The sequence below is a fragment of the Argiope bruennichi genome, chromosome 2, assembly GCF_947563725.1.
Source record: "Argiope bruennichi chromosome 2, qqArgBrue1.1, whole genome shotgun sequence".
Taxonomy (NCBI): domain Eukaryota; kingdom Metazoa; phylum Arthropoda; class Arachnida; order Araneae; family Araneidae; genus Argiope; species Argiope bruennichi.
Window position 1 is genome coordinate 136719621 of NC_079152.1, and position 231419 is coordinate 136951039.

At 28.7% G+C, this 231419-nt stretch overlaps 7 protein-coding genes across 20 annotated transcripts; 4 read left to right on the forward strand and 3 right to left on the reverse strand.

Moving 5' to 3' along the window:
* The first annotated feature begins 1010 nt into the window (after positions 1 to 1010).
* LOC129962351 (amiloride-sensitive sodium channel subunit beta-like) lies at positions 1011 to 24347 on the forward strand. Its single transcript, XM_056076097.1, has 12 exons — positions 1011 to 1115; positions 1224 to 1442; positions 2880 to 3019; positions 6099 to 6376; positions 7206 to 7395; positions 7481 to 7599; positions 10960 to 11219; positions 15463 to 15598; positions 16253 to 16322; positions 19945 to 20073; positions 23819 to 23894; positions 24106 to 24347. The coding sequence occupies exons 1-12, from the start codon at positions 1011 to 1013 to the stop codon at positions 24283 to 24285; spliced, it is 1902 nt and encodes a 633-aa protein (XP_055932072.1). The 3' UTR covers positions 24286 to 24347.
* A 4891-nt stretch (positions 24348 to 29238) lies between these two features.
* On the reverse strand, positions 29239 to 49070 carry LOC129961996 (enkurin-like). 3 transcript variants are annotated; one of them, XM_056075652.1, is made up of 5 exons: positions 48888 to 49070; positions 48252 to 48397; positions 35001 to 35236; positions 33337 to 33471; positions 29239 to 29442 (listed from the first exon to the last, which is right to left on the reverse strand). In XM_056075652.1, exons 1-5 carry the CDS (start codon positions 49001 to 49003, stop codon positions 29263 to 29265), a joined length of 813 nt encoding a protein of 270 aa, XP_055931627.1. In that variant the 5' UTR covers positions 49004 to 49070; the 3' UTR covers positions 29239 to 29262. The 3 variants fall into 3 exon arrangements, with proteins under 3 accessions (XP_055931627.1, XP_055931629.1, XP_055931628.1); XM_056075654.1 differs by lacking the exon at positions 48888 to 49070 and adding an exon at positions 48487 to 48547; XM_056075653.1 differs by lacking the exon at positions 33337 to 33471.
* Positions 49071 to 49480: 410 nt separating this feature from the next.
* LOC129957601 (probable maltase-glucoamylase 2) lies at positions 49481 to 80661 on the forward strand. 5 transcript variants are annotated; one of them, XM_056070029.1, is made up of 22 exons: positions 49481 to 49597; positions 50830 to 51037; positions 51715 to 51866; positions 52401 to 52569; positions 55869 to 55965; positions 56768 to 56880; positions 57365 to 57490; positions 58606 to 58737; positions 61542 to 61652; positions 62286 to 62399; positions 63149 to 63233; positions 64199 to 64328; positions 64974 to 65145; positions 66447 to 66563; positions 67050 to 67198; positions 68823 to 68907; positions 70024 to 70080; positions 70804 to 70928; positions 72305 to 72393; positions 72495 to 72544; positions 76235 to 76405; positions 80355 to 80661. In XM_056070029.1, the coding sequence occupies exons 2-22, from the start codon at positions 50960 to 50962 to the stop codon at positions 80421 to 80423; spliced, it is 2391 nt and encodes a 796-aa protein (XP_055926004.1). In that variant the 5' UTR covers positions 49481 to 49597; positions 50830 to 50959; the 3' UTR covers positions 80424 to 80661. The 5 variants fall into 5 exon arrangements, with proteins under 5 accessions (XP_055926004.1, XP_055925998.1, XP_055926017.1 ...); XM_056070023.1 differs by lacking the exon at positions 49481 to 49597 and adding an exon at positions 49873 to 50202; XM_056070042.1 differs by lacking the exon at positions 49481 to 49597 and adding an exon at positions 49874 to 50202 and having other exon boundaries at positions 51697 to 51866; positions 52421 to 52569.
* Positions 80662 to 98178: 17517 nt separating this feature from the next.
* LOC129962024 (protein tweety-like) lies at positions 98179 to 133873 on the reverse strand. 6 transcript variants are annotated; one of them, XM_056075697.1, is made up of 15 exons: positions 133619 to 133873; positions 127228 to 127371; positions 126139 to 126299; positions 122827 to 122938; positions 122074 to 122309; positions 120566 to 120661; positions 119810 to 119882; positions 116985 to 117054; positions 116156 to 116211; positions 115977 to 116072; positions 115274 to 115413; positions 114050 to 114151; positions 112473 to 112556; positions 110354 to 110420; positions 98179 to 104594 (listed from the first exon to the last, which is right to left on the reverse strand). In XM_056075697.1, the coding sequence occupies exons 2-15, from the start codon at positions 127363 to 127365 to the stop codon at positions 104559 to 104561; spliced, it is 1467 nt and encodes a 488-aa protein (XP_055931672.1). In that variant the 5' UTR covers positions 127366 to 127371; positions 133619 to 133873; the 3' UTR covers positions 98179 to 104558. The 6 variants fall into 6 exon arrangements, with proteins under 6 accessions (XP_055931672.1, XP_055931671.1, XP_055931670.1 ...); XM_056075696.1 differs by having other exon boundaries at positions 98179 to 104678; XM_056075695.1 differs by having other exon boundaries at positions 112401 to 112556.
* A 221-nt stretch (positions 133874 to 134094) lies between these two features.
* Positions 134095 to 203002, forward strand: LOC129989890 (electroneutral sodium bicarbonate exchanger 1-like). Of its 3 annotated transcripts, none has more exons than XM_056098106.1 (24): positions 134095 to 134177; positions 137039 to 137126; positions 137621 to 137767; positions 138204 to 138339; positions 145841 to 146001; positions 146081 to 146275; positions 147829 to 147900; positions 156135 to 156268; positions 156384 to 156629; positions 162143 to 162289; positions 163213 to 163316; positions 164141 to 164315; positions 170075 to 170208; positions 172112 to 172289; positions 175609 to 175881; positions 179678 to 179791; positions 183586 to 183747; positions 188056 to 188234; positions 189155 to 189227; positions 189458 to 189526; positions 189634 to 189810; positions 190642 to 190764; positions 192705 to 192889; positions 198563 to 203002. In XM_056098106.1, the coding sequence occupies exons 2-24, from the start codon at positions 137048 to 137050 to the stop codon at positions 198741 to 198743; spliced, it is 3444 nt and encodes a 1147-aa protein (XP_055954081.1). In that variant the 5' UTR covers positions 134095 to 134177; positions 137039 to 137047; the 3' UTR covers positions 198744 to 203002. The 3 variants fall into 3 exon arrangements, with proteins under 3 accessions (XP_055954081.1, XP_055954084.1, XP_055954082.1); XM_056098107.1 differs by having other exon boundaries at positions 134138 to 134383; XM_056098109.1 differs by lacking the exon at positions 147829 to 147900.
* A 4259-nt stretch (positions 203003 to 207261) lies between these two features.
* Positions 207262 to 209402, forward strand: LOC129962352 (uncharacterized protein K02A2.6-like). Its single transcript, XM_056076099.1, has 2 exons — positions 207262 to 207653; positions 209309 to 209402. Exons 1-2 carry the CDS (start codon positions 207262 to 207264, stop codon positions 209400 to 209402), a joined length of 486 nt encoding a protein of 161 aa, XP_055932074.1.
* An 805-nt stretch (positions 209403 to 210207) lies between these two features.
* LOC129962353 (uncharacterized) lies at positions 210208 to 211566 on the reverse strand. The gene is made up of 3 exons (XM_056076100.1): positions 211406 to 211566; positions 210802 to 211021; positions 210208 to 210720 (listed from the first exon to the last, which is right to left on the reverse strand). Exons 1-3 carry the CDS (start codon positions 211564 to 211566, stop codon positions 210208 to 210210), a joined length of 894 nt encoding a protein of 297 aa, XP_055932075.1.
* Between the last annotated feature and the right edge of the window lie 19853 nt (positions 211567 to 231419).

Sequence of the window (231419 nt, forward strand, 5' to 3'; positions counted from 1 at the left end):
TGATTTCATTATTTTATAATCGGCTTATAAAAAAATAAAAGTAAAAATGTTCCAAATATCATTATTGGAGTTAAATTATAATTACGTTGATATTTAAGGAATTTAAACTTTGTTGTATAATACAAAATAATCTAGAGAATAAATAAAATTATCCTCTTGTATTTTTCTTCTCTTTTATGGCAAATGCTTCGTCTTAAAATGTTCTATCTTTTGTAATTTGAACCACCATTTACCCAAATTGTTCATAGTTTATTGAAGAGAATTTTTAGAAGAATAATGCACATTAATCCTTGTAAGTCAATTTTTTTTCGATAGTACTAAAAATACTTTTTTTTCCACAAGAATGATTTAAAGAAATAAAATCGTTCAATGAAAGCCAAATTTTTATTGGCATACAATGATGAAAATCCATTATTTTTTTTTTATCTGAGTTAATACTTTATATTTATTTATATTCTGACAATAAGTAATCATTTTCCGAAGAGTATTAAATGATTCGTGCAGATTGATCGTATTTATTAAAAATATGAAATGAGCCAGTATTTTGAAAAATATTGTGATATTTAAAGTAACAACGGGTTTCAACAAAGGAAAAGAAGTCTGATTTCCAGATTTTCTGTTAACATAATGCAATCTCTTTTCTAATGTTGTCTAGACAATAATAAAAAAATCTCTGCTGAAATCTTTAGCTGCTTTAAAAACATTTTGTCACGTTTAAATTGGGAAACACTATAAATGAGAAAGTAACAAAAGTGATAAAAATTATGTGATATAAAAAATTTATGATAAAATTACGGTATAATTTGGTCTCTACCATTACTCATCAAACACAAACAAATATAACATTACCACCAAACGTTCATATCTCATAGGTAAAATTAAAAAGAACCAAGCATAAGGCAATAATAAATGCATTTTTTTTTTTTTAGTTTTTCAAAACAAATTTAAATTTATTCTATGATTGCATTATTTGGTGACTATTTTATTGTACTAGGTATTACATTATAAGAATGGAGAACTTTATAGATACTGATATAAACGACCCCATTAAGAAACGCTCTAAAAAAAAGTGGAGAAAATCTTCTAGATCGACTTTGCGTTCCAATGCAACTTATGTAAGTGTTAATAAAATTCTTTTATATCTTTTATCTGACTTTTAGTGTAGAAATTGTCGATAAAATAATGAATTAAATGAATGCAAAAGCTTTTGTATGTTCTCTAAGAGGTCTCTAAAAACGCAGAAGATACTTCGCAAATTGGTGAAAGAATTCCTTGCCTTTAGAGTGTCAGCAGCAGGCGTATCCTATGTTGTCAATGCCAAATCGGTAGCCAGGCGTTACCTATGGCTTTTTGCCGTCGTATTTTCAGCCACTTTCATGGGATACATGACGTTCAATGTAGTAAAGGAGTACTTGGGATATCCTAAAAGTCTCATTCGAGAGGTAAGATTCCCAAAATGCTAGAAAATTTTTCAGTTTCTTCTGTTATTCATCTCTCTAATCATGTGTTACGTTTCTTTAAAGAAGCAAGTGAAAAACAGAAATGTCGAGCGTTTCCACAATAAATTTTACAAACCGAATCTTGAAACCTCTATTCTTTTTTTCGACACTCAGTCATCACATATTGCAATTCGTAGAGATGATATATAATTAAAAATCTGAAGTTGAAAAGAATAATACGCTGTCTTTAATAATCTTATGAAAACAAAACAAAAACTGAGATTTTAAAATCTTTAATTAATTAGTTACTTCATCAGCAGTATAAATTAATTATGTATTACATGAAATGATACAATTATGTCTAGCAATTTTTTTAAATAATTTTTTATTAAAAATTTCTCTTAATTGCTTGAGACAAAATTGCTACATTTCAAGATGGAGCTCTCAAGATTTAACATTTCTGAAAATTTTCACACATTAAGGATTTTTTTAATAAATTAATAACAAAAAATGTGCTCTTATTTTTCTTTATTACTGAGCATTTTTATTTAGTTTTGCAGTACTGTGATAAAAATCAAGCTTCTATTCTGTTAGACATAACTCATCCAAAATCTAACACAGATATTCAGCTTGATGGTAAAGATCTCTCAGCCAAAATTCGCCCATCTAGTTGCATCTATTTTTGATTTACAATGCTCATATACACTCAGATAGCCGTACCGACAGACAATCAAGCTGATGATTAATATTGTCCGGAATCTGAGACATAACCACAAATCTGTTGACAAAACTATACGCTAAATTTCTCCTGTCTAGCTGGCAACGTTTTAAAATAATTGCGACTAAATAAATTTATAAATGCACAGTATTTCTTATCATTAAATCATTGGATAATTGAAAATATTAAATTTTTAGATAAGTAGAAGCATAACAATGCATCTGGATATTGAAATTTTTTAAACATTTATCGTGATTATTATTTTTGAGAATTTTATTCTTCTAATTCATTGAAATGCTTCTAGAGAGAAAAGTTTTCCTTTAGGGTCATACATAAAAATCTGGGAACAATCTACAATTTTCTGATATAAATTATATAGCAAATTATTCCCTCTTTCTATTTCGTTACGTTTTTGAGTTACCCCAGACAAAATCGACTGACCTAATTCCCTTAATATTTTTGAGAGGAGAAGGACTCGGAAATATCTGAAAAACAAATTTGTGATAATGTCAATAATTCAACGATTATATCGGCATTTATGAAAATCTTGAATATTCTGACAATTACAATACTTTCTTTTTGAATGCTTTCTATGCAAAAATAAAACATTTATTTTGAAACGAAGTCTTTTTATCTTTCAAGCTTTTCATAAATGAAAAGTATTGATTCTTAAAATAGGCATAAGTTCAACAATGCGTTATTCATTTTTGATATTTTCATAGGGCTCTATCGAAACAAAGCTGTCGTTTCCTGCAGTCACATTTTGCAACTTGAATCCTATAATGAACCACAATATTAAAGAGACGTCAGTTGCGAAACTGCTGAAGGTCAAGCAAATGTTGCAAGAGGCAACACACGTCAAGTAAGAGCTGTCCTTTTTTTTTTTAAATATTTTCTTACAATATTTCTGGGTTTAATTTTTTAAAGTTTTGTTATTTTGTGCGGCATTGTGCAAGAATAAGAAGGAAAATAATTCCCTCTTATTTTTACTAAAAGCTATTTTGTTGCTGAGCTAAATTTCTTCTATTCTAAACATCATTCGAATCCATTTCGCTGCATAGAGATTAGCAAAAAACCTCATATAATGGATGATAAGATTTCGAAGCCTTTACTAATAATCTGCCCTTGGTGATCACTGACCAGTTGGTTCGCTGTCATTAGTGATTGCTAAAAATTTCAGTTAAATGAGAGGTTTTTGTAACTTGTTTTTAATGACTTCCTAAACAGAGAATTTTTTAACCTTTAAATTTTGATAGACTTATTACTCATACTATTTTAGAAACGTTGTATTATATTTTTATTGTGCGATGTATTCCCTTAGTTTTTTTTTTGTTTATATTTTTGTAATCAATTTAAGATACAGGATAAAGCAGCAATATTTAAAAATGAATGCACTTTAAACTTTTCTCACCTTTGCTTGATTTAGAAGTTAAACTTTAATTATAGGTTCAATAACATTTCAAAAAAATTTTAAATGCTTAACTCTCAATATGAAAAATAAGCTGAATCTTGATCAGAAATAATAAGCAAAAAGAATGAAATATCAGCAACAATGAAAAAAAATGAGTTTCACTTCAGTAATGAATCGCATTATTCTGAAGAACGCTCAAAATATTTAAAGATTGGTTAAAAATAGAAAAAATATTATACGGCAAAAAAATGGCATAATTGAAAAAAAATAGTTATTTGTATATCAACATGATGTAAAAATTCGTTTGGTGCTGTAATATTTTCGGAAGTTAAAACGGAAAAAACGTCAACATTTCGCTTAATTTTTAATTAATCGGAATTTTGAAAAAAAAAAAATCCATGCAGGTACACATCACCACACTCCAAAATATATAAGTGTCAAATTTGGGAACTCTGAAGATACGATCTGCAGTCGGAATCAAGGAAAATGTAGCAATAAGTTCGGTTGTATCTTAAATTTTGAAACATTCATAGCTCATTCGGAAATTATTTATTTGTTCAATTTTCAGTGCCGATTTTGAACATTTTATCTTATTACATATTTCCTTTGTGAGTTTGCAGTTTTAACTTTATTAAATTAAAAATATATATTTTAGAAATATTAATCTCATGAAAACTAAAAGGATTTTATCTTTAAATAACTTTTAATCAACGAAATTACCATATAGCTTTCCTAAATATTATTATAAATTTCTATTAGCCATAGACGAAAATTACATTTCTTTGTAACTGTGCATAGCTTGCACCATAATTGTTATTATGAGTAATCTTATTTTCGAGGAATGAATCAGCCAATAAGAGTCTATTAAACTTAATATGGTGATTCATTCACTTAATGATAAAGAAAAAAAATGATGAGGAGCTGATTGCAAATACTGTTTACAAAAGAAATCTGATAATCTTCCTTGTTGTCTAAAGTTAATGAAATAATAGCGGAGATCCAACTGGCGATTGCGCTATTTTCAGATGTTTTGAGAAAAAAGCCGAAACTGTCAAATAAATTTTCTTTTTTGGAAATTCTTTCAAAATTAGAACCTATCTAGACGACTTTTATTGTAATAGTAATATCTCAGATATGACTGTTACAAATTAAATAACGAAAGTTGTAGCAGACATCTCATGTTATCATTCGCAGCTTCCTTTAGAAATAAAAAAAATACTTATATAGTTTGTAGTATATTTTAGATGTAAATATATAGGAGCATTAGAATTTGTGTGTTCTTGCAATGGAATCTTTTCTATTCTTAATGCTTAGGAGCACTCAAATCAAAACTAATCACTGAAGTTGGTTTGAAACAAATAGTGATCCACTACATAAAAAAAAGCATAAATAAATAAAAAAAATTGTAGATCTCAGCTCATTAACCTTTGCTACAATCCAGCCTTAAAAATGCAAATATAGCAAGAAGTTTATAATCCCATAACTAATTTTTATCATGCTTAGTTTATTTGTATACCAATACCAAGAAACCAATAGCATAAGGGGGCAGGGGGAATCTGTCGACATAAGAGAAAAAACTTATTTGGCCAAAATAGAAGTTGATATTTAGTATTCGATAATGACGCAGAAATAATATCGGGAATATTTTTACCTCCGTTACATAACATAACACTATTACATACCTCAGCAATCATAACCTTAAGGTTATTTAAACAGTGTCTCGAAAATGAAATGGAAGGTAATTCACAACCTTTGAGGCTAATGATCTTTCTTAATTTTCATAAAACTTCAAAGTCAAAATTTAATTGCTTACTGTAAAATATTTAAGGAATATTGATCAATACAGGAGGTGGACAAGTATACATTTTGATGACTTTTGCTAGAAAACATAAATGACGTTGAAAATAGAATTATTGCAAAATGGATGCCAGTTTACTTTTAATGACTCTGGTGTCACTATTTATTATCTGATTGCAGTTCCATTTGTCTAGCGTGATTGCATATTAGTTGATAATTGCACGTTACCATTATTGGTTAATAATTTTTATATCTAACTAGTAACAATCGATTCTTTTACATAATACATGCCTTAATCAAAATAATTCTTCTTTGCATCTTAGTCAAAAACTTTTTATTTAAAAAAAAAGAGATGAAATATGCTATAAATATGCATTAACAGTTTTCAGATCTCATACAAGATGTTGAAAATTTCTGCTGTTTCTTCTTTTATTTTCCATTGTTTTGTAATATATAATGATTATATAATGGCTTTTCATTTGTTATTGTAAATTTTACAAACGATATAAAAACAATATATTTCCTTTAAATCCATTTTATTTCTTTTCTCAAATTAAATCAGACAGAATTTTTTGAATGAAAATATCTGTCTTTAATAATTTAAATCAATGCCACACAGTTCCGCATATGTATTTTGATGCATTATTCACAATAAATAGCAATTGTTGATGTATTCATCAATCGTAATTGTTAACGCATTGCAAATACAGCTAACTTTTTTTATATCTTATAGAACTGACGTCAATTATCAGGATAAATGCTATGACGACCCTCTCTGCCAGTGGTCATGGTTCAGCGAAACATGCAAATGTGTCGTGAGTCCTTGCTTGACGGAGTTCTGCCTCATGTTCAACAGCACCCACTGCTCGTGCTCTTACAATTTCTGCCGAGCAAAGCGGTTCAAATCTTGCAGGCCGGATTATTCTCTCTCCCAGAGGAAGCCCGCTTGCTACTGCTCGAACGACTCCATATACATAACCATGCCCAACAAAACAAATCCAGAAGAATTTGGTATATACATTTTATTGCAGTGTTTAAAATTAATTTCAAACTTTTCGGAATAAGCTGTTTGGTTTAAAAGATTATTTGTAATATAGGCAATTAGCACCTATTTTTAATTGTTCAAATAATTGTTATAGTTTCTAAAAATTAAAATGAGATTTATTACATGATTATTGCTCGTCGTCTGTAGTTATTCTATTGCACATAAATCCAGCGGTTTCAGTTAAATTTCCGCTTGCGGAGCAACTTAACAGTCTTTTATTAAAATATTACAAAAAAATTAAATTCAGCAAACTGAAAATATTAATGGCTCCATCGTCCGATATTTCTTCTATATTCAAGTTGGAATAAGAGCCGTCATCACGGTGCAAAATGAAATCTAACGTAACACATTGTAAATATCAGCACTGATTGCATTTCAAGTGGTGCTGATTTAATTATTTTCAGTACTTCGGGAGAAAGAGAACTGGTATGATTATTTTTCAAAAAAAATTATAAGCATAATTATATTAAATTTGTGAGCAAGATTCATAATGGAACATGTAAGAAATAAAGTTTGATAATGCGACTTTGATATGCAAATTCTTAAAAATGTTCACTATTTTCGTGATAGGTTTCAATTTTTAAACATTTTCAGAAAATAGCTATCATTAAATATGAGAATGGTAATATCTCCGGAGGATTCGGTAAGTTGTAAATATTTTCGTGTTCAAAAGAGAAAAGTGAATTTTGGATTTTCAGACATCAATTCTGAGCATGACTGGTTATTTATTTCATATACTCTATTGGAAAATTTTGTAAGCACACATTTCATGAATTTTCTTTTTACTTCTTCCAGACATTTTGAATTCTCTGAATGATTCTGAAGTTCGTCACATTATTGAACTAATCCGAAAATCTGAAACCTACGATTTAGCAGATGTCGATGAAGCCATGCTACCGACTCCCGACGACATGGTCGAATACGGTGTCAATTTTGATAGCTTGATCATCTCTTGCAGTTTCGAGGGATCACGCTGCAACAGAGAGTAATTGACATTTCCTTTGTCCTTTTCTCAATAACAATTAATATTATCTATATTACTTCCTGAACAGGAATGTTTTATGTTGCAGAAACTTCACAGTATTGTATCATCCCAAGTATGGAAAATGTTACATGTTCAATTTCGTTGGGGACAGAACATCGAAGCTTGAAAAACCTTTGGATATTTATAGCTACGGTAGCAGTAGTGGTATGAAACATTTACATTTTCTTATCCTAACAGTTTTCTCATGTTCCACAGTCATCTCTCTAGCAGCACAAAATACCAAACAATATTATTACGATATCCTCACGATACTACCCGGCATTCAGAATATCGAATAACACCTCAGAAACATCATTCATCATCTTGTGTCAATAAGGAAAGGAGCTTTAATTCAAAATAATGTATTTTCTATAATATAGAACCCGTTCCTCATATAAAATAGTTATTCAAAAAATTATTCCATCCATTTATGGCTTTGAAAATTATTTAAAAGTTAAAAATTTATAATTTTAAAAAATTAAATGAATTTGAAATCAATTATAGATTTGTTCTGCAAATAGAAGAATCGCAATAATAAGTTATTTACTAAATCACATGCAAATTTTGTTTGATTATTCACTTACAAGATTTTAAATCTTTGCTGATATTTCCAAATTAGAATACATTTTTTTTTTGTATTCGAACTGCTTTTCGTTTTTATTAATTTATGAAAATGAATTACATCTCCATTACAAATGTCGCTAATTGACAGTAATTGTTAATGTTCATTTTTAGCACAATTTACTTCATTTTCAAACCGTTTTTGCGTATTATTCAGGCAATGACATACAAGTATAACAACATACATTCACACACAAAAAAAAACATTTTACATTTTAATTTGTTCTATTAGATTTTTTTAAATACATGGCTCTTATACGTTTTAGTGTCGTTAACAGAAGTATTTTAATTATAAAAATCATTAATTAACACTTAAGGACTACTATAAAAAATATATTTTCTTTCTTTCAGTAGTAATTTTTGCCCACTTCTTCACTTTTTACCCAATGTTTGTTATCATAGCTGTCTTTCTTTGTGTATCCGAACAACCATTGCACGAAAGAATAAAAAAAGATTCGCGATTTTGGATTCATTTCCTTGTTTTGTCCATGTACAAGTAGATTACAACGTTTTGATGCTCTTGATACGGTTGAAAACTTTAAGTAGTGAATCCATTTTCTAACATCAATGCAAATGCTGCTGGGGCTGAATTTCAATGAATGGTTTTCCTTATATATATATATATATTCCAAAAAAAGTAGAAGAAACTTTCATTTCTTTAACTGTTATGATTAGATAAATGCTTCAAATTCCAAAGTTCCATCAAATAAAGCACCCAAATGTATGAAAGTATTTTAGATTCTGTAGAAGGAGATAATAAAAAAATCAGAGAAATAGAGTTTTTGTAGGTCCCCATATCGAAAAAGTATCAATGAGGAAAATATTTTTCTTACATTTATCTATAAGGATGCACTCTTCTATCTATAAAATTTTCCGAGATATTAAAAGGCTAATTTATTGGTTTAGACTATTTTTTCCATATATCTGGCCGATATTTGAGCCAGGCTTTTTTTTGTATTATTCAGGGATAATATACATATCACGAAGGATTATTAAGTGGGCAGAATCAGAAAATAAAAATAAATTTATTAACGTTCATTAAATTTTAAAAAATAATCAGATATTAGTTGAAGTGTTTATCAACTTTTGCATAATGAGCACCTTCGACAATTGTACAAAGTTGCATTTTTTAAACAATACTTGCGCATATGCAATCCATTTCATCACTGGTGTTTTAGAGACAGACTTTTTTAATTCTTCATGAAAGATCGAAAGCGTGTATTGCCAAACCGAATTTATTCCTTATTTCAGAATAATGCCAATCAAAGCTATCTGAATATACAGGTTCACCATTTAGTATATTTTTGCATAAAATGAATTCAACCAAAGATTTTTTAAAAATTCTATATCACAAATTTATAAGAAATTGCTACTGATGATGAACTTCTTGTAGTAAGAATGAAATTTTACTGTTTCAAAAATTATAATTTTGAGGATTAATTTTCTGTCTCGATTAAAGTTACATTTGTCTATCCGAATTGCACTTTTCAAAAAAAAAAAAAAAAAAAAAATTAATCTTTCCTAAGGTAGGGCCCATTGGTAATATTTTAGATGTTGATCGCGTAGATGTCTATGTAACTGTTTTAACAGACCATCTCTTCAACTGTTTGGACTGACCTTCATTAGCATGAGGGTAACTTGAAAAATAATTCAAAATATTAATTTCTGCATCACATATATTACACCTCCTACTTCTCGTTCCTCTCTGGGAATATATGGATCCTGTAGTTTTTAATTGTTAAACCATTATGTAAGCGCACTTCTTAAAAAGGTGCGGGGAATTCAAAAATTTTCTACAATTAGACGACATTACGATTACATAATGTATAATCTTCAGGTATCGAAACGCTTGTTATTACTGAATATTGCTATGAATTTGCTTCCCGTCGAATTAAGTCTACTAGTAAGGAAGACAGTTTCCATGCAATTCTGATGGATGCCGGATCGATGACCCTCGGCCTTGTTGACAATTTGAAGATTTTGGCGACAGTTCAGAAAGTTCGGAAATCTAAAAGATTTTTTTTTTTTTTTTTTTTTGAAATTTGCATTTTAAAGTTATAGCTGTCTGGTTCACTAACTATTTTCATTTTATTTCTTTTTCCCTTCTATCGAAAACATTTGGGAAATGAGATCCTTCTCTTAAAAGGTACAATCCACTATCGGAGTGGAGGTAACTTGCACCCATCAGAGAAGCGAAAGCTTGCCCACTTATGCTATAACTCCATACTTGAATCAACCACCGTTGTAATAGTACATAGAATTAAAGAAAATTATCATGCATTATATAACAACAGTAGCGAAGACAGGGATAGTGGTTCTCGAAACAGTTCCATCAAGTAGCCAGCAGTTCTCTTAAACACAAACTTTTAGGTAAGGGATTACAGGAAGAAGCTTACCTATGGTGGTTCTGATGAGATTCTATAAAGCAAGATTTCTATAGCTGTAGCTTCTATAGAAAAATTATGATGTTTTTGCCATTGAGCAACTATCAATAGTTCTGTGATATGATATTTGAGTCAGTGTTGACAAATGTATGTCTGAGCGGTTTCTGTAATTTTTTTAAATAAATCCATCGTATTTTCTGTAATTTTCCCATAAGCATCTTTCATAAATCCATTGTATTTTATTTCACATTCTCTTTACTATTTGAGTCTCGAATATGCATTGTACGATTATTTGTGCTCGTCTAGACGTGTTCTGCAAATCTATAAAGTTTATATCAAAACTTCTGAAACACTTTAAATAATTAGAAATATATAAGTATATTTCATACTTGCACAATGCATTTTTTTCTTACATTTTCCGTTTGAATCATTTTCCTGGTACTTACAGTTGAATGTCAGTTTTGAAAATATTCCGAACAGTCACTTTCATTAAACATATCGTTTGGCTTTTTCTCTAAAGGCCTGCAACTGATCCTTCATGTTTCGGAAGAGCAAGCCGTAGATCTTCTCAATCGTGAACTGGGAGTTCGTGTGGTGGTCCATGATCCGCGGGATCTCCCTTTTGTGGCGGAATACGGAATCAACATCCGACCGATGGATATGTCAGCTATAGAAGTGACCTTCGCATCGATTGAGAGACTAGGTCCACCTTGGGGTTCATGTATCAAGGAAGGAACCACCATGGATTATGGAGGAATGTCAGGACCTTATTCCATCCTCGTAAGTGCTGTTTTCTTTTTTGTAATCTTAAAGAGTTTCTGAAATTGAATGAAATCAAAAATTAGAAGATAAACAAATACAATCTATTGTTCGTCATTATTCGAATCTACAAGTTGATCATTATCAGTTTTGTGACTTCATTAGCACTGAGTGCAAGGTTTATCCAAAAACTGATGCTAGGTTCATTGGCCGTGGGAGAGCGCTGATTCGATCTATCCACCTGATTGGATTCTTAAGTAAATTAGAAAAATGAGTCTCTATTTGAAGTAATGATGCTGTTGATTAGGGTTGAAATTTTGCTCAACTATCACGAATAATTTAAAATGCAAGATTTTTAAAAATCTGAATACCATGTAAATGGTTGGTAATTACTTTAATTTATTAATTTGCCATTTTCAAGATTACTTCATGTAAAATCAGACAACGACTTTCAATCTTTGAGATCATCTCTATTATTATCTCTCTTGTAGCTCTCCCGTGACTTTAAGTTGATAGAAATATTCAAACCAAATTCCCAGAAAAAGATCCAAACTTTAATCAAATAAGTTGAAGCTCAGCTATAATGACACATAACTCCTCACCAAATCAGTACAAATCATATTTCGTCAACATTTAAATAGTTAATTCCTTTACTGTCTAATTAGATGGTATTTTCTGTTTTGGGAATATTTTGCATTTATTGAAATAAGTTCAGGGTAAACTTGAAATATTTGTGGATACCTCAAAAATTTTGTATCATATTATTACTATCTGTGACTGATTAAATTTTATTTATAAATTTTAGCCTTAGATTATAGTTATAAATAAGATAATTTGACGTACGCTTAACGCACGTTATAGATTAAAATATTTTAACACTATAATAAGCTTTTCGGGATTTTTCATTACCAAGACACATTGTTATTTATTTTACTCTTTTTATACCGAATATAATGAGAGATAGGGGTGGAGAGTAATCTCTAGAATTTTAAAAATTCTATTGATATCGTAATTTCTGTGTTCCTTAGTTCATAAATAAAATTTTCGAAGTTAATAACGAATGAACTTTAAAGGATTTCTTTTAAGTAAGCTATCAGAATTTTTCAAATCAGTTCAAGAAATAAATGGCTGCATTCAGAAGGTTGAAGATTTTATTGAGTTCTAAGAAATTTTATTATATTTTTAGAGCTTTGCATTCGACATACATATTACGAGATACAAGAAGTTTAAAGAAATCCAGGCGTTTGAAAAAAAATCAATTCCATGTTTTATAATAGACGAGTGAGTGAGTAAATGTGGAGTTTATTGGTGCAAGAACCATTTTTGATTATACGGCGCCAAACGTATGGTGTAGTTGAAATAAAGGATACGATACATAAAAGTGGTAATTTAAAATCCGATATATAAGCAAATACAAGATTGATTCTATGACAAAATAATGAAATTTTTTTAAATGTTCGGGAATATAAAATTGCTTGGTACAAATATTAAAAACATTATCATAAAAGTCAACAGGAGACAAAAAAAAATTCTCTTGACAAATGTCAATGCATCAAAATAATAGCAAATTCTGAATTAAATATCAGCTCTTTTTCATAAAATTCGATTTAAGAGCAGGATAAAATTTTGAATTAGCGACTGTTCGACTGGTAGACGGCTGCCGTCGATGGTAATCACCTATAAAGTCTTCGTCTATAGATTCTTCTGGATAGTAATTAATATAATCCTCGGATTCTGCTGTATCTTGAACATCAGGAAGCAAATTATCTGCCAGCAATGATTCTGACAATAATTTAAAAGAAGCTGTCGATTGCATTGTTTCTGTACGTTAATTTCATTTATGACTCTAAGATGTGTATGAAAATCTACATTCTAAAGATTTGTTGAATTTCTATTAGAATGAATACGGGTATCCTGTTGGGCTTTTTTCTTTTTTGGAGGTCGTGTTACGTTGCATATCTTATCATCAGTTAGTGTTAGTTAGTGTTGAAATAGATTTTTTTAAGTGATACATAAGTAATATTTGAGTCTGTCTGTGTAAATTTTTCTATGGTGTCATTTGGCATTTCTTTTGTTGAACTATTTTTGCAAAAGATGGAACAGCTGTTGGCAGACACCATTTACGTGCTTCGGCGTAGGATATGTTCTTCAGTGCTTTCAATTTCTGAATTCTTTTTCTTGTTTCCAAGTCGGGCAGTATTTTGAGGCTGTGCACAATTCGCACACTTAGGCTCTAGTTGACAATCAGTAATAGAATGACCACCTGACGCACATTTTGCGCAGACCATATTTCCTCGACAGGCAGTCCTCAAATGCCCAAATCGATGGCACTTGTAGCATCAAATTGGATTTGGTATGAAAGGGCGGACACGACAATGCTAGTATCCAGCCTTAATTAACTTCAGTTGTTGAGTTTTATTGAATGTAAAAATTATATGAATAGTAGGCTGAAACTCTGTACCTTTTTTACCGTAATGCGGGGAACATGAATAACGCCTTGATTAGAGAAACCCTCAAGGATATCAGAATTTGATGTATTCAACAAGTCAGGTTTAGATATTGGTTTTTGCGCTGAGAAACGATTTTGTTTGAGATGATGGCAAAGTTTCTATGTGGAAATTACCAGATTTTAGCTTTTTAACAGATTCTGGTTCTCTTCCAATAAAAGTAACCCCTTTGTGTATAGCAAAAGGAGAAACGGAAGACAAATTTCTAGATTATCAGATGGAATCAGAATCAATTATCTTACAAATTTACTTAAGCATTCGATATTATAACCCTCCAATTCCATAACTTCCACACCAGAAAAGTTTTCAAAAGATCCCATGCAAAGAAACAAGTGTAATTCGGGCCCCGACGGCACTGCCCATCACGGAGCCCAACAAGGGATGGCAGTTACTGGCTCTGGAAGTTCCCAGTCTCAGCACTTACCTTGGTGCTAGCCAAGGCCTATACACTCAGAATCACCCCCAGGAACGTTGACCATCCTTAACGCCAAGCCCCAGAGAATGACCCTTCGCTTATTGATACACTGGGGACCACAGTGCACCAGCCGTCTAATACGCCGCCAAGCACGGCCAAACACGTGGGGTTTTTGGCTGTCCATGAGAAGCAAGAAGCAAACCGAACGACGACAGCTTGTCTTGGAAGCTCCCTCGCGTGCCATCGAGTGACGGAAGAATGAAGCAGATATCAGAAGGCGTAGGGGAGAGTAAACATAAAGGGAGTAAAGATCCCGGGGAACCTCGGGATTGGGACACCCGTACTCACCTAAAGTAGGTGAGCCTCTGTGGGGTTTAAAATAGGCGAAATTTCTAATACAATAATCTCTAGCAAGAACGATTAATTTATTATTTATGATTTTTTCTGATGAAATTATTCGAAAATGATTTTCAAATATTAAAAGCGAAATTAAAAAGTATATGGTATTTCACACCCATTTATGAATACGACTCATTAAATTGAATGCTGATATATTCTACAATTATTTGAAACTGATTACTGATACTAAAATTCTAAGTTCAAATCTAAATAACACAAATTAGTTTATCAGTCTAATTTTTTCCTTCAAATTTAAAAAGAAATTTGAATGACATTCATTCTGGCATTTAAAAAAGTTGAAAAATGTCGGCTGCACATGAACATGAAAGCATACAGACGAGCATTTCAAATTGTGTTTAAGGTATTAACGTTGTATTTGAGGATTGTATAAGTTTATGTTTGTTCAGCTTTTCGACATAAAAGTAGATTTGCTCACTTGTTATCGATATGAAAGCCTTTCAGAGGGAAAATTCTCACTTATCGGACGGTTCTTACAGCTCGCTTCATAACTGTCATTTTTACTGCAGTACAAATAATCCATTAACACATACCTCCGCTTTGATTGATTAAAACTGCTTTACAAATGAGGTGTGATGTCAATAGATAGACAGATGTAATAAAGAGTTCTGTAGCTTGCATAAATACTAAATTGTACTTTTACTCAGAAAACAAAGTACAGTGGCTGACTCGAGATGGAGTCTGGAAATGGGGGGGGGGAGGGGCGACAGCTTGCATTATGACATTCCGTACGTTTCTCTTGATGTTTCATTTAATTTCGAAACAATAGCAGCTAATTTGCTTATACAGGATCTTTTATTCACACATAAAAAATGAATTATCGGTATTAAAAATTATTATCCGGTATTTAAAAACTTTTTTAATCACAGTCTCATAACGATAATTTTTATTAAAAAATCCAATATGATTTATCCTTCTCATGTAGGGCTGTGAAAAGAAATGCCGCCATCTTCATCTGAAAAAAGGATGTAATTGTACTAAGAGGCAATTTATAAGAGGATCGGTTTTCTTGAAGACGTCGACTAAAGTTGATTTTTGTAATTTTGCTAATAGTACACAATGTAAGTAAATTTTTATATCTCTATTAATAACCTACGTATATATAAAATACTAACGCACCCTGATTCAGAAATTGTTTTTATTACCTACTAGTTACCTTTGGCGACCAGCTGGTTATCCAGGAGTAATGCTCTCCAAAATGCTCACTTAAATATTTGTATACCTTGGTATTTTAATATCTTCTTCAGCAAAGTATATTTAATCTTCAAATTTCGATAGTCACATAACGTATTATTATAGAAGCTTTACGATATTTTTTGTTGACAGAAATTTAGGAAAATGCTTAGTACAATATCCGAATGATGTAAAAATTCTAAAATAGAATGAGCTGACTATGACTATAAATGAAAATATGACTATCAATTATGACTATATGAATATAAAATTTGAAGCTTAACATATTCTGTTAAAGATGCCTTTCAAGCCAAGTTACATAAAATATTTAATTGAAAATTTTAGCGATCATTAATGCGGTGAACCAAATATTCGCTAAACGTGGCTAGTAATTATATATTTTTAAAACTTAGTGGTGCAACTATTTTACTTTGAGAAGAAGCTGAAAAATAATCAATACAAGCATTGTAATATCGCAACTTAGCTACTTTCATTTTCCAAAAATTGATTTAAAAATGAAATTTTATGTCTGCATTTTCTAGATGCCTGTATGGAAAAAGTTATAAATAATATAGAAAAAGGAAAAGTTTGTAACTGCCCCCCACCTTGCAAGTAAGATTTCTTATATAAAAAAATTCTTTATCTTCATTTCAATTGTGAATAGGATTTCTTATTTTATTTTCTGAAAAGTTATAAATATCAATTTAAAATGGTTTCTCTAAAAAATTTCACTGATAAGCTACACAAAAAAATCCCTGTGCCAAATATGAACTCATATTTGAAAACTTCCCTGGAATGAACTAAAAATACATCTGATATTAATTCCCGTTGTAAACCTAAACCAAGAGATATTTTTCTTACTTTTTTTCAGCTTCCAAAAATACACTACGTAATAAAAGACATAAATGTTTTCGAGAAATTACAATTATTTTTGGAATGAGTCTTTCTTGAGTCGACTTTCAATCTCATTTGCTGAGAAGAAGATGGGGAGAAGAAATAAAAGAAATAACAGAGAAATTCTAAAATTTCCCGGGTCTATGATATTTTTAATTAAACTTTCATCTTTTTTAAAAGATAATACTGCTCAAGATCCACAAGAGTTAAACATACTTCTGAGCTTCCGATACAAAAGAAAAACAGTTTAAATGAAAAAAAACTCTTTAATAAAATTAAAAGTATAAGTTTATTATCAAAACGCATTATTCGGTAATTTTACATCTGAATTAGAACTTTTAATTGAAATTGCCAGGCTCACGAGTCTTAAAGCAAAATTATATACACAGCGATGCATGTCTTCACCAGTGCTGTCTGTGGTGTGAACGCAGCATCTATAGTAAAAAAAAATAAGGTTGAATTTTCTTACTTATTCAAAACAAATTCATCTGATATTCCGTTAAGATTTCTCTTGAGATGCCATAATCTCTTTCTTGCATTAATCCCTGTTTTAAATACGACCCAAAAAATTTCTATTTCGACAGGTTGAATATTTTTTTTTTTTACTTACACAAATTGCACTATTAAAACTAATGGGGGGGGGGTCTTCCCCTAACATTCCTGGCATGCGGTCAATGGTATTCGAAAATCGAATTTGAGTTTTAGATGCACTTCTCAATCGATTGAGACGAAAATTCCACACAAAATTACATTTGTATTCACAAAGTCCCATACCAAATTTAATATATTTGAGTCATCGCGTGTACATGCTTCTGAACGTACAGACCGACAAACGATCAACCTCTTATAGGATTTGACACAAAAATTGATTGGCGTATACAGTATAGATATTAAATCTTTTTACCGCATTTTATCTATCCAGCTATCTTCGTTGTGTAATTAACTTGTTAACTTATATTCGGATAGTCGGACAGATGGACTTTTTTTAACGGCGTTATTTCAAAATTTGACAAAAAAAAAAAAAAATCTTCGAATTAGTTGGTGTAAAGACCATATACCAAATTTCATCAGTTTGGATCAAAGCTTTTTTGAGTTAGGTTTGTCACAGACAAACAGACATTTTATAAAACTGTGATTTTCGAACTCGACAATGTCTGAAACATGGAGATTCGTCAAAATCCCGAGTTCGAATTTGTTGACGATTATAATATTTTCTTTATACTTCTTGTACGAGAAAGTAAAACCAAATCCATACATTTTACAACCATTCGGGTTTTTTACTTTCTCATGTACGAAGTATGGAGGAAGTACAGTAGTAACCAAAAAATTCGAATTTGAGATTCGGACGAATCTCCACTTTTTAGACATCCCTGAGTTCAAAAAACAAATTTTTGAAAAATGTCCGTCCGTGACAAAGTTATCTCAAAAACGCTTTGAGCTAGATGGATACAATTTGGTATACGGTCACCAGATCAAATTCGTAGATTCCTATCAACTATTGAGCAAAATCCGTTCAGAGGAAGTCCGTTTGTCCGGCTCTTCGAAAATAAGTTAACAAGATAACTACATAATGAAGAGAGTTAGATAGATAAAATTTGGTAAATAGATTTAACATTTATATCATAACTATCTATATAACATCGATGCTATCATACCATACCATCGATGCTATCATACCATCTGCATACCATATCTATTTGGTATATAGATTTAACATCTATAGTGTAGATATATATCAAATTTTGAGCCAAATCTAACAAGAGATTGGCCGTCTGTTGGACTGCACTTTCAGAAACATGTAGACGCGATAATTCAAAAACGCAAGGACTGAAATATATGAAATTCGGTATGTGATTTTGTGGTTACAAGTGTAGCTCTGTGTATCATTTTTGTTTTAATCGGTACGGAAAAATTTCTCGAAAATACAAATTCAATTTTCGAAAATCCGCTTGCCAAATCGCCAAAAAAAAACTTTTCAAAGGATTACACGAGAAATCCAGTAAAAATTCTAAATTCACGATAAAAGTTAATGTTTTCTAATTATTGTAATTCCATGAAAGGCGTTTTCTGGGATAATAACCTTTATTAGAGAGTAGAGAAAGTTTTGGGGGAGACCGCATCCGCTGGTTTCATCTACATTTTCTGAATTTTATACATTTTTAGTAAACTTTTAATATAAAAAAACCTTTGTAATACAAATAAAATAATTATTTTTGCCAGATGACGTGAATAACATCTGAAGCGGCACATCCCTCTCCAAGAAATTAAGATGGGGAATATATATTCATAAATTAATAATTATATAAATTTTCCATACGTATAATAATACAATAAATCGAAATTAAATTGGGATCATCAGTTTTATTTTTCTTACAAGTAAACGCTATTTAAACTTATTTACTCTACTTAAGTGCATTTATTACAGACATAGAATCATTAATATTTATTCTTCAGCTAAATCTTTCATTAAAAAAGGGGGGCGGGGGAAGAATAATCGAGGGGCATTGATCACGACAGTTTGTTTACTTTTTCGAAACACATTCTTTTGGAGAATCAGACTGATAATCTAGTTTGTTTATCACTGAATTCTTCTTCTTTTTTTTTCTTTTTTTTTTTTTTTTTTTTTGATATGGCGTTCATTTTCATGTTGTAAAAAGGATTTCAACGATTTTTTCTCTAATTATTTTCTCATTCATGCCACGCTTTCAAAATGAATACTTATTTTAATATGCAATACAAACACAAAGTAATTTCCCTGCCATTTTAGTCGCCAGTAAAATATGCTGGTAGTATCAGCGATTTATTATTCTTAAAGATGTAAATGGAAAGAAAGAGAACTTAAATTTTCTCTGCTCTCTAACCAAAATACTAATGAAGACATTGTTGAAACCGTGATGTATAAATTGAATTAAAAAATATTCTTTTCATGTTAAGAATTGCAGCTTATCATTAATTTTTAAGCGTGCTGCGAAAATGGACTGCTCGGTTTTAGTGGTTAAGATTCAGTTTATAAATGCTTCAAGCTCGAAACCCGATTCCATTAAAGGTCCTGAAGTAAGTTAGTCCAATCATTGAAAGTCAAACATCCTCTCTGGTGCATCATAGAAGTTTGGAAAAAGATTATCAAGTACCATCCTCTTCACCTGACCACGGAATAAATTTATGAGAACCGATTCGAAAGATTTCATGTGTTGTTTCGAAACGATATATGCATGCAATTAAACTAAAGGCAAGCGCTTTGTAAAGATGTCAACATATTTTGCTAATTTTGGATATTCTAAAATTCAGAAACACTTTTCTGAATGGTAATATATGCGTTTTCCATTCTATATCTTTCCAGAGAAACAAGGTATAGTTACACTGTATCGTCCAGTCTATTAAATGAAAACTATTTTAGGGCTATAAAGGCAATTCGAACCTTAGTCAATAATGACAATGGAGGACACAATATTACCAACGCCACACGAGAGTAAGTAAAAAGAATTTTGACTTATTTCATTTTAGAAAATTAAGCTGATCATTTTAAAATGCCATTACAATCACCCGAACTTTCTCCAGAAGAATGATTTAATGAATGTCCCAGCTACTTCCAACAACGTTCCATTTTGAAATATTTCAGATCCCGCTGGAAGATGTTGCCTAGTAAAAACAATGAGTAATATTTCACACTGATATCTTTTTAAGAAACAGTAAATAAAATAATTGATAGCAACAGGGTCAGATTTCAACTTCCACATGCATTCTCCACACAGATAGTCATAATTGCAAAAATATTTTTTTTTTCTAAATGTAGTTAAAAAGCACCACCTTTCTGTTTCAAAACGATTATTTTAATAGATTTATGTTTTCGATATTTGCAACATGCTATGAGTGAAATTAGAACTAATATTCTTCGTTCATTTCATAAAATTGATTTTTATTAAAAAAATGCTTTTTAAAACTTTTATTTACATACTATAAAGTATTATGTTTTTATTATTTCAATTATTTTTCGCTTATTGCATTTAATTTATACTTCATTAATATAATTACTTTTTAATCTTAAAGTAATTTTTTTCTAACATTCACTGCCAGGGGATACCACACTTATGAATTAAAAATTTTAACTAATCAATCGCCTAACAAAAAATTCAGATCTGAGAAAATTAAAATATAATATTTCCATCAAAACACAGAATTGTGCAAAATTCTGATATTCTCGCAGAAAGAAAGCGAAAAATCGATTAAAGAATTTCGTCTGCACAAATATGAATTCAGTCGTGTTAAATGAAAATATATATAAAAACATCAATCTCACACTACTACGTGTTGATTTCTTAGATGGTGTTTATAAAACGGAAAAAATGAATATTAAAACTGTAAAACAAATAATTCAGTATGTTAACCTTTAGTTACATTTTTTTTTTAAAATTTAAAGCTAAACTTTAATTGTTTAATGTAAGTTTCCTTGACAGGAAAATTTCTACTTCTTCAAGACAAATTGTGATATGTAAATCATTTCATCGATTTATTATAAATCTGTTAAAAGGCAATATATGTATATAGATGATACAAAAAAGATCACAACATAGAATACAGCGTAGTTACTTAAATAAAATGAATTTAAATTATCTTAAAATAATAGTAAAATTCATTTCTTGTGAATATTAGAATGCAAAAAATGCAACCTTCCAGGTAGGTGAAAAAGCCACTTTATTATCTATCATAGCTTAAAAATAAACAACCAATATCAAATTAAACATATTAATAAAGGAGGAATGACTGCTTTAAAACCTATAAATGCAGAGTTATCCATCAGTCATAAACACTTTAAGGTTTGGTTGAGTATATTGCAACAAAATTTTTTTTAAATATAATTGTGTATGGAAGCAAGTGCAGAGCAAGAAGTATAGTAAAATACTTCGTTTATCTTTAAATAGAATTTTTACAAAGCAGCTAGTAGTTGTTCTTTGACAGCATCCATGCCACCCTGAGAATATAAACAATTTTAAAGTTATTAGTTTACTGGTAAATCCCCAATAAAAAGAATTCAATCTCCCAACATTTTTCATTTTTAACAGAACATTCCGTGATAGTCTTCATTGCCACTGCCTGTCCACAGATTAAGGTTGAATAAGATTTCAAACATGTTGCTTTAAAAACAAAGATTTTTTTTTTCAGTTAAGAAGACTTGGTATCTAATAAATTTGTTTTCTACAATTTCCACAAAATCTGCTTTATTTCCCTGTAGTAAAATGTAAACTGCAAAGAAATTTATATTTTAAAAATATTTCTCCTTTTCAAAAATTCAAAGTTTAAATATTTTTTTAATTTTCTTTAAAAAATTAACGCATTAAAAAAAAATAATACAATAACGCGTTTTTCTAAAACGCGTCTTCTTATTCAATTTTCAACATTTGATGACCAGTTTTTTCGGAAAACTCCCTCAATGAAATTAAAGGAGATGTCCGATTTTAGACATTTAAATCAGCTTCGGAAAAAAAAAATATTTACTGAAAAATATTGTAACTTTTTGAAAAATATCAATTATTTTCATTTTCGCTATTTTTAAAATTTTTTTCTAATCAATCAAAAAACGATGCCTAATTTTATTAAGTCAGTATTTCTGAGTTCACAGAAAAAAATTTCAAGTACCTCGAATAAAATGCATTCGAATTTTAGCATTTTATAGCAGATATGATTTCAGATAAAGAAAATTCAGAAAACCGGGTTTAAAGATTCGACACAGTAATATTACAACTAAACCAGCTTATATTACATCAATTATTTTCCCTCAACAGTAATCAAACATTTTCAAGCAAAAAAATGATTTTATAAAATTTTATTATTCTATATTTAATAATTGCTCTAGTTTAACTTAACTATAATTAGAAGAAAATAATTTAAAAATTAAAAAAAAATCCATTATTTATATATTTTAATGTTTTATTCAATATATTTAGGGAATCATTTAAATATTTTTGCCCTTAAATGTTTATTAATGCCTAATAATAATTTTAAATTATTTAAATAAAATAGAAATTGAAACAAACCCTTTGAAATAAGCAAAGTTTCTTGGAAACGAATTGAATAAGAATGGATTTAAACATATCGATCTATGCAAGCCTTTAAATCATTATTTTTTTACATTAAACAAATCTATATTGTAAAAAGCAATTGTAAATTTAGTCTTGTTGAAATTAGTAAAGAAGTATTAGTCTTTTAGTAAACACTCATACGGTCATTAAATACGGTGTCACTAATGATTTTAACAGTTAAATATTAAAACCCTTTTTTGAATCTATTTTATTTGGTAAATCTGCTTTACACGCTCTTCATCTCTTACCATTCACAGTATTTCCAATTATATCAGAGTTAAAGTAAGAAATAAATTATGCTGCAATACTGAAAAAAAGAAGAAGAAACTGGATAGATATCAACACAGAATGATTAGTGAAATTATCAAATTCACGACCAAACGCTGTATAAACAATTAAATTTTCAGAAAATGAGCTTTATTTTACTTCAAAATAAAAAAAAACTCAAGGTAAAAATATAAAATAAAACAGTAGAAGAAGGTGTGGCTCTTGATATCGCGTCAATCAAAATGACTTCGCTTCTTTCGAAATATTAGTCTAATGCTTTTGAAATTTTCTGAGAATTCAGAGATAATTTTAAAGACAAAATTCAGAAATGGGCATTTTCATCGATTTTAGGGTACCAAGTGCCCTTAAACTGCAGACTTATCATCATTTATTTAAGTTATCTTTATTATTATTATTACCTTAACGGAGTTATCAATTTAATTTTTCTTATCCTATATAGCTTTTGAAGTAAGAGTGCCTCTTAACGTTAAACAAAGAAAAAGAATGCCTTTAGAATTTTAAGGAGCTTTTTATTAAAATTTAGGATGGGATAGTAATAAAAATATTTTTAAGAAAATTCAAAGTGTATTTTTTCTGTAGAAAAACAGATCACTTAAAATCTTCACCGTAGAATAACAGTCCCCATCTCATGACAAGTCCGTTTTTATGAAAGTGTAGTAATAGCTGACTGCGACGCTATTTCGAGTTATTAGACATTCCATAAACATGTTATATATATTTTCATATTTACCAGAAGCATTCTAAATACAAAAATAATTCATTGCAAAATCAATTAATTATTTTCTCTTTATTTACATTTACTTTATATTATGCATATGATATTTTAAATATTTCCTTTTCTTCCTGTAGAAAAGCAATGGTTGGAGTGAAGGTTTATTACAGTACTTTTGAGGTAGATAGAGACAGCGAAGTAGCCTCTTACAGCGTAAGAACGTTTTCTTGTTATTTTTTAAAAACTCAGTTTTACTAGAATTATTTCAAATTTACAAAACACGTAAAACATATGTAATATATGCTTGCATTTTTCTATTTAATGTGAAAATATGCATTTTTGTTTATAATTCATTCATTAATAAGCACAAGGCCTTGAAAATGATTTTATTTATATTACTTTTTACATAACATTTTTCTTACAGTGGGAAACTCTAGTGGCCAACATCGGCGGCAACTTGGGATTCTTCATGGGCCTGACTCTAGTCACTTTTGTCGAAGTGATTGAATTTTTGTGGGATTTCATCTGCACATCCATAAGAAGAAGGACCAGCGAGTCGGACCACAAAATCAACAAAATCTATACATACACAAAAGCAGCATAGAGAACTATTTTTCGATAATCATGTTACTGTCATATTTCAAAACAGCCATGGATCTAATTAAACAAGGCAGGAATACAATTGCTTAAAAAAATATATTTAACCTTCTATTACTGATAAAATGAAAAAAAAAATGCATTACTTCGATAAAGTGTTATAATCAGAATCTGTTTTGAGGCCATGGAAGCCTTCAGTTTGAATTCTATCTATGAAAGTGTAAAGTCTTTAGCATTTGAAGATATTAAATACTTATGATTTCACATGGTAAAAATAATGTATCTTCCGTGAAAAAGAAAATATATTTTCAATGATTTATGGAAAACACAGTCTTTAAATCTTCAATAAATGAAATATCTCATGTTCATAACAGTTAAAAAATTTGACAATAGTGTAAATCTTAACCACAATGATTATCTTCAGGAAGAGAAATTTTATTGGGCTTTCTTCGAATCGCTCAAATGAAACAGTGGCACGAAATTTTACGACTAGAAATGAAGTAATTCTTTTCATTTACGATGCTTACTCCATTCTCTCTGCTTTTCTTTTAAGATAATTACTACACATAACTCTGCTGGCATCATTCCTTCACCTCCCCTGAGAGTTCTTTGTGTACTGAGCGAGCTAGAGGAAAAGGTGTTCTCTCTTGCAATAACAAATATTCCTCACCTGCCGATTGATCAACTCACACGGTGTGTCTCGCAATTACGGCATAAAATCAGTATAGCGCAATTCCTTACTCTCTGAGGTTCGACCACGGAGAGGGCATTTGAACACAATTACAGTTTTTGCTTCATGTTGTCAGCAGTGGTCAATGTTCGCGTCGTTATACCACTTCTCTCAGACGGTTTTATTTATATTTGTTTGTATAGTTATAATATCCCGTTTAGAAGGATCTCCTGAACTATTTTCTCTCATAGGATGAAAAGTGTTCGAAAAACCATAACTCTGTAACTCCTAGTTTTCAAGAAAATCGTACTCTAAGAGCTATGATGACACTTTAGCTCTCAAGGAAACTACTAAAAAATATGAAAAATAGTAGCACATGAAGAAAAATAAAGAATAAAAAGCTTGAGGTGAAATGTTTACAACGGCAACAGTTCAAAGCCGTTCATTGTAGCATGAATGGAGCCGAGTCTTATATTTCCGTTTTAACAGATTTTTAAATGGCATAAACATGAGTAATTAACTTTTCTTTAAATAGTTCAATAAAAATTCCTCGTGTTTAAAAAAATTTTTAATTTTAAACTAGTTGTTAAATTCGCGAATTTTCCAATGTTTTCTGTTCTGCATGAGCAAAGGAAAGAGAAAAATACAAATACCTTTTTCGCTGCACAGTATTTGACGTCTTAACAAAATTCTAAACATTTATTGATAATTCCTAATTAATAATTGCTCTAGAGCTTTCGTGTAAACAATTTTGAAAAATTGATTAGAAATCAAAGAAACACTGCATAGGAATTACAGCTGAATTTCTAAATTTTTAAGAAAATATTAAAACTGCTTTTATACGATGATATCTTCAGGAATTATGGTGATGATATCTTCAGGAATTATTTAACCTCTTTTCATTCTCTTTAGAGGAGTGTGAAAATTTTCTAAAAAATGTTACTTTCCCTGTATTAAGAAATATAGTTGTCAAAATTCGTCAGTTTTTCAAAGGGTATTAAATTTTATAAGATTAAAAAAAACAGACAAAGGGACATTTAATCTTATATGTACAGATATACGAGTGCAATTTTCAATTTTTAAATAACATTACTTTTAAATTAATCGAATGTGACGTAAGCATTTCCTTAAAAATAGCGGCTCTTAAAAGTATTGGTCTTGGGACCATTGAAAGTGAGAAATCGCGATATGCTGAGTTTACGCGGTAATTACAACCATTAATTTTATAGGGGTGACTTCTTAATACAGATTGCCCATTAATATTGATTAAAATTACCCATCAGTTGACAGCCACCAAGCCAATCGGTTACAACTGGACTCGTTTCACGACTACATGTAATGATTTGAATGCCCGAAATACTTGAGTAAATATGCTTGTTATCAACGAATTCCCATTCAAGTCCTTCATTTTAATCCTTGTAACATAGAAGTGCTAGAGATTTCCTTGCACAATAACCGAAACAGATGTAAAATGCTTAAATAACATGGCTTTTAGGTCCCTTACAATTGCATGCTTAAAAATATTTCGATTACAAAAACAACGTATGTAAGAACGTATCAAGTATCAAGCAACGTATCAAGAACGTATGTAAGGGATTTTATTGAAATTAAAGTACAACCATCATTTTAACTAACGCAGCCAATATACATATATTATACCGGCCGCATATACCGTATATTTATCATATCTGTTCTTGTAATATGCTATTGATATGATATATACAGAAAAGACTCTTTGTCAAAGTTTTGAGACCAAGAAAATGGTTTATATGAATATTCATCACTGACATAAGTACGAATTGGCGTATATTCAGATTATTAGGCGATGAGATTCTTACTAAAATATAAACAGACAATGGATGACGGAAACAGAATTTAAAATTAAGTTGTGAATTATTGAAAATAATATGAAAACTTCACAAAATTTTAGTTTTTAACTGTCGATTAATAAAAAATAAATAACATTATAATGATAAATTGCCAGTTTTTAACACAAGATTAATATTCAATATTCCTTGTTAAATCATGTTAAAATAATGTTACGAAATTTCCGGGGGTTCGTTTGGATAGTGGAAGTTATATGGTGTGGAGAAAGCCCAATCAGCAGGCGGCAGTAGAAAATAAAACAACGACGCTTATTTATATGAAGAGAGGACAGGATAGCACAAAGACGACAACTATTTACAGCATAGAGAAGACAATTATCTTCAAGCCGAGACGTGCACACAGCAGCAACGAGACTCTACTGCAGACTTAGTGCATAGCTTAGTTCAGAACTAGCTTGACTCCATCGCTGCTCCGCTAATCTCTGGAAGGCCAGTTCTTTACCGTCGATTCCGACTACTCTTCGACTCTGGCAGCTGCAGATTGCCTTCTTTTATAGGTCTCAGGAGGCGGGGCTAGAAGCCTCTCAACCAATCAGGAATTTTCGAGGCGTATCTCGGTTCCTAATGGATGGATCGGGAAAATTCTCGATGTTTCGGGTATAATCTATTTTGGCACCAAAGTCTCCAAATGGTCGCCAAGTTTATCGCCAAGCTCTGGGACCTCCGACGCGACACCCGGACTCCGTCCAATACAGATGACTGTAAAACGGTCTTTCTGATGATAGAACCAACTATGCTTTGAAGCAGCATTACAGATTCGTAACAATAATCTATTGTTAAAATTTCTTTAATTCATTTATTATCGCTTATAATACTTTTCACAATCTGATTATATTCAAAACACCCGATGGCAGAGGGAAATTTAATTCTTGTTTTATATTCCTTTTCCACTTAAAGTATGTGTTGTTTCCTCCAATTTTAATACTGGATCTAATATCTTGAGCTTCTTTTTTCTACTGCAATCAAATGTTACAATCAATTTAATGCTCGCAGAAAATGGAGTCTCATAATTCATAATTTTCAGAATGCATGTGTTGTGACATATATTTTTGAAATCGAAATGCCGATAGCATTTCAATTTCAAAATACGGGTTGAATACAAATACAAGACGATAAAATTTTGTATCTTAATCGATAATATATTGTATTTATTGATTAGAATGCTCAACTAAAAGTGAAGATATAATAATAAAACCAGCAATTTATTCGTAATCAATCTAAAGATCATTTGTAAGTTCGGTGACCTATCTTAATTGATTGATAGCTTTTAATTTTAGTTTAGTCAAATTTACAAGCGGTTTAAAAGTTTCACGATAACTGTATACTTCCTAGTTCTGTCAGACTTCCTAGTCATACTGTCAGACTTCCTAGTTCTGTCAGACTTCCTAGTTCTGACTCGAAGTCAAATGACTGAAATTACGTCAGTGCTAGCCCCTCTTTTCCAAACTTCTGCACCTTACTGTTGGAAGAACATTGACTCTAACGGATTTATCGTACTCCAGATCCTCTGGTGCGGTGGTTCTTTGGCGAAAGTCAGTTTCAAACTTAAAACCATCCAGCCTCGAGACCGAAACTTTATCATTAGTCTACCATACTCTCTTTTTATTGGAAGTTCTAAGTAACATTTGACAGGCTATAGTTCCTGTTAAATACCTCTGTTTGTGGCAGTCGCTATCAATTCTTAAGCAATAACAATTCATAGCTAAACACGCATCACAAATTTATTAGCACTTCGAATAATGAATATTACCTAAATATTATCTGATAATCTTGTAATAAAAATGTAAATAATAGGCAAAGGATAGTTGAAGTTTTCGAAACAAAAAGATTAACGTGAATCATTTGTAGTGTTCATATGTGATTATCATTAAATCCATGTATTTTTTATTGTACATAAAACTGGCTACCTTATCTAATGAATTAAATTTCACACCACTAAAATTTAAACTGTGTGTAGGAAAAGTTGATTCGAAGTCACTAACAGTATCATAGAAAATGCATCTGTATGAGTGCGACAGAGTCAATTAATGAGCGGAAATCTCCCTCACAATTCAAAATTCTTTATCATCCCGATAACAAGAGATTTATAAATTTCAAGGAGCAATAGTATATATTAGATCACCCATTCTATCGATGTTTCAGTTATTTTGATTTGTTTCAGTATCAAGGGGATTAGAAATCTTTAAGATAAAAAGAGGAATTATTTACTCATCACAAATATATGAAACTATATAAAGTACAAAGTGAATCGAATATTGCTTTTGAACTCCCTTTTTGAAAGCTATCGGTTATATTATAAACACCAGTGATTCTTCTGCCAAGTAATTTTTGTATTTTTATTTAGTTCAATTAAAAACTTGAATCACTCAAATGTATAAAAATTTTTAATCAGTCTTCATGCTCTCAGTTCCCTGCAGATCAAGAGAACTCATTCAGGCAATACATAGATATCGTTTTCTTCATTCTTTTCCAGAAAATAGATGTCATGTTCCAAGAGATCCAGCTTTCTCTCAAGTTCCAGTTTCCTACTCTTTAGTGATTTTGTGTCGATGACGAGAGGTAATGACATGTACTGAGTATTCAATCGCTCCCAGTTAGCCCGCAGACCCTGGAAGAAAAATATATTGTTTTGAAATGCTATTATCATTCATATTTCTTTACGTCAAAGGTTTTAAGTCTTTTAATCTCAACTCCTCTTAATTTCTTTGGTTCTTTTTAACTACTTCGTCCCTTTTCCATGAAATTTGAAACTTCAAATAGTGACTATCAGAATTTCTTTTTGTTATTCATGTGCATACCGGTTAAAAGGAGGAGAGAGAAACTGTTATTTGCTAAAAGTGAAATTATTTAGAAGTTTTGGCAGGGAAACGAATTTTGATATAAGTAAATACCATTAATATTTTGTGATAATGAAAAAATAAATAGCGTTCTGATTGCATGAAGAATCTGACTTTCAACAGAAATTATTCGAAACATTTTCTGATCCCGTGTAAATGATAAGATACCAAAGAGTAAATATGAATGAGTGACTTTTTTTGCCTTCGTATTCTCTTTAACAGCCAGAATCTCTATCTGAAATAATTATTCAAGCAATTTAAGTCAGTAGAATGCACTATATCACTGATGTGCTACAAAACTTAATTTATGTCTAAAATTTTGATGTTAAGACAACGTGCTGAAATTCGTTTATCTATCTTGCTGGTTTTTTTGGGTTTTTTTTTAATTTTCACATACGTATAGACAAACCAATGAAGATATTAACAATTCTTCCATATACAATCAGACACACTGCTCCACAATTAAGATGCAAATACCATATGTTAAAATATGCCCATGGAGATTATAGCATTTTTTAGTTATTGCGTCCCACGCATATGAGCAGGCCTATCAATATATTTTCTTGAAATGAATATGTGGTTCAGTTATCGGTTTAAATTCAATTTAATCTTGCAACAAAAATCCCTGCATTCTAATGAATATCAAATAATAACGAATATTTTTACTTTTTTTAATAGTTTACATTTAAAATTCGTTTCTTGCAAATTTTTTTAAGTTACCAATCTTGGGCATTAATTTTTATTTTCAATAAGAAAGGGGTAGAAACTATCCACCTGTTTAGCAAAAGGTAAAAAAAGAGATTCCTTATAATGCGCAATTTATTAAAAGGATTTTTTTTTAAATTTGCGCAATCTAAAAACTGAATTAAATTAAATTCTTTTTCTAGAAACTTGTTTGGCCAAATCTCGTTACGCTGCTTCTCAGTCTGAAATTACTTAAGGCTATGAAAATTTTCTGTAAGTGTCTCAAAAATATTAATTTTTTAAAAACCCAATATGATTTTGGGGGGGGGGGTATTAATCTTTCATGCCAATCTATTTTTTTAACAGCCTTAAAAGAATTCCTTTCTTTAAAGAGTTTAAAAGTGAATAGCTTTATTAGATTAACATTTTATCAGAAAATTAAATTTTTATTTATAAGGTAGGTTAGATAAATTTGAGTCTTAAGAAACATATGCAGTATTATTATTTTAAATAAATAATAATACTTTAAACAATTCATTGTAATAAATTTAAATTAACAAAAAAAATTGCATTGATATTCTTTATGCTTTTTTTGTACTTTTTAATAAACATGCAATATATAAAAGCATTAAAATGTGGACAAAGACTGCTGATTGAAGCAAGAGGGAGAGCAAATGACTCTTTTAAAAAAACGAGATAAAGCATAGGATGAGACTTTACTGGTGTTTGACAAACATGAAGCCAGCACAATTCACAAAACTACATACTGTGGCTTTTCAAAATAAACAGCGACAGGAATATATTTGGAATTGCCTTCTGGTCGCAATATTCCCCCCTTTCTATTCAACCGTCTATTGACAACCAATTTCTTCGTCAGCTTCTTGTTAAGCTTGATATTTAGGTATTTATAATATTAAGAGAGTGCAGATTATTAGAGAGAGAGTTATGTACATAGAAAGAGTTCTGCGGTATTTTTTAATAAAATCCCGTAACTTCGCAATGGTTCAATCTAAGTAAACGTCTTTTAGAAACCTCTGCACTTCACGTAACATTTCAGAAGATATTGTTAAATGTGCACCAATTTCTCCGCATTTCGTCAAAGATGTTTCCAGTAGAAGAAATCATTTTGGCATTTAATTTGTATTATTGTAAGAATAAAAAAAGAATTCTTTCAATAAGATAAAAAATAATAACAGAAAAAAAATCATTCGAACGTATACTTTTAAAAAGGTAACCGCTTCTTAAATAGCTAAGGCGGTTTCTTTCGCGTTTCCTGTCTTTTCATGGGAAGATTGTTCTAGAGATTAAAGACAGCTGAAATACATCTGGCATTATTCTGCCGTTGACGCGGTTGGTAAGCTGATAGAGAAATTAGATTTGGGGTTTTCATAGAAATCTTCTCTCGTACACATTCTTTAGGTTTAAAAAAAATGAACTTTGAGACCTTTCGTCGAAAATTAAAAGAACAATATTCTAATGTTTTGTTAACGAACACTTATCGGCCGGAGCTTTCTGAAAGACAGATTCGCCTGATATTCTCTATGCATACAGTAGTGTTCTTGTTTGCTTGGTGAAATATCTGGATAAATATTAAACAGTTATTCCCAAGATGGTTCTTCACAAAATTTTCCTAAAATTTAACTGCATACGCTATATATTACAAAAATATCGCAAGAATTATGATCATCAACAAAAAAAAAAAAAAAAAAAAAAAAAAAGGGGGGGGGGCTCATCCTGTAAGATTTATGCCAAAATACAATCTCGAATTTATTAGTTCTGTAATGAATTAATTTCATGCATGTTTCAATCTTTTCGACAAGTATTACGTAGGAATACACACACACACACACACACATATATATATATATAATTATTCGTTTATATATAACTTAAAACTATTAATTATTTTAATTTACATAACATCATTATAAACTATATGTAATTTAATAATACGTTAACAATCCATCCTGCTTTTACATTGAATAAAGTTTTTAATATAGTGATAACTAATCATTAAAGAAATGACAAAGAAGAGACACCGAAAGTGATCTCACTCGTAATTCCTGTGAGAACGGACGAAATGCGAAATCTATTCGTAACTGCTCCAGCAGTGATTTCAGGGGTCATACTCGTCGTCTGACTGGTGTTCAAAATTACGAGGTTCATTCCAAAATAGCCCTAGTGTTGCTTTAAAACAGGACGTTAATATAACGAAACTAAACTGGCGTGATTTCTGATCAAACCGGGTCCGTAACTTTATTATATTTCTTGTCAGAAAAGCAATGAAAACAGACTTTTTCTCGTAATAGTAACTGTACTATCTTATTTAATGCTTAGCTTATACTTTTAGTTCTAAAATTCTGTTCAACATGTAATATTTGCTTTGGAAAGTAGGTAGAGTGCAGCTACCATGTTTTTATACATCGCTAAAAACTAGACGGCTATAGTTTGTGGGAAAATCTTAGATAATTGAATAATTTTAAAAACCTCATCAAATAACTTTTTAATATTTAAAACCTTTTATCTTTATACACATTGTATTCATTTTTACTTCCATATCTATAACTTCATTCAGAAAGATCTATATTATCAATTATCTAAGTTATCTATCAAGTTTATTTAAATTTACGCAGATTCTGATCTAAAATGAAAGCTTATCATAATCTTTTAGTCAGGCTTCATGCAACAATAATGTGTTATTTTCTAAGTAAATTAACAGACTTACATCAGGCAAATATAGAAATCGTGATGTAATTATTCACACATTTATTTTAGTTTCTTTATTATACTTTGAATAAATTACTATGAATTATTTACTCTGTAATAGGATTGAACTATATCGTTCTTTCATAGAAACAAATTATATCATACTGTGATAAAATTGCATATAAAGAGTAAATAGGCTCGATGCAAAAATATGTGTTTAATCATTTACATCTAAATAGCGATAAAAATCACCAAAAATGGACAACGATATTTACTTCGAGTAGATTGTTTCTTTCTTCTTCAGATAATTTAATAAATTTCCTATTGGGATGTGATTTCTGATATAACTCATTAGAATATTGAAGATCTTTTCGTCGCTGAACAAGGTATTTTGGAGTTACTCCAAATTCCTGCAAAGGAATAATTTTAAAATGATTGAAATAAAGAGTAGAGTTTTAAGTAGAAAAGAAAATTTCAAATCAAAAATTTGTGAAATTATTTATTAAAAATGTAATATTAAAATGAAAATCAATTTGATCCGAAAATTTTCTTCCTGTATTTGAAATTTTTTGCCTTCCCCACCAGAAAATTATCTGTAGCATTTGCTAAAAATTTTTTCGCATTTGTCAGATCGACAAATCTTTGCAGCTAAAAATCTCTAAATCCAATTTAGTCAAATTAATTTTTTTCAGAGTAAAATTTAAATATCGCTTTTAAATTTACAATGCTGGGAAGCAAAAGGTTGCGCGACAGTTTCTGAGTATGCCAAGATATTCGATATGGCATCAAAAAGGGAAATTTCTCATTCTAAGAATCACTGCAAGTCACGTGTCTCATGTTGGATAAGCTTACATCCAGAAGAAACAAGCGACTCGCTCCCTCCATTTACATCCCAGCTCTATGATATACGCAAGTATTGTTAAAAGAATGCAACTTAGTATATAATACAACTTAGATATTGAATTCTTCATTTTAGACGAGTTTATAAGGACTTCAATTAATGTAATATCCGTGTCATTTTTTTGAATTTAATAATAGTTAAAATGAGTAATTATTTTTTGATTCCAGTCTTTTAAAAGTCTTTCGTGATATGCATAGTATCCCTGAAAATTATAACAAAAGTCTCGCTCAAACTTCGGTCAAAAGTTTGTAAAAACTATCTAAGTCAACAAATTTGCTTTTTAATATCTTAGCAATTTTTGTAGATAGAAAGCATGGAAATTTATGTCCTTATAAAGAAGTGTAAAAGAAACGTTTCACTGACACGTATTTCCCCCTATAGGTTAGCATACAAATTTAATGTTCTACTAACTTTTTATCATCGCCCTCTACAGAAGGCAAATATTTTCATACATTTCGATATCTTATTTAATGAAATTAAGGAAATTATATATATATAAAATTTTTCTATAATTGTAATGGTTAAGGAAATAAACGCTCGTTCTACTTGAATATTTAAAGAGCATATGAAACTAACTTTTATGTTTCATGCATATTTTCTGTATCTCCCTTTGACTTTTTAGTATATTTCCATACTTTAGAATAATTTACTTTTCGATTCGCCATATATTGAAATGATACAGCAACGAAGACTGATCTCTTTTTAGTTTTGAATTCGGCATTGATTTATTGTTTTAAGTGATGAAATCACATACTAAATTCATGCATCTCGTTGTTGCTTTTTCGAGTTATTTTGCTCAAAAGCAGACATAATTCCATTCGAGGTTTTTTTTTTTTTTTTTTTTTTTTTCGCACTCATCAAACTCTCGGAATTGTATTTTTTGATGATGACAACGTTTTCTTTTCTTTCTCTTCGTATGTGACAAAGAAAATTTTTTTGCTAAAATAAAAATTTATCAACGGCTGTGAAAAACGATTTTTAAAAGGAACTGACAAAATTAAAATTCATTAAGTCTATCAGCAGTATTAAAATTCCTACCTTTTTCATGCAGAATTTCGGTACTAAACCAGAAAACTCTAAGAAAAATGAATCTCCTTTCTGAGTGTCCACTGACTTCCTGGCCGGTCTCAAGGCGGGTTTCCTTATAACATCTAGCTTGTTCAGCGAGATGAAATTCTTGTCTTTGCCTTCGTGAATGATTAGAGGGGCATCTTCCTTCTTAGGTACTGGCGGTCTTTTATGGCTTATATCCAGACAAGAGAAAGGCTTACTTTCTGTAAAAGAAGCATAAATGTGCATGCACTTTGGCACCGTGCCCTCTTTTACTTCATTTGTAATAATTTCACTTATGCTAAGTGCTAGAATATATTACTATAACAGAAATTTTTAGCCCAAGGTGCCCACACCTTTTGTTAGTGCACATTTTTCAGACTGGCTTCAAGATTAAAACCAAAAACAGCTGGAGCAACAATAGTTATAAAGAAAAAGTTCTGTTTACTGATATTATCATAAACCAACGATGCACAATTGAAAATATATTATTTAATTCTAATAACAGTCGTTTCAGTAATTTCGGAAAATAGGAAACGAATTTGTATTGGAAATAAACAACATTTTTAATATGTTATAAATAACTAATTTTCGGAAGAGGCAAACAAGCCATTCATTGAAATGAATATTAATAAATAAGAAAGTAATAGAAGTTTAACAATTAAATTTAATTTTTCGCTCTAAATTACGTTATTCGCCTGTTATTCTTTTTTTTTTTTTTTTTTTTTTTGCTGTTAGCTGATTGATAATGATGCAAATAACTGTTGAATTACAATATTTTAACTCTTTAACAACCAAGCACTTTTCAAGCGGCACTCCCTTTAACATCCAGACTTTCTCAGCGTGACTCTGGAAGACATGGACTCTTCCAAGCTGAGGGGCAGTTACCCACCGCACTCTTAAGTAATAAAACTGTCGACGCTCTATCTTGAATAATTGCCTTGTGGTTTTCGACGACGAGAATCATTTTCCATCAACTTAAGAGTTTTATTCCAATGTATTTACATTTTTTAATGTGAAGCGTTTCGCTCTCGTATTTGTGGGGTATTTTTTTTTTTACAAAAAATATGAAATTTATTTTATAATTGAGAAAATAGGGGGGTTTTTTTGCAAGTTTTATGTTATGCTTCCAAACCATTTAAATAAAAACTGGCTCTACTAGCAATTTCAAAACACCTTTTCATCTTATTTTCATTAGGCCTTTAAATTTTTTTTTCCCATAATTAAATAATATGTCATATATTAGCATGTAATTTTTTTTTTTACATGCTAATGTAGAACATACATTGTGCATATATCAATGCAATTAGTACATTTGTTTACATAGTATAGATGTCAGTGCAATTCCTTGATAGACGAGATAATGTTTTAAATCTTCAATGAATACCAAAATAAAAACATTCATTGAATTTAAAAAAAATGTTACTGCACTTTTTGAAAGACATTTCGAAAATAATACGCTCTTTCAACACTTAGCTAAGATTTTTTTTTATTGCCTTTAGCATTCTTTTTTTTTTTTAGTATAAACGGTTATCTTCATTGAAATTTTAAATGTAAAATATTATTTTGTAATTTCGATAGTGATACTAAGAGAAAAGTTTTAAAACTTTAATTAAATTTTTAAAGAAGTTTTCACATTTTGTTTCCAAAACCTTACGCATTCTTGCTTTTACATTAAATAATCGAAAAAGAATGTGGAGTAAATATATATTTCAAAAATATCTTTATTTTGCCACTCTTTTTTACTAATCTTTTAAAATATAACTTAAAATTTTTGTCTAACCAAGGGAATATATTACGTCAGACTTAATATATCATCTATCGAAACAATTCGATAGATGATATAACATATTTTTTAAACTTTATTTAATACTGAAATACAAAAATTTATGAAATAAAATTCGGGGGAAAAATTACTCAGCGAAATATATTTTGAAAATACATTCCTTCAGTTTTCAGCCTGAACGTTTTACTAAAACATTCATCACTATTACATTTTTCATTAACTAAACATGAAGATTTAACACATTTATTATTATATTCATCATAAATATTACGTTTTTAGTATAAACTGTCATGCTGAAAATCTGCCTTTAAAACGTTATGTGAAGTTTTCTATATTATTAAGTCAAGATAAAAATTTGGAAGAAAGTTTCATACTAAATTTCCACAAATTTACGCATGAGGGAATCATTTGCAAATTTTTGATAATAAGTAAATTATGTAAAATTTTTTGACTCCTCATCTCCATCTCTCTCGTTTATCTGATCCTCATTAGTTTCATCTCCTGCTTCTTTGTTTAGAATAAACGAGAGCTGAGCTAAAGTATTATTTTTTTGGCCAACCATCATCTTCGCTGATAGATCAGTCATTTTCATCAGAAGCAAGTAAAAGTGCTTTAATTTCTTCTTCAATGTGCTCACGATTTCTTTTACTCATAATGAAAATATAATAAGCGTTTCAATAAAAAAAATTACTCTGATAATCCAAAAACCCGATTCACAGTACATAAAATAAAGAGTAGAAATTCACAACTGAAGAGAAATTTTCAGAATGGCATTTGAAAAAGAAACTCAGTATTTATATAACTTATCTCACTCTGTGAAGGGGGCAATAAAGAATACTCCCAATTTTTTTTCTGGTCTTTTATTGCTATTTTGAAAGCGGAAGTTTGTACTTGGCCTCAGAAATTCTACTGTCCTTTGATGACAGAATAAGACGCTTGCAGTGTAAAGCCGCGGTCCAACGGCCGGATGATCTTTACAGATGTGGTCATAAGACTGTCACCCTTCCTTCAGCGGCGGTCCAACGACCTGCCACCTCACGGATTTGGTCATAAATCAGACATCCAACCCACTAGGGGACCACACTCCCCCGTCGCCCGCGGTACGCCTGTAGTACGCCTGTAGTTTCCCGCAAAATGTCGGTAGATGGATAAACATCAAAGAGCCGGAAAATTTGTTTGGGCTATGGGGGGGAAGGGAGTCAAAGAAACTGAGGGTTTTGAGCGGTCGAAAGGGGAACGCGTGCCATCTGAAGATTTCTCTGGTCGTGGGTCCACTGCCACAGGCGGGGGTGGAACCACGAAGGAAGGGTGACAGTTTTATGACCACATCTGTGAATATCATCCGGCCGTTGACACCCCACTGTGGCAGCGGACCCACGACCAGAGAAATCTTCAAGCGGCACGCGTTCCCCTTTCGACCGCTCAAAACCCTCAGTTTCTTTGACTCCCTTCCCCCCCATAGCCCAAACAAATTTTCCGGCTCTTTGATGTTTATCCATCTACCGACATTTTGCGGGAAACTACAGGCGTACCACTGACGAAGGGGGACTGTGGTCCCCCAGTGGGTTGGATGTCAGATATATGACCAAATCCGTGAGGTGGCAGGTCGTTGGACCGCCGCTTAAAACGGCTTCCATCTACAGTAACAAGAGTCGCTACACATTTTGTGAGAAAACTGCGATGTGAATAGGAAGCAGTGACAATGCAATAGTTTGTCTTTATATCATTACAATAATCTTAATACTGAAAAGAGCTGATACTTATCCGAAAAATAAACAACGTGTCGGTATCCTTATATATCATTCATCGTTAGCAGAGCACTTCAATGGAAAATTTCTTTTATAAATGGCCATAAAATCTTTCCAATTTTGAGCTAACAACACATGAAAATAGAAACTAAAACAATTTCAAAATACAAAATATACGCCAACAACCTATTTACTGAATCCCTCCTCAACCCCTACCGCCTTAAGGCACAGAAGAAACTACTGTGAAAAAGCCGCGATTGTCGAAGATAACGAGGACCACCTGGAGTGTTAGTAGAGTAACCGCTTTTAATAACCATCTCCCCTAAAACGGCTAGCAGCCGCCCCAAACCGCCCCACTTGGTTGTTATAGGGTAAGTTCTCAAACCGCCCCAAACCGCCCTGCTGGAATCGAGAGGGTTAAATTAAAAACTGAAAACATATAGCGTCTAATAGATCGCACCGCAATAAAGATTTCGTATTTTAAATTAGTTTTCTTTATTTGGTTATTTCCTTTTCCCTCATTCAAACTCTAATAAACAAAATCGTTCGATTCTGCCTCACAAGAAGAGAATGCTAGACAGTTTTTACACAGAACGGACCTACCAAAATTACTCTTTCGCCTCCTTCACGTCTAAAACCCCTTCTCTTCCCCAAGTCGTTCGTAGCCCTCTTTGTTCGTTACCCTGAAATCTGCCAGCTATCTGCATAAAAAGAAATCTTAATAGTTCTGTGCCATAACTATCAAGTCTTCACAAACTGACTACTCCGATCCGGCGGAAGACACATGGAAAAACTTGAATGACCGGACCGCAACAACAGCAACACTGTGGTTGCATCCTGAGGGCCATCACCGACCACGGTACAATGTCCCGTCATCGATGGGAGGAGCCAGACCCCCACCTTTTCGTGTATCCACAGGGGTGGCGAGAGAGAACCATCCACACTGGAAGCTTCTCATCCTCAATGACGAGGTGCACCCACCCGTGGGACAACTATCAAGTCATGTAATCAGGAGTCCAAAAATACTACAACTTGTTTTAAAAGAAAGATCAATGACTAATAAAAATAGCTTTTATAAGAACAGCAAAATCATTTAATAACGCCTACTAACCCACGTTTTCTTCTTGTATTTTGCTCTCAAATTAAAAAGTATTGACATCCACTATGTAATATTCATGGTCAGTTAAAGGACACTAAGCCATTCTACTTTTTTTTTAATTTAAAAAAAATGTTTCTTCTGAAATACAAACCTGAATCTCACAAGTTGCCAGATGGGTTAAAGCGTGGGTGATGAAGGTTATTTTCTGACTGTACTCACAGTTTTGGCCGCATTCATGTTGGTAGAGTGATGCATTATAGTGTAAAGTCTCGAACCAATAACAGGTAGCGTTCTGATCAAATTTTTTATTTACAGCTTTATTACATAAAAACAACTCTTTCTAATCTAGGTTAAATGAATGATGCTATTTACAATACGAAAATTACACAAGAATAGTTCCTCGAACAATTTCGAAGGAAAAAATTCTACAAGAACAGCTAAACAGGCTGTTGGCGTCTGAGGCTACTCCAGGGATAGCTCTCGGAATCCACCGAATTTTCTTCGGGTGGAATTTTACTCAGAAGTCCGATTCACACGAAGCTTCTCTCCTTGGTTCACACGAAGCTTCTCTCTTTGGTTCACACGAAGCTTCTCTCCGCTTCTTCCGAAAAATCTCACCTTTTATTTTCCTCTCAGACTCCCTGTTACCCAATCACCATTCAGAACAACCTGAATCGTCTCTGGTCGCCAATCGTGGGAAATGTCCATTGATGATCTACCCTCCACAATGGGAAAATGAAGGACATCTGGACATCTGGAGTGTTTGACACTGTCGCCTTTCGAAGACACGATTTATTTCCCTGGGAAACGCACGTGTGGTTCCTTATCTGAATTAGCACTAAATGGCCAGATGACCGTACTTAAAAGGAGGGTCTTCCATTTGGCAATCTGGAGGCACTTAACACTGTGGGAGTTTCGTTGATGAAGAATGGCCCGGAATGTACATTATCGAGTGTGGGAAAAAGGAATGTCACAGTGGTCACCCAGGAAGAAGTTGAATCATTACAATAGCAATTAATTGCGTGCTTCTGTAGGCAGGCTGTTACAGAGGGGGTCTTTTCCTCCCTGGCGAAATCAGAAATGGGAGCTAGTTTTTTCTTCAAAATTTTCTAAGTAATCTAACCCTCCATATAGGAACTAAAGTCATATTTTTATGTCACTTTTAGTGCACCAGGCCGTCTTTGATAGACAGATGGTACAATACTCTACTTTTTTTTTCTTTCATGAATTCATAATACAAGATTTTGATTATATGTTTTAGTTTAGTTTCGTTTGATTTAGTTATATTAACGTCTCTTTGAATCTTACTTGCTTTTTTTTAATCAAGTGATTTTAGAAAAATCATAGTAAATTGACAGAAATTTCATAACTAGCTTTTTTGCTGAAGAAGCATTTCAGTCATTCTTTTAAGAAAAGCTTTTATTGCTAACTAGCCGCTTTCGCGAATAGCTAGTTCTTAGTAGCTATTGGTTATATTTAATTTTGGTTAAACTGTTTAGAGATAACTTCATATCCATAATACTATCTAACTGTCAGAAATTAAGATGGTGTTATTTTAATTGTTTTACATATGCTATGTTCATTGTGCACATGAACCTTTGTAATGGAGTCAGATCCGTAACATCATAGTGTTGTTAAAAACTTAAATATCTAGTTCATAATTTTTTCTGAATGTGGAAGTATTGTAACTTTACTTTTCTTTTCGTCTTGTAAGCTATACAGATATTAAATAGTATCCTTCCTTGCTTCCGACAATGAAAGAGAATCGGGGAATCAAATATTTGATGGAATAATGAAAACGGTTTGAATTTCGGCATAGTCTATTGTTGGAAATTAGACAAAAAAAAAATATTTTTAAAAATTGTCGAATTCAAGAAAAAATGTGGTCCACTTTTAAATTGGTATTTTTGAAAGACAGATTTTTAAAATTTTGGAACGGTGTAAAATCCAGTTTTATGCAATACTAGTGCCGGAAATTACAGCGTAAAAACAACAAAATTTAGCTTAATTTTTAATTTAAATTTAAAATTTCAAAAAATTATCGGAGTTATACATTTCTATCCTCCATACCAAATGTACCAAATTTTGTAGCTTTAGATTAAATGGTTGGGCCCTGGTAGAACACCGACACAAGCACACACATTCATCTTTATTTCTAGTAGAGATAGCTAAGCGTTCTTTTACTTCAGTCATTTTAATATATTTTCGTTCTTTTGCAACAGCAAAAGAACGAACATATTTGTTCAACAATATAGCATTTTCTAAGGGATATGCCACTTAATTTAATATTCGCAATAGGTATAATCGCCAACAACAACAAAAAAAGGGACGCGCCCGTAACTTTGTTATTTACTATGGCATCTTCGTCGATGGCGTCGATGGAAATGGCTTAAGGGGAAGGTTTTTGTGAAATAGATTAAGACAGACAATCTGATAAACCGAATTAATTAACATTATTAAATAGCTACCATCTCAAAATTTTCCCATTACGAAAACTGGTTTTTTTTAATAATTCGATTTAGCAGACTTTTTTATGTATGTATACTAAATTTAGTTCCGAAATTCGTAGTAGTTCTTGAGATATACTTAATTATTTTGTGCTGAAAACTCCGCCCAAAAAGTGTCACCCACCGGGGACCTGTATTAAAGCAAATCTCATCTAGTTAATAGCAAAATAAGACATTTTTTTTCTCGTTTTTATTTGCATGAATTTCGAACAAATGAACAATACGATTCAAATTTATCCGCCATAAGAGTACAATTTTTCAAATTATAAACATTTTTTTTTATTGAAATACTGATGCATTTCCATTACTTTTTAAATCCATTCATCATTCAGCCTTTTTATTTGAGATCTCTCCCTCCCTCCTATGAAATTAATGGACGTCTTCATTTTTATACCAAATGAAATATGTTTTTAACCCATTTTTTTAAAATTGCTCATTGATAAAATTCGAATACCGTAAAGACATTTTAAACAAATGAATTTGTCGGTGTTTATTAAAAAAAGGAGGGAATTTTATTATGAATTAAAATATTATTATTCGGATGTGAATTTTATTAAATTTCACGGGTTTTCAATTACAATAAAAATATTAGATATACGAATTTTACATAGAGGTCAACAATATTTTAACTGTAAATTATCTGACAGCACTAAAATTTTAAAATACGAAAATATTACGGAACTAAAAGTTAAATAGCGCGATGAAATTCAATTAATCTGGTTAAAGGACTGCATTAGGGTAATATTTATGATGGTGAAACAATATTTAAAATAAACTTCTTTTTTTTTACTTGCACCCTTATGAATTATACAGGTCAAAGAACTGTAGTTTTCAAATAAATTGTTGCGAATCTTCGTTTCAGGCAGCTCTGAATCCGAACTAAACAGTATCTTTGAATTACATCTATCCGTCTGCGGGAACGCTCATTCAAAAATAGCAGAATGAAATTCGTTATAAGTTAGTACATTAAAATAATTCATTTGAAAGAAGTTTCAAATTAAATCGTCGGAAAGGAGACAACATCTAAATCTGTGCAAACATAATGAATAAGCAGCTGAAGTGGCATTACCAAACCTTTCTCGCAAACTCTCTAATAAATTTGTCATGCCAGAGAACACCTTACATGATACTGGTTTACAATAGTTACAAAATATAACTTTTGGCATGAATTTAGTATTTCTACAGAATCTGTCACGTCATAATTAGCGAGTTATTTGGCAATGAATCCCTGACATGTGTTAAGAATATCCAAAAGTCGAATTTATGTTTTAGACATGTTTTTCTCAACCAATTGGAACCAAAATTTGACACAACTGCACTTTAGTCACAAATTCTCATACCGTATTTGACATATTTATGTCACTGCGTTTTCTGAATGAGCGCGTGTATTCGTTTCTGAAAGTACAGACCGACAGACAGTCAACCCTAAGTTCGTTTTGGTTCAAAATTTGACAGGTGCTTACACTATAGATATGTTTTTAATAATCATAGACACAATTAGATACAGCATTGAATAAAACAAATATTTTGCGTTCTACTGAAGCTCATCTCAAACATCTATTGTAATTTATTATATGATGCAATTTTTTTAAAATGATCCATTTTTCTGAGCTAAAATGCCTGCATCCAATATCTCAATTAATAATTAAACACTATTGACCTTCGTTTTAATAAAACTGAACGTCTAAAAATATATTATCGTTCTATTCATTCTTTTATTATAATACTCTGGGTTTTTTTTCCATATAGTCAGAGAAATTTTTATTCCATAATCCTTTGATATATTATGTAAATTTTCAAATATATTCAGTATTACGAACAAAACTTTAACCTTTAATTCCTTTTTCTATCCTTTTATTTTTTACAAATGTGCTTTCATGCATATTACTGGATTAGGTTAATCACTTCGCGTTTGAGCTTAAATTTCAGCTTTTACTTCACATAAGAGAAAATTAAAAAGCAGCATAATATAATGAACATAACATGATTCTAAAATAGTGTGAGCTAAACGCATTCAAATTTTGGGATTTTAGAGTTTAAATATATTTTGCTAAGAACGTCATAAGATTAAATTGCATACAAAAAATTCCTGGTTAACCAGTTAATCCCCAAAGGAGGTTAGCGTACAATATCTGATGTCAGAACGCAATTATTTTGATTTTTCTGTCATTTCAGGTAATTAATCCAAAATTATTAATGCATTTAATGACTTATAAAAAGGATATATAATCCCGCCATTTTGACAAATGAGCTCTGTAAAATGGGTAGAGAAGATGTGAGGGAAATGCGTAGTCATTAATGATATTTATAAATGACATTTCATAAAACCCATTAAAATGAAACATTTATGAAAAGGATAGAGGGAATTCTTTTTTGTAGAAAGTAATAAGCTTAATTATTATTACTTATTTTCAAAACACATTAAATGCACCGCTTGAATTGAATAATTACGATATATTTCATGTATTTTGAAATTTACGATGATGAAACATTTCATTGGTCTTAAAATATGGGCTAAATTGTACTAAGAAAGTACTAGACGCGCGTTTTTATCTTAAAGTCCGTCTGCCGAGGGATTACTATACACCGCAATGTCTAAGGTGCTTTAAATTTTCTTTTTATTTCAGTTTTTGCACTGATGTCAGATGTGTAGGCTGACCTAGCTTTAACATAAATTGAATATTTACAGCAGAATTTCATAAAAATCCTATTCACGTTATTCAACCTTATAAGCTTTGTATTAAACGAGAAGAAGCGATGTTAGTAGCACAAATAAAACGTTGGAAACATCGGTATTTATATTATTAGCTGCCTTTGGCTTTTTTGCAGGGATAATGGTTAAAAATTTAATTAAATATTTTGTACAATTTGATCTTAATGTCTTCTTCAGCACCTTCAAAATTTTATAAGCATATAACTCTCATTATCTTAGAGATCTTTCACGATTACGTTCATTGTGCAATGCATTTTCCTAATTTACATTCTATATCTTTATACGCTCAACTACATCACAAGAAAGAGTATCAATATCTAGTAATGGGAGCAATTTAAAACTTTTTGGCTATTGCGTGATTCTAAAATTAAATTTTAACTATAAGTATAAAAAATTTTAAAAATTTCTTTAAAAGCATCTCTTTTTCTGAAAGCAATTCCATATGAAACCAAGCGAGAGTGATCTACCCAAAACTTTCTCTCTCACCCTCTAATAAAGGTGTTATCAAGAGAGCGCCTTTTATAGTATAGGTGTACAATAATTATGAAATGTTAACATTTGGTGAGAATTTAATATTTTTACTGGATAGTTCGTTTAATCTTTGACTCGTTTTTTGGGTTTAATCCCTAGAATGTGATTAAAAATATCCGAAAATCGAATTTTGGTTTTAAATGTTTCTTTTCTTCGTTCGATTGAAACAAAAACTTGACACAGAATTACACTTGCAATCACAAAATACCATAACAAATTTGATACATTTAAGTGATTACGTTTTTAAATTTTCACATTGACATATTTCAGACATTACGGATCAATAGACGATCAACCCCTTTTTGAATTTTCCCAGAATTTAATAGATGTTTATATTATAGATTTTAAATCAGTATACTCAATTTTATCTATCCAGCTTTTCCCGTTTTGTAGTCAACTTATATTCGAACAGTCGGACGGATGGACTTCCTTGGAAGCACAAAATTTGATACAAATCTACAGATTTAGTGTAAAAACCGTATAAGGATTTTCACCCGTCTAGCTGAAAGCGTTTTTGAGGTATCTTTGTCACAGGACGTTTCCAAAAACGTGTTTTTCGAACTCAAGGTGAAAATTCGTCAAAATCTCGAGCCAAAATTTTTTAACGCTTACGATACTTTCTCTGTGCTCCTTGTACGAGAAAATAAAAATAAGCGAATTCTTCATATCTTGGCCATCAACAATAGAAAAAAAGCTAGGACAAAATATTATCAGCAACAATGAAAAAGATTCGAAATATATGAAAATGCAACATTTATGAAATGATGAAATACAATGTAGTCAAATGCCCTTAAAAATTCTTATTCATTAAAAATAGAAAAAGAAATTATATGAAAAAAATTATCATGGAAAAGATCATTTTGTCCATTTTGAGTTGATATAAAAATCGCTTTTGCTTTGTAATGTTTTCTAAAATTATGGTGCGAAGATTCCAAAATTTCGCTTATTTTTAATTAATTAAAATTTCAAAAAAAAAATCATTTCAAACGTACATTCTCACCCTCCAAAGTGTGTATGTGTCGAGTCGGCAGTTCTAGGTCAAATGGTCTGGCCTACAAAGAGCAACACGCATACACATTCATCTTTGTTGTTAGTAGAGATAGCGAGCCCCTAGCTTATTCAGAGACATTGGAAATACGTCAAGATTCAAGACTATCACTATCTTTATTTTTACAAATAATAAAGATGAATGTATGCTTATAGGCCCCAAACTAGATCACGTATATACCTTGACGGGTAGTCATATCGCTGACTCTCCGATCCGCCTCGAAAACACTCGGATAAAAAAAAACTGAATGACCGGACCGCCGATACAATAACACTTTCGGGAACTCTGGTTGAATCCTAAGAGTCATCACCGACCACGGTACAACCCTTCCCGTCCCGTCATCGATAGGAGGAACCAGACCCCCACCTTTTCGTGTACCAATGTATGGCGAGAACCAACCATCTTGTCGGAAACTTCTCATCCTCAATTACGAGGTGCCCCGGGGGCGATACCTTGAAGGGTAAGTCAACCATCTAACTCTCCGACCCGCCCGAAGGCACACGGATTTACCTTGAAGGGTAAGAATGTAAGAATGTCCACGTCGGTGCTATATATTTGGAACCTTAAATAGAATTTTATCTAACTAAAAATTGAACTGCATGTTGGCATTTCTCCGCAATAATTTCTGAAAATATAAATGCTCACTATTTTTTTTTTTTTTTTTTTTTGAAATTCAAACTGTTTTTATTATTTTATAAAATATTTAATCGCCTAGTTTTCTTCTATCATTGAAAGCTAAAAAAGAAAGATTCTGCTTAATATCTACGAAATTTATAAAACAAATAAAAAAAAGTGAAATAAATATTTCGTGAAATTTATAAAATATACGAACGGATATTTACATTTTTAACAGCTCTGTGATGTTATGGAACTGACTTCATCAGAAAGGTTCATGCACTCATTGAACATAACTGATGTAAGACTATTGAAATAACATAGTTTTAATATAAAATAATTTGATGGAATCATGAACATAGCAGTGTATCAAACAATTTATCTGAAATCAAATCTAACCAATATTCTCAGCTAAGCAACTAGTCACTCGAAACGATTATTTACACATAAATCAATAATTTTAGCAGTATATCTCGATTGCTTGGAGATTGAATATGGGGGGGCCACTGTAATACGTAAATACTAATAATAATTTAAAATAACATTAAAAAAACAGTGAAATGAATATTGCAATTATCTTCATCTCCTTCACCTTTTTTTTTTTTTTTTTTTTTTTTTTGCCCCTTATATAAATGCAGATTATTCGAATTTTCTTAACAACCAAGAATAACATTTGACTAATTTTGTTTCTCCAGCTAAAATCGATAAAGTGAAATTTCTTAAGAAATTAATACTAATTAACTGGCAAGTATAGCTAAAGTTTATAGTACAACACAAACAGATTATACAAATATTATTTTTAAAAAAATTATAAGGAATCTGTATTTGTCTTTCTATTTTCAATGCTTTTTGAGACAGTTTTTGCAAGACATATGAATAAAAATGTGTTGATAATGATTAGAAAAAACAAAACAAAAAAAAAAAACATACCATCTGTTCAGGAAGATTTCGAGAGCAGCCTTTTGCCTGTGCTTTTATTTGTGAATATACATTAAAAAAATTATTCATTAAAATGTAATATCTTTTCATGCATATTAATAGTCAGTTTATTTATTTTTGTAAGTACATTAACATTTTCAAATCTTTTTTAATTGGCAACTTCTATTTATAATAAAATCACCCAATAATTTTGTTTTACTTTTCATTATTATTTTTCTAAATATTATATTATTTCAAAATTACCTGAACTGACCTTTATTCGGTTTCGTTTCCCTTGTGTGTTTTTTAAGGTATTCTGCTGGACTTTTTAATGGTGTTTTGGCATATCCCATCGTTTGGTGCGGTTTCTTTTTTGACCCGTAGAACTTCTTCGTTTTGTTGCTGTACTTGGATTGGTATCTGCAAAAAATATCAATTATTGGTTAGGGAAAATGTGCCACTTTTATTTCAGTTCGTTTTTTTACTATCAACAAGTAATAGTGCAGTACATAATTTATAGTTCAGGCTGCTCTGTTATCTGGATTTCAGGTCCTATGTCTTGTTTTGGGTTCTATTCTTTCATACGTGTCATTGCAATATCGGAAGGAAAAAAAACCCCAAAGCATCTTGAAATGGCATTCATAAATTGCTAGAAATAATCAGAAAGTAAAGCATACGAATCCAAGTTATAATGGAATAATTAGAAAAATATTTAAGCTATGAAAAAGAATTGATTTAAATATAATATATATTCTAATTCACATAAATTATCTACATTTTTTCCCTTACAAACACGCACGCACACACACACACACACACACAAAGAGAAATGCAGCCATTTGTGTGAGTAATAGTTAGAGGACTACTTTCTTTTTAAAGAAAATTAGCATAATACTTTTTGAAGTCTCACCTTGGTGTTTTATTTTGAATTTCTGGAGAGCGTAATATTAAATTATATATATTCTCAGAAGGAATCTGAATATCTTTGAACTTTTTTCCAATAACAATCTTTTGATACTCAGTCATGTCAATGAAATATTGCTGGGCAGCTAATTCAGAATCCAAATATTTATATTATATGACAAAAGTTATCTTGTTATTAAGCAAGACAGAAACAAAAATTTCGATGAATATTTAGTTACATCTCGTTGCCATGGTTATATTTCATTCCCAGTCACAGTTATTAACTAAGAAAATGAATTAATTTGTTTAATAACTTTAAAATGAGTTTTGGGTATGCATATTATGTTTTATACAGAATTTCATGTAATTGTTAAAATATATTAATAGAAATAAATAACTTTATCCTTTCATTTATAATAATCAGATTTATTATAAATGTAATAAGATTGGCATTTTTATTATACCGCATTTAATTTGCTAATTCGATATCATATACTAACTTTTCGGTTAAAAAGTGTTTATTTACGTGTTTTAATTTAATTTTCATGATGCAAAGGTATTTTTCGAAATATGAGTGTTAATTTGTGATGTTTGTGTCCTGAGTCGCATTCGTGACTATCAGTTTCCAAAACAGAGAGGAACATAAACAAACAAGTGGGACAATTTCGCCGCACGACTCAAGGCTGTTTGCATATTATTTACGAACGTTATTAAAAGGTAGGTCTATTCTTTCTTATTCATAATTTCAGAAAGTACTGTTACATTCCTTTATTTTATGCTGCTTCGTAAATCCGCGAAATTTTCCTTGACGACTCACTTGCGCCAAACAATAGGTTTCGTTTTGAATTCTCGCTAACTGCGATTATTTTTCTTATCTAGGATTTGGTTCGTTATTGCGAAATTTTCCAATAAAGTAGAATCTCTGGCTACCAGATTCATTGAAAGATCTTTCTCTTTCATCACGTATTTTATCTTATCTAGCCTTTTTTTTTTTTTTTTTTTAACATTTTCTTGTTTGAGAATTTTTATCTTGTTATTAGAATGTGCATTTATCCATGTTTTCTCTTTTATTAAAACATGTCAAACAACGAGCCTAATTCTGATGGAATTAAGTTTAAACTGCCTTCTTCAATCACTATTAAAGGAAAAGAAATATTTTTAAAACAGGCAAAATGGTACATATTCTATGCTTTATCAATCATGGCTTTGATTGCCCTCTTTTGTATTATTTTATATGTTGAGGTATATATAAACAGTTTCTTTATAAGAATAGACTGTAATCCTGATATGCCATTAAATTATGAAAAATGTTTGGACCGAGGGTAAGTTGATATTTGATTTTAAATATATTTTTGTTGTATATATTGATTCTTATTTTTAAATATTGCAATCTTAATTTATAAATTACTGAAGAAGAATTCTTTAAATGTTTCTATGAAAAATGAGGTTTGTATTTCTGGCAAATTTAAAATACTTAAAATTTAATATACAATTTTAACTTTCTTCTCTTTAGCAAATTCTGAATTCATTGAAATCTTGTCTTTTAAATGCTGTAACAATGCTTTCAGTATGAAAAAAGATTTCATTATTCTTTTTTTTTTTTTTTGCCATCTTTTAAAAAGTACTTTAAAATTTAAAATTAACTATTTAAACATTATTTTAAATTAAGTGAATGATAAAAATGTTAAGACTTACTAGTATAAATTAGTTGCCTGTGTGATCTCTAATTTATCCATCAGAAAAATATGGATATTCAGAGGAATAAATGTATTACAATCTTCTTATTTATCATGTATATCAAAACAGTGTAGAAACTATTCATCCTATATACAGAAAAACTGATCTGAAATAATTATTTTTAGTTAATGGATCTTGAAGTTATAATTTCTTCTTTACATTGTAATAATATGTACTTTCTATATAAATACACAACTTACACTTTCTTTTAGATGCATTTGGGTTCAAAGAACAGAAGAGTCTCAACCCTTATGTTTTTATCCAGATGGTTATGGTTATACTTACCAAGAAATACGAAAAACATCAAATGGTTACCACGTTGATTTAGTCCGAACAACTGAAATGAAAATGTTTGGTGATGAAATGGAAACTATAAGTCTTCAAGTATATTTTGAAACTAAAAATCGTCTCAGATTGAAGGTATTATAGAACTTCTTGATTTTTTTCACTTTGATGCATTCACTTTTATATTATTGAAAAGTTTTAACACATTTTTTCAAAATTATTAGGAATTAAGAATGTTATTAGCCTTGAAAATTCTGAAGTACTTGTTAGCTTAATGCCTTTTTTTTTCCAACTTTGTTTTTCTTTTAAATGTATTCGATGAAATTCTTGTTGATTTTATTCATTTTTTTTTTATTTCTGTTATTTCTTTGGTTCAAATTATCATTTTTTAAAATAGATTTTAGCTGATTTTGTTTTTCTTTAGAACAGTTCAGAGTTCTGCAGATTTTTCTATTGAAAATAATAGCTTTGAAAGAAATAATTATAAAGTGTCTTATATTATACTTTTGACAAAATTTAACTAAAGTTAACAAAATTTTGAATATGGTTGTTTGCTTAAAGTTAGAGTAGATAAATATTATAGTAAAACATTTCAATGATTGATGCCGTGGAGGTTCTTCTATGAAGAGAAGCATGTGAACTTTCTATAATTTCTGAATTTATTTTATTGTGTTGTTGTTTGTATAACAAAACTATTCAAAAATAAAGATTGTGAAATCATCCCCAAATTTAAGGTATCTATCATTTTATTTGAATGATTTATAATCTGTTGCCATCTGTTTTAATCTTTGTAGTGAGGCTCCTTTTCTAAGTTTGCAGATAAAGCTAAGAAGCGTTTTGAAGTTCCTATTGAAGTCCCTCTTCCTCCTGCAGAATCTCCACTTAATACAGAATATTCTATAGATTTTGTGAATGAACCCCAGTTTGGAGTACTTGTGAAAAGAAATGATACAGAAACAGTGATGTGAGTAAAATTCTTAAGTTATTAACTTTTATATATATTCCTTCTCCTTTAAATGTGACATCCCTTTTTTTTTTTTTTTTTTTTTTTTTTAATTTTAGGGTTAGGAATGAATTTGGAGGAGGGGATTTAACTTAAAATTTTTTAACTTTGTTAAAAATATGTTCTTAAAAGAATTGCATTAATGATATTTTGATTATTTTATTTATAAATAAAAAATGAATAAGAATTAATATATTTTAAATCATTTGGTAGTCTACTAACTATGACTAATTTATCTTTATATATACATGAAGTATTAATCTTCCTTTTGAGCTGAAAGATTTCTTGATTTTTAGCAAAGTGAACATCCTTATTTAAAAAATTAATGTTTGAACTTTTATAAGATAATGTAGGTGTTATATTTCAAGTCTGTGTGTTATTTTTGTGATTCCAAAATAAAGAAACAATAACAAAACAAAAAAATTAAAATTTTGAATTCTAATTTGAAATTAAAAGTTGAATTAATTAATCTTTATTATAATGCATTTTCTTTAGATTTGATACAAATATTCCAGGAATGTTATTTTCTGAGCAGTATATTCAAATTTCTACAAGACTGGCTTCTTCAAATGTTTATGGATTTGGAGAGCATACGACATTAGCTTATAAGCATGATACTAATTGGAAAAAATGGAGTTTGTTTGCAAGAGATACTTCCACAGATGTGAGTTGATAAATTTTATTCCATATACTTTAGTGAAATTTTAGTTTATTCTATTTTTCTGATAGAATTTCTCTTATTCAGTTCCTGTGAAACCTTGCCTCAAATTTTCATGTCCCGTGTTTTGTGTTGCCATCTGTATAAATTGCAGTATGTTTAGTATGTGTTGATAATAAAGGATGATAAAAATTATACAGATTATTTATACCTAAACACGTAACATACTTTTATAGTTCAGAAAAACAAAATGAAACATCATATTTAAATTATAATTGTGCTATAGATAATAGAACATATTAATACATTATAAATTTTTGCCTGTTTAAAAGATTGCAACTAAAGTTTTAAAACAATATATACTATGAACCTTCTTAACATTGCATGCTAATAGAAATGAACATTTTTACATTTTATGAAAGTCTGCAATCTTTTATTTGTTTCCAATCATGCAAGTTTCTTTGCTTGTGCATCACTTCTATCTTTATCCCTTCCATTCTTCTCATCTTTTTTTTTTTTTTGTTTACTTGTATATACTCTATTATTTTGTCATCTTAAAGAAAGAAAGTGAAAGGGACAGAATTTTCTACATCCACTTAAACCTACTGTTCTTCTTCACTAACTCACTGCATACTTTTATCTCATAGATCTAAATTTTGAATTGAAATTCATACCTCTGCAGATATTTTTGTTTTTAGATTTCCAGTTAATTGAGTGCCAGACTCAAACATATTTGTTTTTAATATTTAAAATAAATGGAAATACAGTTAGGTTATTCAGTCATCTTAAGCTTTTAATGTTATTATTCATGTTTATTATTTTATACAATATTTCTATAACTTTCTGCCAATTTGGTCTTATGCACTGAAAAACATGTCTGAATTATTTTTTTAAAAATCTATTAAAGGATACTATGAAAATGTCATTTAAGATCTTGCCCAAAGTTATGTTGACTGTATATTAAAGTGTGAGCCTTTGGGACAGAGTGTTTTCAGTTCAAGACCAATTCCAAAAAGATCTACCTTGTATAGGAATTAAATGCATGTTGGTTCTATTTGAGTGACATGCTCTCCTGTTAGTATGGTTTAATTTTTTTTAGGGGGGGGGGGATATTGCACTCAGTACTGTCTTCCATCTAGCAGATACTTAATGATTATCGTGATAATTCAGAACAGATTTCTTATTATATTTCTTCTTATTATTTGTAGATTCTTTTTTATTTACTTTAGTTTGAAATTATCATTTCAGTATTGTGGAATTTTTTTAAAAATGATCAAATGAAAATGACTAAAATGCTGTTAATTGATATATCTGGCATAACTTCTCATGTGCTTTACTAAGGAAAAATAATCAAAATTCTTTCATTATGTTGTGTATTATGCTTTAAAAAATTTATATCAAGTCCATGATAATATATCTTTTATTCTGTTCTTTAACTTATCTTGGCAAAGAATAATGTGTATTTTGGCACTCTGTAGGCCAGGCCATTTGATCTACGACTACAATATTTGGTCCATAAGTGCTTTTCAATGTAGGAAGTTGCAATTCAGATTAATTTTTTTTTCAAATTTTAATTATTGAGAATTAAGCTGGATTTGGCATTTTTCTAAGATAATTTCTGAAAATATTATTGTACAATTTATAAATTTTGCACTGTTTTGAAATTTAAAAAATTATCTTTTTAATGGTATTATCAGTTTAATTATCATGCATATTTTCCTAAATTTTGTCAACTTAAAAAAAAATTTTTTTTTTGTCAATTTCCAATAGTAGATTACATTGCCTTAAATTCAAATATTTTTTGTTGTTTCAGCAAAATATTTGATGATGATTCTCTTCTATTGTTGAAAGCTGAAACAAAAAATGTTTTGTTTAGAATCTGTGATGTTTATAAGATAATAAAAATGTGAATTACAAATGCGGAAAAAAAATTATCTTACAAACCGTGGAATTTATAAGACCGATGAACAGCACAATTGAATATTTAATAGCATTGTGATGTCATAAGACTCATTTTAGAAAGATTCAAGTATGCAATGAACAGACAATTAATGTAACATTGTTTTAATATTTGAGGAATGGAATTATGGACAAAGTTATATTTAAAGGATTTAATTGAAATTAATTATAACTAATATTCTCAATGTACCATCTGGTTGCCAAAAGTGATTAATAATAAAATAAAGTGAAATAACAATGTGTTAGCACTATTTCTTGATAGTTATTATGAATTCTTTCCTTTAATACATTCCTATTTGGAATATTAAAGCATAAGAAACAATATTGCTCATGAAATATAAGAAACAATATTAGTCACATATATAAGAAACAATATTAGTCACTTTTTAAAGTCTTTAAATCTTTAGTTAATACAAAAATGTATATATCCAGTCTTGTGTGTTATTCAAGTTACGGTAGTTGTTGCAAAGTAATTCAAACTGCAGATTGTTGGGGGGAGGGGGGATAGCATAGCATACAGTCCTGAAAGTGTTGAAGATTAGTTAAAGCAGAATTTTTGTTTTAATTAATTTTTAGATTGTCTTGCTGATTTTTTTCTTGCTCTCGTTAAAAATAATTCTCCAATAAAAAGTTCATTTTGTGCTAATTAACTAAATTTAGCCTTAAAAATGCATATTATAATCAGATATGTAGCTGTATTATTGCTATGAAATTGATGTTTGAATTAGTTTCTCACAGTTACTTGATTTTTTTTATTTGATTTAATTTATTAATTTGTATATTTTGTTAAGATGTTGAAATTCATTATTTAATTTTTCTCAATATATTTATATGAGTGTTTTATATCACGTTTGTATTGTAAGTTATATCATATTCTGTATCAAAATTGCATCATAGATGTTACTTAAATCTGGAATATTTAAGGTTTTTTTTTAATTAATGTTTTTATTGAGTTTATAAAAATTGCATTTATAAAAAATGTTGTGAAGCAAATAGTTGTGTTACTTTATTTATACAATTGAAAGAATTATTGGATGAGTAAATATATTTCAAGTATATAATTATTAATGATGATATAGGATTATAACATATAACTTTTTATATGATATATTGTTTATCTTTTATGTAAATTCACTCAGACTAAATTTTTATTTTATGATGAGTAAATTCTGAGGAAACTTGTCTAATAAAGTTAAATGCTACAATATCATATGGGTAATTATGATTAGTACAGAGTTTTTATGCCTATATCATGTTATTTAAAACAAGGTGTTTTTATATATGGTTTTTCTTTTGAATCTTTTTTTATATGGTAATATTAATAATTATAAAATCCTGCCTTATAGAGTTCATCTAATTTGTATGGGGTCCATCCATTTTACATGAACATTGAAGATGATGGGTGTGCTCATGGAGTTTTCTTGCTTAATAGCAATGCCATGGGTATGTATTTAAGTTTGGAATTTGCAAAATATGAAAACATTTATTAGTTTTTTAAAATATTTTTACTCTATTTTTCCATTATAATTTAGTAAATAAAAAATATATAATTAAGAGCAATTATTGATTAAGTATACAGTTATACTTGTATTAATCTATACTGTATGTACAAAATATGTTTTGTTGTTACAAAATATTCTTTTTTAACCTTTGAAATGAAACAGGTCATTGTCTGTTTATATCAAAACCTTAGAATTTATTCTTTTAAAACAAAAAAGTCCTTATTTTTATATTTTTGACTAGTATGAAAAGAATTGTTCTTTATCTCATTCTTCAAACAGTATTATTAACACACTAAAACTACTCTTCTTTTTAATTTTGCTTACTTTTTTTTTACCAGTTTGCATGAAAGGTTTGAATGATTAACCAAAAGCTTTATCATTTAGGTTATGGTTAACTGTTTCTTCTGCATTGGGATTCATTGTTAATATTTTCTGATTTACTTTTTTGTAGCTTATTTAAATTACCTTTTTGTCTCTAATCATCTTTGTTTTCCGATATTTAAATTATAACAATTTCCTTTGCATGTGCTTTATTTGATTAATTTCATGGTTTCTTTTATCCTTTCTATTTGGCTATGTAGCTTTCACTGAGTGAAATTTGTTCATAATAAATGGTGAGTACCTCTTTATTATTTAATGTGTAAATTATTTTTGTACATTAAACTGTTTGTTTTCAGTTTCTAGTTGAAATTTTTAAATATTGTTAAATCACACCCTATATGACTACATATCTTCATTTTTAGAAGTTGTATTGCAACCAGCACCAGCTTTAACATTCCGTACTGTTGGGGGAATATTGGATTTCTATATATTTCTGGGTCCTTCTCCGGAAGATGTAGTTAAACAGTATTTAGAAGTATTGCTATTTATCTTATAACTTTTTTAATCATTAACTATTTAGTTTTCTATTTTGTATATGCTTGAAAATTTATGTATATTGTTTTATATAAAGATAAATTTAATTTTTACATCCATATTTTGAGAGGATATTAAAATTTCTAAAGCATTGATTCTCAAGTTATTTTAGTGTAGTTTTTATGTATTCTATAAGCAATTTTTACATATATTATACATTTTAAGAAAGGTAAAAAAAATTTTGAAGGGTTTTTCTTACTATACTTTTTTTGTGCTTTTTTTAAGTTATTTTATTAGAGAAAATGAATTTTTAAAAATCAATTTAAGTGAATCATCTTTTTTTGTAAAGCATTATTAATATAAATTATTCACAGTTCTTTCTAAAAGTGTTATTCTTTGAATTGCTTAAATAAAGCTCATATTATATCAACATTGAATAATACTAACTCTCATTTTAAATATTTCATTTTGAAATTGATTGATAGGTAATTGGTTTACCTGGTATGCCTCCTTATTGGGCACTGGGATTTCAACTATCTAGAAGAGGATATGGAACAATAGAAGAAGCCAAGGCAGTCACAGAACGCACAGAAAAAGCTAAAATTCCATATGTATGTTCATATCTTGTTTTTTTTTTTATCATGTTTGTTTAATTTCAGTGTCCTTTTATATATCTTAATCTATCATCAAATATAATTAAATATCTATAGTTTTGTGTTTTTGAGATAACTTTATCTTCTTAAACATTTATTCCTGAGATTAAATGAAATTTCTTTTGATCAAATATTTATTGATTTGCAGTATTTTTGAAGAATTATTCTCACTTAATACATGAATTGTTGGTAATTACTGAAATAATGATAATTGAAGTTTGCTTAATTATATTGAATTTAAATAGTATACAGACTAAAAGCATTAAATGAAACTAAACATTTAAAATAGATAATAATTTATGCAGTTGTCTACCTTATGACCTGTGCTTATGACCTGTTTTTGCTGCTTTATTGTTACTTTTTTTTTTAAAAATCTGGGTTGTTTTTTTTCTGTTCATTTTTATAAACATTATATTTTCATGCATACCTCTATACTTATATATTTTTATTAATATGTTTTCACAATTCTTACTATTTTCTTGTATCAGAATGATTTTATAAAATGTTTAAAAAAAATCGATAAAATAAGTTGTGTGGTGGAAGTGAATTCAAGCAGCTTTGTTGCAATTTGTGTTATTAGTGTTTGTGTGTGTGCCTGCATGTGCACATATATGCTTGTCAGTCTGGCTTTCAGATTTAAAAAGAAAAGTTGGATAAAAGTTCCATTATAAGAGTTTAAAAATCAGAAGTCTGAATGAATTCTATGGAACTATTTAAAATCTTTGCTACTCTTAATTGTAAATAATGCTGCAATAGATTGTTCAAGCTATGCCTGGCAGGAGTATTGAAACTATTCTTGAGCGCTTCAGGATATTTTATAATGAATTAAAGGGTGGGGGGAGATATATTATCCATCTGTACTATGGTCAGTAATTGTTTAATTCTTCTATACTGTGATTATTGTTTTGGTTACTCTATCTATTAATCAATAAAAGAAATTTTTTATTTGAAACTGCTTTAGTGGTATCAAGAAGCATGATATAATCTGTCAGATCAATTAAACCTTATTATTTTTATTTTATTTTAAAAACCTTTTGTTTTTCCTAAGATTTTGTTGAAACATTGTTTTTCAGGATGTTCACTACCTTGACATTGACTACATGAACAATTATAAAGATTTTACATTTGATGAAAAGCGTTATTCAAATTTACCTGCTTTTGTAGATGATCTTCATGCCCAGGGAAGAAAAGTTATCATTGTTTTGGTAATAATTTTTCTTTGTGTTAATATTTCTTAGTTGTGAAATTCAGAATAATCGTTAAATACTGAAGACACATAAATAGGGAAGTTGAGAATTTTATTGTTACTATTATTATCCTTTGAGAGTGTGATCTTAAATAAAATAATTGTAATTTTCATTTAATACTGATATTTATTTTGATTGAAATTTATTTTGATTATGTAAATTTATATCAAATCGTTAAACTCGTAAAACAAAATTATATAACTTTCTTGTTATATTTTTTACTTTGATGCTTAGCTACAAAATAAGTTTCAAAGTAGTTAAAAGAATTAACAATCTCTGGTTATAATATATTTTCTATTTGTATTCCAGTCTATTGAAAATGTGTCATCAAGTTAAGAAAGATGTAATAACTATTAGTTAAAAAATTGAAATTGAAGACTATACTTAATGATGCTAGTATTATTGGGCTACAGTTAGTTATTCTGATCATTTTTCTTTTAATAATGTGTGACTATATGAACCAATTACCACAGTAAGATTTTAAATAAAAATTAGTTTTAAAAAAAAAAATTTTTTTAATATACATATATATATATATTGTCCTAAATTGAGAAAAGTTATTTTTATGACCTTGACTGCTTTGCATTGTTCGAGGATTCTTGCTGCAGTCTCAAATTCCTGACCTGAGGGTTAGTTACTGTAGGTCTAATTCTACAAAATATCTGCTCTGTATAGGGGCCAGAAGCATTTTAAATACATAAAAAGTCAGATGTCTTTACTCTGAAGAGCAACATAAGTTTGTTGGAAAGGGAATTGGCTTGGATATTATTTTCATCACCTGACTGCATTTTAAAATAGTGAGATCCATCTCAAAACATGTGTCGTTTATTCCTTGGTAGAGCTTTAAAATAATGAAGCTATACCATTGTATTGTTTAAAGTTTTATTGACTGTACTAGCCGCCTTTGGCGACCAGCCGGTTCGCCAATCTTAATGTTTGTTAAAATTTTAATAATTAAATATTTTATGCAATTCCTACTTTAATAGCTTCTTCATCAAAATATTTTAAAACTTCAAATTTTGATAGTCACATAATTTACTAATAACATTATAAAGGCCTTCAGTTATAACGTAATATGTATCTCTCTAATTTTCTGTTAGCTCCCGTAGAATTTATGCTTTAAATTAAAGTTGAAAGGATTAATCTGCAATTAATATGATATTATTTTTTACTGAAACAAATTATTTTTTTTATAATATGATTACTGAAAACAGAGTCACAGAGCGTTTAAACTTTATGGGCAATAAAGAATATCTCTCTTAATTTATGTAATATCTCAAGAATTTGTCAACAAAATTTTCTCGGATTCATCATGAGCAGATCGATTAATTAACAATGTTTAATTTTAAATGCATCAAACACTAAGAAAATAAACAGAATCGTTTAAAATAATCGGTCGAGAACAGGTTTAAAAAAAAGCTACTTAAAAAACGATGTACTGAAAACTATAAGCATATACAAAAAATATATATAACTAACATAAATACAATTTAATTACAAAAGCATACAACTAACCTAAAAATAATTTAAATCAAGTCCGCATCTGTTGATAATAGTTGACAACATTCATAACACAATGCGCATGCGTGAATTTTGAATGCCAGTTATGGTAATGCAAATGTGTGAATTTTTCTACGCCAGTTGGGGTAATGCTATGCAGATTAGAAATTTTTAATTTCCTTTATTATGTTTTATTTTAATTCGAAAGTACTTCAGAATGAATCTGAAAGATAGATTAATTAACACTGTTTTGTTTTAAATGCATCAGACATTAAGAAAATAAACAAAATAATTTGAAATATTCGGCCCAAAAAGGTTAAGCCTAGCCTCATTAGCATGAGAAAAAAACTGAAGCCTTACTCATTTGGCGGTGGGGAAAATAAAGATTTTTTTGGCAGGAAAGTTAGTTTTTAATTAATAATTAAAATTCTAATTAAAATCCAAAAAAGGGCCCCCAGGTGCACATTCTCGACCTCCAAGGTATACATGTACCAAATTTAGTAGCTGTAGGTCAAACGGTCTGGCCTGTAGAGCGCCAACACACACACACACACATTGAGCTTTATATAAGTATAGATTAATGACTACAAAAATACGTCAATGAATCATGGAATTATAGCAAATTTGCAATGTTTGAGTATATTTTAATTTTATATGTATGAGATGCATAGGTATTTAATTTTGTTGTATTTTGAAGAACAGTAGTTCTTGATCTGGGTTTTGTTTCCTAACTTTAAGAGCAAAATATAAAAAAAAGATTTAAAATTTATTTTTTAAAGTAAAAGCACATTACCAGCTGAAAAAGTCGTTTTATATATGTTCATTTAATTAGGAGGAAATGATAGCTTCAGCTTCCTTATTATGTTTGCTATTTGTTTCATTTTGCACTCCTCATATTGATTTGGAATCCAAAATTAAAATGAAAAAGTCTTTTAGATGAAATCTTTTAAAATGAAAGAGTCTTTTATCAATAGATATTTTACTTAAAGCTTTTTAATACTTCTCAATATCTTCCTGAATTTTTACTGTTTTGTATCTTCTAAGGAGTTGTATTATTTCCAGATATATTGTGATGTCTGCTCATAAATTAAGCATCTTTTATATTAAAAATAAACCTCAGTTTGCCCTTTAATATGAACTATATTTATTGAAGAAGGTCATATACATTCTTTACATTTGGAATTATACTTACATGATTGTATCCATTTTGCTATAGAAAAAATGGAAAGAAAGTGCATTATAATACCCTGTTATTTTTCCAGGATCCAGCTATCGCCAGCAACAAAACGCTTGAATCAAGTTATCCTGCTTTAGATGTTGGCATTAATAGAGATGTTTTCATTAAAGTTAATGGTACTTATTTAGAAGGCACGGTAAGAATTTTGTTGATATTAATTGTAATGTTTCTTTCTTGTTATTTATTTATGTTTTTATATTTTATTTACATATATATAAAGACTTAATTAAGTTGTTAGGAACCATCTCCAAAATAAAATTTTGTGATAAAACTATTTTCATCCAATAATATAAGAAAAAAAATCTGATGTTGCTTTTATTCAGAATTAATTATTGCATAATAAGTAATATGTAGCACAGCAAATTACAACCATACAATTATGAATATCAAATTATCTGTACTTGGATTCTGTTAGAAAATAAATTCAACAATCCTTAAAATATCAGTTGGCTCTTAATTGCATAACTATATCTGTTTTATATGTTGTTAATGATTATCTTCTGTTATTCTTGTTTATTTTGAAGCTGCATTAACTTAAAGTATATTTTGCATGTTCTGTAAGAATCATCTTCTTATCTTTAATATACGAGTAATTTATGGAATTTATTTTACTTTCCTGAATATCTTTTACTTTTCTTTGAAATAAACATTTTTTAATTCTAATGCTGTTTGGAATGTCGAATTAAAGTTACTGTTTCTAAACTAGCATGATATTTTTTACCTCAAATGTTTTTGCTATAGCTAGAAATAATGAACTTTTTTTTTACAGTCATGGCCTGGAAAAGCATATTTTCCTGATTTTTCACATCCAGAAGTGAGGCCTTATTGGACTCAAATGTGTACAGAATTTCGTAAATCTGTTAGATTTGATGGATTATGGATTGTAAGCTTTTTTTTTTACTTTGTTCTAAAAATTATTTAATTTTCTATTCAATTTTCATTTGCTGCTATAACAAAATATTATGAAGAAAATGAAAGAAATACCTAGTGTTAAGATATATTGTTTGAAAAATAAAAGTAATTATTAATGATTTTAGTTATATACACTATATACATGTTTCACTAATTTGCTTTAAGATAGTTATTATTTCTTTAACTCAATCTATTGATAACTTTAAAAACATGTGATATTTATTTTATTTTAGTTGTTGTCAAATAGTTACTAGAATGTTTTAAGGAATACAATAGACTAATTTAAATAAATGTTATCTGAAAGAAAGGCAGAAATATGTTAGAAAAAAATCTATTTATATATAATGTAATTTTGTAGATGAGTAACCAGCAAGGAGACAAATTGGGAATTTAGCTTCAGTTTATTTTCTATGGTAGAGCATGTTTTGTACACTGACGGGACCAATGAAATGCGTTACCAATAAAATGACATAAGAAAAAAAAAATGTGTGAAATTTTTCCCTTTAGAGCTTTTATTGAGAGATTTTATTAAAGGGATTTCTTTACATGTGTCAATTTGGGAAAGAATATCTGTTATGTTTGGAAAGAATGCCAAGAGTCTTATGTATTTTTATCTCTTTGCTTGCAGTTTGGGAATTACAGAGTCATCAATTTTATATTGTATTCTTATTTTCTCTCTTTAATGTATAATAGTTCCAAAATGACTCCCTCCCTCTTTAGGATATGAATGAACCAGCAAACTTTGCAGATGGATCACTAACAGGATGCAGCAAGAATACCTTGAATTATCCACCATATGGTGCTGGTGAGTTTTTTAAAGAATAAAAGATTTTCACTATTGTGTAATTATTAATTTTATGATTTTATCATAAAATTGTTTTATAACCTTATTTATATTTACATATGTATATTTTTATATTTAAAGCAACTGTGTTAAAATAAAGTTGCCCTTAATTGTCTTTTTATTTTAATTGATACTTTTAGTTTCTTTTTAATAATTTTTGAAGTTTATAACATCTGTTTAATATATATAATTATTTATCAAATGTCATGTGCATATGATGCAGTTCTTCAAAAAATTTCTTCTTCTTTTTATTGCTCATAATCTATTGATATAAATCAAAGTAAATGTGTAATAATATATGTAAATAAATGTGTTCTCTTTAAATATGCCTAAATTATATTGTTTCCAGAAATTGGATTGATCATTATTTTCGTATCTTCAAATTTTCCAATCACAATTTCTATACTTTTCTTTTATTAAACAACTTATCACAATTAGAATTCTTCGAATGCAGAAATTTTCATAATTTGATGCAAAAAAAAAACTGAAAATATACAAGAAAAATTCAAAGGTTGTTTCATTATACTGAAATGTGAAAGATTAATTAATTTTTAACTCTGTCTTTTATGTTCTACATTTCATTAGTTGATTCAGTCATTTAACAGTGATCCTTTTAACTTATTTGGAAAACTATGCTCTAAGAGAAATAATACAAAATGTTTGTCAAAATATGGATTTAAAATCACATTATTTTCATATTCATTCTTGTGAATAAAATTAGTGGAGGGGGGGGGGTTAATATTAGCAATGTTCTTTATATTCATTTCCTTATCCATAAATATTCTAGCAGAGTTGTGTATTCTGTTTTCTCATTGCTACTCTGTAATAAAATACTTACTTTTACGGATTACTTGTATCTGATTTTGCCAAATTTGAAATATTTATTTTTAATTCCTATTTTTTTTAAATGTAAATGTGCATTTCAGGTGTTCTTGGATCCAAACTTGATGGCAAACTTTTTGAAAAAACTCTTTGTATGGATTCTGTACATCATGCTGGCAAACATTATGATATTCACAATTTGCATAGCTATTATCAAGCAAATGTGACATATAGGTTGGCTGAACAATTTTTTATTCCTCTTATCTCATCTTCACATTAAGTTACTGCTATTTTTTCTGCTATTAAATATAAAATTTGTATTCTGTATTTCATCTAATTTTTAAGATTTTATGCATGAAAAAAAGATTTAAAAGTTCATTGGAAGTTTAATAAGTTTGATATAAATCTGAAATAATTTATTTTTTAAATTTTATTAATTGCTTTGCATAGAATCTAGAAAAGTATTTTTATGCTAACTTAGAAAAATATTTAAACTTCCGTTATATATATATTCAAATATCAACATTAAAAGTTAAAACTGAATATTAACACATTTCAAGTATGATTAACTTAATTTATTTAATATTCAAAATTATACACAAGTGAGAATTTTTTAGATATTTTGAGAGCAGTTAAAATATTCAAGCTTTCATTAGAAATGTTATTTTTTGCTTGTTCTAGTAGAGACCATTCGGATATTAACATTAAATTATTATTATAAAATAGGTTTTTCTACTGAATATAATTGTTTGCAAATATTCTTTCCCAGTGAATAATTTTATTCCTCATTGAAATAATTTTTATTGTTATTTTTCTAAAAATATATAATAAATATTTTATTATTCAAAATTTATAAAATTTTGGAATAATCTCTTGTAGAACTCTGGCTATTATTATTCCTGGCAATCGACCAATGGTTCTCAGTCGTTCAACTTTCCCTGGCTCAGGTCGTTTTGTTTCTCATGCTTTAGGAGAGAATTTAAGTACTTGGGAACAACTGAGAGCATCCATTCCAGGAATTTTAAAATTCAACTTATTTGGTATACCATTTGTAAGAATTGACTCCACTTTATAAAGATTATTATTTTAAAGATATTATTTTCTGTAGAATTTTATATTATAGAAATTGGAGTTGCATTGACTTTTTGATATGTTTAACAAAATTTAAAGATACATTTATCTTATTTTTTAAAAAAACAAGAAGGTTGTAAATAATCAGTGTTCAAAATAAATATTTCAATTTTTATTATCTGTAATTAACATAACCTCTCTCAATAGTCTCTTTTAAAAAATGAAAAAATCTTTGAGCTACTCTGAATATATATAATTAATTTTTTTATCCATATCTCAAAGCAATCGAGGAAGCTATAAATTGATACAGACTAGAACAAAATTACATATTCTCAATTTAATAATGGACAAACAATTAAAAATCTTTTTAGATGTAATAAATATATTGTGATCGTCATGTAAATTACTACTTTATTTTTTCATTCTTAATCCGCATGTTAAAAAGTATAAATTATTATTTGTATATATTTATAATTATCAGTATCTAACTTCATTATGTTCAAAAACTATTAATTTTCATTTATAATTCTGTTTCCGTAGGAAGAAAATGGCTTGGAATTTTAATATATGTAATTTGGTTTGATATATCAACTAAACTTTGATAAACTCTGAGCTGCTCTATACAATTTTATAAAAAAAGTTATTGAATATTTGTAAATTCAAAATATTATTTTACATTTTTGCAATTTTCTAGTGTCTAGAAATAGATTTATTCTTAAGTGTATTGTTTTTGTGTTAATATCATTACCTACATTTATATAAATTAATTTTAGTGTAAGATCAAAATTCTCCACAAAAAAAAAAAAAAAAAAATGCATTCTTAATGCATATTTATTTTCATTCGCAACATTTTGAAACAATCAGTAAAACATTGTACATGTTGAGAAATCAGAGTAAGCTTACATTTCATATATTTAATATTTTAAGCGGAATAAATAATTTATTCACTCATGATTAGAAGGGGGGGGAATTAAATGAAGTTTAGTGACTGGCTGTTCTGCATGCAATTTTATAACAAATATCTTATAATTTTGATGAATCTTATATGTAGCTATGAAATAGAAGATGTGAAACTAGAAATGTTGAAGTACTTAATAGAAGTATTTCTTATGCTAAAGTACTAAACAGAAATTAAAATTAAGATATTTTCTACTTATTTTTTTCACTTTTCATTATTTATTCCTATAAAACATTCTACTTTCAGTTCTGGTTTTATATTTAATTTCTCTATTATAACTTTTTTATTTCAATTTCATTTAAACATCGCAATTTCTCATGTAGGTTGGTGCTGATATATGTGGATATGCTCTGAATACTACTGAAGAACTCTGCTTGCGCTGGATGCAATTGGGAGCATTTTATCCTTTCAGTCGTAATCACAATTCACTTTATTCTAAGGTAAGCTTTTGTTCTATTTTGAAGTATGTTTTTGCTGTTTAATTATTTTAGGTAAGAATATTTGAAAATTGATTCTTTAATTTTATTAACATATTATAGCAAACTACTCTAAAATTTATACGGATGTGTTGAAATTTATGATTTTATCTAATTCATATTTAGAAAAAAAAAGCTATTTTGTAGAAAAGTGTGAAGTAGAAACAAATCTAGTAATTAATTTTATTATTTAGAAAATTTTTAAGGAAACATAAAAGTAATTCAGATATAATATTTCATTTCTGAATGAATTAATAATTTTATAACCAAAAATAAATTTGCCAGTTATTTGAAAGTGATTGCTTTATTATTTCATTGATATCAACTGTGTTTGTTCGATAATAAAACAAAAAATGTATGTATTGTTTACATTATATGTTAACTACATATTAATTGTAATTGATTTTAAACTTTCTGAAAGAGATTTTTTTTTTTTTCCCTTGTTTGTAGGATCAAGACCCAGCAAGCTTTGGGAAGGCATTCGTAAATTCTGTTAATAAAGCATTATATACACGTTATGAACTTCTACCATATCTCTACTCTTTATTCCATTTAGCTCATACTGAAGGTTCTACAGTTGCTCGACCATTATTGCATGAGTAAGTTCTGCTATTAACACAATTTTATTTTTTCATGTATCAAATCAAATTGGAAAGTCATGATTACATAGAAAGAATTAAATAAAATAATTTGTAAATAAAAATTTAATTGACTTATTTTTAATCCTTTCTGGCTGCTTCGTAAGCTAAAATAAAATGAATAATATTTTCCTCAATAGCTCTACCAAGTTTCAGTATAAGTAAATCAACTCATCCTCTTAAGATATAAACATTTTATTTTGGTTAACAATTATAAAGGCACACAAGATGTATAATTGTTTTTATTGACAATTTTAGACTAAGAAGAAGTAATTGTAGTAATCTATATGACATAGATGCTTATTTATATTTCATTTAGCATTAATCATATAATTTGCATTTGCCTAGTATCGGCTTGTAACTACAGTGCCATAACATCTTTTAAGAAAGTTGCAATGTTCAGTATAACATTATTTTTTGGCAATAAGAACACTAATTTTTCATCCAATTAATTTCTATTGAATAAATTATAGGATTATTTTTTTCATACCATACAATTTAAGAGTAAACATGCATAAATAGTGAAATATATGAATCATGTCAATTGTATTTATTTCATTTATTGCCTGTTATTTATAATTTTTAAAGCAAAATTAACAATTTAGCTTACAATAACAAATTGTTAGCTAATTTTAAGCTATGAGTAAAATTTCGAGCATATTTATTATTAGAATATATGAAATAATCTTATGAATTTCTGTTTAAAAAATGTAATGTATGTTATGTTTTATATATTGCTATAAAAAGATGCTTTTTGTTTGCTCGAAATAAGGTTAATTGTCTTATGCTGTAAAATGTTTTGTTTCTCACATAAATTACTCTACATGATACATATATGGCATTTATATGCTAATTGAAAGGTAATGATTTTCATCAATGTTTGTGTTTTTTGAAAACTGTCAAAATAAGAGAAAAGAATCTATAATTGTACTCTGTCTCTGTGTCAATGTGGAGTGCACTTTTGAATTATAACTAGAAACTTATTGATGTATTAAGTTAACTTATTGATCAATAATTGCATATTGAGTCACAGAACTTGATTCGTGAAATTTGAATATTTGCTTTAAAAATTTAAATTGTATTATATCCATGTTTTTTTATAAATGTAAATAGTAATTCAATGTTTACAGTATTAAAAATGTTCCTATAATTCATAAAAGCTTTTAAAACGACAAAGAAGTGATGAGGGCTTAAAATCAATAGCATTATTTTCAAACAATTATTTCATATCAAATATATTTTTACATTGTTCTGTATCGTTTCAATGTTCTTTAACTGTTTATCAATAATAAATTATTTACGATAATTTCTTTTTCTATAGAATATCATTATTTCAAGTCTTAATATATCATAATATTAAAATTATGAGAAATTAAATATTTTTTCAAACTAAATATAAATTAAATAATTACTTAATTTTATTTTACAATCATAAGACTTTTTTTTTTTTTCATGCTTCAGTATTTGTAATAAAATATGACGAAGAAATTTCCTTAACTTTTATATGCATTCCTATCATTCCTATTTCCTATCATTCCCATTCCTATCTTTAATTTTAGTCACCAAATTTTTTTTATTAATGAAGGTTTCCTAATGACAAAGTCACATGGGATATTAGCTACCAGTTTTTGTGGGGATCAGCCTTATTAATTAGCCCAATCGTAGAGCAAGTAAGCTTTTATTTTGTTATATTCATTTTTTGTGTGTGTCAATAATACATATTCATTTTTATTATTTTGAAATCTTCATTTCGTTAAAAGTTTAATGCATAATTCAACAAGTTTTATAATTAGCTGTGGTAATAATACATAAACAGATTATATAAATGATTTTTTTAGTACAAGATAAATAAATTAGCTTTTTTAAAAAAAATTCTAGATGACAGAAATTTAGAATCTTATAAAGTTAGGTTTCTAAATGTAAAATTTTAAAACTCTAACTTTAAAAATAATTTTTATGAACCTATTTCATTGATTTAAAATTAACAGAACTTTCACTTAAAATCCAAATTTTTAAAGGTTTTTATTTATTTTAAAATTAGCTTTATCAATACAGCATTGCTTATGGCATGCTTTTGGACCCCTTTTCTCATTTGGTTCTTTGATAAATCAAGACTGAAAAACATGATGCACTTAATCAGTAATAACCTAGCAAAGAAGAAATGCTCCCCTCTCCCTTTTTCTACTATTCTCTTTGAACTCACCAGAAAAAAATTAATTTAAATTATAGATATTTTGACCATTTTTGTTTGAAATTGGGAAGAAACTTTTCAGTTATTACCTGAAAAAATTTATAAAAGATAACGAAATTGGATTGTTAGTCCCCTTCATCTATGATCACCTGAATCATTTTCTAATTACCCAGAATATTATGGAAATTAAAGCAAAAAGTAATTCAAAATAATAAAAAAAAATTAAATTGAATTTTCTATAATATGTTTTAAAATATATCTCCATTGAATAACTAATAAAACTATTTTTGTGCCATTTTTGATGGCTTTAATTATTATAGATTGTTATTTGCAAACTACACACACACACATACACTCACTTCCTTTTATATTCATAGATATGGAATTTGTAAATAACATCAGTTATTTTTAACAGTTGCATAAACATTTTTAATAGTTACTTTCAAAAAAAAAAAAAAAAAAACCGAAGCTCAATAAATTGGCAAAAGTTAATAACTTATTACTGAATAATAAAAATGAATTTGTGCAAAATTACTGTTTTAAATACATAAATGAAGTTTCTTTTTTAAAAATATGTTTCATTGTATTTTGATAGGCTGCTTCATCAGTTGATGCCTATTTTCCTGCTGGAATTTGGTATGACTTTTATAAGGTAATATGCCTTTTTTACCTTTATTTCATACTTACTTATGAGTATGTAAATAGCTCAAATTGATTTTTAAATGGCTCTAGTAGTTGGCTAAAAATTGTTCTGATATATATATATATATGTATGTATATTTTATTATTATTTATTTATTTATTTTTTGCATTTAGTTATTCATTTTGAATTCCAAAGTATATCAATATTAAAACTTTCATTTCCCTTAAAATTATATTTTTAATTTTGAAGTTATCGTTTTATTTCCTTAATTAAATGTTTAAGGTTGATTTTTTAAAACTTTCTTTTGTTTAACTTTAGATTATATTCGATAATAATATTAGAAAGCATTAGTCCTTTCTGTATGCTACCATTATTCTAATTCTTGTGTAAATTGGAAGAATTAAAAAAGAGAAAAATATTTGTAAATGCATTTTGATATTTATTTATGTAACAAAAATTTGCTAGTATTATTGAACTTCACTTTCATTGTTTTTGCAACTTTGAATTATGATGGTGGTGATATAAATGCTGCAAATCTTCTAAAAGTATATTTGATTTCAAAATGGCATTAAATAGAAATATATGAACATAAAAATTATGGCTTAGTATAAAATAAATAATCTAGAGTAATAACAATAATGTGATAAGAAGTTTCTTTAAGATTATTTTATAATTATCGTTAAGTTTTAAATATTAGCTTATAACTGATTGTTGTTATTTTAACTATTTCAGGGAGAAGTAGCTAAAGATGGTAGTGGTCTAACCATGACATTAATGGATGAAGGTTATATAAATTTGCATGTTAGAGGAGGCCATATTCTTCCTCTTCAGAAACCTAATGTTACTACCTCTCTAAGGTATTCTCCCCTTACTCTTTCTTTGCAAAATTCACATTGAGATCTAATATTTTGATCCCTTTGAGGATATCATAACTATTCATGTTTTTCTTATTAATTGCAGCATAATATATATTTTTATATATTTGTTTCAAAAATGTGATGTAAACTTTTCGCATGCATTTGATTGTACAGAATGTTTACAATTAGCATCTTTTGATATTGAAATAATTAAATATACATCAGCTGATATACAGAAAAATGTAACAGTAATTAATGAATAATAGAATCTTTATTTGTATGTTTTTTTTTGTTTTTTTTACTAGCTAATTTTTTTTTTCAGTTGAACTTCAGTTTTTTTTGTGGTGCAAGGCATATATATTAGTATCACACATTTGTTATGAATGTTCTCACCATTTAATTATTGGTACTATTGTCATTAGGCATTTTTTTGTCCCCATTTAGCTAGAAAAGATTGAAGCATTAAATTCCCTGTTTAAAATATTGATATTAAGAAATATATTTCATTCCTTATGATAAAATTTTTCTTTCAAAAATTTATTTTACAAGAGATATAGATATTTGCTTCGAGACTAATTTTTCATTTGAGTATCATATATTTTAAAATAAAATTTTCTTCATCATTTTCTTTAAAACCTAACTGAAGAGTTAACTATGAAAAACCTTTGCTCAAAATTTGTTAAATGTATTTAATCATGTAAAAAAAATTATTAAGTCATAACTCTTTTATAAAAGCATCTTTTAAAAAAAATTCTCAGAATGTCACTTATATCGGTAAATTATTGCATCTTCATTTTTTTAATCGAATTTTCTTACTTTTTTTTCTCTGAAACTTCAATGTCCTGTGTTTCTTTTTCTTTTTAATCAAACTATTTCCATACCTTTTATTTCACTTAATTTCCAGACCCTACCTACTTTTGACACAATTCATTTCCAATTTGTTCCATTTTCACTGTTAATTGAACTGATTAATTCCACACTGACAATGGATTCTCCTAAATTGAAATATTTCAGTTACAGTATTAAAAATACTAAATTTGGGATTTCTGATTGAATCGCATAATGTGAGAAATGTAGATTTTTTTAAATAGAATATCGCACTGTCACCTAAAAGTCATAAACAACTATTGAAATTTACTTTTTTTTCTCTCTAAAGTGATTATGATTATGCACATTAGGTTGTAAATATGAATATTATAACTTGTTTATGTTATTTTGTTGTTCTGATAGAACTTTTGTTTTTCTTCTTATGTATGGTTTACAGGGACTTTAAGTTAGAACAGACTTTGAAAATGTTTTACTAAATTAGCTTAGTTATGATAAATTCTCACATTAAATATTTTTTTTTATGAAAATTACTTATTTTCTTTATTTAGTCGTCAACAGGCTATGGGCCTTTTTATTGCTCCAGATGAAACAGGTACTGCTAAAGGCCTGCTATTTTGGGATGATGGCATTTCTTATGGTAAATTTTAATTAATTACAGTTTATGATCGTTATTTATTTATTTATTTTTGTATACATTTTAAAGCACTGTTAGAAGTCTTTTCCTTCCCTTCTCTTTAGAAACACAAGAACATAAAACATATCTCCTTGTAGAATTGACATTTAAAAAGGTGAGTATTCACTTTTCTTAAATGTAATTGAAGCTTTTTGTATATTGATGAAAAAACAAAAATACCATAATACATAAATCTGTGAATAAGCTAAAGAACTTTTCTGGCCTAAATTTTTCTGTTGATTAATAATGGCTCAACTCATTGTTTTATTTTTTTTTAATATAAATTGTGCATTTTTTAGTAGTTTATGAGCTATTCTGCTCTTTATATTTGTATTCATAACGAATACCCCATCATGGCATTTTCTTTAGAAATTCACTCAAAAGTTTAATTTCAATATCAAGCATCAAGTATATGGAACAATAGTGAATTTTTTAAAAAGAATGCAGCCATTTTCAAACATTGATATTCTTTTCTGTAATTTAATTGGTTATGTAAAAATTTAGCCAGAAAATTAGAGAAATGCTCTGCAGAATTAACAGAATGTGTTAAGATTCCTAAAATATTATGAATTATATGCCATCAAAATAAAAACTAAGTTTTAAAATATTTGCTGAGGAAACCAATAAGAGCAAGTAACATGAAACTTGCAATTGAAAATTTTGGCAACCATCAGTCTTAGTGAACTTTGCTGATCACCAGAAGGTGCTAGTATATATTGTTATGAATATTATTCCGCTCAAAATCGCAGGATTCACTTGTATAATGGGTGTATTGTGTAACACAGTCAGCGGACCACAATAATAAATAAGGATGTTAATTAACACAAATACACAGATGACAAAACACAGCCGAGACATTTACAAGCAATACACAGCAAGCACATTTAGAACAAATAACAACCCACAGGTAGTTTTCGGTAGTAATAACAACCACAGCATACAAAGTGGCCAAACTGAACTCAGCAGGATGAGGGAATCTGCATAGCTATTTACTAAGGCCTCTCCAAACACCTGCTATTCTCCACTGTCTCCTTGCTTTAGTTGTACCTAACTGCCGACTCACTACTATACGACTGACTGCTCTACATACGATTCGATGCTGCTTCAGTGCTTGTCACCAAAACCTGGCGCACGGAACCAATTCTCAATCTATTATTAGTTTGTATTCCACTCAGTGCTTGCACTTCGCTGGACTGTTTCAACTAATTAGCCGTTGACTCGCAATTCGATTTTATACGACTGTCTTCGACCTGGATTGTCGGTCTTTTATAGTTTATGGAGCTGGACAGAGAAGGTTCTCGAACAGCCAAGCATAAGTATCGCCAAGCCTCTTGAATATTCTAGTATCATCCATTTTGTCGCCAAGTTCGGGAGACATTGATCCGATATCTAATTAGCATCCAGTAAAGCGGACCGTAAAACTATCTTTCGTATGATGGAACTAACTATGCTGATAAGAACATTATAGATTCGTAATTTTATATATATATATATATATATATATATATATATATATATATATATATAATCTGCTGGAAGCAGAAGGCAGGTTCGAAGACATAGAAGACACTTTGGATTTTTAATTTCGTGTCATTCTCTCATGGAAGACAGGTATGATTATATACAAGAAGACGCAGTGCGGCACAAAAGCACAAGTAAGAAAAGGGACGAAACAAATGATCATTGTCTTATATAACATGGGACTGAATATATGTGTTGAACTTGGTCAAGGGCAACGAAGGGATCACTTTCATTTGGTACGTAGTACAGATGGCGCATTATTTTTACAAAGGAATTTATTAAACCGAAAGTGGAATTAGATCAGGAAATAAGAGAACATTTTACTATGGGTTAAATTAAGATAAAGTTTTGGAAATTAATTTGGTTAAATTAAGAGTTTAAAATATCATTATATTATATATATACTAAACTCTTAATTTAAATCGAATTAATTTCCAAAGTTTTATCTTAATTTAGCCCATAGTAATTTCATTCTCTTATTTCCTGATACAATTCCACTTTCTGTTTAATTAATTCAACTGAAACTGTGTAAAAATTACTGTGCAATCACTTCTACGTATCAAATGAAAGTGATCCATTCGTTGCCCTTGACAAAGGTCAACCCGTGTATTGAGTTGACATGTGGCAGGAAATCCCATGTTATATAAGACTGGTGATCATTTGTTTCGTACCTTTTTCTTACTTCTTATTTTGTGGCGGACGTGCCTTGTCGGCGTCTCTACTTGCAAACACACACACACACATTTTTTAGAATTTGATGCTTTTAGAAATTTTTAGAATAAAGCTTTTTATTCCTTTGAATTTCATGGAAATTATCTAATTTTTAGCTTGCTTTTGTCAAGATTTCTTTGTTCAAGCCATGGCGGAAGCAGAACGGAATGGGTAGATAGAAAGGATAAAAGAAAGAAATTAATAACAAGAAGAAAGAAAGGAGTTAGTCTTATAGAATTTTAGAAGGAATTTACAGACAATAAATAATTTCACAGTTATTTTCCGAAGTTAAAATTATTGTGAAGATGGAGTTCGAGCTATTAGGAAATTGTTTAATATAAAATTATTCGAGATTTGGATCTTTTTTCTGAAATTATTATTCTTATCCAGAACTCACTTTTACATCATTTTAAAATTTAAAAAATCTTCTTTTTAATGATACCTATTGATTTGCATGTAAATTTTTTAGGCATAATTTTTGATATTGGATTTTATCATGCTACTAAATTTAATCATCAAATATGTAATCATATGATTTTAAATTATTGTTGAAAGCTAAGAAAGAAGAATTATGTTAATATCTGTATAGTTAACAAGAGGAATAAAAAGTGAAGCTGTAGTACTATGGAAGTGAGTAGATGAAGCAGACAGTTAAGTTTTTAATATCTTTATGATGTCATGGAATTTGATTGTATTAGGATGTTTCATATGCACAATAAGTATGACAGGTATAAGACTATTAAAATAATCCAACTTTAATATCTGACACAATCTGATGCTTCTTGAAATATTTTCTTGACGTATCGGAAACATTTAAGTTTTACATAAGAGAATTAATTGAAAGTAAGTATAACCAATATTACTTACGAAACATTTGGTCGCCATGGGTGGCTAGAATGAAAAATTTTTTCCGAATCTTCATATCTTGATCATCAATGATGGAAATAAAATCCAGGACAAAATATTAGTGGCGACATTGAAAACAAGTTCATTTTCTGTTACAATAATGAAAATATTACAGTAAAATATGCTTAAAAACATCTTTAAAAATTAACATCACGCAAAAGGGTCTTACAACAGTCAACTATTGGTGAAAAATATATTTGTTTGGAATTTTACGATGGAAATAAAATTCATTTTTATACTGTAACGTTTTTGAAAATTTAGGTGGGAAAATGCTAAAATTTTGCTTACTTCTTTCACACTTTGTTTAAAATTTTTTTTAAAAAAATCATCCCTGAGATTACATTCCAAAATGTATCTGTGCCAAATTATGTAGCTCTAGGTCCAATGGTATGCTCTATGGAGTGTCGATACACACCTCCACTTTTATCAGCAGCGGATTTAATTTTATAAAAAATTGCTGTGGCACATTTTTTTTTAATTTTTTTTTTTAGTATTTTTAATATTAATTGCATTAAGTCCATGGAATCAATCTTTTAAAGTCCATGAATTCAAATGCATTTATTCGAAATATATTTCGAATTTTCCATATTTGGTATTTGGAATTATATAATGTAATTTTTTTACTAGATCCTCACATTTGTTTATATCTGTGTAAATTTTATTTCAGAATAAAGAGAAAGCCATTTTATATTCAAACATAACTATTGGCAATTTCCCTGAGGCTCATAATGTTTTCCTTGGTTATTTGATATTCTGCAATCAAATCACACCATCAAAAGTCCTAATTAATGGTAAAATTGTACCATCAGAGAAAATGAATTATGACTCTCAAGCATTGGTACGTAACTAAATTTTTTGTTTAAATTTATGTATTTTAATATAAGTACAAATCAAATTTGAAATTACTGAAAATATAAAACATATTTCTTAACAATTTTTACAATTCTTTACAAATTTTTTTTAAACCACAAATTTGCATATTACCGAAGATAATGAAAAAAAAAAAATTATGGTGGAGAAATCAGTTGAGTCTAGTTGGGAAAATTGCTATTCCTAGATGTTTAATAAAAGATCCTGATAATGCTGGCAGTTTAAGTATACACGTGTTTTGTGACGCAAGCAAAACAGCTTATGCTACCTGCATATATTTAAGGAGTAGTGAAAGTAAGAACTTGATTTCATGTCAGTTGGTTCAAGCACGGAGTAAGGTAGCTCCGCTGAAGGATATTACAATTCCTAGGCTAGAGTTGTTAGCTTGCTCTATTGGTACCGGACTGGTGCTTGCTCTATTGGTACCGGACTGGTGCAAAAAGTTATTGAAGATTTAAAATTAGGAAATATTTCAATTTTCTTTTGGACTGACTCCAGTACCGCCTTGTGTTGGATAAAAGGTAGCGAAAACTGGACACCATTTGTATATAACAGGATACGAGAAATTAGATTGGCGATTAAACCCGAAAATTTGCATTATGTACCTGGATCGATCAATCCGGCGGATCTACCATCCAGAGGTTGTTCCGTTCGACAGCTCTCGGAGACAGAGTGGTGGCATGGTCCTCCTTGGCTCTATTACCCATCTGATAAATGGCCTAGATCTGAATTCTCCGTAAATGAAGAAGAAGTGTTGAAGGAAAAGAGAAAGGAAATAGTATCATCTATGGTGAGCCTTCAAAAAATTGACAATTCCTTTATTTACAAGTTTTCGAACTATCACAAGACTGTAAGAATCGTTGCCTGGATATTTCGATTTATTAATAACAGTCGTATTTCTAGGGGTGATCAAAAATATGGAATCCTTGATTCCGAGGAAATTTCTGTAGCTGAATATGTATTCTGTAAGGAAAGCTTCGTTAATGAAGAAGATGAAAAGTTGAAAACTCTGAGAGCTTTCAAAGATGGAAACGACATCATCCGGTTGAAAACAAAGATTTTATATCGACCAGATAGCGAGGACTTTAAGACGCCTGCAATTTTACCATCAAAAAATGAGCTTGTAAAGCGTATAGTGATATACTATCACGTAAAAAACGCTCATGCCGGTACTCAAATGTTGCTTAACATTTTGAGAGAGTGATTTTGGATTCTACATGGTAGAAAGACAGTGAGATCCATCTTATCAAAATGTGTTGTCTGTAAGAGACATTCTGCAAAGACGCTTGATATTCTTACTGCATCTCTTCTGGAGGACCGAATCCGAGAAGCTGCTGTGTTTGAGATCTGTGGCATTGACCTGGTTGGGCGACTATTTCTCAGAGATAATAAGAAGCTTGGGCATGTCTCTTCACCTGCGCTGTCTATAGGGCTATACACATCGAATTAGTGACTTCTTTATCTACGCAACATTTTTACTGGCTTTGCGCAGATTCATAGCCCGTAGGGATACGATGCAGCATTATCTATTGTGACAATGGCTCTAATTTTGTGGGTGCTTCTAATCTGCTGAGTAAGCTGGATTGGAGCTTTATTGTAAGTGACACTGCTCTTCATCCTATTAAGTGGAAGTTTAACCCACCGACGGCCTCTTGGTAGGGTGGATGGTGGGAGCGATTGATCGGTATTCTTAAAAGATTATTAAGAAGAGTCTTAGGTCGATCTTCTTTAAATATGAACAGATGACGACGGTGTTATGTGATAGCGAAGCCAAAATCGATTCACGACCGATGACGTATGTCACGGATAATGATGCAGAGTTAGTCTGCAGGATATCAAAGTGAGTGGTGTTCCTGATTGTGATAAAGCTGGTCACCAGAGTGTTAATCAACTTGTCAAGTATCGGCAAAATTTACAGAAAGCCTTAAGAAACAGATTTCGGTCGGAATATTTGCGAGCTCTACTTCAAAGACCAGAACGTAAAACAGTTTCTGCCGTAGCAGTGGGTGATGTTGTATTAGTTAGAAATGACAATACGAAACGCATCAGTTGGCCACTTGGCAAAATAATAGAGGTAACGCCAGGGAAAGATGATATTACAAGACTTGTAAAACTGAAAACTTCAAGAGGGGAATTGCTTCGACCGGTACAACGCCTATACCCTTTGGAAGTGTCAGCAACAGAGTCAGTTCTAATTCGAGAGAAATTGCCAAGTGCAAAATTAAGTGAGCAACCAGTAATTAGTCATTCAGTGGACCTTCGGAGACGGACAATATTGAACCTTCGGAGGAGGAAAGGAAAACGAGAAGTGGTCGTATCATTAAAATGCCTCATAAACTGGACTTGTGAACTGTTTATATAATTTTGTTATTGTAATAGTTACTGTAATTTGTTGCAAGTTAAATTTTAAGATAAAAATCGACACATTTTGCCCTTATTCCCCTTGCTTGTGATTTTTCATGGGTTCTTTGATGTCAGTTCATTTTACCTAGAGTTTGCAGGAAGCTCCCGATCGATGTCCACAGGCTAGACTGGTCTTACAATGGGACAGATGACAGATTTACGACCATATCCGTAAAGGCAACAAACCATCGGAACGGAGCAGAAGAGGAATACAGGAAAAGATGGCACGTCAAATACGAAAACGTTTAATTTAAGGTTCGAAAATAAACCGTTTCCGAACTTTTTAGTTCAAGAACAATAATTTAAAGCTGAATTTTATGGGAATTAAAACTTGTTGCGTCGCATTCGTCCATTAAGGCATTCAATATCGGAAATATTTTCACATATATTCACTGAAAGTGAAATAGCTGAAAAATGCACGTTGGGCCATAGAAAAATGTACTTTATTTGTTACTGATTAGCTTCATTAAACTAATGGCTGAAGAAGTTGCAGAAATCGATGTCCAGATACATGAATTGTCAAAAGTGAATGAATAAAAAAAGAAAAGCAATCTTGCTTTGTAACATTTGTTAAGTAACAAATGATTTGTATCTTGATAACAAAAATGTGTCATATTTTATTCCCCCCCCCAATCCTTAATTTCGTGTGATTTACAATTAAAGAGCATGAGAGGTAATATATCCATCCCCTAAATATATAAATTTTGTTTTGCTAAATTCTAGATAATAAATAAAAATAAATTCTTTCCCTCTGTATGTAATTATAAAAACTTTCTTTTAATATACTATTATTTCAAATAATGTTGAATTGTTGTTTCCCTTCCTTGTCTTTTTCACCCTTTAAAAACATATTCCATTATTAACTGGCACATGAGTGCTATTCGCGCATTTCCTCGTATTTACATACAAGGAAAACACGAGTTATTTTTTTTAGTGGCAACCCTGTTAAAAGTAATAATAAATAAGTCCACTTCTAGCATTTCTATTTTTGAATAAGAAGAAAATAAGAAACTATGTAAAAAACACTTTTAGAGATTCTCTTTTGTAGTTTTAGATGTTCATATATTTGTATTCATTTTGCATTTAATTATAAGAAAATGAAAATTAATAATGTATTAAGGTTTATTTTATTAAAAAAAAATGGAACAACTCTCACCAGATGCTGATCTTTTTTAATATAATAGCTCCATGAGAATCAGTGATATATCTTTAAATTCTTGTAATGTACATAGAACATAATAATTTTTAAGGTTGCTTATTTTCTCTGTAAAGTTTGCTTCAAGTAAATAAATCAAGCAAGAATATTTTCTTTTCTAAGAGATAAATTAAATTCAGTTAAATCTTGCTTTGAAATTTATTAATTGTTAACAATTTATGAATGCATTAAGAAACCTAATTTTTGGGGTCATGTGTTATGGACATTAAAAGCATTTTTGTATCTGTTTTATTTTTAAAATTATAATAGTATATACTTTAATAATTAAAAATTCTTTCTAAAACTTTTTCTCACACAGGTATTACGAGTGGATGAAATCTATGTTAAATTAGCTGAGGAATTTCAGCTGACCATATTATACAAGTAATATCAAAGAGTTATTTACAAGAAAGTTGTTTGTTATTGCAGTTCTTGATGAATTGCAACAGCTATGCTGGGTCTGTCTTATTTTCATCCATGACTTTCATATTTTAGAAGTTATTGCAAAGATCTGTACCGTTTAACTCCTCCCCTATCATGCTTACTGGAATGCTTTCTGAAATATGTTTCATTAAAGGTTCAGAAATATGTTTTTATTATTTCATTAAAATCCATTATCATTTCAATCGAAATTCATTAAATATATTTCAAGCATATTTTAGCACACACACCTGTCATTCAGTTGAAAAACCTCACAAGTTGTATTTTAGTTTAGGTGTTTGTTTGTTTTTCACTTTTAAAACTGTAAATCTTCTGAAACTTAAAAAAAAATTCTTTTAACAATTTTCATCTTTCCTGAAAAATAATTTGTGCAAAAGAAACTTGTTAGCAAGCAAAATGTCAATTTTGAAGTTTCATTGGACAACTTCACAGTACACTTAGAATGATTCTATGATAAACGAACGGTTTTCAGTTGTATAACTGAAATTGGAAACTTCTGTGATATATATATTTTTTAAAAAGATAATACAATTGACTCTCACTATTCAAACTGATCAAAGCAAAAAAACTGCCAGATTAGTAAAAAGTTTTTTTTTTTTTTTAAATGTGTTTTGGCATAATGATGTTTGTTGCCTCAAATATACAAATCATATAGAAAATAACACTTTGGTAAACAAATATTACAAAATATCATTAAAAATCTGATCACTATTTACATTGCACAAAGGTCATAAATTTCTGATGTGGTAGCTCATTTTTCCGTTTAATACTTGCCCTTCAGCAAATATTGTATTATTGAAAGGGCCAGAAAACAGTGTAGTTATTATTATTATTAAATATGACAATTTTAATGCTATATTTTCCAAAAATAGTACTGTATTATTAGTTATTAGTGGTGCACTGAAATGGAATTGATTTAATATTATATAATAGACTTAAGACATAAAAACTATATTGGTTATTATAATGAACCTAAAATTCATGAAATTATGTTTAGCTCTTGTTTGCGTAACATTGTCTATTTGTCTTTCCTGAGTAAATTATTTGTTCTCTGCAACTTAGTTGTAAATTTGTTTTGAAATGTGAAAAATCATTCTTTGACCACTTTGTGAATTGTATTTATCAGCATTTCTATACTGAATACAATTTACAATTCACGTGAATTCTAATTCTTTAATATAAAAATACTACAACAAAATTATAACAAACAGATTTTTTTTTATGTTTATAATTTCTTCATACGACTGATATTTGTTAGAACACTAACCTCAATATTCAATGTCAAAATTTGAAGTAGGCAAAGTAGTCAACGGCTTTAGGACAATGCAACTGCCAAAAGTCTCAAGCCACCAGTTTTTTTTTTAAACAATATTTTCAAGGTAATTTAATTTAGAATCTTCAACTTCAATCATTCAATTTAGGATTTTCATGTACTTGAATATAATCAGATTAAAATACTGTTTAATTTTCAGAAAATTATTAATATAAGTGGATTTTAAACAAGAAAAAATTCTAACTTAGTATGGCCCATCTGTTTTCACAGTTGACTTACTGGCTGCACATCTTTGGCAAACTTTCCTTTATAGCATATCAGTTATATTTAAGCTTTTTTACTACTATGTTTAAAATTATATTTGAATCTATAATTAAAATGCTTTTATATGCTGGTTACTGACACCAGCTGTCTTGAAGTTGACCTGCAATTAAATATTTTGTTAGTTGTTAGTCATTATGACTTTTATTTTAATTTAATGCTTTCGTTGACATCAAATTAAAATCAATAAAAATATCAAATCTTAATCATTAGCCTGATGAAAAGGACCCTGGGCCGGCGTCCTAGCATAGGGGTAGCGCATCTTCCCCGTGATCTGGGCGTCCCGGTTTGGGCATGGTTGTTCTTCCTGTTCTATCTGTGAGATGTGTGAATGTGCCCTCCTGTAAAAAGGGGTTGTGCAAGCGAATGAGTGATGCGTGAGTAGCAAAGTCGTACTCTTGGCCCTAGTTGGCGCTACGATAAAAAAAACAAGAGGCGTCCCCCTTAGGCTTAAATCGGCTGTGTTTGAACAGCAGGCTTGTCCGTGGCAAGTGCCATAAGAAACAAACAAAGGACCCTGGAGCATGTATTCTCTAAAAGCCTTTAAAGTTCTTAATCCAATAACTTCTTGTCAAAAATATGGGATGTTGAACTTTAAAGAAGTAAGATATTGGTATTTATAGCATCAATGGCTGTTATCCTCTGTTTCCATATGTTGAGAGCAAAAAGAAAGAAAAAGAGTTTTATCAATAAGCACAAGAGAGAGCGCACACACAAAAACAAATTGAAGTTTCAGTCAGTTAACAGTTACAAAGCAGTTCTGCTGATGCGATTATGTACATATTCGGAGTGGAAAGAAGAGGTACAATAAGACAGAGCGTTCCTGCACACGGAATGGTGATAAAGAAAAGAATCTCAAAAAAAAAAAAAAAATCTCAACAGAATGTGGTTATTGTAGTTATTGAAATGCTAGATATTGAAAGTTAGTAGATATTGAAATGCTTCATCGCTTGAAGAGAAAGTTTCAGATTGGTCTTGTTTGCAGTTATTTTACCCAGAACATTTTTGAAGGAGATATCTTGTTTATCTAACTGTAGAAAAGTTCACAATTTGTCTCTATAATATGTATACTTTTTGCACAAGATAATTATATGTTCAATATCATTAATGCTATTACATTCGTGACAAAGAGGATCATTATGAAGGTTAAAACGATTCAACAGTCCTGGTGTTTTAATTGTTTTGCTGATTAGTCTGGCCAAGACAACATCTTCCCTTCGATTTTTGGACTAGGAAGACAGTGCTTCAATGCTAGGGATGTCACCTAAGGAAATGAAATATTTATTGTTTTTATAATTATTGATTGTGATCTGATGCGTCTTTTTCTGGAGTCTTGAAATAATATCTTCAGGAGACATCCATTCAATCCAAGGTGTATTTTCTGTAACTTTTTTGGATAAGCGATCTGCAAGCTCGTTCCGGATTATATTCGAATTACCAGATACCCACAGGAATTGATTTTTTTTTTTTTTTTTTTTTTTTTTTTAAATTTAGTTTGGTTAAGGTTTCAACGTTGGATGCTATACGTTGGATAATTTTTGGCGACTAGAGAGAAATATTCTTCAACGATATGGGCGCAGAGTAGCTATCTGTAAAAATCAATCTTTTCCAGGCACAACGAGAACATCTAATGCTTCAGCAATAGGTAAACTTTCTGCAGTAAAAATGGTATTGAAAGGATGGAGTCGAGACATGAATTTTTTTATAGAAGAAAAACCAGCAATTCAAGTGTGCTGGAGAGTTTTGGATGCATCAGTAGCAATAATAAAATAATCAGGAAAGAAATTCCGAATGCTTTAATTAAAATACTTATTAATTTCAATCAAAGATAGATTTTTATTTTGAAATTTAAAATCCATAAGAAAAATTTCAAAGTGATTAGAGTTATTGTTATTGGGTTTTCAGGCAAGGTGATAATTTGATTGGTAGAGGCGTTTAAATTCTTGAGAATAAACGAAATGGAATTTTTTGTCTTTGATAATTAAGTGAATTTCTAGATTTTTATGGGAGTAATCTATTAGAAGTGAGGAATATGCGCCATTAGCTATTTGTTTAGTAAAAAATTGGGAAGCTAGTGGCTTGATTTTTTCTGAAAGAATTTCCTGAGAAGCAATTTTCAGAAGGACAACATTTGAGGTTCATTTTGGGAGGCCTAAAGCTATTCTCAAAGCTATAGTTTGGATAGTGTTGCATGCTTTAAACTGCGTCTTGGAAAACTTGTGCAGTAAAATATGCTGAAGATGCCATTATTTGTGATATTGATAATATCTTTAGTTCTGGGGCCATGGTTTTTTGATGCAAATATTTTGTGACCATTTATCTTTTTAAGTGCATGATTTCTAAGATTTTTAAAGATTACTGAGTTTTGATTCTTTTTAGAAAAATGAATACCAAGAAATTTAATCGTTTCATTCCATTTTAAAGGGTGTTCCGCATAAGAAATGCGTGGATAAGTTGCAATTTTTTTTTTCTTGGATAATTTAGCTATTGCACTTTTTTCTGGAGTAATTTCTGTTTTCCAATAATTGCACCGCTTGTATATGTTTTCCATTGTATTTTGTATTTTTTTATACTGATTTCCCAGGAATGATGACTGCAGAAAACAAAAATATCCGCAAAGAGAGTACATTCGTCCCCTTCCTCCATGGTTTCATGGAAATCATGATAATGGAATAAAGATAATGAACAGAATTGATGAAAGAACACTGCTCTGAGGTAACCCTTTGTTCAGTGTTCTGTTGCTGGAAAGGAAGTGCCTCCAGCGAATCCGGAAAGTTTTGGCTTCCAGGAAATTGAATAACCTCTTTGCCACGTTGCCTGTTATACCAAGCTGTAGCATTTGAAAATAAGACTGTCGATATGAACAGAATCATATGTTCTTTTGATATCGGGATTCGCAGCAACGATTTTTTTTTATAAGCTTTTATGATTTTTGCCTGAATATTGTAAATTGCAGTGCAGTTTGGTTATCTATGAAGGGTATGAAACCATGTAAGCTATTCTGTAGTTTTTTGTTACAAATTATATAACAAGTAATACGTTGAGTGAGGATACGTTCAAAGACTGCAAAAAATTGAGGTTAGGGCAATGGGCCGATAGAAAGAAACTTTGGTTTTTTTCTTTGTTAGGTTTCGGAATCGGAATAATTAGAGCGTGTTTCTATTGTTTGGGGATGTCAGCTGAATCAAACTGATGTTGATATAGTTTCAAAATAATTTGAAGTTGATCGTTGTTGAGATTTTTGAACCAGATGGCTGGGATGTTGTCAGCTCCAGAAATAGAGTTTTTAGTTTTATGGATTGCTTTCTTAAGTTCCCAAATTTCGAATTTGCTATTGAGGAAGGAATTTATTCCAGATAAATCCAAGGGAATAGGTTCAATATTCGTATTTTGATTAGAAAAAGTCCTTGCAAATAATTCACTTTGATATGTAGGATCGCATTTATAGCAATTGTTTTGTACAATAATGTTGTTGTGTTATAGTTCTGATTTGTGTGATTTGAAAGTTCATTTAGAATTTTAAAGAACGATTTTTGATTACGAGATATTATGCAAATTTCTTCTCAATATTTTCTTTTCGCCTTATTAACATGAAAACGAAGCCGACTTGCAAATTTTTTGTGTTTCATCCAATCTGTTTCTGATGGCTTTTTTCCGAAATTACTTGTTGACTTGAAAGTTCTTTCACAATTATGGCAAGAAAAATTCTATACCAAGGAGGGTAAGACTTATGCGACAATAGTTTAAATGAAGTATTTTGGGTTATTATCTTAGTTACGTTCACCGTAATTTTTTCAATGGAACTTTGGTTGGCATTATTAAAAAATTCGTGTGTTAGTTGTGTGATCCTCATCCAATTAATTGTTTTTAAGTTGCGACTGACATTTTCTATAACCAACCAGGAAATAACTATTGGGTTGTGATCGCTATCGAAAGTTGAATCCATTACATAACAAAAGGTTTTATTATGAATATCAGATGAACAGAGCACAAGATCTAAAATAGATTGACTTCTTAAGGAACTGTGAGTGGGAATAGTTGTATTGAGAATTATGAAATGTGAATAAGTTAGCCAATCAATGAAATCGTTACTCAGAGCCGATGAACGGGATGCTCCCCAAAGAGTGAGTGCAAATTAAAATCGACGAAGATGAAAGTAGGTAAAGTTAGAGAATCAAAGAAGTGTTTTGCTTGATCAATATCAAAATCTTATGGAGCATATAAATTAATAATGTCGAATTTGGTATTCTGGAATTGGACTTCGACTGCCAAAAGTTAGTTTTAAGATAAAATCTTCTCTAATATTGTTGAGAATTATTCTTCCGATCATGTTAGCAGGAATGCCAATTAGAAGACCACCTCCCGGTATATTTTGTCTGTGTGTACGGAAAAAGATTTTGTTTGGAAAGGAAAATATTTCGGTTTTGGAAAGAAAAGTCTCTTGAAAGACCCAAAAGAAAGAGGTAGAAAAGGAGGAATTGAAAGCCAGAGCTTTTTTCCTTTAATTCCCTTCCAATTCCATTGCAGAAAGGTCATTAAAAAAGACAGTTAAAAGGATTATTAGAAACTGCTTCCAGCTTGGGGTTTCAACAAGGACATAAAGCAAAAGGGATTCGATCTAGTACAAGTGGCATACGTAGGATTCAAAGTATTAAGTAGGGCAAAAACTTGGAATTTTGAAGCCATTCTACGAAATTATTGCTTAGAGGAGATGATTTATTTGATTCCCAAAGCGGATGATGTATATTAAAGTCACCAAATATAAAAACAGGGACGGAGAAAGAGTCAAAATAACCTTTTACATTTTCTATATTGAGGCTTTGAGGAGCATATAAGTTAATGATAATAAAATTTAAGCCTTTATGTTAAACTTCAACTGCAAGAATTTCATGGTTGCTATTGTGTGTAGCACTAATTGGGATATTTCTACCAGGTGCGTTTTTTGGAATGCCGGTAATTAAACCATCTCCAGGCCGATCTTGCCTGTCTAAATAAAACAAATTTTTATTTGAAATAGAAAGTGATCTTCATGCTTGAAAAATGTTTCTTCGAAAAATCCAGAATTCGTATGAAGAAAAAGGAGGAACTTTGAACCCATTTATTTGTTTTAAGACCTTTAGAGTTCCACTGCACGAAAGTCATTGTAAAAAAGAAAACGACAAAAACCCAGAAAAAATCAGTCCCAAATGTATTAAGGGAAAATAAAAAAGTTTGAAGACACAGAAGAAAAAGAAGGGGAAGGAACGAAACCAAGAACTAACCAAAAGCCCCTGCATCCAATACATTGGAATAGCAAATGCTTTACGAATCTTTTCTAATGTTTTTTTCCTTCTTGATGGAGAAAGATTTCGTCGCCAAGGTTACTCATGGCGTCATGTGACAGCGATTCCACCAATTTTTCAACCATTCCAAGGATCATGTTTTGCTCTTTCATTTTAATTTTCATGGTTTGGACGACAGATTCTATCCTTTCATTCATTTTAATGACAATAGTCTCCATTTTTTCGCTTATTGTTCTTCGATATTTTTATAGGAGCATTTATTTTGACAACTGTCGCGTAACTGGATTTCTTTTTGACAGACGATATTTCTTGAGACAAACAAACAAACATTTATTGCATTATAAAATATCACATCGACACAGACTACGAACACAAAAAGAAAATCCGAATCTTCGTCTAAGCATGATCCATGCATCTAAGTATCCAAGTATGAGTGCTTCCGCTCTTATATATATAGTGAAAAACATTTGCATAAACAATTTGAAGCATCATTTCACTTCATTTGATAAAAATGATTCGAACGAGGTTCGAATCATCAACACGCATTCGGATGGAAAGAAACGAGCATCCTATTTTTGCTAACACTTTTATTTAGATTCGTCTCGCCTCAGCAGTTGTGATATTGTTTCTACATTTAAGCTCTAAAATGCCTTTTACTTTGATATAAAAAGAGCATCCTCTCGATGTAGCCGAATGCTCGCCTTTACAATTGATATATTTCTGTGGGGATTGACAAATGCCTGCATGAATGTCGTCACACAGATGACAAATCTTTGATTTTTCGCATACCCTTGACGGGTGCATGAAACTAAAGCAATTTGTACACTACCGTGGCTTATCAATAAATGATTTTATTTTTTGATTTGTGAACCAAATCTTTACTTCTACCGGCAAACGTGTTCCAAGTTTCGTTATGAGAACGTGTGATGTCTCCGGGGAATCATTCTGTTTTATAAATCGCCTCATCTCAACAATTTCAAATTCGTTATTTTTTAACTCTTCAGGAATTTCTAGCAGTGAGACTTTTGTTGGGATATCATAGAGTGAAAATCGGGAGGTTATATTTACCCATATAATATCCGGGGCCGATCGAACCTCCCTTCTCCGTATTTATCAGGCAATAATTCTCTCCCGGATAGATTATGGATGTATGTTGTATGGTTCCGCCCGCTCATCTGTTTTGCGGCGACTGGATACTGTCCATCATTCTGCATTGCGCATTTGCTCTGGTGCGTTTCGTACGTCTCCAGTTGAAAGCCTGTATGTTATATGTCACCAACTACCACTTTGTTTAAGACGAAAGAAAGTGTCTGCCTTATTTTATTTCCGTACTAAGTCTGTTCTCAAACATCCCCTAAGTGATATTTCCTTGCCAGTCGGTCTCCGTCGACTATATAATGCCCGCCCCTCTCACATTCTTCCATTTTGTGAGAGAGCCAGATTGCTCCTGCATGACTTGGAGCTTAATACTGTTCGCGTTAAAGCTGTTGACTTTTTTAGTTTCCCTCCTTGGGATATCCCACAATTTTCATACTTGAATCCTTTCACAGGATTCGACAAATCATTAACTGTTCCTTTTGTTTTCCAACAGCTCTTTTTGTATCATCGCTATCGGTATTCCTCCTTTGTGCCAATTTTCACGGATGGCTCAAAATCGGATGGTTATGCTGGTTGCGGCATCATACTTCCATCTAATACACTTAGCCACCGTCTGCATAATTGCTGCTCAGTTTTTACTGCCGAGTTGGTAGCAATTTTCTGCGCTCTTCAGAAAATTTCATCCTCTACTCAGCGTGAATTTATTATTTACACCGATAGCATGAGTGCTCTGGATACACTATCGCATTACTACAATCGGATGCATCCGATTGCCATTAAAATTTTATTCACCTTGCGACTTTTAAAAAATGATGGGTTAAATATTACTTTCTGTTGGGTGCCGAGTCATGTCGGCATCTTGGGGAATGAGAAGGCGGACTTCGCCGCAAAATCTGCAACGAACTTGGCCGCAAAATCTGCATGGGAATTCCCTTCTGCGACATTAAAAGGTCCATCTATCACCACATCTGTTCAAACTGGCAAATGTCATGGGATCTGCAGATTCAAAATAAATTACATTTTATAAAAACGGACGTTGTTTCTTGGCCTGTTCATCCTATACGTGAGATGGATGTTAAATTGACTCGTCTCCGTATAGGGCATACGCGCTTCACCCACAAACATCTCATATTTGGGGAAAATGCGCCTATGTGCAACAGCTGCCATGTTAACTTTACTGTTCACCATATCTTAATTGAATGTGCTGCTTTTAATTCGTATCGTGCTCGTTTTTTTAACTCGTCTTCAACATTACAAGACTTGGTGGGTGAAAAATACCACCCAAATATTTTTAAATTCTTACGAGCTATTGGCTTTTTTACTTGTATATAATTTTTCTATTATTCTATTTGTGTTGAACATTTTTGTGTTCTTGTTCGTTCTTCTTTGTTTCAAATGTTCATGTTTTTAAATGTTCAGATACCAAGATAACTTTTTACATTATGCAATTTTATCTTTGCACACTTTTTTAAAACACTCATTTGTTGGTTCAGTATATCTTTTATAATTTTACCATCTGATTGGCGCAGTATAGCCAAATGTGGCTTTTGCGCCAAGAAACCACACAAACCAACCAACCAACCCATATAATATCCGTCGCAACTGGAATGTGTAACTACGTTGTCTAAATTAGTAAGTAATCGGGCTGCACAAATAGGATCCTGGGTTGTAAATAGAATTTTTCCCTTTCAAGTAAATTTCATATTCTGTATGTTTAAATGACGCTTTATTTTCTCTTTTTGAAAGATTGTAGGTAAATGGATGTATTTGGGGAATTCGTAATTTAGAGTCCGCATTTGATATTACAGTATTAATTTCTTTGTATTCATTTTGCCCAAGGCATAAAACCAGTTCATTTTTGGATTTTCCATTCTTGAAGAATTTTTCAGACATTGCAGATTGCATGATGTTTACAGAATAGCAAATTTCTTCTACTACAGTAACCTTTGTATGGCTCAGTTTTACTAAGTTTTGAAACAGAAGAATAAAAGAAGAAAAATGGACAGGTCTCACCTGACTTCAAAGCACTATATCACACACCAGTTGAAAACAGAACTTCTAATAAAATAAAGGAACAAGGAGCAAATTCTTTTGATTCAAAAATAACAGCACAAAATTATTCAAAATTCAAATCTCGTTTTCTTTCAACATCAAAATCAAACATCTCCAAAAAATATGGAGCAGCTGCTTTAAAACGTTCAATTTGATCAAAATTCAGTGCACAGTTTGGAGGATTTAAAATTTTTTGAAAGAGTAGCACTAATTTTCTATTAATAAAACTAATATCATAATGTAAACATGCAAACAAGGGAAAGATATTCAATGCGCTTTCCGTGTCACTGCTGCTGGAGTGCATTGTGTTTAAAAATCCCCAAAATATAAAAAATCCGGATATTATTTCATTGTTTGTAAATACTTATTAATAATTGCAGTTATGTAAAGAAAATAATAATGGATTTCTTCAGTGAAATCCAGTATTGCCTAATCTTTTGAAAGTTATAATTGCAAACATGTTTCGTTTAAATTAGTTAACAGGGTGAGTAGCACATGAAAAGTACTTAAATTTGAAGACCATTTTTAAGCACCTTAAAAGTGCTTGATTTTGAAAAAAGGTCCTTAAAAGTTGCTTAATTTTCTCAAGATGTGCTGGGAAAACTTTTTAAAGGGTACACGTGCGTATTAAGATAACGCTTAATGGCTTTCCCCCATTTCCTCTTCAACAATGTGCATTGCTGTTTGTTGAAATATTGGGAAGGGTATATATACTATGTCATACTTCTTGCGACTTGAAAAACGTACGAACTTCATTAGAATTCAGAGATGGTGAAGAATTTGTTTTAGTTATCCCTAATAAATATACATTTAACCTTTTTATGTATTAAAGAAAAATAAGCAGATTGGTCCGATCAATGGACAATAAGAATACAGCAGGATGCATTTAGTGCTCCAAGAAGATACGAGGGTGAGTAAAAAAGTTTTCGGCCTAACAAGGAAAATAAAAAAAGATTATGTTTAATGATTGCTTTATTTTTCAACGTACTCTTCTTCCAAAAACATATACTTGCTCCAGCGGTACGGCAATGCTTGGATCCCCTCTCTGTTAGAACTTTCTTCTAAAGCTTCAAGGTAGGCATTCGTCGCTGTGATGGCGTCGATATCAGAACAGAATTTCCTTCCAGCCAGAAATTTTCCAGGTTGGGGAAGAGATTGTTGTCTAAGGAGACCACATCGGGAGAATAGGGTGAATGAGCAAGAATTTCAAACTTCAGTTCATGAAGTTTTCCCATCACAATGACAACCTTGTGGATAGGAGCATTGGCGTAGTGAAACAGAACTTTCTTCTTGGAAAAACCTGGTCTTTTTTCTTTGAATTTGGAATGCAATTTATCCAAAAGATTAGCATAATATTCAGCATTTATGGTCCTGCCTTTTCTAAGGAGGAGGCTAATAATCCAACCATTAAATTCCTTTAACGTCCCTAAAAACTGTTGCCATAATCTTTCCAGTAGATGGCACACTTTTGGCTTTTTTTTTTTTTTTTTTTGATGCTGATTCTACCTCCGCTGTCCACTGTTTTTATTGCTGTTTGGTTTCTGAAGTATAGTCATGAATCCGTGTATCATCCATAGTAAGAAATCACCGCAAAAAATCAGTGGGGTTTGATTTTTACAGCTCCGATATCGTCATGAGCTGCGATTTTTGATCTAAGGTCAGTAAACGCGACACCCATCTTGCTGACAACTTTAGTACCCAAAACATCGATTAAAATACGATATGTTAGTTTTTCGGATATACCAACAGATTCAGCAACCTCTGTCAATTTCAATCGACGAACATTCATAGTATTTTTGTGAACTTTTAACGTTTTCATCTGCAGTGGCTGATTTTGGTCTTCAAAAACGCCCCGCGTCCAGAGTACTTGTGCGACCACGTTTAAAGTCTACAACCCATGTTTTAACAATTGTAAATGAAGGAGCAGATCCCCCCAGTGTAGTATCTAGCTACGTTTTTAATATCTTTTGGAAATAAGCCTTTTAAAAAATATTTTATACCAGCTCACACTTCCGTTTTCTCCATACTCGGCTAAAAACAAAAGAAAATTTTAAAACAGCACAGTATAAAAACAGCTAAATACAAATCTTTTAAAATACCTAAGAATTATTAAACAAAGATGGCACTTTGAAGTGCTTTAGTCAAAGTAATTCTGGGAGTGCCACCTTTAGATCAGGCTGGAAACTTTTCATCCCACCCTCGTATATCGAACACGGGAAAAGCCCCTCTAAAAAAAAAAAAAAAAAAAAAAAAAAAAAATATTGTGAAGCCTCTTTACTCATTTGTTTATTGCTCTCGCCAATATGGCGTTTATGACCAATCTCTTAAACAATCTGTTTAAAGTATTTTACTTTACTATGCTGCATTTAATTCATCGGCTTGGGCAATTACATTAGTCGATTGCGTAAAATTTTGTATGATAAAATTTTAATTTGAAGCCATAGGTTTTCAACTATCGTAATTTCTTTCACTTTTTTTTTTTAAATGTTTCCATCTATTTGAAAATATCTATTTGTTGGACTAATATTGACAAATTACATTTTGCAAATCAACGATAGGGCAGAAATTAGTGTGAAATTTTATGCATCCAGTATTTTCATAGACAGCAACTTTTTCTTTCAAAGATATCTAACAATTGGTCTGAGAATGTGTCAGCAGATGGACCTTGTAGCATTTGGACGCGTGTGTTTATTTTTAGCTGGACTTTTTCAACATTACGTCACAGTGGCGATGATTTCAAGCAAGCGTTGATCTCCTCATCGTACGGTGAACGTGGATAGGAACAAACCAATTACCTAGCGTTGTGAAATATACTTCCCGACCTATTCTCATACCTACCAATTACACATAAAAAAATTTCATGAAAATCGGTCGAGCCGTTTCGAAGGAGTTCGAACACAAATACCGTGACATGAGATTTTTATATATTAGATATATATTGTTTTCCATCAAGATCTTTCTATATAAATATAGAAGTTTGTCCTGATTGACAGGGCAACGTACAGCACAAACCATTGAAGTTAGGAAAACATGAAATTTGATAGAAAGTAACTTCTTGGGTATTTGAGCCCTATTAAGAACGGATTTTTCAAAATTTTAATTAGAATAATAAAAAAAATAAAAACCGAATTTTATCGTGTTTCTGCCATAAGATTAAAGCATATTATTGCCCCAAAGTTATTTTTACATCATTTTAAAGGCTTTAGAAGGTGGCTTTCCAATGATATAAATTTTGTTTAAATGAAGACACTTTTTTTTTTTTTTTTAAATTTTAGTAATTTTTGGTGAATTAATTTTGGACACAATTTGTAACAATGGTTTTTATTGTAACGAAATTTAAAACGTTGTCATTGCTTCATCGTTGAATCACGTTAAACGTGTTAACGCTGTGATTTTAGAAAATGCTTTCTTTGCTTTAATTTAAAATTCGAAAACTTTAAAGCAGTTCACTAAATAAAATTCTCTGCTTGTTAAGCGTTTTTTTTTTTTTTTTTTAAGACAATGGGACATATCGCGTTCTAGCTTCAAAAAATAATTGTTTTAAAAATACATTAACTGTCATTTTTTTATTTTTACTTTATACTTTCGTGAATTAGTTTCTGTTACGTAAGAAAACATTTTCATAAGTAATGTGATTTCATACTGCGAAACTATTTTTTATTTCCTCATAAAATATATAATCACATTTTTCTGTAATTTTTTTAAAGCTAAAGTTTTTATTGATTTTTGCATATAGATTAAAAAGCAGGCTTTTATTAAATTATTGAAATGTGAAACGCTTCTTAAAAAGCCCTTTGCTAAACTAATTTTTTTATAGTCTGAACAATCCTAAATGTTATTATTCTTTTCTATTTAAAGATTTTGATCTAAAAAACAATTAGAACATGTTGTTTTGGCAGTTTTGCTAATTCTATGATGACATCCATTCTGGAATACTTTAGCTCTTAGCTTTGTAAGCAAATAAAATGGTCTAAATATTGTGAGTTAGCATAGAAGGAAATTTATGTTTTCCATTCCCAGCCATATCAGATTTTATTTGTTGCTGCATACATAAAAATAAAATGAAAAAATTTTGATCAAATTTTTAGTTATTCATATACTTCTACATCACTGTCGCCATTTTCAGAAATAATATATCCATCTAAATTAAGTTATTTGTTAATTTTAAGAAATGTTGTAAAAGATCTAAGCTGTTTATTGTTAATCTTATAAAAGTTGACATAATTCGTTTGGTGATGATATATATATTTTTTATTTTTATGCTTTTTTCAAAACGAAAAATTTGTTTTACAACAAAAAATGCGCTTTTGCAGTGTTGCAGATATAAATAATTAAAAATACATATTTAAAATAAATTTAAATATTTTTCTGTAAAAACAATGCATTATAAAAAAAATTTATGCCTAAAAAATACACAGATTTACGTATGCATGATACAAAAAAGGTGCTCCATTTTTTTTCGCTAAGCTGCTTAAAAAGTACTTAATTTTTACAGCATTTTCTCACTACGCACCCTGGTTAAGACAGTTTCACGAGCACTTGTAAGGCATTAGGAGGAAAACACCTTGCTTATTAATATTATTAGATTAAAAAATCAAGCTAAGCTACCATACAAATAAATGTTATTTTTTTCCTTTTTATACCTCAAGTTAAATCACAACTTTCATTATAAATTGCCTTTGAATTTGACGTTCCTAATTTATGTTATCTATCCATATATTTAAAATAATAAGGAAAAACTAATGAACCAGTCATCCAGCCTCAATCCCAATTTGTGCTTCATATGAAAGCTTGTGACTTCTAGATAAAAGGTCGACTATCTTCCATAAATTTTCATCTTTGAAAGAAATCAAAAGAATAATATTTCACTTTATAAGCTCTATGATAAAATACTGTGACTTTGCCATCTCCAACCCCCAGGCCAATTTCAAAAAGTTTTAATTTCTTATGCAAGTTTATGATCTCCTCAACATGCCATCAGTGGTAACGACTTTTCCCTCCATTTCGAGAAATACTGCAAAATACAACTTTGGTCCAGCTTTCAATCTTAACAACTGGATAGATTTTTGCCAGTTTTCATCGTCAACTTGACAATTCGTTTGAAGCATAGAATGATCTATCATTATTGAACAAATTTTATTTAAATTGTTGCAATTATACTATACTTTTGTCTTGATAACATGAAATTCATCAAAGTTGACTGGCATAACCAAATTCAATTGATTCATAGAAGCCGACCATATTTGTCATATCAACTGATTTTGATGAAGTACGTCATATCAAAATAAAAGAAATTATTTTAAAATATGACCGCATAATAATGATAGACATGCCGATAAGTTATATATGCTTGTAAAATGGTGAACTCGGTTATACTGTTGAAGTTGGAATCTCTTTACGTTTTATTAGTGGAAATTTTGTTTTATTTAAATATTTTATATCATCAATAATTTTCGAGGCGACTAGCATATAACCCTTGATGACGTTATGAGCTTTCATATGAAGTAAAAATTGGTAAAATCGGCGCATTGCATTAATTTTTTTTAACGACTGTGACTGGAGAACGCTCTCAAGGTCCTCACGGAGAATGTATAGTAAAGTAATGCTTTGGAAAGTGATTGGTGGTTAGAGAATATTATTGATATGATTCTCCTCCATTTTATGACCACTGTTGACATCAATTTCATACGAAATAAACATTTGACAAAATCGGCGCGATATTTGTACCTGGAGGAAATGGTTGTTTGGGTTGGCAATTATTTTTAATTTATGGGTGAAGGACGAACAATCGGTGGCCGATAACTGCAAAAATTCTTTTTGGAATTTTTTATTTTATATACAGTCGGACAAGCCAAACTCGGACACCATAGGAAAAAAACTGTTCTAGCAAAATATTTTTATTAAAATGAATTAGAGAGGCGTGAAAAGGATTTTTTTAACAATGAATCTATTGTGCAGATAAAAACAAAATCAAATTGCACCAATTCATAAATTGTAATCAACAATTTAGACATAAAAATGAAATTTATGAAAAAGAACCTGTAAGCCAAACTCGGACATCTCACAATTAAGTACGAAATAATTGCAATTCTTGGCAAAAATTGCTGCCAATTTTATGGTTAAGATTGTAGTTGTTCTAGAGAATTTCCCATTCTGTAGTTTTCATTTACTTTGAGAGTAAACATTAAAATGTCAAGGCAAAAGGGGCCAAACGAGCCTTGAGTTAAGAAAATTGGTTATTACGCATGCTGAAGATGGAAAGTATGTATCAGAAATATCAGAGCTTGTCGACAAAAATCATTCAACAGTTCATGACACTACAAAACGTTTCAAAACCAATAATCATGTGGAACATAAGCCTAAGACAGCCCAAAATAATATTCACTGAAGCAGATCTGCGATTTTTAATAAGAAAGTGGAAAGCAAATCTGCTCCTTAAGTTCACCGAATCTAGTATTATTTTTGTAAAGGAATTAGGAAAAAAGACCAGCCCATCAACAATAAGAAATTTGCTTCATAAGGCAGATCTCAATGGAAGAAAAGCCAGACAAAATCATTTTATAAATAAATGAAATTGGATTCAAGACTTAAATTCGCAAAACAGGGACTTAAATTTGCAAGGAGCTGGAAAACAAGGATTTTTCTTGTTGGAAAAAAGTCTTATTTACTGATGAGAGCAAATTCGATATTTTTGGATCCGATGGCATGTCTTATATCTGGAGAAATTCGAACATGGAATTGCACACAAAAAATTTGAAAGCAACAATGAAGCATGGCAGCGGATCATTTTCGAGTTTGGGGGTCATTTTCAGCTACTGGCCCAGGAACCATGCATTTTATTGATAGGAGAATGGAACAGAGTGTATACCTCAGCATTTAAAAAAAAAATTGCCACAATGTGTACTGAAGCCTTCTCTTGGAAACAACTGATGATTTTATCAGGACGATGATCCGAAATATAAGGCTCATCTGGTGCATTCCTGGCTCACTTCATGAACATTTCACCCCAAAGCCTTGATATACATCCCATCGAAAATTCATAGGAATACCTTAAAAAATAAGTCCGAGAACACATCATTTCCAAAATGCAAATTGAAAAGAGTTATTGCAGGAATGGAAAATATTAAAACTAATTTTTGTGAAACATTCTGGAGTCTACGACTAAAATGGTTTTAAAAACAAGCATACAAAATTTTAATTCATTTGAAATGCTAACTAATTTTTAAAATCTTCTTAACTGTCCGAGTTTAGATTGTGCATTATTTTTTTAGCATAATTTCTGGTTAAAATGAATTTATAATTATTTTTATAACTTCAATAAATATACTATGTTTCTTATCATTTTTAGTTAAAATTTTTTGATTGAATTAATATCTTTTCTTCGGTGTCCAATTTTCCCTTGGAGAGACTGTCTATCACATTTTAGTTACCAAAGACGGTAAACAAATTTGAATGTCATTCAAAGAAATACACAATTCATTTAGATAATGGAAATTAATAGACATTCTAACTTTATTTTTTTTAAACTTAATTTAGTAAGATATAATATCTAAAGCATAAAATGTGTTTGAATTTCAAAGTCTATGTTTTTATTGATTTGTTTAATTTTAAAACACTGCAAGTGAAATATTTTGTTAACACATGAACCAGATTTTCAAATAAACACAAGACTCCAATTAATTTTAAATGACTTTTATCACAAAAAAATGGGAAGGTTGCATACAATATTTCAGCAAATGGGCAACAGCTGCATAGTGCGACAAGTATCTGAGGAGAAATGTTTTCTCGAAACACTACAATTGTACACATACAACATTGTCATGTTACACTGAAGTAAAAAATTCACACAGAATGAAAACTGTATTATAAAAATCACTAATTATGCTGATTTAAATCAAATATGTACTACAAATACATATTAATGTCATTCAAATGCATGAGATGTACATACAACAGCAACTATTTTTTTCTACACATACCATGAGGTATTACAGCATTCATAGCACGATATAAAACAGTTATAAGTGAAATTAAAAATATGTTTATAAAATTCAATTTGCAGATGAAAACTTTTGAGCAACAGTCATATGAAAGTAAATAACTTTCATATTAAATTAGAGCTGCTGGGTTCTCTTAAAGAAAAATTTAGAAAATATTTAAATGCATTATTTGATCTCAGGGCATTTAGCAAATATTAGGGAAGTTTTTATTTTTTTTTAACAATGCAACTGTTTTAGAATATTAAAGTATATATCTACAAATGCCTGGAATATTAATAAAATGTAAAGCAGTTATATTTGTATTTCATATCCAAATGAACGACCATGAAAAATTTGTTATAAATAATTTTCATACAAATGAAATTTTAAATCAGCCTTCAAAAAAAATAAATGATACATTAGGGTTTTTTGTCATTATAAGGAAGATACAAGATGACATTATATACACAAATGTGATAAGGAATGAAAACACACAACAAAAACATTTTAAAATCTAAAATGGAATTCCTTTTAGTAACCTGAGTAATGAAATGGAAATAGAAGAAATATAGCTGCAAAATTTAATTAAAAATTATTTTATCACTTGAAAGCACAGTATTTAGTATAGGTATGAAAGATTGCATTGCTGCATATATCTGTATAATATAAAATTCTGAAGAGACAATTTGTGTAATGCATAACAGTGTGACCTCATGTAGCAATTTATGAATTTAAATGAATGTTTTTATTTAATACATTAACTACTCATTGACTGAAATTAGATAAATATCTAAACAGAAATAATTTCACTTCATTTCTTTAAATTTTGAGTTATCCATTAATTTATTAGTTAAATTTTCTTTTCAACTTCAGACAAAATAACTTAAAAATATTAAAATTAAACAATAATGCTAATGATTTGTTCTGCTTCTTTAATGTTAAGGGGGAAAAAACAATAAATAAGTCAAAGGATAATTTTTATATTAACTGGTGAATATTATAAGAATTAAAGTTTGAAAACATTAAAAACAATTTCACAGCACAGCAATCATGGATACCTATGGAGATGCCAATTTTAACTCAGGAATTTTTTTGATATAATATATATTAATTTTTTAAAAAAAGGGCCAGATGAATTGATTTTTATTGTTTTAACTTTTACTGTTTTTTTTAATTCATTTCTGATGGTTTAAGCAACAAAATAAATATACTGATCACATTTGGGGACTAAAATAAGTAATTACATTAAATATTATCTACATAAAACACTCACACAAAGGAGAAAAAATTATTCCAACATCTTATAAATTAGGTGTCAATGTAAATTAACAACTATCACAGTCAAAGGCTAAGGAGCATCACAATAAAGCACATTCCACATTTCTATCAAAAATGCATTAAAAGGAAACATTTCTACTAGAATATAAAGTAATATCAAAGGGAAAAAAACAATTGCCATACTTTGATCTGAAGGAAATATATCGTTCATAATGTACAATTTTAAAAACAAAATAATGATCAAAAGAAATGCATCAAACTATTTAGATATATTATTAAAGGAAAAAGTATGTTCATATTATTTAAAAGGAGAAAAAAAAAATTAAATCTGCTAACTTACTCTTTTTTAACTACAAAACAATTTTAATTGTAGCATTTAAAATGACAATCATAGATAAAAGTATTAGTTATTAACTTAAAATTCTAATTTTATTGTATGCATTTTCTAATTATTCTATTATTTATCTTTTAGAATTTGACCAAAAAAAAAAAAAAAGAGAGTTAGAGAAACTTATATATTATTTATATACATAAAAATCTGTACCAATGGAGCATTTGTAAATTTTAAGCAGATCCAAACACGTTTATAAATTAAGGATAAATAAATACTTTTTAAAACAAACTTTTTTTTTTTTTTTTGGCAAAGATTAAATGTATTACAACAGAAAGTTAATTTACATGTAATTAAAAATTAAAAAAAAATGCTTTGTGATATGGCTTGTGATGTATATTCTTAATCCACATAAAGTTATTAAAAACTAAATGACAGAATTGAAATGAAACAATCTCATGATTTTATTTGTTTTCATACATTCAAGTCTTCAGCGATTTTTTTCCCCAAAAGCATTCAAACAAATGTACTTTTTTAAAAATGTGCGCTATCAAGCATGTGTGCTTTCCAAACTTTTTGAATAAGCTTTTATTGGGCAATATTATACTGATATCTGTGACCAATTAAAACAAGGAATAAGATATATATTTTTTCGATTAGTTTGAGCAATAGACAGCTTTTTTATTAAACTGAGCATGATTAACTTTGGAGCTTTATGTATATTAAAGGAATGTAATAATAATTATATTTTCTTATTAGTATAAAAACAGGCATTTTTAAAGAACAAATTTTTTTTTAATTTCAATTTTTACAAATATCTTATAAGAAAGAATTAGTCTATGCATTACCAAATATATTAAGTAATGAAATAGTTTTAATTTTGGCACACTATTATTATAAAATACACAGTAACAGAACCAGTTATGAAAGTTTGTTACATGTATAAGGATAATGTTTATAAAGTGTAAATGACAATGCATTTAAAATAAGAATAATCACCAAGTAAAAAGCTGTATATACTCTAATTACTAATTCTGTGTAGTATAATGCTATTAAAATTACATAGATTAAAAGTGACTCATTTGATGATATTTTACACTTAATATGGTATTAAAAAGTTTGTACTTTCTATGAAGATCTATGCCTGTGACATAATTATCTCCAACTATAAAAAGTAGAGAGAATTATATACACAAACATCAAAACTGTTTCAAAGGAAATGATAATTTTATAACTAATCAATTCTGTCATAAGACAAATGGTTTTCTATATGATAATGTAATCAATAAAAAACTAACATAGCATAAAATACAGTATTAATTATATATATATATTTTTAAAATATAAATTAGAAACTTCATGCATCATAAAGGGTAAAAAGAATTGCACCTAATGACTATAGTTTTACATTATTTTACATAGTGAAAACTCACTTTGATTGAAAATTCGATCAGGCATTAATTATGCAAGTAACAATGCCATGGCAACTGAGGACTAAGAGTTGTAAACATTGCAAGTGCCAGAAATAACTAAAAATCTTTACAAAAAAGGCAGGGCAAAAATCATTTGATCATTATATAGGGCCTTAGCAACTCCTTTACATGCCTTCCGAGCTAATTAAAGAACTGCCACACAATAAAGTATTGCTCTTTTTATATTTTAATGCGTATTTTTTTAGGGGGGGGCAGTGTACTTACACTGTTTACCAATTTTAGTCTTCAATTTATGATCTAGAAGCTTTATCATTATAAATAATCAAATTATAAGTAATCTTGACATGAACTCTAAGCATGGCAATGCATGCAGAATAATAATTTAATATAACATTAATACATGTGAAAAGAACCCTAAAATAGAGATAAATTAATTAAATTGAATTCATCTAATAGGTATAAAAATTAACAAAATATTCACTCATACTTATATTAATAAAATTTCACTAAAATTTTAGAAATGTGAATGTGAGCATCAACAAAATGCTATATTTAAAAAAAACCAAACCAATATAATTTTTGTAACCACCTTTTCACTACTGTCGAGAGAAGGGTGGGGTGATATTGGTATTACTAAAATACAAGTAAACTCTTTGAAACTGCCTTCAGATAGATCAAAGAAGTTAAATGCAAACGTATTTTTCAACTTATCTATTTCATTTCCAAAAGAAGCTCTTGCAAATTTAAAAATTGAGGTGAAACATTTCCCAATTGGTCCACAGATGAAGAAGTGATAACACTTGATTAAAATTAAATTTTAAAAACATCATTACAAACTGACGAGCATTACAGATGTTATTACATATTTCTAATTTTGGTTTTAAAAAATGAGAAAAATGAAGCAAATTCTTTTTTGATTAAAAATAAATTTTAAAGCACCAATTATAAATAGCATTACAGATATTATTGCATATTTCTCACCTTGGTTTTAAGAAATAGGGTAAACAAAGCAAATTTTTATTTTAAAATATAATTACGACAAATAATTTTAGACAGTGCATAAATTATTAAATATTTTGAAAAACCTTTACAAATAACATTTCATTTTAATTACAAGAACAAACATTCAAATCAATACCGCTTATATACAGATTTCAACTAACCAAATCTATAGCAAGGGAAATACATTTTTATTTATTACACTGATTTAACTCTAAAATTTCGACAACATTTAAAAAAATGAAAATGAAGTGCTTGTTTTTGCTATAGATATAGAAGTATGTACATTAAAAAGGAATTTTTAAAAACACAGACAACATTCCATCAACTGTCACAAGACTATATAAAGATCAATCCTAAAGTGAGCAATAAAATGTTTCTTAAAATCTACAAATACACAATGAAAAGCATCTTCCTTTCGAAAATGGCACAAAAAGGTACATTTAAAAAAGATTCATTCTTTTTTTCTTTTTGGTACAATACTACTAAATTTCTTTTTACCAAGATTTAATATAAAATTGCATGCAGCAATTGGCTACAAACAATTTACAATACATTTAAATCCAAAGTTGGTGAAAGGTTTGCAGTATCTTGTGTGGCAAACTCACTTTGGAACACCAGAAAACATTGTTATAGTTCATTTAGACACAACTCAAATTCCGTGCAAGACATCTGCACCCAGAATGAAATAATGTATAAACACATGCACATAAATTTGAGTTGCAGTAAATTGCATTTGATAAATGAGATTAAATGGAAATAGCTTTGGAAAATTAATGTCATATAAAATAGAATTTTGACTTACAAAAAACAAAATTAAATAAAGTTAAAAAAAAAAAACTGAACAAAAAAAATTAACATGTCTTAAATTTACATTTATTAATGGATGTATACATTCAAAACACTGTCCAGGATCTAGCGAATTTTTTACATATTAATTAATAATCAAAATAACAAAGTCTCAAATAAAAGTTCAAAAGCTAGAGCACCATAAAGGCTTGAAATTGAAAACACAGGAAAACAAGGCATCATATATATAAGTACATATTCTAGAAAAGTCATACTTAAATAGTCAAACTCATTGTATTTCGATAATATGAATAAAATATGAATGAAATCTCATAATTATAATACAGTTACAGAAAAGGAGAACAGGCTGAAAACATATTTACAAATAAACAAAAACAAAATCTGGGGGGGGGGGGAGATGCATTGACACTGTTTTTTTTTAAACTATGAAAATAATTTACAAAATTTACAAGGCTAAGAACAACTTTTAATTTCACCATGTAAAAAAAATTCTAACACATTATAATAGCAGAGATAGTGAAATAAATAAAATTTGATTCCACACATTCTATAGAAGTATCAATAAAAGTCCAATAAACATATTTAAAAATATAATTGCTCAGATTTTTAAACTGTTGGATAAAAAGAAAAAAAATCTGTGTCTATATAGAATAAATGGTGCCACTTCAGATATAGCCAAGTTTGCTTCGGAGTGAGAATTTAACAAGTTTTGTATGGCAGGTGCAATGACTTAACACAACAAAAAGCTAGATGTATTTTTATAAGGGAGATGCAAGATATTATTAAAATGAATAAAAAGGCAAACTGAAAGACATAATTCCAATATAATACTTAGCACATCAATAGCACAATATATTTCATATTGCGCATCTATTGTAAATTCAATTAACAACAAATATCTTGAATAATTGTTGTAATTAACAGAAATTAGTAAATCATGTTCATAAACACTTAACAATATTTATTCCAACTTGGCACAACATCCGTGGCACCTAATTCTAGCTAGCCATTGCATGCACCTACTTCTTTGAGCATCCATATATAAGACATGAATATCAAAAATTGAAGGCTTACTCAAACATATAGTTCTGGTTCAAAGCTTTCACAAATTGTGTGCAGGAATCAGGTCACTTCTGTAAGCCCCATGGAATAAACTGAAGGAGTAGGCAGGAAAAATGAAAACAAGAGTTCGTCCCCAGGAGGAAAGTGATGACAGTTACTCAGCTTCAGAACTTGGTAGCACAAGTGAGATCGGCATCCGGCTGAGAAGGAAGGGACATTCAGGCCTTGTAGTGCATTTTAGATCCCACATGCCCCATGAGATGTCCCCCTGACAACTGGTCATACTGAGGCATGGAGAGGGACAAGGGGTCAGTCACAGAACAGACAAGCAAACTAAACTCAAAAGTGCAAAATCAAGTGCAAAGGCAGGCAGCAAAGTTCAGTGGTTGAAAAACATATAACGCGTTTCTTTATCACTTCTTTCAGGAACTGATAATATGAACTGTCAAATATTTCTTATGATTATAGAATCGTGCATATTATTTCAAAAATATGAAAACTAGAGAGTAATATATGCTTAGTGTTTTAGTAGAAATAAGGATTATTTAAGTCTTTGAAACAATAATTCTAATATAAGCCTAGATGATAATAAGAAAGTATCAAATAATAGCCCTTTTCAGTGATCAAAATTTTGGCATTAAATATCAATAATTCTTTTCACATTTATTACAAAATGAACCCTTTTAAAATTTATTGTGAAATGAATATAACAATTTTTCATCCTGATATTTACTAATAATGAATATTGATGAAATGATACTAAGCATAACTTATATGAATATAATAAGAATCAAGTTTATATATCTCTACCAATTATAAAGATGAATGTGAGTATGTAGGAATTCTTCATGTCAGGCCATTTGATATAGGATTACCAAATTTGATGTATATACCGTGAAGATAAAAATGTGCATCTCAGAGATTTTTAAAAAAAATCTTAATTAATAAAATTTGAGTTGAATTTTGGTATTTTTCTGCAATAAATTCAAAAAATATTACTGCAGAAAAAAAAACATTACACCATTTCAAAATTAAAAAAAAAAAAAAAAAAATTATCTTTTGAATGATACTAAATTAATAATTGCTGTATTTTGCCAATTTCTTAAAAATATTTCTTTCTCCTAAATTTCCAATAATAAATAACAGTATTGCCCTGAATTTCAAAGTGTTTTATTAATTATTTGATCACATGATCTTCAAATAATTGAAAAAAGAATTCATATAATATCTGTGTAGTTCGTGAGACAGCAAAAATGTGGAGTTTACAAAATTTATAATAGCTGAACAACACATATGCATTTTTAATAATGCTATGATGCCATGTAACAATACATATGAAAGGCAATTAAAGTAATATAACTTTAATTTCCAATCATTCAATAGACTTATGGATGTGTAGTTTTATCTATGTAATTTAAATGAAATTAAATATAATCAATATTCCCTGTGAAATAAAAGCAACTGGCAATATATATAATTAGTATAATAAATTTGGATACAGATATATATATATATACAGACATACTATAAGGAGTTTTGTTTTTGTTATATATGCCCAAACATAGTCATAGAATTGAAATTAAAGAAAAAAACTGAACAAATGCAGCTTGAATTTCGTGATTAATTAATCTATATCTATACTTATATATAAAGCTCAATGTGTGTGCGTGTGTATGTGTTGGCGCTCTACAGAAAAGACCATTTGACCTACAGCTACCAAATTTGGTACATGTATACCTTGGAGGTCGGGAATGTGCACTTGGGGTCTCTTTTTTTGAATTTTTAATTAGCATTTTATTTATTTATTAAAAACTAAATTTCCCGCCAAAAAAATCCTTTCATTTCCCCCATCGCCAAATGAGTACGGCTTCAGTTTTTTTTTTTTTTTTTTTTTTTTCTAACAGCAATGAGGCTAGGGCTAACAATTTTCGGCAGATTATTTCAAACGATTCTGTTTATTTTCTTAATGTTTTATGCTTTTAAAATTAAACATTGATAATTAATCCATGTTTCAGATTCATTCTGAAGTACTTTTGAATTAAAATAACACAGAATAAAGAAAATTAAAAATGGCTAATCTGCATAGCGTTACCCCAACTGGCGTAGAAAAATTCACGCATATGCATTTTATTCTGACTGTTCACATTTCAACGGAAGCGGACTCGATTTAAATTATTTTTAGGTTCGTCGTATGCTTTTGTAATTAAATTGTATTTATGTTAGTTTAAGTTCATCGTTTTTTAAGTAATTTGTTTAACCTGTTTTTGACCGATTATTTTAAACGATTATGTTTATTTTCTTAGTGTTTCATGCATTTAAAATTAAACATTGTTAATTAATATACCTGCTCAAGATGAATCTGAAAAAATTTTGTTGACAAATTCTTGAGATATTACATAAATTAAAAAAGATATTCTTTAGTGCCCATAAAGTTTAAACGCTGAGTGACTCTATTTTCATTAATCAGATTATAAAAAAATTCTTTGTTTCAGTAAAAAGTATTATTATATTAATTGCAGATTAATCATTTCCACTTTAATTTAAAGCATAAATTCTACGGGAGCTAACAGAAAATTGGAGAGATACAGATTACGTTATGACTGAAGGCCTTTATAATATTCTGAGTGAATTGAAATTTGAAGTTTTAAAATATTTTAATGAAGAAGCTATGAAAGTAGGAAGTACATAAAATAGGTAATTATTAAAATTTTAAGGAGCATTAAGATTGGCGAACCGGCTGGTCGCCAAAGGCGGCTAGTACTTAAAGATAGATATGGGAGATGACTGTTTAAAAATATTTTAATTCAAAATGAATTTGAATGTAATTACTTAATTCCTTTTCTAGTAATAAATATTTCAATCTTACTTTTAGTGGCATTTATTAATGTTGTAAAAGCTATGATATGTCCTTCCATTTGAATTGTTATTTCAAATTATAGTAAGCCTTATTAACAAAACATAGTTCTGAAACAAATAGTAAAATTTAATTAAATATCAAAGGGCAATTATGGGCTTTGCTTGAATTTAATGCATTTGATGAATAATTGCTTGATAATAGAGCCAAGCAATTATTCATTAAATGCTATTTTGTGAATGATAAATTATGTAATGAATTATACAGCTTTAAACACATTTAATATATATTCAGTTTCTAATTGAAAATAATCTGCTTGTAACTAGTTTTTAAATTTAGTTGGCAAGTAACAAAATCTCACAGAAGACTTTTTTATTAATAAATATATTAAAATGTAAGAAACTGTATTTTGTAAAATGAGATATATTAAGCCAAAAATAAATCTCATTATATCCATAAAATATTTAGTATGCTCATAATGAACAATGAAATACTTCTGTCTCAGTTTCAGAAGTATAATAGGATTTATTAATAATATATGACCTATTTAGTTATAATACCACAACAATTATAAAAGTAAAATGTGAAAATGTTTAATAAAATACAGTCATCCCACAATAAATCCAAACATTATCAAAACGATAGTAAAATCATTTGAATTTTAAAAATGAGATAACTACTAAATTTCATGTTTCAACATGAAAAATAAAATGAAATTTATCGGAATTTTAGTATTCTTCAATAATGTATTATGTCTCCAAAGCATCACTTTTTTCTTTTCTTTTTTTTACCACAGAAATTTTGAAAAATTATTTCTGTATTTTCTGTTCCAGATAAAAAGGAATATATATCAAATGATAGGTAATAGCTATGAAGAAACTGTGATATCAAAAGACTGATTTGTCCCAAGATGAAGTTCTAATACTAACATTACAGCATGCTGTATAATTCATATTTATTGAAGTTGCCCAAATGAAATAGTGGTGTCATATATATATGAATACCAAATGGATTATAATGTCATTTTAAGGGGGGGGCGATGAATGTATATTTAGGTTATATTCATAAAATATTCAAGATTTTAGTCTTCAATATTACGGCTGTCAGCAGTAATAACGCACAATTTGGGAATATAGGCTTTGAAATTTGAATATTAAATCTTCCTAACCACCTGAGAATTGAGGATTAAAACAAGGAAATTTACTTATAATATCTTCCTATCATATAACCAAAAAATTAATTGTAGGATTAAAACAAGAAAATTTACCTACAATATCTTCCTATCATATAACCAAGAAATTAATCGTATATTTGTAGCAACCACTGAACTTTAATTCAAGAATCATAGTACTTAACATGAAGCATGCACATGCTAATAAACATAAAAAAGCAAAGAAAATTTCACTATAATAACAGATGAAGCCGCATATCAAAAAGGGCCCAATGTTCAGAAGAATTTGTTTAAATGCATTAAATCAAAGAAATGCCATTAGAAATGAATATAAAAAAAATACCCAATCATGCTGTAAATAAATAAGATAAATAATCAAACATTTTTTAGATGCACTAAAGAACTGGAAATTTAGTATTCAGGTAATAATTCATGCAGACAAATTTGTGTCATTTTGCCAAGACATATTTATTATATTAGGTTAATAAATATCAAGGAAAAAGCAAAGAGCCTCATAGATATCACATACATACAATAAAAAACAGTGAGCATTTCAACCCATATCGTATTAAAAAGTCTGTGAAAAATAAAAAGAATAAATCCTAAAAATTGCTAACATTAAATATACTGCACTTTAATTACATCATCTTCAATTGAATTTCAATACATTATTTACATAAATAAAATTTAAAACTGACATTTATTGAAATAAATTAGTTTATTTAATGTTTTTTTAAGATGGAGATCATGTAAAATTACAAATAAATTATATATAAACTTTTTAAAGTATAACTAATATTTATTTAAAAAAAATCCTGGAAAATAAGATGTAAGATATAAAGATTATTTAAGACATATTTTTCAATGTAGAATCATCAATTTATGTAAATAAAAACAGACTGTCAGAATGTTGATTGCTCATTTTTTTAAAAATAAGGTTCAGAATTTATCATTCTAACATCTTTTACCATTAAACATATTTAAATATTTGTTCTTATATAACTCACTTTGTATACTAACAGTACTAATAACAGCAGAAAACCTAATATGCAGGATGTATTTAATAATTTTTCTTTATTTTAGCATAAAAAAACTAATTATAATTTGCCATGCCAATATACTTTTTATGAAACAAACAAGTCTCTTTAAAAATATTTTTGAGTTTGTAATAAATAACACGAAAAAATAGTAATGGGTTTGAATAAAACGATGAACCATCTGCAAATAAAGTAAATCAGAAAATTAAGATAGCAAAAATTCAACTAAAGCGAAAATTGAAGGAGGGGCCTCCATCATAAAGTATATCTTCTTTTTCTAAACTTCCAATTATTACTATTTAGGCTCTATTTAAGATTCTAATTGCTTTGGTAGATAGGTCAGTAAAAGAGACTTTGATTTCATTGCTTGCTAACTTGCTGTTCCGTTAAGAAGAAGCACAGAGCCAAGTGAGAATGGATTTTGAAATTTAAGCTATAGTCATTTCTTCTATAAAATCTTATTCAGTAAAAGGAAGTAATTATAAAAATGGATTTAAATTAATCCTAGGTATTTGTGCTGATACTTTCAATCTGGATTTCAAATTATCTTGACTTGAGACCAATTAAGAATAAAAAGACGTTTCACAACTTCATCAATTAGCTATAAAAACTCAACCAAGCATAAAAATAGAAAGCTGAAGCAATGATGCTAAATTTCTAAACAAGACCTTAATAGAGATAAGACTCTTTGTTTCAGAAGTTTTGTTTTCAGTACTTTTTTCTATTTTAACAAGCATCAAAATAAAGAATTCTATGCATATTCAAGTAATACATCCTTTTTTTATGTATTAAAAAATTAATTGATGGCAATACATAATAGATTTTAAATAATTAAGTTTTAGATACCCTGTACATCTGATTTTACAAAAAAAGTTTTTTTCTGTTTAAATAACTTACTGCAGGTGGAGGAGTATAACGTCCATGGAGATAGTTGTGGTCATCATGATTAGCACCATGGCCATTCCTGCAACACAAAGTAATATTTCAATTTTAGATGTAAATTGCATACAAAAAGTAGTAAACAATAAAATGCATAACCACATCAAAAAATGGTAAAATCTTCATTTTTATTGCACTAAACTAATTAAGCTGCTGTAAAAATTTTCGTTTGAATTAAATAGATCAGCAGGTATGTCTTGAGAGCAAATTTTGAAAACAGGATAATTATCATTAAAATTCCTGAAGAAAGCTATATCCCAAAAAGATCTTACAATCTAAATGACCTGAGTAAAAACGGATATTTTCACAGAAAATCGAATGTACCTGATAAGACATGCTTTCAAACACCTTTTAAAAAACAACATGCAATTCATATAAATATAGTATAAAAAAAATTTCATGAAATTTTGTATCCATTAAAGAGTTTTATAAATTTAAGTAAAAAAATTAAAAAATCTTATGGAAATATCAGATTAAAAACACTTTTAATCCTCACAAACATAGAATAACCAAAGAAAAAAAAAGGGAAAAAATTGTGTGCATTCTCTTATTTATATTAAAATTTAATGACTAAATTTTAAACTGAAATATAGATTCAAATATACATTAACTATGGAACATTGGTAACATTAAGTGATCTTAATTATCAAAAGAAAAACAGTATTAATAAGAAAATAATTTCAATTAATTTAAGGTTGATAATAAAATATCTTGGAAATGTTCTCTGGAATGTAATAATTTTCTTGGTCTTTCTTTTTCTTTCCAAAGAAAACTTTTTTCTCCCCTCATGAGTTATTAGGGGAAAATTTAACTACAACACAGAAAATCTCAACATAATTCACAAAAAAACTTAAAATAGATTGAAATCAAGGATATATGTCTTAATTATTTCTAACTACTGAACAAAATTATAGACAACACAGAAAAACACATGCTAAAAGAAGAATGTTCTAAATAGGCAAATTAAAATATCAGTAACATTAAAAAAAATATTAACAATGAAAGCTAGAATATTCTCAGCGTGTTATGATAAACCTGAAATTCACCTTGTTGTAAAATTATATTTTTAAGACAAAAATGAAAGATGCAATTTTTAACAGAATCAGATACAGCATATTAATTCTGAATTAAATGTTTTAAATGAGAAAATTAATAATACAGTTAAAAATTCATAAAAGCAAACAAGCAGACCAGTGTTATTCACATAAAGAGTTGTGCACACAAATCACTCCACTCCAAAAAAGCTTGCATTCACATTCCTGCACTATTTTTTGTTACATTAATTAAATATACAACCAATCCCCTGATAAACTGCATCATGTATTAATCTTACACAAAGTTCATAATTCATTTAATTAAAAACTTCTGATACAACTACAATAAGCAACTGAAAAAATACAATACCATTCAATTTATAGATGTATAAAATATTAATCATTTTTCTCACATAATAAAAAAAATTCTATAATTCAAATCAAATGAAATTTTGCATCCAAAAAATTACATTCAGCAAAAGAACACTTTCAAAGTTCCTTCAACTTTTTCTTGCTACTGCTATTTATCTTAATATCTTTCTTTTCACTGGGAATTTCTACTATATCTAAACATTTTAAGAATTCTTTAAAATGTTAGTAAAAATGATTTTCCATGAAAGAATGAGAATCTATTACAATTTCCAGAATTTTCAATAATTAATTTTTAAAAAATCTAAAACTGCATTTGCAACCTTTAATCCTGATAGATAAAATTATCAGAATTTCTTACTAAGTTACTTTTTAAAAAGTACAAAAACTAAGTCATTACGTAAATAAGAATGCAAAATTAAAGGAATGGGGGGGGGGGGCAACAGATCAAATAAAAAGAAAATATAATTATCACAGCTCAAGGGAATGGTTGCATTTTATGTCTTCCACACAAGTGGCTAGGTTTATAGTTAGAGAAGGGGAAAAAAAAAAAAAAAAAGCGTCAGCATTTATAAAGTGCAGAAACGTAGATAGAAGCTCACAAAGACATATTGAAGTAAGGGGTCTGGGGTGGGGTATGACTGGAACGGGGTCGAAAACCAGTGCTGCCATACGTCTCACGGTTTCTCCTGGCACTTGACATGGTTGAAGATGGTGGAAGGAAAGGATCTTCTTCATCAATATGTTCCACTGGAGGCCTAAGTTGAGGTTGGGAATTTGACAGATATGAAATTATAGTCATAACATGCAAGTAAAAATTATAACATAATTAACCATGCAAAAAATAACAAAATAAAAATAACACAGAATGAATGTGCAATTTTTCTAAGAAAAAGGGGACAAACTATATTATTGTTACTAAATGTAATATTCTGCCCACAATACTTTATGAAGCTTATAGAAGAATTCAGCATTTAACATAAAAGTTTAAAATTCCTTTCTTTAATAACTGTCTCACTGACATCTTTGAAACAACAGATGCTCAAGATCAAGTAAAACATTTGCAATCACATTACTTCAATGTAGAAGTACGAATGATTCAGAAATTAAGAAGCAATTAAAACATCGTTATTTGTACTGATGTTTTTCTTCTCTCGCATACCAGTCAAATACAGTGCAAAAAAAAAAAAAAAAAAAAAAAAAAAACATGATGTGCAGCATGGATAGAAAATCTTGAATGGTTCATACAGAATTATATGCAAAATATTTTTGAACAAAGCAAAAAAAATGTTTAATGCTTTACAAAATTTTTTATATAGTATGAAATTACATTGGGGAATATTAATGGTAAAATGCATAATTTAGACATCTTATTCTGAATTCTAAAATTACTTCAATGAATTTAAGTATTCAAAGTCAAAATATTCTTTGCACTTAAATGTTCAATCATTTCAAAAAAGAAATTTTTAAATCAAATATTGATTAATACCAATCAATTTAACATAATGATCTTGAATAATGCCCTCAGACTAAAAGAAATTCAGGTAGAAATGGAACAAATAATTAAAATAATTCATAAAATGGATGCAATAAGTATTTCTAAGAACTAACCAAACTTAATCACAAACTAAGATAAATTTAGATTTATTAATATCGTTATAATCTTTAGAAGCAATTAAGACTTTCAATTAACAAATCACTTACTGTAATTTTAAATCTGGATACGAATATCTTCATGAAGTTAATTTAAAATAACATTTTAGGAAGAAAAAAATTGCACATTCAATACTTAAAAAAAAATTAATAATTTAGAATGTTAATATAATTTCAAAAATAACAGATCCATGCAAATTAGATTTTAAAAAAAGAATAAATAAAAATTAATGAATTAAACATTTATAAAAGACAAATCATGCTAAGATAATTATTAATGGCAAAATAAAAATTCAATAAACTTAATTGCATGTTCTTTATATGTGTGACAGAATATATTTGGAGGTTTACTTATTTATAACCAAACACTTAAATAAATATAACCGAAGAAGTTTTAAAAATTAAATATGTATTTTCTTCATTTAATATAATAAAAAAAACTTGTTAATGAGAATATGATTTTACAGATGTTAATCTGAAACCAGTATTTTTAATAAAATATACTGCAAAATGTTTTAAAAAGCTTTCAAAGATAAAATCCACCATCCATTTTAAATCTCACATGACAAGAAACAAACAAACAAACAAATCTTTTTACTTCTTTCTAATATGAATCCAAGTATGAGATGCCACCCAAATAAGAACAGTAAATAAAAGTCCACTTCCAACAGCAGAGACCAACATAAAGGCAGTTCCTTCCCTAAATTAAAAACACCAATTTTTTATCTGCACTTTTTAAAATTCTATTTTCAAGGGGAAAAAACAATGCAAATATTAAAATGAATAACAGGAATAAATATAGCAAATTTCCATAGCATTATTTCTCAAAAACATTTTTCCCCAGACTTTAAATTGCAAGAATCTAACAATAATAATAATAATTCAATCTTTCTAATAAAGAAAGACTAAAAGAAATGATAATTTAATCTTTCATTAAAAATGGTAAGATTTATGACAAATTATATTAAAATCTTCAAAAAAGAAACCAGAAGAACAAATTATTAAGAACTTTTCAAAGGGCCATTTAAATTCTTAAAAATGTATTCCTCTTTAAAGTATACTTATAAAATAATATTTTCATCTTAAATTTCAGATTAAATATTTTTGATAAAGCATGATTCAAATCTTTAAAAAAATCTAAAAGACTAATAATTTGTAATATCCAATTTCTGAAAAATAAACTTAAATAGTTCATATATTTTACATTTAAAATTAGTAGAGTTCTCAAAAAATAAAAATACATATTATTAATTTGCTCAAGCTAAAATAATAATGATTTAATGATAAAATTTATAAATATTTTTTTGTCAAACCATTTTGTTTTTCCTCATTGAAATTGATCATTTTTCTTCAAAATACAATAGAATTTCACTGTGAATAAGAAATATAAATTTATTATGAAAATAATTTCTTGATTATTCTCAAAATAGATTTAACAGCTAATCGCACATTTTGCAAGGTTATCTATCATAATATACTATCCATATTCATTTTCAAAATTGATTTTAATGCAGAATTTTTTTAATTTTAGGTATCAAGTTATTTACCTATTCTAAATCTATAGAAAAACATTCTTTAAAGACACAATAAAATTGCATTTATAAAAAAGAATTTTTATAAAAGAGCTAATATTTCAGACCTAATCAAATTTGTAAGTTCATGATTACTTTTATTAAATTTTTTTAAAAATAAAGAATTTTGCAATAAACTTTAAAAAGGGTAATTTTGAACATAAAGTTCAATATTATTAATATTTCAAACCCCTCAAAACATAATTTTTAAAAGATTCTAACACTAATTTAATACAGACAGTATAACTTACAAAGTAAAAGTACAAGCTGCTTGCAAGGCATTTTTGTATTCTTTATTAATACCATCACATTTCACCAAGCTTATGATTCCATTCAACAGTTTTTCAGTTTGGTTGACATGGTCAGATAAATGAGCTAAAGTTTCTTCAATCTGGAGGAAATAATAAATAGTAAATAGAAAACTATCACTGTTTATAGGTTTATATTTAAGGAAAACTTCATTCGATTTAAACTTCATTTCAATTTGATGTTAAAAACCAAATTATTTCCCTAGGTCCATCATTTATTACATATATTTCAAGAATTGCATCACTACATATACACACATAAAAAAAATCCTATCAAAATAGAAATTTAACATTAAAGAATTTCAACTTGGTCATTCTTGCTCAATTTAATATATAAGTATGAATACAACATGTTCACACTTCTTAGCATTGAAATTATTGCTATCATAATTTGATTGCATTTATTTATTTTACATAAAACATTTCACAGTCTTATAAGTAGCACAATGATGCTAAAAAAAGCACACAATTGCTAACAAAAATGCGTAAAGCAAAACCTCAAATTTTATCAGTCTCTACAAACCAATTTCAAATCTCAAATTTTGAGTAATTCATTCATCAAATAAAAGATATTTTTTAAAAAGTTGCTGATCCTTTTGAAATTACAAACAGAAATCCCTTACAAGTATTTAAAATATTTACTTACAACAGGAAGGTTATCATGCAAGGCCAAAACAACTACATTAACTTGGTCTAGTGTTTCTTTAACATTCTTCATGGCTTTCATACCTTCAGCAACAGCCTATAAATAGTTGAAATAAGTTTAGTACCATTAAAAGTGGTTTAAATTAAGTAAACGAATATAATTATTCTATGAAACATTACCTTATTAAATGGATCTTGACTTTTTTCATCACAATGGATGTAGTAAGTCAACACACCTAAATTGTAGAAAAAAGAGGAAAATAGCAGATAGAAAGAGATAATAGATTTTAAACTTTTTAAAAATTAACTATCAAAATGCATATTATTATAAAAAGATCGTAAATCAATACAAAACTTACTAGTTTTTGATCAATGTTAGTAAATTACAAAAATCAATGTACAAAATGCATTTTTTGAATACATAAAATTATTGAAAGGAACTAGATTGTAAAAAAATTGCAATTATAAAGAAGATAATTTAGATTTCTTTTATTTTAAAAGGAAGACAGAAGAAAAGTTCATATATGTTAATCTTACTAAGAAATAATTATTTGTAAATGGATTACAAGGCAAAAAGCACTTCTTTACATATTTTGTTTATAATGATAAAATTAAAACCATTTATATTTTGAACAATAATACAGTCAAATTTATTATCAATTGCTTTCCTGGATACCATTTTTTTTAATAAATAATTCCTATTTAATGCAATATAAGAAATGTTGCTCATGTACACTGGAAAATATTACATCAAAATATAAATACTGTAATAACTAAATCAATGTTAATAAATGCCAAACATAATTGACTTGACATAAAATATCTCAAAATATATGAATGCAACACCTTTATTTCTGCAAGAAACAACTTCCATTGCTGAGATTGATCATGAAAGGTTACTTTAGGACAGACATGGTTTCAATACCAACAAAATGGAACTTTCTCAAAAAACTTTTATAAACCTTTTACAAATATCATTTAATGAGTAAAGCATATTTTTCCTGCTTACCAGTTTCAACAACACCATTTGCTTGCTGATACAAAAATGGTTCAGGATCCAAGCAGAAATCTGATCCAGCCTTTGAGCAAATACAAAAGAATATATTATCTTCTGCAACTCAACATTATGCAAGATAAATTAATTTTTCATGCTTTTTATTAATAAAATAAAGTAACTATTTCATCAATTATCACAAAACCTTAACAAAATGCATTCATAAACTTCAGTATTTTTAAACAAAATATGAAATACATTAACAAAGGGAGTCTCAGAATTATTCTCAGCAGGTATATCGTTGTTGCAGGAACACAGAAAATACAGGTGAAAATAAATTAATTTGTATGATTTCTCATTACTTCTGATTTTTCATATAAATTAAAATGGCTAGGTATGTAAGAATGAATTGCTAATGCACCATTTTGAATAATTAATGCATAAGTAATATAACTTCATTTAAATGCATAACAAGGTCTCAAAAATAACTAATAAACAAGTAATTAACTACTGAATAGTTTCTTATTGTTGATGTTAATTGAACAAGATAAAGAAAATTGTTTTTTTTTTTGTTTTTTTAATCTAGATAATACTAAACTATAATTAATGGTCTGGAATTTTATAGAGTTTTGAATGAAGCTTGGTATTATTTAATTAGCACAGGTCAAAATTCCTGTTATAGTCAAATACAAGATATAAATCTTCTCAAAAATAAGATTTAACAAATGCAACATGTGTAGTGCTAAACTTGAAAGGTTGAAGATTTTTGTCAAGACTCTATTTTAAAAATTATAATAAACAAAGGAAAAAATAAGAAAAACAGGGTGCATAAATAAAAATGTATCATATAAAAATAAGCACTTTTTAAGCATCGTCAGAGAAAAATAAGAAAAAGGATTAAATTTTATTTCATGATTGAAGAACTATGTGTTATGATAAAATGAACTAAGTTGGGTAGCAATAAGCAAGTAACCAATTTATAAAACATAAACATAAAATAACTAACTACAATATTTTTCACCAACATTGAAACTAAATTCGTTAAGATGTGTTTCTACAAATTTCATTAGAAAAATCTTAAAGGACTTTTATTCCAAATCTAAAATTATATTATTACACTATATTAAGTAATATTAAGAAAAAACATTATACTGCTACTGCATTATACTGTTATTCAGTATAATAAAGAAAAACCAAATATGCATTTTGGAAGCTTTTTAATATACTTACTTACCAAATTTATCTAATTTTTTGTATTTTTATCACATTTATATACATGTGCATGTACAGACATGATGGATTTGCTTCAAAAGTTTATACTGATGCTAAAACTGCATGCCAAATTTTACCAATATAGCTCTTTGCATTTTGACGTTATTTCCACTTGCAAGACAAACAAACGAAAAATAATATGTAAATGAATTTTATTCACATTTTATTAAAAATTGTGAAATTGGTGCAGAACTCTTTTTTCTTCAGAAAGAAACCAAATCAGATTTCATCCATATAACTCGCAGCATTTTTGAGCTACCATGTTCACAGACAGATACATACAATACCAAAACTTTGTTTTTCAGAGATCTGAATCACGGGAACAGGGCAAAATTTCAAGATCAAATTTTTTGATAAATGGAATATTTTTCTTTCTGAATATTTAGTATACAAGAAAGTAAAAAAGGAGTTTTATTGGCATTTTTGATACCTTGAACTAGAGTAACAAACGACTTACAAGTAACTTTAAAGCAACCTAATTCTTTTGCTTTACTTTTTTATTTTTGGAAATCTTAAAACTATTCAGCATATGTACTTTTGAAAATCCACAATAAGTTAAATATATATTTTCCCAACATGTTGTTGAAAAATTCTAAAAATTTGTTGTATGTGCATGTAAAAATTATTCACATTATTATTGGTGATTTACTAAGTGTTGTTAAAATGTGACTAACAAAAATTCTACAAGAACAGAAATAACCAATACAGAAAAGCATAAAATGTTGAACTGAAGTCATATTTAAAAACTAATACAAGTGGTTTTACATAAATATATAAAATTAACCTAAAAACTTTTCCCCCTCTATCTAAGCAAGTAAAAGGAGATGAAAGATCAAGTAAATAAAAGAAATAGGTTTTTCCCATACAATCAATATTTCCTTAATCTAAGAGAAAAAAGTTTTCCACAGACTTCTAGATTCACCAAGAAATGTAAAAAGACAGACTGCAAAGAAAATGCAATCATATAAAAGTAGATCTTAAGTGGTTTTATAATGGCATAAAAATTGTCCCCTTCCCCTTCATCAGAAAAAAAATAAGAACTTTAAAGTCCTTAATATAAGGACAATTAAAAATAAGCAGTTTCCAAGGACTTTTAATGATACTATACATCTTGCACATTATTTTTAACTATAGTTAGCTATTGCATTAAAAATGGATATTTTGTTTTACTCTCTTAATTCGTAAAGATTATAAACCTTTAAATGAAATGAAGCTAATTTATTCATTTCTCACAAAAAAAATACTAAAAAAAAAAAAAATCTAAAGTAATTATCAAAAGTTTTACAGAACAATTACTTGATGCACTTTTAATCTAAATACATAAAGTTATTTTGTAAAATGTTATTAGCTTCCAATTTTAAATCAAATAAAACAAGACACAATTTAAAAACAGATATTGATGATATAGGCATTTAACACATAAAAGTAAAAAGGCTGTATTAAGGATATATCTTAAAACATTTTTTATATAAACAACAAATAATAATTCATAAATCAAATATTGCTTCGAACTAAGAGTAATAAAGCAGACAGCAAAATTAATGTATTTGATAACTTATTGCACTCACCACACATATTCCAACATACATGGATACTAACACCCAACATATCACAACAGAAAGTAATCCAAATACTGAAAACCTACAGAAGAATAATACAATTAATATTTCATTAAATTAAAATGATCATAATTTTTAGACATACAGTCATATGTACCGATTTACAGAAATTTTTATCATTGCTGCATTGCAAATTAGACATTTATTCATAAAAATTTTGATACAATTACTAAAACAGTAGGAAATAATCTTGTAAAGAAAATCAATAATAAGAAAAAAATCAATAATAAGAAAATAATAAAGCAAAATCTAACTAGTTCTTTAAAATTAGCAACTAAAAGTTACTGAGAAAAACACATTCATTTAAAGCATTTCAAAATAATGTACTCCATAACTATTTAGAAATGCATTCATAAATTTTTAGGGATGTTTAACAATTTTTGAATTCTGGAATCACAAAATTCTACTTTCTCCCTGCTTGCAAATAAATTATACTATTACTGAATTGAAGCAATTTGAAATTCCCAAATGAATAATAATAATTGCATCAAATTGAATAATAAATATATTTCAAAATTCTGAATTGGCGCAGTATGGCCAGATATGGCTCTTGCGCCATAAAACTCCAACCAACCAACCAACCATCAAAATTCTGAAATAAACATATTAGAAATATATTTAAAGTGAATATTTTTACATCTTCAATAGAAAACTTCTAAGCCAAATTTGAGACAAAAAAAAAAAAAAAAAAAAAAAAATACTCACAAAATTAATAGACATCGTGAATGTTTAATAACTCCCCAAATAAGAGTGAGACACAAGAGAATCAGAAGGCAAAGAAGACCAATAGTAGAGGGCCACCTGTATACATAAAATATTTTTAGAATGGCAAATTAAAAAGACACTGAGGAGTTAACACTTTCATTTTTATTTCTTTTTAATTTTAACATATTTTTACATTGAACAGACCAAATTAAAAGAATAATCATATTTGAATAATTTACTTTCTATTCAGCCTATTCTAAGTGGTTAAAATTTTTAGTTGCAAACTTATTTTAAAAAGCTAAAAATTTCGATTATAATGTAAGTTCAAATTAAAATGTCCAACTACATTTAATAACATTCTAATACAAGAAAACAAGTTGCATGATTATTTCATAAAAATTAAATCCTGTACTAAAAGATAATAATTATATTTACTTCTGTCTTAACTTTTCAGTGATTTCTATTGGTCTAATGGTATTTTTTTCTATCTTAACTTTCTATCATAGGTTTCTGGTTACCTTAGGTTAAAATAATCATATTATTAAATAAACATTCTCTGAAGAAGCTGTCAAGGAAATTAGAACAAAACCATAAGAAAATTGCTACTTTCATTGAAATTACTGAATTATTTACAAAATTTTTATCAACATTTATTATAGTTTGAATTCCTACTTCGATGAATACTTCCTGACATTTGACCAAATCTACATGTTGGATACATTTTATCTTTTTCCTTAATTCATATTGAAATCTACATGTTGGATACATTTTATCTTTTTCCTTAATTCATATTGATCTCTTGGTTTTCATCTTTGATATTTTTTTTCAATACATAATACTTTCATATTAACATTTATTAAATAGTGCATATTTTATATTTGAAATAAAAATGTTTAAAAAATCATCACTTAGATATCAATAAAGTACAAAAGAGGTAAAAATAAAACTGTGTGCATAGAAATTGATCAAACTTTTACCACATCAACTTTTAGAAATTTGTTATTGGTAGTCATCAACTGTATTAATCCTGTTTAAAATGAAGAGAATTCATTATGAGCCAATTATAATTAATGGTACAACTTTTTAAATCAGAATCCTAATTTGTCATAGAATTGAGGGGAAAAAAGTTGCAAGTTAGTATTGGCAGTGAGATGCATATGCAAACAATAAAAATTATTGAAATAGCTGTTCTTAAATGGCCAATCTAAATAAATAAGAAAAATTAAAAGAATTATGATCTAAACAGAATACTTTTTAATAAGAATAAAGTTAATAATCACAAAAAGTAAATTTTACACGTTAATGAAATTACCATCACAAGTAATTCAATTTCAAAGTATATTAAAGATGACATTTTGAATCAAAAGAAATTTATTCCTTAAGCAACATAATAAGGTGGGATCAAAATTTTCTAAAAAAATTAATCATATTTTAATATTTTATACCAACAAATTGAAAGCACACAATATAAATAAAATGAGCACATAAATTTATAATTAACTACTCACCTGAAAAATTCTACTTCATCAATGATATCGGGAAGTGCTTGTAAATTTAAGTTGTCCACTTTATGATCAATGTCATTTATTTTGTTTGATCCTATAGAAACATTATCGTGCAAATAATCCAGGCAATTCTTGAGAAAAAATTTTGTTGTTTCATTAGAGATGGCTTCAAAAAGACCATCCAGCTTCTTTAAGTCTTGATTGACATCATCATTTAACAATGATTCAATTTTTATTGACTGTAAAAAAAAAAAAAAAAAAATCACATCAATACAAATTATATTTTTTATGGGCATACTGCAATTGCATTTTTCTACTCAAAATTATTTCATTCTAACTATTTTTTTTAATGCAAAATTTATTCACATAGTCTTAATGCTTAAATAATTTTGCATTTTCTTCCCCTAACCCCCTTAACTATTAATCTGTAATGTTTCATTTCTATATGGCATCTTTGCTTGAGTTTCAATCAAAAAGGTATTTCAAACATTCAACAAATCCATAAAAAATAAAAGAATCCAGATTTATTAGAATCTTTTCATTTATAATTTTCTTTTCAAAAGATATTTGAAAGCAACTGAGTTTCTGAAAGTTGACAAAAGAGCATAAGAATTAACTGGATGGGCAAAGCAATTTTTCTGTTCAAAGAAGTTTATGAAAATTCTTTAAATATTTGCCATTATTTATTTATATGTACTAGCCACAATAGAAAAATGGAATAACATAGTAAACTTCTATCAAAAAATTAGCACATACCTGATTTTTAACAGAGCTTACAACATCAGAAATTTTTCTTGTAGATGTTTCAATGTCCCCAATACCTCTGTGAGCAGTTTCATTGCCATATAGACCAACAGCAAGGGCACCACTAAAAATAATTATATTTATACACATAACACAAAACAATTTATAACAAGCTTCATCATTTATTTTTTGTTTTTAAAATAGTAACTGATACAAACATGTATTATAGATATATATGAAGTATTGTAAAATCATTCTGAATGAATGACAATTTTTTATGATTAAAAATGCATACTAAATAGTTGTATAAAGATTATAATTTAGTTTACAAGTCCTGTAGCTTTATATCTTATTTATTGAAGCAGCTTTGTCCGATTTGTTAAAAATTCCAGCATATTATATTTAGACCATCAAATGTAGCAGCCATCTTTTGATTTGTATCTGCATACTTTAAGTAATGTTTTTATCATTAACTTTATGCATTTTTTTGACAATTATTGCATCACAGGGGACTATTATGTTATGAAAGAACCAATATGTTTAAAAGCAGCATTTTAAAGAAAAGCTGAAGAAGATTAAAATCAAAATGTCTTCTTAATTTTAATGCTTTTGTATGTTCTGGAAAACTTTATTTATATCCACAGACACAAAATACAATATCAAGTTCCATATTTTTATTGCTCATTACACAGCAGACACATTTTGTAGACAAGCTTAGGAAAGTTTTACATTCTTTGAAAATTTTAAATAATAATCTTTTACCACTTGTGAATCTTTGAATAAATAAAACATATTTGATAAAAAGAGGTTCATCAGTAGATACTATTTTGTATATCTAAAGACTTATAAGTGGTTTTGACCTTCTTTATACCAATCCAAAACTGAGTGCATAAATCCATTTAGTATGTTCACAAAAACTTGTCGAACACTTTGTCAAACATTAAATTAGACACATTAAGATCAGTCAGACATTTGAATAAAATGTCTTTAATATATGAAGCAAGGCTACATGTAATTAAGTAAGAGTAATTTAATGGTTCAAAGAGAACTTTTAGCAATCTTTCTGTAGGGGAACATTTCTCAAAATAAGTTAAAAATCTTTTTACAAGAGTTATATGAATAATAACTCTTCACACATTTCACTTCTGCACATAAGCATTGTGAAGATAAAATTAATAGTATACTCATATTATCTCCAATTGCCAGGCTAGCTGAAACTTCCATGGTGTAGTTGCGTTGGTAATCCTCCTACTTGTGCAACTCCTTCAATCAAACTCCACAGTGAGAAAAGATTGATCAATGACAATGTTCTCAAATCAACAAAATGATTTTCCTCTTCTGTCTACCCTCCCAAATTAATGTATTTTTCAAGGACCTTTTACAGACCCAAGTAAAAGTAAAGTACTTTTCTGAGACTCAAAGTTCAGAAAAATAAAATTACACAAATTTTTAAAAACTGTGAAAATTATGTAATAACTATAATCATAAAAGACAATTAATACAAATTGGAGATACAGTAATTGTCCGTTGGGCAATAGCTATGAATCGCACACTAATACTAAATTAGCGATTCTGTTTTTGCATTATTTTAAACTAGCCACCTTTGGCGACCAGCCGGTTCGCCAATCTAAATGCTCATTAAAATTTTAATAATTAAATATTTTATGTAACTCCTATTTTAATAGTTTCTTCATCAAAATATTTTAAAGCTTCAAATTTTGATAGTCATATAATTTACTCATAATATTAAAAAGGCCTTCAGCCATAACATAATATGCATCTCTTTCATCTTCTGTTACTTCCCATAGAATTTATGCTTTAAATTAAAGTGGAAATGGTTAAATTGCAATTAATATTAGAACATTTTTTACTGAGATGAAGCATTTTTTTAATATGATTACTGAAAACAGAATCGTTGAGTATTTAAACCTTATGGGCACTAAAGAATATCTTTCTTAATTTATGTAATATCTCAAGAAGTTTTCTAGAAAATTTCCTCAGATTCCTCATGAACAGATCAATGAATTAACAATGTTTAGTTTAAAATGCAAGAAACTCTAAGTAAATAAACAGAGTCGTTTAAAATAATCGGTCGGAAACACGTTAAGCCTTCAAAACCAAGTCCGCATCCGTTGAAAATAGAGTTGTCAACAATCAGAACAGAATGCGCATGCGCGAAATTTCAACGGCAATTCTGGTAACGCAAATGCAGATTAGAAATTTTAAATTTCTTTTATTCTGTTTTATTTTAATCCAAAAGTACTTCAGAATGAATCTGAAAGACCGATTAATTAACAATGTTTAATTTTAATTGCGTCAAACACTAAGGAAATAAACAGAATCGTTTTAAAACAGATCGTAAACAGAATCAGATTAATCGTTTGAAATAATCGACTGAAAATATATTAAGACTATCCTCGTTAGCGTGGGGGAAAAAACCGAAGCCTTACTTATTTGGCGGTGGGGAAATGAAAAGATTTTTTGGCGGGAAAGTTAGTTTTAATTAATAATTCATTTTTATTTAAAAAATTTTAAAAAAGGGACCCCAGGTGCACATTCCCGACTTCCAAGGCATGCATGTGCCAAATTTCGTAGCTGTAGGTCGAACAATCTGACCTGTACAGCGCCAACACACACACACACTGAGCTTTATATAAGTATAAATATTTTGAAGTTGTTTGATTACCTTTGAGGTCACTGCAGATCTTTAAAACTAATTAAACTTTTTTAAAAAATTAGAATTATCAAAATACTGAACTTCATGTAAATTTTAAGGGATTTAAACTGCTGGAATATATTTTCTAAATAGAGATTCCCCCCCCCCTTATGTAATAGTACCCAGTGCAAGTTTTTTTATACTAAAGTATTGAATAAAATAAGGCAGCAAAACTTAAAAAAAATTACAAAGAAACATTAAAATTTCATACTTTCTTTCTTTCTTTTTTTTTTAATATTTAGATTTTTTTTATATGGTCAAAAGATATTAGAGCTGATTATTATAATATTTTATTAAACTATATATGAATCATAAGTTTCCTATGCTTTAGGAATTCAGAAATATAAATTATGAATGACACTTGTAATGCCATATTGCATGGTGATGATCACATAAGAAATTATTGATTTAAATCTAACATGAAAGCTAAAAAGCGCTAACTATAAGGTTTATTTTACTATTTAAATCCAAGGAAAAAGAGCTGCATTTGATCTACAAATTGCAGTTTTAGCATCGTCATTTTGTATATCTTTTGGCTACTTATGCACAATTTCTTTTTTAAATTTTTTGGTCTGAATTCAATTTTTTTTAAAAAAAAAAGCATTTACCAGCAGAGTATAGCAAAGAAGCCCAATGTCCATTTTAGTGGTGTAATTTTCCTCTTCCTCTTGAAGCTTGAATCACAACACCGGCATAGGAAGAATATTAGGAAGGCCAACAGAGTTAGAATTAGATAAAAACCAGGAATGGCTATGATAATCCCTAAAGCCTAAGAAATAGAACATTGAGTTTTCATATGCAATATAAATTTAACATTTATTCAACTAAGAGACTAACAAAAATTAAAAATATGGGGGAAAAAATGAGAAAATTCATTATTGACTTTTTTTTTTTTTTGACAGGAATGGAACATAAATCTACTTAAGTGATCTTTAAGATACATTAAGTAAGGGAGAAGTGGAATATGGGGATATTAATGAGACATTTAAAAACTGATTTAATCTAACACAGAAGTACAGAAATTAAATTATGAATTCTGACAGTTAAAACTTATCCTGTCTTGAAGAATTCACATTAAATTCTTCACAAGAATATTAATTTAAAACATTAAATGCAATAAAGAAATAATAATATGCAATACTCTTAAATGAAATGGATCTCAATTTTAAAACAGGCTCAAAAAAGTTCAGCAGCAATTTTTACTACTCAAGATAAAGTATTAAAATTTTAACTTCATTAGATTTTTTATGCTGACTGCTAAATTCATAATACCAATAATTTTGTTTAAATGATTTTATTAAAAATACTGCAAAAATTACAAAACAAAACTAAATATACTACAAACTAAATGAACTATTTAATAAATTTCACTTATTAATAAATGCCAGCAAATTATTGTTACAACACTTCATAGATTATGAAAAAAAAAATGATTTTAAAAATTAATCATTTTTTTCTACACCCACTTTCTAAATTAAGATCCAACTGTTTTTTTTTTTTTTTTTTTTTGTCTAATTTCTTTATCTAATGTAAACGTATATACATTTTCAATAAGAATAAAAATTTAGAAAAATAATTTAACATTAAAAAAATTTACAACAGCATGTTTATACAAAACATACTTCAAAAAGAAAAGTAAATAATTTCAAATGAATAAAAATGAATGAAAATTTATAATAAATTAAGAAGAGTTTTACCTCCAAATATGCACTATTATTTGGATCAAATGTAGCATTCACTGATGAAAATGTTATATCAACATGAGGAAACACATGAAACCATTCAGCAATGTGTGAAATGTGATATGTTTCACGGTTTATAGCAGATTGAGTCATATTTAGCTAAAACAATAAATAAAACACATTAGTATTTCATAAATAAAAGCCCACAAAAATAATTATTCTCTCACATTTAAAGAAAAATACCAAGCATACACATAATTTATTAAGATCATAAAATTTATTTTATAATAAATTAGATAATTTGGTTTTTCTAATTACTGAACAAATGAACAATTTCAATAAACTCAGATAATCTGCATTTAAAAAAATAAACATAAAATGTTACTGATATGCAAGTTCCTTAAATGATTTTGAAATGAAAAATTGATATTTCATACACATGAATTACTGCTTGATCAAGCTTCCACATAACAGTAAATAATAAGAAATGTAAAGGAATCATGAAAAAGATTTCAAAAATTATTTATTGTATAATAATACTTAAAAATTACACAGTAAGCGAGACCAATGAAAAGCATGCAAGTTGAGGTTGTGGTGAATTGCATATAAGCCAGTAACAGCGCTTCTGCTCGAACAGCTGTTTTGGCAAAATCGGTTAGTTACTGGACTACTAACCCAAAAAGGTCCCAGGTTCTATCCTCGAGCATCTCTTGAGGATAGAACCGAGATCTATACATATGAGAATTTAAATTAAAGAGAGGTAAAAAAACTAATTATATGAACAATTTAATCAGTATCTGGCTTTGTTTCCAGCTCATTTTTGGAAGGGGGAAAAAATTAAATTTTCTTTTATTTTCAATAATCTTTTTCTTCCCGATATTAAAAAATATTCAAAGCAGAAATGGAAAATAAGAATTATTTAATGTTTGCATTACTCAGAGATTATTATATACAGATCTTAATTGAATAGCTGATAAGTAAGGCTCCAGTAAAATTCGTAAATATAAAGCATTTAATTACAGACAATCCTTACTATATCCATACAAAATTTTAAATATTTACTACTTAAACTACTAAATTACTAGTAAAATGTACTAATTCTAATCAACCTTTGCATTACTTGCAAAAAATCTAAACATTTTTGCAAAGAAGCAAACTGCAATTTATAATAACGCAGTAAGATTATTACAGAATTCTTACTTCAATAAGCAAATTTTAATTACCAACTACATACAGATCATTTTAGACGAATCAAGGTATGAAGCATTAAAAGAAAACTATCAACTTTTGAACTGTTATAGTTTAAAGTACATTATGGTACAACAAAAATAGAAATAAAATTTGAGGGGTGGGGAGGAGGCATAGGTTATAAATAAATTTGAAAAAATTAAAATCAATCAACAAATTAATTACCTAAAATTACAAAATTCTTTAAAAGTCAAAGCGATTTATATTAGATGATTGTTAAAATCAATTAAACCAAAATGTTTCCCTTTTTAGTGATACTCTGAATGAATAGAACTTCTTAATGTATTACATTTTTTTTTGAAGTTTTATATTTTCATAACATATACAGTAATTGGTTATTATTTTTAGCCAGACTTTGCCTAACATTTATTTTATTTTCCATAAGTAAACCAACAAGTATTAACACCACCATATTGTTTTATGATAACTTTAAATAATGTATCTTTTAACATAATTCATTTCTTGAAAAAAATTTAATGCAATATATAAGCCTGAAGTTTAAATTTTATTCCTAATTAAGGTTAAAATCAATAAATCTGAATAATTAAAAATATTAATTTAGGTATTGGTTTACAAAATGATAAGAAATTTCAATATAGTATAAAATGGTGTTTAAAAAGTTAAATTTAAAGCTTGTTTCATCTTGAATTAATTTGAAATAATAAAAGTATATAAACCTGCCATAGAAAATCAATTTTAGAGAATATATCATATTGCAACAAACTTCCATAAAAAAGCAATTAAGAGCACTTCAAACTTCATCACAAAAATTCTATATTAAAAGGTATTTGTCTATTATCCATATGCCAGCAATTAATTGCCAAAATAATGATATATTTCACTATTTATGGCAAATAACTGCATGAAATCAAATCAAAATATAAATTGCCTAAAACTGCACCCTAATGGATTCTTTTGGAACCGAAATTTGACTTATCAATGGTTGTATCAATTAAGGTTACTGCTAGGAAAACATCTTTGAAATATTTTGAATACTACCAAACATCTCATAGAAATTGGATTGGAAATATCTCATGGAAAATCAATGAAGAAAATAAAAACTGCAAAGCCCATTAAACCATTGAGGTGCAGAATAAAATCTGTTAATCTTTCAAAGCTTTTTCATGTAATTAAAATCTTATTTTGAAATACCCAAAACAGAAAAATCTTCAGAAGTAATTAAAAGAATCTATAGCTGGAGAAATACTAGGTTAAGATACTTAGACAGAAATGTAAAGAATGAAATATCTCCCTAATGTGGGAGATATTTCACCAACATTGAAACTCCATTACAGAGATTTATCAAAATCTTCTCCACATGCAATCACATTGTTTAAGATGGTAATATACTCTTTAGAAAATGAATTTCTAGCTATTAATAAATACTTTTAAATAAACACATTCTTAATTAATCTGATTAATAAATCCAAATTACCTTAATGACTAAGCAGAAAGAAATATTAAGAAATCAATTTAAGTTTTTACTTAGCATCCACAAAATAAAGTTCATTCAATATTAAAGCATATTAGCTGAAAAATGGAAGGAAGCTTATTTCCAAAGATGCTCTCTTCTGAAATTTGAATGATCACCTGTCAGTCAATGAAAATATCATTTCCAACAGAGAGAAATTCTGATTGTTGCAATATGCCCCATGCAGAAAAGTATCTGCCAAAAGTATTCCCCAAAGATCTTTTAAAACTAATTATAACAGTCAGTTCATAGCAAGACTTTATTCCAAGTATATTTATTTATAGATGTATTAAACATTCCTTAAATATTGGAATAAATTGGAATCTTCAATATATATATATATATATTAAATCATTACTAATAGAAAAAAATTAGTTAACAACTAGAAAAGGCAAAAAATATACAAATAAAGATATTTTATGCACTTTATTATGCAATCATCTTGCTTATTTAATGCACCAAATAAATATGGCTTCCATGATTATTTTGAACAATTATCATTAACAGTTTTAAAAAAGCAGCCATACATTTAAAATAATTGACAAACCAAATAAGTTATCCAGCCCTAATCACTAATCAGATTTTTCAATTTTTTATTTCATTCATAAACTCAGGACTCCTAGATATGTTGTTACCAAAGGTCATCAATTTCTCACCATTCTCCACTTTTAATAAAAATCTTTAAACCAACTCTTTACTATACATTCTCTGGGGAAGGGGGGGGGGACTTTGATAGAATCCCCTAGCTATAATCACAACACTGATTTTGATAATTTTTATTTCATTACTTTTTTTTAAATTAACAGTTTTCATCCTCAAGGATTGAACTGAATTTGCTAGTTAATGTTGCCACTTTGAATGCATAGCTAACCAATCAATATGTATTAAATTTATAGTGCCTAAGTTAAAATATTTTATGTGATAAGATGCTGTTAGCTAAAATCATTTAACCTCATTAAATTAATGCAATTAATATAACTGACAAACAACTCTCTAACTCCAAAGATAGTCACTTTTTAATAACACAGCTGCAAAATTATACAACAGCTTTTTTTTATTGAAATTCCTCCATTATGTCCCAACAAAGTTGATATTTATTTCTATATGCTATAAATTCTTTTCTAATAAAAAAAATTCAAATATTAATATTGCATTATATATAAAAAAAAAGAAATTAGTATAGCCAATTTTAAATTCACAGCTAATAGCTCAATATTGAACCATAATAAATGGAACAGAAATATCTCAATTTAATTTTGGCATTAATCCTTTATGATGTTTAAGCATAGTTCATACATAAAATAAACATTTTTACATCCAATGGGCCAAAATTAGGTTACTTACAGATGCTAAAATTCAATATATAAATTAAGTAGAATTCCATAAACAACTCCAAAATTCCGTCGATCATTAGTTAAATCAATATGACAACCTCTTTTGAAATTAGAAAATGTCATCTACTAGATAGCAAATGTCATCAAGCAGATAGCAAAACAAGAGTTCATTACTTAAAAATTATTTTACTATGGATAATCTAGACTAAAACAGAACTTTATTAAATAAAAATAAATAAATATTAATCACATTTGCAAATACATAATGAAAAATTCATCTACGCAAAAGCTGCTAGATATTTTAATATAGTTAAAAGAAAGTTCCAAATTTTAAAATATTTAAACATATAAAATAATAATAATTAAACAATGATTACAATAAATACATAAGTGATTGCCGAAACAGCTGGTTCAATTTGTTTAACTAAAATATTTATTAACTTTCCAATGCATATATTGCAAGACTATACTTTTAAAATAATAGAATATTTAATAAATAATTCATATGCAAAAATAAAAATTTACATTTGAATGTAAAAAAATTTAAATTGAATTAAAAGAAAATTTAATGCTAAAATATTTAAAATTTGTATTTACAAATTATTATCATCATGTCATATCAATGCTCATTACATAATCTTACAGACAGTATAGTTTAAATCATAAAATTTAACAATGCAATAAAATAATTATTTCTGATCCTAAGCAAAGTTAATTTTATTCTAACTCTCAAAAAGAAAATTTTCAAATGGTACCTAAATCATGGTATATAGAGAGAGAAGGATGCTTGGCATTATTTTTTTTATCCCTTTTCGCTTGTAATATTGTATGGCTTCTTTAAGCAGCCACTCTCCTTCCTCAATGATTACTTTTATTAGGCAAGAAATTTATGACCTAGAGATATAATATTAAAATAACATCCCATGAATGACCACTTGAACTTTTAAGAAGCAGGAGTAATAATAATTTGATAAAATTTGTCATAATTTGAAGACATTTATTCCTTTCATCTTTTCTTGGGCTCTTTATTAAGAGAAAGAAATGATAACAATAGAAGAAAAAATACTAGTCTAAATCAAATCAAAACAAAAATCAGTTACACTTTCATAACATGAATAGAAAAGAGAGTTTTACTCTATCAGAATAGGAGATCCAATTCATAACGTGATTAAACATCTCTAAATCACATTCACAATTTTTTGTTTTTAGTGTGGGTGTCCAGATTTTTTTTTTTTTTTTTTTGTGCTGTTGTTTTCCTTAAGCTGGATTAGCAAATACATTTTTTTATCACCATGGTGACAGAAAATTACGAAGAAAATTAAAATTTTCAATTATAGGAGAATGCAAATAAAATCCTTATTTCAACATATTCTGAGAAAAACTTATGATATTATTGCTTATTCCTCAACAATTACCAAAATATCAACCAGATATTTGACTATTAATTAATATATAAAATAACATTAATTCAATAAAGCAGAAGGAAAGAAACAAATGTTAATTGCATTGTTTTCACAAAAATTTAATAATTGTCACTAAATATTTTTCTTCTTTTGATAAAATTTATTTGTGCCAGAATAATTAGTTTTAATATGAATTTAGACTTATAGAACTGAAAATAGTTCCAAGTCACCTCTCTGAACAAATGGTGCACTGCTTTAAAAAGTTTCATTGTAGTTAATTATATAGAGCAAATATAACAAGTGCATCTCATGAGTTCTAAAATTCTGATCATTAAAACATTTTTTTTTTATTATTAAATCAAATTGCTATTTACAGAGATTTGGTTCCCTTTGTTGTTTCAGACTTGTGAATGAAACATGTCAAAAATTAGTAATTAAACGAAAATAGACATGAATGAATATTTTGGCAAGATATACTTAAACATTACGATTATTTCATGTAGGTTATAATAACTATATATATCATAATAAAATTCTTAATGCACAAAATTTATATTGAACTTTTAATATGTATTAAAACTGCAATCCTGGATTAAAAAGATACTGAAAAATTATCAAAAAATATATAGCTTAGTTCAATTCATAGCAATTTTTAAAATTGCATTAAAATAATTAATGTATTATAAAAATCCAGCTATTTCAATTAACTACTCGTGAAACTGCGACATTTCTAAGATTTTCGGAAATCTACATTAAAATAACAATCGGAAATTTTTAAAAGTATATCGGAAACAGTATTTTGTCTGTCTAATGCTAATAAACATTTTGGAATGGAAGACATCATAAAATAATAATAGAAACATATATAATAAAAAAACACTAAAAAAGGGCAGAGGCATTTAAATGACACTACAGTTGAAATTCAAATTTCAATTAATAAGGAAGCTTACTTAAGAAGGTAACAATCAGATTTTTACTGGTTTATACGCACTGTAAGCCTATTTGGTTCATTTAAATCATCTCATAATACACTTCATCGAATACATCAAAGGTAAAAATCTCAATACAAGATTGAAAAGTTAATACACTTTTAAGTATTTCAGAAACATATTATTTGTTTTGCAAAAATGACTCTTCTAATCAGGAAATTTTCACCCAACATACAGGAAAGAAACCAAACCAACTATATCGGCATCACGAGTTGAGTTTGCGTATCAGTCCATCTTGCAGTTTTTCTTTATTATTATTATTACTGTTGTTATTCCACTGTTCACAGGGATTTTAAATTTGAATTCTTGTCTAACAACAAAAGTTGAGTAGCGAATAATTTCCAGACAATCTTGTAAATGTTTAACAATTTAATCAATAAAAAAATTCTTGTAAATAAATTATCACAAATATAGAGATGAATTAAGTAGAATGAATGTGGCAATACTCATTTTAATAGAAGTTGTGAAAGAAAAGCCAGGATAGATAGGAAGCAGACGAGCAGCGTGATAAAAATTCGCGGTATTGTGTTTAATATTTTACGTACCAAATTTTTAGATAATGTCACGTTACGATGAAAAGTCTATTGTAAAAAAGATCTGCGTTGTGATATTAATCAGTATTTTTTGACAAAGAGTTAAACTTCATTTTCAAAAAGAAATTATCTCAATAAGTAATTCTTTGTCGCAAACGACTAATATAACAATTTACAGCATAATCCCAAACAGGTTTAGTTATCTTTCTCATGATTTTCAACATAAACATATATTATACTTTCACAATCATGCTTGTCCTGTTGACATTAAAAACATTACTTTAAATATAGATGTTCTCAAATTAATATGTGGGCAACAGATGTTTCTACGCATGAGTTGTTTTCAGAATTATAGTTTTATTTAATTTCTTTTTAATTTAAAATACTTTGAACTTACTGCTTTTATTTTTTATTTGTGTCAGAATTTAAAATTATATTAATCTGGCTTTTTTTCTTATAAATAAGTATGGTTCTTTTTCAACTCTTGTGATATTTTTTTAATATTTCTTGATTTTCAGAACAGTTTTTGGCTGTTTTAACCTTGCTGTTACTTCTCCCCTTTTTAATTGTATTAATCAACACTAATTCATCACAAGGAAATTATTGCTTTTGTAATTATTTTTCATCATAATGAATGCAATTGAGATTTTACGTTACATTACTTTTTTGTATGTTTATTGTCAATTGCTATTTTACATATCTTAGTTTCAAAATAATTTTTTTTCTATTCAAATTTTGTCAAGACATTTTTTTATGCTTGCTTTAGTAATTAAAATAAATTTATATTACGAATATAAAATTTATACATTACATATATAACTTATTTTTTAAAATACAGTTTACAGTTACTTTACTCAATTTGTCATCAAGCTTTCATGTGTGTGATCCTCATTTATAAATTATAATTAAATCTCACATGAGTACTAAAGTTCTATATGTAATTTAAATATGATTTTAAGAATACTGTTGTAAAAGAAGTTCATTATGCCATTTTTTGTTTATTAAATGCAATCAGTGAAGATACATAAAATTTTATATAAATTAAATCTTTTTTTTTTCAACACCATGCTTGTTTGTATAGTACCTTCCCCCTCCCCTTAATAGCAGTTCAAAATTTTATGCTTTGTAACAATTGAATTAATCACAGCTTTACTTCATATCTGGTAGTTAATTACTTGTGAATAAAGACAAATTAAATTATGTTATATTATATAACTGTACATTGAATTTTTTTTCTTTCATTTTGATATTAACCTCTTAGCTGCTATTGGATATAGGTTGTCCTAGTGTCACGCACAGTTTCTACAATTCATTTATCTTCGCTTTTAATGTAAAGATTTCAATTAATATTTTGAAGGTTATATATGAATCTTTTTTTTTAATCAGTGAAGAGTTTGTAATATTCCAATAATTTGTAGCTATAAATGTAGTCCTATATTAGTAAAGATTCCCCGTATTAATAAATAATAAAATGTGCTATATGAAAATAAAAATTATAAGTATGAAAGTGTTCTCATAATCAAATTAAATTTTTCAAACAAATAATTAAGATTTATAATTTTTTTCTTGTAATAAAGAGTTTTATGTTGATAAACCAATATTTTTGACATAAAGCCCTATAATATTTTTCTCTAACATGATAAGTGACATTAGGATTATAATTCTGTTTAAAAAATAAACTTACTAGTTTCATCATGTTAAGTAATAATAAAATTCATCTGAAATTTCTTAAAAGTTGTGTACTAAGAATGTAATAGTGATAAATATTAAACTGAACTTATTTTAGCATATGAATTTGTTAATCTTTTAGTTTATCTAACAATTTCATATTTGTAAAAATACTTTATATGCAAAATAATTAATAGAAAACTAATCTAAAATTTAAAAAGTTTTTCTGAAAATTTGGTTATTAAAAAATCTTATATTCTGTGATTTCAAGGTATCTGTTAAAATTTACTGGCTTATTATTTGATATTTTAAAAAGCTGAGAACTGTTTTAGCAATTGCAAGATGTAATTAATTACTTGTCTTCATCATTTGAATAATCCATTTCACCAATTTCTCTGAATGACTAAAATAATATTTACTAATAATAGTCTGCTGAAATCTTTAAATTTTTGAGAATAGAAATTGTTTCCTGTGATATTATTTAATATGATTATACACTTGATGGCCAGTGGTTAGCTACATCCGTTATATATTTAGTTTCTATGTAAAAGGGTTTCTTATTCTGAATTCTTTTCAAAATAAAAAGTATAAGACTTCTATCAAATATTTTTTATACATGATATGATTTAAGAGGAGATTGTATTTAAAACTTCATAAAATTCTTAAATGTTTTCTTATGTATGACTTTTATTGTTAAAAATTGCTGTACATATTTAAAGGTAATATACTACAAATTCATCATATAATCCTAGTTTTACAGATATTAATCTTATATATATTTGCATTAATTTTTTTATTATTCAGGCTAAAGTTATTGTTTGAAAATTGCCAATACCTTGTAACTTTAATAAGAAAGTTCATTTTTATAATTGTTGCTCTTAAAAGTCTAGTAAAGATTTTTTTATTTCTTTGAATCATATTGAAATGTATGCATTCACAATACAAATGAAAAAAAAAAAAATCTATATATATTCAACTACTTTAAAAATATTTTTTTTTAATGGGTGTGGTAAATTGCTCAATTTTTTTATGTTCTCCATTTCTAAATAACCCATATTACCTTCAAAGAAATCAATTCATATTATGTAATTTGACTAGATTTTTAAGTTTTTATAATTTCTAAATAGCAGTTTTGATACTTAAATTTTTTGAAAATTTTAATATTTAATTTTTGTTTTAGTTGTTCAAAATGGAAGATAATACAGAAGCATCTGTTGATCCTGGAGCCAGTTTAACTCGGCGTTATACGACTAGATATGATTCAGAAGGTAGATATCTTTAAAAACTATTGTTCAGAAAGAAACATTTTTTATTCATTGCTTGTAAAGACCTTGATATCCAATTGGTAAAAATTTCAACTTCCTGATTAAAGAAACTAAACTGAAAAAAGTTTTAGAAGCTACATTTTATTAAATCCTGTCAGCAAGATGTAAAAATTCAGAAAAACAGCTTTCTTTACTGTTACATGTAGAATGCTCATTTGTGGTAATGTATGATATGATAATTGAATTAAATATTAATTAATGTAATCAAATAATTTTTTTTTCAGTGACATTAATCAGGAATATTATTGAAGTTCAAAAATTTTTCCAGTATAGATTAGTCATAATTTTTCATGAAAATAATGACTCCAATTTTTCAATTAAATTTATCTGCATTTTAAGTCTTTTACATTTGAATATTATAATTTCAATTACAGATGTTTTTTTTTTTGTTAAATATATTGATGTTACATGAAAAGTCATTTTTTAATTATTTTCAGATCATCATGCTTGTATGGTTTATATTGGTTATCGGGTCCCAGGCTACAGAAGAAGAAGTCATCATAGACGCAGGCATAGCCAACATCATTATTATAAACCGGGATACTGTGGTGAATCAGATTGTGAACATGATGTGAGTAAACCAGGTATGAGAAATAATTTTAAGCTATAATTCTTTATTATTTTAAAGTTTGACTTAATCTCCATGTGAAAAATATAATAATATTGTAGATTTTATACCTATTGTATTTTGTGTTTGTATGCTAATCAGTATATTCATATTTTAATTTAATATATGCATTTTTTTTTTAAATATTGGAATTGTTAAAGCATGAATTTTCAAAGACTTAAACAAAAAATTATCTGTGTTAATATTCTGTGAAAGATATCTTGATACTAAATTAATCAATGCAAAAAATTTTCTTATGGGAGAAAAATAAATAAAGTAGTGTTTAATTTATAAAAAAAAATCCTTAAAATCTCAAAAAAAAAAAAAACACTTTTTATTGACAAATTACTCCTTAAAATTTTTTTTATAATATATATATATATATATATATTTGCATTTTATTTAATTTCCAGTGACTCCTCCATCAGAAAGAGTACATTTTATTCTGGGCGAAGAAGAAGATGGAACTCATGAACCCCACCCCTTGTTCAGTGAAATGGAAGAATTATTTCAAAAAGGAAATGATATTGAATGGAGGGAGACTGCACGGTAATTGATATTAAACTTTCAAAAAAAATTTAACAATTCTACAAATTAATGGAAGATAAAACATTATTAAATAATTATCTATTAAAATTGTAATATAACATTGTGTTTATACTATGTTAGTAACTAAATTCTAGCACAGGAAATGTAAAAGTAAATCAAATCCAGTTTGAATACATTTTAGTTTTTTACATACATTTAATACATACCAGTTTAATACATTTGTCTTACCAGAAAATTCCTTGATTTGTAGCTGCTTCTAAATATTATTTTCTTTTAAATATGCTGATTTATCATAAGTATCTCAAATTATAATAAATTGACCAATTCATATTTAATAATTGTTCTTTGGATTTAATACATTTGAAAATTTATATATGGAAGGAATGGAAAGGAATTATATCACTAAATTCAGTTATAATTTCTTTTTTACTGAAGTTGTTTAATCACAAAAAATTATTTTATTCCAATAGTTATATTAATAGCAAAGTTCTTAATATCAAAAATATACAATTTATATATCTGCCGGTAATATCCGTTTCTTTAACAACCTAAATAATTTTTTGTTTTGTTTTGTGCTTGGAGAATTTGTAACAGAAAGCTGCTATTAATTTCAAATAGAATAAGATCTGACACTTATAAAGAGAATTGAATTATATTCCAAAGAATCTTGTTTAAAATGAATTAATGTTTTTAAAACAGGGGTTTTTTTTATATATAAATTAACCCTCCTGTCGGTAGCGTTCAGATTGCTATACTTACCGAACGCGGCACGTCTGAATAACAGGTTTATTCTTAAAAGTGTCAGGATTTTGACAAAGGGACTGCTTTCTCCTTTTGTGGTCAGTTCAGCGCTGCTGGGTCTGAGTTATTTGCAGAACACATGGTGTGAGTGGCAGGTGTTGCTTATCGCTGTCTTTCGATTTTAAAGAGCATTTTTCTTTTAGTGGTTAGGAAGAGAGTGACAATAACATAGATTGAAAATGCAGAAAGTGTGGTTGTTTTCTAGAGGTGTTTCGATTATTTCATAAAACACCATATAAAATTTTCATTAGGAATAAATTATTGTTATGTTTAATTTAATAAGTATCTAATTTTTATAAATTGAAAGTGTTCATCTTTTTTTTCTTCTTTTTTTTTTCATTGCAATATGTTTTACAAAATTTTTAATCCTCTCTTACTGTGAAATTATTTCTCGAAATTACGTACAGCGATTTAATTCTTGAAAAAAAATTTCCTTTCATCGCATTGCTAGTGTATTTTAATATTTTAAAATGCACGTTTAAAACATTAATTGTAATAAGTAACATCAAATTCTAATTTTGCTTCTTCAGTATTTAGAAAATAATTGTATAATTATGGAATTTCATACAATATTTCAATTTCCGAGATATCGATTTTTGGTGTTTATCTGCATGATTAAAATTTTGTAATTAAATATATTTTACTATAATTCAGTAATGCTGAAATAACTGGATTATGCAGCTGATGCACCTTATGACTGCATCAAATAAAAGTAATTGTCAAAATATTTCTTTGTAATATCCATGATACAAATTTGGCCTGGAAAAATGACTTAAATAATACAGGTTATTTAGACTTATAATTAACCATTTGCAACTGGAATTTTTCGAATGCTTCTAAAGAAAGCTCCCTCAGAATATTAAAAACCATTTTAAAATAAATTACTATTTTTTTTAAAAAAATTCAACTCTACGTTATTTGGGTTAGAATCAAAGCTCTCGCTATTTTGCAAATGGATAACGACATACCGTGGGGTAAACGAATTGTTAAAAAAATTTCTGAATTTAAAAGCTTTGCAAATGCAGTTGCATTGAACTTTTTTTACTTATTTCTACCTAGCTCCTTTTGGCAACCAACACATGTGCCAAGGTTGCTGGTCAATATAAAATTTTAAATTAAATAAAGGTTATTAAGGTTCATAGAGTGAGCAATTTCTCGGTAATTTTTCTATGGAGTAAATTTACTTGCTGTTTTATCATCAAATTAAATGTGTCTATTTTCTTGTACATTTTCATAAAAGTAAGGAAAAGATTAATTTTATTGCACAGTTCTAAAAATTACACCCATATAAGTTTCTTGTATAAAATTCAACTATATTAGAAATCACAAATATTATACATGGATTCACCTGCATTTATATACATGGACATTTGTGCATACATGGATTCACAAATATTATACATGGATTCACATGCATTTATATACATGGACATTTGTGCATACATGGATTCACAAATATTATACATGGATTCACCTGCATTTATATATTTAATTGTAAAATTTTTCTTTTTAAATCCTTAAGAAGTTTTAAGATCCTCTATTTTAATTAATAATTTAAAGAATTTGGAAGAACAACATTTTTAGTCTTAAATTTGATGCAAATATATACAAATTGCTTGAACCATAATTGAACATTTGTAAAACACTGAGTTTCTGGGTGCATGCTGGATTTCTGAAGGATCAATTTTTTATTTAAGGAATTAATGTCAAGCGGAATCAAAAATGTTTTTGTTTCAGGTAACAATCCCTTCATTAAAAACATGATGTAAAAGCATAAGTAGAAGTTTGACTATAAACTACTAATAAAAGTAGCATATCAGTGAAGATGTGTATATAAGTAAACACATATTTTGAAAATGTTTTTGATTGTGTTTGTAAAAATAGTTTTGGTTTGTAACAGGTTTTTAAGTACTCGTTCATATTTGTTCTATTTTAAGAACCTTATTGTTCAAATTTTTTACAGTATTTAAACAAATTTCTAAAACTCAGTACTTAGATTTTTAATAATGCAACAAAAAAAAATGCCTGAAGTCTATATTTATGACGGAATTAAAAGAAGGCCAAAAATCTGTAGTGAGGAAAGCTTATCAGATTTGTCAATCGGTACATATTAAAAGTATGGTTTTAAATCTAGTGTGATAAAATATATAATGTTGTCAAACTTATGAAGTAAAATACAATTTTATTCTTCAATAAACTAAAAAAAAAGATATAATATACATTAGATACATTAAAAATTTAAAGGTGTTAAATATGTGAAAAAAATTAAACCAAAATGTCATAAAAAGATCATCAATTTTGCATATACAAACTAGAATATATAAAATACCCTGCATTTATTGTTTGTGAAAAAGAAAAAAAAAATCTACAGATTTTTTATTTTAAGTTTTTGAATTTTTATATTCAATTTCTTAAGAGTATATAATAAACTTAGTCCTAATTAATAATAATTAATTACCTCTTTAAAGCTTTGAGAAACTAAACGAGCATTTTAGTTTCTTCATTTGGCATATTAAGAGATAAAAACTAACAAACTTGATAAATTAATTAAAATCACATCCAGTGAACTTAAAGTGGACAAACAGAAGAAGGTAGTTTAAGTGCCAGTTGTACGCATTAAAAATTTTTTAAATGCTAAGATAAGAGATAAAATTAGATCAAAGAGTTAAAAAAATGGCAATATTTTTTTAAAAAAACATAGTATAATTATTTCACTTTAATTAAATTAACAAAAAAACTCACTTATTCATTTACTTTCATGCAGATTAAATTACTCAACATTAAACGTATAAGTAAAAATGTCAGTAGAAACCAGTTTAACATTAACAAAACAGTTCGATGTGTGCGAGATTGAGCAGTGAAATAAGATTAATATTTCCATAAAAAAAAAGAACCTATAAAAACTGTGCTTATATTAACTTTGAAAATATTATTAAAAACCTGAGAAAAATATAAAAACAATGAAACTTATATCTCTGCAATGCTTACATTTTTGTCCGAGTTCGTCAAGGAGTGTAAAATTCTATAATGTTTAAAGAATTTAAACAAATATTCAATTTTCATATATAGATCATTACATTATAAAAATAAGGATTTAATATAATGAATGCTAATCTTTCTGAAAAATCCCACTTTAATATATTGGTTCTATATATATTCCCGTTTTAAATACTTAAAATAAATACTGTTTTATTTCATGAAAACTAAGAAAGTTTCATTCGTTAAGTAAATTCTGTACATAAGTTTAGTGTCTTATTTTCAAAAATAAATTGCATAAGTAATCCTTAAATGAAAGCATGCTATAAAAGAGAAAATTGTCAAATTTCAATTTTATATTTATTATTTATTTTTTAGATAAACTATTTTCGTATGCTAGAAAATTTTAAATTCTTATTGATCAAAATATTATTAATAATACGTATATTTATTCATTCCAGGTATATATTTTCATACGTTCAATTTTATTCCCTTTATTTAAAACTCATTTTGGATACGTATTTATTATCAAAATCTCAAAAGTAACAACTTGAAACGTAAGCGAGATTTTAAAAATGCTTAAAAGGACGCGAGCAGGAAGATGTCAATCATATTGTCCACTGATAACGATTAACTTTTCCTTATCTCGCATTCCCTTCTCATTATCTCACAGCTTGAGGTTGGTGGAAGAGAAAAACAGGAACCCGTAAAAATACGGGCGGCGACAGTTTTAAGGGAGTTTTTGTTTCCGTCTTTTGACGGGTTTGCCACTTGGAAGGTTAAACTTGGTTTTGATTAGTGTCAAGAAAAACACTTTTTACCTATCGCCATTTAGAAACATTCTTTACTAGCATTCTTTGGTTATTAGCTGAATCACCTGGATTAATAGTTATCAACATTTTCAATTAAATATGTTATGTAATATTGTTTTATATTCAGCTAAATATTTTTAAACTTCAAATTTTAAAAGATATATAATTCATACTATTTTAAAAGCTTTATGCTGTCCTGTCTATTTTTCTATGCATTTCCCTTACTTACTGTTTGCTCCTGTGAAATGCATACATCATGAATACAGTTTATTTCTGACCTAAAATAGTGTTTAATTTGGTATCTTTCTACATGTTAATATTTTTTTAAGTATAAATTTAAATCATTTACCGATTATTTTCAAAGTTTCAAGAAGGCAGACAATGTATTTTTGTTTGCTTTCTTGAAATCTTCTTTGCCAATAATAATTTGTGTTATGGCCTGAAATTTAATTTCATGGTTTTTCACATTTCATTATTTTTTATGATATCAATAGTAATTTGGATTATAAAACAAAAACAAATCTGTTATTTTAATACTGATTTTTATCAATAAGTGTGAAGTCTTTCCAGAATTCTGTTTTTATTAATGTTTGGGTTGCATTTAATGAGAAGCGTTTAGGGCCTGCTCTGAGGGGTTAAAACAGTGAAAGGGTTATAAAGGGAAAATCTTCAGAACTAGTAAACACTTGTCCTCAAGAGCGATCTGGTAGCGTCCATTAATTTTTTAAAGCTGAAAGATTGTTTTGAACCTAGTTTCAATTAATTTTTACTTTTAAGATTCTTTTTTTTTTTTAACAATACTTAGGGGGGGGGGAACTAGAGCTATTTAAGTAAAATTTAAGAATTAAAAACAAAATCAGAAGTTGCTTTAAATTAACCAAAAATGGAACAATTTGGGAGAATTTTTCAGTAATTTTAACAATATTGGCTAATATTCATTGTGATTTTTTTTTGTTCATTATAATTTATGTTTTGTTAGTTATTTTTTACTGTGAAATATTGTGATGTGTCTGTTGACAGTACATGACAATAATACATGAAAAATTCTTGATGTAGAGATTCTTTCTCAGTATTGCAGATTTTGTAAAGTATTTCAAGATAATCTACTCCACTCATATTTATCCCAATTATTAGAATTCGGCTTTATGAATGGAATCTTTTGGAGCATACTAAATTTTTCCTATGCTCATACCAACTTACTTATCGAATACTCTGGAGATGACGATTCAAAAGCTTATGACGTTGTAAAGAATATATATATGGTGGAATTACCATCAGTAAATTAAAGTGTGGAGGGCATATCTAAAGGAGAATTGGTACTTGAGTTAGGAAATTAAAATGTAAAATTCCATCTGCTCAAACCTTTAAGTTAACTAATAAATTAATTGATAAATTGCAAAATTATTACAGAATTGCTCTCCATAGTAATGTCAGCAATCTGATGAATGTGCAGTCAGCTGTCTTAGCTGCTTTTTATCATTATTGTGCTACTTCTGAACATCTAATGTGTGAACAGTTCCCACAAGGTAAAGAGAGCAGATATCAAATTCATCTAGCCATGTCATCAATAAAAAAATACAAAAAAAAAAAAGTTCACCTGCTGTCTCTATTGATGTGATAAATAGTGTATATACTTTAAAATTGGTGACCAAAACCTACTTAAAAAATGCTTCATGTTAAAACTTTCTTTCAATGGAGTTATTTGATTGATAATGCCAAAAGAAACATTTGTTGAGTTAACAATTCTTAAACTGGGTATCAGTATTGCAGTGATTCAATTCATTATGGGCTTTTCTGGATTATTGCCAATCTTAGATTAAATGCATATTTCTCCAGGATATGTTACTGAAGAAGAATTTCAAATTATAGACAGCTCTTGAATAGTGGATCGTAAAAAACACTCCTTAGATCCTGCTAAACTGTGCAGAAAAAATACTCAGTGATATAAAAAACACATTGGAAAAAATACCCTGAAAAAAATCCATTAAAAAATAAGAAGTATTTCAAATTATTTTTTAAAATGTGCAGTTTCGTTATTTTTCTGTATAAATTTTTACAAATAATTTTGCATTGCTGTTTTTTTTAGCCCTTTTATTGCCATGCAGTGATATTGACGAATAAAATTTGTTAATATTTAGCAAAATGAGTGCTACACTTTTCGTGTATTCATTTAATTTCAAAACATGTGCATCACTCTGAAAATTTTTTAGCTTCAGAAAATATATTTTCTTAAAATATTACTATCAGTTATAATATTGTTTGAAATGATGGAATTTGCAATGTATTTTAATTTTTCACTTGAAATACCGCTTTTAATCATGCTGTATACATTTTTTATATCAAACTATAAGAAAGTTTGGTGTTCGTCTTTCTTTCTTCATGATTTTGTCATAATATCAGGAATGCATATGAAATCTTCACTTTCAGTGTAGAAATAGAACTAATAGGTTCCTGCTGCTAGTGAAATTATGTTATTACAATTTATTTTTGCCCATTTGATGATGCATGAATTTGAATCATTGAATTCATGATGTTAAACAAAACAATCTTTTTGTTTTGCTCATTTTTGAATTATATAAATGAAATAAGATAATTTGCACATTGACATTTAGAATATATGTCAAAAAGATTTTTTATAAGTTTTGGATAAGTTATCTTCCTAAGCATTCCGAAACGAGATGCAATAGAAAGTAACGTAAGCTATTAAAAAACGTTTCTTAGAGATGATTAAACAGACAACTCTTTTGGAAGAAGTAGAGTCAAAGTGACCACTAATCATGCTAACAAAACTAGTGTCAAAATGGAAAAATATCAAAAATAATAATAATAATAAATGCTTTCATAGTATTGATAAAGTAATAATATGTGATACTTTTTTTAAATGCTGGTGAAACATTTTTATAATATAATAGTTGGATCAAATTTGAAGAAGATGTGGAGGAAGGAGGCAATCGATGGTCTAAGCCACATGTTGCAACTGTTTCACTTCATTCACTTTTTGAATTACGAAGCTGTATATTAAATGGCACTATTCTGTTGGACATGGATGCCAATTCTCTTGAAGAAATAACTGGTACTATTTTTTTATTTACTTTTTTTTTTCTTTCAACTTGACTTCATCTTATATTATTTTTAATTTTATTCTTTCCTAGATTTAATTCTTGAAAATATAGAATCCAGTCAACAGATCACAGTAGATGTTAAAGCCAAAATCAAAGAGAGTTTGCTGAAACCTCACCGTCACCAACATCAGCTACAAGATGATTGGTCAGACAAAGGCTCACGTCTTCCAATAATCAGGTCTTTAACTGATGTTAGGCGGAATTCATCAAAAATGAATTCTTCCAGTAAGATAAAAAAAAATTCAGTTTTTTATATATACATATATATAGTGCTATAATTATTTACATCCTCATTGAATGATCAAGTTATAAGGTTAATTGCAATCCATTAACTACTATATATTTATCTTAGCTACACAGAAATACTTTAATGTATTTCTAAGATCCATTTCTTTTATTGGAGCTATATTAGTAGAAAAGGGAAATAAAAAAATTTACATTAATATTTGTATGAATTTGTAAATAAAGTTTTCTGAATTTGAGGTAATAAGATCATTTTATATGCAAAGTGTATTTATATTATTTAAAGAAAAATATATGTGCTTTTTCTTAATAAATTTGCTTTAAACTTTACTGCAGTTAAATTTTGATACTTCAAATTAAGTAATGCAGAATTTTCTTTAATTTGAAGTCAATATTTTGTATCTTTAGATGAATGAAAACTCATTTAATAGAATTTGTTAATGGAATAATGGGGGATGAAAAGGGAATTTAAAACTTCTGTTGAATAACATTGAAAGAGTAAGGTAAACAGGTTAAATTAAAGAATGAGATGTATACAATTTTTTAATGCTATTTTAAAACTCTCAACTGGTTTGGGTGCAGTTTATTCAGGATTTTATACCACAGCAATATTTTTTGTAACAAGATATTTAACAAATTTTCTTGAAAAAATTGTGTTATAAAAAAGTATGGTTCAGATGTATTTGATCTCTTCATATTTTGTATTTTATTTTGAAGATATTTTAAACTTACATAATTTTATGTGTATTCATAAGTTTTTAATTTATGGATTGCCTGAAAAAAGTTGATAAGTAGGAAAAAAGAAAACTATTTTTCTTAAAATTTGCCAAAACTTTTAAGTGAAATTGAAGGCTGAGTAAGAAAAAATTTCATTCTCATTATAAGTACCTAATGTATTGGTAACTGCATTGCCAAACTTTTTCTAACTGGATAACAATAAACATTACACCATAATTATGTCCTATAATTTAATTTTAGGTCAAAGTTCTTTGGTATTATTTTTCCCCAAATTGAAATTGATAAGAAAAAAATAGAAGAATTGTCAAATAATGGAAAATTATTGAAATAAATCTTACATGTTATCCCAATTTAAGATTCATAGATTCATTTAAATTATTATTATTTTTTTAATATTCAGCTTTGTTTTTACCAAAATTTATTCTCAATAAAATTTATATTTTTAATATTAAATATTAAACTATCTAAGTTAAAATGCCATGTATTAATAAAATATAATAATATAATACAAATTGACTGATGATGTCCTTACTATTCCTTTTAATGAAATCTTACTTTAAAATGGTTAATTGGTTTCTGTTAGCTTACTCAATGGTTTCTATGGTATTTTTTTCAAATTTATTTCTTTAAAGCTTTTAATATTTAAAATTGCTTTACTATTGTTATATGCTTATAGTATGCATATTCTAACAATGCTTTAGTATTTCAGTGCTTTGCTGGTGATACTATATTGTTTTGGCTCTAATTTGTTGCATGCTCTGCTTCTGTAATTAATATTTAGATCTATTTGCTTGCAGATGCTTTAACTTTCTTCCATATTTTAAATCCACATACATCCTCTGTTGTGGAGGAAAGAACAAATACTGCGGGTAATTAATATTTCTCTTTTCTTATATCTCAGATGACAGAAGCATGAAATTTCAATGAAAATATTTAGGATATAATTAATGGACAATAAGTTAGAATACTATAAAAATAATGAGTATATTTTAAATGTTAATTAAAATATAATATTTATAATAATGAAAATTCATTTAGAAATCTGCTTACAGTGAAAAGGTTTTTTTTATCTCTCCCAGATATCAGATTAATAGTTTTTGTTTTCAGAGACCTTCTAAACCGTTAATTTAAAGTTTGAATTTTCCTATTAAACAAAGTTGTCTTATGTGTAAGTTTTGTATGCAGAGTCATTTTTGATTTTTGTGATATGATGGCATTTTTAATTTAAAATTGATGATATCACTAATAATTGATCTTAAAATGTAATATGCAGAAAATTCTCTACATTTTGTTCTGATGTGAAATCTCTGGATTTAAACATTTATCACTCTTTTTAAAACAATGATTATATTACTATGGTCTCTGAATTTCCATGACAGCTCACTAAAGGAAGTTGGTTAATTTGTACTTATATGTATGTATACTTACTAATTCTGATTATCAAATAGTTTTAAGGTTTCAAGTTATAAAAAACAATTGTAATCACTGTAGCAAATCATATTCAAAGATTGTATCATAATTTATAATGGCCTAAACACATATTTTTTTTATTCTGCACTTCTGAAATATATTGTGTTTAAAATGTAACTGAATATTTCAGATTCTATAAATTTCATTTGCATCTGTGGTGAATTGAAATAAAAATTTTCATTAAACCTATAACTAGACTGATATTAATACGGTGACATTTTGAATTTTAAAACTTGATTCTATCATTGTCATTCCTGTGGTTTTATTCGTTAATAAATATGATATTGCCATTTTTTCAAATTCTGTAATTTGCAAAAGTTTTGGAAGGCAAGAAGGGGGGGGGGGAAATTTCTATTTTAATGAAATTTTAAAAAGTTTTCTAATTTTTATTTTAGAATTTTATTTCAGAGTTTAAAATTATCTAATAATTAATCTTAAAAAATGTTACAAAATTAAATTAAACAGAAAAATAAAAGAAAAAAATCAATATTTATCAACACTGAAAATCTTTGACAAAAAGGCATGATAGGGTTTGTTCTTTTTTAATGATTGTGTTCTAATATAGATTAGCAGATTCTATCTCTTGGTCTCATCCAAATTTCCGTCTTTTGTTCTATGTGATTCATTTAACATTTCTGGGCATAAACGTAAAATTAACAGTTTTCCCTGCTGGTTTTTTTTTTTTTTTTGGAAGTTTAGAAAATTATAATTATATATAGTGGTTATGAGGATGCAAAATTGGGTCAATTTGGTGATCATCATTTGGTAACTGCTCTTATGCTTGAAAATTTTACATGTTTGTTTCAGCGGAAACAAGGTTTTTTAGTTTAAATAATACAAAAAAAAAAGTTTGTCAAACACTTTTGACTATAAATTGAAATCATTAAAGATGAGAAGTTTAAGCAAATGAAAATATTGAAAAAAAGCATTCATTAGTAAATCCAATAGAAATTCATGAATTGCTTCATGACCTTTTTCTGCTCTCTCTGTCTTCAACAATGGACATCACTGTTTATTAAAATTCTGAAATGATTAATTATGGCTTGCTTTCAAGAAATTTAACCAATACCTTCAGCTTCATATTAATTCATTTCAAAATAGACTTAGATAAACATCATGCCAAGGTCTTTTCCAATCAGCTGAATTTTATTCTACAAAAATATAAAGGCTCGGTTCATTTGCTTGCTTATTTGGTTTATTCTACACTCCCACCTTTGATTATACACTATAGTCAAACAATTCTTAACATAAGCATCAATATTAAAAATACTTCAATTAAATTTACAATTTTAAGAAATAGAGCAAGAAGTTCAATGGCATCAAGTATTCATAAATCTCAAAGGTACTTTAACAGGTCTACCCCTTCTTGTAGTCAAAGTTCCATCAAGATCATAAGAGATGTAATTTTTGTTGTTAATAACAGCATCTTTTTTGACTTTACTATCTCCATCCACTGAAGATCTTATCTCCAGAGCATAAATTCATTAACCGGACATATAACTTCACCATTTGATATTTTGAGCTGCACTTTTTTTTTTTCTTTTTTTTTCTGGATAAACTTCAAGGACTGAGTCATTGGTCAAAATAATAAGAATCGTCTTCAAGTAAGACAATATCTCCCAACTTTACTTCATAATAATTTCTCTTTTGACAGGGTTACATTAGAACTCCCAAATATTTATGATGAAACCTGTTTTTTAAGTGTTTCCTGAGATTTGATGTTTCCAACACCTTATAACATCAATGCAAGTTTATCCAAAACTGACACATTTACCATGAAAGCATCTTGTATACACATTGATGGAGTGTGAGGATTGAGGTCATTTTTCCGGAATATCCCTATTGCTTGATAACCCATTTAGATTTCACATACAGGGCAGTTTAATCTCATCTTTTTCAATGTCTACATTTCTGAAAAAATAATAAAAAGTTTCCTTTTTCATTTCCTTTGAGTTTTCCCATTCACGGGTATCTGCAATTCCAGTGTTTTCTAACTTCCATAAATCCTAAGTTTCACAATTCTGTTGACATCAACCTTTGTTTTCCTGACCTAGACAGGTTTCTACAGCAACAAAAGTAGATGGCAAGTGAGGTGAATTTTTTGGGGAAAGGGTTCCGGCATAATCAGCTTCTATCAATAATTCTATTGGCCGTAAATTGGATGATTTTATTCTATAATTTTACTACTATTACTATAATGCATCTACTTTTTACTTCATTCCACAGTAGATTTCATTTTGTTAATCTATAATCTATGTACCTTTTTGTATACAAGAAAATAATAAACAACCTGTTGGTTGAAATCCTGTATTTCACAAGAATAATTTTTCTTTAAGTTACTTGCTGACAATTTATAGCATTTTTGTTGTTTCATGACACCACCAAGCACTATATGCATCTACTTTTTACTTCATTCCACAGTAGATTTCATTTCGTTAACTATAGAATTTAGGATATATTACTTTTGATATCTTGTATCAAATAATACTCTTGATAGTTTTTCTTTTCTCACCAGCCTTAATTATGTACCAATAATGTTTGCAAAAGGATTTCTGGTTGACTTTGAATTGCTATTCATTTCATCGCTAGGTGAGTTCTCTTCAGAGTAAAGTCTTTGTTATTAGATATTTCAAAACACATCAACAGTGTTTTTTCTGACATATCATACATCAAACATTGGTCTTATATATTCAAGGTGTCCGAGTTTTGGACATAAAAAACAAGCCTTATTCTTTTTAAAAATGCCTTGCTTTTTTTTTTTTTTTTTTTTTTTTTTCAATTTTTTTTTTTTTTTTTTTTTTTTACTTTAAAAACATTTTTAAGGATTTTGAACATTGCTACAAAATTTATAAGACTTCAAATTTTTGGCTTCATGTAGTAAATCATTAGCCATCTGAGATGATATTTCGGTGTCTTTGTATGTTAGTTTTTAATTCATTAGATTTGAACCCAGTTTTCACTCAAAGAAACAGTAGTAATTGCGATAATTTATCACCATAACAGTTTTTGTTTTCTTCTTTATTAATCACCAGATTTTGTCTCAATAAATTCTCAAGAATACATGATTCTACCAGCGGAAATGGCATTGCAGCACATATCTCAGTAGTTACAGCAATTGATTCCAATTATCTTAACTATCACTCCAATTTATCATAAAGTTGTATGATATCCAATTTAAGTTTAATATTGGAAGAATTTTTTTATCATCAGTATTAACATTTCTGACATAATATTCAAGGAATAACTCTTCATGGCCAGATGTAGTTTTCAGGGATTGATAACCTTAGCACAATTTGCTGCAGTTGGTGGGTAACTTTCAATGATTTTTCCTACTCTATTGTCATTTCAATATCTCATACGCTGTACAAAATATTGAAATTTATCTTCATTTTGATGCTACTAACATCCGAGTGAATTTTGTCAAATTGACCCAAAAAACTTAGCTAATCTTTAATTTCCCCACTGAACTGAGCTAATTTTATTTTGGAGAGTTTCATTTTTGTTTTATCAGCATTCATTGATGTTGGTATTTAACATACAGGAAAGGAATTTCAAAATAAACTTTTACTTGAACCTGGGTAATATCTCATTTTTTCATATCACCCAAATTTGTAGCAGTTTCTTCAATCCATGAAAGTTTTATTTCAATATCTTCTCTATTTCATTCTTATTTGAAGTTATTAATTCATTATAAGGCTTCGTAAAGTTTGTTCTGACTGTTTGTTAAAATTTCCATTACTTCGAAATAAATAATGTATCAATATGAATATTTCTTACTTTAAATTCTTAATCATTTTTGATGAGAATATATTATGACTTTATTTCAGGAAATTTAATCAATTCCTTAAGTTTTGAAATAATTTCAAATCAGATTTGAAAATAGTCACACCAAAATATTTTCCAGTCAACTGAATTTTATTCTACGAAAATAATTTGTTTACAGAACTATTCTCACAACAATTAAGATAAATAAAAGAAAGAAAATTATAAAGGTTCTAGTGTGTCAGCTTGCTCATTGGTTTATGGTATAGAGGTGGGAGTAAGACTCAATAAGACTTGTTGCAATTTGAAAAACATTCATACTTCAAATTTTAGTATTATATATGTTTAAAAATTTTATAGCTGCAGTCATTGAAAAATAAAAATAAAGCAAGATGATTTGATGTGCCAAAGACTTAGATATATCGAACATGGAAGAAGCTACTGTAAACTTGCAGTGAAGCCTTTTTAATGTGTTCAACATTGTATTATTGTTTCTGTTAGTACTTCATTTGGAACAATCCATTGAACAACCTATTAAAGGGATTTTATTGTACTATATTAAATTATAATTCATTGCATTGAGTAATTATGTTAATCGATTATGTAAAATTCAATTTAATGAAATTTTGATTTGAAGCCATACGTTTTCAGTGATCGTGATTTCTTTCTTTATGTACTTTTTAAATGTTTCCTTCCTTCTGAAAATTATTTGTTAGACCATTGTTTGAAAACTTAAGTTCTTACTTTAAAAATTGCCAAATTTAAAAGTTTTTTAAAAAGTTTAAAACTTCTATTCTTTAAGGTTCAGATTCTATCTTTTTTACTTTCTCTCTTTTTTGCAACTTTTATAATTTTTTCCCTGGTTATTTTTCACTTGATGAGTTGTTTTAAATTATGAGTCAATGCAATATATTATACATCAAAAGATATATATTAATGTGGCAACTGGTGCTTTTTATTTTAATTTTGCTGCCAGCTACAAAATTGATATTTTTTAACTTTTTGAATTTGTTTGTTATTTATTTATTGTTCCTGTTACGAAGAACTTTTCGTTTTTTTCATAAAATATACAATCGCATTTTTCTCTGACTTTTGTTAAAATTTAAATGGGAAAATTTTATTTTTGCATACAGGTTAAATTTTAATTACATTTTATTAATATAAAAATTCAAAAATAAGAGCCAATGAGAATTTTTTTAATCTGATCATTTCTAAATGCTGCTATTATTTTCTGTTTTAAAAAAATTGGTCTAAAATTCTCAATTAGAAACTATGTTCTATCATCACAAATTATGCATGATATTGTTTTTCATCATTTTCATGAAATAAACTTAGCTGTAGAAGATGCCAAATAAAATTTTCTAAATTGCTAAATATGGTGAAGTAGTGCAAGAGGAAATTTACATTTTTTTATCTCATGGAATTTTATTTGTTGCTATTATATAAACATCAAATACTAAATTATTGATCATGCTATGCTTCTGTGTCAGTGTCGACATTTTCAGGAATGATATATCTACCCAGATTAACTGTTAATTTGTTGATTTTAAGAAATGCTGAAAAAGATCTTATGTTTACTCAATAAAAACTCTTCATCATTAAAAAATATTACATATGTTACACGAGACATCTTGAAAAAACACGGATACAAAAGTGCTGAACTTTTTTTTACTATGGTGCTTAGAAAACATTGTAAACATATAAAAATATATATTTGAAATTATTTTTTTTTAATTTAGTAAGAATTATTCATTATTATAAAATGGAAAACATCTTACACAAGACATCTTAAAAATACAGATGTACAAAAATAATTTTTTTGATTAAATTGCTTAAAAAATACTTAATTTTTGTAGCAATTCCTTACTATGCACACTGATTAAATTTATTAATACTCATTGTGTCTTGGTGTTAATAGCATTATATTGTTCAATTTGATCAAATACATCTTATCAAAACAGGAAAAGACATAACTTCTGTTTTGATTTTTAGACATCTTAGAATTATGTATTTTTGCTGTCTAACATATATATTTTCTACATATATAGTTTTCCTAGAAATTGATAATTTAATTTTTAGTAATTAATGAAGAATTCAGGTTAACAGCTCATACAATTTGAAATAATTTAAATTTATTTTTAGTTATAATTTTTATATTTCTTATTACAAGCAGTATGCATAATTATATGGTGAGCAAGCATTTATCATGTGGAGTGTTCCCAAAAGAATCGCATCATAATTTTTGGGTGTCGGTGAGCTCAATGAGCAAAGGAGTGTAACTCCTAGTATAAAGTTAATTTTCTGTTTGAACATTAATTTAAATTTCTCTTTGAAATTTCATGCTTTCTTACATATTGCTCAACTGATCATTGTAATTTTTGTGTGTTTATTAATGGGTATTAGTAATAATAATGGTAATAATTATTTAATATCATGCTCTATTCTTTTAGTTTTTTACTCTTTCCTTGCATTTTTCTTGCTGACTTGAAAAAGAAATTTTTTTCATTGGTTTTAATTTTTAAGATCTCTAATTTTATAAGAGACAGTTTAATTGTTAATAAATTTGACAATTAAGGACAAAAATGAAAATTAGCCATTGAATTTAAAGGAATAATAAGCATAAAGATCAAATTAGAAACATTTTATTATAATTGTTAGGCTTTGTAAGTGAAATCTTTCAATTTTTTGAACATACTCATTTAATTTAGGACAAAAAGAAATCCAGTTTTTTAGAAATATTTGATTTTTACAGCAAAAATCACATACTTTCTTTTTATGTAATGCTTATGGAGTAAAAGCTAAAAATGTCTATATAAATGTAGTTCCCTTTATTTTATACTAATTGTCTTGTTTAACTGCCACTTGTATTTTATTATGATTCTGAAAATAATTAGATACCTAAAAGAATATCAATTCATTCTAACCTTTTCAGTTTCATTATCCATTAATAAATCAAATAAATATTTCAACAAAGTCATTTGTTGATTAAATAATTATTTGGTATTTTATGTAAAAGTAAGCTTGATTTTGAATTTCAAACAAAATTGAAAGAAAACACATTTTTTTTTTCAGCATTTATATGCTTATTTTCTGGTATGTTGATGAATTTGTGATCTTTTTCGTGAGATTCTCATCTTCTGCAGTAAATTATAATCATACATATTTATTCAGCATCAAAATTTTTAATTCCAAAATGCTGTACTAAATTGAGCATAATTTGATTGTCAATATAATGTTTTATGATAGTTTTAGTATAATTTAGCATTTATAATGGTAATTATTTTATATTGTAACAAAAAAAAATGTGATATTAGTTTACGGCATCAAATTTTTTTAACTTATAGCATAATGTTTAATGGATTTGTCTCTGAAAAAATTTTGAAAATAGTGAATATATATTTTTCTAAATATAATTTATTTTTAAATATAATGAAAATTGATAGTAATTTTTGTAGGGGTTAAATTAGAGTATTAAGAATAATAATATTAGGAATATATTAGAATTAATATATTCTTAATATTAAGAATAATGAAGAATTAAGTTTTTTCATGCCAAATTATCTAAATGTGAGTTATAGAACAAGCCCTTATACATCAGATTTAATTGTCTTTTAATTAGATGTAAAAAGAAATTTAATAAGTGCATGGCTGCATGCTAGGCTTAAACCAAAGTATGGATTTACCAGTTATAATTAGAGGGTGAGAAATTGAAGTCTCACTTGTGATTTATACATATTATAATACGTATTTCATATGTGTCACATATTATATCCTATTCTTATAATTATTATATTATAAAATTGAAAAATATGGAAAAATTGTATCTTCTAAACTTTGGCAACATAGATAAATTATGAATTACTTATTACAGGGAATTCAGCTAGTACTGGAGTATTAAGTGATACTGTAGCTCATAACTTAAGTTCATTATCATTTCGAGCTCTAGCTAATGCAAGAAGCTGTACTTCTCCAGAAGAAACATCTTCAGACAACCTTTTGCATAAGGTATAAATGTCCATTTTGAGCTTTTTGTAACTTATCATTTCATGTAATTCATTCATTCTCAAATCTCCATTTCACTTACCATTTCTTAGATTTAACTAATTTTATATCTTCCTAGATTAATCAGTCCTTTATGAGGAAGATTCCACCTAAAGCTGAGGCTTCAAATATTTTAGTTGGGGAAGTAGATTACTTGGATAAAATTGTCTCATCCTTCGTCCGATTGACAAGTAGTTGTAGTCTTGGAGATTTAACTGAAGTTCCTGTGCCCACCAGGTTCCTTTTTATTTTACTAGGACCTGTTGGTCATGCTTTAAGATACCATGAAATTGGAAGAGCAATGGCTACTTTGTTATCTGATGAGGTATTTATAGTTTCATTTTTAAAGCTTATTATTATGCATAATAAATTAAATTGATGAATAGGCTTACTTTTTTTAGCTGTCATTACTGATATTGTTAGTATTTCTTGGCTATGATAAAGTTTTTATCTTGTTCTTAAGTTATTATTTACTTTAACGAAAAGGTCATGTACATGGTAATAAGTAAATTTCCTCATAAAAAGTGAGAATAATTTAACTCTTTAATTACATTCCTTTGAATGCTTTAATTTATTTTCCTTTGAAATATGGATTTTTGTTTACTCCTTATTGTTTTAATATTGTTCACTCTTATCCTTTAAAATAAAAAAGAAACACTTTTCTGAAAGCCCCCAAAATGGTCAATGATAGAATGCCTAAAATCAGTGTTTCTTATTCATCTTATTTTGAAATATATCCAGAATATGTCTTTGTACCTGAATTAACGCAAATATTGCATGCTGCATTTTGCAATGATTAATCCAGCCTTGATTTTTCCCATCTACTTTTCGCACCATTTCATACAGTTTCCACAAACCTGAAAAACATAACAGTGAAAAAAAAAACAACATAGGTTCTTGATTTTACAAAAAAAAAAAAAAAAAAAAAAAAGAACTCCTAAAAACAAGAAGAAATCGGAAAAAAAAACTAGAGGTGGGACCTCTGGTTGTTGGAGATTTTTTAAAGTTAATACTTTAAAATACTCGAATATACTTTACTTTTATTTTGTACTAGCCGCCTTTTGCGACCAGCCGGTTCGCCAATCTTAATGTTCGTTAAAATTTTAATAATTAAATATTTTATGTAATTCCTACTTTAATAGTTTCTTCATCAACATATTTTAAAACTTCAAATTTTGATAGTCATATAAGACATATTTTGATGGTCATTTTTTTTTTTTGTAATATGATTACTGAAAACAGAGTCACTGAGCGTTTAAACTTTATGGGCACTAAAGAATATCTTTCTTAATTTATGTAATATTTCAAAAATTTGTCTACAACATTTTCTCAGATTCATCATGAGCAGATTGATTAATTAACAATGTTTAATTTGAAATGCATCAAACGCTAAGAAAATAATACGAATCATTTAAAATAATCGGTTGAAAAAACAGGTTTTAAAGAAATTACTTAAAGAACGATGTACTTAAAACTATAAGCATATACAAAAAATATATAACTAACATAAATACAATTTAATTACAATAGCATGCAACTAACCTAAAAATAATTTAAATGAAGAATGATCCGTTGATAATATTTGTCAACAATCAGAACACAATGCGCATGCGTGAATTTTCAACACCAGTTATGGTATCCAAATGCATGAATTTTTCTACGCCAGTTGGGGTAACGCTATGCAGATTAGAAATTTTTAATTTCCTTTATTCTGTTCTATTTTAATTCGAAAGTATTTCAGAATGAATCGGAAAGATCGATTAATAAACAATGTTTAATTATAAATGCATCAAACATTAAGAAAATAAACAGAATCGTTTGAAATAATCGGCCAAAAAAATCTTAAACCTAGCCTTATTAGTGTGGGGAAAAAACTGAAGCCTTACTGATTTGGTGGTGGGGAAAATGAGAAGATTTTTTTGGTAGGAAAGTTAGTTTTTAATTAATAATTAAAATTCTAATTAAAAATTAAATAAAAGGGACCCCAGGTGCACATTCCCGACCTCCAAGGTATACATGTACCAAATTTGGTAGTTGTAGGTCAAACGGTCTGGCCTGTAGAGCGCCAACACAAACACACACACATTGAGCTTTATATAAGTATAGATAATACTTTAATACTCAAATGTGGAACTGAATTCTTTTTCCATACACACACACACAAAAAGAAATATATATATTCCTTATAAATGGAATTTATGGCATCTCTGATTTTCTTGAATTGTTTTAGTTTTCATAATGAAATTTTTCATATTACAGATATGATGAACTAAATGCATTCTTTCTGTATTGCACTCCAAGAAGCCTTTTTGAAACCATCTGATATCACAAAAATTTTACACTACCATTTCATCTGAAAGTATGTTTATTCAAACTTCTGTAGGTATTGTCGTCCTGATCTCCCATTGACAGTCCTTCATCTATTATCTCTCCACACAAAATTTACAGGTAGTTGCTGGTTGGGAAATGGCTCTTTAATTGATTGTAATATGCAATATTTATTTGCCAAAAAGTGCCAAGAAAGTACAGTCAGAAAGATCTTTGGCTGAATTTTGTTTTTAATATAAAATCCTCTGTCTTGGTAAAAGAATAATGAATCAAAGAAAGATTGTGGAATATATCCTGATATCTTTCTTATGTTTAAAAATAAATAACAAAACATGTGTGGTTGCCTGGATTTGGGAATGCTCTTGCTGAACTTTTGCATTGGTATGCAATTCCAAGAATTACTCATACCCTCCCCCCCCCCTTTTTTTTATTTTTCCCAACTAAAATCTGCTCTTAACATACCCTTCTACACCAAAATATCTGCTATGTAATTCTGATTTTGCTCTTATCTAGGTGATACGTGCTTTAGTAAATATAATAGAAATTTCATCTGTTCGAAATTGAATCATGTTTTACATGTCTCCCATAATGATTTTATAAATATTTGTCACATATTTAAAAGAATCTAGTTGAAACATGTTTTTCCTTTCATTGTAGTTATGCTGTCATGGTCTCTGAATTAAAACCTGCTAAGTAATGAAAGGTTTTAGCACAGTTGAGTGGATTATGGTTCAGAAAATGAAATTTAAAATTTATTAGAATGTCTTTATTGCTAACTGAAATGTGCCTATGAGTTTGTCTTCAGCTTAAAGAGAATATACAGATGTGCTGAATGATAGCAGGGCTGCTAAAGAAGGAAATAAACTATTAGACTTAGGTCATAAGTACACACTCATGCCTGATGTTACAACCAATCAAAAGCTTAGTGCAGAAATTATGATGTTATGCACAGAATGCACATAAGGATAAGAAACTATTTGCATCAAGGTGTTTATTAATTTCTAAAAGTAAGGATTCTTAAAACCTCTTATGAGTTACAGGTCTATTGCTTTAATTAGTTGCCTCTGCAAGCTTCTTGAGAAAATATTACATTTGCACTTGATCTATGTTTTGGAGACAAATTAATTTATATTCCCATTTAAAAGTGACTTTCAAAATCGCCATTTCCACCTATTTACAATCTTATAATTTGAAGATAGTGGTAGGGTACGCCTTTGATCAATGAAGTCATTTGATGTCTATCTTCTTTGACATTGAAAAACTTTTAATAAAGCATGGAGATGTATTTGGGGAGAATGTTTAATTTTAACATCCGTGGAAATTTACATATTTTTAATGAAGTTTTAGCCCACAAAATTTTTATGGTCCATATGATGAATACTTTTTTAACATTTATTATTAAGTTGAGGAAATACCACAAGGCAAATGTAATTGAATGTGTTGGGATAAAGCGAGCAGACTTATTTTTCTGGCGTAGGAATATCTGTGTGACTACACTTCTGGCACTTCGTTCCTATGCATTCCTCCCACGAACTGCTGAATATAATGCTGTGTGCATTATTGTCAATATCTGTGTTCTGTTCTTTTCGTTTTCTATGTCTAATAAATGTGCTGTCTTCCAGAACCTTGCTGAGATTTATTGAAAAGTAACAACAGAATGTGATGCTGTTTGTTATGTAAGTGAACCATATTTTATCCATCATTCCACCCACTGTACATTAAAACATCTATGTTGATGAGCTATAGACCTCCTGTTCTACTAAAGATATGCATTTTATAGAACAACAGTAATAAAGGCAATTAACAGCATACTAGCCAGATCAAAAAAAAAAAAAAAATCATTTAGTTTAAAAAGATTATGCTTCCATTTTTGTAACAAGTCTTGCAAACAGATCTAGAATCCTTGAATGATAATCCTCTTACTCTGTGTGATCAGCACAGATTCCTTGGCATTATATACGACAAATACCCAGCGTTCCTTGACCATATTATTGATTTATGGAACAGGTGTCTGTGATCATAAAATGTCTTTCAGGTCCTGTCAAATACTGTATGTAATGCTAGTCACATTTGTTTGCTAAGGATATGTTGGAACAGTATTCATTCCAAATTAAATTATCTCTATTATGTATGGTTCAATTCATTCTTCTTACTTATCTCGCCTCGATTTTGTTGAACACCAAGCTGTTTGTGTAGGTACTGTTGCTTTTAAAACAGCACCAATAAGCAATATATAAGTAGAAAATTATGAATCTTTGTTGTTTTCTATTCTGCATTTTAGCAAGCTAATTTCTTCCTTTAAATATTAAAATTTTTTAACCAGTCACACACCATTATTCAATATTTGTACCTTCTATATCCCCCTCCCCCTTTTAAGGATATACATTTAGAAGACTTTTATCGATATGATTTGAAAATTTATGATACAAGTTCTTTTCAAACTGCAGCTTGGTATCAAAATAACATTTTATTACTTCATCTGTTAAAGGAAGGGGGGGGGGATCATAAAGTTAATATACCTGGGTTTTTAATAATATGATAATATACATACCTAACTTTCTTAAGGCATTTTTTTATTTCTCATAGATATACATTTAGTAGCTATATTCTTATAAATATAGGCAAATCTGAGGCCCACCCTGGCTGTGATTTTGCTTCTTTAGTGACATTCATATATTACATGCATTTTTTGTGTGTGTGTGTGTGTGTGTGTATTTTCTTCTGATGTTATTGCCTTGCTTAAAATATATTGCAAGGAATAAATACTAGTCAAAAGTAATATAAAAATTCTTGTAAGATTAATATTTTTTGATAAACTTTATTTCAGCTAAATGCAAATTTATTTGCAAAATGAACACCTAGTAGTTTGTTTGGAATCAGCATCTAGTAGTATTCATCATACAATGACTAATAGTAAGGGTGCTTGCATTGTGATCTGAAAACCTACTTTGAACTTAAAATGTTGGCTTATTTGTTACAAGATAAGGATGACAGATGTAATTATGATTTTTTAATGAAAAATCTAGAATTAATAAATAAGAAAATGAAGGCACATTTCATTGATAATAATGATTATATTTATTTCATCATTTGCATTCTTGTTTCTAAAATATGTGATTTCATCATCCCTGAATTTTCTAAAGAACTTCCTTTGATCTTTAGTAGCAATGAGAACCCTGTTAAAAATTTTACTATCTAACTTTATTTCAACTTTAGAGTTGCACAAGATTTTGGCTTCCCTTCATTTTTTAAAAACTAATGTCTGTAACTCTAACTTATCTATCAGGAAGCTGCAGTATTAAATGGCTAAAGTAGTAGCTCATTTTTCTAGATTTCAGGATATCTTGTATTTAGTGCCAAATTTGGTTATCAGAGACTCTGCATCAATATATAGTAACTGCCATGTTTATTAAATTAGTATTGAATTTTTATTACATTTTGTGTTAATAATTATATATGAGAATTTAATTTTATGGTACTAACTATTATTATTATTATTATTATTTGCAGGTATTTCATGGTGTAGCATATAAAGCAAAAAATAGAACAGATCTATTAGCAGGAGTGGATGAATTTTTAGATGCTACCACTGTATTACCTCCTGGAGTTTGGGACCCTCGAACTAGAATTGAACCGCCCACGCAAACAGCTTCTCAGGTTTTTGGCGACAATTTCTTTTTTAGAATTTCTGGTAGAACTGAATGTTATATTCATATCTTTATCATTTTTTAGTATAAATAAACTATTATTTATACTAAAAAATAAACTTTTTATAAACTATATTTTAGTTTTAAATATTTCTTTTTTTGAATTTAATCTAAGCATAAATGCATTTTTACTTTATTTCAATTTGTGACATGAAACAGATCAACATGCTGAAAATAGTGTATTCTATTATATAGTGTACTCTGCTTGCATCTTAAGAAATAGTGATCAGTATTTTGTATTCTGCCATTAGTCAGTAATCATTAAATAATTTATTTCTAATATATCATCTTAGATAAATGAAAGCAGATAATTTTGAAATGGAAAAGAAGCCTAAAATTCTAAATTATATTAATTTTGCTTGCAATGTTAATATAAGTCAGAAATGTTTCATGATGCATTTATATTTTTATTATTCTCAGCTTCTTTCCATATCCATTGTAAGGAAAGATCAAAGAGTAATTGCTTCAATCATAGTAAAATCATACCAAAAAAAGGCATATCCTCATTTAAAGATTCTAATATATAATTAGACTCATTTATATATGTTGCATTCTTAGCGTCTTCTTTGAAAGGATATATTGAACCAGGGGAATATTCTGAAGTAGTCAAAACAACAAAATTGAAGCACATTGAATTTAAACTACCATATCATATAAAATAAACTTATTTTCAATCATGTGAGCTGAAGTTGTGTTTTATATAAAAATGCACTTTTGAAATGCCTTGCTTCAGAAAATTTGAAAAAGCACCATTTTTTCACAAAAAAAAAAAAAAAAAAAGAAAAGAAAGAAATTTACTTAATATTGATGAACATAGATATTGCACAACCTAATTTTTTTAAATTTATTATTTTTATTATTATTTATTTTTAGGAAGCTAGAAAGAAGATTCCCGAGCCAAATAAGGAAACTAAAATTGACACTTCTGCTTCAGAAACTAGCAGTGTTCAGGTAGAAATGTGGGCCTACGATGAAAAGCAAGTAGATTTTATTTGCCTTTTTTATTGTTATGTAAGGCTGACTTCAGTCATTATGAATAGGATTAAGCTTGTGTGGTATAGAAATTTCATAATATAGCTAAACACGTCTCATTTGACATTAATGTGTCAAGAATTGTTTTGTCAACTTTTCTTAAATATGTTTACTTATGTGATTTAAAAAAGTCTTATTAATACTCTGTAAATTTCCATTTCTTTTGTGATAACAGTTTATCATTGAGTAAAGTATTCTTTCTTATATGGATATGATTTAATCTATACAAATATACCTGTAAATATGCCTTTTAATCTATACAAATCGGTCTAAACAAATTAGGAACGATTCTTTCTCAAAATTAACTTCGATACATGATGAATTATTGTAATGTTTTAATGCATGTAAACAATTTCTTAAAATCACTTACTTATATGCTTGAAAATCAGTTTTTATAATATTGAACATTGTATTTGAAGTACTGTTAATATAAAAGTTAACAATATGTGAAATATTAGTCCTAAAAAGAAGAATTAAACTTTTTCAAATTTTATTTTGAAGCTCAAATTTTTAAAAAAATATTAAAAGTGCTTTAAATTTGATATTTAAACATATTTAAAAGGAAACAGAGTTCCAACTTCTTTGAGCAGCATTAAAATGTATGAAATTCAGATGCTTCATTTGAATAATTAAAATAGCAGTTTTGAATGGATGTAAAAAAATAAGTATTATCTACGATTTAAATAAAAAAAACATACAAAATATAATCTATTTATGATATTCCATAATATTTATATATTTTCAATTTTTCCTTTTCTTTGAAATACAGGCTTTTCAGTGGATTGGTCACAGATGTTCGCCGAAAATTGCAATGGTACATAAGTGATGCAAGAGACAGTTTATCTGTGCAGTGCATTTCTTCCATAGTATTTTTATACTTCGCTTGCATAGCTCAAATTATCACTTTTGGAGGGTTACTCGCAAAAGTTACCAAGAACAAAATGGTAAGTGCATTATTTCCCCTGATAAATTGATAAATATAAAACAATATTAATAATCAATGGCTTAGCATTTATTTTAATTACATATTTAAAATATATTGTAGTTCTAACATAAATAACTTCTTTAAAATGTTTTTAACAATTCATTAAATGGGAAATATTTAATGAAATTCCACAATTATGAAAGCAAACAAACATTATTAAAAAAATACTGTGACAGAATTGATTAGATTGTGATTGATTGAATTATATATTCACTTATTTATACTGATTAAATATTACCATTGCAAATTTTAACTTCTGTTGTCTAACATAGAATGTTCATCTGGATATTGGCATATATTTTTTTAGTATTATTAAGAAAGAATTTATTGATACAAAAATTCTAGTTTTTATTTGGATCTTAAACCCATGAATGTTTGTATAATTATAGAATAATTTATACATATTTTGAAATTGTACAATATAAAGTAGGGCTGATATATGTCAATAGATTTGAGTCAAAAAGGATTGGAAAAGTTTAACATCTTGAATAATTTAATATTTTCATTTAACACTTGAAATAAACTACCTATTATATTTTTTGCAATCTTTAACTAAAAGTTTAGTGTAAATTATTATTTACATTATTTTTCTTGTATTCCTTGCCCTTAAGACATACAACTATGTCTCAATGATAAATAGATCATGCATTGTTGGACTAAGAAACAAAAACTTTTAAAAAAAATACTTTTGCTAGTGTGATGGAAAGCCATTTTTTTATTTTAATTATTTTCTTAATTTTTAATTCATTATTTTTAATGTAGAATTTTGAATCAAATTTATATCCTAATTGGATACTTAGTAGCAGGTCCTCAAATATAAAGTATAAATTAATTAATTGATAATAACTATTGAATTTTGAAAATATTAAAATGCTGAATAGTCACGGAAATACATAAGTATGCAAAATTTCAAAATTCTTTGATATAAGGAAGTGCGCCTAGAATGAATTAAAAATTTCATTTTTATAAATTTACAATAAGCCAAATTAAATTATATGAAAGAGTACTCTTATAGACAAGTATTGTTGTATTTATTTATAAAGAAAAATTAATGGTATAACTGAGATAAGCATGATCTTTAAATGTTAACTAATTTTGAACTATACTAATGACTATCCTTTTTTGTTTGTTTGTTTTGTTTTATTTTAAGCTGAAATATTAATAGTTTTTATCTTGATTTTTATTTTATGAAGAATTTATCCCTTGAGATCTTTGCATCTGAATATTACCTATACTGATTCATTATGCTTCTCAGAAAGTATTGAAAATACTCTTTTTAATGTAGAAGATTTATTTTTGTCCCTAATATAATTAGAAAAAATTTCTTATTGTATTTATTTACAATTAGCTTAATATATATATTTAGGTACAGATAGTTAAACATCTTGTGTTAGATAATTGAGTCATATATCTATATCTTATAAAGCATTCCCATCTAAAATAATAATAAAAATCTTTTCAAGAACAGAGGAAAAATTATGAATAGGAAGATTACCCACTAGAAGGCTGGATAGTAGGGTGAAACAAAAATTTTCCTTTTTTATAGATTTTAGGTAATAGTGCAAAAAAACTGGTTTTTAAGTTCAAAAACAATTTTTAAAAATTTAGTTGCAATATTACATTATCTTGAGGTGCCACAAAGAGCTTGAAATTTGTAAAAAAAAAAAAAAAAAAAAAAAAAATGGAAATTTTCAAAATGGGCTTTTAAAAAGTTTTCTTAAAATTTAGTTTGGTAATAGTGCGGAAAAGGGGCATTTTAGATTGAAAAACAATTTTTAAAAATTTTGTTGCAATATTACTTTATCCTAAAGTGCCACATAAGGCTTGAAATTTGTAAAAAATTAAAAAATGGAAATTTTTAAAAATGTTCTTTAAAAATTTTTTTTCTTTGATTTTAGTTTGGTAATAGCAAAAAAAGGGTTAGTGTTCAGGTTCAAAAAGAATTTTTAAAAATTGTGATTGCAATGCAACAATATCTCAAGGTACCACAAAAAGCTTAAAGTTTGTAAAAAAAATTGAAAAATTATAAACTTTGGTAAAATATTTTAATGAATTTTTTTTGTTCAATTAATGATACAAAACATGATTTTAAATACATATATAAGCATTACAATTGGAAAAAAAATAATTGATTATAAAGTATAATAATAAAAAAAATATTTTTATGTCAGATTTTGCATTTCTTCCTTGTTATGTTACAGCTGTTAATGTTTGTTTCTATATCATTGCCACATTAAACTTTTTTCTTAAATTAAATTTTGGTATATTCACACATGAGTCAATTTTTGCTCATAAATGTCCTTCTCTTGTGATTAAACCACAGACATTTTGAGTTGATTGGACCACCAGTTTCACAGCTCCTTCCATTGTTTGCATGTGACAAGGAAGCCGGGAAAGTCCCCTATACTATTTGGTATACCTTATACTGAATCCCCCATACTATTTAGTTCAGCTTCAGGTGCCTTATGTATAAAGTCTTTGAGAGAGTCATTGGAGACATGTTTTAGCAAGGGAAGTTCTGTTACCTCATTTTCAAGCCATGATCTCATGTCAATGTAATCCTTTGCATTGAAGTTTATCTTCCTGACTCTGTCTTTTCTTTTAGTTCTTGCTTTTAAAACACATTGTAAACTTTCTCTTTGAATTTTATGTTCATCACTTAGCAAGGACAAAAGGATATTTTTTGAAGCAGCAAAGTATCCATTTCTTTTTGAATAATCTGGTCTATAGCATTCTTGAGGTCGTCAGAGAGATAGAATTAATATTAGGTAAGGTTTAAAAGATGTTTGGAACCATAAGTACATGAAAGTTTTAACTTAATATTAAAGTACATGCACTTGGTAATTTATCTCTTGTTTATTTGAGGGATCTGGTTGGTTTTCGTCGTTTTGTAAAGAACGCTGTTGTTTTTCAGCGTTGTCATTGTCGCCAGTATTCATTTCTGATGCGCTAGTATTTTTGTCCATTTTTGATTAAACTTAACTATTCTCTGTAGTTCTTTACTCTTTCTTGCTTTTTTCTTCCTCAAAGTGTTTGTGGTAGCAATATTACCTGTAACCATTTTCCTGTTAGAGCATTGATCATTTAGAACTTTTTATTCCAAAACTGGCACTTTTTTTTCTTCTTTTATACAAGTCAGCAATATCAAATAAACATCTAGCTTCTTCTCTAAATTCTGTGAAATTGGAATTAAACTGATCTGAACATTTTCTGCTTTTAGACTTTTAATAAATTCCTGTATTTAGCATGATAAGCGTTTATCATTTGTGAAATTCTTTTGCTAGAAGCAGCGGGAATAGAAGCTCTTGACTATATTTTTTCTATTATTGGAACAAAAGTGTCACATATTTCGCTTACAGAAGGATCTTTCTCTGAGGAAACTTTGAGGTTACGTCTAATATAACAGTAGCACTAGATTCGTCAGTAGTGAGTTCAACTTCAAGCAAATCACTAATTTTCCCAAAAATAGAACACTCCAATATTTATCTTGTCTTCATTAATTTAAACTGAGCCATTTTTACTCACGGCAAAGCACACAATTGCACAAACTAACAAATCAGTTACGTTAATCAATCACACAATAGATGGAGTGGAGACGTCAACTCAACTGAACTTGGCAAAATTACTGATTTGAAGCCAGCTCTGCCCTTGTCACCGGACACAGAGAAATCTTCGATTTACTTCAATTACAACCATTAAGACAATGACTCAATGCCATGTCAGTGCAATAGTAAAAAATTTTTTAATACTTTTATTCATATGACAACACCTGTTTAAAGCTTTTTATTTCATAATCGAAGCACGCAAAAATCCTTTAAAAAATTTTAAAAGGTGTATTTTTATGAAACTTTAATGTCCTTGCAGCACCTCAAGACCTTCTCCAATATTTTTCAAATTTATGATGTATTTTATCTACACAAAAATATAACTTTTCTGCGATAATACAAATTAAAGATCAAAAACTGATTTTTTCGTTCCACCCTACTGGATAGCATTGAAAAGGATATGAAATATATAAAAATAAATTGACTGAGGGCTATTGTGTTGTATAGGGTCAGTTAAGGAAAATATACAGGCTTGACCTGCAACAGTGCTTGATAAAACTTTTATGTACACGTTAGCTTTAAAAAAATTGGAAAAAAACATTTATTTTCTTATTGCACTTAGACATATAGTTAACGACATATACAAAGTTTCATAAAATAAGATAGTTAATTGTATGAAAATGCTTTAACTTTTATGGAAGTTTATAATATTTTTTTTGTTAATTTTTTTTTTTTTTTTTTTTTTTTTTTTTATAGTTTTCATAGTGTAAAAGTGTCATATAGTAAAATATTTTGTTTACATTCATCTATGCTCATACAAACTTCTTTCTAAAAAAATTGCAGATATATGTTTATTTTTAAATTTAGATGGAGGCATTTATTTGAGAGAGCAAATTTATTTAATAAAGAAAACATGAAATAGACAATGAAGAGCATATGTAATCTTGAATTATAAAAAATAGTTTTAAATCAATAAATTTACATTTGAATATCTCAGAAAATTTTGCTGATAGGGACATGGAATTTGGTGTGCTTGTTATCGAGTATAAGAGGAACTTTTTACTTATGTATATTTATGGGTAATATTTGAAAATGTAATTTTTGTAACTTTTTATTATCTACCTCTACAAAAACTAAAATGCTATCATATAGTTTCCATTTTTATTCAGGAAACTTTACAATTGGAAGTATGTAATTGAAATATTTAATGAAATAAACCTTTCTTCCACTTTTTGAGAGCACCCTCTATAGTTTTGTTGTAAGATATTTATTAAGAAGGTGCAACCCTTCAAATTCCTTTTTGTAAGGGGGAAGATGGGAATGAAGATTTTTTTTTATTAATTATGAAGCTCATCTTCATATTGATTTACACAAAAATGCACATAAATTAATCCTCCATTTTCTGATTTTGAGCATAAATCTCTGGCCCTTCTCAGAAAGGATTTCTATTGACCAGTGATAGTGATCAAATAGGTGAATTTGCTGTATCATAGTTCTGCATTTAAGTCCTTTGTTATAAACCAGTGCCCATTTTTATTATACTTACTTGTGCAAGGATGATCATAGTTTTTAAAAAATGCATCTGTTGAAAAAAATATAACGTCTTTTTAATTTTACTGATTTTAAAAAAAAGTCTCAAGGAAATTTCTTGAGTTTCCAGCATTGAAAGTATAAGAAAATTGTTAGAATTTTGATAATAAATTAAATTTTGCATTCAAATTAAATAAATTATCAATTTAAATTACAGGTGGAAAATTTTGCAATGCTTGCATATGAGCTAACATTGTACTAATTGTGTCAGTATTCTTTTATTTTCATTGGGATAATGAAATATTTAATGACTGTTGTGCTGAAATAAAAATTCTTCGTTTTATTATTATTGTTGTAGCATTGGAAGTAGATTTCTTTGTTATGCTTTCTTCTATGTTCCCATCTACAAATGTAAAGAACTTTAATTATAAATATACTAAAGTGAATTCAAAACAAAGGCTTGTGAATTTCATCTGACATTTAGTATTTCTGAATTAATACTCTAATTTATAATTACAATCATTTTGAGCTAACTGTAACAAACTGCTAAATTTACTTGAAATATAATCATTAATTAGTATATTAATTTTGAAAGCAGTTAATGTGTTATAAAGATACTTAAATTTGTTTTTCACCCATAAAGGCATCCCTGGAATGTTTATTTGCTGCACTCTTATGTGGAGTAAGCTATAGCTTATTTAGTGGTCAACCACTAACACTTCTTGGAAGTACTGGTCCAGTTCTAGCTTTTGAAAGCATGGTCTTTGAGATGTGCGAGTATGTTGTTATGCACTTTCTTGATTCTTTAACTGTTTGTTGCTCTTGTGTTTTTTTTAAGTATTGTTATTGTTCATTGTTGTTATTTTTAAGTATTTTTTTAATTTAACATAATTCATGTCAAATTATAATTAAAAATCTCATTTATATCAAAATGTTTTTTTATTCCTAAACTATTTTTCTTAACTTCTATTGCATATTGCCATATAATGAACATCATGGAATATTTTATACAGATCAACATTTGTTGCATTTGCAGTATTAAAGTGTTATTATAGAAGTACGATTTATCCTACAAACTGTGTCATCTAACATCCCTGGGTAGATTTCTTATAGGAATGCTATAGTTCTCATGACCCGACTTTCACTAAATTCCTGTATAGTTCCTCTGATTCTTTTTGACAGTGTTTAATTTAAATAAAATATACTTCTATTGCAATTGCAGATTTGGAAGATTTCTATTTAATTTATTAGTTGTAAGAACATTTAATTTTCCCTATTAATCTTCAAAATCTAGTTATTGTAATTTTCCCTGCCTATATAGAAACTTCCCTATCATCTGACATTCAGAACTTCATAAAACTGCTTAGCAGAAATCCAGTTATTTTTTCCATTTTGAAAGTATAAAATATATGGTTGTTTTTAACTACCACTACTCTCTGTTCTGGATACTTATCCATGATTCATCCTGCTTTGCTTACAAGATTTCTATATGATCATAATTTAAACTTATCTAAAATACCTAATGAAGAATTTTAAAATGCTTTTTTACCTTAATAAAAATAACTGAGGTATTGAATGAAAGATTATTGGATTTAAATGCTTGTAAATCCTTTGAAAGATTGTTTGGGTGAGTCTCTAACCAACTTATATTATATATATGTGGGAGCAATTGTTTCCATTCTCTAAAAGAACTCACTACGAAACAGTGCCTAGGGTTAAATATAGGTTCTTTTGTACATATTTACAGTTTTGGTACATATTACAGTGTGGGCATCTTGTGCTACCACGGTTCACAGCCATTCAACCCGAACAGTCCAGCACCCGCTCTGTAGTTTCATTCAGTATTCACTAGTGTTAGTGTTCTCCCTGCCATCTTGTGTAGCCTGTGACAACCGCTTCTACATATATTTATTGGGAGCAATAATTTTTATTGTATTTGAATCAGCAAGGTGTTGTGATGGTGAGAACCGTGATATCAAATATAAGCTATTCAGTTCAAAAAATGGAAATTGCGAAATTCCTTATTTCATAACTTCCTATTCAGGATAATTCCCCTAATTTATGATATCTTTTTTTATCCTGTCATCTTAATGAGCAAACTGTTGAATTAAGTTTGTAATAGTTGTATTTTCTTTTGAAATTGGATCTTAAAAAGTGACTTTGAACCTCTTATTTTGATTTCTTTTTTATCTACAAACATAAAGACATCAAATTAGAATTTTCTTATCTTGGATTCTGTTGCATTTTCCCCACCATCTTTCATTTTAAAACTTCAACTCTTGTGAAATTTACTGACAAGAGTTAAAATTTTCTTTTCTATATATCTCAGGGGAAGAAAAAAAAAAAATTATCATCCTGTGTCCCTGAAGCAGTTTCTTTAATATACTGAAAGTTGATATTCTAAATAAAATTTATTGCATAATGAAATACATTATAAAAAATTATCAAATAATGACTTATACATTGTTGGCATCACCACTCTCAGTTGCCTGTACATAAAAAATTATCTGTCAATTAAAAGATTTTTTTTTTTTTTAATTCTAATTTAAAATCTTTTGGATTTTTTTTTAACAGTTGCTAGTTTGAATTACTGGTTTATTCCATTCAGTAATTAAGAAAATTTATTCTATTATTTTCTGCTAAGACTATTACTTAAAAGCAAACATTTGTTTCTTTACAGGAATTATGGACTAGATTTTCTACCCATGCGTGTTTGGATTGGATTATGGACTTTTCTTTACCTATTTCTATTTGTGGCTTTTAATCTTGCTTCACTTGTTCGCTACATCACTCGATTCACAGAAGAAATCTTTGCAACATTAGTATCTTCTTATTTTATTTACAAAGCTTTTAAGAATGTAAGTAAAAATTCTGAGAGTCAAAACTTTTTTTTTTCCCTCCATCTTTGAGCCAATAATGTATATTATGTGATTTAGAATAGAAGGAAAAAAATTAAATACACTAAACATCAGAAATGTTTCTTTAAAGTAGTTGATGGTGAAATTAAGGGGGTTGAGATATGGTGAAAATGTGTATCTGTGGTGCAAAATCAAATGTGGTAATAATAATGATAAAAAATGTTCATAAGCAAAATTTCAACCTTTAACTTCTCATAATAACAACTGAGATTGACAAATGTCTCTCAGTACATCAACTAGATAACACTCTTCAATCTCAGTGGTTAACATTTGGCTCATAATTTTGCTTTCTTGGATGAAATTTTATTCCTTACTTGTGAAAGTTTCATAATAAAAATTTTTTATGAATATGTGCAAAAAACATTTCTTTACCAATTGGCAAATAAGTTACACCCCCTGCCTTTAATGAAAATTATATGCTACCATCCCTAACCTGTCATAAGTTTTTAAATATGAAGTAATGTATGCTAAATAAAGGATTTCCTCATCTAATAAGCACTCAAATACTCTACAAAATAACTATTACTTCTTAAGAACATTAGTGTGACTTTCACTTTGATCTTAATAATCATTTGCATTCTTTGCTTTTCATTCTTATGACTATCCCAAGATTTTCATGCAGTTAAAATCTGCATATATATTTAAAATAATAATGAAAACTAATGAACCAGTTGCTTAGTGCCAGTCACTGATCCTATTTTGCCAGCTTTTATCTCATGAACGGTCATGACCTCTTAGATTTGTTGCCGATGGTCTTCTGCCTTACTTTACTCACCATTTTCAGATAAATTAAAAAAGCAAAGTTGTTGCAAAAATTGCCCTTGATAATATGTCAGGGGGAAACATGGGTTTTTATGAGAAATAAAAATTAGTGATATAAAAAAAAGTTGCTCATTAGATATTTTATTTCATAATTTTAACTGGGAACTCTGTCAAGAATTTTTCTCTTGGCAAATGTACATTGAACAGGGTGGTGACAGGACCAGGAAAGCAGGGGTTTCAATGAAAGGGAATTTTATCAATCCGTAAAAATCAGTTAAAAGTAGGGATGGCAATACCGGACCAAAAGTTCAATACCGGTATTCGGTATTTTTTAAATCTTAATACCGGTTTTGATACCGGTATTAGAAATTTTAGAAAAAGAAAGAAAACACAGGTGTTTCTTTTATTTGCCAGTTTTGTTAGAGTATAAATATCACAAAAAATAATTTGTAACTTATAAATTATAACATTATATAATCACAAAAAAGTAAAGAAACATCTTATTTATTTAAATCACAAAAAAGTGTAAATATCACTATTCAGTCTCAGGTACTATTACAACTTTTTGAAATGTGATCTTAAAAAACATAATGCATCCATTGTACTGTCATTAAGCCTGAAAAGTAATTTTGTGTAAAAATTACCAGCTGTCGAAAATGCTTTTTCGGCATCTACGCTAGTGGGTGGTACTGTTAGCAATTTGCTATATACTTTTTCCAAGTATTTACCTCTAAATCCCTCATCTTCAAATAAATCGATTTCTCGTCAGATGGTTTTGGATATAGCTGATTTCTGTATTGTATTTTGGTTCGTTGAAATTTTTTTATTTATCACTAATTCTAATTTTTGTTCAAGAGACAATTCCTTTTCACTATCAACAGTAGTGACATCATCATCTTCGATAATTGAACCGAATTTTGCTGAATGTGGATAGGGTTGTGGGTAAAAAATTTTAAGAAAATTTACTCTAAACTTAATCAGATTTGAATTGGTTATTTTCTTTTCTTCTTTTTCATTTTCATTTTTAAAATCATTATAATTATGTAAATACCGTAAGACATTTTTCATTTCGGTATGCCTTTCTTCTGTGCGATTTTTCAATGTAATATATAATTCTTCAGATAGTGATGTGTGCTGTTCTTTCAGTGACTGCAACATGAAATTTATTGTTGCATTAGCTGTTAATAAATTAGAATCTCTCCGACACAATGCCTCAGTAGTCAGTTTTATTGGAAGTAGAGCTATATATAGTTCTGGATATTAAGTCGAATTCACTACCTGAAAAATTAATTTACAAGTTTAAGTCGATTATTGCTTTTTGGATTGGACTTCTCAGTTTCAAAAATCGTTCCATCATTAGGAGTGAACTATTCCAACGTGTTCTAGAATCTAATATTAACATATATTCTGTTTTATTTTCAGTTAGTATATATTTTTATAAAATATCCTTTTTATACGGGAAACGTTTAAATATCTTAACATTTTTTCGAACTTTATAAATTATAGGAAGCAATTCTTGATAGGTTAATATTTCATCCTCATTAGCAATATCTTCTTCAACAATTAATTACATTGTCATTATCTTCATTGTCAATATCACTGTCACTCTCACTCTTTTCAAAGTTGGAATCCGAAATTTCTATATCCACAGTATTTGGATTCTTCTGTTCTTTATTTTTTTGGTATAATACATCTATTACTCCTAATTGAATTCAATGTGCATAGCACAACTGCTGATTTGCACCAATCAACTTTCCAACTTTTTTCATAATTGTTGTTCCATCAGTCGTTAAGGATACAATATTTTCTTTCAGGGATAATCCATGTTTCGCTAATTTAGATTTAAGCTGTTAATGAGCTAATTAATTTCTCCCGTTATGGAGACATAAAAACAAAAACGCATACTATTTTGCTATGTTCGTGATACCTGAACATATAGTGGAGAAATTTTAAAAATTTCTAGTAAATACCGAAAAATCAGTATTTAAACTTGTGAATACCGGTATTACAAAATTGTATAAATGGCTCAAAATACCGGTATTTGGTATACCGGCATTGCAATCCCTAGTTAAAAGTCATGGAAATTCTTAAAACTCATGGGCAGTTGCGTACAACAGCATTTCACGCCCGGTATGCGTACAATCAGTATTATCATTTCTCTACATCCAAAGCCTTTCAGTTTAGTTTATTAATGTAATCTTGTCCAAAGTGTCTTTTGAGGAAGACTTAGTTTTGATTAATAAGAAGATGGCAAAGACAAGACTTGAGCCAGCTACTCCCTTTTGAAACTTTCAGAAACTTGCGAGTGGGAAAGGGGAGGGGGTTCATCCAATTAAATGCATGCAGCATGAATCTTTGGGATTAAATTTCATAACCTGGAACCCTCTGGCCTCAAATCCGAGATTTTTTAATTGTGGATTCCAATTTTCATGTTCAGTATTGTAATGAAACAAATATGTAAATGCTCCATGATAAGTATGTTTTGTCATATTTGTAGGTATTGGAAATAGCAAATGAATTTCCTCTGATGACAAGAAACAGTCCGTTTTATCCAATGTGTGTTTGCCTTTCACCAACACCTAACTACTCTATAGTGAGTGAAGATGAGTGCCAAACTTTGGGAGGAATATCAGCTCCAAGTGGGTGCAGCTATACACCACCCACATATGTCCCTAATATTTTTCTCATGTCTGTCATTCTGTTCATCAGTACATTTGGTCTCATTTTGTTGTTGCGCCATGTTAAAAGGACACCCTTTTTTACAACTAAGGTAAGATCATATCTTATTTTACTTCTTTTTTTTTATGAGGGGAAATTTAAATATGCATTCAGTTTGTATTCTTTTTGCAGTTGTAGGATTTTTTTAGTTATAGTTAAGTGATAATGAATTCATAAAATTACATCTTAACATAGCTGTGCAATTTATATAAAATATAAATATTTTATAATATTTATATTTTTATAATATATTAAATGCATGCAGATTAAAAATCTGAAATTGCCAATTTTGTAACTTTATTTCCATATGTCTATATACTTGACCTGACAAATTCCATATTTACTTGCATGTTATTTTCGAAATCTTCTCATAATCATTATTAAGCAGAATGTAAAGAGGAGTAGGTAATTCCTTAAATTAAATTGAGCATATCTAGATACATTTTTTTAATATTTTGTTTAGGTTTTTTTTTTTTTTTTTTTTTTCATCTGTTTGATTTATTATTTGATTGTTATTTTTTAATTCAAAATGTAATATTGCACTTAAGATTGTTTGTAGTATTATTTTCTATATTTATTGCATGTGAGAAATAGAATTATAAAATTCATATTTTTATGTGAAGAAAATAGCATATTTCAAAAGCACATTCAGTAACATCTGAACCTGTGTCATGTAGTATATGCATATAATTTGCTTCAAAATAAACCTTCATGCTTTATCAACATATTTCTTTTTTAGTTATATATTACATACTTTTTTTGTTTGAAGGATAGAATTTAAAATTGATGTTGCAAATATTGATTTTAATCTCACTATGTTTTGATGCTTTTATAAATATTAATATAATGGTTCTTTATCAGTAAAATTAAATGCCATCAAAAACATAACTTGTAAAAAAAAAACCAAGTCTTGCAACTCAGTTCTTCTGTCGTAAAAAGTTGCGAGATCCATGTAATACCAAGTCGGTCAATTTATTCATTCCCTACTTAAGGGTCCTTGTGTCTTAAGTTATTACTTAATTAGCTAATCTAACAACATCTTATAGTGACCGTATCAATATTGAAAATCTTTTATGGTTTAAATAAATAGATTGACTTGGCCATCGCATGAAAACACAATGTAACTTTACATTAAATTAGATTACATTAACATATTATATTAAATTAGATTGTTTAGTGCGATTGCAAAGTCAACTTATTTATTTAAATCATAAAAGATTTTCAATATTGATATGGTCACTAAAAGATGTTGTTAGGTTAGCTAATTATGTAATAACTTAAGACAGAAGGACCCTTAAGTAGGGACTGAATAAATTGACCAACTTGGTATTACATGGATCTCGCAACTTTTTACGATAGAAGAACTGAGTTGCGAGACATGGTTTTTTTTAAAAGTTATGTTTTTGATGGCATCTCATTTCTTTTTGTATATAGTCCTTTTCTTATTTTTTTATGTAGTCTTCCTCTTTTTCTTTTCCATTACTACTTCTTGAGCTTCAGCTACAGTTTTTCTCAAAGCCCACTCCCTGTCTCTATGCGTTTTTCTCGTAAGCTTTGATGTTACAATTTTTGACATGTCAGAACGGTAAATGCTTCTCAGTCTGTTGTATTCACAAATTGAGGATTCCTGCCCTTTAATAATTCCAAAGTCGACATTTTTTAGATGTAAGCCGTCCAGACTTGTAACTCTCGGAAGTGCCACGTAAGCTTGACCGGATGTGAATGCTGCAGAACCGATATCCATCAGTGCATTATTTAGACTTAGGCCCTGACTTTTGTGTATAGTTATAGCATAGGATATACATATGGGAATTTGTTCGCGATGAACATAAGCTCTATTATTAATTTCAAATTTAGTTTTGACCGGACTAAGCTCATAAACATGTTCTTTATTAAATGTAATGTATATTTTCTTAATTATTTTTGTATTTTCCGGATCAACCTTTACTCTTTGCACTATACTGATAGAACCATTAACTAAACCAAGACTCACGTCAATATTTTGCCTTAACATGACTTTTGCTCCTATTTTTATAATTATGTTCTCTTTCAGACCTGCAGTCATAGAAGCATTGTCTTCATATTTTGTTATGTATTCACGAGCTCTTTTTGTGAGGTATCTGAGTCAATCTATGCTATCTACAACTGCAAGTTTTATTTCGGGATGTGGAAGAGATTTAAGCATTGCAGTATTTAATTGTTGACACATGTTTTTTGTAGGTAATAAGCAAACGGTATCATCAGGAAGTTTCGAGAGGTGTTCAATTATTTTAATTAATCTGTTTTCATTTGAATTGGATTTGAGAGTCATTAATCTAGTCGAGAGTAAGTCACGGTCTTTATGTGTAGTCACACCTAATCTTATTCTATTTAGCATATCAACAACGTCAGAATCATTGAACTGTCGCATGTTAATTTTAAGTTCATCGTATATGAACAGTTCAATCCACATATTCAGTATTCTGAGGGAACCTAGCAACTTGTTAGTTTCAACAGTTGATAGTTTTTCAAAAGGTGACTTTTCCCTTACCGGCGGAAGCCGTAAGAGATATCCGAAAACTACAAGATGTTTTTTTCCAAACCACCCATTCTGATCGTCACTTATGTCGAATATTTCAGATAAGCGTAAATGAATATATGTTAAAGTAACATTGGATATCATCGATACTTCGGCTATGATAAGCAAACTACTTCTTTCAAATCTGATTTCGGAACTTGGAGCACTTCATCAGAAAGTGGCTTGTACTTCGGTGTTTGCTTGTGTTCTACAGGCAGCTGCAATAGTCTATGTATAGTCAATCCATTCACATTGAATGCAGCTATTCCTGTTGGAGCACTAACTGCCAATTTTTTTGTTTAAATATGTCTTAACCCAAATTTTCAGTGTTTTTATTAAAAAGCTCTTTTCAGTGCCACCAGTTCCACTCACAAAATAGCGTAAAACGTCAGCGTTATTATCAGTTGTGTTCATTTTATTTGTGATCATATCAAAGACTCTTTCTTGATCGGCATGAAATTTTGCGATCACACTTTGAAGATCAGTTTGCTCTTCTTCTACCAGATTGATTCTCTGAAAGTCACCCATTGCGTTTGCAGTTCCCACAGCTTCAAATTGAATTATTTCAAATTAAATATTGTTACAAACCTGTAATTTTGCTTCCCAGCGCGAATAGTGTCATCATAAGAAAGACCGTTTAACAGTATTCTGTAATGGATGCTGTCGGATGTCGAACCAGTGATCCCAGAGCTTGGTTACAAAATTGGCGACCATTTGGTGACTTAGCGACGAATTTGCCGACAAAATGGATAATGCTCGAAACTTCGAGAAATTTATCGATCCGTCCATTATTACACGCATATTTTAGTTTTTCCTTGATTTATACACTAAACACTTAATTGTATTCTAAATTTGTAGCTTCTATGTCTGCTAGAAGTGCCTTAGAGTTTTGATGATCTGTCAGTCAGTCAGTCAGTCAATCAATCAGTCAGTGAGTCAGTCAGTGACAAAATTCACAAACTTTGACTAGTTATAATTCTTAAACTACTGGTTCAAATTTAATGAAATTTGATATTTACCGTGTTTATATAATGCCTGCTTGGTTACTGAAAATTCAGGCTTCTAGTTTTATCCGCAATGAAGTTATAGGGAGTCGAAAATGGCCTGAACTGCTTTGATAAAAGGATGGTACGGCCGTGCCGCTTGTTTTTGCTCGACTTAGCGGGGGCACTGCCGTGCCCAGAGGTCTGTATTAATGCTCAAAATTATAAAATGTTGTTTGTGAATAAATTATCCATAATTTAATTGCTTACTTGTTTCATTTACTGTATAATTATTTGTTTACTTATAGATCCGCACTTTGATATCAGACTTTGCTGTTATGATTGCTGTCATAGCCATGACTTTTTTGGATGTATGTGTGGGGTTAGGAACACCCAAACTTGAAGTTCCGCAGTCATTTAAAGTATGTATATATAGATTATGGATTTATCCCAACTAACCCATATAAGCTAACCATCATGCATGACTACAGGACTTTTTAATTTTTTTTTATGTATGTGCAAATTGAATGCATGGGCATATACATTTTTCAAATATTAATGATTCAAAAATTTATTGGAAATAATTTGACAGGTATTAAATTAGAGCTAGATAGCTGTATCCTAAAAGTAGCTCAAAGGTTCCCAAATTTTTAAACTTTACAACTGACAGATTAGAAACTGAATCTATTCAGTTGAAACTGTATATGTTCTTTCTGTAAGAGATTTTTGTAAAGGGTGGGACAGAATAATTATCTAAATTGGTCTAAATAAAACTGCTTTAAAATTCAGTCAGAATAGTTAAATTTGGTGATAGAAAGGTAATTTTCTGGATAGCTATAAAATCTTCTAATAAAAAAAATTATATAAAAATCATTATACATAATATAGAGATAGGGTTTTTTTTTGTTGCAGTATTACAAATAAGAAAAAACTTGTTCCTATTTTTTTAATTATTTTTTTTTAAATCATTTGTTACATTATTCATGAATTCCCCTTGGTAGCTCATTTTACATAATTTCCGATAGTAAGACACCTATTGCAATGGTTCTCATGATAAGATTCTGGGACAATTTCTGCAGTTCTCTGTCAGTGGTGATCCCTAGAACCCAAAACCGCCCTTCGTTCTAAAGTTATATCATATAAACTCTTTACCTAAGTTATTCTGTTGGTAAGATCGTTGACAAGAGTAATTTTGTTTGGATATTAATTGGCTTGGAATATGCGGTTAGAAATGAAAAAACCTCACTTGAGTTCATAAATGAGCGCACTAACTTCATTGTTCGTTTTTCAGTTTGCTGTAACTTCTTTAATATTAAAAATAGAAAAAGAAATCAGATTAGCACCTCATTAAGATAAGCAACTTTCGTATTTAAAGTTTTTCCGTAACAACAATATCTTAGAAATTAAGAGCTAAAAAGTGAGTTTGAAGCCTTCATTTTGACTTTCTCTAACATCAATAGTTCATATTTCTAATTTGAAAAAAAAAAAAAAAAAAAAAAAATATTTTTCTTTTATTTCTATAGTTTGAAATTATTTAAATGTGCATGGAGTAAATATTAAAAGCTTGAATGACCGTAATTAAATAAAAATGAAGAAGAGAAAGATTTAATGGCAACATTATATAAAAACAATCAGCTTAAAAATTTCCAGAAGCTGCAAGTTTTTTTATTTCTTCATTTTCTTTACTTGCGCCTTTCCAGAGATTTTGTTAATTTGATGTCTGCCACATTACTGAGAATATATTGCATTGAAAAAAAAATTACAATATTAAAAGGCTTTCATTACAGTTTTAACCCAAGTATGAGTATTTTTATTAACCAAATAATAGTAACTAATTTCCAGTGACATGCAGTTAAGTCTAAAGTTTGCCAATGGCATGCAGTTAATAATAAGTTCAATACTGCCAAAGAATATTTTTTTTAAAATATCTGATGATAAATTTCTTTTTATTCCATTTATAATTGTAATTGCAATATTTTAATGTGCTACAATAAGATCTTAGTTCCAATATTAATTAAGAATAGCAGACAATCTTTTTTCCTCCAAAATAAATTAAATATCAAATGATAAATTTGTACTTACTACCATAAAATGTTATTCTTTGCATTTAATTGTAAGAGCAATATTTGAGAATATTATGAGGAGCAAACGACAGTTACTTTTTTGCAAATATGTGTATTTTTCATATATGTGCAGAGATAAAATTTCATTTCTTGATCGATTAACATCAACTTTTGGCACTGACTAAAAATTTCAAATTTTTAATAATGTAAAGTTTGTAACAAGTCTATGTTTGTGTATTATTTTTATAATATTTATACTTTGATAATACTTGTTTTTCAATAAATATTACATTATTCAATCACAATATAAACATTACCTATGGTTGTTCAATGTGTAATATTTCATTTTTACCTCATCATAAATCTTTGATTACTTCATGGACTTCCCTGAATCTGGAAAATATATTTTTGGCATTATAACTGTTTCTCTGTCACAATGATAACTCAAAACTGCTTTGAGGTAGGCAAAGGAAATTTCATATAAGGTCTTTTCACAAAATTTGTAGACTTTGAATTTGTTAAGATGGTTATCTGTCTTAAAAAATGAACTATCAAAGAATTGTTCTGAGTTAGTCTACAATATATGTGGGGGGGGGAAAAATTTCAAAATCACTAAAAACATTAATAGCACCCCCACCCTCGACAAAACTCTAATGTGATTGCTGAATGACTTTAATGTGATAATATGAACCTAATTAATGTATGAACTGGCTTAAACCAATTTTTATTATTTAATCTTAATAATAGAAGGTGGTTTAAATTAGAAATAGCTTAACTTATAAGTTTTTATATTTTGTAAGATATGTGTTAATTTTATGTATTTAATAATGTATGTTATTTCTATAAAGTGTGCAAAAAATGTTGTTTAATATTACATTTCTATGGCAGTAAGAAATGTCAATTTTAAACAAATCAAAAAATTTTGAGACAAAACATCTGAATTATCATGTACAAAATAATGTAAATGTAGAAGAAAATAAAAACAATACTGTCAACTGATAAATTTCGAATCTATTTATTGGCAGTAATTTTGACGGTAGTGGTTTAATTGTAAGCCATAAGATTCTGAAACTTATCAACATTCTAGATGACAAAGAAAAATTATTTTGTACTATTAAAAAGTAAGTTTTAAAATGTTTCCATTTGATAAAATAAAGATAAAACCTTTAACGTGGACCAAAAAAAATAAAATGTCCTAATGATTATTGATGAAACTTTTCAATGATGAAATTCATTTATTTTCAAAGGTTAAAAATCAAATTTGAATCCTTAAGGCCTGAGGATGTTTGACAAATTGTAAAACCTTTTTTAAAATATGTTTTATAATTTTCTCAGCTAATGATATTAGAAGCTTAGTTTATATTCAATGGATGAATTGATCTAAATATATGAAAATATTGTAGTTAGATAGTTTGTTCTTGCAAATTTTTTCAAGGTATTTCAGCATGATTTGACCTTATGTCATAATTTAAAATATAGCTGTTAAATGAAATTTATTTACAAGATAGGACCTAAAGTTGCCAGATAAATGCAGTAGAAAACTTGTAGAATATTTTGAAGAGATGTTTGGATAAAATGAATTGTACAATTAGAGAATACAGGATAACAAATGTTATGAAAGTGATAAAGTGAAAAAAAATGTATATTGAATTAATGAAAACAATATCAAGAACGATTTCTGCAAAAGGAAAGTATACTTCATATTAAAACACATGTTTATCAGCAGTTATAAAGATATAGTTTTTTAAAAAATAGTGATTCATTTTTTTTAAATTTTTTTATTCCTATTTATTTACCCTGTGAAATTTTTAAGTTTAACTTTTATCCAATATCATATTTTCTCTTTATCTTCAAAGATTATAATAGCATTTAATTTAATGAAGTGCGGGATGAGTTAAGCTTTTGTCTTGCCCCTTTTCTTATTGCTATCAGTTTATGTCATGCTAAGAGCATGCTTATTGCTAAGTTTATGCCATGCTTATTTTCAAATTTATTTATATATTAATACAATTAAAAGTAGTTCGTATCACAAAAGGCTTGCATGTGCAAAATGTAGAGAAAAGTACTTTGTTTTGTAATTATGATTAAAATGCATTTTTCATATGTTTTATTTAAGTTTTTATATTATGTATCTCTTTTACTATTGTATTTAGCCTTCATCGTCTGATAGGGAATGGCTTGTTCCATTTTTTGGAAATAATCCATGGTGGACAGCAATTGTGGCAACAGTGCCTGCACTATTTCTGACTATGTTGGTTTTTATGGATCAACAAATTACAACTCTCATTGTTAACAGGAAAGAAAATAAACTAAAGGTCAGAATCTTAATTTTTCTCTTTTTAAAGGGGTTGTAGGATCTTGTATTCTTCAAAGTAAAGTGAATTATGTGGTGTATATATTTAAAATCTTTTTTCATTATTTTCCTATCTTTGGTTATTATATAATTTAATCATGCTACGAATACAAAAGATGTGTTTTAAAGTTTGAATTTACTAATTCTAACTCAGTATTTTACATAATCATTAGGTTTCTAGATTTTTTTTTCTATTAGTATAACAGCTAATATAAATAACTAATTAAAAGAAATTGCTTTAAATTTTTTTCTAAAAGAAGATCATGGTTTTAACATATTAAATAATAAAATTATAATTTTTTTAAACATATAGTTTTTTAGAAGATCATCAGTGTTGTTCTAAACATTACAAATATCCATAAAAAATAAATATTATAGGTGTTTAACGTTTTCTAGCTGTCATTTAAATAGGACAATGGTCCAATACTCACCGTTTTTTCAAATTGTCCATACTTTTAGATCTCATTCCTTGAATTCAGGAAGCAATGTTTTTCTTGCTAGGGAGCAACAAATGGAATGTTCCCCAATATTCCTTGGTATCATTCCCCTTTGACAAACAAGTTCTTTTGTGTATGCTATTGCACATATGCTTCTGAATTTGTTTTCTGTGTTTTTCTTGTCTTCATTAGTTCAGTTACTGTTTTATTTTGTAGTTTTGAGTTTGTCTGACCATTTTTGTTGTTGTAAAAAGACCAAGAAATTTCCAACAGCAGAAGAAGCTCTTGAATTCTTTATCCAGTGAAGAATTTGATAATCCTGAAATGATAATTATTCTGCTGGAACCACCATATATACACCACATAATTAAATATATACACCACATAATGACAAAGAAAAAGTAGACGATTCTTTCATAAATTGAAATATGTGATGAACCTGAAATTTGAGATACTGCTGCAACTATAGAGGTTTTGTCAAATATCTGTGATGAAACTAAGGTTCATAAAAAAAAGTTACCTGAATAGAAAAAATGTGAACCAGAATTTTTGCTTTCACCATGTTCTTTTTCTTCTCAAGATCATCAACATATTACAGATAAGATATTAGGGATAACTCCTGTTGAACTTTTTCACTTGATGGTTAATGATGATATCACATACAATTTCCTGAGACTTATCAATATGCAGTGCAGAAAAAAATAATCATTCTTTTGAAGTTAACGAAAGTGACATCAAAAATCTTATAGGCTTCCTTTTTTTTTTTTTTTATAGTGATTATCACATTTTACTATGCGAAAAAATTGTATTGGGAAAATGCTCTGCACACTGGCACTATTCCTTAATGAATAGAGCTATCTCTGTTCAAGAAGCAGTACAGTGACATAAAATAAGACTTGCATTTGAATAACAATTCAACCATCAACAAAGAGGATCATTATTACAAAATTTGTCCACTTTTAGAAAAAAATAATATTGTTCTGCAATAATTTTGAATAATTTCACAAAATCTAACAATCAGTGAAAGAATATTATGCTATTTTGGCAAACACGGTTGTAAGATGTACAATAAATAAAACTGTGAAATTTGGATACAAGTTATAGATGTTGACATCTTATAATGGATATCCCATCAATATATTATTTTATCAAAGTACTCAAGAAAAGTTTATGGGACCACCTTCTTAACATGTTGTGGAATCTTTGCTCTCTATTGTGAAAAATCCTAAGTTTCGTAGGATATATATGGATAACTTTTTTACTTCACTTGGATTAATGGCTCATTTGAAACAAAAAGGATTTTGTACCACTGGAATTGTTTGAGGTAATGGAATGGCAAAATGCCCTCTGATATCTTTGAAATCATTAGTTAAAACTGAGAGAGAAACATCTGGTACATTGTTTAGCAAAGCAAACAAAATAGCTGCTGTTAATTGGAATGATAACCTTGTAGGTTCATTAATAACAAACTTTTGAAGTTACAAAAATACACAGTAAAGTATAGTGTCATGCAAAACGAGGCAGAAAAGATGTTGATGTACCACTTCGTGTTACTTCTTATAACAAATATGAAAATGGAATTGACTAATTCGACAGTCACATGGAAAATTATTTTACTCCTATTCAAGAAAAAAAGTGGTATTGAGCATTTTTCATGAATTATTTGAAATCACTTTCTCATCACAGCCTGGAAAATATCCAAACTATTAGCCCCTAATGATGCATAGGATTTCACAAGTCAATAACAATAAATTACCTTGATGAAACAATTCTGAAAAACAACATTAGACAAAGAGATATGCTGCAGAGTAATAAAGAACTTTGTGTCCTAAATTGTGTGCATCTATTAAAAAACCTAAATTATTGTAAGATGATGTCAATTAAAATCTTACAAGAAAAACCTATTACAATTTGTAAAATGTGTACTAGCTAGAAACTTTTTCGGATTTCCATTTATGAAAAAAAAATTTATAAGGTAAATCAACGTTTGTAATTTTTAGTAATGTATTGAACCATTGTCTAATTTATAGGATAATCCTATTTATAAGACAATCTGTAATTTTAAAACTTTTTTTGAAAAAAAAATATATTATTTAAAAAATTTTAATTTTTGTTTTTATATGTGTAAGTCTCTTGCATTGATCCTGTCTAAAGATGTGCGTTTTTCTTATGCTTGTTTTTATGAGCAGCCCAGTATGGGTTAATGAAAAAAATTTGTTTAAATGAGTTTTTATTCTAATATTTCAAAATCAAAAAAAAATCTGATTTTTATAAAACTGTTAAGAATAATTCTAATATTGTGAGATGGCAGTGCAGCTGTATAATGTTGGTTTAGTATCAACAAGGAAACAAGGATAGGCTTGTTGAAAGTCTGAAAGAAAATTCTTTAATTGGACTGTGTATGATGTCATAAACTTTTATGGAGGTGTTTTAAATGTTCCGATTTGAAAAGATTTTCTTTAGTATGCTAAATTAGCATATGCAAAGTATTATAAAGCTTGAAAAAAAAAGAAAAAAGTTTAGAGAAAAGAAAAAGACAATGGAATCCAGCAAATGCAAAGCAGCGCTGCAAATGAAAAAAATAAAATTAATGACTGTAAATAGTTCATCATAATAACAAAAAGGCTATAAATGTTTCACCCGAGTTCTTAATTTCATATGACTTACATTTAAAGAGTATGAGAGGTAATCAATATCCCACCCTTAATATATTAATTTTGTCTTGCTAAATTCTAGGCAATAAATTATTTTTTTTAAGGTTTTTTTTTCTGTTTGTAAATATAAACATTCTTTTAATATACTATTTTCTTTAGTAATGTTAAATTAATGCTTCCTTTCTTTGTTTTTGTTTTTTTTTCTATAATCTATATTATTAGAATTGAATATTATAATCTATAATATTCAATTCTATGAAACAAAATGTTTTAAGTTTTAAGGATCTAAACAGTTTAAATGAAAAATTTTATCTGAATAAAGAGGTGTACATAATAATAGAAGTAAAGTAAAAATGGTTATGTTAATATTCTCTGTATATTATCAACAAAAAAATAACTTCCAGAAGTTATGTGTTTATATAGATGTAAAAAAGTAGAATGATTATACAGATTTCTATTTAACCCTACAGTGCATCATGTAGCCAAATGGCTACAAGTTTTTATTTCCATTTATAAGCCTCACATGACTGTTCCAAAGGACAACAATGAATGTTTGGGCATCCTTTTTGGTAAATATTTGTAGAAAAGGCCAATTTTTGGCAAGTTCTAGAATAAGATTTAAGCTGGAAGCTTTTGAAAATATCAAGATGACTGTTTTATGAATAGTTCTACCATTAAAAATACTATGAATGTTTGTTTGTTTGTTTTTGTATTATAAAAAATTAAAAGAAAAAACATTTTTATGTTTATTGCTGGATAGCTGTATTGTGATTTGTGTCACTGAGATATTGTTTAATTCATAATGTTGCCATTTAGAGCATTTTAGTTTTTAATAATTTTCCTGAATTATATGTAGCTATTCAAAATGCATTTTTTAAGTTTTTATTTATGCTATATTTTTGTTAAAAAAAAAAAAATTGAAAGAATGAGACATAAAATGTTTGCATTAAAATTATTTGTTCAGTAATATGTTTGATTTACTTGGAAAGACTGGTGTATTCATTGTTCTAGATTTAGGATTTTTTTTTTTTCATTAGATTATCACCAGTTTATGAATATTTTCAGAATATTGGATTTTTAAATAAATTTCTATCTGTATTATTTATTGAACATTTTAGTGATTTATTGTATAATAAAATATATTTTTGTGTTGTATATTAATCTTTGGTTATTTTTTAGAAAGGGTGTGGCTATCATTTGGACCTTTTTATAATAGCATGTTTAATTGCCATTTGCTCAATATTTGGATTGCCTTGGTTTGTAGCTGCTACCATTTTGTCTATGACTCATGTAAATTCTTTGAAAAAGTTTAATCTTCCATCTGCCCCAGGAGAAAAGCGTCAATTTTTAGGTGTCAGGTATGATAATTTCCTCCCAACTGAATAACTTTTGGAATTAATTTGCATATATGAGTTAAATGTAGTCAATAAATTTACCTTGCATTAAAAAGATTATCCATTTAAATATGTTTAAATTAATTAAAAATTTATAAATATTGAATTATATAAAATGTCAGATTTCAGTTGTTAAATAGAATGTTATTATTCATAAAATACTCATACTACTGTGATCAAAAAGTATCTAGAATGCTTCATTAAAAAAAAAAATTATTTGTCATTAAATTTATTATTTGTAGATTTATATCAAGCATTTTTACAATGTCTTTAAGCATCTAGAAACAATTAGTAATTTATTTCATTTTATTGTCAAAAAATAAAATTATTTTCAGTAAGATGAGAATTTTTACTTTGATTTTTCACTTGACCTATATTATTGAGTAAATATCATTCATTGAATTTTGTTTTTGCACTGAAATTTCTTCTGCAAAGGTATTTGAAATGTTGTAAAAACATTTTAAAGATCTCTTTTTATCAAAAACAACAAAAGTAACAAATAAAGATGTTAAAAAATTCATTGCAGATTATCTGCAATCTGCATCCAATTTGGTTAATAATTAGGCTATTGATAAAGTCAGCGAATTGGTATTTGGTGATTATTTGACAGTAAGAGACGACAAAAACTCTAATTGTTGATAAGAACATTTCATGCGAGTTTCCTGCTTTTGAAGCATTTCTCAAAGTGCTCTTTTTGGATAGGTTGGAGAAGTAAAGGTTTGAATTCTGATTGCTGGCAAATATACTTTTAAATTAAAAGAAAAAATATCTATGCTTTTAACTGAATCTTAGTGATATGTCTGTATTGTAATTCATAATCCTTTATATTTCATTCATTTCCCTTGATTTCTGTTTTATAAAATTTTGAAATTCTTTGTTCACAGAGAACAGAGGGTGACACATTTTTGTGTGTTTATTCTAATTGGGCTCTCTGTTTTCTTCACCAGTATCTTGCAGGTATTATTTTACTTTTGATATTTTTATAATAAATATCTTTCTTTTTGTCAATCATGGAAATTGTGTATCCATTTTTTTATGCAACTGTCATATTGTAATGGTTTAGCTTGGCCATTTAAGCTTATTTTGATCATTATTTTATGTGTTTTGGATTTCTTTTACTTTTTTCTCAAATTTTAATCTTAGCAATCTTAAATAAAACTTCTTTTTTTTTTTTTTCTCTCTTTCAGTATATACCAATGCCTATTTTGTATGGAGTTTTTCTCTTCATGGGCGTAAAGTGTCTGAAAGGATTACAAGTAAAAATTATCTCACCTATTATTTTACTGTGTTATATTTTTTATATGAAAATTCGATTTATTATTGATTAATGTAGTGTTCATTTCATTCAAATGCTTCCTTTTAGTTTTATGAACGAATTCTTCTGATGCTTATGCCAGAAAAGTATCAGCCTGACTACAGTTACCTACGTCATGTACCCATTAGAAATGTTCTACTGTACACTCTTCTTCAACTGTTCTTATGTGCTTTGCTATTTGCTTGCAAGTTGTTTAAGCCAACTGCATTTGCATTTCCAGTATTGGTAAGTATAAAATTTAATTTAATGTAAAGTCAATGCAAATAGGAATGTTCAGTGTTTCTATGAAATTACGTTACTTTCAGATGCCACTGCAAATTTATCTTTTTATTTCTTACTTTTAAATTATTCATCTATCTCATCTTACAAAGAATTGCAAAAATATCATTTATTGTTTTTGAACTTTTTTTTTTTAATTATTGCATTCTTTTAATATGAAACTTGTGCTTATTTTTAATTTTTTTTGTGTGTGTGTATTTTATAATGGCAGTTTTACTGCTTTAACTGCACTCTTGCTAATTGTAAAAATTCTCAATGAATATATTATAGATATTAGAATATAATTTTAAATCAAGCTGCATTACATTCATTGGATTTTACCACATATACAATAGTTTCCAGAATATGCCAGTAATAGTGAACATGTCAAATTATTTGCTCCTGATTTGTTACTTTCAACTGTAACATTAATGCAATCTGCACCAAATTTTGCCTGCATATTATTTCAAAATATGTATAAAAAATAATTTTTAATTTTTATATCAGTTTTTTGGGGGGGATGGTATTTAAATTAGAAACAAAAGATTATCTTAATACTTGGCTTCTCATTCTCCCTGTGCATTGCTCTTGACTGATTGGCATGGGTATTATTCTGTGTAAGGTCCTTTTGTAGAATAAACTGCACCAAGGCTTAAGATGGCAGACCATGCTTTGTTATTAATCTCATCTTTCTTGAAATTCTTACTTTAAAAAAAATAGGAATCACTGAAATTTTTACTTACAAGATTTTCATGTATTTTTTTTTTTTTTTTTTTTTTTTGTCTCCTGTTATTTTAGCTTTTGGGTGTGATCTTTGTTAGAAAACTTCTGGGACGCTTTTTTAATAAAACTCATTTAAAAATGCTCGATGATGTCATGCCAGAAGCAGTGAAAGATAAAGATAGTACCGTTACTGATAAAGTATGTAGTTTTTTTTTTATTGCTCATTTAGCTACCTTAATATTTAAAGAATTTGTAGGAGTGCTGATAAATAATTTGTTTGGGAAAATTGTGATACATTTTTAGGCATATGGAAAGCTTATATTAATGTTATCATATCTTTTTTTTTCCCCTCAAAGTAATTATCTAAACAGAGTATCATAAAATGTTCTTAATTTTATAAATCAGTTTTAAGTGCCTTAGAAGTGCTTAGTTTTCAGAAAAACAGGGAAGGTTCTTGAAAAGTGCTTTTTAAGAAGTGCAAAGAAAACATTTTTCATTTTTTTCTGTCCCCAAAAGTTGAATATATAACTAATCAAAACTGTAGTCATGGAGCTTTGTGTATCAGATACATCAAGATAGAAAGGCAATGAAAGAAAAAAGTTATGGAAAGGAATCCAGGGTAAGGTATATCGAGGGGTGTCAAAACAGAGAGAGGCAAGGCTGTAAAATGATCATTATTAGTGTTAAATTAATTAGTAACATAATTAGTATTAATATTAAACTTTCCAGCCTTTATATAATTGAACGTTACAAAATGTCATAAAAATTAATGTTCCTGTTGTAAGCCAAAATGTAAATAACTCACTGTGCATACATCAAAATTAGCAGTTTGTAACTTTCTATATTCTTTTTTAATTTAACTGAGAAGTACATCAATAAATCTGAAAGAACGATTAATTACCAGCATTTAGTTTCCAATATATAAAGCATTAAAAAGTAAATATTTTCCTTTGAAACAATAGGCAACGCACTTTAACCTTGTCTCATTGGTTTTTTTGGGAGGGGACACATTAAACATTGTCTAAAATTCTAGTGGTGGGGGAAGTAATTTTAACACACTATGCATGCACAAATAATCTTCCACTTCATCAGAAGTCTTTCCTCATTGTTATGCAAAAGGAATCAGCAGCCATTCTCAATCACTGTAGGAAAAGAAGTGGAAAGATTTGAGGCAGAGGGGCAATATACAAAAGCACAAAAAATAGTTTTTAATTAATAAAAACATAACTATTCAATTAATTATCATAAAACTTTCCATGATACTTCTATATGCAAAACTTAAATTAAATCTATCAGTTTTTTAGTTCTGTAGAGGACACACACAGATTAACATTGCCTTTTATTTATATATATAAGTAAAATAATTTGTATTTTTTTCTATATTTGATTGACAATCCTGAGTTTCTTACTGTGCACCCTGTTAAAGTATTAATTTGCGAGATAGAACCTTTTTACTTTGTAGATATATTATCATTTTTTTTTAAATAATCTGGTTATGTGTTGGTATTGCAGTGTAATAAGCCAAAAAGTATAAAAAGATATTTTATTTCAGCACTTAATTATCAATATTGCAAGCAGCATTCCTCTTTCAAGGATATTAGTGGAAAGGGAAAAAAAAATCTGCTATAATGTTAATACTATTTAAATATATTGGGCTGTTTTATGAGCTCTCAAAATATGTAGATTGATTTTCGACTTTAATATGGAATTGTCCAATACTTATGAATGAATGTATGAGGAATAAAAATTTGTTTGAGGTATGCATATTTCATAAATATTTTTAATGATGTTCAATTTGTACATTTCAATATGGGTGTTGATCTGGGGAAAAATATTGAATTATACATCATCAAAAAGTCATATTTAAAATGTTTAGTTGTCAAATAAAACATTATTTGGGATTAAAATTTTATTTTCAAGAGTTATTTTGTTTATCTGTTTGTACTCATCATATACAATAAAATTTCCATTTTAATTTTGAAAAATTAAAAAAAATTATATTTATAAATATATTTAATGAATTAAACATTTCACAGTCAACTAATAACAATCATCATTCACTATTTTTGTATTGATTATCTGTTATTGAATTAAAAAAAAATATCTTAAATATCTGGCTAATGAGGTTATTTTTTCAGCTTTTACCTGGAAATTTGACTGAAGTGGTATGTGTATCTGAGAATGATTCAAAAGAAACAGTGATGAGCAAGCAGAACAGTCATGCAAATATCAATATTTCAGAGGTGCTAATGCAAAGTAGTATATGGAAATGCATTGATCAGCAATCTCAAAAAACCACAAGAAAGATTCTTGCTGTCAAGAGGTTTGTTTTTCTTTGAAAATTTTATATGTCTGGGTTTTAATTCTCCTTTCATCTTCGATTCAAAAATTTCTGCTTTAAGCTTGTTTTAACAGGGGGCAACAGAACCAAGAAATCAAGGGAAAAATAAAGCATTTATATCGATCTGGGAAATTAAAAGCAAATTGCCAGTGAGAACATTTTGCGCCAAGTATGTTCGCAATCAGTGATTTTGCGTTGTCATTGGTCTACACCTGATGCTTAAGATCACCAAAATAATCATAACAACAGCAATCTGGGACAACTTTCTTTCAAGGATATGACGACTTTTTGGAGTTTCATTTTGATAAGTTGATGGATGTTGCTAACAGCAACTCTAATGAAACTTTCTGAAAGATCGGTTTTCAAAGAACAGAGAGAGAGTGAATAAATTTTTATCTAAAAGAATATAGAAGATAATATGCAAAGTCTGAAAATGAACCAAATTTGAACTTTTTAGTTCAAGAACGGTCATTTAAAGCTGAACTTTGTGGGCATTTACTTGTGGGAAGTTACTTGTTCTGAATTTTCATTGAAATTTTGTTCTTTTTATTGGTTAGAAATGATTAGTGCAAAAGTGCTCTAAATGTTTTTGACAACATAAAAAAATACATATTCAATAAAAATAAATTTAAAAAAATTTCTGGATCTGCCAGTGGTGTGCTGGTCAGAATAAATTTATTCTAAAATTAGCTTCTCATATATTGCTAATATTCTTCAGCCATTTCTTTAAAAAACTCAGATATTTGAATCAATGGTGCCTTTCTTATATGAAAATCTTTTCATTTTTATGAAACAGTTAGTGAAAAACGTTAACTTATTTTTCATAGAGCTTGATGATCTAAAAAATCTAAGGCGAAAAAAAATACTGATATTGGAATAATGACTACAATTTACTGGATTATGAGTGGAACTATTGAAACTGGAAAAAAAACTTTTTACGAGAGTGTTTTATATATGTGAAGAATATTATAAAAAATATATATAAATGCTTGTCCAAAAATTTTACTATTTTAAAAATTGCATCTTGATTAAACATTTATTTATTAATTAACCTTATTTTTTCCACTCATTGAAACTTTTTTAACCCAGATTTGAGTGGCAACCCTCTTATTAAAGATGATAATATTTTCTCATGGCAACAGTAATATTAAGAGAGGAATTTCCATCAATAAAGATTGTGTGTGGAAAAATATGAAAAAACCAACACTCATTGCAAGAAAAATTGGGATAAAGTGAAGAATAGTGTGCCCCCGAGTTTGTCACCAATATGGCAACCCATTGGAACGCTCTTCTAGCGTTGTTTGCGGTTTTGTTTACTACTTTTTACAATGGTTGAGCTGTGCATGAACTACAACTATATTATAAAAAATGTTAAATTAAAATTATTTTTAAATTATCGTTTAAAGATTTTAATTTTGTGCTTTATTATAATTAAAAGTTTATTAAATAAAGAAAGTTAAGCTTATAATTAAAATTCATTTTCTTCTTGTCAGTTTGCGCTTTAAAAAATCGTCTGAATTCTTAATTTACGAAATCGTCTGCATTCTCACTTTAAGAGACAGCTGAAATGGAATTCTTCGCAGTTCTCGTAATTATTTTTATGTTCTAACGGTTGGTTCCCTTCATAATTTGTTATGTCGGGAATGGTGTGAATTCACGGTCACGTGTCAGGTACCAAACAAACCGTTTCTGCTCAATTTTCAACGTTCTGCGCATGTCAGGATGTCTGCCGATAATATTGATGAAACCATTGTTTAGTAAAGATTATGCTAGCCGATCAATTATTAAAAACTTCTGATTTTTTTTTAAAAAAGATATTATTTTGAATTATTTTGTCCAAATTTTCGTAGTTACAGTGGCTCCCAAAAGTGTTCGTACACTAAAGAAATTTGCAGAAATTGTGTTCTATACTTCTTAATAAAACATTTTATTAGTTGTTGTTTTTTAATTAGCATCTTTAAATAGTTCTTAATAAAACTGAACAAATATTTTTATAAAAAATCAAGTAGTATTGTTCTAAAAAATAAATAAATAAAAAATGTCACAAAATTAAAACACAAAAGTCTTCGTACATCCAAACATTATTTATTTAAATTCATCATAAAAATATCTTTTGCGGCTTATTTTTCTTCTAATTGAAAAATACGCTAAAATCATTTGATTTCAGTATTTAATATCACAATTATTTATTCTATTTACTTTATTCTTAGATATGATACGAATCCGTAAAGAAACGAGTTTAGACGTACGAAAATTAATTATATTTCATTTTAAAGCTAGAAAATCAATTAGAGGCATTGCAACTATAACTAATCTACCTCATTCAACGGTGCAAAGCATAATAAAACATTACAGAGAGGGAAAAAGGATTGCAAACAAGCCTCGTAATGGTCGCCCTCAAATTCTGTCAGCTAGAAGTCAAAGAAATATTGTGAATAAAATTCTAAAAAATCCACGTCTGAGTGCAATAAAGTTTACTTCACAATATAATGAATCAAATGGAACTTCTATTTCCTGTGAAACTATTCGTAGAATTCTTCGGAATGCTGGTATACATGGACGCTCTGCACGAAGAAAATTCTTTGTAAGTCAGAAGAACAGAATTGCTAGGCTTAAATTTGCTAAATCTATGATAAACCAGCCAGAGAGCTATTGGAATCGTGTCTTATTTGCAGATGAAAGTAAGTTTAACATCTTTGGGTCGGATGGGAGAATCATTGTATGGAGAAAAAAAAAACGAAGAACTGAATCCCAAGAATTTAGTTGGAACAGTAAAACATGGCAGTGGAGGTGTCATGGTTTGGGGGTGTATGTCGGCGGCTGGAGTAGGCAATTTAATATTCATTGATGGTATAATGGATCATAGAGTTTATATAAATATTCTCCATAATAATTTAAAAGTGTCAGCACAAAAATTGGGCATTTTAAACAACTTTGTGTATTACCAAGACAACGATCCTATCACACGGCCATGAATGTTCGTCTTTTTTGCCTCTATCATTGCCCTCAAACCCTTAAAACGCCAGCTCAATCACCGGATTTAAACCCTATAGAACCTATTTGGAAAGAATTAGAGGTGCGAATAAGAAGTCACGACATTAAATCGAAAATTCAACTGAAAGCAGTAATGTTTGAAGAATGGAACAAGATCGGCGCAGAAGTAACCGACCGTTTAGTTAAATCTATGCCCAAACGTTTAAAAGCTGTTATAAAGAATAAAGGATATCCTACTAAATACTAAACATTTATAAAAATTTAGAAAATTTCATATTTAGTGATGTTGTTTTAAAGTGTATGATCACTTTTGGGTACTATTTTTATGCAATTTTATTTATTGTCATTTTTAAAAAAATAATTTGCATCGTAATTAAAATTTATTCTTCGCTGCTTTATTAAGAACTGTAAGAATATGCAATGAAAAAAATTTCATGTAAAAATAAGAATATATAATGGTAAATAATGAGGTTTTTAATTGATTCTTGTTGGACTTTTACTTTTTGTACACTTTTGGGAGCCACTGTATATAATTTTATTTCTTATATTAAAATTTTAATTCGTATTTTCGATGGAATTATTGTTTTTGCATAATTAATTAACATCGCTTTTTAATTCGTTTGGTCTTCTTTATTCTTTCCTTTCCCATACCTCTTTTTTTTTTTCTTCCTTTTTTATCCAAAGGATACATTTTGACAAATGACTATGGCAGTGTTTTTGAAAAATTACATATGTTCTTTTTTACATATTATTTCAATATTATTAAATGTTAAATCTTATAAATATAGTTCTTTTTAAAAATAAATTATTACTCTTAGATAAGTTAATATTTTAAAGCTTACTAATAAAATTGTTACATTTTTTTTCTTATGTAATGAATTTTATTAATATTGAGACTTTGATGTTTTCAGTTTGCTCAGAGGAAAGAACGAGATCATTAAAGGAAAACAAACAAAATTATGCTTTCATATTTTTTATTTACACATTACAAAAAAAAAATATAGATAAAATATATCTGATAATTATTTGAAAAAATATGATCAAATGGATGTTTTAATGTACTCTCTAATTCAAAAAACTATTTATCAACATTTATTTTTCTAGACAACGACCCCAAATAGAATGCATGTAACTTCAAAATATGGTGGCTTTTTCATTGCAAACAGCAGTTACACACACCACAACAGTACCCCGACATCAATAACATTGAATATCTGTGGGCCCCACTCGAAGCAGTGGTCCAAAAACACAAAATTAGAAACAAAACCCATTTAAAACAAGTGGCGCAAGAAGGATGGGGTAAAATATCTCCAGATACCATCAAAAATTGGTTGAGTTGGTACCGCGACGTTTAGAGGCCATTATAAAAGCCAAAAGACATGCAACTAAATACTGATACGTTCTTTCTATGCGAGATATTACAAGAATTTCATTGGTGTATTCTCAATTTTTTGAGGCAAAAATCTGCATATGTTTATTTAAAATGCTTTTGAAACTTTTCAATTTGGAAGTTTTTCGTCGATTTTTCTTTATTTTTACTCTAAATTAAACCAGTTGTTATGTGTAAAAATAAAAACAAGTTTGCACTTCCTGGTAATGTGTTATTTATATTGAAAGTCGGATTTATCAAGTAAAAGTAAGGTGTACTCTCAATTTTTTGAGCCACTGTATATAGAGAGAGAAGTTAAATAGGATATGAAGAGGAGTTGGAAGAAACAGTTTTATGCTTTTACAGAATTTTATAATTCAAAATTGATATGTTAAAGAAATCAAAAAAAAAAAAAAAAAGAAACATGCATGTAGCAATGAAGTTGGGAATAAAAATTATATAATAAATGCTGATATGGAAATTGATTTTCAATGATAAGACCTGTATTTATTAAAACAGAAATCACTGAGGTGCTCAATGGTATAACATGATATTATGATAACAGTCAATTTCAGTTTAAATACAATAAACTATTGACATTTCGTTTTTCACAATAGAAAAGTTGTTTGATATAAATTCACTTTGAATCCATCACAAATCTGCAAATGTAATTAGGAAACTAGTAATAATTCTTTCTGGAGCCATCTATTTTGCTCTTTTGTTATTAGACATGATTACCCAGCAATAACTGAATAACATGAATTACTAAAAGATAAAGAAGATTTTAAGGTTCATAATAAAAAAGTAAAACCTCATAATGCATTTTATTACAATGCCAAAAACTAAAAATCAAATGCAAAAATTATTTGACGTTAATTAATGGTTTTTATACTTAACTAATTTATATACTTAATATATATAGCATTGAATTTATCAAATTAAGAGCACTTTTAATAAAATACATCAATTATCTATACTTATATAAAGCTGAATGTGTGTGTGTGTGTGTGTGTGTTGGCGCTCTACAGGCCAGACCGTTTAACCTACAGCTACCAAACTTGGTACATGTATACCTTGGAGGTCGGGAATGTGCACCTGGGGTCCAAATTATTATTATATCCTCAGATTCTGATTTAAAGTCAAATTAGAGCAAATACTTAATAAGGTGTTTTTTAATGCTCTTTTATCATTGTATAAAATATGATTTGTATTTCTTCTTCTTTTATCTCATTTGTTAAATTTATCAATTTTTATTTTTACTTATGAATCTTAATGTGTTACTTTTTCAATAGCAAAAAGAAGAAACACAGGTCCCACACTTCTTCCAAAACTGAAGAGAACCGGCGACTTTCAGTTATGGAAGAAGATGACGAGGAGTATGCCAATTCAACTGACACCCCAGTGTCTCCTATGCCTTATAAATCACCTAGTGATTCTCTTACTAGTGATACACCAAATGGAACTAATGTGTAGCTAAAATTTTAAGTATTAAGCCAAGTATTTGCCTTTTAAACCCAATGTGTTCAGCTGCTCTTTAAATAAGATCAGCAGCACTATTGTTGCTCAAGCATATTTCATTGATAACAATGATAATATTTCATTTTATTTTTATTTTACCTATTTTAAAAATTGCAAGTATGTGTTTTCTGTTTTAATTCAAGGTATCGGCAGTAATTTTTATTGCTGTTTTTTCCTTTAGTGATATTCTTTGCAGTGAGTTATGCAACTTGCAATTTTGTGAAAGGAAAAAAAATAGTCAATTATTTTACTAATTGTAGTTATTTGAATGGCATCTGGTTTATTATTTATTCTATTTAAAAAAATGTTTTATTGTGTTAGCTATTTTTTTCCTCTTGAAGAGTTTTTATTATTTTTATATTTGTACCTTTGTGTTATGCAATTTTTTAAAAAAAAAACCTTAAAACAATCTGTATTAAGAAGTATTTCAATAACTTATTTATTCTCTAAATATTTATAGTATATTTATAAAAATCTATAGCTGTGTAATTCTTATAAAAATTATATTAATATTGTTAACCTGACATTATTTCGATTGTTGAATTTTTTTTTTTCCTTCTTTTTTATTTTAGGAAATTGTTTTTAATTTCCTTCTTGAATCTCTTTTTAGTATTTCACAATTTTTATATTCAATTTCTTAAATGATCTGCAATCATTATTAGCATTATTTTTTATTTATTGTGGGAAATGTCATTTTTACAAGATAAAGATAAATTAATATTTTTTTTAGTATCCTTTTAACTTATATTTTTTATTAAATGACTTTGTAATAAATTTGTTTTGCCTGAAATTAATCAAGTGCTATAAATTTAATTCATGTCTTCATGAATCAAAATTTGATTACCTAGACTTCTAAAAGTGTTTTATTTATTTAAAAAAAAAAAATCTTCAATTTTCCCAAATATGTGTTAATTCTCTGCTTTTTATATATTTATATTCTTTTTAGTGGCAACATAATTAATTTTTCCTAATAAAATTATATCTTAGTGTGATAGGTCATATTTTCCTCAAATTTGTTATCTTTGATATATGCAGCGAACACAACATTAGTTTTTACAAAATAGTTTATCTAGTTTTTTTTAACTAATTAAATTCTTGAAATTTGTAAATTTCAAGAACTCAAAATAGAACATTTCAAGTCCGTCCTAAAAATAAATTCTCATGCTGCCTACTACAGAACTTTCTTTTGGGTGTTTGTAGATTTTTCATAATACAATTCTATGTTGAAATTTTCAAGCCAAAAAATTTTTTAATCTAAGCTTTTAAGCACTTGCAGTATTTGTTCCTCACAGTCTTCAACCATTCTGTCGATTTCATTTAAATTTCATCAAATATCTTTATATTCTACTCTTCTTGTAATTTTTTTTCTTTTTTTTTTTTACCTCATAGAGAAATTCTATAGAGTTTATAAAATTTTAGCTTTTGAAATTCAAATAATTGTGGAATTAAAACTTTTTTCTATGTATTGAATCCTTAATATATAAACATTGCAAATAAGTTAATAGCTGTAGATTAACCAGATTAAATTAGATTACATTAATTCCCCAAATTCTTGCTTAATACCCAAGTATATGCTTTTTTAAATCTTCTTCTCCATCTACAGCAGACTTTACTGATTTTTTCTTTCCTTGAAATTCATGCATCTGTTTTCAAGTTTGTCTAGTTCAGCTCTGATGTCAGTCTGAACATTTATAAGAAATTATTTGCTATCAAGGACCAATTAAACATTTCCATGTGCGATGCTGTAAAGATAAGAATATACATTTATTATATGTATCTTTTTGCTCTCTTTTAATAATTAATTCCTCAATTTTTAATTGAAAAATGGGAAAAAATGCTGTTTGTATTTTAATATTAATAATAAAGCTTTATCTCTTTTTTAATATATATATATATATATATATATATATAATAGCCTTTTATAAGCAGTTGCTGACTTCCTTTATAATGATATATATATCATTATATGCATTAGTTTTTAATGCATTGTATACCATATGGAATAAAATGATTTTGCTGCTGAATGTATTGAAAGGGAAGGAATTTGTATCTAAAATTTGCCTTGCTGATTGTTTTAGTGTGGTAAATTGATAGTAACTGTAATTGAATTAATCTGATGTTTAATTTTTTTTTATGTGCTATTAATAATTGCCTCATATATAAATGCCTTGCTATTTAAACGAAATATTTAAATAAAATTACCATGGCATGCAATGTGCTAAATTGGTGTTTCAGATATTAAGAGGTATTTTAATATTCATAATCTAATCTTGATAATTAATGAGCTTATTTTAATTGCTGAAGGAATTTGTAGATTTTACATTTTATCTTGCAAAATGTTAAAAACACACACATATTTCAGAGTAAATAAAGGTAATATTTTAAGAAAGTTATATGATTATTCAATATCGATTATTTTTAAATTTATTGAAAAATTTATCTGCAGTGAACTATCAAACTGAATATACTTTAGTACAATTTTTTGATGCAGCTGAAAGCCATATGACTCTTTTGAAATCATATTTCTATCAATCCCATCAATAAGTTACTACTCATTTGCTTAAGTGATATATAATTGTATAAATATATTGCTTCTATTGGCTGAAATGTAATTTTCAAAGTTTGATATATTGTTTTGCATTTGTATTATTTTTATGCAGTTTAGTGTGTTTTTGTTTTGAAAGTTGCATGAATATTTACTGATTTTAATAATAGGATTCATACCTTGTGAATCAGCTGAAAAGATTCCATTTGATAAAAACGTAGAAAAGTATTAGAATTTAGAGGAGGAATTCATCTGTTGTGACAATCATAAAAGTTGAGTGATCTTTTTAATTATTAATTCCATTTTTTTATAAAAAAAGAAAGCCAACTATTCATTTTGAAAATTATTTTATATTATGTTATAGGTACAAAGTTCTTGTTTAATGGAAAAATCTGATTAAAATTCACTTCTGGTTAATATTATTTAAATACAAGACAGTCTTAAAATTTCCAAAAAATAATTATAATTTTATCTACTGTGCATTTTGCTTTGCATTTTGTCAATAAGTTTTAATATTTCATATATTTTTTTTCTATTAGTTATATCAGTGTTTTTATGTTTTATTTGTACATGCACATACGGCTCAAACTAATAATATTATACATGTATGTGTCCAATTAATATTGCATTGGCCATTTAATAATAACCATCTTCAATCTATGTAGTACTATGCCAATGAAATATAAAATTTATATTTATTTCATTAAGTAAGAAAAAAAATTGCAATTTTGTTTTGATTTAAGAATGTTGCTTTAGCATTTTTGTTTATTCTTTCGAAATAATATGTTCCTGGTACAAAATTAATTTAGTTTAATTCTCTCTCTCTTTCTTCTCATGTTATCTATAAATTTGTGAAAAGATTTTCAAACAAATTTACATTAATTTTGTTTCAGATATCTTATTTCAGTTTTGAATATTATTTAATATGCTTTTGCTATTTGTTTTATAAAGATTTTACCAATATAATATTAGTTAACAAAGAAGTGTTTTTCATATCGAAATTGAATTTTGATATTTTAATTAAATAACTGATAAGTAAGATCTCTTCTCTTTCTTATATTTAAAAGAAGAATTAGCCAAAAGATTTAAACTTTTTCTGATTTGAATCACATAATTTTACATTGAATTTTACCTGAGGGAGGATTTAACTTCAGATACATTAATCATTTGGCTAGTTCACATGAAAATGGGTTTCTTTCATTTTATGTATTTAAAATAATTTGTTGTGAGTTTCCTTTAATCATAAGTATTTTTTTCTCAAAAGAAAAAGGAAGGGGAACATAACCAAAAGTACGGTTATTATCATCATATATGTTCTTTTAAATTAAATTTTCACATATGTAATTAGAATTCGACATGTCATTTAACAAAAGAAATAATACTTATTTTGAAATTAGCTCTTATTACAGCATTAATGTTTTGTTCCAAGTTATTTCAAATTATGAGTTCTGTATTTTGAAGAATTGAAATGCTTGGTTGAAGAGGTCATTTATATATCAGTAAACATTTTGTATTTTTTATATGTATCTGGTGGGATAGAAAAAATTATCCCTATTGTATAAATGTTTCATGTTTCAGATTTAAATATTTGTTATTTTACAAGATGCATATATTTGAAGTTGTATTTTTTATTGGTTTGCTATTATTTAATAAAGAAGTATGGAGTTGGTTTCAGAGTTCAAAACTTTTTATTTTTATTTTCTACTACAATATTTCCTGTTGATATGTAAATTGATTTCATAACAATTCCATTTAACTCCTTGTTATTGCAAATCTTACAATAACAGTTACATCACTCTAATATTATTTTAGCATTTCCTTCTGTTTTATACTTTTCATGAAAAATTAAAAATATTTATACATAGTTTAAATGATTTAAAAAGGATTATATATAAAATGCATTTAGTGTTTTTGGTTCCTGGTGCCCATTTAAGTGAAAAATATGTTCTCTTTAAGGAGAGAAGTTTAAATTGTGAAGCAAAATTCATCCTCATTCATTTCTTCATAAATCGAACACAGTCTATTTATCATTTATTTGAAAAGTATTTCATTTCTATTTTTAAAAATAAACATTTTTGCCACGGTAGCTTTTGAAATTTGAAAGTAGTATTATTATAATAGACCATGTACATTATTTCAATGTCTCCATTGCATAAAAATTCAAAATTTCATAAAGGGAAAAAACTATATGAATTTGATTTATTTTGGTCTATGAGAAGAGGTGATTGATTTTTTTTTAATAAGATTAATCACTTTTAGTATACATCAAGCATTTTGTATAAGTTTTGTATATAATTTTATGCTGTTGCGAGAATATTTGGAAAAGCATTTATTTAATTTGAGAAAATTTAAGTACAATTAACACTCATAGCTGGGGGGGGGGAGCTTTGAATATATAAGTATAGTAAACATAAAATTCTTTATTTTTTATTCTTATGGAGTGTTTCATTTCATTAAGATTATCAATTTCACAATAAATACAGTTATACGAAATTCACCAATTAATTGTTCTTTTGTCATCTGTGAACTCCTTTTCAGGATAAATATATATTAAATGCAGGATTTATACATATTTTTTTAAGGATATATCACGTTTTTGTAAGTTAAATATTAAAAATATGTAGTAAATTAATTTTCAGCTTGTAAATAAGAACACTAATCTGCTATAATTTATCTGTGTAGCTGTTTTCATTTATATTACTGGGAAATGAAGTTAATATAAAAGCAAAATACTGAATGTTTATCATTTGAAATTTTCAATCAATGAGTTTAGATTTTGTTGACTAAAACTATTGTTTTAAAAAATGCCAAATAAATGAAAAACATATGTATCATTTGTGTTTGTACAGTCCACTTTATGCTATAAAAAATTTAGTAAATTATATTTTCTTATGTGTATTAAATCTCAAATAAATCCTTTCAAAAAGAATTAGATTACTATTATCCTCTCCCTTCTGAAATTAATGGATAGATGCATTTCTCGAAATTTCTAACGTTTAAAAACTTTTTTTTATATAGTCTGCAATAGCAAATTAGAATAACTGAGAGCAGTTTTTGTATTTTGAGCTTTTAATATTCTGTATGTGCAAATTACTTTTGATCTCCTATCTGGCCTTGTTAATGTTGTACAAAGTAAGTCAGAATAAATATTTTGGTTCAGTTTGCTGTGCAATTGGTACTTACTGTATTATTGGTAGCTACAAACTTCAAGAGATAATATATTCAATATGCATTCTTTTTGTAACAACTTGTATTGCAGTTTAAAACCCGTGGCTTTTAAATAAATACATCTAATGCTTATTGTAAGTGGAGCTCTGAAATCAGAGGTCTTTGTTTTGTTTGTCTTATAAATCAGTTCCTTATTCATTCTTTGTCAGTTTTATGTTTCAATAATTTTTTAATTGCCAATTTTTTAAATTAGATGTAACAGTATCCAATCCAAAGATGTTTTTTAGTAAAAATTGTGGCCTCTCATTTCCCCCCTTTTTTAATATAGTAAACATTGCCATTTAATAGTTTACATAAAATTTCAATTAAGTACAATGGTTAATCTGCATTTCTTTGCAGAAATTCTTAGTAAATGACTAAATTTTCACATGCTTTTTACCTTGTTTATTATTGTAAATTTCAGAACATAGTCTGTAAAGAAAATTAAAATAATAGTAAATTTTTCAAGTCTAATATAATTGCAACAGAATTCTAATTAGTTTAATTAACTCAAAATTGGTTGGAAACTCCATTATTTAATTTTATAGTATACCGAACATTGAATTTATACTCTGATACAGGTATTGAGAATGTTGCTGAAAATGAATTAAGGTCATATTATTATATTGTCGCATTGAAAAGAGGTAGTGGACTTTCCATGGCCGAATGGTCATAGCACTGTTCTCATAATCAAGAGATCGTAAGTTCGAATCCCGCTAGTGACAATGCGATTCACAGTCTGTGTAAATATTTAATTCCTTGATTTTATGTTTTCCTTTATTTCATGTTCCAGAAGAGTCTGGACATTTTTTTTAGTTTACCAGACAAGTGTTCTGGACTTTTCTTACTGTCTCCAGAAAAGTATTCTGGAACTTTCCCTGCTAGTATAAAAGCAGATCTGTGAGTCACTGTGTTCTCAGTTCAGAGTTGAGTTAATAAACTGGTTTAGCTCTACTTCTTGTGTGTGTTTGTCATTGAGTTCCACACTAAAGAACCTACGTGACATTTTTTGGTGGAGGCGCCGGGTAAGAATCTAGTCAGCGTGGAAACGGATTTATGAAGAAGCGATCGCCTTAAAGGCCTTGAACCAGAATTTGGACTTTATAATCCACCACCCAGAAAAACAAGGAAAATGCCTGTGAAACAGGAAACTAAACCGGTCATCCTGACACCAGCACATCCACAATACAGGAATCCATCTGTATTTAAAGGAGATGTGGGACAGAACCCAAACAAATGACTTGGAGAATATGACAGAGTGTCAAAATTCAACAGATGGGATGACATGACTTGTCTTGCAAATTTGTTCTTCCTGGACGGCACAGCGAAACAATAGTTCGAAAATAATGAAGATAAATTGACTTCTTGGGATGTTTTCAAATCAATGTTGTTAAAAGAGACATTTAGAGAAACACAGCACTATGTAAAGAAGGGAGAAGATGAGCTAAAGAATAGAGCTCAAAAATCTGGTGAAAGCACGCAGTCGTGTATCCAAAGCGTATTGGGGTTATGCCATCAAGTCAAACCAGATATGTCAGAAGAAGAGAAAGTGTCTCATCTGGAGTCGCCTAAGATGTTTACCAGGCACTGCTGACGAAAGAAATAACCACTACGGAGGACTTTATTAAATGGTATAGAAAGATCGAAGAGATGCAGCAAAAGAGGATCCAGGGTAGGAAATTTGAAAGGCTCCCAAATGTCGTACCAATGGCTGTAATTGACCAACAACTAACTGGATCTGGTATCACTAGTACGTCAAATAGTGCGTGAGAAGGTCCAGCGCCTTATATCTCCAGTAGTCGGTCCCGAACTCCAAGACAAAGGCATTGAAGCCATTGTTCGAGAGGAAGGGGGAAATGCTTTGTCACAGACAACACCAGAGTGGACAAAGGTCAAACCAAGACGCCAACCTTCCTATGCTGACGTTGCCAGACGACCTACGCCCATAGCACAGTAACTATAGAGGAAGACAGATGTCTGGCGCACTCCTGATAGAAGACCCGTTTGTTTCCATTGTGGCCACCCTGGCCATGTAGTTCGATACTGCCGAGATCGCAAAGCTATTTTTGAGGCATATCAGGCTAATAGGAGAGATTTCGGCCGGCCGTCGTCGAATCAGGGAGGCTATGCCGACGAATACAGCCGCCTAGCAGCCCGAAGTTTGTCGCCTAGCCCATCACGAGGGCGATCGCCGACACGCCGCTATGGATCTCCGTCGCCATATAGAAGATCCAGTCAATCTCTTAACCGGAGAAATGAGCAAAACTAAGCTGTGCGACCTTCCTTGGAGATGAGACCGCTAGTGACAAAAATCCTCCGATTGCCGCAAAGATGTCCGGAAACAACATTGAAGTAATTGTCGACAATGAGTCAGTCCCTGCCCTTGTGGACTCTGGAGCCTCATTTTCTGTTATCTCGGAGAAGTATCGTCGCATACTAAAGAAAGTTATGTTTCCAACAACTAACAAAGTACCAAAGCAAGCAGGCTGGGAAACTTTGAATTAGTCGAAGGAGTCCTCTACAAGAAAAATTTTGATCCGTCCGGGAGAAAATTTCTACCAGTGATCCCGAAGCATTTACGACTCATTATTCTAGAATCTCTCCATGACGACCCTACCGCCGGACATCTAGGATTCACCAGGACGTTGATAGAATAAGAAAGCGATTTCATTGGCCAGGCTTGTACAGAAATGTTCGAAAATATGTGATGCACTGCCGAGAATGTCAAAGGAGAAAATCTATTCCTCAGAAGCCACCAGGTCTGCTGGTGGAATAGGCCAGTCCTTGCCTATTCCACCAGCTGCCGCTCCTTTCCATCGCATCGGAATCGACCTGCTAGGACGATTTCCAAAATCTGGCGACGGCAACAAATGGATTGTATTATGCACCGATTATTTGACACGGTACGCAGTCACCAGAGCTTTACCGACGGCGGAAGCTACACAAATAGCCGAATTCCTACTAGAGGACATAATCCTGAAGCATGGAGCTCCACGAGTTATCATTACAGACCGTGGTCAAGTATTCCAGTCCAAGCTGGTGTCCGATATTAATCGACTGTGCAATATCATTCATCGAATGACTACAGCCTATCATCCGCAAACAATTGGAAAGTATATATATGATCATGAAAAATTGAAATGTTTTTTCGGATATTGCAGACATTATGAATAAAGACAAGATAATTGTGAAGTTTTTCAGAGTTAATCATATCATATAGGGGCAATGTCTTATATTCATACGTTTTATATTTTGTCTAAGATGACAAAAACATTTTATGGATAATATGCAATTTTCCTTTTCTATTTTATTTATTTAATTGATAAAATTAATGTTTCATCAAAATTTATTTCGAATCAACACCTAGGCCGCGATGGCTTGGTGAGAAGGTCTCGGCTTCAGGAACCGGATGGTTTAAGCTTCGAGACCCGATTTCACCGAAGAACCGTCATGTAAGTGATCTGTTATAAATCCGTTTGGGTTAAACGTCCTTCCTCCTAATGTGGTGTGGAAGTTTGGGAGGAGCTGCCAGGTCATATGTCATTCTCGTCATCTGACTGCGGTTCAAAATTACGAGGTCAGTCCCAAAATAGTCCTGCTATTGCTTTAAAATGGGCCATTAATATAACTAAACTAAACCAAATCAACGCCATTACTCTTTCAATATGGATATTCCCTAAATAACTTGTGTTTGTGTGACAAATATTAATTTTACTTGCAGCAAAGATTTTTACTTACTGCAAATTTTGGGTGAAACATGTCTATCTCAAGATTTTTTTTCCGTCAAATCATTTCTTATATAAAAGTTGATGAAAATTTGTACTATATTATCAGAGACAATACAAAATGAAAAATCGTTCTTTTGAGTAGTATTTTACATTCCACTGCAGCATCTTTGTTTCGGTGAAGTCGAAAACCTTAAAAGATTCATTCGGATAATGGATATTTCTTATTCATCAAATGGATTTGAGAAATGAACAATTTATTGTTTAATTTCGACAGTCATAAGCTGATAATCAGTGTAAATACTGCAAACTTCGTTCCTGACTTCTTTCTGTTTTCTGATAACAAACGAATATCCCCAATCGCTTTAATCCTTAATACAACAAATTTTCCTTTAAACTTAGTGATAAAGTTGGTGTTTTGTGAGTAACAGATGTCCTATCCGATTCCTGATATCCTAAAATATATATATATATTGTGCATACGAATATGATACGGGTACTCACATGTTTTTGGGTTGTGAAAGCTTGGAGATGTTATTTCTGATATGACATACTGTAATTAAACATCTACTCTTTTAACACTCCTTTTTTAACGTCGACCTCTTATTTTCTAACAGATTGATCATCCTGTTGGTTGGATTCTTTAATATCCACAAAATAAATGGTATGGTATTTCTTCCCATTCCTTGAAATATTTTCCTTGCAGCTTTTAAAACTCGCGGATAAAAAGATTGTACAGAAATAGCATTTATCTCAAGTTGCAAAGGCGCAAAATTTCACCATTAGATATATTTTCACTTTAACAAGACGAACGCCGTCTTTAATGGGGAAAATGTGTAAGCTTTCCTAAAGATCAGAACAGTCTTTGTAAATTTGCATTCTCTACAAACACTCTTTCTCTTTAATTCATGAGTGTAGAGAATTTTCTCTGTATTTTGTCTTAAATGACCCAAGTATTCCACCTTGAGACGTTTACGAAGATCTTCACGAAGTCTCACTCAATATAAGTGGTTTTTTTTTTTTTTTTTTTTTTTTTTTTGCAGACTAACAGATCCAAGTTGGTACTTTCTTTTATTTCTTGTAAAGATGGAAAGTATCAATATGATTCAAGAGTGCCATCATCAGACACATATGTGATAGGTCTAGAGTTGACGACACTTTTACGTTCGCACAATAAAGAATTGAAGTCTTCATATTTCATCATACCTCAAATTCTCTTGAGTAAATCCTTAACCAAAGCCATTAGATATTCCCACCAGAGAGATGAAGGAAGCATAAATTTCCAAAATATTCTTTTTGCAGATCCTTCAACAATTACTTTATCTCAATCAATTTTCCACAAGATGACTGTTGGCCTACCCTTAAGAACTATAAATCTTTCACGTGATAGCAAAAATTTATCAGTTGGCATGGACGACACGAGTTTCAGACTTTTTCTTTTTTGCTCGGAAAACGGCGCAAGTAAATAAAACGATCTCCAATTTATTTTCATTTTTCAAGAATACTGGTTTTGCATGTTTTTAGAAAACTACCCGTTTTCTTAAGATTCAAAATATAGCTTGCAGAGCATCTTAAATTCTTAAAACTAAAATAATACTCCAGCAATTTAGAATTCCATCGGCTTGTTTATTACAGCGTATCTTACAAAGATTGCCAAATTCCAGAAGGTTTACAATTGATCATCAGCTATTATACAAAAAAATAAACGAAATAATATTAACAAAATATGTTTATAAAGGAAAAAATCGTTTGTTTTTACTCGTTAATAATATTTTAACAAAATAAAAATAGTAGCAAAAATGTCTGAAAAGGAATCGTCTGCTAAATGTATTAACAGATTTAGATTAGGATATTTACCGAACACTCCCACCTTTGATTATTCGTTAATAATTAAACAGCAAATAAGATAAATAAGCATTGGATACAAAGTAATTTGCATTGTTCAAGTCCTCAAAAATCTTGAAGGCACTTTTACTGTTCTATCTCTTCTTGTTGTAAGAGGCTTTTCATTAAGAGGGCTTTCATCTTCTGTACACTTTATCTCAAGAGGATAAACAGGACGTACAATCTCACTGCTTGGTGTTTTCAATCGCACTACTCTAACGTTTTTATCTTTACCTGGATAAACTTCAAGAATTTGAGCCATTGGCCACATTAATCTTTTCTTTGAATCATCTTCAATTAAGACAATTTCTCCAGGTTTTACTTCATAATAATTACTTTTCTTCCGTGGTTGTAATAATATGACTAGATATTCACGGCGAAATCTGTTTCTTAAGTATTGTCTAAGATTTAGTCGATATTTCAGACGCCTTTTAACATCGGTAGTGTCGAGTTGATCTAAATCGGGCATTCCCACCATCGAAATATCCTGTATAAACATTGATGGAGTGAGCGGAATGAGGTCATTGGGATCTTCGGATAAGTACGTAAGAGGTCTGAAGTTAATGACCGCCTCACAATCACATAAGATAGTAACTAACTCTTAATATTACAAGCAGGCATTCCCTAAAACACGTCTAAGAAGTTTTCTCACCATTTGAACAATCCGCTCCCAAAATGCACCCCACCAAGGTGCAGAGGGTGGTATGAATTTCCATGTTATTCTTTGGATAGAAGTTTCTCTTTCGATCACATCCCAATCCAGTTTTTTCAGCAAATTTTCAGCGTCTACAAAGTTAGTACCATTATCGCTGTAAATAACCTTTGGTCGGCCTCGTCTGGCTATGAACCGCCGAAGGCAAAGGAGGAAGGATCTATAAATAAGTAAATAAAAAGTAAAGTAAAAAAAGGATCAAGTGACAGTGTCAGTTCGAGGTGTATTGCTCGATACACTGCACACGTGAAAAGAACTATCCAACATTTTTCACCTCCCTTAAACGTAAGTGGTTCAGCTAAATCTACGCCGCTCACCTCAAATGCAGCTGATTATTCTACTCTGTCCTGAGGCAAACCGATAGGTTGGGTCTCTATTTTCCTGGAATCGTATCTCTTGCATCTTAAGCATTTGTTAATTTCTCTACAGATGGTTCTTCTTCCATTTATAATCCAGAAATTTTCTCGCAATTTCGATAATAAAATCTGCACTCCAGCATGAGAGTTTTCCCATATGAGCCTCTCTGACAAGAAGCTCTACTAACCTATGTTTTCCAGGAAGAAGAATGGGGTATCTAAAATTTCGCAAGTCATGCTTTTCAGTTAATTTTGTTTTAATCCTTAAAATACTCTCCTCATCTCTAAAGACATTGAGGGTCTTCAAACCTCTCACTGATTCTTCGGTGAAAGACTCTTCTTGAATCATCCTAATAATCCTTTTTTCTGCCTCATTTATTTCAGATGTAGTCAAACATCCCTCCTTTCTGCATTCCTTTTCGGTCTTAGAATTATGCTGAAATCTTGAAATCTAACCCAAAATTTTAATGATTTTGGCGTAGCTGGAAAAGCGAGAGAAAAGACTTGCGGTAACAGGAGAGTTGTTTACAAAACTAATTGATTTTCCACATTTTTCTACAGATACAATCTCTTCATTAACATGGTGATTAGATTCTGGCCACAAATCCTCACTTACGAGTAACCATTTGGGTCCCTCCCACCATTTAGAACTGAGAAGCTTCAAAACGGAGCATCCACGAGAGGGCAAATCAGCGGGGTTTAATGGTCCTGGAACATGTCTTCAGTCGTCTATATTTGACAGCTTCCGAATTTTATTCACTCGATTGCGGATAAAACCACTCCAAGGTTCGTTTCGTCTGATCCACTGAAGAGCTGTGGTAGAGTCGGTCCAAAACTGTGTTTTCACATTTGCAATATTTAAATTCTCTTTTACAAATTTTAAGAGTCTTGCACCAATGCAACAGGCAAGCAATTCCAGTCTCGGTATACTAATGGATTTTAATGGAGCTATTCTAGATTTAGCAGCTAGTAATTGTACATGGACTGATTGGCATCGGATGAATACAACAGCTGCATATGAAATGCCGCTCGCATCGCAAAATACATAAAAGCTAAAGGAAGAAACATTGCTGCTAAAAATTTTCCTTGGAATTTTCACAAGATGTAACAATTTAATATCTTCTATCCATTTAAGAAATTTTTCCTTCATATCCGTTGATACTTCCGAATCCCAGCTTTGTTTTGATCGCCAACACTCTTGCAATAATATTTTAGGTTTCAAAGAGACTGGAGAAGTAAAACCAATCGGATCAAAAACTCTATTGGCATAAAATAAAAATCACCCGTCTAGTAATTGTATCGGGTGGAATTTCCAATAAAGAATTATCACAAAAGAGCACATCTGATTTTTCCCGCAAAAGTCCTAAAACAGGAATTGGTTTGGGATCTTTTAATGAAATTGCCTCTCCTGTGAATTCCCAACCTCTAAGATCAAACTTGGCTTGCGCCATCAGCTTTGCTGAATCTTCAATAAAGTATTGCAGTTCCTGCTCTGAATCTACAGATGTCACAAATTGTCGACATAAAGTGAGTTCTTTAACTTCACAGCAGTATCATGGTAAGGAGAAGATAAATACTGGTCCAAATGATGGTGGATGACTGCACTCAACAGAAAGGGGCTGCAATTCAGAACAAAAACTACTCTGGCATGCTGATAAACTTTAGTCACATCTCTGCCCTCATTCTTCCGCCACAGAAATTTCAAATATTTTCTATCTTCTTCAACAACCGATATTTGAAGAAACGCCTTTTTGATGTCTGATACAACACCAAAAGTTTTCTCCAGAAATTTCATAAGTACTGACGGTATCGTCTCTATAAAATTTGGACCTTTCATCAAACAATCATTCAATGTGAGATTACCACTTGATTTGCATGAAGCGTCAAAAACTGGCCGCACTTTAGTCGTGGAATCATTTTAAAATATTCCTCGATGAGGTAGGTAGTGACCAGGATCCTCATCAGAATCTTCTATAATACCTTTTTTCTTCCATTCTTCGAAGACAGCATCATAACCCTCGAATTGATTGCTCTTTAACAACTTCATGCTAGTAGAAACGAGCCTTTTCCCAGCAATGTCTCTATTTGTAGGTAGTTCATCTTGACTGCGCATCCAGGGAAGCTTAACCTCATATCTTCCATCCCCGTCAATTTTTGCATTTCTCGAAAAATAATCAAAAGCTGTACTTTCTAAGTCTTTTGAATTATCAGTCTCACATGGGTCTATTATACCTAGAGTTTCTAGTCTCAACAGGTCTGAAATGTCATTACTTTGAATAAAAATATAGAGAGAGGAGTTTTTGTTGAAAATAGCTTTTGGTTTTCCCATTACACTCCAACCTTTCCTTCCACTCCTTTCGACAGCAATCAAACCAAGGGACATATATTTCCTGTGAAGAGATTTCCAGCATAATCAGCTCCTATCAACAACTCTATAGGCATCGAGCTTTTCCCAACGTCAGTGAATTAGATACCTTTATTCTGTAAGTCCTTGACCCATGGACCCTTTTGTATGCTAGAAATATAATCACAAATAATATCCTGATTCAAAACTTGTATCTTACAAGAATAATTTTTCTTCAAATTGCTCACTGACAGTTCATAACAATTATGTTTCTTCTTGGAACTAGCTCCGCCAAATACTACATGCGTTAAATTTTGGCTTCGTTCTGTGGTTATTTTCATTTGATTTACAGTAGACTTCGAAATATATGATTTTTGCGATCCTGTATCGAATCATGCTCTTACTACTTTGTTTCTTCCACCCGTCTCAATTAATACTAAAAGTGTTTGCAAAAGAATTTCCGGTTCACTTTGATTTGATAACACTATATTTCCATCAGTGCTGGGACATTCTGCAGCGTTAGGTTTGGCGTTATTGAACTTTTCAGGACACATAATTGTCCAATGTCTTCGCTGACAAAGCATACATTGAACACTAGATTTACATTTTTTGGAAACGTGTCCAACCTTTAAACAGGCAAAGCAGGCCTTATTCTTCTTTAAAATATCTTGTTTTTCTTCCAAAGACATTTTTTGTGCTTTGAAACAGTCGTGACAATTATGAACTTTTCCACAAAATAGACAAGATTTCAAAGATTTTGCTTCATAAACCAAATCATTAGCCGTGGGAACAGGAGTTTCGAATTCTCGATATTTTTTACTCTGCCTCCAAGTTTCTGTGGAATTGAAGCCTGATTTTGCCATCAAAATCCTTTCTTCCCCTTCAACTTTCGTTCGGAGAAATGATAGCAATTGCGACAATTTATCGCCATAAGAATTTGTATCATCTACTTTCTTTACCACTGGATTTCGTAGCCATACTCTCAATAAATTTTCAGGAATGCAAGATTCCACTAGCGGGAAAAAGCATAGAAGCGTATTTTTTGGTAGTTACTCCAATAGACTCTAGTGACCTTAAATATGACTCTAATTTACCATAGAGTTGCATTATATTCAATTTTGAATTCATATTAACAGCATTTTTTACTACTAATGAAAGTAGTTCTCTTACATTGTATTCAACAAGAAGTTCTTCGCGGCCAAATCTAGCCTTCAGGCTGTCAACAACTTTAGCATAATTTTTTGCGGTCAATGGATAACTATCAACTATTTCCCGCGCACTACTGCCTATTATTGTAATCTGTATGAGATATTGAAATTTTACTTCATCGCCGATGGTAACGTCCTCGTGAATTCTGCCAAATTGGCTCCAAAAACTAATCCAATCTTTAACTTCACCGCCAAACTAAATTAATTCTATTTCGGGAAGTTTTAATTTAGCTTTCTTAACATTTACTGATTCTGGCGCTTCGGATATAGAAGAAAGCTTTTCTAAACATGCTTCTACACGAATCCGTGCAGCATCTAATTTTTCACGATATTCTTCTATTTTTTCATACTCTTCTTCAGATTTAGCAGCTACTAATGCTTTACATACGTTGTCATAAAATTCTGCCAAATTAGCAGCAACTCTTTCTAAAGAACAAAGTTTTATTTCAATATCATCACGATTTAAATTTTCTTCATTCAAAGCCGTTATTACTGCATTATAACGTTTCGTAAAATTCGTCCAGACTGGACTACATCTTTTCATCCGATCTTCCATAATCGAAACCGAGAGCAACGGGAAACGAAAGTTTAATTTACTGACCTTTTTCTTCAAACACGTCCGGGTCACCACAATTTTGCATGCTTTCTAGAAAACTACCCGTTTTCTTAAGCTTCAAAATATAGCTTTCAGAGCATCTTAAATTCTTAAAACTAAACTAATACTCCGAGCAATTTAGAATTCCATCAGCTTGTTTATTCTTTCAACATAACAGCGTATCTTACAAACATTGCCAGATTCCAGAAGGTTTACAATCGATCATCAGCTATTATACAAAAAAAATAAACGAAATAATATTAACAAAATATGTTTATCAAAGAAAAAATCGTTTGCTTTTACTTTTTAATAATATTTTAACAAAATAAATATAGTAGCAGTTATAAAATGTCTGAAAAGGAATCACCTGCTAAATGTTTATTAACAGATTTAGATTATGATATTTACCGAACAACTTGGCAGGCTAAGTCGATTCTCGTTATTTCAAATATAGCAGCAGCATTGATTCGATCGTCAGAAGGAAGAGCGAAATTCACTTCAGCTTGTTTAGTATTAAATTTTTCGTACGTAAATCTTTGTCGGATTACTTTGCGAACTGTTCTTCAGCTTTTTGATGGTCAATATTTTTCTCTCAGGCTTGCAATCAGAGCCTGAAAACAACAGATTTTGGAATTCCTTGTACTTGTACATAATAAGACTTATAACAACAGGAAGAATTATTGAATAACTGAAGGAAGAATTATTGAAAAAATGAAATCTTCAGTGTCTTCTCGCAAAGTCATTCATTCCAAATAATCCATTTTTATCTACAACATACTGGAGATTTCTTAATTTTTCTACGTAAATGAAGCAAATAAAGATTTCTGTATAACATGCATGATTTTTGTTTCTGCCTCTTTCCATCCATTAGTCGAGGCAACATTCCTATTCTCCTAATTCTTGAATTATAATTTAATTTTTAGAAAAAAAAAGTAATTATAAATTTGCGTGCTTTTTTAAATATTACATAAATTAAATTAACAATTTAAGAAATGATTTTAAGTAATCTATGTTATTTATTTTTAAATACAAAAATAAAGGTTTTGTGTCTCAATGCACGAGTTATAACTTAATTTTTAAAAGAAAAATAACTATGTTCATTTATACAGTACTTGAATTATAATTATAATTTTGTGTCAAAATAATTATAAATATAATTTTAAAGATAAAAATAATTTAAATAACTATTATCCTCTTAAAATCATTAAAAGTTGTAAATTTTGGGATTTTAATGATGACAAATTATTTGCTATAACTCAACGAAGTTGTATTTATATTAGAAATTAAAGAGAGCAATTGAAATTAATAAAAATATATCTACAAATGCTCTCAATATTAATAATCGAAAAGAAAAAGTAGAAAGCAGGGTTAAGTTATAAAACACATTGGCAGATGGTTCAAAATTTTTAATAATGTGATACAGTGTATGCTGCCCGGATTTCTGAAGAAGGACGAATACTGAAGGTAAATAAAGTTTGTTTTGCAATTGATTCCTTTTATTGTGTTTTTCTTGTGGATAATCATTATTTATCATTTGTGCAAGATGTCAAAATATATCTTATTTCCAGTGTTTTTATAATATTTACCATTCTGGTTGTTGTACGGAATATGAAATTATTGAAATATTCCTAAGATAACAGTGATTATAATTAATATATATCATCATTTGAGTTATAATTTTAATTATCTTTTCTGCTTAAAAACAAAATTATAATTCAAGAGTTAGGTGAATGAACATTTATTTTTGCATTATGCAAGAGTTATATATAAATTAAAACTGCCTGTAAACTCTATTTAAACGATTTTTTAAATATTTTTGAGAAAAAAACGTATTTATATCTTAAAATTCTTTAAAAATTAAATTAAAATTCAAGTATTAAAAGAAAATGCACTTATTTTTCCATAAAAAAAAGGAATAACATGTTAATTGAAACAGCCTCTAAATTGTTAATTTAATTAAAACAATTTTGGATATATTTTTTTAAAACGCATTCATATTTTTAATTATTTTCTTCTAAAAATTAAATTATAATTCAAAAATTAAGAGAATAACCTACATTATTTTTCCATAAAAATTTAAAAGCATTTTTATTGAGTGAATTTAGAAATAAATATGAAAGAATTTTGAAAGAAAACAAATTTAAAAAAAAAAAAAAAAACTATCCCAGGACAGAATTCAGATCTCGCGAACGCTAAGCCAGTGTCTTAATGACTGACTGTGTTGTTCGGACGCTCGGATACGGGGACACATTATTAGTATATAAGCTAGGCTGGAAGAATGAGGGTCATTTTTATCGAAATTGGCTGGCTATTGCGCTTTAATATTTTCATGAATGAACATTCCAAATTTATTCTACCATTATATTAAATCACATACCGAACTCAATTTTTCAACTCGTGCCCTCCCCTTGTGAGGCGAATATGCTACAATAAAGTTACGGTGATATTATTTTTTAAAAGAGGCTGGATAAAATATTTTGTAAATATCACGACAAGCTTATTCTTTTATGTAAATGCCTAGTTATATATGAAAAAAAATGAACATGTTAAAATTGAACTATTTAAACATCAGATTTTCTATGTACTTATTTTATTGTGTATATTTAAATTTAAAAACAGTGCATTTTACCCAGAGAAGGAGAAACGAAAGGAAGAAATGTTCTCTTTCTCCATGGCATTTTATTAAAAAGGAATTAGATTTTGAATTTGACCTACCTATCTTCATTCTTCGGAACCGGAAGACTTCAGGTTCGAAACCCGATTCCACCGAAGGACCGTCGTGTAAGGGGGTCTGATGCACGCTCTCCTGTGGTGTGGAAGTTTGTAGAGGGGGCTGTCAGCTCAGGTTTCGTCATCTGACCGTAGTTCAGAATTACGAGGCTCGTCCCAAAAATAGCTCTGGTGTGGCTTTAAAAGCAAGGTATTAATATAAATAAACCAAACTAAACTAATCCTTATCTTTATTTTAAGGCGCATGTTCTTAGCATTAAGTACTTGTTTCCTCTCAAAGCTTCAGAATAACTATTTTAATAGTCGCTTTTTTGACATATTTACCCAAAGTCTCTTCAAAGTTTAGAAGCCCTTGCAAATATATAATTTTTGTCATGAGTTTGTCATTGAAAAAAAAAATTAAAGAAAAAAAAAAAATCCCTGATTGCATAGTTATAATACTGAATGCAGAATCTGGAAAATTTTAGGGACTAATTTATTTAAAAACGTTTGGTGCACACTTGGTAAATATCTTTTAGTGAAGGTAAAAAAGTTTTATCATACCACATATATTTATTTGAAAAATATTTCATTAGTGAAACAATTGCAGGTTAATGAATTACATTCAGAAAACAGATATTTGACTGTTAAATAAATAAACCTAATTTAGAATTACACAATTTACTTACTCCAGTGATTTAAAGGGAATTCACATCATTTGGCTACAACGAAACACCTCTAATTAACAGATTTATTGCAAAAAAGCATCGACAATACCTTATTAAACTATACCTTATCTGGGGGCACGGCAGTGCCTCCACCAAGTCGAGCAAAAACAAGCGGCTCGGCCGTACCATCCTTTTCTCGAAACAGTTCAGGCCATTTTCGACCCCCTATAACTTTGTTATGGATAAAACTAGAAGCCTGAATTTTCAGTAACCAAGCAGGCATTATATAAATACGGTATATTTCAAATTTCATTAAATTTGAACCAGTAGTTTAAGAATTATAACTAGTCAAAGTTTGTGAATTTTGTCACTGACTGACTGATTGACTGACCGATCATCAAAACTCTAAGGCACTTCTAGCAGACATAGAAGCTTCAAATTTAGAATACAATTAGTGTTTAGTGTATAAATCAAGGAAAAACTAAAATATGCGTGTAATAAGGGACGGATCGACAAATTTTTCGAAGTTTCGAGCATTATCCAGTTTGTCGGAAAATTCGTCGCCAAGTCGCCAAATGGTCGCCAAGTTTGTCACCAAGCTCTGGGATCACTGGCTCGGCATCCGACAGCATCCAATACAGATTACTGTAAAACGGCCTTTCTTATGATGACACTATTTGCTCTGGGAAGCAAAATTACAGGTTTGTAACAATATCTAATTTGAAATAATTCAATTTGAAGCTGTGGAAGCTGCAAACGCAATGGGTGACTTTCAAAGAATCAATCTGGTAGAAGAAGAGCAAACTGATCTTCAAAGTATGATCGTAAAACTTAATGCCGCTCAAAAAAAGAGTCTTCGATATGATCACAAATAAAATGGACACAACCGATAATAACGCTGACGTTTTACGCTGTTTTGTGAGTGGAACTGGTGGCACTGGAAAGAGCTTTTTAATAAAAACTCTGAAAGTTTGGGTTAAGACGTATTTAAACACAAAAGGGGCAGTTAGTGCTCCAACAGGAATAGCTGCATTCAATGTGAATGGATTGATTATACATAGACTATTGCAGCTGCCTGTAGAACACAAGCAAACACCGAAGTACAAGCCACTTTCTGATGAAGTGCTCCAAGTTCTGAGATCAGATTTGAAGTCTGGACGGCTTACATCTAATAAATGTCGACTTTGGAAGTATTAAAGCGCAGGAATCCGCAATTTGTGAATACAACAGACTGAGAAGCATTTACCGTTCAGACATGTCAAAAATTGTAACATCAAAGCTTACGAGAAAAACGCATAGAGACAGGGAGTGGGCTTTGAGAAAAACTGTAGCTGAAGCTCAAGAAGTAGTACCGGAAAAGAAAAAGTGGAAGACTACATACAAAAATAAGAAAAGGACTATCTACAAAAAGAAATGAGATGCCATCAAAAACACAACGTGTAAAAAAACCAAGTCTCGCAACTCAGTTCTTCTATCGTAAAAAGTTGTGAGATCCATGTAATACCAAGTCGGTCCATTTATTCAGTCCCTACTTAAGAGTCCTTCTGTCTTAAGTTATTACGTAATTAGATAACCTAACAACATCTTATAGTGACCATATCAATATTAAAAATCTTTTATGGTTTAAATAAATAGATTGACTTGGCAATCGCACTAAACAATCTAATTTAATATAATATGTTAATGTAATCTAATTTAATGTAAAGATACATTGTGTTTTCATGCGATGGCCAAGTCATGCAGAGTCATACTGTCTTTAATGTCTGCCATAGTTACCAGATGTCCTCGATAAATAAGTTTACTATCCCTACAGCCAAAAATCACAAGAAATAAGAATTGGAGAACGAGATGGTCTGGTTATCGGGAATCCATGATTAATTATTCTATTATTAGTAAAATTTTACAAAAGGAACTGCTGTACACAGAGTCCAATATATGCAGTCGTGCGCTCCATCTTGCATAAACCTGACTGAAATTCATTTACTGTTCTATGAATTGCTAGGTTTCTATATAGGAAGTTCAGTGCAGTTAATAATGACTCTGGAGTCTTTATTTTCAGAACCAAACTGCTTTGTCGTGGTTTCAATAATTAATGACTTTGGAGGAAATAGAGGTAACAATTTCAACTTTTCATAAAAAAACTATTGTCAGAAAATTAAATTACGTTGAAACAGTAGAAGCTGAAATTTCAAACAAAATAGATAAAAATTCATTTGAAATCCCAGTCTTTAATTTAACAAGGAACAGATTATACAAATCAACTGGACGATAGGACAGATTTAATTTTTGAAGATCTGCTTCAGAATTCAAAAAAGAATATATACAGAGAAAAACCTTTCTTTAGTGAAACCTGTCAGTGCCCTCATTTTAATATCATCAACAATATTCTTCGGAATGAATCTTTCTTTCTCACAGAATCCTGAAGTTCTTGCAGCTAATTTTACAAACTGCTGATCTTGTCGATTATTTCAGAAAAAGAAATAGGCTGGGAAGAAGCAGAATACATTCCACTGAAATCAGAATTCAAATAATTTTGCATAGTAATCAATTCTCTTGCATTTATATACTTAATTAAATGATATGTATTTTCAAAACTATATATATATATATATATATAAAGCTCAATGTGTGTGTGTGTGTGTGTGCGTGTGTGTGTGTGTGTGTGTGTGTTAGCGCTCTACAGAAAAGACCATTTGACCTACAACTACCAAATTTATTACGTCTATACCTTGGAGGTCGGGAATGTGCACCTGGGGTTCCTTTTTTTTGAAATTTTAATTATTGATTAAAAACTAACTTCCCCACCAAAAAAATCCTTTTATTTTCCCCACCGCCAAATGAGTAAGGCTTCAGTTTTTTTTTCCAGCAGCAATGAGGCTAGGGCTAACATGTTTCGGCCGATTATTTCAAACGATTCTGTTTCTTTTCTTAATGTTTTATGCATTTAAAATTAAACATTGTTAATTAATCGATCTTTCAGATTCATGCTGAAGTACTTTTGAATTAAAATAACACAGAATAAAGGAAATTAAAAATGGCTAATCTGCATAGTGTTACCCCAACTGGCGTAGAAAAATTCACGCATTTGCGTTACCGTAACTGGCGTTGAAAATTCATGCATGCGCATTGTATTTTGATTGTTTACATTTCAACGGAAGCGGACTCGATTTAAATTATTTTTAGGTTAGTTGTATGCTTTTGTAATTAAATTGTATTTATGTTATTTTAAGTTCATCGTTTTTTAAGTAATTTTTTTAACCTGTTTTCGACCGATTATTTTAAACGATTCTGTTTACTTTCTTAGTGTTTGATGCATTTAAAATTAAACATTGTTAATTAATATACCTGCTCAAGATGAATCTGAAAAAAATTTGTTGACAAATTCTTGAGATATTACATAAATTAAGAAAGATATTCTTTAGTGCCCATAAGCTTTAAATGCTCAGTGACTCTGTTTTCAGTAATCATATTACAAAAAAAAAAAAAAAAAAATGCTTTGTTTCAGTAAAAAATATTATTATATTAATTGCAGATTAATCATTTCCACTTTAATTTAAGGCATAAATTCTACGGGAGCTAACAGAAATTGAAGAGATACAGATTACGTTATGACTGAAGGCCTTTATAATATTCTGAGTGAATTGAAATTTGAAAATATTTTAATGAAGAAGCTATTGAAGTAGGAATTACATAAAATAGTTAATTATTAAAAATTTTACGAGCATTAAGATTGGCGAACCAGCTGCTCGCCAAAGGCGGCTAGTACTATATAAATTTCTTATATGTAGCATTCAATTTCTCAAGTTAAGAGCAATTTTAATAAAATACCTCAATTATAAATGCTGATAACAGTCACTAAGAAAGTTGGATTTTCAGTAGTTAGTAAAGTATTCACTTATTAAATAAATCTTTAATAAATTTATTCATTTCCATCCTATTTTAACAGTATAACAGTTAAGTAAGGTATTTTTTACAGCAGGGGTTTGTTTACTTACATCAATTAAATTTAGATACGATTTTGCAGAAAAATGTAATGTAATATTCATGTAAACATTATGAAACCTTCTAAGTATATTCAAAATTATAAGAAATTTCATCAAGTGTCAATAAAGTAAATTAGAAAGGCTCTCACGATTTTATTGATAGTCCCTATTTGTTTTTGATGGCAAATAGCTTACCGGTTTCTTTTTCTTCGAATGGTTTTTCTAAAAAAATTCTGGAACAGCTTTGGGTTTCAGTTTCCTATATTTAGTAAATGGACACGTACTGAAGGAATTCTTCAAACTGATCAGAGCATATCACTGACTTCGAAGAAGGCTTAAAACCATCTATTCCAATGCTAACAACCAAGTCAGAATTGTTGAAAGGAAACTAAAAAACTTTTTATCATGATAATTCTTGTGTTTCGCATTAAAGCATCCAGCAGCACACCGCTATTTCATCTTTTAACGTAAAATAAGAGTAAAGAAAAGTACTAAAAATTAGAACTTCAAATGTAAACAAAAAATACGTTTCATACTTGGCTGTAGACGTTAATGGCAAACTCATCGACGAAAGCGTTGCGGATGAAAGTTTAAATGCCATGCTCAGAAGTACATGACATGTGACTTTTACGTCATATGAATTGACTTCATTGAATCAAGACATTGATGTTGCATTTGTGGTACAACAAAATTTTCGAGTATGTTTTGGTACCTCCTTGCCGTCACGGTGCACGTCACAGGGTCATTGCGCATAGCCTCATTGTAAAAGAAAGGTCCAAGAATAAATGTGGCTGCGAATCCACACCAGTCTGTAACTTTCGTTGAGTGAAAAAGAATATCTTGGAAGGTACGAGGATTTTCCGTGTCTGAAAGGAGACAGTTATGGCTGTAGATAGTTCCAATTAAATGGAGATGTGCTTCATCTCTCCATAGAATCTGCCATGGCCATGATGCATCCACTTAAACTCTAACCAGAAATGTCAGTGCAAAGGCCAGTCGCTTCTGTAGCAACTGCTGATTGTAACAAATTTTGTACCATTTTTCTTAATACGTTCCGCACTGTACTGTAGGGAACATCCAAGTGCAGTGGCATTACACTTGCACTACTACAGAATACAATGTTATTCCTTGATTGTTAAACAATAGTGCTGACAACATCTTCAACGACATCTGAATGATTCGATTTCGTCCTCGACCCAGCTAAACTCCCAGATCTCCAGTTTTCCCAAATCGAGCGATCATTCTCCTGAGAGCTAACGGAAGTAATGGTCGTTTGCATAAATTCTTAAATTGACGAAACTCTCGAATTGCAGCTGCAACATTTCCTTTGTTTTCGTAAAACAACTTCGCACGCAAAGGCGTTCTGGCAGCGTTACAGCCATCGCTGACATTTTCCCAGTTTTATTCCCCCTTTTAAAGCCAAAGCAGTAGATGCAAAGCAAGATTTATGCATGGGCCAGGATAGCCTGATTGGTAGGCCGTTGGATTCGCGTCCCTTGGGTTGCGAGTTCGAACCCCGCCGGACGAAAACTCTCCGTGTGTGTGGTGGCTGGCGCACGTATAAATCTGTCGTGGTCACGAAGTTCTCCATGTCGAGAGTAATACTACTGGGGATACTGGATCAGGTGTGATCGTTCTCTGATTCAGGTCTAAATTATAATCTGTGAATGAAATGCATGAATGAAGTCCGCCCCGTAAAAAGGGCTGTTGCATGTGTGTAGCTAAGTCGTACGCGTGACCCTTGATGGCGTTACTGAAAACAATAGACAACCCTGGCTTAAAATCACTGACTTTTAAAGTCAATGGGCTTGTCTAGGACAAGTGCCGTTAGAAACAACAAGATTTATGCAAACTTTTATGTTTTACAGTATGAAATTACAATGACAATTTTTCTTCACTTTTTTATCTTCTTTTTTTTTCATGTTCAGTAATAGAAATTAAGAAGGAATAATTGCATACCGCATATGTTTATTTATTCATTTATTATTTTTTTAATTATTATTTTTTTAATTATTATTTGTGTCTTCTCAGCATATTTTTTCACGAGTAGAATATTTGTTTTGATGTTTAGATGTTTTTGTTTTTCACTTTTTGTTGCACATTCTATTTTATAGAGCTACATTTATAGTTTAAAAAATATGTAGTTTTTCAAACTTTTTAACTCTGAAAATATTACTTCATTTCTCTTAAATAAATATTTTTCATTAAATTGCACAATTTCATATTTATGATCAATTTATTTTAGCACCAAATCGGTTCACTTAGCACTTGATCACTGTCTAAATTTTGACGCCCCATCATGACGTGAGCGAGCTTTTGATGCTGATAGAACCTTCAATATTTATCGAATTTTCGGTATTTATCGAAAATTTGGATAGCTATTGAATTTCCGATATTTATCATCGAATTTTCTGTATGTATAGAAAGTTTCGATAGCTATTGAATTTTAGATACTTATCGAATTTTTTATGGTTATTGAATTTTCGATACTGATCGAACCATCGTACCGTCGAGAGTAAGTCTGGTAATATCTCCCGACTGGATTCGGATATATGGCTTTGGAAGCATTTCAGGAACCGTTATTATGTTCATGGATTAATTGAATTTTATTATTTGGATTTATTTCAGATTGAATATGTATTGAGGTAGTTATATTTCTTACCTTTAATTTCATGCACTTCTAAAATATCTTCCGAAATACATAATTTGCCAGCATTTCATACTTGAAACAATTGTTTCATTTCTTTTCATAATACAGGGGGGTTGTAATTAAAGTTCCACTTTGAAATGGTCATAAAAGGAAAACTACTGGACCAAATGTTATCAATCTTGGCCATAGTTTAAAAGAGTTCATAAAAATTCCTTTTCTGCCAAAATAGTTCAAAAACTCATCACCAGGGGAGAAATGGCGTTATATGCAATATTGTGTGGTGAAAGCTTATAAGCCAGCTAACAGTTACGAGACACGAGTAATTACTTATGTCTTGTGGTCTTGTTACTTGGCTGCGAACCACAAGGTACCAGGTTCACAAGGTACCAGGTTCTATCCTCGCTCAATTAAATCCGCTTTCACCACAATTGTCAAGTAAAATATGACATGAAGACTCCGATTTCAAATGTGTTTAATCGTTTCTGTACCATGTTCTAGTGTATTGCATCTTTCAGTTCCGCCAGATTGTTTAGATTATCACCATAAACAGTGCTTTTGCGAAAACACACGTTGAAAACTTACGTGTCTTTTCGCAAAAGCACTGTTTATGGTGATAATCTAAACAATTTGGCGGAACTGAAAGATGCAATACACCGACATAGGCATAACATTCCTCCTGATATGCTAAGAGCTACCGTTAAGAATGCAGTAATGCGATTTAACTTGCTTTCAGAAAATGATGGACGTCACATTGAACATGCTTTGTAACACTTTTCAGAAAAGATTAAACACATTTTAAACCAATGTCTTCATGTTCTATTTTGCTTAACAAGATTGCATAAAACGTCATCCCCCCCCTGATAGTAAGTTTTTGAACTTTTTTTTCGGTGGGAGGGGGAGGCGGAAAAGAAATTCCCATATGACCTTCTTTAAATTATTGCGAAATTGGATAACATTTGGTCCAGTAATTTTCCTTTTATGACCATTTCAAAGTGGAACTTTAATAATAACCACCCTGTATATTGTTTATTAATTTACTTTGAAACCTGAATTTGATCAAACGTTCAATGCCGATTGAACTTTCAAGATCATACAGAATCTATCCTGGCAATATTTTCGTTTCGGTAGCATGGCATTGAAGCCTGTTATATGCCGTTAAAATATACAATTTTAATGAGAATACGTAGTGGTAGAATGATAAATGATTTTTCTTAAACATGAAATTATATAACTGAATAATATGTAGTCTTTATTTAAAGTTATTTATGTCCCTATTAAATGTATTACACATTTTACAATATTTTATTTAATCGTTATGATAAAAATTAATTTAGTGTTAATTTATCAATCTATAATTTGTCTTTTATATAAAGCTTTTTATTATTCTAATTTTCAATTTTATAATTTGATTTTTACAATAACCTGTGTCGAAAGAATAACTGGAAATGCTATTAATATTCAGAAACCTAAACGTTTTATTTGGCGGTGATTATATTTTCGATGCATTTGTATGAATAAAGTGCATAGGAATATTTATTTTAAATTATTCATGCATTCTAAATGCCTTAAAATTAAAAGCCTTATTTAAAACTCTAAATGTATTGCAATATGCTTTCATAGATTCACTTATACACCATGACACTTATATTCATATATATTTAAGAATTTTAAATTATGTTCAAGTTTTTTAGCTGTATATATTTTCTCTATAAACTGAGTTAAAATTCTTGTTTCATAATTAAATTAAGTTTAATGCTTTCTAAATAAAAGTTTGTTTTCATATAGAGAATTAATTTGTCATGACATTAGACTTCGAATTCGTCAAACTACACAATTAAGAGTGTGAAAGGCAAAAATATTTTGTGTGTTTGTGAATAAAAGGGATTAAAATGAACTCAAACTAGGACACGGTTATTGAAAAAAAAAATAGATTATGATACAAGTGAAATGCAGCAGACATAGTCAAAATGGAATGTTATTGCAATACTCTCTGTTGAAAAGATTTTAATATCAATATATTTTAATTATTTTATTGGAAGAAAAAAAACGATTTCACATTAATATTTTAATCACATAAATGAAAATTAATAAAGAAATTTAAAATTTCCTCTTTTTGTAAAGTTCTGATAAATCAGTATGTATGTTAATAGACGTTATTAATATTTTATTGTTGCAATAAATAAATAATAAAATCCCGATTTCCTGGACGATATGTCGCGATGATAAAGTTCGGTCATAGCCCAGTCCTACTTGTTGCCAAATGTAGTCCAATATAAATCATTAATTGGATATTTGTTTATAGCGTATTAACTTTAAGATGGTCAGATCCGTTAATGCTCAACTGCCCGAAACTATTCCGAAGCGGTAAAGATTTTTGGGGAAGAAATTTCAGTTTTTCACCGATGGGATAGGGGCCAAGCGGTTAACTCAAAGGGGGTAATTGTCACAGACCCCCTCTTCCGCACTACTGCGGCCTTTAACATCTCAAGCCGATTTACAGCTATTAAATTTGGCTCATATACAACTTGGACACTGAAAATGTGCACCTCGAAGCGGTTTTCTTTTTGAAATTTTAATTAAAACTTAAACTGAATTTTGGCGTTTCACCCGTGGTAGCTTCCGAAAATGTTATTACAAAAAACTGGATTTTACACTGTTTCAAAATTTAAAAAAAAAAAAAAAAAAAAAAAAAAATTCATTTTAATGGTACTAATTTAACAAAGGTGTGAATTAAAAAAAATTACTTTTTATTGGTGAAATAAAATATTTTTATTATGCGCCGCAAATATTTCTTTCACGGTAATAAATTTAAAGTGAGCAATTAGTGAATGATCTTTGCATATTTAGAGCAAACATCCAAATTTTGTTATCTTTATTAGTATGAACAGAAGTGGTCAAAATTACAACACTGTTCTCTATTTAAACTTTTGATGAATAATATGCTATATCAGATTATCTATTGTCAAGATAAAAGCGTTTGGAGAAGTGGCTAATTTAAATTATGTTGCATTCATTCTGCATGTCATGGAATAAAAATCCCAGAATGATAATTAAGCAAAGGGACCATGTTGATTAGCAATAAAAGCAAGCTTCTTCGTAGTTTTGCAAAAGACTATTAAAAATTTCCATACAATATATATATATAGTAAGTACTAATTAAATTACCATGTTAATATTTAAGAATGATTATATATATATAAATATTATAGGTATTCATATTTGCCTGATAAAATGTTTAAAAATAGCAAACAATTTCGACATTATAAAGACAAAACAGTTAAAAGAATCACACTTTCAAACATATAATCACAGGTATTTTATTCAGTAATAAAATTTATTCAACTGAAAACAAAAATTTGTTCATTGTTTGGTTCAAAAACAGATAACTACCAAGGAAAATTTGAATTTTCTTTTTTCTTAAATTTATAATTTAAATGAAAAATTTAAGCACATATGTAGGGCACTCCAAAAATGGACACAAATTTTGAATGGCTATTCTATAATAACATATATAAAATATTTATAACTCAAATCAATTTATACAAATGCAGAATTTACCATTTATTGGAAGTGCTTGAATTATTGCCTAGATACTATAATTAAATCTGCCTCGGGACTCTGCAAACATAAAAAATTTTATTTAATAATTGGGCTCATTGTCTTCCAATAGATACTCTGAATTCATTGACTGCGTCTGGTTTTAAGCTATAAGCATTTTGGTTCATGTATTCCCCCCCCCTCACAAAAAAAAAGTCTATTTAAGAATTGTTCAATGTTATCTTATTTTGATCATCTGTTCTCCAGGTGATCACATCATGACAAGATGCTCCTTTCCACTGTAAATATAATTTTACATATTAAAACGTTTCTTGAATGCTTTACAAAACATTTCTATTGAAAAATTAATAAGAAGAAAATTTAGATTGCATACTGTACATCACAAGTCACAATACCAAATAAAAAGGTTCTCATTAATCCATATGATGACAAACAATCTTTTCTATTAGCATTCGATAAGTTCATGTGTTGTTTGGATTATCAAACCAAGATTAAAGGTAACTAATAACTGTAATCATAACACAGTATTACTTATGATAAAGTATTTTAATATACAAAAATGCAAATATAGAGCATTAATTCATTAAAATCATGAAATTTTCCATAGGAAATAAGATACATTTGTTTTTATTAATTTAAGTTATGAAAAATTTATGCAAGTCATCTATTGTTAATGTAATAATTATTCATTGCATACGTTTATGGGGGGATATGTTATAAGTACAAATTACATTTTTACAATACACATAATTAGCAGCATTTTATTGAAAGTTTCAAAAATTAATTTAATGTGAAACTAAGTTTTTAAAAATAAAGCTTTCATACAAGGCGTGGTGTATTTGTTCAAAAGTAAATTATCATTTTAGAAATATTAATAGAACTGCATACATGCCAATTACTAAGTAAACAAGTTCATGAAAATACATATGAAATTGCTGTCAAAATACAGAAGGGGAAAAAAAAAAAAAAAGCCTTTTTTTAGTTATTTGTTTAAGTTTTAAGAATCTACTTTATATAACAGTTCTCAGACAAAATATAAAATAAAACATTATCTTCTTAAAATGATTTTCTAAATATAATGTGAAAACTTTATTCATACTCTTTTCATTTAGCTGGATCTTTACAATTTTTTAATGCTTATAATGGAATTTTGCTCCCTTTAATTTGATAAGAGATGCCTTTTTTATTACACAGCAATGCATTTTCATTCATAAAATATACAATTCTTTATTTTTCCAATATTTATATACCATGTGTATATAAAGAAAATTATTTCCATTATAAAATGTTTTATCAAGACAGCTGATATCCATCTCCATTTGGATGAGAATATCAATTACAAAAGATAAGAAAAAATTTCAGAAATTTATTAGTACTTCGATTATGACAATTTCTTTGACATAGTATTTTTTATTTTCAAAAACTACAATAATTGCATTCTTGAGTTAGAACAGTAGGAGTTGGCATGTATGCAATGTCATTAACAAATAGATAAACCTAGATGGAGCAATAAGAAATATATGCTTCTATGAATGGAGGGAGGTGATGCATGTTTCCTGATATTACTATCAACTTTGAATTAAACAGAAAATTATAAAAAGCAACAATTAAATTAGGAAAGCCAATTAAAAAGATACACAGAATAAATATAAAAAAAAAGTATAAATGTGTTTTTTAGGATATCAATTATAAACAAGATGTTAAAAGAACAATGTAAAATTGTTTTGGTTTACTTTTCCAAATATAGAGTATCTTTCCCTTTTTAAAATATAACTGCAGTAAATTTACAAAATCAGGTTCAGAATTTTTTAGTTTCTGGGAAAGCTACTGGGGGAGGAAGATGGATAAAGGGAAAATAAAAAGAAAAAGTCCAATAAATAAATATGCAAGTAAATTCTTTTAACAAAAAGTCTCAATAAAAATTGGTTAATAAATGCATGCCCCATTTTTATATAATGTACACACATAATACATTTTCTATTTTATGTTTGAAACAGCAAATATAGAATTATCAAATTACTGTTCATACAAATATACACACATATAATTTAAATACATACAATACAGTGTAAAACATGTCCACTGTATAAATATCAATTTTGAGTTCATTAAAAAGTATTTTTATCAGGGTAACTTAATTTTAATTTATTACTTTTATCTGACTATTAGAAGTATGCACAACAAATTAAAATTTTCATTGCAATTGATATGTAAATATGAATAACATTAGTACATTAAATTTAATACAAGAACAAGTAGGGATTTCATCATTTTTCAGACAAAGAAAAATAATGCAGTTCTTCATTATTTCTCTTTATATGAAATCATTTTCTTTGATAACTGGCAATAGCTAAACACAACAATGAAACATTTAGCTGCCAAAAATAACCATGTTTTGAATTATTTGATATGTAATTTACACAACTAAAAGAGTATATTTTCCCCAACCCCAGAGTGTCATATGTAGCTTAAAATATTTAGTTAAGA

Coding starts and splice junctions, on each gene's coding strand:
- LOC129962353 (XM_056076100.1), bottom strand. CDS start 211,566: ATGATTCAAGAAGAGTCTTTCACCGAAGAATCAGTGAGAGGTTTGAAG. Junction 211,022..211,405: donor CTTCTTCCTGGAAAACATAG/GTTAGTAGAGCT, acceptor ACTTATTTATAG/ATCCTTCCTCCTTTGCCTTC. Junction 210,721..210,801: donor GGGAGCGGATTGTTCAAATG/GTGAGAAAACTT, acceptor TGTGATTGTGAG/GCGGTCATTAACTTCAGACC.
- LOC129962024 (XM_056075694.1), bottom strand. CDS start 127,365: ATGACTCAATCTGCTATAAACCGTGAAACATATCACATTTCACACATT. Junction 122,939..126,138: donor TTCTTTGCTATACTCTGCTG/GTAAATGCTTTT, acceptor AATTATTTTTAG/TGGTGCCCTTGCTGTTGGTC. Junction 120,662..122,073: donor GATGAAGTAGAATTTTTCAG/GTGAGTAGTTAA, acceptor TTATGTATACAG/GTGGCCCTCTACTATTGGTC.
- LOC129962352 (XM_056076099.1), top strand. CDS start 207,262: ATGTCAAAGGAGAAAATCTATTCCTCAGAAGCCACCAGGTCTGCTGGT. Junction 207,654..209,308: donor CATCCGCAAACAATTGGAAA/GTATATATATGA, acceptor TTTTTTTTGCAG/ACTAACAGATCCAAGTTGGT.
- LOC129957601 (XM_056070023.1), top strand. CDS start 49,958: ATGTCAAACAACGAGCCTAATTCTGATGGAATTAAGTTTAAACTGCCT. Junction 56,881..57,364: donor TAGTTAAACAGTATTTAGAA/GTATTGCTATTT, acceptor ATTGATTGATAG/GTAATTGGTTTACCTGGTAT. Junction 70,929..72,304: donor AATGTTACTACCTCTCTAAG/GTATTCTCCCCT, acceptor TTCTTTATTTAG/TCGTCAACAGGCTATGGGCC.
- LOC129961996 (XM_056075652.1), bottom strand. CDS start 49,003: ATGACTGAGTATCAAAAGATTGTTATTGGAAAAAAGTTCAAAGATATT. Junction 48,398..48,887: donor ATTCAAAATAAAACACCAAG/GTGAGACTTCAA, acceptor TATTTTTTGCAG/ATACCAATCCAAGTACAGCA. Junction 29,443..33,336: donor AAAGAAACAATCTACTCGAA/GTAAATATCGTT, acceptor TTTTTCTTCCAG/GGTCTGCGGGCTAACTGGGA.
- LOC129989890 (XM_056098106.1), top strand. CDS start 137,048: ATGGAAGATAATACAGAAGCATCTGTTGATCCTGGAGCCAGTTTAACT. Junction 163,317..164,140: donor ATGTGGGCCTACGATGAAAA/GCAAGTAGATTT, acceptor TTTGAAATACAG/GCTTTTCAGTGGATTGGTCA. Junction 183,748..188,055: donor GGAAAGAAAATAAACTAAAG/GTCAGAATCTTA, acceptor GTTATTTTTTAG/AAAGGGTGTGGCTATCATTT.
- LOC129962351 (XM_056076097.1), top strand. CDS start 1,011: ATGGAGAACTTTATAGATACTGATATAAACGACCCCATTAAGAAACGC. Junction 3,020..6,098: donor CAAGAGGCAACACACGTCAA/GTAAGAGCTGTC, acceptor TATATCTTATAG/AACTGACGTCAATTATCAGG. Junction 16,323..19,944: donor AACTGCCCCCCACCTTGCAA/GTAAGATTTCTT, acceptor ATATCTTTCCAG/AGAAACAAGGTATAGTTACA.